Here is a 285,788-nt window from a genome sequence, read left to right as displayed (position 1 = left end):
ACAGCAGATCCTGGTTTGTGCCAAAATCTAGCAGATAATCACAAACCCTTCTGTCTCTGCTGCAGTTTTAAGCCAGTGATCAAAGTCTTAAAAGTCACTCAGTCCCATCTACATCAAACACCAATTAAACTTGTGTTTTTCTCAGTCTAAACCAGACTAGAGTCAGAATATCAGAGGCAGAAATAAGTTTTACTTCTAAGTTCTCAGGCAACATCAAATTATTTCGTGTCCTTGTGCCCCAAGTTGTTTTTCTTTCTTGTCTTAACTGGAATAATGAGAAAAAGGTGGGAGGAAAAGTGCATCTACCTGGGTTGTTCCAGAAAGGCTCAGCAGCAAACATTTTGAAGTCTGCCATGAAACATTCATCAGCCTCATTTGCATTACAGTGTAATGGTTCTCTGGGTGAAATCTTGAAATCATGGCAAATTTTTTTGATTTAGAGATTACTAAAATCACTCCATGCAGCTTGATAGGAAGGTACATGCTGGAAACTTCAATGAACCACATGAGCACAACACAATGCTGAAAGGATTTAAAGGAATTTGTCCTTATGTTCTCTGCATTTTAAGTTCTGAGTCCAGTCATTTTTTTGCTGTTTGTTTGGCAAAGGCATATTTTCTAGAAAGGTATCTCAGAAATGTAGAGGTCACTGGTGTGCTCAGGACATTTTTGAAGTAAGTAATCAGTGTTTCCAAAAAACTGTGTACCTCAAAAGTACTTCTGTCTAAGGTATTTTCTCCTTGTAAAGCCCTTGGTGCACTGTAATCAAGTTAACTCTCAATATCTTTTTTGACAGCAAACCAGCTTGAATCACATATTTTTAAGACTTTTTTTCTTTTTTAAGTTCAAATAACTCTTTCCTACAACTCTGTTTAGAATAGGAAGGTCAAAATACAATATTCCAGTGCTGCTGTTAGCAGTATCAGATAAAATTATATAAATCTTTGTTTATAATGCATTATTTAACTAAATAGATAATTGATTAAAAATCCTACATTGCGTCCAATTATTAGTTTCGTGATCAACTAATCAGAAGGAAGATTATTTTGTTATTATTTTCAGTTATTGTAGATTTGCAGACAAATGCTGAGGAAAATAATAGTGCTACTGCTGATTATTTAGAATACTTGCAATAAAAATTAAAATATCACCTTCAAAACCTTTTAAAAATAACGCTCCAATGTCTGGCTATTTTTTTAAAGTGAATTATGAATTTGCTGGCTTTCACTGTAGTTTTTTTTTTTCCCCATATCTTGTACTTGAAACAGGAACATTTTGGAAGCCAGGTGTTAGCTATTTAAAAGTCCAAGAGGTCATTCCAGAAATATGTGTGCACTTGGAGGTTTCCTCGGGAAGCACTTGGAAACAGGGAGCCCAGTTCAATACTTAAGTGAAGAAAATGAAACATTCATGTGCCTTAGGCAGATATTGTTGCTGCAGCCAAACAGGTTGAGGAGGCACAGCTGAATTTGTATTCCGTGCATTTAGGGATACAAATTCTCCCCAATCAGACTAAATAAATCAGCAGGCCCAGGCTTTATCATCGCAGATAACCCTTGTTAAGCCAACGAGTTGTTTTGTTTTTTGGTTTTTTTTTTTTTTCCCCCGGAGACAAAGGCTGGAATGAATTGCTCCACTGGAGCTGCCAGAGCAGCGCGTTGATGCGGGAGGCGGGAGGGGGAATTATTCATGCCCTCGCAGCCCGAGCTGGCACGTCCTGGCTTTCCCTGTCACCGCCGCAACAAGTGGCGGCTGTCCCCATCCCATGGCCCTGGAGAGCCCGGGATGCCTTCGGGAGAGGGAGCAGCTCCGCAACCCCGCAGTGCCCGACACGCCCGGCTGGACTTCCAGGTTAAGCCCTGTGCAAAACCGACTTGGGGAACGCAGTCCTTTGTAACTCAGATGTACCTGACCATAAACTTTGCTTCTTGGGAGAAAACGGCTTGTTTCGGTAAGTTGGTGCAGCTTCTGATGTTTTCTGAGCCTGCTGTAAACTCTTTTCTCTTTTCACACGTTTTTCTAAACACACTCTGCATTCTTTCTGATTTTAAAGGAAGCCTAAAAAGGCAGGAAACACCTTTATTTTTAACTCCAGAAAGTATGTAAGCAGTACCTACAGAGCGGACACAAAAGTTATGATCAAGCCTTCCTGAATTATCTTGTACTAATTAAATTTTCAAATCCCTGTAGCACGCTACTAAAACAAGGTATATTTATGTTCCAAGCCTGATTTTTCCCAAACTGAGACTAACGTAATTCAATGTCATATGCAAGAATCTGAAAGGAGTTTTATTTTCCATAAGAAAAAGTTAGTTTCCTGTTGGAAGTGTAACTTGTGTTGTTGCTCTTTATTCAGTTAAATACATTCCTGACTGGGTTGGGAACAGGAACTGAGACCTGCATTAAATCCTTACCATGCATTAAATATTCTGTTGTGTCATAAGATAGTGGAAAAACTTTGGTAATGTGGTTTTCCTAAGGAGAGGAAGGAGATATATTTTGTATGTAAAGGGTATGGCAGCGATGAACTAAAGGAAGTTTCACCACTTCTTTATAAAGTGAAAAACTTCAAAGTCTTTTGCTTTATTAATCATTATCAGCAAACCTACCTGTATTGTTTGTTTCAGCTGTCTGAGTTCTGTTATTTTCCAGTAGTGATACTGTCAGCAGTGCCTGAGAGCTCTCAGGTAACTCAGTATTTGGCACAATTAAAAAACTGATATAAAAACAATCAGCTCCCCAGAGCAGAGGCCACGGGTAGGAGCATGAACGTGAAATGAATCGTGAATGAGTTGATTGTGGATAACAAGGCTCTCTCTCTTTTTTATTTGTTTTTAATTGCAGAGTCCAGATTCTGCTGCTTCTGCTTTATTTTCTTTGTTTTGATCACAAAGGCATTTTATTTTGCATCCAAAAACCAGTCAAAATTTTGAAGGGATAAAAGTATAGCATAATGATATCTAGTGCTGACAGTAATTAAAAGCCCTGTGTTTTAAGGGAAAAAAAACAATCCAAGAGGTGAAAATAGGGATGTGTAAACAGCAGGAGATATGCAAACAATGGATGTAATCCTGCACTCCTTAATCATGGGAGTAATCCTTATTCAGAAAAGTAATCCTGTTGCTTTGAATAACCTCCCATCAGTAGGTGCTGTAGCACAAGGCCCAGCTTTTCCAGGGAGATAACAGTGTTTTACCTGGTTTTGTCTGCAGTGCAATTTTAGCAACACGGGTTTTAGTGATGTGTTTGAATGCATTAGTGATAATAATATTAAATTAGACTTTACCAAATGTCCGGTTTTCCCTCTGCAAGTATGAAAGAGAAAAATGGAATAATGGATTAGATGTGTCAGGGAGAAGGTACAAACCCCACGAGTTTTATTAGAGTTGTGGAATAGCACTGCTCACTCTGTTGACCACATTTGCAATTTACTTTTGGTCCATGAGATATATAAACTTCGTGGGTTTTTTAGGGGTTTTTTTTGCAACTTGAGCAAAAAAACCACTGTGACACCTGATATCTCTTAAGTATCTCTTAAAGGTGATGTTGATGAATACTGTTTATCTTATTTAAATACATGGGGTTTGTGGTAACGTCCTGTGAATATTTTTGCTACTGTTTTGGTTTGTGGTCTTGCCAAAATAACACCTGCAGTTCTGCTGTGCAAATAACCCGTTTTTATTCAGATGTGGGGGTTGTGTTGCCCGTTTTTATCAGCCCAGCTCAGCATTTCTGAGCTCTCCCCTTCCAGCCCGTGTCCTGCTGCCCTGTAATCCAGGATGGGGCTTGGGAGCACCTGTGTGCCCTTCCCCAGGCAGTGCATCTGTTAATGAGGGAAACTAATTACTTAAAAGCTTTCAGCACAATGGGGTTGAGAAGTATAAATAGTCATGAACTGCTCGTGGTGCCCTGCAAGCTGTGAAGCTGTGTCTGTGCTGCTGCCAGCAGTGGTGGTGTGGGTATGGATGTCACCCTTTGCAGTCCTTGCTCTTTTAAGGTGCTTCCTGGGGTGGAATATTCTCTTGTGTGCACCCTGAAGGGGCCAAAACAGAAGTGAAGTAAAAATGCAACGGTTCCAGATGGTATAAAAAAACTTAAGTGAAGTTGGTATTAAGTACTCTTTTGGTTTTTTGTTGGCTGCAGTGGGATGTCAAAAATGAGCTGATTTTCTTTCATCAGCTGTAAGATTTTGGCAAAGACATGGCAAAGATTTTGGACATTTATATTTGGAAATGAGGTATAGTGGATTTTCAGTGTCTATTTGCACAGAGATGGGATCCAGGAAGAGTTTAGTGCTGAGACTACATGGCTCTTATGGACATGAGGGTGCTGGAGGCAGTAAAATGTCCCCAGTGCCAAGAAGCTGGAAGGCCAGACTGGCAGCTGCTGCCAGGGAGAGACTGGAGTGGTCCTTGGCAGCAGCATTTCCTTTCTTTTACTCCATACAGAATCCCAGCAGGAGCATTAAGTCTCTCCAGGCAAGTCCCCTTCTGTCCCCTGAACCCTGCCCCTGTGGTCAATTCCTAATCCTTGGAGAATCCCACAAGCATTGGTAGCACATCAACTTGAATTTTTTAACCACAGTTTGGAGGGTACTTTTTTATCCATCCATTCTCCTTTATTGAATTTTATAAAAAAAATCACTGGCAGCTATTTTTGTTTAAAGATCTCCCTCTGGCAATGGGCAGAGATCAAGTGCCTATTTAAAATTTTTCTACCTTTTGTGAATTTTAGAGGTGGTTGTTCATGCAAATTTATCAAGAAGTCTTTAAAACTTGGCTAAAATGTGCTCATTTGGTGTCAAAAATCATGTGGGCAGTGATGTAGAGCAGCCTGAGTTGGGTTTGTTTTTTTTTTTGTGTGTGTGTGTAAGAGGTGTTTTCTGTGATCACTGACATGACATTCTCATGTCTCTCTTCATTAGGGTTGGGGTTGGTGGTATTTGGTTGAAGGTTGGACTGGATGATCTTGGAGGTCTTTTCCAACCTGATTGATTCCAGGATTAGAGGATGCTCATGTCTCCCTGCTTCCCACACAAGGTGGGGGGATGTGTAGTCTCAGCTATTTCCACGGGTTAGAATCTCTGTGAGAGCAAATTTCTGGGTGTGCATGTTGGAAGGGATGGTAAGAACAGGTTTTGCACGGTTTGACAGCATTCCCAAGGGAATGTTGATGTATTTTGCTGCTCTTTGGGGTTGGTGACACACCAGCAGTGCATCGTGGCTGTTCTGCCTGGCTGTGGGTGTTGCTCTGGTGGATGGTCTTTGCTGCATCAACATAAACACGTGTTCAGATTTCCCACTGAAAAAGTTGCATAAATAGTAGTTAGATGATATTTGAAACAATACCAACATTCAGTTCTAAATCCAAATACTACACAAAATAAAAGGCAAGTTTTAAAGCCCAGGTAGAGGAAATATTCTGGCTGTTGTTTTGCAGCTGAGAAACTGTGGCAGAGAAAGCAGGAGGACTGGAAAAGCCAGGGTGCAGCCTGCACAGGGTCTGGATTGAGCAAGGTCTGTGAGTGTGGTCCTGGGAATATCAGCCAATGACTTGATTGGTCCCCCGGGTCACAGCCACGTGGCAAACTTCATCTAACACAGCATGGTGTGGACACTGGCTGTGGAGAGGAAGATGTGTCCCGTGGTCCAGCCTGTCCTTGTGATGGGAATTGCCATGTTTGCTGTGTGTAGGACCCTGGGGACAGCAGTGCCATGTGTGTGTGACCAGGGAACAGTCACAGCAGAAGGGAACCACAAGATGTTGTGGATGACTCACTCTGGTCTTTAACCTTAACCTTAAGATTAAACCAACATAACTACCTTAATTACAGGTCTATCAGCAGCTTCCTAGTGGCAGAAGCCACGAGGAATGTCCAGGGAGGTGGTGGAGTCCCCATCCCTGGAGGTATCCAGGGAATGACTGGACATGGCACTGAGTGCTCTGGGCTGGGTGACAAGGTGGGCATCGGGCACAGGTTGGACTTGATGATCTTGGGGGTCTTTTCCAACCTCAAGGATTCTGTGATTCGAAGTGGAAAAGCTGTGCTGGTGTGACTGTACATGTCGGACTTTAACGTATAGCGACAGCACAGGTGAAACTGCAATGCACATTCTTAAAATAAAGGTTTTTACTGGTTCTCCATGTGTTCCTTTGCTGTAAATCCCAGTCTGAGAGCAGCCAGGCCTGGAGGAGCAGAGTTAGTAACAGTCCTTACCCTGTTTGTGGTCCAGCACAACCCACACCAGTGTCCCCCCAGGGCAGGTTTCAAGGGTGTTGAAACATTGCTCTTGTTTCTTGAGACAGTTCTGCCTCTGTATCTCTGCAGAGAGGGAGAGGTGAGCAGAGGACAGTCACACTCAAACCTCTCTCTGTGTGTGGTTCCAGGTTCAAACATGCCTCAGATTTCCATCAGTGATGTGCAACACTCATTAATCACAGTCCTGTGTAACACGTCAGTCACACACCTGACACTCCACTGGGAGCAGCTGGGAAAATTTTGGGAAATTACTGTCAGGAATATGCAATGACCACTGTTTTGAACATGGATTATCTTTCCTCCCCTCTGTGCAAAGTATAAACAGCTCTCTTTGAGTGTTGTGTCTTGTTGATGGTATGTTACCATTAATAATTAGGTTCCTGCATAGGGATGTATCACAAACAACTGAAAATATGCCTTTGCTGCCTTTATACAAACCTCTCCCGATGATTCAAGACCATCAGTGCAGGATTTGTAAGGGACAGAGCACATAATGGTGCAGAACAAACATACAATAAACAAGGATGAAATTACTGCCATTTACTTTTGCCATCTTTTGGAAGATGAAGGATTGAGTCAAGAGAATGTGGATACAATTTCCCTTGTGTCTGTAGTATAGCACAGGATAAACATATGGAAAAAGAGAAGTGTTTTTAGCAGCAGAAGTCAGAGCAGAAGGTAACACTGGCTACACAATATCTTCATGCAAATTTATTGAAAAGTCCTTAAAACTTGGCCAAAATGTGCTCTAGAAGGGTTCAGCTCATTTGGTATCAAAAATCACGTGTGCAGCCAGGTGGAGCAGCCTGGGTTGTTTTTTATGGTGCATTCAAGCTGCATATGAAAGAGGTGTTTTCTGTGATCACTGACATGACATTCTCATGTCTCTCTTTGTCAGGGGTAGGGCTGGTCAAAGGTTGGACTCAAAGATTTTGGAGGTCTTTGTGGGTGCTCTGGAGCACCTCGGGGTTTGTGTTTCAAATCTGTTTGGATTTAATGGATTACATTTATTTTTATACTTCATTGATTTAGACTTTTGGTGTCTCTTAGCAATGCAAACATATAAAATAAAGTTGGGAGGTCGAGTACAAAACATCTGGGAAGATTGGGAAGATACCTGGCATGGCTTGGCCTGGGAGTTCCCATGGGAAAGCAGGGCAAGGCACAGCCCATGGCCACACACAGTGGCCCTCTACACTCTTCTGCCTGCTGTGTCTTCTGAAACCACCAACTGATGCTTTTTGGGTGCCAAGGAGGAGCATTGAAAGTTATTTTTAATTTTTTTTCAATAATATCAAACTTTAATGGGCAATGTTCCTCTGCAAAGCCTTACAGGAAGGGGGTATTTTTCTGTGTGTGTAGTAAGTTTTTGTTAACAGCTCACCTTTATTAAGGGTAGATTATACTGAAAACAAGGTTTAATCAACGTTATGTGTCCGGTTCTCACTTTGCTAAAATTTTGTTCAACTATCTTTTTGCTCATGTGACTGAATAAAAATGAGACACCCAGTAAATTCCTGACCTTCATTAGTGATACTGTGCAGTACTGCAAAGGCAGAGGAGCTGTCTGCAGGGAGGGTCTGTGCCAGCCTGCAGGTAACTGCACAAAATATCTCCATTTTTAAAAAGGGAATGGAAGAAATGGGATTTCTTTCTCACTTTCTTTGTCTGGAATTATATGTGGACACTCCAGTGTGCATTGTGGCACTGGGTGTGATATACAGAGAGGTCATTGAGGATGGATCTCTTGTACAATCCTTCCCATGTGGGATAAAAGAGTTGATGTCATTATGCAGCCTGAGAACTGCCTACTGGCAACAACCTTTGCCTGGTGAGCCCATAGCTAAATAAACCAAATTCTTATTTCCCTATTTTATCCTCTTTTTGTTATCTTTTATTTCAGAATTTCTCAAGGCTGAATTTTTTTTTAAGGTAAATGCTGCCTGCTTCAGTTTTTTCCCCTTTTTTTCCTCTTTCAGTCTTCTTTTTCTCTCTGCATATTGCCTTGAACAACAGCTCATGACCTACTTCTGTCTTTTAATTGCTGCTGCAATATGAATTTTAATTCCAACTGGAGTCCAGATGTATTGAGGGTACACAGCACATGCCAGAGCTGGTGCCATTTATCTCACAGGCCAGTGTTTTCCAGCCCTTTGAATTCAGGGACCCCTTAACCTCTCTGAAAAAATATCTAAAACCATCATCACACATTTCACTGTTGTCTGGTGATGGAAAATTGAGATAATAACTGTTAATCTAAATGCTAATATGTATTTTCTCTGACAGCTTAGTTTGTTTTACTGTTCTTTAACCTTTGACTAAAAATATTAATGGAGATGGATGTGAGCCTTGTGTTTGCATCCCCCAGTGCCCAAGTGAACCTGGCCATGGGCACTGACAATTTATAGGAGGTTACGTCTAGGGGTTTTTTATATATATTATTATACTTATATTTCTATTATTATACTAATATTTTTTTCCTCTTTTCATTACTATTTTTTGGGAATTGTGAACATTAGAAGACAAGTGGGTCATTGAGAACCATAGGTATTATACATGTGGTAGAGATCACAGCTTGATGAGCAGGGTATTGGGTTTTACATGCTCCAAGAGAGTTTTTTGTGAACTTTGTTCACAAAAAAATCTCTTTATTCATTTCTCTGCACTTGAGGAGAAACACTGGCTGCATGTACTGCATTTTGAGCATCTCACAAATTCCTCTATCAGTGGATATTTTGCTATTTTCCTTAGCTAAGATTTCCTTTTTTTTACTCCCTGAAATGGGTAGTGAAGGCAAGTTATCAATATGTCTTCAATGAAATTAATTCCACCAGAATTAAAGCTAAACTCGAGAAAGGCTTTAATTTGAATCATTCTATGATTGTAGCTTGTGAAGGACTCGGGGATCCTTTGGGAGGGAAAAAAATAAAAGCATCTATAAAAATGTAAACTGGTTTAGGATTGGTGAGATTAGATCTTGAAATTCTGGGACACACTAGATTTTGTGGCTGGGAGAAACCCAGGGAAGGACAGCCCATGGGGGAGGATGCCTGCCTTCACCATTACAGTACCCTCTTTCCCATAGATATTTGCCAGACCCTGTTGCTTGCTAATCACTGCCAAGGAAGGATTTAACAGCACAGATGCATCAAATCATTATCCCAGTGATGTATGACAGGTATGATGTTTTTGCAACCTGTTCTCACAGCCGACATAACGTTACTGCCTGATATTATTACTGATATTTGATGTACAGTACAACTGTACTTAGTTAACTCCAATGCATTTTCTGCCAGAGCAGGAAGGAAAATCACCTTCTTGGAGAAATGCCTCAGAGCAGGATGAGTGAAAAAAGCAGATAGGAGAGTGTGAGAGGCAGAAATTTAGCACATTAATCCTGAAGACCCTCCAAAATCTGCGGAACCTTGTAGCTGAGATTTTGAAATACAAGGCAGCAGTTTAGCTGTGAAATAAAACTCTTTAAAGGAAACTGTCATGATATTACCTAGAAACATTTTAGAACAGCAGCTTAATCCAAATGTTTATGGGTAAGGTAGCAGAGAAATGCTCCTGTGCTCAAAGGAGAAGTACTTTTATGTTTGGGAAAACAACCTATTCCTCCACCAAAGGGCTGAAGATGTTCCTTAAACACAACATTCAGCCATGGCCCAGGGAGTCATCCCTGATACAACCACACTTATGTCTCCTTCATACCTACATTCACAGTGGCACCACAAGACCATTAAATAAAGTTTCATCTTCTTTTTGCATCCTCTGTGGAGGCAGGAGACCGAGTTTTGCATTGGTCTCTTGACTCCCCTTTGAGTGGTTGATGACAATTTCTGTGCTGCCATCCTGCCCACAGCCAAAACCTCCCTCAGCAGCACACAAAGCCTTCCACCAGCAGCTGAGTTATTAGAAATAGCTTTCCTGTACTTCTGTCCTGTGGGAAATGTGGGCTGGCTTGGTTATTGTACGTGGGAGGAGGATGCGGGAGCCAAACGCCGCTGCAGGTCCCTTTTGTCTCGCAGGTGGAAAGATAAAAGGGCTTGTAAAGGGGTCTCTGAGCCCTCTTCCATAAAACCAGGGGAGATTTTCTTGCTCAGGGCCCATGGGGGGTTGTGAGAAGGGCCTCCACTTGCATTTCCAATGCTGCTTTCACCCTGTGAGGCTGGAACAAGGAGCAAGGGATGCAACAGGGCAGGAGCACAGCTCCTGGAGCTCTGGGCTAGTGGAAGGTGTCCCTGCCCATGGCAGAGGGGTGTAATGACATGGTCTTTAAGGTCCCTTCCATCCCAAACCATTCTGGGATTCTATGATTCCTGCAGTGCCTGTTTGAGGCAAGTCTGACTCCCAAGTTTTGTCATTCCCTGCAAACCTCTTCCAGATTGAACAGGACTGCACTGGAAAGGCTTGTGGAAGCCTCCAAGGGAACAGGGCTGAATGCAGGGTTGATAGGCTTGTGGAAAGGGAAAGAGCTGCTTCAGTGGCTCCTTCCAGGAGCTTGGGAAGCAGAAAAGTCAGAAAGAGCCAGCAGGGAGAAACCTGAGGAACAGCTCTGTGAGCTGCAAGGAAACCTGGGCTGCTGCCTGCGTTTTACAGGGTGGGAAATGAAGTCCTGCCCTGGGTCTGGGAGAGGCAGATAAGGGAAGAGTGAGGAAGGGGGATTTTCTCACGTGCTGGTGCTGCCTTTCCAACCCTCCCAGCCTAGAGGATCGTGGAGTGATTTAGTCTCAATCAGCTGTGCTCATGTACTGTTGGGATCTTCAGTGAGCCACTCTGCCTCTTACATCCAAACTCCACTTTATTACTTCCCGTGTTCTTTCTATTCCCCTTTGTGCTCCTCAGGTGGCAACTGTGTCTCAGCTTGTTTTCAGAAACCAGCAATAATATTTCCTGAGCCCATTCCTTTCTTTAATTCGTTGTTCTGGTGTTTGACACATCCTGCTCATACAGAGCTCTCCATGGACTCCAGGGTCTCTCTGCAGTACAAGTGTCTTGAACACCATTTATTTTAATCAGGGTTTCCAAAATTCCGTAACACTTCAGGCCAATTTCCACAGTAAGTCTGAACACATTCAGCAAAAACATGTGCAGCCAGTGATCAGACATAATTGCCAACAATTTCACACCCACAGAATCCTTGCTTGCCTCTAACATTCCCAGAGCCCCATCCTTCCCATCACTGCTTCAAGCAGGAGTCTCCCAGTTGCTAAGGGGATGGAATTTTTTATGCACTTCTATATGAAATAGTTTCAGCATAAAGTGGAGAAATAACCAGAAAGATGTATGGGTAATGTTTTCTGTATTAAAGTGGAAGGACGAAACTGCAGTGAGAAGCAGATCTCCAGAGGTCTAGAGGCCAGGTTTGATGCAGGTACATCCAGGCGTTCAAAATATTACTTGATCCGTGTCTGCTGCATTTCACTGGAGCTCTGACAATTACAGGCTGTCACAGGAGACTTCCACTTCTACTCCTGGCTCAATTACTGTCTCATGCTTCTCATAAATTACCACTGCTGTACATAAAGTCAAGTTCATTCTCCTTTTTCTTTAGTATTCTAAGGAAAAGGGAGAGGCTGAACTTCTACCACCCAGCATCAAACTGAGCCCAAGCCTCAGATGAGCTCTTTATTGCATTTCAATTAAATGGTTTTTTTTGGCAAAATTGTGGTTACTGATGGTACTGAGTTTAAAAAAACAGCTTCCTATGCTTATTGGCCATTCCCAAATTGTTGCTATAGGAGTACCTAGTACACCAAGGATTAAAATAACAAATATAGCTAATCAACTTAGGTCCTCTTAAAATTTCACAGACACAAATCAGTACTAGACACAACACTTAAGGACATCACTAGATTATATTATTGCTACTGTACTTTCCATACTGCATTCTGTTCCTTACACAGCCTAATCCTTGTTTTCCTTTTTCCCTCTTCTCACATTTACCTTAAGCTCTTCGTGACTCCTGGTTTCTTTCCCAAGAGATTAGTTGATTGCAGCTCAGTAATGTCTGAGTAGTTCCAATCATTCCTTGCACTTGCTGTTTGTAGTGATCTGAGTGTGTCTACACACAATTCCTGAATCGTGTCCAACCCTGACACTCAAATGTGTCAAGCAGGCTCCACTTCCCTTGTGTTTCCCTTCTCTTGCTTCTCTGCTTTTCCAACTGGGATTGCACAGCCTGATTGCCAGAAAGGGTATCAGCAGAGGGTCATCTCTGGAAGTGCTCTCCTGTTGAAATGAAATTCCTCCAAACCTGGGAAACTGTGAAGTGCACACACAGAGCTACTGGAATATGGGATGAGTTGTTCCCAAATGAATTATGGAAGTGCTTAACTGAGCTGCAGGAGAGAAATGCCTCCATTCAGGCGGTACCTCCAAAAAATTCCATATCTGTTAGAGATCCCTGTATACTCCTATGACTTTGCCCCTCTTCCAGCTCAGGTGTCTCCCCCACTGAGATACCCCAGTTAGTTGCATTTGGGCTGATGTCTGGAGAGGTGGGAATGGATTTGGCTTTGTGACGTCATGGATTGAGGTATGAGAGAAATGGCAGGGAGGTTGGGAGATGGGAAATGTTTTAGAGTCCTGGGTAAGGATGTAAGGATTTGACTCAGTTTAATAGAGGAAGAAGCAGTTGATTCATGTCTGGCACTTGTGCCCAAATCCTCTCCAGGAAAAAAATATATCTGCTTAATCAGTTTGACCAAGGGTGATAACACAGTGTTAAAAAACAGGTGGCAATGGGATGGAAACCTCATGGAAGAGATAGGGTTTAGCAAACAAGGCTGTATTCCGTGTTACCTCCTCTGGCTTGACAACAGCAGAGGGAATGTCTTGACTGCACTTCCTGGCACTTATGTTTTAATGTACTTTATTAAAGTACATTAACATTTTTGTTGTCCTAAATGCATGAGCAGGTCCTTGAGGAAAGAATTCCTTCGAGCAGTGGATTGCCTTTCCTATTCCTTTATGTGCTTTCTTTCCTCCTATGAACCCTCTATTGTTTCCCTGCCCCAGGCTTCCACCCAGCTAATGGGTTTGTTCTGGGAACAGGAAAATACACTTCTGAATCTCAGGTCTAGAGTCCATCTCCTGTTTCTTTATCCCTCTAATGAGCCATTTATGTATAATTAGAGAAACTACCTGAGACACCTATTAAGAAGGATTTAGCTGTGGATCATAAAATCTGTAAAGAATCATAGAAATATGGAATGGTTTGGGTTGGAAGGGACCTTGAAGCTCATCTCATTCCACCCCCCTGCCATGGGCAGGGACACTTTCCACTAGCCCAGGTTGCTCTGACCTGGCCTTGGACACTTGCAGGGATGGGGCAGCCATAAATGGCATCACTGATGCTCTGTTTCAAGAGGGCTCATTAACTCCCCAGCGCTGTTTCTGAAGATGAAAAGTCTTCCTTTCACAGTGCAGGATTTTTAACTGTGCCCTGGCTAAGGATTACCTCAACCTGCTATAAATTGAGATGTTTCACTAATTGGTTTCTTGGTTCATTAGCCAAATTGTGAATATGAGGGAAATGGAAAAGGCTCAGAATGAATTTCCCTTGCAATCCTTAATTTAAATGGTGAATAATAATTTAGTGTTGAACAAAACATGTTATGTGATTTGCTGTGATGGAGGTAATTTTTTACTTAGGAATCATCTGCCACCTCTAAATCTTTGTGGGAACATTATCCTCAGCTCTGCCTCGTTCTGATCTGATGTGACACAAGGTAGAAAGTATAATTGTTAGAGTATAATGTAATAATCTCAAAATTTATACAGAAACACTTTGTCATGGGAAGATTCTACTCACATATTATTTTAAGTATTGAGATAAGAGGCAAAAATCTTTAAAAGTCAGCTTTAGTGCCATGGATGCCATGGCTCTATTTCCGTTTCAGCCATGTAAGTAACAAAAATATATAACAAAAATACAATGTGTCCCCAGTTTACTCTTTCCAACGCAGGGCACTCAGCTAAAAATCAAAGATTAACTCTGAGCAGCTAAAAGGAACACATTCTCCTGATTCACAGAAGCCACTGCTGTGGAATTTAATCTGTTTTATGAAACCCCAACCATTGATTGTTATGGCATGACCGTGGCACGGGAGGTCATTTGTGAGCACTGAATTACTGGTTGCGTGACAGGGGAAAAAAAGAAGGCTAAAAGCAAGGTTAAATTAAAGAAGCTGCTAGAAGCTATTTATGTGAGATGAATGGATATTATCCAAATTAATGACAGGAAACCTCCAATTAGCTGAATATTGATGCAGAATTACAGCTTTATAAGGTAAATACATGTTTTCTCAAGCCAAAGGCGTGGGTAAGGGAATGTTTATCCTGCAGCTGTAATGGGGGTACAGGTAGATGAACATTTTCTGTGTATTGGGGCACTGTGACCTCACTGCTGTCGCTGACAAATCTTTACAATAAATCTGTCATTGTTTCCTAACATCAATAGGAATATTAAACTTCTGACCTTGTTCTCTAGACTGTTATCCCAGAGTATGGGATGGGCAAAAGCCTTGACTTGCTGCTTTGTGTTTCAATAAACAGCTTAGCTTTTATTTTAGAGCAGAGGTTTCTTCTTCAGCCCAGTGTATGTTGTTTTGGCATCAGTAAGTGTGAGGGGGAACCTCTAAACTTGTTTCTGTTTTGTTAATTTATATAATTTCTCTGCAAATATGCATCAAGGAGAACTGTGGCTCTGAACTCCTTTTGTTGTGGGTTTTTTTTGGTGATTTATACACCATAAATAATTGTGTAATGGAGTTATTGGATCAATTTACTCCTTGGGAAGGGTAGAATTTTCTTTGGAATTCTCTTTATGTGAAAAGGGGGTTGTCCAAGGCCAGGTTGGACGGGGCTTTGAGCAACCTGGTCTAGTGGAAGATGTCCCTGCCCATGGCAGGGGGTGGAACTGGTTGGGCTTTGAGGTCCCTTCCAAGCCAAACTATTCTTTGATTTTATGATCTCCCAAGCTGTGTCCTCTCACGGTAAAACACTGCAGTTCACGTTCATGAATCCTTGTAGTACACCATTAACTGTGTATATATGGTCTGCAAAAAAGCAAATTAAAAAAACCAAACAAAAAGAATCCCACCCCAAATTCCCAAGACCTATTAAGGTCCTATTTTCCTAAATATTTCTAAAGGATGCCCACAGTGTCTTTTATATAGTGATGGGAGCACAATAACAGCACTGGGCCAGAGCAAGGATCCTGTTACAGCCTTATCCTGATTCTGGTCATTCAGGTTCACAATTTCATTGCATGTTGTGCAGAAAAATTATCTTGTAACATTCCCACATCTCTTCCTATGCATCTTTTGAAGATGTTTGTTATTCTTGTCCATCTCTACCCTATTCCCTCTCTTTTGACTTTTGTTGACGAGTCCCAACTTATTTAGTGCCAGTATTTTCCACTAATGTTCCTTTTTCTGGGACATTCTGGGAAAATATTAGTTCTTAGTATAGTTCTGCTGTTTTAGGATGCAAACTGTGTTTAAGGAGATTTAGAGGCACTGCTGTACTTTATTTATTTACCTGGTTTACTGTATATTTTCCTTGGTTCTTGGCTGTGCTCCTTTGTCAACTTGATCTTCTGTCATTTCCATATAATTTATATTGAGTTTATTTTTTTTATATTGTCCACTGATGTATCTTAGTCCTATCATATTTTTGAGATGCCTGTGATATCAATATCCCTTTTTTCCAAATTAAGCTGGCATTCTGGATTACTCAGCATTTCTATACTATATATTCTTACTTGAACTCACACACTGTATTGCTTTGGTTGCTATTTTTATGCTTCAGGTACAAATGCAGCTTTCCTTGTCTTCACTGTTCTTTCAAATTATTTTTTTTAAACCTGAGATTTTTCTCTCTCCACTCTGTCCAAAAATACAGAGGCTTTTATAACCAACTTTTCTTCAGCTTTTAGTTGGTGAAAAAAACATAAAAACCCATGAAAAAAAAAATCCAAGAAAACTCTCTCAACTTTAAAAGCATTAACTGTGCTGTTCTATTCTGGTGTAGGTGGGCAAGGCTTTCTTTGCAGTCTCCTCCTTATTCTCCAGGGTTTTCCCAGTAAACTTCTCCATTTTCCTACTTTCCATTGCATTTTCCAGCACAGGGACTGCTTTGGAATGGGATTGGTTTTTTTCTGTGACAGTGTTTCTTGTTTTTTTCCTGTATCCACCTTGTCTTTCCCAGTTTGTCTGACTACCTGAGGAGAGATTGATCTCCTCCCGAAGGCTGAGGGATATTTCCAACACACCTAATCGAAGACAAATGCTTATATATGTAGTTTGATCCAGATAAAGCACCAGGCCACCTTTACTTTCTTTCATTTTTCCCTGCCTTTGATCCCCCCAGCTGTTTATTTTACATTTCTAGCAAGAGACATTTAGTAAAGGCTTTGGATATAAGATGAATCCTGCAATCAGAGCTTTTCCTCATATTGTATTTTCAAACTGAAATCCTCTCGAAAGGTCACTTGAAGGCTTGAAATATCGGAGCATTTAGATTGCTGTTGATTTTTCTCGCAGTGATTGACTGGCCATCAAGCTCATCATGCTCTTCTACTAAAAACAGAGTAACTGGTTATGTTTTCTTTTCTTGCAAAGAATTTTTCCATGTAGCTGCCAGTGGAACTGCACTGACCAAATGGTGTAGAGGAAAAACCATTTAATGTATGTGCTGTAATTAAAGGAAAGCCCTAATCCATTTATCAGTGCTTATGATGGGGGGTTCATTTTCACAGCCCATGGGAGTGTTTGAGTTTTTCTGCACATAGCCCAGAGAAGCTGTGGCTGCCCCACCCCTGGAAGTGTCCAAGGCCAGGTTGGACAGAGCTTGGAGCAACCTGGGCTAGTGGAAGGTGTCCCTGCCCGTGGCAGGGGGTGGAATGAGATGGGCTTTAAGGTCTCTTCCAACCCAAACAAATTTATCATTCTATGATAGCAGTCTCTGAATTATTAACTCAAACCCATATCCCCAGTGAGGTGACATGATGACCTCTTTCATTCTGGGGGCTGGTTTGCATGAGGTGCTTTTTCTCGAGTGAATTGTATCAATATTCCTGTTGATAACATGTTTTTAGTTGTACAGCTGGCTGTGGGTGTGTTGTCTGGGACAATGTATTCATTGGTTTGGTTTGATATCCTTTCACCAAGTTTGGCTGAAATAAGGATTTGAGTTCCCAGTTCTCCAGGCAACCCCAAATGGTGGATAATTTCAGTATAAATAGCACTGAATCAAGGCAGGAATGGCAGAAGGTGGTTCTTTTACGAAACAAATACATTAAAAATATAGTCCCACCACCATCATACATGCAAGGATCAAATTGCTTCTAAGACTTTAGAAAAAAGTCATATTGAAGGTTTTGGGCAGATGGCAAATTCTTCCAGCAGTGACCTGCCTAGACATGAGTTTGATGCCATTTTAATTATTCCTTTTTAAGCAGCATGATGAAGTGTGTGAACTTGCATGTGTCATCTCAGTACTTTTTTCTCTTTGCCATCAGTACATTTCTGTTGGTCCACTCTTAGTTCATGCCCTTAAAATACTTTTCTTCTTAACTTCCAGGCTTTGATGATCCAGCTCTGCATTGACACAGTGCAGAGTGTTTGAGTTATGGTAGAAAAATGTTAATAACATCCAGGGAGGGTTTTTTTTTTGGCTTGGGAGAAGATAGATCATGTAAATGAGGCAATCATTGCTGAGAAGCTCACTTAAAATCCTTCATTTCTCCAGTACAAAGAGCCAAACCTTTTAAAGGAAATGGAAGATGTGAAGTGCTTTATGGAACTCAGTGGCAGAAATATAATAGCTCCGTGTATCCCCTTTATGCAAGTGTGGGAGTTTTTTGTAATGAGTGAAAAAGTAAATTATATATTATTTTTGCAAGAGAATTAACTTTTATTTATGTAATCAATGTTTATTATAAGTTACGGATTTAGAGAAACAGATTTGAAAAAAACCATACTCTCTTGAGTTTACAATGGGAGTGATGTGCTTGATTTTCACCACAGTGAAATAAAACCTTATCCTTAAAAAAAAAAAAATAAATTCTTCAATTCTTACAAACATTCTTCAATTCTTATAAATATTCTTCAATTCCTATTAAATGTTCCTCAGTTCTGGATAATCCTGTATCATCTTCCATTTGGCAGCCTCACAGCAGCTGTTGGCTCAGTGTCTTTTGATTAATTCTCTCCCTGTTCCAGGGTGTATTATACCTAGTTTGTTTAGTGAAAGGGAATATGCTTCATATTTAAAAATCCCTTTTAATGCAGTTACTGCGTCTTTGCAGATTTAATTAGGTCTCAGTCCCTTCCAAATCACAGAAGTCAGAGGTCCCATCTCACTTGTCCCTGAGGCATCATTACAAAAAGTCCCCAGACAGAGTTGAGTTTCCAACTGATGACTTTACCATATAGGGGCTAATTACTCCTAATCTTACACGTTGATGAGGTTGTATTTTATGTCTCTGAGCCCCTGAGACTGTGGCTGCCAAATTATCCGCTCCTGTAAAACACGGGTTATTTCTCCATTAAACGGGCTGGCTTCACAAATGACAATCCCTTCCTGCCAGGCTCTTGCATTTTAAACCCTAATTATTCCTGGCATACGGTTCCATGCGATGAGCCCTTGTTAATCCACGGTGTGATCTGGGATAAGATGGTGGTGCCTGGCTGGTTTAAGCCAGGGAAGGGTGAGCAGAGCGAGGGAGGAAAGCCGGGCCCTGAGTCCGGTGGGATGTGGGAGCTGCAGCTGGACTCTGTGCCTCACTCAGCCCTGCCTTGAGTGCTGCCTCTCATTTTATGAGCAATAACCCCAACAGATCTTTAAAAGAAATGACTCAACACTTTCACCTTCTGCGAGGGGAAAAAATGTCTTTGGAGTCTGTAATGCATGAAAAGTGTTGGAAGCCTAATCTAGTATAAACTGCCTTCAGCCAGCCCTTTTAAGCACCAGGGAAGAGAAATGAATATCTAAAAAGCAGCAAATAACTACAATTGCACTCTGATTTCATGGTTACATGTGCTAGAGGTCAGGAACACAAAGCTGTTTATTTCTTCACACAAAGCAGAGGCTGTTATCATAACCTGCTGCAGGTACAGGTATTGGGAACTCTTCAGGCAGGGAAATCTTGTATTTTATTACAGCACTGCTTCACACCACATAACCTCTCCCCCCTGCTTCTTCCTCTGGTAGTTCTGACCCAGCCTGGTGGAGCTTGGGGTTGGCTCCCAGAAGGAGGAGTTTATGCCAGGAATCCAAGCGTGAATAATTTGGGTTTAGTTTATACAAGACCTTAATCCAGCTCTGCCAATAAGTAACCACTAACTGGGAGCTTTGTTAGAAAAGAAGAGGCTGGGAAGAGTAAGGTTTGGAAATGGTGGAACTTTTCCTTGTCTAGTTGCAAGGAAGTCAATAACACCTTGATTTAGACACTATTTAAAAAGCAACAGGGACCTAACCTGGTAGTGCTCTTTGGGGGGAAAAAAAACCAAAAACAAAAGACAAATAACTCCTTCAAACAACAACAAAACCCCAAACCCTCCACCTTGGAAATCCTGGGAAAATCCAGATGTTCTTACAATGGCTACCACAGGCAGAAACACCAAGGTATACCAGGGTACAGAAACATTTTGAGCTCATTTCAGTATTTTATTTAAATATAAAAAGATCTAGATAAATTAGAAAAATCCACCTGCTTGTGAATTAATAAACTTTCCTTCGATGTTGAATGAAACATATAAATCTACATTTTTATATCTATCAGCATTGAATTTCAGGCCAAGGTGTTAATTGCAACATTCCTCTAACTAATGCAGTGACACATTTGGAGCAATAAAATGGTTCTAAATCAGTGTGACATAGAGCAGACTGATCTTCCAAAATGGTGCATTCAGTTTAGAGTATAAAAAACATTTTTGCCCTTTTATTTAAAATAACATGAGTGGCTGACATTTTTGTTTTCTTTTTTTTTTTTTTTAATGTCATAGATAACTTCTCTCCCACTAAGCACCCACAAAATATACATGCTTCTGAGTGTACTTTAATTTTCTTTTGCTTTTTAAAAATGCACTATGCTGAAAGCCTGGGTTTTAATCTGTTTAAGGAGGACAAAATCTTTAACCCAGTGCCCTTGCAGGTATCCCTACAGTGTTTCTCTCTCAGGTTGGCTGCAATTGGTTGGATTTTAATTTACAGTAAATACTGCTGTTGTAAATATTGGCCTTTTCTCCTCAGTTCTCTTGAATAATGCAGTGCTCTCTAGATTCAATCCCTGTGTGTACACATCTGTTTATCATTCTCACCATCCAGATTGCAGGGAAGTGTTATGGGAAAGAAAATACAGGATCACTAAGCTCCATGGCCCATGGTTTGAAATAAAACTGGCTTGTTTTCCTGCTCATGGTGGGACAGCTCTTGGAGTGCTCCCAGCACACATTTATATGTGTCCCAGCAAAAACCAGGCTCTTCTCTGTTTTCCCTTTGGATATAAAAGTCACCAAGGTAACTTTTTTGAGCAGATGTAAAAAAGGTCCATTACAAACTAAAAAAAGAGCAAATAAAGCAGCCAAAAGCCCATCTCTTCCTAAAAAAAACCCCTGCAAATTAACCAAATTAAGTCCAACTAATCCAATAAAGATGTCCACCTAAGTCCAAGAAAATCAGGAGAAAAAAGAAGATGTAGTTGTAGAAAGGAGGAGGAAGGGGACGTGCTGCTCAGAGGGGAAGTGCAATTGTTATTTCTGGAAGGAGGGACAGCACAGTTGGTGGCAATGAAGTACTTCCCTGGCCTCTCACACCAACTGCAGTGGGTTTGTGGCTGGGAATTCAGCCAGGACACTGTTCTAAAGTGGGAAAGTGTGGCACCAGCAGCTGAGTGACAGGAAAGGGTGTCCCCACAGTGATGTGTTAGTTACCTGAGCTCACCCTGGCTGGAAAAGGATGGGAGCTGTATTTGCACCAGGATTCAGGAGTCAGGTAGAACACTGTGTTGCTGATACAAAGAATTACTAACTCAGTTAACGTGACTGGCAATGACTAATCCACTGGCACAGTGTGTGTCCATTGCAAGGAGGTCAGGTTAATAATTACAGCCTATTCCACAACATGCCCACTTTTTCCAAGGAATTTTTCTTTGGTGTTTTTGCTTGGCTTTGAGAAGGTGAGGGAGGAGAGTCGTGTTGCATCATGAGAGAGTTCAGCTGGGAGCCAGCCTTAAATGGAGAGGGGAGATGTCAAAACTGAGGGTTGTAGCAGTGTAGACAGGCTGTAGAATTTTATATCCTAATTTCCAGCTGAAACTTTCCTGAAAGAAAATTCCACCTGAGCTTCTTTTCTGCCAAAGCATCCAGGCTTGCACTGGCTCTCTGCACGCTCCCAGTGCAAAGTTCACTGCCCTGGGCTTCAGACAGACCATCAACTGGTCACATCCCACCCAAGCACGGGTGTCACCAGCAGCTCTTAACATACTCTTTGTTAAGCTTGAAAATGCTTGGGAATGTCCTACAGGTCATTTTGCAGCTTCCAGCTGCAGGATTTAATGGCAGTTAATGTTAGAGAGAATATTGATAATGACCGAAGAGGTTTTTGAAAGCACATTCAGCAAAGTCTGTCTCCTGTAACTGGTGGACCTGAAGAGACCTTTGGGATCAATCCTTGTCCCAAAGCACTCAGTGGAAATGCTGAAACTGAGAAGGGCCAGGATTTGGCTTGGGGAGCAGTGCTGGATGAAGAGTGCAGCTAAATTATTTAATGGTTTATGTGCTGGCTCTGGATCAGACATTGTCGTGGAAAAGAACAACTGTAGGACAAACCAAGTGGGGGTGGTGGGAACCATCCACAGCCACTTAATTCTGCCTTTGAGAGGGGGTCACTTCAGCATTTGGTTACTCTGAGCTGTTCAGTTATTCCTTCTCACTGCATTATTCCGTGTATTCTCTGGGATAAAACCTGGGTATCCAATGCTGTGCCTATCATAAACACATTTAGGAGGGTGACTAGTAATGATTTGCTACATGACTTTAAACAGGACAGATGTTGTACATGATTATGTCTAAGGTACCAGTTATGGCATCATTAGATTGGCCTCCAGCAGTTAACTTTTAAGTCCCATAATTTTCATAATCTTAGCATGAGATTCAATATTTATTTAGAGACTGAAAGCAAAAGTATTAAATTGAAAATACAGGCTAAAAAGAAAGAGGTCATTTCATGAAGGCACTTGGTGTGTCCAGCTGGAGAAGAGGAGACTGAGGGGAGACCTTACTGCAGGTACAACTTCCTCAGGAGGGGCACAGGAGGGGCAGGCACTGATCTGTGCTCTGGGGGGACCAGGGACAGGACCCAGGGAATGGCCTGGAGTTGTGTCAGGGGAGGTTTAGGTTGGATCTCAGGAAAAAGTTCCTCCCCCAGAGGGTGGTTGAGCACTGACCAGGCTCCCCAGGGCAGTGGGCACAGCACCAAGGCTCAGGGAGTGTTCGGATGATACTCTCAGGCACATGGTGTGACTCTTGGGGATGGTCCTGTGCAGGACCAGGAGTTGAACTGGGCGATCCTTGTGGGTCCCTTCCAACTCAACACATTCTGTGATTCTGTGACAGAGCCCATGAGCCAAGACCCAAATATCACCCTGGTGCTCCTCCCTCCTCCCCTGTCTCCTTGACCATTCCCTCTTCCATCTGCCCCCCGTCCCTCCTCGTTGCTCCCAGTGCAAGGAGCAGCACCCCCCACGAGGGATGTGTCCTGCCCAGCTGGTAGGAGTGTCCATGGATCAAACATGGGAAACCCAGTGAACCTCTCCCTGTGGCAGCCTCTCATTTTTACAAAGGCATTGATTTTCCTGGGGAGCTCATTGGAGATGAGCCATCGACCCTTCTGTCACGTTGTTTCAAAGAGACCACAAGCTCAAAAGCCCAAGGCTGGACATAAAAAAGGATAGGGCATAAATCAAATTCCTCCTGGAAATCAGGCTAAAATCTGATCAAAACAGAGGGCACAGTGTAAAAGGGTTGTCAGATTTTTTTGTTCTGTGTGTTTGTTTTTCTTTAATTGTTTCACATGCAGTAAATAATAATTAGGAAAAATAATAATAGTTAGGAAAAAACTAGGACTTCTAAAACACAGGGACAAGTTTTTTGCAAGCACATTTGTGTGTGTCATGCTATGCAACATCCTCCTGCCCAGGAGAAAGTGGCCCTTTGTGTTTATTCCTGTATCAGTCTCAGTGACATCATCATTAAAATGTAAAGGTATGTGAATGACTTTATTCACAGAAGTATCCTCTAAAGGGTGAATATTTTGAAAATAACTAGTCACATATTGAAATATTTTTCCAATTGGTCTTGCATCAAAGTGTGTTGGGGCGTGTGTGTATATTTTACAAATGCAACCCTGGAGAGCGAGGAAGACCTGCAGCAAGTAAAGGAAAATGCGTTTTCTTCTCAATCAGTCACAGCTCTGGTGTCGCTGAATGCAATAATTTGGGATCTGAGCTTTTAGTCTTGCACAAGAAATGGAATATACAAACAATCATCAGTTGTGGTGGTTGCTAGGCAGCAGGTTAGTGCTCCTTGAAAAGCAGCCTGGTGGGGCTGGTGGGTGCAGACAGTTCCCAACCTGGCTCCTTCCCATCCAGGTGACACCCACAGCCAAAGAGAGCTTGAAAATTCTACTTTTCTGGCATTTAAAAGATGCAAAGTTAAAGCTTTGAGGGCTTTAACGTTTAAGCATCAATCCCAAGCTTTTCTGCACCTCCATTTCTGAACTGAAAGCCTGAGTGATTAAAGAAGAAAAGAAAAAAGGCAATTGCCAATTATCTACTGTTGAGTCTCGTGATAAACCCCAAATCCACCATGCCCTGTTTTATGATCATATGACAACGTTTTTGTTTTAATCTCTGGCATGATCTGTGTTTCTAAACCTGTTGTCATGGAATTCAAAAGGGATAATTCCAAGATCAAACAAGTCATGGATGCGCAGTAAAAGCATGTGATGAATAGAGATTTGGTTTTTTATTTTCCCTTCAAAAGGTAAATGTAGGTAATAATTCACCAACCGAAAAGTTTTATGTGGTGGAATAATTACTAAGTTCAACTGTGTGAAGAGCTGTTAGCTTTAGAATTGAGGCAAGTCAGTGGCAACTCAGATAAACTAGGGAGAGCTGCATAGAATTCTTAAATTATGCAAAATAGAACTATTTATTTGTGATCAAACTAGTGACTTAGAAACAGAACTTTGTAGGCTTTTTAGTTATTTAAATCTTAGCTATTGTGAATGCTGACTTTTTAAACTTGGTTTTAGCATCCCCTATCATCAGGCAGTTTCTGATGTCTGTAATCACAGCAGTTAATGGGAAAGTCTTTCCAGAAAGAAATAATAATCCCAAGTATTACACAAAACCAAATGCTTCTATTGCACAGAAGTAGCGTGAAAAGTCTCTATTAAAGTTGGCATGGCTGGTGCTCCACTGAGTTTTGTTTTGTTGTACAAATCGTTCGGTGTCAAATTTGGCTCATGTGAACATCCTGTTCCTTTGTTTTGGGAACAAAATAGGAGTAATAGAGGTGTGTGTCGGAATCACTGCTTTGATGCCTCGACAAAAGCATCTGTACCCGCAGCACACATCATTTTTCTGGACTCACCACTGTATTAAGAGTATTAAAAGGGGAAAAAAAAAAATCAATAAATACCATTGTTAAGCCAAAGCATCATGAAAAAATCCCTGCAGCAGGACATATATTGAGTCATAAAATGCGTAAGAGACAGTGCACAGGTTTTCTCTTGTCCTCCCTACAGTTTCTTGTCTTAAAGTTAAGCTCTTTCAAAAGCAGGTAAGTGTAGGAAATATTGAATCCCTGAGGCCAAACAATTACCTCGAGCTCTTATTTCTTATTATGCCGAAGCAGCTCTGGGCTAATTTGTGCAATTTGTATTTGCCACCAGTTCTGAGGAACGCGGGTGGAATTGTTATTTACAGAATCCATTTGCACCATCAAAGTCTCTGTGGGTTATGACCTTCACATAAATATACATAATAGCACAAAATAACTCTTCATAAATATACTTTTTGGCTGCAGAACTACTTTTCCTTTGTTTGCTTATGCATCGTGTTTGTCATGTTTACAGTCACTTAAGAATTTTCTGGCCATCTCAAGCATTCCTGAACTTCCAGAAATGGATGTGGACCCTAAAATGTGGGTGCCTTAATGATGTGCTGGGAAGGGGACTCTGAGAGGGGTTGGAGGAGTCCTTCCATCAGCTCCTTCTGTATGAAATGTTTCTGTTAGTTAAATTTCTTTTGAAAGGACATTAGGTGGTCAATAAGCCAAATAATGTGACAGTAGGTACTAAGGAATCCCAGTGCAAGGCTCTGAAGCAGGAATTGTATTCAGAATGCCTTAAAATTGGAGATAAGTGGAACCCAGAAAATTTAAATTTGGATTTAACTTGGACTTGCCTCCTTTGTTCGCCTCTATCTCCTGGCTACTTTCTTTTCTGACACATCTAGTGTTCATATTTAAATGTTTTATTCAAATTTTTCTAACCCTAATGTATCTCTGACATGAAGGAGCTCCAGAGTTTGCCTTGCTCTTGGTTTTAATCCTCTCCTGCCTCCCGTGCCATATTAAGGACACTTTCAGAGCCTGTCATCCCGTTATCTCCATCTCTGATTGCCATCCATCTGCCTGGTCCCACGTGGTCCCAAATACCACCTTCAGGACAAAACCCCTTCCTGTGTTTCCTGACCCCACAGAAGGGCTTGTTTAGGCAATCCCAAATAACTTTTTCCTATGAACAGTTTTCCAAAAGAATAGGATGGCCCCGAAACAGGAATTTTGGCAAAAAACCAGTGTCACCTCCCTTGTGCTGCCCCTTGCCTTGGTGTGAGCAGAGAGCACCTCATACAGGAACCAGAACTTCCCAGTTTTACCTAGAGAGGACTCCTTTTCTCCAAGGAGAATTTGGGTTCTGTTGCTGCTCATGCACAGCCTCCAACTGCTTTGCCAGATCTTTGTGTCCCAGTTACAGAAACTCTGTCTCACAGGATCCTGGTGAAATGTATGGAAAATATGGGATTGCTTTCAGCAGGACAAAGGGATGGGTGGAAACCAGTCCCACCAAAGTGGAGGAACCATGAAGCTTCAAGATGTCTCTTGTTCATCAGCAGTGGGGAGCTTGATGACTTGCTCCATGTCCCTAATTTTTCCTCTCCCTGACACAGGAACCTGTGACATTCATGGCATCTCTTCTGTTTCTACAGTGAAACTACTGAAAAAAAAACTATGAAAGAGAATTATTTGACTATTGAACATTGTTATCCCTCACAGTCCACCCCAGTTCTTGGTATCCTCCCTCCATACCCTGTTTTTGGGCTCCTCATTCCCCTCCTACCACATTTTACAAAGATGCCAGCAGAGCTCCATCAGGGAGCTCCAGGGACAGCCCATGTTGTTTACAGTGAAGAAATCAAGCCTATGCCAGTTAAATTTTCCTGTGCACTCCCATTTGAGCCCTTGGCCTGAGTTATGTCCACACAGTTGGGCTTTAGAAACTTCAGTGAGTTAGTCACTACTTCTAGGGACTGAGATTTGTCAGCATAAGCCTATGGTCCCTAAAGAAATGTAGGACTGTGTTCTTCCCCACACCTCTGAAAATTGAACAAAATAAATGTTTAATTTATAATAAAAATAAAACTTGGAGGAGGAGAAAGAGAAAAGGGAGAAAGTAAAGGGTTTTCTTAATTTTATCTCTGTGTGTGTGATGGATTTGCTGGGGGTGATTCCTCCCTTTAAATTATTAACTGAAGATAAAGAATAATAGCAATGCATAATGAAAACACATTTCTTTTTCTCCTTTGCATGGGCTTGAAGATATAATTCTTGTGCTCCTTCCAACCCCCTGATGGGCACCTCGTTTCTAATGGCAAGGATAATGAGAGATTTATGACTTCTGGCTTTTTGATAGCAGAGCAGGACTCATTTGTCCCTTCCATGGTGGATCCTGTAATCATCTCTGCAGGCAGCAGCTACAGCTCCAAGGTGTGTGAGCAGGGAAAGATAATTCACTTATCAAAATCTCACGATGCCACTCGTAACAGAAGAAAATCCATCCTGACATCTTAGAAAAAATATTTTTCTATTTTGTTTACATAATGAATCCTGTTCAGGCTGAAATGATTTCAGGCTGTTTTGCTTACTCTGATTTGAAAGCCTTCCCAACAAAGCTGCCTTAAAACACTGTCATCTTTGTGCCACTGTGTTCAAGTGCTTTCCTTTGTGGCAAAGTGTTTGTATTGGTTTGGCTTTTTTCATGACAAGAAAGGTTTCAAATAAAGAGCTGGCAGCTGCTTTTTCCTTCTTTAAGCCTGTATCATTTGACCCCCATTGTAAGGATGTGCAGGGTACTTTTTATGAGTTCTGCAAAGATTCTTTGAGAGGACTGGGAGACTGTTCCTGTGTCATCCTCTCTTGATGAGCACACACTGTGGGTTTTAGCTGTGTTTGAGCTCTCTGGGTGGCACCCTGTGCTCCTTCAAGTATCTTGGTGAAAATTACTGCCTGGTCTTACAGGAAAGTTGTTAAATGTCAAATCCTTCAGAGATGAATGTCAGGTGTATTGTTATGGGACTGTAAGAGAGTAAAATCCTCGTGTGGCTGTGGGGCTGCCCCCTGCCCCGCCCAGTCCCATCTTCACTGGGCTGCTGCCTTTGGATCATTGTCTGTGCAACACCTCCCCTCTTCCTGGAATTTAACATCCCTTCTGAAGGCTCAGGGTAATGTCCCTGAAGGACAACAAGACTTTTACCCAGAGAAGCTGTGGCTGCCCCATTTCTGGAAGTGTCCAAGGCCAGGTTGGACGGGGCTTGGAGCAACCTGGGATAATGGAAGGTGTCCCTGCCCATGGCAGGGGGTGGAACGAGATGGTGTTTAAGCTTCCTTCCAACCCAAACCATTCTGTGCCTGTTCCAAGGCTTTCTGGAGATGCATCACTATCTCCACTAACAAGTAAACGCAACGTTTGCTGGTAGATACCATATAAATTGATTTAATATCATCAGGGATTCTGATAAAAGTTGGAATTTTCAGCATTCATCTGTCTTTACTTTTAATATCAAGCATGTGAACTTCAGCTTTGCTGTTCAGTTCTATTTTAGATGACAGCAGTCTTTGCAATCTTATGATATTCCTTCTTTATGACACATGAAGAAGACCAGAAGACATGGATTTGGTTCCGGTGTTCATTCTGCCTTGGCTTTCATCTCAGATGTATCTGAAACGTCCGGATGGTTTTTCTGGATGACTCACTTCAGATCTGAAGGAGCGAGTGATGATCTCTCCCAGCCCTTTCTGAGAGGGAGCATGATGAATCTTTAATGGTGACACTTTTGTCCTCAAGGCTTCCTCAGGTATTTGAATTAAAGAAGTCACAAGGAAATTTAAGCAGTTTTAATGTTTTAAACAGAAGGAAGTATAAATTACTTCCTCCAGTAGGAATAATGCACAGAAGGAGGAAAAGGCTTTAAAAAGAAGGTTTAATGATGTTAAAGGTATTGTATTAACAGGGTGGTTGCTCTGATGGCTGACCCTGCAGCCAAGCCAGTGGTGTCCTTTTGCTCCCAGGTTCCAAATAGGGAATTTGAGCATTTTTGGATAATCAACAGTGCTGACTAGGGGGCTGTAGGGATCCTGACTGCCATGGACATGGGAGGGAGCCCAACTCTCTTCACCATTTTCATAGATGATCATTTAAGATGAGCCAAAAAGATAATTTTTCTGCAAAGTGGAGAAGTTTTCCTCTTTTCAGACAGTGTTCATGTTCTGCAGTGCTGTTTTATGGCGTTTTGAGGGAAGTGCTGGAGGTTCCTGGAGACTCTGGAGGAGTTCATTGGGAGGTGATGCTGGTGGCTCAGCAGTGATGGGGGATGTGAGCGGTGCAGATCAAGCAGGGCTTGGAGCAGAGCAGAGGAGACCAGAAGTGCTGACACACATTTGAAATTTGTCAGCATGTGAATAGTAAATGAACAGAATATGCAACTTTCATGACAAAAACTGGAGATGAGGCCAGGGCCAGTGGTCTGAAGTCATTCCACCTCTGCCCAGTGTCACTCTGGGTGTCAATCATGGAATTGTTTAGGTTGCAAAAGCCCTCTAAGATCAAGTTCAACTGTTCCCCCAGCACTGCCAAGCCCATCACTAACCCACGTCCCCAGGGGCCACTCCACAGGTTTTTTGAACACTTCCAGGGATGGTGATACTACTGCTTCCCCAGGCAGCCTGTTCCAATGCTTGACAACCCTTTTGCTCAAGACATTTTCCCTGAACTCTAATCTAACCCTCCCCTGACACAACTTGGGGCCGTTTCCTCTTGTCCTGTCCCTTGTTCTCTGGGAGCAGAGCCTGACCCCCCCCCAGCTTCCCTCTCCCATCACGAATTTGCAGAGAGTGAGAAGGTCCCCCCGAGCCTCCTTTTCTCCAGGCTGAGCCCCCCCAGCTCCCTCAGCTGCTCCTGGTGCTTCAGACCCTTCCCCAGCTCTGTTCCCTTCCCTGGACACGCTCCTGCCCCTCAATGTCCTTCTTGTAGGTAGTTTATCATCAAACAACATCCCCCAGCAGGCAGCCTGTATATGTCTAGAAAACACCTGAAACATTGGTAAACCAGCATTTTCCATGGACTGTTTCTCTGTATGTCTCAAGTTTTGTACAAAACCTCAGCTGGCTCCACACTGGGCTGTCCTGTGCATGCCAAATATTCGCAGGACGCTGTTTTTCAGCAGCACCCTCACCTTTGCAATCGATCTCTGTTTCAGCAAGCTGATTTACAAGTACATCTTTTCTGAATCATTATCTGAGCCGGCTGCCAGTTGGCCCGAGGCAGAGATCCAGGCACTCGAGACTGGGAGAATCGGTTCCAGCTGCACTCCCTAATTAGGAAAACCCTGGTCTGGAGCCGGATGTCCAGATGCCTTGCCAAGGAGCGTATCATTTGGTTCAACAAACAGCGTTTTGAGGGGAAAAAAAAAAAAAGAAAAAGAGGGAAGATGTAACAGGACAAAGGTCACCTGCCAGCAGTTGCTTCTCTATTCCTCGTTTCATCTCCCGTTAGTGTAAGCTGGAGAGGTGGATCGTGGTGGGAAGGGAAGGTCTGGGGAGGTTAAACAAATCCATGGGATTTCAGCTTGGATAGAAATAAGTTTCTCATGCTCCCCACAGAGATGGAAAGTACTTGAAATGCCATTTCTTTCGTGCTTTCGCACCAGGGAAAAACTGAACTTTGCGTTTCGTTGTGTAACAAGAGTTCCAGTGCAATGTGTTTTGTCAGCAAGGAGAATTTGAAAACCTGGTATGTGACACATCTCAGCTAAAGCCTTGTGCTCCCCGTAGTGTCTTCATTTCAAACACAGACTCAAGCTCTTTTTAAAGGTTTAGTTTTTTTTTCTTTGCTTGTTCTGGTGACATGAATTAACAGACGTGAAGCTTCCAGGAATAGATTTAATAATATCAGGAAAAATTGGTGCTTTTACCACCAATGCCATTTAATCTGTCTCAGCAACGAGATCAAATGACTTGCCAAAAGTTTGAGTGTTTTTCAACAATAGGATTCCTATAGTAATATGAGAATGTCGTTGCACAGGATATGGTAAAAAAGGCAGTGCAAAACTCCACTGTGAATGATTTAGCAAAGAAAATAAATATTTCCTCCTCTTCTTCTTCCCACCTCAATTATTCCCATCTTTTCTACTCCAGAAACAGCTACTTTTTAAAGTTAGATAAGCAAGGATTAACCAGTCTGTTCCAAGGGATCTGTAGGAAATTGGAAGTTTCTACCTACAGATTATTGCTAATCATAGGAGATTACTTTGATAAGAATAATTTACCTGTTATATGAAATCTGCAATGTGGACTTTGACAGCTTGTTCTTCTTTGGCCCTTTAGTGTCAGTCTTTTGTGCTGGAAGTACATTTGAATGAAATTCATGGAAAACCATCTGGTAAAAGAAGCCTGCCTGGATCTGATTTATCTCTGGCCAGCCCTCTGGATTTCCTTGTGCACTGGTTGACATTCACAAGTTGATGTTCTCCTGTTGTAGTTTCCTGCTCGATCCGAGACAACTGTGGGTTTCTTACTGTAAAGCATTTGAGGAAAATATTGATAACTCAGTGGAATTTGTTGCTTTATTACGTAAGGTTTTTTAAACAAAATTTTGGATTTTTTAAGATCTTGTCATAACTCAATCCAAGAATTTCTTCTTTATCCTTCTCTGCAAGTTATTCTCTATTTAGCTGTTTTAAAAAGTGAATAAGACAGCACATGTAGCAGCTCTTCATCCTGATGGCGTTCACATGTAACTCATCACATTACTGGCACACTGAAAATAACCTTTCCGCGAGGCTCCCCCAGGAGTTACCCCTATCCCACTGCTCGTGAATCCTGATGGATTTTTTCCCTTGCTGTTTTTGTGTTCCTCTCTGTGCCCCACGACAAGGTGAGGTGCTCCAAGGGCATCTCGCCCATGTTTGGTGCCAGCAGTTACCAACATTAGATCAGGTTCACTGATTGCAACTCTGCATTATTTCTTTGCCAAAAAACATGTTGTGGGCCCTCTGCTCTGGCTATTTTCTGTATTCTCTTTTTTTCCCAAGCTGTGGCTAATGAGTCCAGCTGTTTGCTCTGCTGCTCAGGACTCTCTGTTGCTCAATGACAAAAACCAACCTCTTTTTTCATGCCAACCATGGATAAACACAGTGCCATTGGCATCTTGGAGTTCTGCTAGTAAAGTGTTAAAGTATATTTTAGTGTACTTTATTAAAAAAAAAGGTTCATCAAACATCCTCTAAGTGTTTTGAGATGTGGTGGGACTGAAGGAGATCTCTTGATCTCTTCTTTCCTCTCTTCCCTTCACCCAAGGAGACAAAGCCATGAAGCCTGTTGTGGTGAGTACGCTTAAAAAAACACTTCTTGAAGTGGAGCTGAGTTACATTGCTTTGTTAATATATTGTTACATATAAACTGAAATTCTGCTTAGCAAAAAACTTCTGTGGCAGGCTGTCTAGGTGAAAGAAAAATAACACAAAAGCGCTTAGCAGTGGTGTGACATGTTGCTGTAAAGCAATAGCCAGGAATGCCAAGAGATTTCAGTCCAAATGGAGAATTTCTGAAAATTAATTTTGGATGCTTGATACAAAATAGAAAGTAACGTAATTTCTGGCAGAGGGGTTGACAGCAGACGTAATGCATCATTGCAATGGCCCAGCCTGTGTGTTAAATGGAAATTAGCTCCATGTAAAAAGCTGCAGAGAGAGTAGAGCTCACAGAAAACAAAAAAATAACAAAAGCAGAGGCTGATGTACTGGTGTAACAGTTGCCCTGAACTAGAAACGTTCTGATGTAATAGAACCGGTGAATATGGCTTGAAATTACTGCAGTTCTTTAAACGTGAAGGTGACTTAGTGCAAATGAAATGGAGCTCACAGTGTCCAGCCCGTTCCTGGGCTGGTTTGTGCTCCCTGTTCTGCAGACAGCACAAAAGGGATGCTTGTTGGAATCTGCGTTTCCCACCTTCCCTGATACCTCCACCCTCATGCCTGAAGCCATGGAAATCAAAAGCAGAGATACTGGAGCTTTGGATCAACCCTGAACACATTGTGAGACTGTCCACATCCTTGCAACAGGATCCCAGGGGTGGTTCAAGTGCCTCTCCTGCAAAGCGGGAGAAACAGATCCCAGGGCAACCAGATCATTTACAGGAGCTCTTTCCCTCCTGCTTGTACTCCATTTAAAAACACATTTTCTAACTCATCTCCTCCAGAACACTGGAAATAATGTTCCTTTCTCTGTGTTTTTCCCCAGGGGTGACACAGAAGCGATGGAGCACTGACGGTCACAGGACATGCTCAGGCCTTCAGCAGGAGAGTGCTGGGGGGGGCACATCGAGCTCTACCAAGGTAAAATAAATAAATTCTGTTTGGATAGCAGTCAGCAGAACGCATGAGGGTTTAGAAAACAATCACTGATTGCTGAGCAGTGTGTTTGGACTTGGTTTTGTTTAGCTAGGCTTAGCTTAGGCAGCAGAAAAGCCAAATAAAATGATGGCTAAGTGTTGTGATTCTGTGCGCTCTTGGTCAGGGGGGAAAATTGCCTGTTTTGTTGGGGAAAAGAAGTTGTTAAAAACACCCCAGGAGACTAAATCAAGTGGCATCCCAAATATCAGTACACTCTGCCTGAGATGTTCTCAAGATAAAGCCTGAAGCTTTCAGATCCTCGCAATTACTTTGTGTAAGTGTGGATTTTTCTCACAGGGTGCAGTGAAGCTTGAAAGCTCCCAACGAGCAAAGGATCTGCTGGTCAAACCTTAAGGATCCATTTCTTTGCCAAAGATTGGGAGGAGGAAATAATACAAATATCCAAGCAGAAAAAGGAAAAGCAAATTATTTAAAATACTGGTGCAGGAGTTTGTAGCTAATCAGGAGCGTTTTTGACATGCCTTTGGACTCTTGCAGGATGTCTCCATCTGTGCAGCCCTTAACAAAAGGAATAAATGTCAAATTAACTACTGGAGCATGAGAGATGCATCCAAAATAAAGTCTCTCAAGGAACATTCTTCTTTGGTGCCCTGTAGAAATCTTGGGGAAGGCGAGAGTTTTGGAAGGCATGCAAAGGTCTTAAACCTGGAGGCAGAAGTAAATGAAGTGCAGAAAATATGAGGCAAATGTTGTTACAAACCATGAAAGAAACAGAGAAGGAAGAAAATGCTTTCCCTGGGGCTGTGAAATTATTGAATTGTCAAAACCACAGGCAGCTGGTTTAAAGAGTTGATAAAATTTATTTGGCATTTCACCTCGTTAATAAACGCTTGATCTACCTCTACCCATTTGGGTTCCCAATCACCTCCTTCTAAAGAGTTACAAGGGAGCCCAGTTTTGGTGGTGTTTCCCTGCACGGAGGACAGGAACACAGGAATGCTCTCATAGGATCTCAGGATTGGGTTGAAAGGGTCCTTAAAGATCATCTCCCCATGTGGTTTGGTGCAGTGTCCCAGCTCTGGCACCAAAGCCCTGACAAGGATGACCCTGGTACCTGGGAGGCCACAACACTGCCACCCTCACAGTCTGAATAATATTGTGTTCTGTGAAACCCTTGTTGAGCTGATTATCAGATGAGAGACGCCCAGATAGGACTGGGGTGAGCTCATAACAAGCAGGAGTAAATGGCACCTAAACATGGGCTGAGCTTTCATTATGGAGCTGATCCTCAGATCCTGCATGCCAATTCAGTGTTTGGGTTTTTTATTTCCATCAGGATCAAAAGATCTGGGAGCACAGGGCAGGAGCAATCTAATCAACCAATTTACAGCAGCAATGAGATTAGGCCAGATGCTTTATTGTGTGTGACTTCTGTGACCAGCCACGTGGATAATAATAGCAGGAGGTTTTAAACTCAGGTTTACTCTTTGTCAGAGAGCTGGAACATGAAAGCACCTCCTTTGACTTCTCAAGTGAAGTAACATATGGAATATCAAGATAGATGTTTACTGTTGTGGAGGGAAAATCAATCTGGGCCACTGTCAATCAATCTTGGACATAGATTTTTTATATCATTGGTAGGTATCACCAAGTAATTATAAGCAAGAGGGAACTAATTAATTAAAATAGTACCCAGAACTCCTATCTGAGTAATGGTACCACTTTTGTGGGAGGGATCATGGAGAAGTTTCTCCATGCTTATAACTGATGAGGTTGTAGAGCTGTGATGACCTTCGTGCCCACAGGTTCTCTGCACCATGTGATGTCATGCATAATGACCCTTAATATATTTAAATGTACTTCAGGTTCCAGCAGACCATCATGAAAGAGAGGTTTAGAGTCTGAAACTGGCACTTGCCTTTGCCATGTCCATTTTTAAACAGCTACAAATCCCAAATGTGGCGACAGAATAAATACTCAAAATAATAGTGTGGAATACACAATTTAAACTTTAATATTTTTTTTCATTGAAGCCTCCAAGACAATTCAGAGCTGATTTCAAGAACGTGTTCTTAAGTGACAAAAAAATTTAATATGAGTAGAAAATTAAGAAGAGATATTGAACAAAACTGTCTGTGATTGAACAAAACTGGTGTGATAGCTGGTAGATGAGAAACAGTTGCACATAGAGTATGTTGATAATTTGAATCTTTTCATTTGCAGGAATCTCTGTCTTCACAAAATACAGCCTTGATTTCACCAGTAATCATTTCACAGATGATTGATGGGAATAAATCCAAAGGAAAGCAGCCTGCCTTGCCTATGCAGTCCATGATCCCCCAGCCCAGTGCTTGCCACACAAAGCAGTCTTCGTCTAATCAGGGGTCAGTCAAGGTTACCAGAGCATTTTTGGTACTTCCCAGCAGACTGGAGGTTCAGGCATCTTTAGAAGACACCAAGTCACCACTGGACTCTCACGTCACAGAGGAAAAACGGTGTCCCAAGCAGCAGAACGGGTTTGCCTCCATAACTGTGACAGCCAGGCGTGTGGCTGTGGGCTCTGGGGACACAGCATGTGGCCCTGGGGCTGTGCAGGACCCCAGCATTGCGTCCCCCACCTCCAGCAGGGTCCCTGCTCTCCTCCCTCAGTGGCCTCCACCAGGCCACACACCCCAACGTGCCTCTCCAGGAAAGGTTTCTGAGTCTTGCCCAAGATTAGGTGAAGAGCCACAAAAGCAGCTTTTTGACCCTGGAATCAAGGAGACTGGCTTGGGCCTTGAAAGCAGTGATGGGATGGAGAAAGTACCACCTTCATTCCTCTCCTGTGTCCACCTCCAGGTTTCTCAGCGGTGCCCAAGTACCATCTATTATTTCGACAAGTCCCTCGATGTGTGCATTGCCCAACCTCGAATTAAATGCCAAAAAACATATAGATCCACGTTATCCTTCAATATAAAGTGCAGTTTGTCCAGATTAACAGCAGATGGAGTAGATGGCATAGCTAATGGAGAGCCCATGGAGGAGACAGCTCCAACAAAGCTCCCAGGAGCAAACAAGACTCCACTCAGATCAGACTTGAGTGCAGACTTCACAGAAAATAAGGTAATTAATAAAGTGAAAACAAAGGAAGGCTGTTTGGGTAGCAAATACCCTTTGCAAAGTGTCCTTATCTCAGAACTTCCAGCATTTGTGGATATACCCAGAGGACATAATAACGTAGTAGCAACAAAGAAGGAAGATGATGAGCATTCTGGCAGCTCTCACACTCTGTTTTCCCTCCAACTTCCTAATTCAAGTGGTGAGCCAGGTAAGTGATTTCCTTAAACCTCAGTCTGGTGGAGCAGAGGTTCAGGCTGGAACAGACCCACCGCAGTGATTTTGTGTGAGCAGATAACAGTAATGCTTGTTTCTGCAAAGGCACAGTGAGTCAGAGCACAGCCCAGCTTTCAGTTCCAGGACTGCCATGAATATTTGCCATGCTGCTCATCAGCTGATAGGGAAAACTCCACCTGTGTTTTCTGCACTAAACCTCTACTTTTAACCATCTATTACTGTAATTTATTTTTTTTTCTCCCTGTAACATGCAAGTGCTTATCCCCTGAAAATAACTAGGTCTTTCTTTGAATAAGGGCTGAATTTCAAGGTGTGAAATTAGGAAGATGACTGCACTGAGCTCAGTTTTGTGCTCCTTGCAATCAAAAATTATCTTGTTTTCAGCTTTTAGTTTAGAAGGCTACAGTAACAAGCCCAGGGTTTTATAACTAATGGATCCAGGTAAATGGTTTGCAAATCTTGAACATATTTGTTTCCAACATTTCCAAGCATTTTGCAAGCATAAAATTTCCTTTGCAACATTGCTCTTGGGGAAGGGAGAGGTGCCCTGGGGATTGCTTGGTGCCCAGAGTGGTACAGCTCCTGCTGCACTGGGTATTTTACAGTGCAGCTGTTTTCCAGCACATTTGGATAACCACAGCTGAGTTTATTGACTTTCCAGGAAGGGAAGGTGGATGGGAGGAATGTCAATGAGCAAGTCTGTTTTTCAGCAAAAGCACGATGATTAAAACTTACCCCCTATGTATCCCACGACCTTGGGCTACATTTAATTGCAATTACCTTGTTCTTATATGGTCTTTTTGGTCTAAGGGTCAGTGTATGAACATAAGCTACTTCCTAAGATTCCTCTGTAGCTTCATCTTCCCAGTGTGCACATGGAAAAAAAAAGATGAGAAGCTGCATCTTGTCTTGAGGGCTGGACAAGGTACAAATTCCTTGAAGTTACTGCTGCTCTCCCTTTCCCATGCCTGAAATCAATGACACTGATCCTGCAGCTATAGGGATGCAGGAGCAGCACCTGAGAGAAAATATCCCTTTGTGTTTCCAAGCATAATCCATGCTGCGTGTTGTTGGGAGGGAGATGGCACAGAGGGAAGCGGGAGAGGGAAGATGCCAACCAGTGCTAAAGGGTTGGAGGGAGAAATGTAAAGGGATGACAGCATCAAATTAAGCTTTTCATTGCATACATCCCAATTTCAAATAACAATGTCCTCCTGAAGTTTCCGTAGGGAGTGTCACGTATTCAAGGCTTTGTTCAAAACCATCTAAGGTGTCCCTGTGATATTCCACCGAAACAAGGAATAAAATAACACTGAGCCTTCCCTTGGCTTGGTGATACCATGGTGGCCATGGAAGAATTGCTTTTACCAGAAGCAATTAGAAAGTGAAATGGGACACTGCTCACGGTTCCACAGTTTTACTGAAAAGAGGAAATCAGTGAGGTAAGAAGCTGAGAAATACTGGTTTCTGAAAAAGGACTTCCACCATTTGTGTACACAAGAATATAGGTGTAAATAAACATGGGAAGTGTTACCTTTTTAACTGCTTCCACCTTTTGTGTGAGCAATAATGTAGAACGTAAAGATATATATTTCTCTTGCTCGAACCCTTTGTAACATATAAGAAGGTGTTTATCAGCTTACTACAACTTTCCTGTGTGAAATTTGTATAAACAACCAGAATAATGCTGCAAAACAACAGCCTTTCTCCCCAGGATCACTGAAGTAATGAGGTCTTGCACTGCCATCAACCATTAAAGGTGACAATCATGAGAAACCTGGTTAAACACACGAGACATCCACACTGCTCATTAAAATGAAAGGCAATTGGTATGATTTTAACCTGGGAGGAATGACAAAGTGAGTCCCCTTTAGTTCTGGGTCAAATGAAGGAGAGAAGTGATTAATATGAGATTAATCATAGAATCATTAAGGTTGGAAAAGGCCTTCAAGTCCAGCCATTCCCCAGCACTGCCAAGGCCACCACTAGCCCATGTCCCCAAGTGCCACATCCACATGGCTCTTAAATCCCTCCAGGAATGGGGGCTCCACCTTTCTGGGGAAGAAATTTCATATGACAACATATTCCCAATTATTTTAGATATTTTTCCCTCCAGTATTTACTAGCTCATATCCACTCATGTTAAGCTTTAATCTGCTAAATGTTTATGCAATTAAATGTTTGTGAAATGAAATGTTTAAAAAGAAGGAAGAACTAGCAAAGAAGGGGCAGCAAACAACTTTTGACACCATGTTAGTACTTTAACATAGTTATCTTGTTGGCTGAAGGAACTGCAGAAAGCACTTTGTCCATCACATTTCTGATGACCCAGAAAGTTGGAGTTTATATTGGTTTGCAGCTGGAGGCAATACCTTCCTGCCAGCAGAAATACAAGTGGTAATAACATCACCATGGTTAAAAAAAAAAAAAAAAAGAAGAAGAAGAAGAAAAATTACTTTCAAGGCTACACTTCTGTGTATGAAATCTGTAAATGTAGTTTCCAGGATGTACAGGCTGCTTTATTAGGATCTGAATTGGAATGAGCACCCAAATACTTCTCTGCTTTACAGGTGCTGGGACCAGGTTTGCTGTCTCCTAAAGGGCCAGTTGAGTCACGGCCTCTTTGGAATGTCTTTTTCCTAAATTTTTTGGTGTGACTTCACTAAAGAAATTATAACTCTGCTTACAGGATTGTTCATACTATTTCGTGTTCAAATCCAAGTATTCAAGTCTTGGCTTTACACAGACCTGGATAACCTAATCTAAGGCCCTGCTTTCAGCAGGAGGCTGCTCCAGGTAATCTCCAGAGTTATGTATTTCCACCATGTGCCACATATGAAAAAGATATTTTAGGATTATTAATGAAATGTAAATTTTGGGCTATGCTCATGGGTGGTTATTATATGTAGAAGTCCAAATCTCTCAGACTCAGTGTTCAAAGCCGTGTTTCGTGCTGTAGCATCCCAAGGATGGAATATGATCCCGTGATTTCATCACTATGGACTGTATCTTCTACCAGCTCCATTGTTTTGGGTCTCTACATCCATCATCTGGCAAAAAATTGAATTCCAAGTGCTGCAAAATCCATGTTACATGTGAAGTCAGACTTGAACTGCGGGAGGCCGTAGAGTAGTGGGACTTAAATGTGTTTATTTTAGTGAGTGACCAGCATCTACATCCCCTGGGCAGCTGGAGGAGCGTGTGAAGTGGCCCACTGAGAGCCACAGGACCCCCCTCAGAGCATGGCCAAGGGGAAACCCTGGCCAGGCTCCATGGGGTCCTTGTCACGGGTGATGGATGTGCATCACCCTCCCTTTGGTCACAGCTTTTAACAAGCTGTCAGAACCTGCTAACGCTGCTTTTCAGGGAATGCTGCAATTTCCTTCACTGTCTGCAGCTGATGTCTCATAAATACAAGGTAAGTTAAAAATGAAAAGATTAGTCTTGTTTCTGCTGAAGACAGGAACATTTATAATCTTGATTTCTCACTTACATTTCGTGAAGTGTATATTCCACATGAATATCTAGTTTTCCATCCATCTTTTACAATCTATTACCTACTGGGCTCTATGTTGAATTATTAAAAAGGGGCAAAGAGAAGAAAATGGGACAACTTTAAATTCTCTTTTGACCTCTTGATTAAACAGTATCATCACTTTTCTATGAAAGATTATAAATGCCAACGTCTGAATTTATCTGTTTAAGCTTAAATAACTGTAAACCTCTTGATGCCTGAGCACCTTCACAAACATCAGCTATTTTCTAAACCAGAATAGTTTCTGCTAACAGCTACAGTTTTATTCTTCTTTTGTTGTCATATCCAAAACTGCTGTGCAGAGTTATTAAGGAAGAACCACTGAGGTGGAGAGTAAATCTAGTTTGGATGGTGGGTGCTGTGCTGGCTTCCTCAGCTCTATGGTGAGATACAGAAGATGGTCAAGGAGGGTGGGGGGAGATGAAAAAGGGACATGTCATGAATCACACTCCTATGTAAACATCAGGATTGTGGGATATGTGTCAGCACTGGTGTGCAGCAGGACCAGGGCAGTGACTGTCCCCCTGTGTTGGACTCTGTGGGAGCCTCAAATCCTGGGGTCAGTTTTGGGCACCTCACAAGAAGAGAGACATTGAGGGGCTGGAGCGTGTCCAGGGAAGGGAATGTAGCTGGGGAAGGATCTGGAGCACCAAGAGCAGCTGAGGGAGCTGGGGGGGCTCAGCCTGGAGAAAAGGAGGCTCAGGGAGACCTTCTCTCTCTCTGCAACTCCCTGACAGGAGGGGGAGCCGGGGGGGGTTGGGCTCTGCTCCTAGGGAACAAGGGACAGGATGAGAGGAAATGGCCTCAAGCTGTGCCAAGGAAGGTTTACACTGGATAATAGGAAACCAAAAGGGTTGTCCAGGCCTGGCACAGCTGCCCAGGGCAGTGGTGGAGTCCCCATGCCTGGGGGGATTTAAAAGCTGTGTAGAAGTGACTCCTGGAGATGTGAGTTAGTGGTGACCTTGGCATTGCTGGGGGAGCAGTTGGACTCAATGACCTTAAAGGTCTTTTCCAACCTTAATGATTCTGTGATTCCATGAGTGAGTCAGCAGTGGAAGGTGAATGACACAGACAGGGGATGGTTGTAATGGACATGGTCAGCAGGAGCTGTGGGCACTGGGAACCAGTGGGGGTGTCCGGGGGAGTTGCATTGCCTGTGTTCCTTCTGCAGAACTCTGGAGTGAAATGCTCAGGAGGGGAAGAAAACATTTACATCAGTGAACAGGATAGATCAGAGAGCTGGTAATGGAGTTGCTTATATCTTTTCCCAAAGAGAATGGCAGGTGACTTGAAAGCATAATTCACTTAATTAAAATAACCCTAGTCAGTGAAGAGGGGAAACTGAGATGGGATCTGGGCTTTTGGGGTGTTCAATGGCCCCAGATGATTACAGGCTTGTTTCCTTCTTAGACAAGAGTTTTATTAACAAGTGCTGAAGTCAGCGGCATGTTTTCTAAGGGGTAAATAGCTAGATTTTAATTTGTTTCAAGAGCTATTTTAATTTCTTTATGCAGTGCTCAGGTATGTATATACATACTCCTACTGGAGTAAAAGCAGAACAGCTGGTGCTGTGGGACTTTGAGGTGCTTCTACCTGCAAAATAAAAATATATTTGTGCTTTAAATACACATCGAAGAGCCTCTGATACTTGAGATGTTTTGCATCACGAAAATCCTGTAGGTCACTTTTAAACTAATATGTACTCCTGGTAATCAGAATGGGCTAACTAGGAAATCTGAAGACTATAAGTGGTATTTACTTTCCATTATTAAATAGTATTTGAAATGTTATGGTGAAAGAATGTGGCCTATCTGGCGTTCTCACCTCATCTTCTGTATATGGGAAAGTCACCATGCAGTAAGGCAAAGCACAAGATTTGTGTATGTGTAAATAATATATATATATATATATATATATATATACATGAACAAGATATAATTAGAGGAAAGCTGTTCCTTACAATATGGAATTTATTGTATAGAAACTTGAGTAGCTCCAGCTGATGCCAATTAACTCTCCAGCCTGTGAATGTGTACAGCAGCAGGGATGGTGAAGACAGGAGAAATATGAAATATGGCACACAAGATTTTACTTTAGCTTGCACCTGCTAAGCACAGAGAGCCAAATCTTCAGCTGATGTCAACCAATAGAAATATCTGCCTTCAGAGGGGTGACACTGATTTACATCAGCCCAGAATCTGGCCAGGGACGTTACTGACTTGGCACTATGGACACAGCAGCTGGTGCCGACTTGTTAAGAACAAAGCACCACATGCCAAAAAGCCCATTAAAAAGCGCTCCTTTGATGTTTCCCTTCATCTGGTATAAATTTAAAATGGAGGAGGCTGTCAATTTTCCTTAGTCTAGACATTTTGTGTCATTGGGTCTGTGTCACACTGCAATGTGACCTTCATGTACTGCGTCACATGCTCAGAAATTGAGAATTTGATCCTTTCAGATGCTGAAAACTCAGTGGGGAATTGGCAGTCCTGTTCTGGGTGACTCTGGAAGATGCTGCCAGGCTTCGAGACAGACCCCAGCCTGTGGGATGGGCAATAGCAGTTGTCTGTGTTTATCCTGGAGCTTTTTTTATTCACTTTTTGGAAGTAAGAGGACGCCTCTTCTCTGCTGGACCCTTTCGCATTTATGGAGTACCAAACTCTTGAGCTTTATTTTTTGTTTCAGTTACCTGCTGCTGGTTTCCCCATCCTCTGGTGCGACCAAGGAAGGAGTGATGATGTCTTTGAGTGTAAGAGAAGTAAGGGATCAGCGTGGAGGGGTATTTATTATTCCATTTATTTAAACTATGGGACTCAGAAGAGCTGTGTGGCCTGCCCTTCATATGGATAAATGTCTACCCTTGGAGATCTTAGACAACAGATGAAAGCAAGAGGGATGGATGATGTTCAAGTTGTGTTAGTCAAAGCTACCCTTGAGCTGTTTTTCAATGATGTCACTGTGATGTCACACTGGCCCAGGCTGAGATTATTTTCCTATAGATATGATTGTTCTTTAATGATTTCTCTGTGGTTTAAGGCAATGAGCAGCCAGGGATGGTTGGGGGGATGGTTGGGTTTTCTTGGTTATTCTTTTGTTTGGGATTTTTTGGTGGATGCTTTTGTTTGTCTAAGGGCATGATCATAAAATAATTTGGCTGGAGTTGGAGGAGCTCCTAACCTTCAGGTGTCTTTTGGGGATTAAAGGCTCAGTTTTATGTTATGGGACATAGCAATGAATGTGTTGGATAGAAAGGTCATTATTTCTCGAGAAGACAGAGGGATGTCTGCTCTGTTAATGATGTTATGGAACACATTTCTATGAGTGAAACACACAAATTAGAATTATTTTCCCAAAGATCTTCGTATTGTCTGAAGATCCAAGTTGTTTTGGCTTGTGAAAGTTAAGGGTTTGATTCTTCTGCTGTTTTCCATCTTGGTTAGGTTGGACTTCATGATGTTAAAGATCTTTTCCAACCTACACAATTCTATGATTCTGTGATTCTATGACATTTCTATCTGGAGTTGTCAGAGTTGGTAAAAATGTGAGACAATTTGGAGTGAAAGACTCTGGAGGGTGCAAGTCACTCGTTAGCACTCAGGGCAAGCGGCAGCAGACGGAATACTGGAATCATTAAAATAATGATTAAAAGAGTTGGCTATGTGGATTCAGTGACTGCATTATGCCACTAGAGTAAAGGGCCTCATTTTGCCCTAATTCACACTTGGTTTAAACCAGGAACAACCCTTCTGCAGTCTGTGAAATGAATACTTGGCTCAGCCTGGCTGCGGTAAATTATCAGAAAGAGCTGAACTAGGTGCCTTGGACATGATGAGAATAACAAGTGGTCGATACATTTCTTACCCAGCAAATCACCATTTAAATGTTCTGAATCATCCTGAACATTTTTTTTTAAAGTCACACTGCATCAGATTACTCCTTGAGTCATTACAATAGTGCCTGATAGCTTCTAGCATGACATCCTGGAAATGCAAACATGGATTTCTGACTCCGAGGTTTTTGGTTCGTGGCTGTTACTGGGAATGTCTCACAAGTACAGCAGCAAATTTCAAAGTATTTTTCAATAACTGTTTCCATGGTTCTTAACAATATGAACACACATCCTCTCACTCTAAGGACCAGTTGCCCGGGAGTGTTGCATCTGTTAAAGACACAGGTCTGGCACAGAATGGTCGAAAAAACAAGGCAAGAAAAACTAGGATGATTCAAAGCATGAGTCTAAAACCTAAGACTGATTGTCTTAAATGAGAAAATAATTACCAGGTGCTCGACCAACCTCCAAATTATGAAAGGTTTAATGAAAAGGAAATATTTTTCCTTTTATTCTGTCCCAGCTCATGGGAAGCAAAGGGGCAAAATGTTACCAAAACATGGAAACGCTGTAGTCGACCAGCTGGATATTGGGAGCTCACTGGTGCAAGCTGTCAAATCGAATCATGGAGGTGGATTATTAGCTGCCCACTGAAATGTTCTGCAGCAACAATACACTGTCATGATTTGAAGTGTAAGATGATCTCCTGCAGGTGCCATTGATAGAGTCATAGAATCATTAAGGTTGGAAAAGACCTCCAGGATTATCAAGTCCAGCCTTCAACCGAACACCGTCATGCTCACTGAACTATATAACTTAAATTTCAGTGAAGAAATGTTTCCTGATGTCCAACCTGATCATCCTTTAGTGCAACTCGAGGCCATTGAACTGCACCATTTTGCTGGTGCAGCCCTTGCAAGTCCTTCTTCGCACCGAACCTCTCCGTGCCAGTCGGAGTCGGTGCCACGTCCTGTCCTCAGCAGCATATCTGTACCCATGACCTCCCTGAAATAAGTGTCATTCTCTTATTTGACGCCAAGAAAGAAGGTCAGTTAGTTATTTGTGAAGCATTTAGAGAAAATAAATTAGCTATCACCACGGAGAGGCTTATTGTGAGGGGCTGTTGATTAGTTGGTTATGGGATTGTTTGCTCTGAAGCCAAGTGTGGGACTACACTAATTTTGCCAAAAGCCTTCTGTAAACAAACTGTTTCTTGACATCAAGAAGCTCTTCCTACTTTGGACTGATTATAAGGTTTGAAGCCTAACAGCTCTTAGGTACACTTGATAAGCTTTCTCTTATAAATGATTACAACTTCCTACAGTCAAATATTAGTTTTTGCCCAAAGAAAGCCTTTTTCCTTCTGAGAAATGTGTCCACAGCTGTCAACATGGTTTAAAGAAAACCCAAAAGAGAGAGCTAGGAAAAAGATAACCTTTTTTTGTTAGAGATAATTTTTTAATCTAGACTCTTAGCTTGAGGTTTTATTGATATAGCTGAGATAATTAAGCTTTATCCCCACCAGGCAGGGCTGTTTGAAAAAGAATTAGTGCAGGTACAATGACACTTTCATTGGGAGTAATGGGCTGTCTGATTCTCTTGCTTCAAACTTACAAAGTAACCTTGACTTTGGATCTTGACAATTCCGGGAACGGAGTTGAGGACACGACCCAGCCCTGTTTCTCAGGATCCAACCCCAGGTTTTTGTTGAAAGGTAAATCAAGACCTTATTTAGCATCACATTTTGAATAGGGAGCACGGGCAGAGCTACATTCCCAGCAATTCAGGTAGTTTCCATGGGTGCTAATGCTTAGCAGCAGCTGAAGCTGCCTCTTGTAAATGAGTCATTTGACAAACATCAGGAGGCAGTTTGGGACATGGGGCTCATTGCTGGTCAGCAGAAAGTTTAGTAAAAACATCTGAATTTTGTAGCACTCCTTGCCGACTGCAGCCTGTTGACTGATTAGAAGTGATGCCTTTTCCTCGGCAGCCATGTGAGACATAAATTATCCGTCCTATCTCGCATCCCTTGACAAACACTGAAATAACGAATAATGCTGTCATTGCTCTCAGTGTTTCCATCTTTCTGCGTTACCAGGCTGCCGAGATGATGGGGGCTGTTTACTCATGTCTAAGATTGTGTGGCTTAGCTGTGGCAATCCTTGATTCATGATAAGAATTGAGTCATCAGTCTTTGTCATCGGGAGTCTTGCTTTGGATTAGGGATCGTTGCTTGAGGCACATGTGGGCTCTGTGCAACCCACTCCTACACGTTCCTGGGTCTAAATCTTGAAGAAAGCAGAAGTTTCTCATATTTGAGGAATGTTAATTGCTGCTGCTCTCTGCTTGGGGTATTGGCAGCATCAGCTCCCACCATGGAGGTCCAGGAGAGCTCAGCAGCTCAGGACATGGGGCTTTTATTAAATTAAAATAAAAAAACCCAATGGGTGGTCTGGAACGGAAAGCCTACCTACAGTGGGGATGTCTGATCTCATTAATGGCACACAGTGGATCAGCACTGTGTGTCTCCTTCCCAACCACCTTGTGTTGGGCTGACTTGGTGGCCGGAGAGGATTCGTGGTGCTGCGGCTGCTAAAATGAACTTTGGCCAATTTCAAAGGAGCACTTTGTCACAAATCGTCAAAAATCCCCACTGAAACACTGTGAAGAGTCTTCTATGCAAGTATGAAAAGCTGCATTATCCTGCTGTAAAGTGAAAGGGGGGAAAAAAAAGGCAGTAACAATGGCAAAGGGGATGTTTGCCTGGATTGTGTGTGTCTCAAGGAAAGGCAAGTTTAACCTGCTGTAATGCAGGGTCACTTCCCGTTAGCAAAACCCCCTGAAGGGAGAGGAGGGAGAATGTAAAAAGATACTTTACAGTAAAACAATATACTTCTTTTTCTCAGAGATCAAGGATTCGTTTTTTGGGTTTTTTTTTTTAAAGGAGTTTTTGAAAACCTTCCCTTGGTTTCGCAGAATATTTTTAACTCCTCCAATATGGTATGGTTTTCACTAAGCCATTATTTAAAAATTGAGCTGTTGTCATCTTCTTTCTTGCACGGGACAAAAATGACCTTTCTCCAAATGTAATTATGACTTTGTTCCTTAAATTTTGTTCCTGAACTTTTACAACTAGGATCTGTACTCGCTGAATTTTATTAATGGAGTCATTCTGTTCTCTGTTTCTTTGAGTTTTGCTCTCCTGTATCTCCCAAAGCATTACACTTTCATGTCTTTGTTCATTAGTTTTAAAGTCTTTCTTCAGCTGGGATAATAGGAAAACCATATATTTCTAGTCATCCAGTTGCAATTCTAGCTGCTCTCAGAGGGGCATATACATTTCAAGTTTGGTTCGTGGGGATTTAGATATACAATTCCAGATAGTCTTAATGAGAGTAACAGTCCTAATTCCCCACACAGTATATTAAAAATGGGTCCAGAATGTACAGAGTGAAACACTGTGATCTTACCTTTAAGTACCTTTGCCTTGTTCTTTTTTTTTTTCTCAATATCATTTGCATCTGTGTTCGTTAGTGAAGGTAATTGAGAGCTGCCCTGAGGATGAGGGAGCTGATCTTTGGAGCCCTTGTCTGGTTTGCTGTGCTGTGTTTTCCTGTGGATTCACTGCACCTGGGTGTACCTTTTGAACAGAAAGGTTAATTCAAGAGGGAGGTGGAGGAAAGAATTTAGCAAATTGACTCTGTTATTATTCTGATTGCCTTCAGTGTTAGACAAGAACAAGACACACCTTTTTTATCACCTTAATTAACTAAAAAAAATTTAAAAATCCCCCCATACTGTGAATCTAATAAGGATTAAGATTTAGTTATGATATTAGAACAAGATCTAAGGAAGACAGTTTTCATGCAGGAGGAATGTGGTGGTTTTATACCTGAATTTCATGAGGAATTGTGCTGGTTTTAGTTCTTTCTTAGACATCCTTTTGTTGTCACAAAACACCAAGAAACATCCGTCACTTTTTTCTAATTTGAGACCCCATTCCTAGTTTTGTTGGTGCGTTTCTTTCTCTCCTAATCCATGTCTTTACAGGTATTCCCCAGACCTTGTGGGGTGAATGCCAATGGTGGCATTTCTTTTAGCAGGGAAGGGGTGCAGTGAGGAGGGAGGGTTGTCTCCATTTGCAATGCATTAAGGCATTTCTTGGAGCTTAATTCTCACTTCCAGAAGGTTCCTGTACTTACACCTGGAAGCCAATATCCACAAATAACTGGTCTGGTAGTTAGGAGTAAATGGAGTGTGAATACTCTTCTTTCTTTTGTTCAGATCAATACACTGAGAAGTTAGAGAGGAGAGATGTGAGAGTCTGCTCCTTCACTCACTCTGGTCTCTCCTGTTTTATCCTTCTTCCTTACAGCCCATTTTGACCACCCTGACGATTCCAGCTGGAGTTTTGGGTACTGCTGCCCAGCAGCAGCAAACAGTCCCTCCTGGGGACACAGCCATGCTTTGAGCTGTCTGACTGTCTCAGTGAAGAAGCTGTTTGGCTTCACAACACACACACATTTGTTGCACAGACCATTTCTTGATATGAAGGCAAATTATCTCCTACTTTGATGTAGCCATGGATGAGCAGAAACTTTTCTCATTTCCAGTTTCTTCTTCTCTCTGTTGTCTGATGGCCAGTAAACTCTTTCAATTTAAAAGGTGATTTAATGAGATAATTTGTTTTCCATTCATGTTCTTTCTGTGGCTTAGCTCCCCTCTTTTTTTCCCCCTCTATCCATCTAACATTTTGGCTGCCTTATTGAAAGGACTTCCTCCTCTGCAGTTAATGCTACCTGCTGCTTTCTTCATCTTCTCCTACCCCACTGCATGTTCCTACCTCCTCCCACAAACACTCTGTGATGCCCATAACCCATTAATCTGTCCCAATATTTTTTCCTCTCTATGTATCCTAAGATATTCATGGCAACACAGTGTGTGACTGCAGGTACAGGATCAGTCAGGGACTGAAGGAACAGGTCACTGTATATGCATGAACTCTGAGTGTATGCACAGAATTGAGTCTGTCCAGTCTGCTGAGAGCATTTGCATCAAAACTATTTCTCCCTGAGAAGAGAGTTCAGTTTTGACAAAAGATAAGGCAAATATTTGCAATGCATGAAAAGCAAGGAGAAAAATAAGTTATATCAGAGAGGAGAGGGAGAGCTTGGATGCTACCCCAGAATGTGAGAGCTCTGTATGCACCTCCTTGCTTTGAGCAGATTTCCTGTAAGGCTGTGGAATTGCTTAGGATGGAGTTCATCTCAATCAATGAAATAAAGGGCTGGGGTTTTTTGTCTGTGCTGATCTTCAGGGATCTCTCATTAGAGGATCCCCTGAGAAGCTGACTCTGTCTCCCTCTATGAACAGTTACAGAGAGGAACTTTAGATGTTATGATTGGAGTCGATGATCTTAGAGGTCTTTGCCAACCTAAACAATTCTGTGATTCTGTGTTCAAAACTTTCTGATCTGCATGGTAAGGGAAAACCAGTGAATGCTGTGTCTTAATGGCTCTGATTTCCTCAGAAACACAGGGTAGACAAAAAGAGCCGCTCAAACCACTAAAATGCATAGGAGACCATCATTTTGTGACAAGAATATTTCCATCTATTGTGAGTGGGTTAACAACTGGGAAAGTGAACTGAAAACTTGTCACACTGCAAGATCTGATTTTAGTGAATGACTGTGAAATAAGAAAGTGCCTAAGACAGAATCATAGAAACACAGAATCATTTAGGTTGGAAAAGCCCTCTGAGATCATCGAGTCCAACCATTCCTCCAGCACTGCCAAGCCCACCACTAATCCATGTCCCCAAGTGCCATGTCTACAAGGCTTTTAAATACCACCAGTGCCATCTCATCCTTTCTCATGGATTGGCTCAGAGGAGAAAAACACTTCTAATCTTCCCTCTGTCCTCAACCAAAACATGGGAAAGAAGTGTTTAGAGAGGGGCAGCTGCTGAGAGTGAGTCAGCAGAGAAAGGAATTATGTTAAATCTACTTTTAAAAAGTCTTTGTATTTGAAACACTAGTCATTTATTGAATGTTTTGTGTTCACATTATAGAGTAGGACAATCCCTGCCTGGTTTGTTTGGCACTGTGGTTAGGGCTGAAACCAGTTGGTTTTTTTCCCCTTGTACCTCCCAGACGTCTCAGTTGCATTTTTTTTCAGAGATTTTAAATAGCTATTGATCATTCCCCCCTACATAAATATCTAGGTCTGATCCAGCCTGTAACTAGAACTGCCAATAGGCCATTCATGTACAGGATTAAAAAGGAAGAGCAGAGTTGTGCTGTGTGCATGGCCATGGGGCTGCTGCTACAAGGGACCACTGCCCAGGGGCTTACGGGGACATTGAACAGTTTCCATCTGCTCCTCCTTTCTCTCCTTGCTGATCCTGATGCCCTTTCCATGCTGTCCCTAATTTCTTGGATATAATTTCCTGATTTTTCTTTTTTTTTTTGCTACTCTACTTTTTCTCCCTTCCAAACTCTGCCTAAAATGCACCTTTGTAAATGGCCACTTGGTTTAATCAATTTTAAATCATAGAATCCTAGAGTGGTTTGGGTTGGAAAGGACCTTAAAGATCATCTCATTCCCACTCCCTGCCATGGGCAGGGACACCTTCCACTAGCCCAGGTTGCTCCAAGCCCCTCCAACCTGGCCTTAAACACTTCCAGGGATGGGGCAGCCACAGCTTCTCTGGCCAACCTGTGCCAGGGCCTCCCCACCCTCACAGGGAAGAATTTTTCCTAATATCAAATCTAAACCTACTCTCTTTCAGTTTGAAGCCCTTGCCCCTTGTCCTGTCACTCCAGGCCCTGTAAATAGTCTCTCTCTGTCTTTCCTGCAGGCTCCTGTCAGGTCCTGGAAGGCCACAATTAGGTCACCCCACAGTCTTCTTATTTCCAGGCTGAACAAGCCCAGCTCTCTCAGCCTTTCCTCACAGCAGAGCTGCTCCAACCCTCTGATCATCTTGGTGCCTCCTCTGGGCTTACTCCAAGAGGTCCATGTCCTTCCTCTTAAACAAATAAGAGGCAAGACAAAGACACATAACACAGTTTTTTTGTCAGAGATATCTTGATTCTTCCATGCTGTCCGTCAGAGTGTGTATGCATTTTTCAGAAGGGCAGTGTATTTTTCTGAATAGTACCCTCTGAGATTGTTTATACCCTCTGTGATTATTTCTGTCAATAACTTTTTGTTACAGTACAGCTGCACAGCAATCCTGATAAAACTTGTATCAGTTACAACTTTTAAAATATATTCCTGAAAGTAGTTTTGCAGGAAATAAAAATCATGTGGACTGTGAAAAAAGTATTCTCATGATATAGGATTTGGGTGGGTTTTTTTCTGTTTTTTACAGGAACACAAATGCTGTTGGGAAGCAGAAGGAGGAGCTGCATTCTTCCAGATGCAGCATCCAGAGAGGCAATCACTGCTGCTGGTTCATCAAAAAGGAGAGATCCCTCCAAAGACACCTCCAAATCCAAAGAGATCCAAGCACAGGGCGTCCTCAAACCAAAACTGTCTGTCTCCAACTGTATGTGCAGCATAAAAACATCATCAAGGATCCTCTCGGAAGAAAACGTTCACAGGCAAAACCAGCTCCTAAAAAGTAAGGTACAAATCCTGCTGGGGTTGTCAGGAATATGGTTTCAATAATACGATGAGATCAGCCTCAAAGAAAAATGTGAAATAATGGAAAGTCAAGCCATTTTTGTCCAGCTTTAAGTGCAGAGTATGAGTCATCTGGTGAGAGATCAATCAGCTAATCTGACTGTATACATTGCTATGGTTAATAGAAAACAAGATTAAAATGAGAAGGATAGGCTTGCTTTGTAAGGAAGGTTCAAGAAAATCTTGAAAAAGCATTAAAATTGCAAAGTCAAGCAGCCCCAGTCCAACCAAGAAGCACCAGAAGTGAGGTTATTTTTACAACCTCGTTCTGATACCTTTCTTTCACTTGTGCAACTTTTCTTTTTGACACAACAGCCTGAACTGTGATTATCAACAAGGTTTCAGCATGTAAAACATAATTTCCTCTAGTTCAGCAGCGGCTGGGATGTCTTACTTCCAACATTTATTCTCACAGCTAAACTGGAGGTGACACAAGCAGCTGTATTCATGCATAAGATATTTTTGCAGAAGAAAACTGAGATTAATTTGGCTTTAATATCAATGTGTTTGTGAGAAATTTATTCCTTAAAATGCTGTAGTGGTCATACACCCTTTTTTTCTTAATAGTTTTTTGTAGACAGGTAGGCAAAACCTTTTCATTATTGACTATAAAGCTACTGAATGTAACACCCATTTAGCTGGGAGAAGCCTAAATTCTGCTCTCAGTGCCTGAAGTTAAATTTTCCTAACTGGAAGTGAGTTTTGGTTTACAAAAAGTGAAGGATCCACTGAGATCTGTCAAAGACCAAGTTAATCCACACCTCTGTAAACCTGGCTTATTGAGGAGTTTAATTTCGTGTTCACAGGTTTCAAGGTTTATTCCAAAATGTTACTAAGAACAGTATTAGGGAGGAAATACAGCTCAGGCTTTTATAAGGCAAATGTACCCAACACAGATCATTTTAATATGTTTTTTAAGTACAATATAATATGTACAATATGTCATAAAGAGGAAAATATTTGAAGTTTATTGTAACCAAAAATTGAAATAAAACAGTAACGGGCTTTATTCCCAGATACTTAGTGCTAGAAATCAATTTATTTGGCAAGGAAGAAGTACTCCAGTGTGACTTTTCAAAATAGTTCATATGGAGCTCTTCCGAAGTTCTTTTGTTATTTTGGAGTCATTCTGTCCTCCAAATGAGAGTCTTGTCAACTCTGATTTTTGAGCACAGAGCGTCTTTTGGTCCTAATTTGTGCAGGGAGTAGCAGCCAGTGAGCATTAAAATTTAATTATAATTGTAGCAAATAATCTCTTTTTCTCAACGTGAATTGACAGCTTTCATAATAATATGCTATAATGCATATTAAACTTTGTTGATTATTTTTTTCATGGAGTCTTTGCACTGACTAAGGAATATGTAGAAATGATAGAAAGCAAACAGTATTATCAGCAAAGCAAAAGACCCCAGTATTGTTTATGAAAGTCTCAATGTGGTCAAAGGGAAATGATATGTGATTAAAGTCCATAACAATATGTTATTTTGTGCAATAAATTGGAGTGAACTCAAACTGCAGGTCACAGCGTGATATCCTTTGCTTTCCATGGTGCAACTGTGTCTTGCTTTTGGGAAGGGAAGACCAGCAAACAGATCTAAGTGTCCAAGAGGTTTAATTACAATTATACTTCAGTGTGAGCTCTGGCTTAATGTGAAAGATCCTCTGGGTGTCACAGGGCAGGGAGTAGTACCTGTGATTAGATCTGATCTATTCTGCTTAATGAGGCCTATTAATAACACCTTGGCATTCTTATTTCAGAAATTGCCCTCTGAGTCTAATGAGGTGGAGAACCCAATAAAAAATTAGCCATGCACTCTTAACGAACATTTAAATCTCTCCAAGGTGATTCTGAATTCTGTGGTTCAGCTGACAGAATAAAGGAGCTCAAGGATGAGTGGGAGCGAGCCAGGAGGGTGACACTGTCCACATCTCACTGGCCAGATGTGACTTGGGAGAAAAACAATGTGCTCACCTGGCCAGAAACCAGCTCCCAGCCGGAGGAAATTCCAGCAGCCCCATGGACACTGCAGGTAAAGTATTGATTTGTTCCCTTTTTTCCCCCTTTTTCACTTCTTTTTACTTTTTTTTCCTTTTTTCCATTTTTTTTTTTTCCCATGGATGGTGTTTGCTTCCTGGGAACTGGCTGCAGGCAGAAGTTCCCGTTTCCTTGATTTTTCTCCTTTCCAGTGAAGTTTTGGTGGTCTGTATCCACTGCCAAGACTTGCTTGGTTGTCTGGTTGTCCAAGCTCCCCGTTTTGAGCCCCAGCTGCCATTCCTACAGAGGAACATGTTAAAATTTGGGGATTTTACAGCTTTCCAATGTCTCAAACATCCAGCACCACAAGCACCAGCTGTAGGTGTGGACACGGCCCCAGGTTGGTACCAACCACCAGCAACAGATGAACTTTCCTGCCTTTAACTCCAGCACATGTTGCAGACCAATCTCTGCCTTTTATGTCCCAAGACATTCCTAAATGTTGAAGCAGCCTTTGACTGGAAAGTGTTTTCTTTCTTAGTAGATCTGCATGACAATCTAAATAAACAGGGAAGTTTGTGAGCTGTCAGTGACAAGCTGCTTCAGCGATGGGGTGAGACAAGGAAATAGGCAAAACATCAAGAACTTGAATTGGATAACTTATAAAAATATGTAATTCAAAACATATAAATGTATAAACTTGATAGGACAAGGGAGAATGGCTTCACACTGCCAGAGGGCAGGGTTAGATGGGATATTGGGAAGGAATACTTGGCTGTGAGGGTGGTGAGGCCCTGGCACAGGTTGCCCAGAGAAGATGTGGCTGCCCCATCCCTGGAAGTGTCCAAGGCCAGGTTGGATGGGGCTTGAAGCAACCTGGGCTAGTGGAAGGTGTCCCTGCCCATGGCAGGGAGTCGGAAATAGATGGTCTGTAAAGTCCCTTCCAATCCAAACCATTCTATGAATAATTTTCATCACTTTAATTATCTCCTACTGAACCTATACTGATGCCTGTCACGCTTTTTTCTTCCTTTGGATTATGTTAAAATAAAGTGGGGTTTCTGTTTCCTTTAGGAAGCCCTAGAAATCCACAATCCTCAGTTCATCTCTCGCTCCCAAGAAAGGCTGAAGAGACTGGAACACATGGTCCAGCTGAGGAAAGCCCAGCAGGGTGAAGCCCCTCCGAGCAGCCCGGGAGCGCTCGTTCGCAAGCTCTCCTCAACATCCACTTCCAGCAGGAAAAAGCACTACACCATTCCTGACCCTCTCAGTGGTGAGTTTAACTGTGACCAGCAGTGGGGCTGAAAACTTGCCACATGTGTAGTATTTCCATATTAACTTGTGGAAAAAAACACGAGGCCTGCTGCTCCTGTTTCACTTCTCTGTGCTCCAACGTCTGTCCAGATACTCCCAGCAGAAGGAAGCAGGAGCACAGAGGTGGGATAGTGGGAATGAGGAGTGGTCTGTGGTCTGTAGCAGCAGGAGGAGACCTCCTTGGGGACTTCTTGTTGTTGTCATATGTGGTCATGTTCAGAGCTGATACTAATTGTGGAGGTGACAGTAATAAATGGCATTTCATCCCTCTCCCAGCTCACAGGTGACCAGTTTGGGGAGAGAGGTGACAGGCAGGGAGAAAAGGTGGGATTTGGGATTAGGAGGCCCAATTCAATTTTCTAAGGAGCTTCAGGTGTGGATTTGCCATTTGACTCAGGAAGCCCATGGCAGTGAGTGGGCTATGAAAGAACTCTGCTTGTGTATAAGGCTGCTAAATTGAGGCATCTAAACTCTGTGATTTCCTGATTCAAGGTGACTATGTTGTTTTATTACCCCAGAAATAAACAGTCTCAACACCCAGTGAGCAAAGCAGTTCTGAGCAGCTCCCTCCCTAAAGCACCTCTGTAAATATTATCTAAGCACAAGATGTAAAATTGCTTTTCTTTTCCTTTTCTTTTTTCCTTTTCTTTTTTGTTTTTTAATTGCCATCTGGGTGTTAATTAACTCAGTTGACTAAAGAAAAAGATTTATTTGATTGATTGGCATTCCTCTTTATAGCTTGATTTTAAACCTGTGCCTGTTTGAAGATACATTATTCCACTGAAAAGTAAATCAATTGAAAACGTTAAACAACCAGAAGAGACACCTGGAAGATTCAGGAAAGGGAATATTTGATGTCCTCAACTCAGGCTGTGCTACAAGCTCTTTCAGCAGCCATGGCACAGGCCAGGAGTTTGTCACCTATCTTAGAAGAAGTGGCAAAAGTCTCCCCCTTTTTTGTCATCTTTGAAAGTCCCCCAAACCACTCTGCAAACACTTTATGAAACAAACAAAAAAGCATGATTAAACCTATTCCTCCTTAAATTATAATGAAGGTTTAATCTTTATGCTTGTTTAATGATTAATAAAAGCATACAACTGAAATATATTAATTAATTATTCAACTAAATGACTATTTCCCTCTTTTAGTGGCTGGTCATTAAAGGTAAATTTGTCTAAGGAGAATCTTTAGTTTCTGTAACTGATCTGCCTTCATGAAGCCACAGGTAATTTTCTGTTTGTGAGATTCTAATATTTTTATAATGACAGAAGTGTCAGATGTCTGTTATTTAAGCATAACTGCAGTTAATGTTGGAAATCCAAGATCCCTGGACAGGGCCCAGCTCTGTAGGCTGCAGTACAGAGGGCTGTGTAGGAGTGTGCTGAGCATATTTAATTTGCTCTGAGTCCTGACAGTTGATATTTTAGGATTTGCCCTGGTGGATGCTGTTGTGCAGAAGGATTTGTGTCATCAGTGAGACCCAGAGTGGGGGATCTTTGTTTCCTGCGAGGGCTTCTCCCTCGTGCTCACCCGGGGCACTGGATGCCTCTGTCCTGATGTCTCTGCTGATGACATCTCTGTCCCTCTGAGGTCACAGCCTTCTCCTTCCCTTCTGCCAGCCCCCAATTCCCTGCCCAATTCTCCGTGTGATCACATGGGAAGGTGGTACAGGATAGGGAGATGTGAGTGCCCATTTTATTCAGGTGGAAATGAGGGTTAAACTGCAGCCTGAGGTGTTTCCCTCGGTGCTTGACAAGTTTGCTGCACTTATTTCTCTCTGAAATAAGCTTGTTACATGTGCTGCTCTCTGGTCTTGCAGCTTTTATTTCAGTAAAATAATCTATGCCCAGAGCAATGATCTGCAGAGATTTTTCTCTACCTGGGATTATTCTATCAGCCTAAAATGTCTTTATTGGTAATATGAAATTATTAGCGTGGTTTCCCTATGTTTTGACAGTGTTGTTACAACTTTAGTTTCTTGTAAGAGAAAGAAATAATTGGCATTCATCACCATTTCCATATAAATACCAACATCTGTGCACTTTCCATTTACCTTCTCATCCTCAGAAACCCAAGTTGTTTACCATTTTTTAATTGTGATTCACGAGCGGGGTTTTACGAAGTGCTGGAAGTAATCTCAGAAAAATGAAAATGTTTATCCTGCAGAAGATTTTTATCGTCACAAGAGCTCTTTGAAGGCAAAGAACCTGCAGCTCTTGCTCTAGCCTTTGTGCTGGGTAATGGGTACTGCTAAATTTGAGAGTGCTAATTAGTCCAAGATAGACTACTCTGCTGTTTACTATGTCAGGCAAATTAGAGATCCCACTGTGACGAACTGAATAGAAACAATGTTCAAATAACTGGATTTAAATCTCCAAAATCGTAATGTAATTACTTCAGTGACAGGACTACCAGCTGTTTATAGGCCTTTAAATCTGCATAATGAACAGCCCTGTGATCTTGGTGTACACAAGCACTTTGAGAGGTTTAACAAAATTTCTCAGGCACATATGATTTTTTCATACCTTCCATTTTGCTGCCCTCTGAGAGGCTGGTGGTTCATTGGAAGTGGCAATAGAAGTTGAATGTTACAGTTCAACCCCACCACTGCTCCGATCTGTTCTTCTGGATTTGTATGCAAATCCTCCATCTTTAGCAACATTTTGGAAACAAGTTTTTATCTCCTCAGTTGTGGTTCCAAACTGTTCCAAAAAGCTTCACTGTAGCCCTAGAAGCCTGGAGGGTGAGGATTGCTGTTGGTTTGGGTTTTCAAGGTTCCTCGAGCAGCTCCATGCCAGGGAGGTTTTTGTTTAGACTGCTGAGAGAGGAGGAGGTGGCAATCAGAGAATACTCCTGCACCACTAAAGGGGCACCCTTGTGGTTTTCACATGCCATTGGTGGCTGATGAGATGTTTGCAGCCACCAGCAGCCCACGTGTGACTTTAGTTGTGCCGCTTCTCAGGTCCCTTTTCACCATCAAAACTCGGAGCCAGCAGTTGTGCCACTGATCCTTTGGGCACTGGCATCTTGCTGAAGGCTGACAGCTCTGAATAAAGACTAAGCTGCAGCCAGGTAATTGAATTAGGGGGTGGAATGACCTATTTTTGGGATATTATTGCTCATCACACGGATTAGGTCAGTGCCTGTGAGTCAGCTGGACACGGCAGCACACTGCAGGTCACTGGCAGTGGGTGACAGTGGGTGACACAATCCCTGGGGACAAGGGGAGGAGATGAGAGTGAACGGGGTGACCAGTGTGTCCCCTCCATGACCTCACCCTCGGGAAGGAGGAAATAGGCAGCCCCTGAGCAAGGAAGTGGGCAATAAATTGGAAAATCTTCAAATGTGGAGAGTTTTCTGTGTGGGTGATAGGAAATGACGTGTCTCACAGCGGGTGACTCACGGGGCTCAGTCAGTTTGCTGGGGATCATTTCAGGGGGGCCTTGGAGCAGCCAAACAGAAAACTGAATTTTTATCCTTGACTTTTTAACCCAGGAGTAAAAGGTCTGATTTCAGCCATGATTAGAAATTGAAGCTGAAGAAGTCAGGTTTAAGAAGCTGGTGCAAATTTTACCAAAGATTTATTTGATGTTTGATGAATTTACCAAGCTCTGTCATACCTTCTTCATTAACTGCTATTTTTCAAATAAAAGAAATTATGCTTTTCAAGACCATATTCTCTAATGAAATGAAAAAGATTTAGGAAGGCCAGGTGATACGCTAATTGATTTTTTTTTTCTGGATAAATTCCATTAATATTTAAGTAGCATTTGGACAGAGTGGACTGAAATCTCCTGCATCATCCCCAGAACTCATTTAGTATGAAAACGTTTTCGTAAACCTATCAACTTTACAGCTTTTTCAGAGGTATTAGTGATTGTTAAGACTGAAATATTAAGGAGGGTCAGAAGTCTCAGTAGCCACAGTGTAGGACCTGAACAGCTGGAAAGCCCGAGAACCACCTTCCTGTGGGTCCTCCTGGGGGAAGGACCTCCTGGGAGCTTCAGCATTTCTCTGAGATGAGCAGAAGCTCAGACAGTCTCACCCTCAAACCTTTAACTAATGGCTTATGGCATGTTTTATAAATAATACCAAAATGTCATCTGTTGACTGGAGCTGAAGGAATTCATTGCATGAAGTCATTGACACGGGATGTGCAAAGTTTGGGCAGCACCCCTGGGTGTAGACACTGCTTTATATTCTCTGGATGAATTCCCAGTCGAGTGCTATGGGTACACAAATCTCAACATCACCTCAACATTTATCTTAGATTCAAGGCTAATTTATTTTTTAGGGGGCTGTTGATTTTAAAAAAGCAGTGTTTAAAAAAATGTTTTGTATCTTAGGACTTCTCTGGGCAAATGGGCTTTCGGGAAATTATTTTTTTCAGTTCAGCAAAAAAAGCAGTTAAATTAGAGAACCACCACTGCTCTTCAGGGACTGGCAACACATTCTCAAACACAAGTTTTAAGTCCTAACAAAGTTTGAGAATTTGCATTCGTGCTAGAAGAAAATGTATGTATATTCTGTATATTTTGATAAATTTTGCCACCGATTTTCTCTTTTAAGTGTTTTGATGATTTAGTGGTAAATAGGAAGTCAGGGGCTGGTTCCAACACAATCATTTCATCTGTTCTCTGTCTAAACATTTACTACCTTCCCAAGCAGGGAAGTTACTCATCCTGTTGGAGGTGCAGTTCAGCATTAATTAAAATGTATTAAAAGGATGACCCATTTACATTCATTTACAACTTGCTGAAGTGGCTTCTTTCTCCCACTGTGGAAGTGTCAGACCTGGTAGTTTCACATGGTTTGAATAAAACACCAACAAAGTGTTTCATGCCTCTCTACCTATACCTTTATTTAACTGTGATGCATCTCTGGAAATGCTGGATATCTGCTTTGAAATCCCTTGTTTTCTATCATTCACAATAGTTGTGTCCAAAAGCGATACAAGGCTATGAAATTTGATAAGGAGCTTTGATAAGGAACTTCTAAAATGCAATTCAGAAGACTATCAGCTTGGGGAATTGTCCACCTTATGCCCCATTTTATCTTTGCTTGGTGGGAAAGAACCTTAATTCAGGTCTGAATGATGTGCTTGGCAGGTTATTATAGCTCTGAAGGTGTGCTGCTCTTCCACTTCAAAATACACTTTCTTCTTAGTATTGAGTATTAGCAATATTTAAAGGCACATATAATCTTTATTTTCTCATTTATAACAATTTTTAATTTAGTTTTCACTTAAATTTTGAATTCTAATCCTAAAATCTTTCAAGGGTTAGCCTTATTTCTGCCTGATGTTTGCATGTGTGTTTTTTACTCACACATAACAACCTGAGAGGAGCCAAAAGACACCATGAACGTTTAGCCATGACAGTAGCCTTTTGACTCCACACTGCTTGACAAAGGATATTTTTATAACCAAGGTGGATTGATTATTTTCTTGGAGGATTTTCCCCAGACTCCCTTTTTAATCCATCCCTTCAAAGCCCTGCACAGCCACACACCTTGTTGCAGGCACAGCTGTGGGCAGTGGTGGGTCTGATGCCCTTCAAGATCGTTTCTGTGCCATCAGGAGAGAATTATTCTGGAGGAAGAGCACCTGCCCAGCTCCTGGCCTCTGTGGTGCTTTCCAGATTCCAACACAGAGCCCAGGATGTCTTAGGGGCTTGTAGGAAAAATACAGATTAGCTTTTGGTGCTGTACAAGAAAAAGTCGTGGGGCTGCAGATCCCCACGTGGGTTTTGCTTGTTCTGGTGCCTGTGCACAGGGGTCTGGAAGTGTTAGTGTGTCTTTATACCCCATCTCTGGAAGTGTCCAAGGCCTGGTTGGATGAGGCTTGGAGCAACCTGGGATAATGGAAGGTGTCTCTGCCCATGGCAGGGGATTGGAATGAGATGATCTTTAAGGTCCCTTCCAACTGTGCTTAACAGCTTTTATTTAGGAAAAAGAGGAAGGGAGATCCCTAAAACAATTAGTTTTATTGCAGAAAACCTATATCTGAGAATTCCTGGAGTAAAAATTCATCGATTTGAGCAGCTGTCACTCACAGTGCACAGGAGAGGATATAAACCCAGGCCCTGCTTGTCAGTCACACTCTCTGACTGTATCACACCCCTGGAGAGGTCTGCCTTGACTTACTGTGGGAGGACTTCATGCAGGCAGTGCTGGTTTGTGCTGGGGTGTCATTTCTAGTGCCCTCAGCTGCTCTTCTGTGCCCAAGGACAGGGGAATATGCTAGGAACTGGCTATGACATCAGGGATCTCCTACTGAGGACCATATTACCATAATGCCTGAATTTGCTGTGCAGCATGAAATGCCTCCTGGTTTTGTTTTGCACTGCAAAGAACCCACAGTGATGGTTTTACGTGATTTCAAACTTACCCTGTGCCATTCTCTGGATTGGAGGGCATGCCTTGTGGGAAGGGATGCCTCCTGCAGCCCTGAGCTGTCAGGATTAGGTGTGAACCTTGAGCAGCAAGGGAGGCTGAGCCTCCTCTGGAATATGCTGGGATCCACACTGCTCCCAGAAAATCAGTGACCCTGGCCCCCAGTCCTGCATCAGGATCTTCTGAGTCACAGGCAAAATCTGCTCCCTTTGGTTTCAGGGTTATTTGGACAGCAATAGCATCCAAGTGTTTATTTGAGTTAATCAACGTATAAATGAACATTAAAACACTAATAAATAAAAGACAAATTATGTTTTCCTAGCAAATTGGGCATGTTGCTTGTGTGTACTGAGGATTTAATAAGAATGATTAAGTGTAGGCAACTGCTGAGTGGAGAAAAGTTTGTCCTGAGGCAGAGGAGGCTTCACAGCCTCTCTCCTTTCTCAAATTGTGCTTGGAAAACTGCACCAGTTCAGAACTGAAACTGTTGCAAAGCTCCCATTTTGATTAGAGGGATAGAACATCCCTCCTATGAGAAAAGGCTGAGAGTCTTGGGATTGTTCAGCCTGGAGAGGAAAAGGCTCCAGGGAGAATTTAGAGCCCCTTCCAGAGACTAAAGAGGCTCCAGGAGAGCTGGAGAGGGACTTTGGACAAGGGCCTGGAGGGACAGGAGAAGGGACAGTGGCTTCCCACTGCCAGAGGGCAGGGTTAGATGGGATACTGGGAAGAAATTCTTGGCTGTGAGGGTGGTGAGGCCCTGGCACAGGTTGCCCAGAAAAGCTGTGGCTGCCCCATCCCTGGAAGTGTCCAAGGCCAGGTTGGATGGGGCTTGGAGCAACCTGGGCTAGTGGAAGGTGTCCCTGCCCATGGCAGGGTGCTGGAACAACAGGTCCCTTCCAAACCAAACCAAACCATTCTATGATTCCATGATCCTATGAAGTTTGCATAGAGATACAGCTTACTCCCACCTTGTATGAGCACCATCCTTTCCCATTCAGAAACATCAGAGAAGGTGTTAAAATCACCTATTCTTGAGAATCACTGACTGCTTAGATCAGTAATTATTTTCCTCTATCCAGGGAAATGCTGATTGGAATTATCACAGATCTCTTCATATTTGATCAGAGAAGAGTAATGTAATTTTCCTCCTTCTAACACTGGGCATAATTATCCAAAGCCCTTTCAGACAGGTGTAAATTGAATCAGAAATGATGGTACCAGGCCAGGTTCCCAACACTCATCAGCTGAGGACATGGCAATGTGGCACAAGGATGTGGGGAAGGTGGATCACTTGAGAGAGCAGAAATCATCACTGGTTCTTAATCTGAATAAAGGGCATACACAGCTACATGTGACAATGACAAAACCCATATACCACCAAAATGAATGAACTCTACAATGAAGGTGGTTGCTGTGGGTCTTATCCAACCTCTTCATTCTGTAGGGCAGCTTCAGGATCAAACACAGCTCCAGATGAAGCTGTTAAATATCTTTCCATTGACCTGAGGAGATTTGGATCTGGCCTTAAGCTTTCAAAACTTCAACCAGCAGTAGCACATCACAGCTACATGGAACAGGACCTTTAAGATTTAAATAAATGCAGATTTCTCCAGTATTAACTTTATTTTCCCTCTGCTAGATAACCTCTTCAAACCAAAAGAAAGGTACATTCCTGAGAAGGAGATGCATATGAGATCTAAAAGGTAAAAATCTCTCCAGTTTAGAGTTCACTCGTGGTTTTCTTCCACTGTATCACTTTGATAGATTTGGTGCAGCCCTGCCCTTTTAGCACCACTTTTCTACCAGTTTCAGCCAGCGTGGCATGAAAACTAAGTCCCCAACAGGTAACTCCTGTAGAAAATTCAAAAATGGAAGCAGTGCAGTCACTTTGGTGTTTTGTTTTTTTTTTTTTGCGTGATGTCTGATCTTTAACTGCATTGCACTTTGTGCCCTCATGAGCAGCAAGGGAAGCTGTGAAGGGCCACCAGGTGGAATTTATCCTGATTTTAAGAGTGCTCAATATGTGTCCCTTTCCTCTCCTCCAACATATAATCTCCAGCCCAAACGGGCTCCTTCGAGAACTCGGTACTGCAAAATATCATGAGGAAAAATCAGAATTGAACAGGCTTTTTGTGCATGCAAAAACAGGACTGCTGGGAAGGAAGGTCCAGCTTTCTTTCCAAACTCCTGTGAATTTTATCGTTGATTTTAATGGAAAAAGATCAGACCAAAAGTCACCTTTTTTAAAGGCAACTCTTGTTATTTTGAAAATGGAAAGATTGTGTTCTCCTGGTAAAAAGAGTTCCTAATGACAGTGAAAAAATGTTAACAGTCTACAGTCTTATAATGATGGTTTTCTTGTATTTTAGAAAAATACTTGGAAATGATTGCTTGGTATTAATTTTGTGACATAAATTAAAAAGGAATAATGTACAGGCCAAATTCTGGTTTGAATTATGTTGCTATAAATTGAAACCAACTCCACTGAGCTCATTAGAAGCTACTGCAGAGTTACACTGATGCATTGAGATAACCTGATCACATCTCTTTCTTTACTTTTTTTCATTCCAATATTAGAATTTCCAACAAGATTTTCAACAAATCAGATTTAATATAAAACCATTATTGTTAATAATTTATAATTCCCCTGCCATAAATCTACTTCAGGTACTTAGAGATGCCATTAATGACAAATATTGCATTGAAAGCAAACATTTCCTATAGGAGTCCAACAGATGACATGTGAACTTCACTTTCTGAATTCATTCCAGGATTTATGACAATTTACCTGAAGTTAAAAAGAAACAAGAAGAGAAGCAGAAAAGGATCATCATGCAGAGTAACAGGCTGCGGGTGGAGATGTTTAAAAAGGTGAGGATTTACTGTGAAAGCCACGTAGAGTTTTGTAACCCTGCAAATGGGTCTGTAGAGGCACTGGGGAGACTGTGCTCACCATGTGTAAACCCTGAGAGCTGGGGATGGCTTTTAAATCTTGTCCTCAGGTTCAGGCACTTCTTTAAACTTGAATTAACAGCTGAACCTTCACAGAAGGATGGAATGGTTTGGGTTGGAAGGAACCTTAAAGACCATCTCGTTGGCCATGAGCAGAGACACCTTCCACTAGACCAAGCTTCTCCGAGCCCCATGTTGGACTAAGCACCTCAGATTTTTATTTTTTAAAAATCAGCAATTAATTATGATAGAAAGCTGCAGGTGCAGACTGGAGGCATTCCCAAAATGCTCCATGTTGCAGATAAGTACTAGTTTCTCCTTGATTAAATACTCTGTTCCTCCATCTAACAACACCCTTCCTGACCAAGATGGAAAAGCCTGCAGTATTTGGTTATTTTTTGAACAACCTAATGAGTATATTTGAAGTCTGAGAATGCCAGCACCATCTCACCTCCTTTATCACCAAAGTTTTCTACCACCTCATGTATTTTAACAGTATCTTAAAACTGTTTTTCATCTTTTTTTTTAGCAATTACTGGACCAGCTCCTTCACAGAAACACAGAGTGACAAGGAGTCTCTTGCCCATCATCCTAATTGGATCTTGAATGCCTTTGACTGCTCGATAAGCCATAAATTAACTGTTATCTCAATTACCTGGAGGTATTTTTCTTATCTTTGGCTCTTTAAATAAAGAAAGATCATTTGTATTTCAATTGAAATTTTAAGGCAACTTTCAAGTAATCAAAGACAGTCTGAAAAAGAACACAGCTGTTTCAGAGCATCACCTTTTGGTCAGCTTACCCAGAGGAAATAATTTTAAGAATTTTTAATGCAAATATTGAATTACAGCGGTATTATTTATGTTAATCTTTTGAAAAGTATTCTTCTCTGTAGCAATAGAAGAGAGTTTGTAAGACGTGGAAGACTGATTTCTCTGAAGTATTCTATTAATTGATGTCCTGTGAGTGAAATCCTTGAAGTAAAGAAAAATGAATATTGTTATTTGTTATGTTTAGAAAGTAGTTGAAATAGCATTACCACATAATCATAGCAGCGGCAGTTTCACATTAATACTTAACATACCAAAAGGGAACAATATTTCAGCTTTCTGAGGGACTCTACTTCTGTTCATATATTGAACTGACCTACCAACATTACCAATTAAAAAGCAATATTTAAAGATTTGTTTATAACACATTTTTTTCATGTTTTGCATTGTAATATATATTTTACTCCACTTCTGTGAGCATTCAGTATTTATAGAAATGGCATATTAAGAAGTGGTGCCAAGAAGTATGTTTGCATCAAAACTGCACAAAACTCAAACCATCTGTAATGTTTCCTCCAAAAATATTTAAATCTTTATTTGTACATTCTAGAAGTAAAAACAAGCAGCTTACAAACCAATGGAGTTTATTTATGGAATAAAGTATGAGTGTAATATTGATCCAACTGCTCTGTTTTTATTTGGTGCTGTTAAATATAACACAATTATTGAAACTGCTAGAGAAGTCATGTTTTTGTACCCACAAACCCCATGGTATAAAATATAGTAGAAATCATTTCAAGTGCTAATCTTTGTTGCCCCAACCCCTGATTGAGTGTGCTTGAAGGAGGCTGGAATTTGACCTTTGATATCTCTGCTTTATTTTTCTAATCTAGGCTGAGATGGAAGGTCAGTTTTTTTGGAAGAGGGATGTTTGTGAGCTGGGCTTTGGCCACTGCGACATCCTCCAGCTGTGTGACCTGTGCTGGACACAAGGGACCTGCTTATATTTTGTGCTCTCTTTGTTGGATTATTTAGCCTTTTTGTGTTCCAGTTAACATAGGAATAATGTTAATTTTTGTTCACAGAGAAGACAGAGACCTATTGAACAAATATGTTGCATTCCAGATAGGTATCTTCAAAAATTCATCAAGTAGTTCAACACAATGTAGAGGACATGGAAGGTAAGGTAATGCTGGCTGTGAGGAAGAGGCTGCCAGGGTTCTTCCCCAAAAAAGGTCTTTTTAACCAAGCAAGCAAAGCTTTACTGGAAACCAAAGTCAAATCTGCACCACAGATAACTCAAAGCAGAACTTGTAAAAGGAGCTCCAAGAAGGAGCATCCTCCAAGCTTTGCAGCTCAGCTCCGTGGTAGATCTGCTCTCCTGAGGGCTCATTGGTCCCTCTTGCTGCTCTTCAGGAAAAACACATTGCCTCCCTCAAACAGGAGGGTCTTTCTCTCCCTGGTGCACTCCTGGGTCTCCAGCACAGAGTGATAAATTACAGCCATGCACACACCCGCATGGTCTACTAGGCTGAATCTGGAGGATTATATTTCAAGCTTTCATCCAGTTCTAGATCACTACAACAGTTAGAGACATTTCCTATAGAATCAATGCCCAAACCTCCTTTGATTTCAGTAGGAATTGAGCATTTCTCCCCCTTGGTTGCTTAGTCTCTGGTTTCTTGACTTGAGAGAAATTTAGCTTTGATTCAAGAAGTCAGAACCCTTCAGGAGCATTGTTTCCTGTACATATATCATATCCAGAGAATTATCATATACATTTAAACCTGCTCTACTTTATACCATTAATCCTGCTTGTAATCTCACCCTTTAGCCACAGCAAGATGTTTTGGCATGGAGAAAAAGCATTTGGAATTCAGTATCCCTGAAGGACACAGCAAGATACTTCCTCTGTCAGGGATGTCCCCTGGTGTGGGACTGACACCCAGAGCCACCAGAAGAGAGCCTCAAAGCTTTTCCCACTTCTTCAATGGCAGAGTGGAAGAGACAGGGTCTTCCTTGTTGGGAATAAGAGTATTTTACATGGAAATCAGGCATTTGTCCTGCAGGGATGCCCAGGAATTCAAGGGAGATGGCTTAATCCAGCTGCCATAGTGTATCCCTACTCTGTGCCCATACAACTGTATATGTAAATATACATGTATATTTTATATGCTTCTCACTCTCTGGCTGGGACTATCAGAGGAGCTGATCCTCCTTAAAAATCATGGCACCCACATGATTTTCGTGAGGAAATGAATGATGTGAGTATTTTATGGGATGGAGAGCACAGGCTTCAGGTGGGTTTTTGCTCCTTGGAACCCCCATCGATATTCTGACCCTCCTGATGTCCTCAACACCTCAACTGACCTGGTTTCCTCTCCCTTTTGCTGTTGTTGGGTCTGGGATACCACACCAACCTGCTGCATCCTCACCTCCCCTGGCTCATGAACAACTCCACTTGCTCACAGCCTTAAGCCAGTGCACTACTCAAAAAATCTTTTGTGTTTGTATAATGGATATTTCCAAATATTTTTATTCTCTCTAAATAGAACTTTCAAAATCTTCAGGACAAATACATGGCAATTTGAGGTGGAGATTCTCTTATATAAATAAGCTTGGGAGTATAAGTATTGAGGAAAATGCATGATGCAAATCACTGTCTGAGAATGTTTTACATGATGTGAAACCTTTGATTCAGAAAATGGAAAACTATCTCTGTTGTAAACCTAATTTCTCTCTTTCCGGGCCTGAGAAAAGAAGGTACCCACCAAACAATTCTGACATTCATTTCAGCTCCACAATCCAGTCATTGTGGTAGAAAATAGATGGTACAGGAAAATGTTACTTCACAAAAACAGGAGCCTCACAGGCATAGCCCTGTACAAGCAGCAGCAGCTTAATGGAGCTTAGAGTTAAGGAAAAAGTGCTGTGATTTCACTTTGGACTTGCAGGTACTTCAAAATAAAAAGCATTTGCCGTCAGATGAAAGAGTTGGAGATCACCAACACTGGTCAAACTCTGGAATTTTCCTTCTTATTGGAAAAAGTTGCTGATTGAGTTCAAAGTCTCCGGATGTCATGAGCTGTGTCTTCAAGAGGGACAAATTTCCTGCTGGGACAACTCTACAAGGATTGACATATCTGGTAATAGCCACTGGTCATATTTGTTGGGTCATCTCACACTGCTGCTCTGTGTGTGCCCGTAGAGGAGGTTTTAATAATCAGTGTTGGTTGGGGTTGAGATGTTGAGATGGTTTGGGGTTGTTAAGGCACAGAGCCTGTGTAGCTTTGTCAACACATGGACTTGGTATTGTCCTTCCGGAACACAAAGCCTCTCCATAGGGTTGGAATTTTTTCTTTATGGGAAATGAAGCCCACATGGGGAACACACAGCGGTTTAGGTGTGCAAGACATGGTGTTTGTTTGCTTGCTGGCATCATTAATTTCATCTGACAGAAATGGCTCATTAAGGGCTGAAAGTCATTGTAAGGTAAAGCACCGAGGGTTACAGTGTTCTGGGGATTTATTTAAACCCAAATATTTTCCTGTGTATGTGTATGCAAGCCATTAATTACTTCTTCGAGTTTACTCAGCTGGTCAGATGGATGAGGAGAATGTCTGGGTAAGACTTTTTAGGGGTTTTGTTGTTGAATATCTGGAATTGGTCACGTTAGTGTAATGTTTTCTGTGAGAGAGCTGATTTACAAGGAAAACAGCACACAAAAGCAGGGATAAAGTTTCTGGCAGCTCTCTCCAGAGGAAACCATTCCCTGATACAGCCATCACAGTAAGAGCTCCACGGCTAAAAATACCCCAGCTTGCCTCATCTGAAGGGCTGTTTGCCCCCTTGACTTGAGGAACAGACATGCCTGTGTGCTTTGATGGGTGGGTAATTATCTTTTCAGGAGCACTGACTGGCCACTTGTTCACTGCCAGAGTAAATCAGGATGCAAGGTTGTCCCACAGGGTCGTATTTCCAGCTCTGTGACTCCAGCCAGTGTAGTTTGTCACTCAGTGGTTCCTTGCTGGGCTGGGGTTGGGCTGGATGCCTGTGAGATGCCCTCACTGTGCTCCCCCACTGCCCTGGCCACAGGTCAACACGAGGCAAGGGGGGCTGGAGAAGTCCCAACCCCAGCTGAGACCATTCCCCATCTGCAGCCTTCTGAATAAAGGGGGTTTATTTTAACAGTGGCACAAACTGCAGTGCAACAAAAACAGATCCTGGTTAACAAAGCTAATGAAAATCTTTCAAATATACTGTAGGTAGAGAAACTCGATGTGTGTCTGAAAATATTAACTAAGTTTACATTTAAATATGTGTCTACTGGCATCAAAATCACAAAAATTCTTGCCCAAAATCCTTACTTAGGAGCCTGTGCTGCTCCTGGAGTGGTGCCAGTCTGCCCATCAATAATGATGTACTGGTGTGTTGGGCTCTGGAAGAGAAACTTGTCTCCCAGCTGAGCTACCTGGAGGTATCTTGGGAGATCATTGTTTGTCTCTTGCAAAGTCTGTTTAGCTGTGACAAAACTGTTGGAGGAAGCATGTCATGCATATTAGGAAAAAATTCCTCCCTGTGAGGGTGGTGAGGCCCTGGCACAGGTTGCCCAGAGAAGCTGTGGCTGCCCCTGGATCCCTGGAAGTGTCCAAGGCCAGGTTGGACAGGGCTTGGAGCAACCTGGGCTAGTGGAAGGTGTCCCTGCCCATGGCAGGGGGGGTGGAATGAGATGAACTTTAAGGTCTCTTGCAACACAAACCATCCTGTGATTCTATGTGAGAACACATTTTTATGTTGAGAACATAAACATCCTCTTTTTTAGGTCAGGAATCTTACTTTTCCTAGTTCTCTCTGGCTCCGTACCAAAGCTGTAGGAGGGAGAATTATTTAATGTCCATTTAAGATGACCCACAGAATAAGATAATGAGGTGTATCATCTCCCTACCAGCTGCAGAGTGACTAAAAAGGAAGAAAAAGGGAGATGAAACTGCACAAATTTTCTCATGGTACACACAGTTATACAAAATGATATAAAATAGCAAAAGTGCATTGAACTTCTTGAGGATTGTGTTGCATAGATAGGAAAATGTAAAAGAGCTCCTAATTGCAGAAATTTGGTTGTTTTTTTAAAAAAAATTGGTCACAGTGCTGTATTTTTAGACTTTGTGTTTTAAAATATTTTTGTCTCCTACAGTATCTTACAATGACTAGACTTTAGTTAACATATAATTATAGGAAGATGCTCATGCAAACACCTATTACATGGAGACTGCTCTGAGGTTCTAGAATTACTGCAAGTCTGCAACTGGCTTGAGAAATTGGCAGTAGAAAATGGCAAAAAACCTCTTTGAAGACCTTCCTCTTCTTCCTTGGGCCATCTGCTAATTCACTCTGTAATGTGCAGCTCTTGAAGCTGTGCTTGAAGAATGGGGAGACTTCCATTTCTATTTCCTGTTTCTGTGGGTTTTTTAGAACTTTTTGGTCCCTGAAGTGAGCACTTTTTATCCCCCTATATCCTCTTATGGGGAAAGTTAATAAAAACCATGGCCAAAGGATGCTCAGGGGAGTGGTGTCCAGTCTGAATGTGGGTTAGTCTTCTGATTGCCTGATAATGGTGTCTAAAAGAAAAGTCCCTCAGCAGTCATTAAATTAATTGTGATATATAACTGTGGCCAGGGAGTTGAACAAAAGCCACTGTCAGGACAGAAGTCTGGTTTTGTAGCTGGGTTGTCCTCTGGAATTGTGTCACTGCAGAAGGAGGCAGGGAAATATGCTGGAGACAGACTGTGCCATTTCATATCTGAGGAAATTATCATGGCAATTTGGTATGAAAAAAAATCATGGAATCACAGGACGGTTTGGGTTGGAAAGGACCTTAAAGACCATCCAGTCCAACCCCTACCATGGGCAGGGACACCTTCCATTAGACCAGGTTGCTTCAAGCCCCATCCAACCTGGCCTTGGACACTTCCAGGGATGGGGCAGCCACAGTTTCTCTGGGCAACCTGTGCCAGGGCCTCTCCACCCTCACAGCCAAGAATTCCTTCCCAATATCCCATCTAACCCTGCCCTCTGACAGTGGGAAGCCATTCCCCCTTGTCCTGTCCCTCCAGGCCCTTGTCCAAAGTCCCTCTCCAGCTCTCCTGGAGCCCCTTTAGGCTCCGGAAGGGGCTCTAAATTCTCTCTGGAGCCTTTTCCTCTCCAGGTGAACACCCCCAGCTCTCCCAGCCTGGCTCCAGAGCAGAGGGGCTCCAACTCACTGTCCATAGGATCATTTAGACTGGAAAAGCCCTCTAAGAGTAACAGTGCCAAGGCCACCACTAAATCATGTCCCCAGGTGCCACATCTACATGGCTTTTAAATCCCTCCAGGGATGGTGACTCCACCACTGCCCTGGGCAGCTGTGCCAATGCCTGACCACCCTTTCCAGCAAGAAACATTTCCTAATATCCAGTCTAAACCTGTCTTCCCCATAATCCCCCAACAGCAGCTGTGTCCTCCACAGCATTGCAGTGATGTCAGGGAAAGGGAGCCACCAGTGAGTTCCAGAATTCCAATTTCTAGAGGAATAACCCAGTGATCAGGTATTATATCCACATTAGTTCTTCGTGACTAATGTTGTTACAATGAATACCAGAGGAATTAGTAATGAATGCCCACTTACTGTAAAGTGGTGCCAAATCTATACTTAACTTGTAATGCTACTGGGAGCATATATATAATTTTCGTGTTTGTTATTATGTAAAAATATAACTTTGAGGGCTCATTGGTCTAAATTTAATTATGTAATGGCCTAAGTTAAACTGCATGAAAGATATATAATTATGGGCTGACTGCTCTATTTAATACTATTAGCTGATGTTACAAAACCAGCATTTTACTTCTATTTGTTTTACTTTTGAGAGGTTTCACTTACTTTGTTTAGGACCCAAAGCAAATGGAAGTTTTGCAACAGAATCTAACAGTCAGAAAAATGCCTATAATAAAGAAGCTCTCTTTCATTCTTCCTTTCATAAATAACTTGAGATTAAGACCTAATTGATTTTGTTCTCCTGTGATGTATACCACAGTAATTTTTAATGATTTCTCTCAAGTTTCCCATTAGGAATATTTATTTTTCTTTAAAAATGCCCCAAAATATGCTGTCCTCCTAATTTGCTGTCACAGCTTTTATGATGATGGATGTTGCATTGTTCTGTGGTTTGCAGAGGGCTAGACAGGAATATTAAAAATATACGACTTCATAATTTTTAGTCTGAGTTGAATACTGTCCTCTTGTGAGACATGTAAAAAATTGTGGGCTTTTTTCTTTCTTTTGTTTCAGGGAGACAGTGAAATTTGAGGCAACAGATCAAAGAGCTCATTCTCAATGTCTAGTCTGAAGGAAAAAAAAAAACACTTATTTAATGGGTTATTTCTTGGATTTAAAGGGATTTTAGCACAGAACACCTTCCTGACATGTTTTCAGAAATGTCCTGTCTGACAGAAGGATCCTGCTGGAGAATCATCACTTCTCAGTATTGAAATTAGTAGGAAAGCTTAAAATGTTGTTTCTTCCACCATGGAGGTTTAGGGCTGTGCAGACATGACATAGAAGGTTGTTTGTTTGTTTGTTTATTTATTATGTATGAAGGTATTTGGTCATGTTACTAAAACATATGCAAGATTAGCTACTGTAGTTTTTAACTCTTCCTGGAGAAAGCCTGGAAGAGAAAAATGTTGATGTCTGATTTGGTGTGGGGTAAAACTGGGAATTATAGAATCATGGAATATCCTGAGTTGGAAGGGACCCACAAGGATCATTGAGTCCAACCCTTAGCCCTGCACAGGACCATCCCCAAGAGTCACACCCTGTGCCTGAGAGCATCATCCTTGAGCTCTGTCAGCCTTGGTGCTGTGCCCACTGCCCTGGGGAGCCTGTTCAGTGCCCAACCACACCCTGGGGGAAGAACCTATTCCTAAAATCCAGCCTAACCCTCTCCTGACACAGCTCCAGCTGCTCCCTCAGGTCCTGTCACTGGTCACAGAGAGCAGAAATCAGTGCCTGCCCCTCCACTGCCCCTCATGAAGATTTTGAAGACTTGAATGAGGTCTCCCCTCAGTCTCTCCTTCTCCAGGCTGAACAAACCAAGTGCCCTCAGGTGCTCCTCATGTGGCCCCTCCAAAACCTTCCCCACCTTCATGGCTCTCCTTTGGACACCCTGACAGCTTTATATCCTGAGCCCCACATTCCCTGGGATATTGAGGCTGTGGGTCAGGGGGTCCTGGGGGCTGCAGGGGGTTCTCCAGGGTGGATTGGGTGTCCCCAGGAAGGCTCAGCTGTGGAGTGAGGGCACAGGAGGCTCAGCTGCCAGTGGTGTGTGTGCTCAAGGAGAGCTGGGTTTTTGCATGACCGAGGGTTTATGCTACAGGAAAAGAATGTAACTGGGGACCTTGTGAGGTTTGGGCTTTTGTGTTTTAACTGCTGATGAACTTAGGGGGTTGCTGTTGTTGTTGTTAAGGTCCTGTATCCTTGAAGTGGTGGGTTTCTTTGTTTGCTCATGCCTGAGCTCCTCTTGGCTTTTTCACCCTTGGCTCTGTTACAGCAGCCTGCAACGGGCTCTGTGTAGTTTCCCTGTAAAGGAGTATATAGAGCTTAATCAGCATTGAAGCAGAGCTTACTCCCCTGCTTTGCTACAGAAAAAGGGGCTGTTTTCCAAAATTATATTGCCCATGGAACAGCAGGATGAACTGGGCAGAGAAAACAGGGGTAGTGGAATGTGATGAGCAAATACCACTCCCCATCAGCCCTGCTGTCCTTCTTCCAGGTAGAAATGGTGCTAGAAGAGAGTGTTCTTCTAATGGAAGGAACTTGTTCCCTCTCATTATGTTTTATCCCTGAGACAGACTAAAAATCCTGCATCTCATTTTTTAAATTTATAAAGAAATTCAAGATGGCTTTGTTAATTTTACCTGTGCTTGAATTTAATGTTATAGCACTTTATCATTCAAACCAGGTAGGAATTGGTTTAGTTTTTTTCTCTATTAAAAAAAAAAGTTATCTAGAAACATGTCAGTTTTGGGGTTGTGCAACCCACGATAAAATTAATTCAGTATTATATCCTGTCAATCAGTCATAGTAATTCAAGGTTCTCTACAAGTACAAAGGACCATGTTACTTGGAATAGCTCAACAAAACCCCAATTTCCTGAGTGTACCCCTTGCATTTGTGCAACAAGGGAGAAACTTTAATAAATCATTGGTTCTCTAAGTCTGAGAATAGTAGAATGATAGAATGATTTGGGGTTGTTGGAAGAGACCTTAAAGCTCATCTCATTCCACCCCCTGCCATGGGCAGGGATACCTTCCACTAGCCCAGGTTGCTCCAAGCCCTGTCTAGCCTGGTCCTGAACATTTCCAGGGATGGGGCAGCCACAGAAATCTATCCCTGTCATTGAACTGAGCTCTGTTGAATCTCGTGGGGCACCAGCTGGGACTGGGAGCTCCTTGACAAGGATGAGCAGATGGATCATGGTCAGTGGAGGGGAAACACAAGCTCTGGCTGGAGCCTGGCCCTGCCTGCTTTGTCCTCTACTTGCAGTTCCCAACTGCACTGGCCGAGTCAAAGCTTTGGGATAGAAATTCCAGATGAATTCAATATTAAGGGACTTCTAGGACAAGAAGGGAAAATCATAACCAAAGCAGGGAGTTACAAGAGGAGTGGAGAGGAAGGGACGAATATATTTATTGGTAACAGAACACTGAGATTGCTGACCTTGCATTGCATCTCATGGGCTTAACAGCTTGGTCCAGACTCACTGTGATGCTCAGGACAGCACTCCAGCTCCTCAAGGAATGCTGGAGTGCACAGAGGGTGGAAACCTGCTCTCTTAGGCTTGGAAATCTGTAGAATGCAACTTCTCTCAAGTATGTGCAGCAAGCAGAATTTCTAGGCAGTATTTCATGTCAGTGCACAGCCCTGATGGATGCTATTCTGGGGAGCTGCTATTTTGTGTGTGAATGCTGGGACAGAGGTCTGTAGCAGAGCTCTGTGGCTAAAGGTCAGGCTGTATGATGCTGCATCTATGCCTGGTAATTATAGAGGACTGTAATCTGCCACTGCAGTCACGAGTCAGCGGCATCTTGATTGTGCAGAGAGTTAATGAAGTGAGGGAGGACTGGAGACACAAAGTCTCAGCAGCTGGCTGGGGGACACACAGATTTCAAAGGGAAAAGCTTTTTTGTTTTGTTTTGTTTACTCTAAGAAGGAAAAACTTCAGCCTGGAGGCCCCCAAACTGTAGATCCCTGTAGCTAAGCCCAGACAAGTCTTCTTGCATTTTGGCACATAGGGGAATAAAAAAAAAATCTGGATAATAGTCAATGCTGTGATTACAGTGAGGTTTCCTGGATATCCAGAAGGAGATCACAGCTGATCTGGGAAGATGTGAGAGCAGTGTTACAGAGGTGCTTTCTGCCCACCAGCACCTCTTATCTTGAAATTGTTCAGCTCTCTGAGGCGGCTTATCCTCCTCATTTAACTCAGACTGTAACACAGGGATGCAAATCCTGCTCTAGCAGAGAAGGGTAGCAGACAGTTTTCCTTTTCCTCCTTTTCCTTTCCCTTTTCTCATACTCCACCCCCCATAGCATACCATAACCCATCTCACAAATTCCATATTTATTTGTCACATTGCTTTCCAGCTAATGCCACAAAAGCACACGAAATCAGAGTCTGGAGGTTTTACACTTAATATATTGTCTCTTGGCTCCTTATTTTTTTTCCTGTTATCTCCATCAGTCACTGATTCCTTCTCAAAACTCCTTCTTCTTTAGCCAAGGGGAAACTAATGGGAATTGATGTTTCCCTCAGTACATCCTCCTCCTCGCTGGTTTCTGTACTAACCCGTCTGCTAAGCTTGTTTCCAGGTAAGTTATTCCACACTGCTCTCTTCCTTATTGCTCTCTTCTGGATTGACCTTTTCAGTGCCATGCGAACTAAAGCTCCTGCATGAATTAGTAATTCGATAACCAGAGTCCAAGCCAGCTGCCTGTGTTGTCCTACAGTCAAAGATTAACCGTTCAAAGTCGCGAGTGCCCTTTACATCAAATGGTTTTCACATATAAATGCAAACTGAGAGTTGAGCTACTTCAATCTGACCTATTCCAGAGACACAGTGACAAGTCAGAGGCAGGGAGGAGAGCTGGAGAGAGGAGGATTCTGGCTGCAGCCCTGCCTCGGGAATGACAATGGGTAACGATTAATGCGGGGCACATTCCTGAGCACCCTGTAAGCGTTACCAATTCTCGTATTCTCCAGCTGAAAAACGCGTGTTAAACGTTTCCAAACCTACTCCCCTACTCCCAAGGGGAAGTAGGGGCCATGCAGCTGAAAGACACGCCTGAAGTGCAGTCCTGATAGGATCTCAGAGATCCTTGTCACTTCATTCCTGGGCATTCCCCCAGCCACAGGTGACCCAGAGCCGCAGGGCTAGATATTTCATCCACATATCTCAAAGCACAGAGGTGCCACAGCAATGGGATCTGTTCTCTTCAGCTTGTCACTTGTGCCTGGCTTGCTTTTCCTGCAGAGGCTTAAAGCTCAGTACAAACGGAGCAACCAGGATGTGCCAGCCCCTCTCTGTGGTAACAGAGGAGGAAGAGTGGTGTGCTCAGTTCCCCTTTCATAAGGAGACAAAAATTAAGATAAAAAAGGACTATTTAGGTGTTCATGTGCTACTGCTATTGCAGGATGGCACAGAGTGCAGTTCATGATTTGGAAAGAAAAGCTACTTGGGGCTGAAGTGAGGAAAAACTAAATACATGAATTAAGGAAGCTAAGGAAGAGAAAAATGGAGGAGAAAAAAAAAGACCATAAAGAAGAAGTAGCAAAAGATGCAAAGGTGAAAATGACCCCAGAAGCACTGAGACACCTCCACACAACACCTTCCCCCCTCCCTCCATTCCTCTTCCCCTGACAGTGCTAAAGAACAAAGCTGGGAAGGATGGACGGAGAGCCATCGCCCGCGGGAATAACCTGGAAAATCGGGATTGTGGCCCCCTTTGAAGCAGTCACACAACCTGGATGCAATTTTCATTTCCTGCAGGGAAACGCAGCCTTGTTCTTCTGAAGTGGATAAACCAGGACTCGTAAAACTAATTGTGGGATGTGGTTTGACATGAAAAATTAAAAATCAAGGCTTGGCCTCTCTTGGCCTCTTGCAGTGAGTCAGGGGCACATCACATTACCTGCCTTTTGCCTGTTTTTGGGTTTTTTTTCCAAGAGAATTTTGAAACAGCTGTGAAATTGTCCTGTTGTTCTCCAGAGCCAGAGGTACCTGTGATTCAGTAGTATTCCTACATGGATGTTGTTAATGAAATATTTGGGGCTCTTTTGTGATAAACTACTAATTTGTCAACTTCAAGCCCATAAAATTAGTGTGCTAAAATGCAACAATTCCTTTCTGGTTACATTTTTGGGGACGAGAAGGAACTCTGATAATATCTACTTCATTCATGCTAATGAATGACCAAGATATAATTGGCTCCACATTCTCTGTTATCAAATATTGTTACTCAAACGAAAGTACTACCATTGAAGTGAAAAGCCTTGTGGGATTACTAAAACCCTACTTGGAAGTCTTTAGTTCCCTTTGACTGATTTTTTTTTCTTTCTAATGGGGAAAATAGCTCTAAAAGATAAAGATGTCCACATGGCTTTTATGGTGGCCTTCCACAAAGGAGTTTTCTGTTTTAATTTTAATGTTTTTAACCAATGTTCTGTGAGGAGCACATATGTTCTTAATGAGATACTTGATACAGTTCATTAGTTTATATTTAGGGGATGAAAAGTTACTGAGTGTAGCTGCTAAATTGTAATTGATAATGGGTGAGTAGGGAAAATTTAGCATTGGGTATTTAGAGTTATATATAGAATAATTTCTGACTGCTCACCTGGTTGGGGGTTCCTGGGAAGGCACATGATGAGGAAAATGTGAGGAGTAAATGTAGGTATAATTCAAATTTCAGAGCACCCAGATGTTTAGTTTGGGGCAGAGGGGTAAGGGGTGGGAGGTACTTTTTAACTGGGCAAACCAGCAGTTGATAAGAGCCCTTCCTGCAAATGCTTCACCATCCCAGCTCTTTTCCAGGTTTATTTGTGCTATGACCTGGCATTACCATTTATCCTAGGATGTGACTGTCCCTGGGGTGGCTCAGTGATGTTGTCAGGGGCAGGAAGATGGCACAGTGCAGGGCTCTAATTTGGGAACCACATTACTTTGTCCCCATGGAGTTTCTGCTGCCTCATTTATCTTTGGAACTGGCCAAAGGCATAGTCTGGATCACTGAGAATAATCACCAGCCTCTGCTCCAGAACAAACCCAAATCTGTGGTTCCAAGCACCATTTTTTAAGTGGAATTCCATGACTATTTTGCATGGTGGCCTACAGACACTTATTGGGCCAGCTTTGCCAGCTGTTTCATGCACAAGGAACATGGAACCAATCTGCAGAATTAAGTGTCAATATCCATCAATATCCAAATGTTGAGATTTAGGAAGAATCTTAATGAATTAAAACTAAAAACTGCACAATAAAAGTCTGTGAGGATCTTCAGGATAAGTTTCTTTTTTTATTATTTGTTTTGTGTTTTTTGTTTGTTTTTGGCTTTTGTTGTTGGGTTTTGGGTATGGGGGGTTTTTTGTTTGGTTTTTTTTTTTTTTTTTTTTTTTTACTGCTCTACAGCAACATGTGGGTATTACATGTGTTTTGGTGGTATGTTAAGGAATAGATAATCTGCATTTGGTTATTCTCCCAGACAGTCAGTAATAATAATTTGAATGAGGAAGATTTTAAAAAATGCATCTGGTAACTCTGTGGGTGTGTTTTGTTGTTTGGTTTGTTGTTGGTTGTTTTTGTTTTTGTTTTTTTTTTTTCTTTCTTTTTAAACCCCCACAATATAAAATAAGAAACAACACCAGAAACAACTCCAAAATAATTATGAAGCCAATAAATAATCGTGAGCTGTAACATACACAGATGACTTTCCAGAGGAGGCAGCCAGGGTTGAGTGTGTGTAGAAAAAGTGGGGAAACCTTGGGAGCCAGAATTGGGGGGGGGACCCGGAGCCCCCCCAGCGCTGGCTGCGGGGCTCAGCTGTTCCAGGGTGAGGAGCCTTGGGCAACGGGGTTCTCCTTGCCAAAATAACAAAAAAATCACAATAACCGCCACAAACCTCTTCAAAAATAAGGGGGGGGGGGGGGGGGGGGGAGGGAAAGAAACCGTCTCCTCTTTTTTTTTTTTCCCTTGTCTTTTTTTCCTTTTTTTTCCTTCCCCCCCTAAGAAGCCGAGCCCCGCTCATCAGCAGCTGAGGCAGGAGCAGGAGGGGTTTTGGAGTTAACTGCATGCAGGAAATCTCTCACATCCTGAGTCCCGGCTCGCTCCTCTCTGTAACTGTATATTATGGGGCTGCTCTCCAGCCCCAGCTGATGAAAGTTTGTCTCCCTCAGTCTGGGCTGAGATGTCAGAGCGCCTCCAGGCCGAGCAGCCGCGCTCCCCCCGTGCGCTGCCCCCGGCCCGGCTCCCCGCGCTGCTGCCGCTGCTGCTGCTCTGCCTGCCCTGCCTGCCCTGCCTGCCCTGCCTGCCCTGCCTGCCCTCGGCATCCCCCGGCGCCCGCGGTAAGTCAGCCCGGCACACGCGAGGCTTCTTCTGACGGCATTCCCAGCCCCGCGCTCCATTTTAACGGGATAAGGAGCGCGGGGATGGCTTTGGCGCGGGGATCCCCCCGCCGCGCTGCGGGACGCGCTGCGGGACGCGCTGCGGGACTGGAGGGAGGGAAGGAGGGAGGGAGGTCCCGGCCGGGGACACGCGGAATTCCCGCTCCTCTACGCGGCTTCCCAGCTCTTCCCGGGAAGAGTCCCCGGCACTCCCAGCCCCGCCGGGTCCCTGGCCCCTGCACCCGCAACCCCCGCGTGCTCACATCCCCCGGTATCCCCCACCCCACCCCATCCCCTGCGCCCCCAGCCCCGCGGGGTCCCAACCCTGGCACCCCCATACCCCAGCTGTGTATCCCAAACCTCCCGTGGTCCCATCCCTGGCACCCCCAGCCCCCGGGGTCCCATCCCTGGCACCCCCATACCCCAGCTGCATATCCCAAACCCCGCGGGGCCCCAGCCCTGCACCCCCAGCCCCACTGGTCTCTGCCCCTGGGATGGAGGGGTGGTTCCGGGGACCCCTCCGTGTGTTTTGAGGGTGCCCTGTGGGGTCTCCCAGGTGGAAATTCTACCCCCTCCATCTCCCCCCCACCCCCGAAGGGTCCTCCTTCAAACAGCCCCCGGGACTGAATTCAGGGTCTGGAAGTATTGTCAGAGTTTGGACTCTGCTTCCAGCCGGGAAAAATTGCGTGGAAAAGCCAAATAGTGATGGCAAAAGCGTCCTGGCTGGGGAAAAGTTTTCTCGCCGCTGTGTCCATTCAAAGGGAGCGCACGGCAGGGAGCGGGGAGGATGTTTTGGGGCGCGGGCTCTGGGCTATCCGTGTTAGAGAAGCCTAGGAAAGGGACTTCTCTCTTCACTCTGCAAGTCTGGGGCTTATTCCGGAATCCCTGGAGGGCCCAGCCCTCTCCTGTTCCTTAAGCAGCAGCTGACAATGCATATTTTATGCGAGAGGAGGGGAGATTCTCCTGTGTAAATACATGTAACAGCGCTGAGGGGTGTGTGTGTCCCTGTGTGTTACTACAAACTCATCCTGGATCTTTTTTTTTTTTTTTTCTTTCATTGTAACTTTAAACTCTGTAAATGTTTGCTTGCCTCCAAATGTCTTGACAGTGACTTTCACTGGGATTTTGGCTCTGGACTTGCTAAGAGAAAGACGGGAAGACATTTTAGCACATTGAAATCCCAGGGTGGGAAGGACAAGGTGTTGAGTTTTGTCAGGCACCTGGGATTTATGTTAATGAGTTAACAGGAGTTGCAGCTTTGCTTCGCCTTTGTGAGGGGTCTTAATTTCTCCTTGTCAATGCTTCCATTTACACCAAATCAGTGTGTTTGGGATAAGGGCTGCAGAAAATCTTGGGTAGATGAGGAGAAATAGGTCCCTTGTGGCTGTTCCTTTTTTGTGGATCGAGAGTGGGTTGGTTTGGGTGGAGGCAGCACATATCCCTTCTCTGAGTGTGGGAGCCACTGTGGCTGGACAGGCCCCTCCATGGTTTGGAGGTGCACTGGGACAGAGGATAAACAACTAAACATGCAGGAACATTTGAGATAAGATGCTTCAAAGCAGTTGTCCTACAATAATTAGAAGGCAAACTTCAGGGGACTTGGCTTTAGCACACAGATAAGTGAAAAGACTCAGATAAGTGAAAAGACTCGTAAGAGGGGGTGGAAATCCTGTTAAGTTGTGGCTTGGGACTCCTTGGGAATCAAGCTGGAGCTCTAAGATTACATTTTCACTGATGATTAAGCCCTGTATAAAGTTTGTGCCAGCTGTTTACATCTATAGTGCCCATCTTTGGATGTCCAAGCCTGGGCACAGTGGTGCTTGATGCCCCTTGCAGCTCAGCTGCACTTTAAATTTGCTTTGCTACATCTTCCCTACTCCTCTTCTTCCTGTAACGTATCTATAACTTGCCCTTTCCATCTGCAGCCAGTGTGCTCAGCTAGCATCCCCTCCTTAATTCCACTTTTTCCTGTGGAAGTAGAGAACAGCTTTAGCTTTGCCAGAGCATGTGCTGCTTTCTTGGTCGGGGAGGTGCTGAAAGTTGCAGCCGCGTGTTTCCGCGCCGGCCAAGCTGCCCGGTGACGAAAAGTCCTCTTAGCTGTGCTGGCACGAGTCTCACCAGGCGTTCTGGAGCTCTGCAACTTCTACCTCAGCTGGCTTCACTCCTCTGGGCATGGTGGGAGCGAGCTGAGGTGCTGCCAGGACATCCTAATTTTGACATAAACACGCGCTTAGTGATTAAGACAAATTTGAGTTATGATATGCCTGGAAAACGGGATTTGAAATGTGGCAGGAGATGTGCACAGTGTGGGTCTGCCTGAGTAACAGCTCTAATATTAAACAGAAATTGTCAGCTTATGAGCTAGACAGCTTAAAAGTAGACTTGCTGCTCGCTTTTAGTATATTTTCTTTTCAGTTTTTATGGGTTTGCAACTGCCCTTCTAGTTTTCAGTGTTATTCTTGGTTGCTGGCTGAAGGACCTCATGGACAAAAAGGAAAACCAAGTGGAGTACTGGCCCCAAAAAGGCAAAATTAGCTTTGTCATCCTTCTGAAGGGGGATATATAGTAGGATAAGATCTAAGCTTTCATTCTCAGTCAAATGACTTAAAATCTACACCTGTACAAGCTTTTTGTGGTCAAGGCCTTCCTGGATCTGCAGGGTAGACAAAGTGATGGTGTGTAAATATAAATTCAAAATTTTCTTTGTGTGTGTAAACTTTTAGATCTCTTTTAAATATTGGGCGCTAGCTGGGAAAACAGCAGGAAAATGAATCATAGAATGACAGAGTCACAGAATGGTTTGGGTTATAAGGGACCATAAATTATGATCTTGTTCCACCCCTCTGCCATGGGCAGGGACACCTTCCACTAGCCCAGGTTGCTCTAAACTCCATCCAACCTGGCCTTGGACAATTCCAAGGATGGGGTAGCCACAGCTTCTCTGGGCATGAAAAAATGAAAATCCTAAAACTGGAGCCCAAAATTCTTTACCTTCAACTAAAATAAGTTTTGTGAAAGATTTTATTTTTGTTACTGATTGCCACTGCATTGGGTATCATGAAAAGCAACTGCAGGGGAAGAAATCTTGCCTTGTCTCTCACTCTAAACCCAATTTCTACAGCTCACTGCGTGTTTTAGAGCTCACTTACAAACAGTGTCTTCTTTCAAACTGTTCCAGTGCTCCTGGCAGGTATTTCTGGTCTGTGTATAATCACCTCCTTGTCTGATGATGACCCCTATCAGGTCCCCTGCAGACAGCCTGGCATGAGCTGTCACTGTCCATGGGGCTCCACAGCTCCATGCCAAAATCCACCAGCAGAGGATATTATGCCCACTCTTAAAATCGCGTTTGCATCATTAACCTCCTGCTCGCTGGGGAGCTCACGGGTTGTTCACTGGGGTTTTGTCAAGTGTCTCATCTCTTGCTTTTGTTGGAGTTTTTGGAAAACTCTCCATCTCATGATTGACAGGCTGTGTTTTGGGTGGCTTTTCATCCTGCTTGCAGCACAGAGGCTGCCCCAGTGGAACTTCTCTAATGACACGTGAGTGAATGTAGCAGATCAGGGCTGTGTATCTGTTACTTCCACCAAGGTTGTCACTTGCTGCTGATCATGAAATTCTGTTTTAAAAAGGTTTATTTGGTCCCCCACCAGCCTTGTTCAGACTTCACATATCCTCATCCTGACAGATTTACCGCTAGTGTTTCTAACAGATCTCACATTGCCTGTGCAAACTGTCCAAGGAGTCCAGCTGAGCTTTGTTTTATTTTGTTAGTGTTCATGTACATCCTTTTGGGCAGCAGATTTGTGCTCCAGGGCTGTGGTGTTGCATGTGAATGATGCTCTACGAGCTGCATTGTCTGAATAACTGGACTGGTTGGGTGGGTTTTCTCTTGACTTTTGCTGTGAGAGTTGTTACAAACCAGGAACTGACATTTTTAGGGTGTTTGGAAATAGGTCTGAAGCACTGTTAGGTTGTACAACCAGGCTCTGCCAAAGCAGGCTCTCCCCAGCTCTATGTCTCACACCTGCTTAGGATGCCAAACTCTTCATGCTGTTCATGTTGGAGATATTTTTTATGTAATCCCTTTTTCCCATGGCTTTTCTTCCTCTTCAACTTCTTGTGTTTTACTCTACACGGCCTCAGATCTTGCTCTCCCTGTTGCCTGCAGATTCTACTTGCATTTCAAGCAGCTTAGTAGCTTTTCAAATTTCTCCCAGGACAAAAGCACATCATCTCCACAATTCTGTAGGACTAAAACCCTAAATCACACCTGCAGAGGCTTCTGCTGTCTTCCCAGGGCAAATCTACAACAAATTAAATTAAAAACAGGTTGAAGGGGGCTTGGAGCAACCTGGTCTAGTGGAAGGTGTCCCTGCCCATGGCAGAGGGGGTGGAACTGGGTGGTCTTTGAGGTCCCTTTCAACTCATGAAGAGCCCATAGTTTGAGTAGATCTGTTAGAGGCTTGCAGTTGATTCTTGATAGGACAGTGCAGCCCAAAAGGTCAATCCTTTTTGTTTCTGGCTAGCACAGAGCTGAGGGTTTAAATTGTCTTCGTTTTGTATCTTTTTGATAAAAGGATCCCACTAACTGAGAAAAGGGATTGTTTCTTAGTAGACCCCTGCTCCAGAATGTCGACCCATCTCTTTTTAATGTCCTGCAAGAGTTTGAGGCCACGTGGGTATCGAGTGTGATGTTGGCACTGGTGCTTCAGAGAGTGACTTGAACTTCTTCATCTAATCAGAAATGTTGATCCTCTGCTAAATCACTTCAGGTTGTGTCACTGATGGGTTTTTTTACACCCCATATAAATGAGTTTTCTGCTTTCCATGACTTGGAGTCAGGATGAGAAATATTTGGTTAGTTTGGGGGCGGGAGATTGTCCATTCACGAGGTCAACATGCTAAAACCATTCATTAGAAGAACAAACTCCTTCTTGTCCAAAATATATGATGTAATAAGGCAAGAAGTGAAATGTTTCATGGTGTGTTAGCTATGCTGGATAATACACATCCAGGCATAAAAAGCTGGATGCAGAATTTGGCACAAAAGAATCTTTAATTAGTTTATTTTGAAATATTTGTTAAAAGGAACTGTGTTAGTGCCTGGAAGTTTAGTCTAATAGTGTATGTCATATGCATTAAGTGAAAAACCTTCCTCTGACAATGGTGAAAGTTTGCTGTTTTCTTGCCTTTATTTTTTTAAATGTGTTCTAATTCTGAAAGTAGCTGGAAGATAAATAAACATCATGTGTGACTGTTTACTTTTGTAAGAATATATTAGGATATAAACTTCATTGAATCCAAGAATTTATGGGATTGTTTTGGTACAGTCATGTAAAAAACCCATTAGAAATAAAAGATCTGGACTTTATCATAATGCTACATTTAAGAAAGTAAACATATGGGCCTGATCATGTGTGGGGCTGAGCATGACCAGGATTTCCATCCAGCAGCACTGTCTGTGTGCAGCAATGGTTCCTCACTGAAGGTCCTCTATTAATTCAACAATTAGAACACTTGAGGAGGACTATTCAGCCCAGATTATTTAAATTTGTATTGCATTCCTTTTCTGCCATTGAGGGCACTGTGGTGACAGAGAGCTGAGAATAAAATGTGACCTCTGCAGTGCACAGGGACAGAAATAGCATCTCCCTTCTGATCCATGTTCCTCTCTGAACTGAAGATCATACTCCTGTCTCCAGGTTCAAATCCACTCTTGCATTTTGACACAGGTTTCAAAGTGTGAGGTAAGCATTCCAAAAGAAGTAGGATTTATTTCTTCATCTATTGCGTCTTAAGTGAGGAACATGCATCCCATTGGAGAGAAATTTTGGGTAAATGCTTGTGGTTGAGGGGAAATGCAGGGTCATTGCAGAAGAAACCACAGAATCACAGAATGGTTTAGGTTGAAAGGGACCTTACAGCCCATCTTGTTCCACCCCCTGCCATGGGCAGGGACACCTCCCATTATCCCAGGTTGCTCCAAGCTCTGTCCAACCTGGCCTTGGACACTTCCAGGGATGGGGCAGCCACAGCTTCTCTGGGCAACCTGTGCCAGCACCTCACCACCACCCTCATAGGGAAGAATTTCTTTCAAATATCTTGTCTAAATCTCTCCTCTTTTAGTTTAAATCTTCAGTCATCAGAAAGAAGGAGCTTACCTTGTGTGGTCTACATTCCTTGTCTGTGTGTGTGATCCTCAGTTGGAATTAATTGTCTCAGCTCCATGGATCCTTTGTACAACCTGATGCTGATGTTCTGTGCTATCATTTAAGGTCTGTTTTGCACCTTCAGAGGATGTGTAGGCAAGATGAGCAAAGCTGTGTTGGTGACCTGGGAAGACATCCTGCCCTGAGGAAACCATAAAAGCAAATGTTCATTACTCCTGTAGCTCATCTCCTGAAGGAATGTGGGAAAATCAGGAGTTATGGACCGATCCAGTGCTTATGCTGACACTTGCTGTAAGGCCACACACATAAACCTGAGCAGGATAGGTGGCTTCAAGAACATTATGTAACTCTAAGTTCTCTTTTCATTCATGTTCTAAAGACCAGAAGAGAGACTTCAGTGACAGTTTATGTTAGTACAAGTGCAGTTAATTTTTCTCTTTCTGCTGCTGTGTAATGTGAGTAGCAGGTATTCCCATACAAACAAAAACTCGTGATGGATGTAAACTCCCCAGCCCAGTAGCTCATTTTCTAGGCTTGGGAAAGAACTACAAATCACTTCCCATGCATTCTTACCTAAATTAATACAGAAATTCACTTCAGCTGGATTGGCTGTGTTTTCAGTGTGATTTCCCAGAGAAATCTGAATGAATGATTTGTGTGCCTGTGACGAGCACAACTCCAACTCCCACTCAGTGGTGCGTTTCACTGGTGATTGTATCCAGGAAGGAACATCCCTCAATTCAGCTATGCTGAGGGCTCCTTGTACTCGGGGAGGGAGGCCAGTAAATCACTGGAGAGAAGGATTGTACTGTACCTTTTGAAAGACCAGGAGGAAATTGTGTTTTGGAGAGTGATTTGAACTTCATTCAGTGAAAGTAGTCTTTCATGAGGGTTTGGAGGGGAGGAACTGGGGAGGAACACTGGATCTGGATTTTCATATAATTATCTGGACTCACTGCTGAAAAGTGAATATATATTTAGTGCCTTTTTCTTTGCCATTGGAGCACTAGGGATTAGTTGTGCCTGTGCTTGTAAAGCAGAGGTTATTATTTCTCCCCTTCAGTAAATGCTTTAGGTAGGTGCTGCCTCGTTGGAACTGAGGGCTGAGTTCATAATCAGAATAAGAGTCTGTGGGACTGGGATCCTTTGGGGAAGGAGCAGCACTTTAGGAAAAAGCAGATGTGCCCCAGTAGCATGGGGAACATCACCTGTGTTGAGGTGATGCAAAGATGGGACATCCTTCACTATGGCACGCTGGAAATAGCTGTGGGAAAGCATTGAACAACCTTTGATGATTTTTATCCATTGTTAGTCCTTTCCTGCTTGTTTTTACAAGAAGGAATGGCTGGGGAAACGGGCATGGTAGTGCATCAGGACTTGGAAAAGCAGCAGCTTAAAACAGGATTTTGCAGCAAGAGGACAGAAGTTGTCCTAAGCTGTTGTGTCACGCACTTTCCAAAGCTACTTTGGGTTTGAGTCTTGCATTTATAACTTGCTCTCTTTTGTGAACTCCAAGCACTGAGCTCTGCCTTGGAGGGAACCTCTCTATACCCCCCCATCACCCGGTGTGCTGAAATGCCCTTTGGTTCAGGGCTCTGCTGCTTTATTTCTCTCACATTTTGAAGTGTTCTCTTCTAGGAAAAAAAAAGACAACTCTGTCTTTGGACTGGTTCTGAATAGTAATTCTTCAGTCAAACATAACAGCATCACAAATGAGGCTGGACAGCTGTTTCCCAAATATAGTCTCTGTATATATTCTATACACGTAATAAAGCTGGGTTTGGGCTATTTGAAATGTTCTGCAGTCTCCCTGCCCCCTCCTGCAGTCAATGGCAAATGTTGTTCTCAAAACTCCACTTGTCACATTTTGTTCTTGAGAACAGGGAGGATATTGAGATATATACTGGCTTCTTTCCTTGAGTGCATTTCAATATGTATTTTGTATAATGAGAGCCCAAATCCTTCTCACATTACTTATGCTTTAATCACACTGTGCTCTCCCAAGATTGCTCTAATCGCATTTGCATCAGCAGGAGGAACTCTCTGTGATGAGCAATATTTCATCTGCAAACAGAGGAGACAGATCTCAGGCTCATGAGGAGGAAGGAACCGGCTGTCCTGGATTTGTAGGAGCACAGCTCTCCAGCAAGGGGTGGTGTAGCATCCTGATTTGAGAACTATTCAGGAATTAGAAGGAACAAAAGCTGGTTTTAAATTTTTTTTTTTTTTTCTTTTCTGAGGACCTGTCAAGTGTGATAGTTCCCTTTTAATTTTCTGGTAAATGGCTTTTTGGCATGTGTTAGCTGCCGAGAAGAGCTCTGGTGCCTGGTGCAGCAGACATCATTTTGTACTTCAGCCATGACATTACTCTATATGAGAACTGAAAAGTTATATAGATATTACACCAATATATAAACCATGTGTGTTAGAAAGACAAGTTCAGTTTTGAAATATTTGCCTTAGCTATGCTTTTCACTTTCAATCTGTGCCAAACATGTGCTTGAATGACTGATGGAGTCATATGGTTCCCTGAATAAAGCACTTTATTGTGCGCAGACCTAGAGCCTTCCAACAGTTGTATTACAGAAGCTTGAAGATTAAGATGATCCAACTGCTTAGGGGGTATGTTCCACAATGAGCATTTTAGTTTGTCTTTTTCTCCCCTCCCTCTCTATTTTTTGCCCTGATATGTGTCATTAGTTTGTTCAGCTGGGCGCACAGCGACACCGACCACGGAGTATTTGGTGGAGAAGAACAGCAAGTTACCTTCAAACTGAAGCTTTCCCTCCCATGTCCCTGTTAAAATGTTGAACACGTGACTTATTCCATGGAGTTTATGGGATTTCAAGGGGGAGGGCTGGGAGGGCTGTTCCCTGTCGCCGATTATTTCATCGGCAGAACTTGATTTAGGAAGGGAATAACTCAGTGCAAGAGCAAGTGATGACAGGAGATAGTTCTCAGAATTACAAACCTGAAATATTAAAAAGCGTGTTTTTAATGCTGTTCAGTTAATGGGGATCAGTGGGTCTCAAACTCCTGTTTCTCATCTGAGCAGTTGGTGCTCATGGAGCTGCTTGGAGCGGAAGACCCGTGGACGTGTCACGGAGCCGTACGTGGAGCACTTCAACATTGACAGACCTGTCAGGCTGGAGGGAGGATCTTTTTCCATTAGAAGCCAAAAGAACAGAAAATTAAATTCAGAAATGCATGGAGTCATCCTGCTGCTGCCTCTCCTCAGGCTCATCAGAGACCTTTTGCTGACTTTTCATGTTTTAAGAATTTTTGTACACGAGTAGTAATTTTGCCACGTGAAGGAAAAGAGGAGATTCAAGCTCAAGAAGATCCATGGGATTAGTTGCTTTCCAAAAGTTACTTGTGCTTAAATGCTGGAGCTCTTAGGTTTGGGAATGTGGGGAGAAAGGAGAAAACAAGTAAAACTTTGTGTTTAGTTAGGTGGTTTGCCTTTCTTTCCTTTTTTTTAAAGATAGTTATTTTGCAGGCAGGCCATGAAAGGACTAATTCTACCAGATTTTGTAAAGAGACTCAATGCACTGCTTAGGTGAGCAAAGTTCAGCTGGAAAAATAATTTAGGATTTTAAACTAATAAAAATTTTACTTCAAAAGATAAGATTTCTACTTTCTGCATAAAAGCCCAGGCTTTTGTGCTTATGTATGTAGAGGAGGGCAGAGCCTGGCATGTTATGTGCTGCCTTTTATAAAGCTGCCTAAGTGCTGTAAGTGGGATAATGGGAGCACCTTATCAATGTGGTGGAGTTTCTGATTTTGTCCTTTCTTTTGAGAGGGTGTCTGTTCTCAGCTACTGATTAGAGTAAAATTCAAACTATTGCTTAGTTGACCCTATGAAAGTTATTGGGCTTCCTTTCTTTAACCATTATGTGCTAGAAATCTTGTACAGTTTATTTTGCAGCATTTTCACATTTATTATCAGATATAATTATTTTTTTACATTTTTGTTATATTAATGCCTAGACAAGGTGTGGCTGCCCTACCCCTGGAAGTGTCCAAGGCCAGGTTGGACAGGGCTTGGAGCAACCTGGGCTAGTGGAAGGTGTCCCTGTCCATGGCAGGGGTTGGACTAGATGGTCTTTAAGGTCCCTTCCAATGCAAACCATTCTGTGATTCCATGATTTTATTAAGCACCAATTTATTTTTCCTGTCTCAGGCAGAACAGGTACCATTCTAGGAGGTGGTTTCAGCAAGACCTGTGCCTGGATAATGTTTAACTTGGGTGATGTTTAGGCTTTTGCTGGAAGATGGAGTGAAACAGAGGACTGGAATCACACATCCCCACGCCTTGGCCACATAGTTGGATAGTTGACACTTTTTCTTTTTTTTTTGGCATGATATAGTCTGAGCCTTAATGTTAACAATTTCCATTTAAAGCAAGTAGATTTTGAATTTTTTTTTCTTTGATGCACAAGAGCTGGATGGGATCCTCTGTGCTCAGAAGTTCTATATTGGAATCCTATCTTGCTTTATGTATAGCTACTTTATGCTCTTGTCACCTATAAATATATCTGTACTGGCAAGATAAATGCCAAGCGGTATAGAAAGCTAAAGGACAATCATGGATCCTGTCATCTTTGGTTTTTTAGATTATATAAAGTAATTATTTTAGCTCCCTTCTTGTAATTCAGTCTTTCCACTTCCTTGCTTGCCCTGGCAGCCTTTCCAATCCACCAGCTCCAGGCTCAATTAATCTTCTGTGAATGCAGGTGAGGAGAAATGCCCACAACATTCCACATGTGCTGCTATTGCCAACTCCCAGGAGTAACTTGGATATCTGATATTCCCTGATGTACCTCTTTTGATGCAGAGTTATCAATGTTTTGCTGAAGAGCACGTGTGGGTCATTCTGGTGTCACTTACTTTTGAAGATTAATGGTAAGAGCAGAAAACTTTATGGTCCCTAAGGGTACAACCCTCCATCCTCTACTGCTTGGTTTCAACCCTTTGCTCCAGCCTGCAAGTTATTGGATTCTCTTGTAATATTCCTGTCCTTCTCTGTGCAGACATTATGTCCTAACTTGGAGCACTGGGTTTGAGGACACCTGTGCACACTGAATAAGGCTGCTGGTGAAAATACTGGGATTAATCCTAATATATTTTTTTACTGAACCTTGGTAGAAACTTTCCCTTGCCTGGTTGGTTAGTGACGTGCTGGTGGATAGACTGCTCTTCTTACCCTGTTTCACCTCCTTCTTAAATATCCTAAGTTCACCTCCATTTTGAAGAGCAATACTTGGTCCTCCTGTCTCAGGTTGTAAGCTTGGTAATTTGAGATTAAAAAGCTCTATTTTGAGTGTGGAGGTGGTAGAAGAATCATCCCAAATGAGAGAAAAGTGACTGATGGGGGGATAAAGCTCTTTGCCAACTGATGGGCATCACTGTTGGCAGTGGTGGCTCTGTTGAGATTCCTGCATAGCTTTTTGGGGCTGGGGGCACAGAGCAGAGCTGAGGTATCCCAAGTCACAGGAGAAGCTGTCTGGGAGCAGAGCCTGTGGGGATGGCTCAGTACCACAAAACCAATGGTCAATGGTTGAGGGAGTGCTGGGAGCAGCCATGTGTAAATCCCTTCCTCCATAGCCAGGAATGACCCATCCAGGTCATGGATCCCACTAACTAAACTGAGGAAGCTGAAGAAAATGAGGAAGGAAATGGATAAAGTACATCCTTCCTGACTTGCAGGGCATTGCCAAAGCCCTGCAGTACAGAGCACTGCCCTTGGCTGTTCTTGGTTTGCTGAAAAGATTGCTCTGTGCTATTTTTCTTTTCTATCCTGAGATCATTCTGATGCATTGGTGTTTTGTTGCACAGAAAAATGTTGATAGACTGTGACTTACAATTCTAAACCCATTCATGATAGAAGAGTTAACACAAGGATAATTCAATTTCATTTAGCCTTTTTTATTCTCCCTCTTCTGTTATTTTCATAACTCAGCAGCAAGTACAGTGGGTGACATGAAGGGTGTCTGGGCACAGTGTAGTGGGGAAAGGGCTGCAGATTGGGATAGAGGTGGGCACCCCACAGCATCACTGGGGCCCTGGCTGGGCTTTCTTGGAGTTCTGGGAACGTGAGAGTCCTTGAGTGCCTCGTGACTGATGCTCCTATGAAGAAAGACTGAGAGTTGGGATTGTTCAGCCTGGAGAAGAGAAGGCTCTAGGGGGACCTGAGAGCCCCTTCCAATGCCTAAAGGGACTCCAGGAGAGCTGGAGAGGGACTTTGGACAAGGGATGGAGGGACAGGACAAGGGGGAATGGCCTCTCACTGCCAGAGGGCAGGGTTAGATGGGATATTGAGAAAGAATTCTTGGCTATGAGGGTGGTGAGGCCCTGGCACAGGTTACCCAGAGAAGCTGTGGCTGCCCCATCCCTGAAAGTGTCCAAGGTCAGGTTGGACAGGGCTTGGAGCAACCTGGGCTAGTGGAAGGTGTCCCTGCCCATGGCAGGGGGTGGGAGTGGATGGGCTTTAATGTCCCTTCCATCTCAAACCATTCTGTGATTCTGTTAATCATATTATTGTGTGTGGGCCAAGATGTGTGGATGGGACTCCCAGAACGTGCACATCCACAATAGGAAGGAAGCACAGCATCATAATTAACTTTACTGTAAATCTGTGTGGTAACAGATGGATGGTGTTTATAAACCACCCCAGGTCTGACTCTTCTCCTGCACTGTGCCAGGGGAGCACAGCCAGCACTGCCAGGATGGCTGGGACATGCATTTGGTGGGACACATTCTATTTTTCCTTCCACTTAATCCCATTTTATCCAGAGCCACTCAGTGTTGGCAGCATTCACCTCTCTGTTTATCATAAGGACAAATAAATTGCACTGCCTCACTAAAAGCTTATTAATTTTGAGTAAATGCAAATCTGGAGTGTGTCTGGGCTTCTTCAGGAGGCAGAGGCCGGTGAGCAGAGATGTCACATCACGTACTCAGAGTTTCTTTTGCACAGAGCTCAGAGGAACTGAAATACAAAGCAAAAAGATGAAAACTATTCTTCAACTTCTTTGCCAGTAAGTCCTTGTATGATACTGTGCAAAGAAGAAAAGTTGTAGAAGTACATGGCAGATGAAAAATATTTAAGCCCCGCAAAAAGTCACTGACAGGTAACAACTTCTTATCTCACTATTTGTACAAAGTAGCTTTTATATTAGTGGGGAAAAAAAAAAGAATAAAGGACACTGCATCAGCTTGTGGGCTGCTTGTGGATCAAAAGAGTTACCTTCAGTGCAGGCTGAAAATAGAAAACAGATAGACACAACTGTGAAGGTTTTCATGTGAAAAAGGGGGAGACGAGCCTGAGTCAGGGAGGACTGGACAGAATTTCACTGAAATGGAAAATAAGTAGGTGAGTAAGTAGGTGCATGTGACACAAAAGATAGGAAACCTGGGTCTAATAAAAGTTTCTGGTATTGCAGATGGCCTGATTTTCTTCTCCTCTCATGACACGTTACCGAAATTTCAATTCTCTGATTTCAATTATTGCACTATTTATGTTGCTGTAGTACCAAGAGTCCCTGTGGGGAAGAGGCCTCATTATTAATGTAACACAAACAACTCTAATGGTTCCAGCTTCAAAGAAATCCTAATGAAAATGGGGAAGGGAGATGGAAAGTGGCAGAGAGGAAATACCAGCATGTCTGTGTGCATGAGGAACTGCAGCCCTGGGAGCTCAGGGGATGTGATGGAGGTGATGGAAACCCTTCCTTAGCACAGGTGTCCTCTCCCATCCCATCGTGCTCCTCTCCTGGTGCCCCTTGGATGCTCCTTGGGAGGGCTGGGCTTACATTCAGGGATGGGTGGCCCAAAACCAATAGGAGAGAACTGGGACTGAGTTTTGTTCAGGTATTGTGTGAGAGATTGGGTAAAACATCCCTCCCTGGGATAAATTCTTTGGCGTTTCCAGCCCTGTCTGAGGTGAGGGTTGTGCATGCTGAAGGTTCTCTGAGGTTGCCAGCAGCTATCCTACATTTGTACCTACCAATTTTTGTCCCATGTTTTCAAAGTTTTCTGCACACTTCAACTTCTATGTCTATTTTTTTTTGGCCTGTCTTTCTTCTGGTTTTTTTTTTTTTGTTGGTATTTTGTCCTCCTGATTTAGAATCTTCCTCTACCCATGTCTGTGTCCCGCTGTTTGGTCAGGCTCAGTGGCCTGTCAGACCTTTTCCACTCATGGATAAGTGTGGGTTGCTCTTCGTTGGCTGTGATCCCTTATTTTCTGGGCTGTGTTCATTGAAGTTTTGCAATCAGGCTGCAGAATCCTATTTAAAAATTTTACTTTTTTACCTGCTCTGTACTTTTATATTTAAAGCCCGATCTGGAGTTTATTTATCAATTAAACAGTTCTCTTCATTTTGTAACCTTTCAGAAATACTCATAGCCCATGAACATAATCAACTTACCTCAGCAAAACATTGTTATTTGATTTACAAAAGAAACCAGCCTGTGCATATATCACACTGAGGGCAGCTGGGAGTTAAGCAAGTGCATAACTTTAAGCCTGTGCCCAACTGCTCTCCAGAATGAGGCCCAGGACTGGGCTGCAGTGCTTCCTCTGCCTTCCGCAGGAAGCTGTGATTTTTATCACACCCAATAATTTAAATAAAAACATTCAGATAAGCAGCCAAATATCTGGTTGAAGGAAAGCAACTAGACAGAAATTGATCTTGTGTTTTATAAACGCTGTGGCTTCAGAGGAGTTTGCGAGCCCTAAAGCTTGTCTGCTTTGTTTCCCCCAAATAAATTATCTTTTCCAATAAAGATATAACTGCTACCCATAAACCTGTCTTGATGTCTGTCTCCAGACTATCAACACTTCTGCACAATGCATGTTTTCAGCATGCAGATAAATAACCATGTGTGTAAGATTAAATTTGCTCATTGTAACCTTCCTTTGTTATGCACCACAAGCATCCCTTCATCGGGATGGAAGAGAAGGAGGAGTGGCAAAGTTGAACCACACTTTGTGTGGATTTTCTTCCCTTATCCCGTGATATTTTTATAGCTGTTGCACTTTTGGGCTGTGCTGTCTATTTAGGGAATAACACATCTGTGCACAAATGCTGATCCCTCCCTTTTTCTTCAGTTTTGGGTAATGCTGTGAAGTTAATGCTTCGCAGAATTAATAAAAAAGGCAACTTGCACATGTAGGAGTAGCAGAAAGACTTTGATGCTTCCTGGTATCTCACTGCAGCCTCATGGGCTCAGACTACGTGGAAGCCATGCAGACATGGGAGGGTAAGGATCTCTGTAGGGTTTCGTAAAATTTAGATATCATGAAACTTTTAAAATGCAAATCCTACAAAATAATAGAAGGGCCTGAGTCATTCAATTCCTATAGTTGAGTCTGCTCTAGTGAGCCAAGAAAAAGGGAGATCGGGGCTAGAGCCAAACTTTTCTCATTTCACTGAGATATGCTTCATAAATTTCTGTTCTGTGCAGGGAACTTCAGGTCTGATAATGAGAATAAAGGGTTTGAGGTTCTGTCTAGACCCTCTTTGGCAGATGAGATGGTATCTCAAATGCCTCCATGGGGGTGAACCCAATCATGGGCCAGGTTTGGACCATCCCTTCCAAGGACCAGCACTGTGTCCTTCCTCCCAGGCCCCTGTCAATTGGGCTTGGGCTGTTCTGAGGGGGTGTAACAACCATGTATGACAAGGAACTTTCCTCTCTCCAATATTCTTTATCTTTTTATCTTGGTAGTTGTGGGGTTTTTTTTGGTTTTTTTTTGGTTTTAGGCAAAGTGCCATATTTTTGAAGGCATATCAGGAAATACCCAACTTGCCTTCCTCTCACGTTGGCTTCCCTGTAAGGACTGCACAGATGTTTTTAAGCTAATTCTAGCAGTTATTTAGTTGAGGTAATTCTGCTCAAAATACAACTCTTGATCCTCAGAGTGTGTTAGGTGAGCACAGAGGGTGGGTCAGGTGGCTGGGATGGCAGCACTGAGCACTGGGCTGTGTGGGCAGGTCTGACCCTACAGCTTTTCTCTCTCTCCCATACCTGGTTCAGCCCTGGACATGATTTACCTGCCAAAACTCTGCCCTGTCACCTTCCCTCTGTACCTTGTAGCTCAAAGGGGGTGGGGGAAAGCAGGAGGAGGGGTAACACTGGCCTTTCTCCCCCTTAGTGCAGGATGAACACATTTCTAGAGCAGCTGTGAAGACTCAGGTCTCATCCTCATCCAAGTGCACCAGAGGGGCCAATGTGATGGTCAGTCAAGAGTGTGGCAAACCCTGCCAGTGTTTGGACTGTCCCATGGCACCTGGAAGCCATCCCTATCTTCCCTTTAAGATTTATTCTCCATACCTTTTCCAGCTCTTGTACTGTGATACTGCTTTTAAGACTCTGCTTTGACAGGCACATTGACATTAGTGTGTTTAGGGAGGGGGAAAATCCTTGATAAATGTTGCATGCAAATAGCTTTTTGACCTGGTAGGATGAATTGAAGTCATCTGTCTGTGTAGGAGTAGAGTGTTATTTCAATGAGAGTTTATATTCACTTCCAGGCTTTTTTTTCCCCCACTAATGAGAATGTGCACCTTGATCTTTTTATCTTTGTGCTCTGGTATCTTTACTCCTTATGTGCAGTCTTAGCCCTCTGCTGCCACAGAAGGACACCATCTAATCAACCTCCAACTTCTCTCCCTGAAGCCCAGCTCTCTTCAAAATTTGTGTAGGTTTTGATGCTGACAGCATGACCCCACGGTGTTTTAATGTTTAATTCTTTCCTGAATTATTTCCTTTTCAAATGTGCTGCCAGGTCCCTTAAATAACAAGGTTCAGGTTGTCAGATGCTCTTTGTGACTAACCTGAAGTGCTTCTCTCTCTCCTTAGGTGAGAATGTGGACAGCAAATTGGAGTCCTCAAGAGAGCAGATGTCAAAGGACCAGTCAAAAGATTATGAGATAACAATTCCCTTCCTTTTGAATGGAGAACAGTGGAGACCAGTAAATGACATTTATTCAAAGGTTAGTCTTCATTTTGCCTACTATTGTATTCTAAGGTATGTAACAACTTAAAGGCTTTAGGAGGAATTAAATGCACTTTCTTCATCATAGATTGATCTTATCATATAGGTTGATCATATAGGTTATAGAGTGGTTTTTATATTTTTGTTGTATATCTAAAATTGTTACTTATCTAATTTAAGAAATGGATAAGGTGTTTGGTTAAAATTAATAGCTTTTTCCTGCAGGGGACATTCTTCTTTCTTATGGCAGAAGTGGAAGCTTAAAGTGAAATGATAATAATTTCATTGCTTGAGATTATATCATGGAAGAGCAAAACAGCCCCAAAATTGAGGGGCAAACACAACAATCACGTTTGTTTGAGTAAATAGAGTCTGACAGCAAGAGCTTTAAGGAACAGTGTAAATAATGTTGCTGTGCTGTGTGCAGCCTGAGGCATTACCTGGAGATAATTACCAGTTATGGGAGACAGCTCCCAAATTCCATCCCATGTGCTGGGTTGGGAGTCAGGAGTGACTCTCCCTTCACACTCTGCTTTCCCCCTGCCTAACAAGGGATAATCTGCCTCTGGCTCTGACCAAACAGAGATTGTTTCCCCTTCTTGACAGGCCCTGATAAGCTTTCCCCCTTTTTTTCCCCTCAGACATTGGCAGATTTTATGTGTAGCTGCTTTTAGGAGAAAAGGGCTGTTTTTTGTCTCCTTGGTCTCCTCCTTGAATCATGAAGATAGTTTGTTGTTTATTATCACCAAAACTGTCATGGGAATCTCTTACCCAAACTTTTAACTCAGGTCCAGTTTGGGTACAGCTCACTTCTTATGTTCTTCTTTTAATTATCAGAATGAGGAGGAAAAAAAAGTTAAATTTTTAAAGAGTTTTTTAAAAAAAAAAAGGGAAAAAACCCAGGCAAAAACCATCACACAAAAAGAGTGCAAGGAGGCCAGAGAGCCCATTAGAAACAGCTTTCACTACTGGATTGGGAAAGTGTTTCATGGAGAAATCCTGCTTTACTGCCACTGCTCGCAGGACAAGGCTTTGAGTCACATTGCTGATTGACAGAAGTAGGTGTGAAAAGATATTTCAAAACAGGGGCTCTGAGTTTCAAAAATCCTGTCTGGATTAAAATTTTGTTTTCTTTTTCCCTTCCTAAATAGGAAAGAAGGGCCAGTCCCAGCTTTGAATCTCCACAGTGGTGAAAGGGATATCATAGTGGGTGTATAGGGGCTTATCTTGGAGAGATAACACAGATGGCTTGGTCCTGGATGTATGTGCAACTCTATTTTTAGATAATTTAATTAGAAACAGGCATTCTCCATAGATATAGAGGCCTTTTAGCTACTCACTGTAGCTTTCTGAGAGAGTTACAACAGAATATCTTTATGTGAGTAATGATAATGTGATTTATATTGTTAATTTGTTTCCCAGGATTACTTTCAGTTTAAGATGAACACTAGAAAAGATTTGTGGCTTGGTAGAAAGATCCATGTGCTGTCTCAGCACTTTTTTTCCTCCTTTGAATGCTTCTTTTCCATGGAAGCATAAATTAAATACACAAAAGTGCACATCAGGCTGTGGGAAGAACAACAGCTTTAAACTGGTAGAGAAGAGTAATGAATAGCTTGTCACATAAATATTGATCAAAAGCACAAAAGTTAAGTACTGTTGTACTTGATGGTTAAATAGGATCTATTGTTCTCCAACTTGTTTCAAAGTGTTCCTCTGCTTTATATTAATTGTATATGAAGTTAAAAAAAGTATGTACTTGTAAGCAGGGGAATGGTATTGCAATAGAAGATATAGTAAAGTAAATAATGGAGTGGCTATAAAAATGCCAAAGTATTAAAGTTATTAGTGTATAGATAATTGCCTGGCAGTGATAGCCCCATTCTCCAATCCTCTATCCATAAATATTCCCGCTTAACAATTAGTCCCTGGGAAACCACGCTGCCATTTAGTGCAGTGTGCTCTTTCTCTCCCATCTTGGAGATAAAACTGTCCTTTTATTTACCCCAGGAGTCACTGCAGTATCTGTTGGAATCTCTCATTTGGAATCTGTCAGGAATGATTATTAAGCTAATGACTTTCTGGTTGAGGGCTGTACACTGTGCAGAGCAGGAGCAAAAAATCTGATACCAGTCACAGTTTCTCATGGCACAAACACACAAACCTGCTCAGCAGTAGCAACAAAATTCCATTTAATGAGGAAAAAAAAAGTTTCTTAGCTCTAACCTGGTTTTACTTTAGCACAGTTGGGATGTACTTTTTCAAGGACATCGAATGATTTAGGTGCTTCCTAAGAATGGCAGTTCAAATGAATGGTGGGCAAACCTCAATTTTAAATTTAGACATGTAATTAAATTATAATTAAAGAATTTGGGATTCCCCCAATATAAATATAGTGGTTGGTTTCGGGAGAGACCTCATCATTTACTGGGCAGATCAATATTCTCTTTCCCCAACTCGAGTCAAAGCTCTAGGGGACCAAGACCAGGATCTTGTGGTGGTAGAACCAGTTCAGAAATGCTGCTGCTTCTCTCTTGTTTAATAAGGTGGATATGCACAGGTAAACACTTTATATAGAATCACAGAATCATTTGGGTTGGAAAAGACCTCCAAGATCATGCAGTCCAATCTGTGACCGATCCCCACCTTGTCATCTAGCCCAGAGCACTGAGTGCCACGTCCAGTCATTCCTTGGACACCTCCAGGGATGGGGACTCCAACATTGCCCTGGGGGAGCCTCATCCAATGCTTAACCACTCTTTTAGTGAAGAAACTTTTCCTAATATCCAATGGGAACCTCCTCTTGGCCAACTTAGGGCCGTTTCCCCTTGTCCTATCAGTGCCCTACAGAGTGAAGTACATTTAAAAAATAAAATATGGATACTTAAGAGAAGTTACTACGAAAATACCAGTATGTTTTTCCAACTATACAATGCTGTTCATCTAGTTAGGGGTTGTTAACATTTCTCCTGGCATCTTTTGTTGAATTCATAAAATTTAGATCATTTTCAGTCAGAATATTTTAATAGTTCCCAGTCAAATTCTTTTATTAACTGGATATAATATTCGACTGCTAATCCTGAACATGCTGCTAAAATTAGTGGCTACTATTTTGAGTATCCGGTTGTTGCCAGTCAGGGCTGCTGATGAGCAACTGCGTTTGTGGGTGTGTGACAGTGGAATTGGGACCCTGAAGGGTTGTGCAACATCACTCTGTGCCTTTCTAACAATAGCTGCCCATATTCTGTGCAGATGTGATTTCCGTCCCCGCTGAAATCCTGTGCATTACAGAATGTGTTGATAGGTCTTACATTACAGCTCCAGTTGTCCTTCCACTTCTCTCTTTTTACATTTGCTCAGCACTTTGCATTCTGTGTTGATTTCCCCACTCTCTCAGTGCTTGGTTTAAACCCAAGAGGGTTGGGTTCTATTTTTCCTGAATTTTTCGAAATTGTTTCATTTTTATATTATTCAAGTGCAGGACTCTTTCCCCCTGCATGTTTCCAGCTGAATATTTCTCTTCAAACTTGGCTTGAGACTTGCAAATCAAGCCAAGTTTGATGAGAGTTGGGTAAGTGATGTTTTAGTACACAGAGCACTTTAGGGAAGATTTTTAGAAGACCATCTGTTTGGCTTCAGCTTGTATCCTCACACCCTGTAAGGGACACACACTGGTTAATGTGTGCCAGATCCCTGCATCCCAGGAGCTGGAGGTCAGGTAATATCTGTGTTAGACCGGAGCCTGGAGCACATGGCTCCTCTTGGAGAGACAAGGAAGCATTTGACGTGGGCATTAAGGGATTTTTGGCTCCATTTCTACACTTCAAAGCTCGTAACTGTGGGGAAATGCTGCTGCCAAGAGCCCATCCAGGGCAGACATGGAATAGCTGCAGTGCTGGGGGGGATCCCAGTGTGGCATTGCCCTGAGCTGCCACTCGTATTCCCAGAGTGACACGCTGATTAATGGAGTTGGCTTTGCACCCAGGGTTTAGTCTGGATTTTAAAATGCATGAAGTTCCTGGGAAATTGGAAGCATTTTGTGGGTAGATGATGTGATCCATTATGCAGGTAAACACAGAGACCCTGGGTTGTGGCATCTGTCACTCAGGTGTGGGGTTTTTCTCTAATCTTGGCTGTGCAGGATCTGTAATTCTGTCATTGGCACCTGCAAGGGCTCAAATAGAATCAAGAGGCTGACCAGGTGCCTTGAAAGATTCAGTCTTCTGAATTTTCTGAAAGCACATGAGCAGGTGAAGTGCAGCTTTCCTTACTGGGTGATACTTTGCATATTTTGATGCTTTTGGACCTACTTTTGTAATTCTGATCTCTGTATCCACCTCAGTACAATATTAAACTGCTCCATACGTAGGTGTGTGCTCCAGTCAGGATACAATTGCCACAAAGAAAGACAAATTTGAACACAGCTGAACCTGGGCAGGTGTTGGAGGACCTGTAGCCAGGCAGCCTGGAGCTGAATGTGGTTTCTGAAGAGCCATATGAGAAGCTGGAAAACTCTGAAATGCTTTAAATTGCTTTGAGTTTGGGGGTTGTCAGCCCAGGCAGCTTTCAAATGATGCAGCAAATTTGATTTTTCCCTTTAAATTTGGGTGATGGGTAGAGAATAACAAGCAAATTTTGCTGTGTAACTCCTGAAAAATAATTAACTATGAGAAAGTAGGAGCACACAATATACCTGTCAATGGGTTAGACCCTCAATCCACTTGGATCTCTGTGAGACTCACTGGGCTCTTTTAAAATACTGTCACTGACCTCAATATATAAAAAATAGATTGGAAAAGCAACCTCTCCTCCACCTTGCAGAGAGATAAACCTCTGGCTCAGTGGCTTTCCACACTCCAAGAGATTGGGGTTGCTACTGGGGTTAGAGACAAGCAAAGGAAAAGAAAGATGCCCATGGTGGGCAGAGAGGATGGCAAGAGCTGTAGAGTGTCCCCTGACAAAGAACAGCTATGAATCCAACACCAATGACTCTTAAATATAAATAAATCAGAAATTCTTTTCCCCTTGAGGGAGGGGGCAATGGTTTCAGAGAACATTAGCACTGCTTTGCCAAGTTTAAGTTTTCAAGGCCAGATTCTGAGCTCGTGTGAATCCGTTTCCTTCCTTTGGCTGGGCTGGAATAAATCAGTGTTGCAAATTGAAATCTTAAAGAAGTGCTTTAAAAAAAGGGAAAAAGAAAGATGAGAAGGCAGAGTTCCTTTTCTTGTAGCAACACTCTTTTTTTTCTTTCTTGGTGTTATGTTATGCTTTGAATACAAACTCTAGCAATGAAATGTGAAGATAAAGATGAAAGCCAGCTATAAAATATATATTTAGACCATATTTCTTCTGGTTTTTAAGTGTACACTTGTCACAGCTCAAAAGATTCTGCATGTGAAGTGGCAGAGGATTACCATTTCTTGCTGCTTAGCATGCATTGCATCTCCTTTTGCTCCTGAAGAAGCAGCTTTGGCACCCCTGCCTGCCTCATTCGTGAAGTATTGTGTTATGGATTGTGTTCAGAAGCAAACATCTGAATCTTGATTATTACGTGAATCTCAGTGTGAAATTCTCCACTATATATAAAAGCATCATGAGCTCTGGCAGTTGTTAGTTATCTCTACAGTTCTCCAGATTTATCATTTGGATTGGATATTACACTGATGCTTTTCACCTTTTGCCATTTTTCGTACCTTCACCATAAGGCCCTGATTTAACACCTACTTAAACAGGTATTTTTTGCCATTTAAACAAAAAAACATTGGTGAGAACAGGAAATAACTTTAAATTTGTCAAAAAGTCGGGATAATAATGCTGGAGATTCAAGAACGTATTTGAAGCCAAGTAGGGATGGACCTCATCTGTTTGATCCTCTCATTATGCTCCTGCATTAGTGCATTTCTCTTGCAAACTGTCAGGAGAGGCAAAGTCAAACAAAATCCAGTCTCTCATCCAGAGTTTTGGGCTGCACAGCAGCTTCAGTGTGATTAGGAACTTATTGGTGCCCCCAGCAGAAAGACCCTAGTGAGATCATCACACAGTCACAGACTGGTTTGGGCGGGAAAGAACCTTAAAGATCATCTTGTTCATGGTTGGGGCACCTCCCACTATCCCAGGCTGTTCCAAGCCCTGTCCAACTTGGCCTTTGAACACTTCTAGGGATGAAGCAGCCACAGCTTCTCTGGGAAACCTGTCCTAGTGCCTCACCACCCTCACAGGGAAGGTCTCTGTGCTGGTTCATTCCTCTTCTTTGCTGCACCTCTTGCATGACTCTCCCATAGGGTTGGATGCACGGATACAGCTGAGAGGCTCCCTATGTCACATAATTAATTTAGTGCTCAGTGTTTTCAAGAGCAAACCCATTCAAGTTTATTTCATAACTGGCATAGCCTTCGTGCAAGTGATAATTGTTTATATTCCCTTCAACTGAACCTCCTGCTGTTCCTTTTCATTTGAAATAATTACCAAAGTTTAGACTTGCAGACAATTGTATTAAGGGGAATCATACAGTGCTGCTTAAACAAGTTTTTGAAGACTGAGAGGACAGCTTTCAGAGCTCTCTTACATAGTAGTTTTACATATCTTAAGAGAGAGAGGCATAAACAGAATTTATAGTCCTCTCCATATTTTTTATGACTCATGAGCATCCAATATAAGAGGCAGAGCTGTGTCACCAGCTGGGAATGCAGCTTGGCACAGGCAGCCCCAGTAGTGTGAGGAACAGCACTAATCCTTGATAACCTTCTCTGGGAGTTCCTCTCCTCGAGCCTTTAATTAATAACCTGGAAGTCATTAATTTAATAGCCTGGTAAACAATCTGTTATTTCTTTTGCTTTTTTTCTATACCTTTACTCCTGCCTCGTAGGGCCACTGTGAGGACTAATTAGTTCAAATACTCTCTATTATTTATTAACTCTTCTGTGTTTGTTTAATTTGGAAACAGCACAAGTTTTGCATGGACACTAGGAGGAAAGGGAGAGTGTCACCTCCTCTGGTAATCAGAGCAATTTCTGTGTCCATGCTGGGAGGGATGAACTGATCCACTGGGTGAGCAAAAGCAGCTTAAAGCCACGCCTCTCACCTTATCTTGTCCAAGGGGAGATTGTTGTGGAGGAAAACATGTTCTCTTCTTCTCATCCAGACCAATCAAACCCTGTTAAGCCAATTGATCAATCTGATAATTTAATTTATGACATCTTTTAGAAACGCTGGTGAATGTATCCTGGTTCCAGGGACTTGCTGGATCCTACACCACAGCCACAGGCTTGAGAAATTCCTGGAGCTGGGACCACCAATAAAAACTTTGTGTCGGTGATTGAGCAGGGAAAATTCTTTTCTCTGTCTGCACTGAATCAGTGCCCTGGTTTCAACTAGATATACTAGTATTAATTTCCTGCCTGAATCACTTGGGCATACTGGGAAGTGTTAAACAATTGGGATTCATCCCAGAAAAGAGTCCATTTCATTTTTAGCTTAAGTGATACAGTGTGTTAAGTTTGTAAAGCTTTGTGTGACAGTTTATGCCCAATATAAATCACAGGTATTATTGAAGGTGATGGCTCTTTTAATGAACAGAAAATGCAGAGTTTTATAGTAACAACCCACCAGACACCTCCTGCTCTCCTCAGTATTTTGTAGCCCTCCATAGGGTGAAAGTCCCTTTCATGAGCTTGTATCACGCTGAGCTGCTGGAGGAATTTTGTCATACTTGGCCAGTGAGGATCAGCAGTGATATAATAGTGTTGGGAGAGCTCTGTCTCCCAGTACCACCCTGCTGTTCCCTGCCAGCACTTGGATTGATGGGGCTCTGCACAGGGGTTTGTTGGGACCCACCAGCTATGAGGTAGTGTCTCAGATCTGAGCTCGAGGAATCCACTCCTAAGGTGATGGTGCTGAAGCAACGCCCTTTAACACCATTTTTCAGACTGGTATTTTAAAAAAACCCCACAAACAAACAGATCGTGCTTTCTGTAATAAAATGGAAAAAAAAATCTTTTTATCTTAGTTAATGCTAGCAACCTTTTAAGGTGGAATTAAAATATAAACCTAAGTTCTTGCCTTGTGCTGGGTTTGTAAAGCCCTTGTACTGAGGCATTTTCATATTGAATTAATTTAGCTTATACTTGGCTATTTCGTGTCTCTTGCAACAGATCTTGCGAGCGTAAGGTATGAATTTCAGTGTTGGATTAAAATAATACTTTGGTTTCCAGCTCTGAACATGTGATCAGTTTTTATAGTCAAAAGGAGAATCTCCCTTGTTTTTAATTCCTATTGTGGCTGCCTTGAGTCAAACTGAGCACAGTTCAATTCCTAGAACAGGCTCTTTCCCACCAAATGCTCTTGGTACCTGGAGTGTTCATCTCCTGTAAGGAATCCTTTGGGTACTTGCAGGTAACAGCAGGAGAACTTGGGGCCTTTCCAAGGACTAAAGTCCTCTGAGGCAGGGAAAACCATGGAAACTATTAGCTGCTGACATATTATGTGATGAAGACCCTTTTTTCAGAAAGCCATAGTAAATTGAATTGTACTCAGTGTATATTTTAGGAGTGAGGAAGTAAATTTAGCTTGTCCAACCACTCAGTCCTATCGTTAACAAGTCCAATGCCTTCGTTCTTGAATTTTAATTCTATTTCAATGTGGTTCTCTCAAACCTCATTTGATTTTTCTCTTCTATAGGAATATTTTTCATTTTTCAGAGCTGTAATGAGAAGTCATAGAGGTTATATTCAATTTAAGCCTGATTAAAAAAAATAATTAGGATTGATAACAAACCTCTTTTAAAATGCAGTAGGAATACCTCGACAATAAAAGGATTTCAAGGTGTTGCTATTTTTCTAGAAATAAAATGACTGCCCAAAAATCTGCCAGCTGTTTTTGAAAAGCTTGCATAGATGAGGTAAAAATTATCTGTATCATTTTGATATCACAGCAGAAAGTTTGTGTTCCATTTTCTGTGTTGTGGAAATCACATGTCCCTTTTGTGTGCCGTCTTTCCTCAAGGACATAGTTCTAAAGTTGAGCTTTTGGAGCTCGGTTTAACAGGAAGATTGCAACTTAAAATTTAAATCTACAATTTACAGAATTGTAAGTGTGGTGGAGTGCTGAAGTTTAGTGAGCCTGGGGATGAAATGCACTTGGGGATGATTTGTGTGATGCATTTCCATGTGCACAGTGAGTGTGTGCTGGGTGTTGCCAGAGTCTGTAGTGTTTTACTGGACTTGATCTCATCCCTGTCCTGCTTGTGGTGTTTCTGGTCAGTGTAACCATAACTCTGCTGGTGATACTGGTTGCATTAAGTGTTTACCCATCCTGGCACAGCAGTTGGACACACGTGGTCCCTCTGACATGGCCACTGAAGCCAAGGAGGGGTCTTGTCCCTCTTGTCACACACCAGAACGTGTTAAGCTCCATTTAGATCTTGGCTCGGACTCTGTCACTGCCCTTTCATCCTCTGCCCAGGTTCCAGGATGTGAATATGTTGTTTCCTCTGGAGTCTGAATCACGCTCAGGAAATGAAGTGCTCTTCAGTCCTGCCCTCATTCTTTTGCCTTTACTATGTCGTGCCTTAGGATCAACTTTATTTTGCTTCTGCTGCTTGACCTTGCTCCCCTTTCCTCTTCTGGCCTTCTCCTTCCACCAGGAGCTCCTGGGAGGTTTCTTGGCAGGGTTCACCTCCTGGTTCTTTCCTTCTCTCTCCACTGACCACATCCTTGGAGGAGCATTTCCTGCATAGAAACGGTCTTTTTGGGGTGAACCTGCCAAACCCTTCCCAGCCAATCCATCATTGTCTGGAGTGATTCATGGAATCACAGAACAGTTTGAGTTGGAAGGGACCTTCAAGACCATCTTGTTCCAACCCCCTGCCATGTGCAGGGACACCTTCCCCTAGACCAGGTTGCTCCTGGCTGACTTTGGACACTTCCAGGGATGGGGCAGCCACAACTTTGCCTCCTTCTGAGGTGCCAGCATTTTACATTGTGTTTGAAGTGAAGCCTATAGATAACTTTAATATTCAGACCACCTAAACGGGCACAAGAGCAAACATTTTTAGCCAAAGCTGCTGCCTGGTGAGGGGAGGATCAGATCTTCACTGAGATCCCTGGTTTTTGCCCACTGGTGGATGCTATTTTCTGGCACATCTCATTTATGTGAGTGTTGGAGATGGCAGGCTCTCCTTTGGGCAGCAAGCTTGGATGAAATCCTGCACCGGTGTCTTTCAGATGACATTATTTGCTTTAGTTTCACCCATTCCATCATCCTTGCCTAGATGTTTTCACATTAAGTACATCTTGTCCCTGAAAAAGCAGCGCTGCTGCTGAAGGAGCTCTGCTTTGCCTCCTGGCAAGGGGCGATGAGACAAAAGCTCTCTGATGTGTGAATCGGGGCAGCCAATAGTCTCCCTGCCCCAAAAAGGGCCGTTTCCTTGGCAGATCCTGAACCTGCCTTTTTCAAAGCAGAGGGGAGTTTCTGGAAATGAATCCGTTGCAGGAAAAGTCAATAAGAGGAACTGTGTGTAATTTTGTCCTCAAAGCAACTCGTGGAGTATTCCTGTGTTAACATTGCCCACTCCCTTCAGAGGGAAAAGTGGGATCCCTGAATCGAGGATATCCAACAGAAACTGCCTTTCCCTTGGTTTCAACAGACAGAAACATTGTTTAAACCAGACTTTTTTTGGCATTTACTGGCATTACTAAGAAAGAGTTGGCAAGGAAAGCTGGCAGAAAGAGATGAGTTGGATAAGCTTTAAAGATTTTTTTTTTTCTCTATAAAATGAATATCCAGAAGCTGTGTAAATGTATTTTTTTCAGTTTGAAAAGTGTATAGAAGGACAACACACACACGTTTTTTTGACTGAAATAACATCTAAGCTGGTTGTGCCCTCCAAATTCTTTTCCTTCAATTAAAAAATGGAGGGGGGGAAAAAAAAGAAAGAAGAAAAGACAAAACAAAACAACACCTCAGGAAATCCCTAGAATGTTTATTCAGGAACAGAGCAGCCTGTTACAATCATTAGCATGCAAAGGTATTTCTGTTATAGGCAGAGGGCAAAGTGAATTTTAACCTTTTATTGCCAAGAGGTGTCATGTTTGTCAGTGAAGCAGCTATTGAGGGACACACATAAATCCCTGTGAATGAGTGAGTGGCAAATGTAAAAACCCAAATCAAACCCCCAGTACACCCTGCAGAGAGAAACTAAAATCAATTGAAAGGTCCATAATTAAATATAAAGTACTATATTTCATGCTTTATTGAGTTTCTAGGTATTACTTAAACATTTCTGGTCGTAAAAGGCTTCAACTGGAACAGAAAGATTTCAAAATATTTGACTCTATTCCTTGCAAGCTTAGTGCAGAATTGCTTCTGTGGGATGTTGATTAGAAAGGGAAAAAGGGCTGGACTGGTTTAGACTGTGATCTGTGGGAGCCCTCCAGACCAAAGTGATTGTTTCCCAGGATCCCCAGAGCAGGGAGAGAGGAAAGGAAATTGCTACTCCTGGGAGACCAAGTGTCAGGAGCCTGGGAACACTGGAAGTTGCAAGGGGCAAATTTAAGATATGGATAGAAACAGTTGGTGTTTTTCTAAGATGGAAACCTAAATTTTTTACTTTGTGCAGTCAAACACCTCCCCTTTTGTTGTCCTGTCCCTTCTCATCCCTACAATGGGAATAAAGTTTAACCCAAACATCAATTTGATTCTGGTAATGACCATTTCAGGTTAAAAGTGTTTGTATAAAAAAAGAGTTATTTGCATTTGTATTCTTGCTGTGTAACTTTTAGGGAGCAAGGATTTGGTGTTCTGGGGAAAAGAGGGATGTCTTGCATTGTGTGGAAAAATCACACGTGTTGTCTGAACAAGGGAACAAATATTTTCAAGATTTTAGGTCTCAAAGAATAAGAGAGGAGTATTTGCTTTCTATGTACGAGGATTTTCATTGTTGCAACCTTGGAGGCAATTTAAAAACAACTTGTAAATATCATGAAGAACATTAATTGAGATTTTTATAGTGTATGATGAACCATTTAACTTAGTCCAAGTTTAGCACAATCACCTTTCTTTGAGATAGATCAACATTGACGTGAAAACAATTTATTTTAAGGAGCAGTTTGAGAAATAATATTTTGGTCTATTTGGTATTTTTCTTTTACATGTACATTTTTACTTCTTTCAAATATGCAATTTAATCATCAAGCATCAATTTATTTTTAAAATGCAATTTATTAATCTTAACACACTTCCATACTTCTTTTATTAAATAATTTAAAAAGAAACCTTGATGTATAGAATCAAAATCAACTCTAATTTCAGCCTTCACAGAAGTGGTATTTAGCAATTTCTCCAAATCTTTGTGTTTGAGACGGAGAGAATCACAGCTGGCTTTGAGTCATTTATTTTAAAGAGGTTCCTGGGGCCTCCCCACCTCATTGCTGAATTCCCTTGTATCTATATCAATGTAGATGTAGATATCTGTATTTATATGTCTATATCTATACATATACAGCTTCTCTGTTTCCAACCTTGTCTCAGGATTCAGCACTTAAACCAGGTTTTGAATTTTTTGGGCAACAATAAGTGAGGAAAAAACAGCTGACCAAGGTTAAAGCAAGATTTTGCATTGGAATCAAATCATGAAATCAAGTAGTTGAGAGGGAAGATACCATCAAGTGAAACTCTTATCAGTGTTTCTGCTTTGCTGGGACATGTTATTAGGGAGGAATTTCATTTAGAGTCAGAGCTTATCAGTGTGTCCTTGTAATGTGCTCCCAATGTCTTAGACTTCATATATGGACATAGAATTGTTCTAATTTTAGGAAGACACTGAAAAAAAAAAAGCTTAATGTAAAAGAAATAAAAACACTATTGGAAGTGTGGATATTATCTGTGTCATCATTATAGAGCTTAAAATTGCAAGAGGATCAGCTGCTGCAGACATTTTGGCTGATGTTTATGAAATAAATGTCTTTGTGGAGCTCCCCATTATTGTGTGTTAGAGCTGTACAGTGTTTCCTATAATTCTATTACACTGGGGCAGGTAAAAAAGGGAGACTTTGATATTTCAGTGCAGGAAAAGAAGCATTTGAAAAGTCTTCACTGCCTTTATCAGTGAATGATTTAGACCAAGAATCCAATCTCTGCTTGAAGTTTTCAAAGGCCACATTCGTTTGTTTTCCCAGTAAAATCTTTATCTTTCCCAGTGAAAGAAAAATCAATACATCACTGGTAAACACAGAGCTGTGTCTTACCAGGGTATATGCCTTATACTTAATGGGAATTCTGATATTAGCCATCACACTCAAGCCATATTATTTAGAAATACCATGTTGTGCTTTGTTTTTTTCTGCAGCCACCCTGCCGTTTTATATTTTTGCTTTCTATATTTTTGTATTATACACATGTATTTTCTTGTCCTAGCAAGGGGAGTTTCAAAAGTTCCTCAAGAAGAATAGGGAAGTTATTTTCAAGATCTATTGTTTTGTTGTGCTGGCTGGCACCTGACAGTCTACAATGAGATAGCAGAGAAATTTATTCAGCATAAAATACAGTTGTAGCAATTTATTGCTGTCTTTACCTCTCCCACAAAACCATTCCTCTGCATCTCTTGGAATGCTCAAATTTACTTCTTCGTTTTTAGGGAGCTATATCTTTTCTACTGGTGCAATGTCACCATCACAACCTTGCTGTATGGGAAAGAAATAACTTGTCCCACATATTTAGCCTCAGGCATAGTTGGTGTGTGTAAGGTATTCTTTTTACCTGGAAATTTTGATTTGTAACTAAAATTTGATTGGGTTGTTTGGGAGGCCGCAATTCCTTCTTTATAAAATGCATCATGAAATTTAGGTTTCTGTAAAAACAGTCTCTATGTAAAAGCAAATATGTGTTGTCTGAGGGGAATAATGCAGCATCCCTCAGCTCAGGAATCCCTCAGGGGATGAGCACACATGTGGCATTTTTGCTCTTCCTAATCCTTTCTCTAAGTGTGACCAATTTATTCAACCCTCAGATGTTATTTTCTTGTTCCCCTCGATGAGTTGTCCGTCTGAGCTCCTCTCTGAAACTCTTCTGATGAGCAAGACTTCTTTAAGCTTCGTGATATGACCCTAAAATTCTCCTTCCCTCATCACCTCAGGAAATCAGCAGAGCGAGGGGAACCCCCACAGAGCCCTTCTCTTTTTATATGTTGATGAGCCTGGATGAAAACTTCCAAAAATACTATATATACTTTTAAACCTGCCAGAAGACTCCCATGCTGCACAGTCCTGCCCTAAACATGCAATGTTCGCTGGCACTTTGTGATAGTACATAGTGATACCTATATCTGTGGGGACACTAATGAACCATTCCAGAGCCCTTCCTCCCTGCATTCTGCCAACTTACGTGGCTCAGAAGTGCAAAACCCAGAAGTCTGGGGCAATATGTCAGCTATATGTCATAAGAGGCAAAGTTTCATACCCTCATGTAGTTGAATTTCATTTAAATACGCAACACGGTGCAGCATTAAGGTTACTTTTTTTTTGAAGGGTTGTAAAGGAGTGGTAATTCGGTAGTTTAGGTGCAAACCTCAGTGAAAGGTTGGACTTCTTGCTTTCTGGAAAAACAAAAAGGAGTGTTGAATGGCTCAAGAGCAATAGTGTGGTGCAGCCTGTTCATTTGCAGGGCAGGGGTGGAGTCCCCGTCCCTGGAGGGATTTAAAAGTCATGTGGATGTGGCAGCTGGGGACATGGCTAAGTGGTGGATTTGGAGGTGCTGGGAGAATGGTTGGACTTGGTGGTCTGAGAGGTCTTTTCCAACCTAAATGATTCAATGAGTCTATGATTAATAATCTGGTGGTTGGAGGACTCGTGAGTGTAGGTGTGAGGCCAAGGATGAGGCACTGAGGCGTTGAATCCCACTGGAGACTGTATGTGTTTCATTGAATAATTACTGGGAAGGAGAACAGTCACGAAAATAAATGGGACAGATAGTTCACTCTGAAAGGACACAGGAAGGAGTGCAGGAAAGCTTGGAAGTTTGAAACCATGGCTGTGCTGAGGAGCAAAGAACCGGGGCTGTCAGTCCGGAGAGGAGGAGGCTGAGCAGTGACATGATGAATCCTCCAGTGTGTAAATGGCTGCAGGAGAGAAAGAGGGAGTAATTAGTTTCTGTGTCACTGTTAGATATGCTCCTGTCTAGCAGGAACAAGAAGAATGGCCTTACAAGGCAGCAAGGAAGAGCTCAGTAATAAAGCTAATGAGAAAAGGATGTATTTACATGCATGTCGTGAGGAAGGGAAGATTAGAAGTCTCTGAGTGCACTTCATTTTCAGAAAAGACAGGGAAACAGCTGCTAATGAGAGTAGTGTAGTTGATCCTGACATGGGGCACGAACCTCTGAGGTCTCACAGGCCACATTTTCTATGATTTGATGTGAAGTGGAGGCAATTCTTTCTCCTTCATAAAGACCTGCTTTGTGAACTTTGCCATCTCTGCATTTCAAAGGATAAGATTTGGATTTTTCTGAAATTTTAAATACTTGAAGTTTCACAGGGAACCCTTTCATGTCTGGGATGAAAAATTGGCACCCCACAACTTTTCCTTCTCTTCTAATTATTAGTTTTGCATGACTTAGAACCAGACCCTAAATAATACATAGACAACTAAAACATTAGATGTAATCCTTTCTCAACTGTGTGCAGAGAAAATGCTTTAGCCGAAGTTGAGCCTTTTGTTTGTTCTTTTAAATTTTATTATTATTTCAAGGATGGACACTGAAATCATAGGAGTGGATCAGGATGCCATGGAGGTTGGGATATTTACAGCTTGAAGTGGTTTGGTTTGGGGAGGAAGTAGTTCTGGCTGTGGGAGGACTTGTTAAATGTTGTGTCTCCACCCTCCTGTCAGGTGGTTGTAGAGAGTGAGAAGATCCCCTCCAAGCCTCCTTTTCTCCAGTCTAAGCAACCCCAGTTTCACAAGCAATGCTGGGAGGCAGCAGCAGACACACATCTGTGTCACCTGTTGCCCTGAGAAACACCAAAGCTTCAAAAGATTTTCAGGAAGGGGGAAGAGACAGGAGAATTTAAGTGCAGAGCATCAGGAATAGACCAAGTCCTGAGATGACAATTCCAACTGTTTACAGTAAGCATGAAGTAATTCAAAACACATTCTGGGATGTTGGGGTTGTAAAGTCCTCGTAGATCCCATGGGCTGTGTTGCAGAGATATCTAATTTTTAATTAGCAGTGAACAACAACATGGTAATGGGCTTGGAGTTGTTTTTTGAAGGATCATCTGGATGAAAACATGGTCTATCCAGAGCTGCTTGTGAGTCTTTTTTTTCATTTCCTTTCAGTACCTTTTCAACAGTTTTGTGTCAGTAGGCAGGGAGGAAGTAGAGTGCATGCAGAGCGTGGAGTGTTTGGGGCAGATAATTCTGTGGTTGGCTTATTGCTTGAAATGTTCAAGTGTTCAACAGATTTTTTCACTCAGTGCTCCTCACTAAGAGATCTCTTCTGTTATTACCAACTTTTCCCAATGCTAAGCTGGAAAATATGATTTTTTCTGTTTCATTTTTTCTTTCCTTATTTGTGATGAAGGATAATTGGTTTGTAGTTCTAGGTCTAGAAGGGAGGCTCCCCTGTGTCTAAACATGAGAGTTTTGCTCCAGAAGACAATAAAAGTCCAAAGCTGACGGAAATCAACAGGATATGGCACATAATGCATGTAGTGCAAATACCTAAATATTCTGTGTATCATAGCCCATCCATGGGGAAACTTGTATTTAAATTTCCATTGGGGTTTAATCCTGGGGAGGGAATAAAAAAATCTCTGAAACTGAAATTAGAAACAGAGACTTTGAGGCTCTGACCAACATCTGAATGAGTGTGTTTTCAGAGTGTTGCATTTGCTCAGGCAAAACCACATAAAAAAGCCTGTCTCAGGTGATCTTTATTATCATCTCTTACCTGTGCCAATTCTGCTTCTGATTTTGGGAGTGGAAGCAAAAGCAGAACAGGACTTGTACAAATAATGGAGTGACAAGGAGAGCGGGAAACCCTGTGAATAGATCCTTGAATGAGATGTCAGCAACTGAGAGCTGTCCAGGAAGGCAGGTGGACAGACTTCTCTCCTGATGGGATGCTCTGGTAGCCTGGGTTTTGCACAGAAGGAGCTTGGAGAAAGGCCTGGTTCCATAAAGAACAATTAAAATCTAGTTTGCAGCTTATAACTCTACTTGTCCTCATCTCTTGGCCTCAGGAGCCACTGCTGCTTTCTGCTGATGTTCCCAAGCTACTGTCAAGCCTATTTTCCCCCAGTCCCCATGGGAATCTGCCTCCAGCATCCACTGCTTGAACTGCAAAGTGTTCTTGCTCCTTCTGTGTTGCTGCACTGGTCCATGGGGCTGAGAGTGGGTAATTAAAATGTTTTACAAGAATTCTGCAGGATTTTTTTCAGTTTTCTCACCCTGTGCAGTCAGTTCAGGAATATTTTTGCCCATTCACACTCTGGTGGAGCAGCCGAAGGTGACAGCAGACTTTTCTTTATACTTTTATCACATGTTGCAAATGCCTTTAAGATGTTTCTTTCTTTGTTATCTCAAAATACTGTGCTCTATTGATTTTTGGTTTTTCTCTAAAGGGCTGAAAATTTCAGCACTAACCCTGAAGCCAACTGAAATAATTGATTATCTGTTTTTACCTCCTCTTCAGTTATTTACCTTGTGCCCTTCCAAGGAGAAAGGGTGTGCTATTTCTAGATGATTTAGTGTAAAGCAGATCTTTGCTGAGCTTTAATATCAATTCATATAACCTTGATCCACGGGTTATTTTTTTAGACCCACAGGTCTATCTAATATGTCATGAGAGAACTTGTTCTAGAAGTATTTTTTTATAGCTTATTCTTCTTGAACATATGGGTAATATGAAAAGAAACAGATTCTCTATAAGCTCAGATGGCAATTGAAAATACTTAAATTATCTACAAGAGTAATTACATGCCTATTGGCCTCTATGACCTAGTTAGGTATCTTAAAAATGTATTTTATCCTTAATGGCTAGATTTTGTGTACAGGTTTTTTGTGCATGTATTAATGGTAATGGCATTTTCATCTGCGTTTTGTCTTTGCCTTTGTGGCAAGAAATATGCTGGTCACTAATACTTTGAATCTCTAGGTATCATTCAGAATAAAACATTTGTTTTTGTTCCAGGGAGTGCTTTCTTAGACAAATTTACTGTGCTTTCTACAGTGCTTTGTGTCATTTGTTTTCTACAAGAATGTAGATGTTGAGTTGGGGTATCTGTGAGTAAAGTCTCTTTCTAATTAAGCAGAAAAATGTGAGATGCTGCCCGCAGGTTTCAGTATAATTTGCTTTACTAGGAAATCCTTGGATCCTTCTTTCTCTTAGGGCACATTCCAGGATATAGAAATGATTCATGTGTTTTGGAAGTACAGCTTTGGGAAGTTTGTCAAGTTATCTCAAGTAGCCCAAGACCGGGGTGAAATCGCCCTTTCCATTAGTTTTAAAAAATTAACGTGTTATCTCTCTTTGTATAACTCATTTGTCATCTCCAAAAGATCATCAGAGACAAACTGTGGTTTGAAGGAGTGGAAATCAGACCCTGACTCCTCACTCCTGCTTTGCATTCCCGTCTCTGTGGTGCAGAAGGGAACTGGAATCCAGAAGCATATCTGCGATTGCAATAACAAATTAGCGAAGGAGATTTAATCTGAGCCGCAGAATATGAAAAGATGTTTAGAGAGAGCGAAGCCTGAGCTCAGAGATCTTGGCACAGGCCTGGTGCAGCAGAGCCCCGGGATTGGAGGGATCTGAAAGTGAAGAACAGCATGTGAATTAAGCCAAATAAATTAAGTGATTTAAGCATTAATCTGGCCAACCCTCCGAGTTCATTCAGAGAAGCAAAACATCTATCATTGCTTCTCTAGAGATTGTTGCATTGTGGAGAATTCAGTTTAGCCAGGACATTTAGACCTACCCTTGCATTAAGAAAAGTTCTTAATTTTCTCATTGTCTGAAGCTGATTGTATCTTTTTGCCTTTCAGTAAGTTTCATTTAGTTGCAATTACTCTGGCTTCAAAATCTTGAAATCAAATGAATTAATGAAAATGGAAAATCAGAACTCTTTCCTAATTAAGAACCGAGCTTTTCAAGGAATATGAAAGGATCTAATTTAGAGAAAGATGTTTGGAGAGCATGAAATGTGGCTTGAAGGAGATACATGTGCATTCAATATAACTTACTGAGCCCAACCAGATTTGTATTGACGGGAAACAAAAAGCATCTGAAATCCTCTTTTAGTGATAGAATAATTTATGGGCTTTCTTGAAGCATTCTGAGTTGACTTTCAGTTCAGGGAAATGGGTGGCCACCTCTGTTTGCTTCTCAGTGGACACAGTTACTACTGTATTTAGCATTATTTCTTCCCATGTCAGTTAACTGAACCACGGAAATTTTGGGAGGAGGCTGACTGTGGTTTTGTTTTTGTTCTTTTTATAGTTTTGTAACCCTTTCTTATGGATGTGAGGAAACCTCCATCCCGGCAGTGCTGCAGGAGGCTCTGAGGTGGCACTGAAGGGGTGTAAGGAGTGGTCAGGTGGCTCAGATAATGACTCTCACAGTTCAGAATGGACTTTATTTTCTACTGTTCCTGAAACCCGGGTCTCTTGATGTGCTGCCTCTCCAGCAGACACAAACATCTCGTGTTGTAGTCCCTGTGCACAATACATGGAGCTCATCTGCTGGTGCTCCCCTCAGCAGGAGAGAAGCTCCCACTGAGGAGAACATTATCAGATACAGTCTGGAGGACGTGTTGTTTCTTATCACTGAAAACTTAGCAGTAATTATCATCACAATTCTCACCCCCCACAGTGCACACCCCACAAATGAGTGCTGCAGTAATTGCATTTGTACAAGGAGAGATGTTTCTAAAGAGGGGCAGGTTGGCTGCTCAGCTCCAGCTCTGTTATAAAACAGTGGATGTGTGGGTGGGAAAATGTGAAGTTATTAGCTGGGAATACCCACAGGAAGCGTGGTGGGATAGAGGGAGTAAGGTGCAGAAAATATAATTACACTGGGTAACGAGTTAACACAGTCATTGACATGGTCTCTGCTTGACCTTGATTTTTTGAGCACATTGGACGTACATGACATTGCAATCAAACTTCTAGTAAAGGAGGTCACAGTCCCCAGCGTCCTTACAAAGAGGAGGAATTTTACTTTTCAGGCTACACAGAGTAGAACCCAAATGAGATCCTCTAAATTTACCCTGCACAGCCCTCTAATAAGTTCACGTACATTTTAAATTGGCAAATATCAACAGCTGTTCATTCACATGATAATTACCCAAATTGCAAAGGACCGTCTGCAACTGAGTTCTGTTCCATAACTAAGGCTACCCAGACCCTCTGCAATTGCTTCCTCTCTGCCAACTCTATTAAAGTTTTGCTTTGTAACAATTTACTACAGAACAGGCCCGTTTGTTTTCCTTGCACAGCCTTCCACCAAGCATTGTTTAAGCAGCACATCGTGTATTCCAACAAAGAGGTGCTTTTTGCTCCCATCTGTTTGATAGCAGAGTGAGCAGTTGTGACTCAGACGTGCAGTGTAAATACTGGATAATGACTCTGGGTTTGCTTTGAGCAAATTCCAGGTTGTTTCATTCCTGTGCCAGGTTCTGGTCTGTTTTTGAGGCAGGGAAGAATGTCTGATGTTGGGCCTGAAGTTTTCAGGTGTTAGACATGCTTTTGACAGAGTGACCCATCATTGTGCACAGGTGATAGTTAAAAGCTTCAATGAGCAGACCTGACTGTGCAGCAGGTACCAGGAGCAGGAGCTTCTCAGTTCTCTAAGGCTCTGTGGTATCTGGTTGGCTTTTTCAAATATAAGGCCATGCAGACACTCCCCCAGAGACATTTTAACCTTTTGGGGCAACATCCCTGGAAATGTTCAAAGCCATGTTGGATGGGGCTTGGAGGAGGTGTCCCTGCTCATGGCACGGGGTGGAATGAGATGGTCTCTAAGGTCCTTTCCAACCCAAACCAGTCTATGGTTCTATGAACACAGGAAGGAAAACAGTGTAGGGAGGACTCATTTTTTTAAGCCAATCTTTTAGTCACTCTTCAACAAGTCTTTTTTTTTTTCCTCCCCCAGTAAAAAGATCTTTATATTTGCGGGTCTCTCAAAAAACTCAAAAGTGCATCAGTGCAATGAACCTCCTGCCCAACCCCTTTGGAAAGGTCACAGGATGTCAGAGCCCAGGCAGGGCCTGGTCTTTCCAGCCAGTTCAGGGAGTGGGCTGTGATAGCAAACAACACACCCTTCCATCAGGCTGTGATTAAAAAGCACTGCTGCTCTTGACCCTCTCCCAAGCTGAGGTCCTGCCACTCACACTGATGGGCTGGGTAGGAAGTCCCTCACTCTATGAAGTCACATCAGTACCTGGGTGACAAAATTTGGTGGTCTTATGGGAATAGCCCTTCTCAGGGCTGGCAGGCAGCACACTGGGGGCTGCTCTGTTTGGGATACACCACAGCAAATGAGAACTGGCTGAAATAACACATTTTATTATTATTTTTATTGGTTGTTCTTAATACAAAATCGAGTTCACGGTTCAGTGCAGTCATTTCCATTAGCCCAAACCATATGCTGTTGCATTTTCCTTTCTTCTTTCCTTTGTGATCCCTGAGTGTGACGGATCACCAGCTCCCAGATGCGGAGCAGACTCCTTGCAGGTCAACAGGGAAGTGTGAGAAACACACACCGAATGCTGCTCTGGGTTGCTTTGCATCCACCCTGCTGCAAAGATACAGGAAGGGCTTCCATACCTCCCCTTGGCTGGTTTGTGTTCCAGCACTCATCCTTCTCCCAGACCACATCCTGGACCAAAGGATACGGAGCTCACTTCCCATCAGCTCCTTCAAAGTGTTGCCAACACCTGTCCCCTTTTTCGTAATTCACTCATGTTTGTTCTCCCAGCGTGTTTTTAGGAATCTTCGAAAGATTTTCTTGTTGCAAAGTTTGTCCTGCAAAGAGGGTATTGATTTTGACCTATTTTTAACTGATATAGTTCAGAGGATAATTGGAGAGCTGCTGTAAAAACCAAGGCTGCCCTATTTGCACTGCTTAGTTTTAATTAAAAAGACAGAAAGAATGTCTTTTTTTTTTTTTTTAAAGCATAAAGCTGAGAATTTTCTGTTAATCCCTTTTTAGCTGGTCAAATGCACCTAAGTATGTTTCAGTGCAACCTCAGTGCCTGATAATTGAAATAAGGTGAAAAGGTCAAAGTCACTTTTAATGCCTGACTTTTACTGACACCGAATTAATTCACAACATAACAACTCAGTCTCAGAAGGCACAGATTGCTTTCAAACATCACATTGGTTATTTTGGATTTCCTCCTGAAATAGTTGATCCTTCATATTATGACATTTTGAACATGTTTTAGCTAGGTTATTCTTTGATTTTTTAAAAAAAAATGTAAATCAGGAATATCTGACAGAAAGGATGGAGCTCTCCCTTTCCCAGAGTAGTCATTAACTTTGTATTTCTGCATGGAAACCAGGAAACTGGGAGCTAGAGCTGTGTAATTTTGTTGATTTTGGTCTGGCACAATTAACGTCTCTGTTTCCACTTTCTTGAGTGTTATTTGCTTGAATTTTTAACTCTGGGTAGGGATCCTGGGACACCAACAGTGCTCAAGGAGCTGTTAATTTAAATAGCCTTTTATAGAGATTCACAGGACTTCCAACTTGTTGCCAAATAACCTGATGGCCAGAGGTTCATGCCAGTGCTATAGAGGCAGCACACAAACATTTATATTTTTCATTTTAATTGAAAATCTTTTTAGCTTATGAAAAGAACTCTCCTAAATTAGGGTCATCCTCAAAGTTGTCTTGTTGCTCTATTTTGTGCACATCCCATAAGCTCCATGGTGTGGTTTTCTATCAGCTAGTGGAGGGTGTCTATTGCTCGTGGGATGGGGGTTGGCCTAGATGATTTTAAAGGTCCCTTCCAACCCAAACCTTTCTGTGATTCCTGGAAGGAAGCCAGGGAAAGGGCAGAAAAGCTGCTGATCCATTTAGGATCTCATGTGTAATGGGTTTGGCTGTGTCACGTGGTGGGCAGCAGGTTATATAAATATTTATTGAGAGATATAGAAATATATGTAATGATATATATAGTGAGAGATGTAGACATGGATATATAACTTGCCCCACATATATACATATGGCAGTGTAGGGAGCAGAAGAAGGAGAGGGTGTAGAAGCCTGACTACCTCCAAGCAGCAGATTGATTTGTTGTAGAAGGAGTTAAGAAGAAGAGGGATGAAAAAAGAAAAAGAAATTTAGCTATTGTGCCTTCCAGATAGAGGAATCTTACATCTATTTGTACAGTCAGCAAGAAAGCAAAAAGTATAATCATTCTGTTTTCAAAGAGTCTCTTTAAAATAAACTTAGGAACAAACTTGGAAGTTCTTTGCTTTCCTGCTTTATTGGACTGGCTCAGCCAATTTGTTAAAGGGCTGTGAGTCTTTGCTAAGGCATTAAGGAAAAAAAAAAACAACTGCAAAATACTCTGTTCTGTTAGTTGCTGCTCATTAGATGCAGCCACAGGGATACAGGCTTGTCATTTGACAGTAAGGAAAGCACAGCTGAATTCCCTGCCCTCAGGAACTTGCAAAACAATCTGAATTAACTGTTTATACTTTTCATGTCCACATAAAATATCACTTGGTTTTGGAGGTATCTGCAGGAAACATTGCCCTTTGTGTTTACTTCTAAACTAAAGCCAAAAGAAAAATAAGTATTTATTGATTTAAAAGCATTACATGCAATTTATAGTATTTGTTGCAGGTTGTGATTTTCTTAAATGTATATACTTTGCAGACAGCTTGCATTTGTTGGATTGAATTCCAGTTTCCATGGTAAGGTTCCCTAAGTGACGTTATTTCTTATAGATTTCCCAGCTTTTCCCTCTTTGTGTATTATAGATAGTAGAGGAATATAATCAACCCAAAGATCTGAATACCTATAAATACACCTTTTAGCTTGTGAAGGCACCAACACAGAATGTCAATGTGTGATAAATAAGGGAAATAAAAGGCATTTTCATACAGATAACAGAAAACAGCATAGAATTTATCCCTCCTGGAAATTATGTACTCTTTCTTCGGTTATGCAATTTCTAATTCCTGCTGTTAACTCTTGTGATACAAGAAAAACATCTGTATTTGTGTGGAATGTAGCTATCTGACATATCTCAGAAGCCCTTGATTTCCAGAGCTCTGCTTAAGAGATAACATAAACTTATGACCCTTACATTTTTTGTGTGGAATTTCTGTTTACAGGAGCATAGAGGAGAAAGTAAATCGAATCATAGAATCCTGGAGTGGCTTGATTTGGAAGGGGCCTTAAAGCTCACCCAATTCCAACCCCTGCCATGGGCAGGGGCACCTTCCACTAGACCAGGTTGCTCCAAGCCCTGTCCAACCTGGCCTTGGACACTTCCAGGGATGGGGTAGCCACAGCTTCTCTGGGCAACCTGTGCCAGGGCCTGACCACCCTCACAGCCAACAATTCCTTCCCAGTATCCCATCTAGCCCTGCCCTCTGGCCATGGGAAGCCATTCTCCCTTGTCCTGTCACTCCATGTCTTGTCAAAAGTCCCTCTCCAGCTCTCTTGGAGCCTCTTTAGGCACTGGAAGGGGCTCTCAGGTCTTCCCAGAGCCTTCTCTTCTCCAGGTGAACACCCCCAGCTCTCCCAGCCTGGCTCCAGAGCAGAGGGGCTCCATCTTCCTCATCATCTTCATGGCTTCCTCTGGACTTGCTCCAACAGCTCCATGTCCGTCCTCTGTTGGGGTCCCCAGAGCTGGACACAGCTCCAGGTGGGGTCTCTCCAAAGTGGGTCTTATTCTTGCAGTAAATGTCAGTGATTTTTTCACACTTTAAGGCTTTGGATTTAAAAATACTCCCAATTATCCCATGGTGGAGAACTTTGGCTATCAAATCGTTAAGTCTGGTTTGACACGACGTGATTTCTCTGTTTCTCTTCAAACTAAAGCCCAGGCAACTGTTTATGAAATGTGACAGTCTGTGAGGTTTTACTGCCTTTTCATTTTTGCTCTATGTTGAATGTCAGGGGCCTTGTTGCAGATAACTACTTACAATCCATAGTTGTCCTCACAATTATATTTTTCCTTACTATCTTGCCAGTTTGGACCCATTTCAGCCCAGAACTGTCCCCCCAGTGACCTGCCAGGACAGTTCATGCAAACTGTGCCCTGGCAGCTGACAGAACTACATGGGTGTAGTTCAGCTTGGCCACACGGGCAAAGTTGCTCCTGTTACAAGGTTGGCTTTAGCAAAGTTAATAACAGCTCTGGAGGGACTGGAAACCACTTTGTTGGGTTAAACAAACCTGCCTATTTCAGTTTACCCTGTTAGGATATAATTTAAAACTTTGAAACCAGAGAAGCAAAATCATCCCTTTTGGTTCTATGTCTTGTGCTGATCTCTGTTCTCTGGACTGGGACATCAGATACAGCTGAAAGTGCATTTCTGTTTCCAAATGAATTAATGCTGCTGATTTGAGTTCATTTTCTCTCTTTCTCTTGTCTGTAGATTTTCCATTTATTCTGTTATGTAATTGCTAGAATTTTTTTTTACTCAAAGGTGTGTGTGCTGGTCTAACTGACGTATCTTAATCTAATAAAATCCTTTATCGTTTATAGAGAGGAATTTGCAAAGATGTATGTGTTAGGACTCTCCATTTCATCAGTTTTCTGCCTCTTCAAACATAATAAATGACCTGCAGTATTTTCTCCCAATCTCAGCACTGAGTATCAGGGGAAAAGCTCAGAGCACTACAGCGTGATCACAGTGGGTCCCAACTGCACAGCCCAAAGGAAGGGATGATCCAGCAATAATTAAGACTATTTCCTAGATTACTGTGCAGAAAAAAATATGCTCAGTGATTCCTTTGTATTCAGCTTCCAGAACGGGCATCCCACCAAGGTGAACAAATGGAAATGGATGATTACTAGTATTTCAGGAATAAAAACTGATTATTTTGAGGTTATCATATCATAATTCACAAACCCTTAATCCACAAACCATCCTTCTTTTTCTCTTCCTGGGTGAAGACCTGGAGATCAATGTGATTTAAAATGGAAAAAAACCATAGTACTTAAAACCCCTGTTAAACTAGTTTTACTAGAGAACTGTTCTGACTCAGAAATAGGCTGCTGTCTCATCATCTTCTAGTTATTCAAGTGGTGATTTATTAATTTTTTCAATCTGCTTTATCAGTGAGAGTTCTTGCTTGACCTTGACTTGCTGTTTCACTGATTTCCTTCAGAATATTAAGTGTCACACCAATTTAAACTAAAAACCTTCAACTAGAAAGCAAGCAAGGAGAAAATTAAGGAGGAGAATGCTTTTCCTGTTCTGTTGATACGATTTGATGTAGATTTTGGAAGTAAATCTTCTAACTAAGAAGGGAAGTGGAGTCAAGTCCTACTTTAATTATCCTGAAGTCAGTTCTGCCTCTTAGGATGTGAGGGAACAGCTTGTGTGCATTGATGAAATCTTCTCTTATGCCACAAAAAAAAGATATTGCCAAAAAGAAAAAGCAAACTGTAGTTTAAGAGTAGAAAGAACTGGAAAACATAAGTCTGTAGAAAAAAGAAGGTGGAACTGCACTAAATTCTTCTTTCTAGTTTAAATAATGCCGCTCTCATCAGGTTCACTTTGCTTTCCCCTTTGATAATTTTAAAGGGATCAACATGGGAATAAATTGATGTATCAACATGGAAATTATTTTTTGTGGTGCTTATGAAAGACTCATAAGAAGTGGCTCTTTCTGAGATATTCTGAGCAGGAGAGACTGTGCCATCACAATGTGCTTTTTTGATTATTCTAAAAGGAAAATATAAAGCAGTCATCTAATGTCTGTATTTATATTCCTTCCCATTTCATCTTGCAACTCAGTTTGGAAAATATTGATTGTAAGGGGAAAGTATCACAGAGCTTCATGGGATTCAAAATGAGCTTTTAAGGTTTTGTAGTGGAACTGTGCAAATAATTCAGGAAAGACTCTACCACCACTGCAAAAAAATAAAGTAAAATATGAGTTCGTTTCACAGGTGGATATGTTTAAAGAGAAGGGAGGAAAAAAACAAACCACAAACCTAAAATGCCGTTTCTGACTGATGTTTATTTTTCTTTAACATTAGAAATTTATGATTTTAAGTGTTTGTGTGTTTTTAGTCACCATCACACCTGAGAAGTGGGTAATTTTTACTGTATTTATGCTCATGAATTTCAGTCAGAATAAGAAAAAGCATAGTTCCATCTCTTCCCAGATGGAAGAGAAGGAAATGAGCCATCTGTGTGAAAGAGAAATCAATGGAAAAGCAAGAATCTGAACCTGGGTCTTGTGCAAAGCAATGCAGCATCCTGACTGGGGCCATTATTGTGCTCCATAATAAGAAGTTTCAGCTTTAGGAATTCTCTGAGAGTTGATTTTGTCTTGTAACAGTCTGTTCTATTCTGCAGCTGCTTTTTTAACTTTGCAACTTACTGACATCAATTGACTGTCAAATAAGTACCACTATGAACTCATGAATAAACATACTTGTCATTTACATACTAACGGAGGGCCTTCAGCTGAAAAGAATCCATTTGTGCCACTGCAATATCTTAATTATTTACTGTGTTATATTGTAATTAATTGTGTTTTACTCTCTCAAAACTCTATAGTCTGTATATCTTACGGGGTTTGGAAGCAATGCACTAATATTAAAGTCATAATCAACACTGCTTCTAAATATTCATGCTAATAAATGACTCCTATGTGTTTGCAGAGTGCCAGGGATAGTCTGAAGCATTTATTTAGCATTCTAGTGGGATCTGGTTTCTGCAAAGTTCACATAGAAGCAGAATTTCAATCTGGGAAAGCACGTTAGAATTTGCACGAGCAGTGGGGCAGGACACTCAGGAGAAAGCAGTGGTATCTCAGTCACAGTCTGTGCCTAAGAATGTCTGAGAGCACTGGGGAGTTGTCAGCTATTTTTTATTCTAACAGTTCTGTTTAGTCTATGACAGCCTCCCAATAACTTCTCTTTTTAATAAACAGCTCTAATTTTTCAAATCTTTTCAAACCCGTTGCGTTCCATGGGAGGGATGCTCTGCCTGTCACAGCTGGGGCTCCACTGAGGCACTGCTGCAGCAATCACAGTCAGACACATTCCTCAATAAATCAATTAAATCCTAGAACCCTAAAATTATCCTGCTGCAATTGGCTGACATAAATCTCCAGAAAAGCATATTGAGTGTAGGGAGGAACAACTGATTTATTGAGCTACTGTTGGAATTTCAAACAAGGAAATACTGTCTCTCAGTCCAGTAAGTTTGTTTAATGAAATGTAAGTTAAGTGTAAACAGTCTTAAAATATATGTGAGTTGAGTCTTTTGGATTAAGAGTAACCAGCATATTGTAAACTGTTCTTTCCCCTTTGAAGTGCAGTTTCCAGAGCTTGTGTAGGTGCACTGCCCCTTTCTGCAAGTATTTAAGCCTCCACTGGTTCAGATCCTCTCCCAGAGCTTCCAAAAGAAATTAATGGGTTTACCTTTGGATACTTGAGATAAAAAAGAATTTGTTTTATAATCAGAGGAAGGGCAATATGAAGATTGCACACAGTCGTGATGGTGTTGAAAATGCAATCCAGATGTCCTGATTCCTGCTCCATACTGGAGTGCAACTTGGGTTTCTGTGTGCTCTGTTGATGCCTTGTTTAGAAGATTCTCTTAAATACTTGTATGTGTTTAAATACTTTGTCTATTGCTCTCACAGAGATGCTTGATAATACTGTTGGCCATATTTATATTGATATTTTATATTTTTTGGACTTAATGATCCTTGTGGGTGCCTTCAAACTCAGGATCTTCTATGATTCTAATTGCTCCAACACCACTTACTTTTTTCTTTTAAGCTAAAACTTAATTATTCCTTATGAAGAGTTTGAAATACATTTTAAAAACTTTGAAATGGGTGTTAAAAAGTTTGAAATGCATTTTAAAATATTTAGCTCTTTATTAAAAAAATAAATCAGCATGACAGTACTTTATATTTAGTTTCCATGATGCTCTTAGATCTATGTGGGAATATTTGGGACACTCAGCCTTAAGGGAAAATCATTTCTGCCAAAGTCACTCTGCTGACTGTGGTTGCAGCACTCCAGGTCTGCCCTTAGTGCAGGAGGCTCTGGCTTTGAACAATGATGTGTTAAACTGAAAATGGTCATGCAAAGACCCAATCTGATTAACTGGACCTCGCTTTAAAAAGTAGTACAGGAAGACTGAGTATTAAAAAGTGATTTTATTAGTGTTTAATATAGTAATGCCTTTATATGGAGAGGAAAGGACAAGGGCAAGCAGTGAAAGGACAAGGGAAATGGCTTTAAGCTGAAAGAGGGTCTTAGGGATCTTAGGGAGAAATTGTTGGCTGTGAGGGTGGTGAGGCCCTGGCACAGGTTGCCCAGAGAAGCTGTGGCTGCCCCATCCCTGGAAGTGTCCAAGGCCAGGCTGGATGAGGCTTGGAGCAACCTGGGCTAGTGGAAGGTGTCCCTGCCCATGGCAGGGGGTTGGAACGAGATGGTCTTTAAGGTCCCTTCCAACCCAATTCATTTTGTGATTCCATGATATGTCCGACTCTCCGTCAGAGCCGGGTGCAGGATGATGGGCTTGGAGTTTGGACTCAACCAACTCTGTTTTCCTTTTTCAGGATCACCCAGCACTGCTGCAGTTTGTAATTCAAGCTGAAGGCAAACATCTGGTCATCGATTTGGAGAGGAATGAGTGAGTACTGTACCCTTGCTGCGTGTTCGCTCTGTACTCGGATCTCTCAAGGAGGGTTATAATTTCAAAATTGATGGTTTTAAAATCAACCCAGGGCCAATTTTTCTACTGGTCCATTATAAATGGTCCCCTAACAAGACAGTTTTGTTCCAGTTTGGAGTATGTGTGTTTGCACATTGCTGATAAAGCAAGAATCTCTATGGCTGTCTGCATTTATGTGGGGCTGGAAATGGACATGTTGCCTCTCAGTGTTTTCCTGTGTATTTGGTTTGGATTCGTCCTCCTTTCCTGTGGTTAGTCCTTTTATTTATAGCAATGTGGAAAATCCTACGGCCTTTGGAATTTTTTTTGGAGGACTCATCACTCCTAAGGCTGCCTGCAACCATGTTTTGCTCCATGCAGTACCCATGGGCATCTGCTCAGGGAAGATGAGTCAAGACTTTGGGCTTAACCCCTGCTGGAATTTTAAACAGGAGCTCTCTGGGTTTGCTGGCAAGGGGCTGATGATGGGATGTTTGTGCTGTTCATGAGGCCTGTGACCAAAGCTGAGCTCGAGCCCTCGTTTGTGTGCTTCTTCTTCCATGTGCTCTTGACAACTCCCCTCCTGAGCAGACATTTTCAGAGAGGGATATCAGGGATGCTGTAGACTCCCAGCAGAGTTTTTAAAGGGGTATAGAGCCATCCAGAAGTGAAGTCACTTCTCTGGAAGTCCATGACAAATGGAAAAAGTCATCAAAGTCTTAGTCTACCCCCCAACTGTTCAACTGCTTCTCCTCTAAGAGAATCTCCAGAGTATATTGTGGGAATCCAGAGCAGGACAATGACGTGCTGTTTGTCAAAGGAAAACCAAAGATCACTCCCAACCTAGGGAAAGCTTTTTATAAAAGTTCCCAAGACTCTGTGTGTTCTGTAGGTTTCCCTGCTGGGGAATAAGAGCAACAAAGGTATTTTTTTAGTGTAATACAGAGACCATAGATGTAAGTGATGCAGTTTATGTGTTAAGGGGAAGGAATGTGCCTATGAAAGCAAATGTCCAGGGGAGGCCAAGCCTGTGCTGCCTTGGGCTAGTGATGGACAACTTCAGTGGAAAGCAACAGGGCACCTCTTTAGTCCTCTGGGGTAAAAAAAAAGTTTTTTATTTCCAGTAATTTGGGTGAACTCTAACATTGCCCAGCTGTGATAAATTCCAGTTCACTTTATTATCCGACATCAAGCCCAAATCTTGAGCTTTCTTTTTATTATTTTTAATGCTCCCTGGTTGTTTGGAACCTGTCCTTGAAGGGTGTGTGGATCCCCCCTACACAGGTTGCTCTATTCCAGTAACTAGAGGAGGATTTAATTCCTTTAGTAAACAGAGGTTTAACTTTATATTCTCTTAATCTTTGTCAAAGGGTGTGCCCTCCTTCAGGAATGGGAAGTATGCAGCAATTGAGGAAACTATTTACATTCCATGTCAGCGATTAAAAGAACATAAAACTGCCAATACAGGCCTTGCTGAACATACCAAACTCCCTTGTACCTGTAATAAAGTCAGATTTAGAAGATTGTAAGATGCAATCTCCACCTCTTTAATGTAGGATGTGAAAGTGCAGTAAATCACCTCTGTGGGTTCTGTCTGACTAACTGGAGTTGCAGATGTTGAGATCTGCTGCTTAAGAGATACAGTGTTCATCAGGGAATGTTTTTTAGTTTACCTGGGGTAAACTGGGATTATTTTTTTAAGTTTAAAGGGGTGTCCACCAAAAGATTTGCATTCTGGAAGAGTTGTGTATGGTGTTGACAACATGAGGTTTCTCAGCAGGAGCTCCTAGGTAGTGTTGTAGGATGGCACAATTAGTCTTGCCTGTGGTTGGCATTTGTAACACACGGGACAGTTCGTAGACACCAAACCACAGAAGAGGTTGGTTATGGTTTTACAAAACCATTTCTCCCTTTTCTCTAGCATTCCTGGCTTTGATTTTCAGGAGGAGTAACACCCTGAGTGTTGCAAGTCCCTGCAGAAGTTTTTTTGGGGTGTGTATGTAGGTCATTTTTTACCTGTTTCTGTAAATAACACCATTCATTGGCCTGCAGGACTGGTCTGTGCTCCCAAGGAAAACAATTCCAAGGCCTCTGTGCTTGTTTGTGGAAGTTGGTGGTTGTGTTTCTTCTGCCTGTAATGCTGGTGTTGGGCACGTTGTCACTGGCACTGAATGACAAGTGGTGGCAGAGGAGGTGAGGCCTTGTGGGCATGAAACAACCAGCACGGGCACACTGCTTATTCCAGAGGGTCTGCAGGGTGATGGAGTGAGAAAGAATGCCCAGGAGAGAAATGAGAATGTATTTCTGCAGAGCAAACATGGGGAATAACAACTGGTGGCAGCAGGTCAGACTGGACCTCGTAGGTTATGGACTCCGGGGGTGTGAGAAGGTCATCACATACCTGGAGAAGGGAGAGGTGTTTCAAATCCTGCTTCCTGGGAATGTCCAAGGCTGCAGGTGTGCACACAGACTCTGCCTTCTCCAGCCTGCTCCATCTTCCTGGTGTTGGTGTGGAATATGCAGCTCAAAGCATTGCTGCTGAGCAGTGGAGTGGCCATTAAATCAGCAGCAGGTAGGAGTAGAGACATAAACACAAACACCTTTCCTTGAGTAATAAGTAGCAACACATATAAAGCTCTGATACTTCTGCTGTTACTTTATAATGCTTTCATGCAAAACATGTTATTCCTTGGAGAATGGTGGATGGGACCCCTAAATTACCTAATTTCTGCATTGGGTCATGCAAAAAAAAAACCAACCTGGATGTGACTTTCCATGGTTAGGAGGAACAGCTGCTTTGAGTAGTCTTGACATTAAACTCCATTTATTGAAAACCTTAGAGATTTTCCAAGCCTTGAGTTATATTTCAAAACATGATGCAGATGCATTAGGCAACCCCAAGTGGGGAGCAATGTGTTAAACCATCTGTTATCTATGGAAAAATTTAACGTCAGTTTGGTGTTTTCTGATATTTAGGCTCAGCAAGATGTGTTCATATGTACTGGGCAGGATGTTCTTAGTTCTGGAAGACTTACTGGTACCTGACTTCGCAGCTTGGGGGTTGAAATCTTCTGGATGGCTTGCAGCTGTTAAAATTACTTTTGTGTATATTCATTAAATACTTTAGTGATTAATTTCCAGGCACTGCCCATCCATAATTGCAAAACTAAAATTATTTGCAGTGAATTCAATTTGTCAAGGGCAGAGAAGCTGCGAGTTCGCGTTGGAAGTACATTTCTTACTATGATTTAGTTGCAAAAGATGATTGCACTCTTGAGAACCTTAAGTAGTACCTTAAATGTTTTAGAAACACTTGTCATATGGAGAGATTTCCAGAATCAGCAAATCATCGATCAGCTGCAAAATAAACCACTTTTCAGAGCAGCTGACTGTGCTGGTGTGCATTACATCAGTAATACTGATGCTCTGCTGTTGTGCAAGGGGCAGTATTTTATGCACATATAAATTCCTTTGAAGCTGATTGCAGCGTTTGGGTCTTGGAGGAGAGCAGGGTCATGATTGTGTCAGTGAAACAGGACCCATGTAAGATTAGATCTGAGCTGGAGAGTGGAACAGCATGTGGCTACTGGCTGTTTTTCTGAGACTGGAAACATTTTACACTCTGTCAGGAATAGGTCTGTATACAGCAAAGTACTTAAGTGTACTTTTAACTTTAAACATATGAGTAATCCAGGTAAAGTCAGTGGAATTACTGATTTTCAAAATTAATTTCATGCTTAAATGATTTGCTGACAAAGGTCATAATTATGAATGTCAAAGAAATATAACTCTGAACAGATGTTAGAGAGCTTTTTCAGTGCTGACTCCTGTATGCACCTGAGTCTGCAGCAGATGAAGATGAAAAGCTGAGATAAGTGGAGGGCATGTCAGGGTGAGTGTGGAGGTAGGATGGCTTTGCCCTGAAGACATCCACAGCATTCCAGGTGTGTCCTGGACAGTTCCCTCCTGGTGGGACTTGTCCAGCTCTGCAGAGGGTGACATCAGTGTGGTTGTGGCTCATGAGCCCCTGGCAGTGACCATGGGAACATAGAAATGGAAAGAAAAAAGCTTGAATATTTTAGAGAAGCTGACTTCACTATTCATTTCCCCATAACTTTATGCTCCTTTTTGTCAGGTTTATAGCACACCCTTAACAAAGCAATATAAAAAAGGCAATATAGAAAGTTAGATTGCTGCCTTTTAGTCCCTCAGTAAAAATTCTTCTGTTTTATCAGGAGGCAAAATCCACCTCAGGCCACGGTATAAGCCTCTATCTTATCGTATAAATCCCTTTGAATGTCAGACATCTCCAGAGGTTTAGATCATCTCTGACTGTCCCCCCTTGCACATTTACAGCTTCTTCATGGAGACACAGTGCCCAGGATATATTGGGATGGAATGGCCCAGTGTTGGAGGTCACTTTGGAACCTCAGCTCCAGGACTGAGGAGGCTCCAGCAGCATTTCCTGGGCTGAAAAGCAGGCAATAGCCATCTTAATGCATGGTGCTGGTGTGACCTGTTCCAGTGAGGCTTTAGCATTCAGAAATATTTTATATTCTTTTTGTGGTTAGAAGAAAAGAAGTCTTTCTCTCTTCTTTTCTGCCTGATCTTTGTGAATAGGAGCCCTGATTGGTGTTCAAGTGACATTGGAGCTGGATTAATTTAACAGGGAAACAACCCATTTCCAGTGCCAAAGAAAATAGCTGACGAGATTTGTTAATGAATTGACTTGCTTATGTAGAATCAATGGCTTTGAAATAGTGATAGAGGAAACAAATCTAAACAAACAAATCCCAAATAGAGAGCTGGGACCTGTCAGAATATACTTACTATTATAATTCTGTGCTGTAGCTTTGCCAAAAAACTGTGACCTCAGCCTGTTTTATCTGCAAGTGCTGGAGCTGGCAGCTGTACTGCAGCGTTTCAGAGTGAGCTGACAGTTGGGATTTCACTGTAATTGAAGTAAAAGTTTCACTTTAATGGAAGTAAGGGTTTTTCCTTTCTGCAATGGCAACAGTCAAATGGTCTAAATGACAGTGAAATGTGAAAGTTCAGCTATCACTGCTTACAGGAATGATCAGTCTGTGGCTCTGAGGGTACAGGTATTTCCCACATTTTTGTGGTCTAAGGATGGCGTATTTAGGGTGGGCATTGAGACACCAAGATTTGTTCTATGATTGAGCATTAGCAAATGTGTGGTTGAGGCTACCTTTGGCTGTGCCATTTTGGAGCTGTGTGTGGAAGTGAAAGGGTTCAGCTCCATCAGGAGATAAACTGTTGCTTTCTTGGTCTGTTTTTTTCCCTCCTTAGAACCACAGAGTCATAGAAAGGCTTGGGTTGAAAGCAACCTTAAAGATCATCGAGTTCCAAACCCCATAAACATAAAGAGTTCCAACTCCTTACATAAATACATCAAAAGAAAGGAACAATGAGAAAAGATATTTATATCCTGATATAAGATGATGGAAGTGGAGAGGATAAAAAGACTGGAATTAGTATTTCCAAGACCTTCTTGTGGTTGAATGTCATAATCTCTAACATGGTCAAGTTCTTCTCTTCCCATGCCCCATAAAACAGTGGGACACTGGGGCTGTGCCAAGTCCCCTGGAGAGAAGAGAGGACTGTGTCCTACTCACAGCCCAAACCCTGGCTCTGGGGGCATTTGTGGGGTCAGGAGAGCCAGTGCTGCTCTGTAGCCTGGGTGTGTGTAAAGGACTGAGAGAATGATGCTCTTTCTTGATGGAGAAACCGAAATGTGAGAAGTTTAGAAATTTCTGTATGTTCCACAGAACTACAGACCTTGTTCCCATAGCAAAAAAATTAGTCCAATGGATAGGACAGGTCCTGTTTTCTCTGCACGATTGTTTTCCTGAGTTTCCAGAGCTTCATCAGTTGACAGCTTTGAAGCAAGTTAACACAAGGTTTTGCTTGTTCACTGTCTGTCAGTAGGAGCAATCCTAGAGCTGGCCCTTCCAATTAAAGATATAACAATAATAGTGAGGCTGGTGGAATCAATTTAATAAAAAATTAGCATGCTTTAGGTTTTGCTCTCTGAATATATTGCAGCAGTAGAATATGATATTTTTCAGAACTGTGTTTTAATCTCCCTTTGCACTGCAGAATGTGAGGTTTTCAGCATTTTAGTTTGACATGGCTCAGCAGAGAGGATGGGAGGAGAGCTGGCTATCAGGAAACAGGAATGTGTGCTCCCTCTGTGAGCAGGCTGAGGTCAGCCCATCTTGAACATAATGAGCACACAGACAGAATGCAATCATCTAGGAGCTTAAATTAATAACTAGGGGAGAGACAAGAGATAAAAACAACTTTCTGGAAACCTTGTAATCTGCTGATAGTCCAAGTCCAGCCCACATGGTGCTGGAGCATCTCATGTCCAAGGTCATCCTGCAGGTTGGCAGGCAAAGGACGGGTGGGTCCAGCTGGACCCAGCTTTGCTGACAAACCTCCCAAGGGTTCTTCATGTGTTCCTGATATCTGCTCCTTGGGCAAGTTTCAGAAGCCTTCTTCTTGTTGGTTTGTTGTTTGTTTGTTTGGTCGGTTGGTTTTTTTTTAATTTGTTCTGACAGTAACAAGCAGCGTTTCAGTAGCAGCGTAGGGGAAATACTCAATTCTGCTCTGCACTGTCGGTGCCCCGGCACTGCCCGGGTTGTTTGATCTCCTTTTCACAACACATGTAAAGATATCAGGCCAAAACCAAGAGAATTCTCCTGCTTTTCAGAAACATTTGTGAATATTGCTTCTCTGCCTGGGAAGCTGAGCAGCATCTCCACGAGGCACAGGGCTGGGCACAGCACATTCATCCCCAAGGCACAAATTACATATCTAAGAGGGAAAGAACACCTTATTGTTTCCTTTAAACACCTCTGTGATGGACTTTGTATAGGTCAGATTGCTGCAGCTCTTGGCACCTGTTTGTGTTATAGTTGATTCAGTGCTGCATCCAGCCCTGGGGTACTGAGAACAAGGACATGGTCCTTTTGGAGCAAGTCCAGAGAAGGCCATGAAGATGATTGGAGGGATAGAACACCTCTCCTATGAGGAAAGGCTGAGACAGTAGGGACTGTTCAGCCTGGAGAAGAAAAGGCTCTAGGGAAAACTTAGACCCCCTTCCAGTGCCTAAAGGGACTCCAGGAGAGCTAGAGAGTGACTTTGGACAAGGGTCTGGATGGACAAGACAAGGGGGAATGGCTTCACACTGCAAGAGGGCAGGCTTAGATGGGATATTGGGAAGGAATTCTTGGCTGTGAGGGTGGTGAGGCTCTGGCACAGGTTGCCCAGAGAAGCTGTGGCTGCCCCATCCCTGGAAGTGTCCAAGGCCAGGTTGGACGGGGCTTGGAGCAACCTGGGCTAGTGGAAGGTGTCCCTGCCCATGGCAAGGAGTTGGAATTGGATGAGCTTTAAGGTCCCTTCCAACCCAAACCTTGCCATGATTCTATGGTTCAAGTAATTGAACTTCCTGAGTTTGCCCCCCTAGGATTTTCTCTGTGTGGTAGATGGCAGAAGGGACATAGCAGCAGGAGGAGGAGAATCACCTGTGTCCTGGCAATATGCATCTATGTCAGAACAAACTGGGAAAAAAACCATCACAGCAGTAGAAAAAAAAAAGAAAAAAAATGCAAGATGCAAGTATTTGAGGTCCTTTTGATCTTCTTATTTTTTCAGATACTGAAAATTCATGTCCTCAAGTTTTTTTCATAAGCTTAAAAAAACCCAACAAACCAACCAAAACCAAACCAAATCTAAAGCAAACCCCTGATAATATTGTCACAGTTATGCTTAAATCCTAAGGTTTGGCAGTTTTGCCATTCTGCGGTCATGGAGTTTAGATGAATGAAAGTCAAGAAGATTTTTTTCCTTCCCCACACACTCTGTCCCACGTGATTTGTATTTTGAGGTCCTGAGGAGATGCTTTTACATTCCCAAAGCCTTAAAAGAACAAAGATTTATGAAGCACTGAGTGTAGGAATTTTTTTAAGGAGCTAAGGAGAAACAAGTCATCCTGTTCTCATGAAGAGTTCATACCTTAGTTTCCTTTAAAAATCTCAGTCAAGTGAGTGCAGGAACTTCCACAAAAATTTCGGTCTAATCTGTCCCTCTTTCCCCCTTTTTCTTTTCCTTTCTTCCTTCTTTATTTTTTCTTCTTTATTTTCTCTCTCCCTTTTTTTTTTTAATCTTTTTCAGAACTCCTCTGGGAGGGATTTCCAGGTGTACATGAATTCCCACAGGCACAGCAGGGCAGCCGTCAGCATTTTAAGTTTCTTTTCTGCCGGGGGTGCAGTTGAGGTGGTCACTGTGCACAGACCCCCCCTCTCCAAAAATATCGGGGTCCTCCTCTCTCACTAAGTCCGTGGAAGGAGGAGGGAAAGCAGGAGAGAGAAGTGTCAGCAAGGAGTGTGATTCCTGGATGTTTCTTTGGGCACGACAGGATTCAACACCACTGATGTAAGGGTTTCTTTTCCATTTTTTGAGCGCGGCATGTGTGACTCAGGTAGCAGGCATGTCTGCAGAGCTGCCTGCTGCAACAGCTGTGCCTCTGCAACCACTCAGGCAAGCTCTGCCTCTTGAAAAAAATTAAAAAAAAAGGGAAAGAAAAGGAGAGAATCAGACTGAAAAAAAAAATAAATTAAGATGTAAAGAGAGAAAAAAACAGATGACAGGTATGTAAGGACAAGAATCTCCTGTGTAGGGCTGAATTCGGAGGAGAAGCAGATACTTTCCTGGATGTTAAATCTGAGAGTCTTTCCAGAAAGTTTCAGTTCCTTTCCAAGTGACAGAGCAGTTTCTCAGGGCTGCAGAGGGTGGCAGAAAGCTCTGCTGGACAAACCCATCCCCTCCTGCAGAGCACAGTGGGCCAGGAGGTGCTGAGCCGTGTCCAGGCCAGGTCACCTCCCACCACCCGCAGGGGAAGGAGGAATCACAGTATTTCTTTATTTCGTTGCCCTCCAGCAGAGCCTCGAGGATGAATTTGTTCACATTTAGAAGATGAAAAGCAGGGTATGAGCACTGAGATACCAGCCAAGAGGGCTGATGTAAAAAGCAGAGTCTATATGAAGGGCCTGAGTGGGGAGGAAATACATATATGGAAACATAAGCTTGGCAATAGGGTGCTTTTTTTCCCCTTCTTTGATGTCTGGCCTCAGTAATCCAGACAGATTCCTTCAAGAAATTGGTCCAATTTATTCCTGGGCTTTTATCTTACTACCTGCTACTTGTTCATTTGAAGGAGCTGTGAAAAAAGTCGAGTACCTGGCTGGTGTGGAAATGTACTTTTTGTATGAATAAGGTAATTTGAGTATGCTGTAATGTTCCCCTGAAATGGGACTGTTCTTGGCAATCTTTGTTTCCCCAGTCCTCCTGGGATGGGAGCAGAGCCTGCCTGTTCCTTCATCTGACCCACATATCTGCACTTTCTGTGTTGCTCAGTCCAGGAAAAGCACACTGTCCTCTTCCTATCTGATGCTCTTGCTTTCCCCAAGGAAAAAAAGAGTTATGTTCAGTCAGGGCTCAGTTTCAATGCAGTCTTTATCATGTTACATATTTTATCTGCCTAGCATATCCTGCTAGCGCTTAGGTATGAAAAGGTCATGTTTTATAACAGTTTTTCTGTGCTCTGATCAAAATAAGTAAAGTTTTGGCTTCAGAAAAGTTGTATATGACATTTAGAAATAAAGTAAAGCAAGATTCCTCACCGAATTAATCAGAAATACAGATACACAGCCCACTCTGAGTTCAGGGGAATGGTTCCCCATTTACATGAGACATGAATTTGTTACATATAATTGTTAGTTTTATTCTGGATATTACATAAATTAAAAAACACAAAAGAAAAAACAAAAACCCAAACAAAACCCAAACAAACCCCAAACCAAACAAACAAAAAAACCAAAACAAGAAAACAACTGAAGGGAATTAGGAAATGGAAGTAGAGATATTTTCACAACTTAGCATTTGCTCCATCTCTGAAAACCATGGAAATAACAGTTTTCTTTACATTACATACAGCCCCACGTATACAGCTTAGAATTTCTGCCTGCTATGACTTGTGGTTTACAGGCAGATTCTGCCTTTTCTCCTCAACACTGATCTTTGCTTGCCCTTTGTGCTCTCCATCTCCCTTCCCCTCCCAAGTGACAGGTAAACCAAATTCCACATTACCCCAGCCATCCCCCAAAATTGTTTCTCCTTGCTCTAATTGAACTCTAAGGCAGTAAATGCCTTATCAGTTTTGAAAAAGCAGGCTGGATAATTCCAAGCAGATGTCTCCCTTTCTTAAATCACAACATCAGTTATTTCTTGGTCAGTCTTGATTAGCTGATTCTTACATAATGAGAAACTCTAGTTAATGGCCACTTCTCTGTGGGTTGAACATGCTGAAAAGAACAACTTTGCCCCCAGAGAACAAGAGGCTGATGAGCCAGTAAAATCAAGCTAAATGGAATGAGTCTTCATTGTGAGTCATTAGAAGAGATGACGCTCTGGCTCGGAGATGAAATATCTTTGATGAAGACCAGTTGTAAAAGCACAACTTAACGCTTAATAAATGTATTGGGGTGACTCATAAATCCAATGTACACATTTGTTTCTCTCCAATATGTGTCAAGTCCAGTGCAGCACCATTTCCTGTGGGAGATGTGTCCCCTGGCTGGAAATGGGCTTTAAAGAGACGCTCTTGCAGTCACTGCATGAAAGATGACTGTGCCATAAGTTGGCAGAGGACTCAAAATGAAAATAAGAGTGTTCAACCCCCTTGCATGCGGCTGAAAAATGGGCAAGTATCACATGCTACCTGTAGGTGTATCATAATTTGATTAGATTTGAAACTAATCTAGTTGGAAATGGGGTAGGTGGAAGCTACAACAGTTTAACAAGTTCCACAGACCCCTTTAATAGCTTGGGCAGTTGTAGCTGGACAAATAAAAATCTGACCTACGAAACAGCAGGGATTTTGAATGCTACACAGGGAGTGAAATGTGGGATATATCTCTTACCTCTACATAAGCAGCAAAACCCACAAATACAAAATAAAAAAAAATCACAATATTAGTTGGGTTATAGTGCTGAGGTAGCATAAATCCCAGCAGTGATTGTAACAGAAATGCTTCTGAAACAAAATATTTGGGTAGGAGAGGACGAAATGCACTAGAAAGATCTAATTGTTTTGTTCAGAAGCGGGGAGCTATTAGTGCCTTCTGAAAACAAAGCAATCAAAAGCAAGTAGCTGCTATTTTAACTTTTATTCGCCTTTGGGTTGGATTTTGTTCTTTGTTTGCAGAGGAGTTGTGTCATCTTTATTTTGGGGATGTAAACTGTGGCAAGTTAATGTCTTTCCAAACTATCATGTGGATAATCTTCAAGCAGGGCATGCATTTGGCTTTCTTTGAACTCAGAGGCCTAGTGATTTGGTGTAATGGTCTTTTTAAAGATAAAACAAAGCCAGCTCTTGTTAGGATGTTTGTATTTAGTAGCACCTGTTTGATCTTTTTAAATAATAAGTGCTGTTATTTTCAGAAAATAATTATGCATTTTTATACAAACTTAGAGGAATGTCCATCAAAATTGCAAACGAGAGTTCCTTGAGAGGAATCACAGATGCCTGAATGTAAAGATGGGTTTATATTGATGAAGTTTGCCCAACATGTTCTGCAAGAAACCAACATTGTCCCTTAGAAATTCCTAGAAGGAAAATGTTCATCATTGTCTGAGCAGCATCAGAGAAACTGCTTAATTTTTTATTTTCCAAGGAGTGAATTCATTTGTTTTGTTTCCACACCTCCTAATAATTTAATTCAGATCAAAGGTGCAGTCACGAAGACTTTCTGTCCTTCTTCTACAGCAAAACTGACATTGCCATGCACCCAAATCCTCTGAATAACAGGGAGAGAAAATACTTGCACCTTCATTTGTCCCCAGTGCTGGTGGCAGCAGCCCAATGCCCCAGGGCAGCATCCCTGTACCCCCAGAGAGCCCCAAGGGGTTGGGGTCCAGCAGTGAGTCACCATCAGCATAAGAGCCAGCAGCAAATACATATTTTTTATAAGTAATGAATCCACTTAGTAGGAAAGGGCAGGGTAGAGAATGAATTGTTTAACAGATTAATGTGAATGTCTTTTATATTTTATAAACCTCTTAAGTCCCTGGTGTGCTGAGCCAGGTTTTGTTTATGTACATGGAAACATGAAATCTTTTCCAGTCCCTGTGCAAATAACACAGAATTGGACTTCATTACATTGGCTAATTTAACAAGTCCTGAGAGGCTTTTTGTTACTGGGGAATAGAGGAGGAGCCACAGAGCCCAGAACTGCTGCACCAGCACAATCTCTCTGAATGAAATAATCTGCCTTTGCTTTCTGAGCAATCCAGGAAGGTTTTGCCTGAACTCACAAGCACAAAAATTTGGGGCAAGACCTAGTTTTCCACTGGGGCCACCTGAGCAGACAAGAGCCTTGGTGACAAGCTCCAGCCCAGGATGCTGCTGCAGTACACTGTAATATCAGTTCCTCAACAAACAGTTGGAAGCATCCAATTTTGGTGACGCTCTGAGCTTTAATGAAGGATTTGGAGACCTTTTCTTTATAATGAAAAGCATTAAAATTCTAAGACTGGGAATTTATTTATCCCTCATAACTAGTGGATAATCATGTGCTGCTGAGAAGCAAGGCGTTTAAAACTGCTGCTATTATTGCTGCTATGCCAGTTAAACAGAACTAATGCAAGCATTGCATAAATATTTTAATAGCTTTTTACTGTATTTCTTTAGAAAATGTTTAAAGAGCCACCTAATGTCAGACAGAGATACTTCCTAAGTAAACCCTTGTTAATTCTCTTTTAATGGCTTTATTAACACTGGGTAATTGAATATTGATACATTTAGCAGCCCTTTGAGCATCCTGTTTTATTGAGGTGTTACACTCACATATTGATAAGTAGCACAATGTTAGAGCACTGACTAATTGCATCTTTGCTTAGCTCTGTTTGAACTGGTTCAACATGAAAGATGAAAAGGTAAAGGAGAGCTCTCATTTTTGTCAACTTTATGTATTTTATATGCCTAGTTTGTACCACTTAATTTGGGTTCATTTTGATTCCCAGTATGCCCAGTTAGTACGAGTTTGATCACACTGTCAGAGCTGGGGGAGTCTAAATATTTTAGCCTGAGAAATGTTCTGTCTTTTATCTCTTCTCTTATGAATAATTTACTTGTTGGTTCAGCTTCAGAAGTGAATCCTGTTCTGCAAAAACATATATATTTTCCTGGGAAAAGTAATATTACAGTGATATTAGCTTTCTCCTTGGAAACTCTCCTTATAATATCACAAGTCTGAAGAGAGGTAGATACCTTTTCTTGTGTTCCTGGTCTTAATAGCCAGCTGTTTTTTTCTGTACTTCCCTGAGAAGCACTGGCATTACCATACACATTTAATCATGGCATGGTTGCTTTTCTCATCTCCAATGTTCTTTGCTGCTTTATGCATATTTTTTACAAAGTTCTAGAAGAGTGAAAATTATTTCAAGAGCAGAGGGACCACAGAAGATCATGCAATGTCTGGAAACCACATCTCCAGGGCTTTTGCTTCTGCTGAAATTTCTGAGCTGGGGGGAATTTTGGAGGTCTTACTAATGTTTCCTCACCTACTGTTAAGAGAATTAGAGGTGTATCAGAGCAGGATGTGACTTACCTGTTTTCAGTTCAGAAGGAAAACATTTCCATTTTCAGCAGTAGAACTGAAAGGAGAAAATCCCTCTTCTGTTGGTTTTCCCAGAATTCTCCCATTAGAGCTTGCAGCCAGGTGGGGATCTGGCCCTTCTCCCAGGGAACAAGGGACAGGATGAGAGGAAATGGTCACAAATTGTACCAGGGTAGGGTCAGGTTGGACATCAGGAGGAATTTCTTCACAGAAAGGGTGATTAGACAGCAGAAGGGGCTGCCCAGGGAGGTGGTGGAGTCACCATCCCTGGAGGTGTTTAAGAAACAACTGGACGTGGCACTCGATGACCTCACAGGTCTTTTCCAACCTAATTGATTCTGTGATTCTGTAAAGGCAGGGGATGGATTTTTCCATGCAGGTAAACTTTTCAACACACAGCATGAGACTGAGCTCTGATCTCAGCTCTGTGGGTCTTGCCTCCGTTTCCTGAAGACCATGCAAGGGCAGGCATGTCTGGAAAATTCAGCAGATGATAAATGACATCTCCAAGAGCTGCAGATCCCACGAGATTCAAAAATTTTGCATTACTGTATATTTTTTAAAGAAATCAGCATGCATTGGTGATTGCAGTCTGAAACCTGAGCTCTTCCTTACCTTAAAAATGGAATTAATCTCGAACATCAGCCAGATGCAATTTCCTCCTCCTTACTTTATCTGAAGGCATCACCTCAGAGGCTGCTACTGCTTGTGACAGTTGCCTTGGGCAGTGCTGTGGAACTGTTGTGGGATTGTAAAACACATGTAGCTCTTGTGCATTATTAGAATTGTTGGAAGAGGGATGCAGGAAGGGACTTGTGTGTAGGTTACACATGAGTTTTTAAGCAAATATACAAGGTGGAAATGTGGGATATAGGCAGGATCTTTATCTGTGATTATGATTTCATATCAACACCAACATGGACAGGCTGAGGCTTCTGACCAATGGTCACTTCTCAGGATGGTGAACAAAAATTTAGCTTTTGGCTATTAAAAAGTTTGGATTTTTCAACTTTTGGGAGTGTAAAGCACCTCATGAGTAACTGAACAGAAATGTATCTCCATTTGGATATAAATCCATTACTCACTTTAGACATGGGCTGGATCAGAACCCAGTTAAGTCTTCTGGAGTTCTGCATTGTTAGCAGAAATGTGTTTGACAAAAGTTAACTAATGGGAATATCAGACACAGAGCACAAACTCCTTAAATGAGACTGTCATGGTCTCTAACAGTTCTGTGAGCAAAGGTGGAGAAACAACATGATGGATTCTGAGGGAGAAACTGGATACAGAGAGAGAGAACTGAGCTGGGTGAGTCTTCTGCTGCAGAGAAGTAGGACTCTGACCATCGTTGCTTATTCAGGGGAAAGGGGCATTTAGGGGAAATGGAGATCCCTTTGGTAAAAGTTTAGCACTGACATGTAAAGAGATCAGTAGGAAAAGAACTATTGACATGATAACAGAGGAAAAAAGAGTGTGTGAAATAGAGATGAAGGTAGTAGAGAAGTTGTGATTGATAGTCTGGAAGATCCAAGAGGTGGTGTTGGTACTATGAGGGTAAGGAATCAGCAGGAATATAGTCACTCTGGATGCTGACAGGTTTACTGGCATCATGAGGTCACAAAGTTAACTCACCTAATTTGCACTCAGGTATGAAATCAGGTGTTCCCCAAAAAGCACGAGAGGAGGCTGTGACAGCCCCCTGGTTTACACACACAGCCTGTATCCCATATAGTGCTCCATCCTGGACACCACTTGTAGCTGTTCACAGCAGGCTGAGGAGTGGGGAGGGGCTGATGTGTGCTTTCTGTAGGTGATGGCAGAGAAAAAAGGCTCAGGTAGGATATATCCATAGGAATCTTCTATGGAAAACCCTTCTTGTCCAGCAAGGCTGCACAGGAACTGTCATTAATAAAACCAGAGTCGTTGTGGTCAGCCCTAGAAGTCAGGAAATGCACCCAGCTGGACTGCTGAAACCTGTTTTGGTTTTCACTCCAGGAGGGATTCTGAGATCAGAATTTATTAGGAAGGGATTACTGCAATCCAGAGATAAGGAAAAATTAAGCTAATACCTCAGTCCAAGCAAAGAATGAATGCCAAGGATGTGATTGACAGTGCAACTATTGACAGGACTAAAATATGCTCATTCCTTTAACCTTGGAAGTTGCACACCAGGTACAAGGTAGAGTGCCCAGCTGGGACTGAAAGGGGATGTTGGGAAACTGTCTTTTCCTTTAGGAAATTGTGTCAGGAATGTATAAGGAAACTAGTATGACATGATAATTCCTGACTAAAAATTGTCCAGGAAGAACAGGTTAGATCAGGGGATACGTTACTCATTTAAGGTTCCTGTGGATTCTTCATGTCATTATTTTTCTGTTCCCTAATTAAAAAGATGTTTTTGAGGAAGGGAAGAGGTAGAGAGGAAGACAACAGGTAGCAAAGAGAGGGAATAAAGTGGATAGATCCTTTGCTTACAAAACTTGTGGTAAAGAAAAAAACACTTCAAAACACAGAAGTAAAATGAAACCTAAAAACTTAAGAGTCTGGAAAATATCCTGATTCTATAATAATGTGCAATTTTATATTTTCTCTGGGATCTTGAAGAAACAATTTTATTGATACCAGAATTGGCTGACTGATGTTGATTCTTGAAGTTTATGTCAAACAGGAAGCAGCTCTGTGTTCTATGGGAAAATAGAAAACCTTATATTTAGGAGGGATGAAAACAGGATTCAGAAACACATGATTTTCTCAAATAGAGCACCGAGAGAAGTCTTAGCACCCACTAGCAAATTGTAGAATCACTGAATGGTTTGGGTGGGAAGGGACCTTAAAGACCATCCAATTCCACCCCCTACCATGGGCAGGGACACCTTCCACTGGGCCAGGTTGCTCCAAGCCCCATCCAACCTGGCCTTGGACACTTCCAGGGATGGGGCAGCCACAGCTTCTCTGGGCAACCTGTGCCAGGGCCTCCCCACCCTCACAGCCAAGAGTTCCTTCCTCATATCTAATTTAAATCTCTTTCATTTCAAATGAACAAAGGCTTGACAATGGGACTGAGCTGAGATCCAGTCAAGGAAAAATTAGAAAGCTTGAATCTGAGAAAGGGGTTTAGGATGTGACTTTAGTACTAAAATAGCCCATTTTAGAGCTTGGTTGCCTTCATGCTTTTTATGAACTTTGTGTGTTTGATTCAGAGAAGAATGGGGACTCCACTCAGACATGCTTAGAATAGCACCAATGTGCTATTCAGATACTGTAGCAAAAGTCAATTCTAATTTATTTCCATGTATTACTAATGTCATTGCATGAATCATTGCAAAAGATATGGAGATGAGAATTTAAAAAAAAGAGTTAAATTGGAAAGGCCTAGTATTTTTCATACGTTGCCAGTTATGACATTTAATCTTAATTGTGTCTGAATTTAACTGATTTTCCAATTGCCTGAGTTTAGCAAGAGTTATGTTGTTGCTAGGACACAGAGGCTTCTTATGATACATCTATCATCAAAGTAAAAAAAAAAAGATTTTAAAGACTGATTCTTATATTTACACTCAGAAGTATATTTTGAGCAGTGATGTCCTAATGTAGAAGGACCATAGCACACTTATTCTGAAATAAAGGCTTTGACAAGTGGTTAAGAAATCATTTTTTAATCTCTCTGTGCATAAACTGGAAAGAGCATGATGCTCTACGCTAGCTCTCGTTCCCTGTGGTTCTTTAGTCGTGGTTTGTTTATCATCTTCATGTTCTCAGCAGTGAATTTGCTTTTTTCTGTTTCTATTCTGTTGTGTGTGAGAGGTGTCCTGGTACCACTCATTTCTGCCATTGACTTTTTTCCCCCCTTCTGAAAATTAATAATTGATTTTTAAGAGCAGTCACAGATACTCTGCTGGTTCTGCATTCCCTCAAAGGCTATCTGTTGTTGTCGTGACTCAGGGGAATTCACTGCTTGTGTTTATATGGACCCTGAACCATCCATGTAGTAAGTCTATTCTGTATTACAAGTATTAATTACATAGTGATGACCTCCCAGGCCAACTTCTGTAATGTTTTTATGGAAAGATTTGAGACTGTGATTTTTCTGTGGGGCCTGAGTGAACTAAAGGCAACAGTTACCTTCCCTTCTGACTCTCTCACCCCTGAAAGGCCATAGGGAAATTTCTGTAATGATGCAGAACAAGAGCTGTGAGGTCCTTGTCATGTGTGATTCGTGTCTCTGAAGCCACAGAAGCTCTGCAGGAGGCTTAGATGTAGAAGTTTTAGTAAATGAACCTCTCTCCTACTAATTGGTTTGAACTATTTATATCTATGACCTAACACTCCTGCTCTGGTTGCTTTTCAAGAACCAATACTTTGCCCTTGGTGACCTGGCAGGTTCTTTTTTAATCCTGAGAGAGAACTAGCATGGAAATGGACTCATTAGACTCATCTATTAGTTAGTAGTCTTCCAAGTTATGGCCATGTTTGGGTCCCAGTAAGTTCACATCACAGCCTGGCCACGGATCAGCTCACTCAACCACATTTATTACCACTACAGGGTCAGTAAATATGTAGGATGGCAGAGCTGGGAAATCCTTTGGCTTCCTGTTTTTCTGTCCTGGAGAGAAGTATTTCTGGATAAAGACTTAGAAACCACTTTTTTTTTTTTTTTTCTCCTGAAGAAAGACTTTGAAGGAAAACATTTAGTAATTTTTTCAGGAAGGATTGTAGAAAGTGTCATTATTGTAACAGAAATGGGAAAGCTGGACAAAACCCTAGAGGTAACAAATTATTCAAAGTACAGCGTAAGGGGCTCCAAAATAATCATGAATTTGAACTGAATATCAAATAATAGAACCATTAGGGTTGGAAAATTCCTCTTAGATCATTGAGTCCAACCATTAACCCAGCATTAACCCACCACTAAACCCCAGGTGCCACATCTATGGCACACATTTGTGCCTAGGAAGTAAGAGGTCCATTTAGAGCATGTTAAAACATTTAATTTCCCAACTTTATAGGGCATTTTATTTCAGAACTGCTCAAACTTTTCCTCGATATCAACTTTTTTGGTTGGAACTTTGAATATTTCAGCAGAGGAGTACGGTGCAAGGCCAAGGCCATTGCAGTGTGTGATGAGAACAGTTAGAGTCATTCATCTTCTGAGTTCGTGAAAAGCCGAAAGAAGTTTGAAATTTATGACAGTAGGAGACAATGACTATTTTACTAGGGCCATTTAGGACTGTCATTTGCATGAAATTAAAGATGGGCCCTGATAAATTTATGTATGAAGTTCTGACAATCCACATCATTTTCGAGACAAAGATTTAGAATGTGATACTGGAATAACATTTGGTAGATATATTGCTCGATCAAAGTCTGTTGGTATTAATATGAAATTTCAGTTTTCTTTATCTTTTACAAGGAACTTTTTTTTAGCCCTGGAGGAGTCTCCAGTAATCAGTGGTTCAGCAGGATTTTAGCAGGCCCTGTGCGGGGAAGGGTAGATTTTTAGCACACTTTGCTGCTTGATGTGCTTAAATATTTTCTCCAAATGGACATTTTTGAGGGGAGAATTCATCGCAGGGGAAAATAAAGCTCCTTTATCCAACATGAAAGCTGGATATGTCCAAAGAACAGATGATAGACATTTCATGGTGTACAGAGAAGCTCTTGTGCTTTTAGGGTGGAGTAGCATGTAGGTCCATAATACAAATTCAGATGCCATAAAAGAATGTAAGCAATAATGTTGTGTGCCAGAAAAAAGCAAAATAAATGATGTTCTACTAACAAAATATGCTCATGTTATTACCCTTGGCTAACATTACTGACTTAGTTTGGGGGTTGTATTAATTACTGAAAATTGTGGGGGGTTGGTCTCCCCAGAAGGATGGTTTATTATTACAAATACAGCTGACATCTTGCAGCTGCCAACACCTCTTTTTTAAATAAATTCCATCTTATTATGTGTTTTAATGTATGCATCAGCTTGCCAGAATGACACTATATGAGAATATTTTCTTCAAGTGTCCGTGGCTACTAACCTGCTTGGATTTGAAGACCTTTGAATCCTGATGTGATCAGTAAAATGTGTTCCAGACATTTAGTTCCACTCCTTATCTCTATAGTTACAGAATGTATCTATAATGAATCATTTCCAGAACATCTGGATGGATGTGGATAATGAAATCCAACTGTAATTCATCTGGTTGCCACTGTACTTAATTTATGCTTAATATTTTATCTATATGGTCATAGAATCACAGAATGATACGGGTTGGAAGAGACCTTGAAGCTCATCTCATTCCACCCCTTGCCAAGGGCAGGGACACCTTCCATTAGACCAGATTGTTCATCTGTAGAAATTTGTTTCAGTGAAATACTTTTTGTTTTTAAAATACCTATTTATTTTGAGAGCAACATAGGATTTCTCCCATAAAATACAAATAGATGTGTGAGTACAAATATCTCCAGATAATTTGGCTGCCTGGGTGTTCTCTTGGAAATCTGTTGCTGATGGAGGGATCTGAGACAGTGACAATATCTTTGATCTCTGCTGCTGCCCATCTGTGGCACAGCAGATTTCCTGGTTTTTAGGCTTCTTTTCTGAATGCTTCTGGTTTATTATGAGATTCTGGAAATTTCTCAACCTCAAATGAGCAGAACTGATGTTGTGTGCACCCTTTCGAAGTGAATGTTTATTACCAGGTGATTCCTTCTACTCCTACATTCCTGTGATTCCTTTGCAAACTGTTATGTCATGGAATTTTATCAAGCAACACCATAACTTAGTCATTTGAGTGTGCAAATATAAAGATCAGGGACATGGAATATTGGGTGAACTTTTGTGGCCTGTTGAATTTGAATGATATCTAAGCATAAAAATATTAGACTCCTTGAAAGCAAAGTTACAATCCATTCTTAATATGTAAGGTGGTTTTATCTGCTGAATAGAAAATATTCCTTTCTCAGGCACAAATTATCTATAGATGGAGGACTATCTACAATATTAACATTTTGGGGTTTTTAGCTTGACTTGAACTTTTCAGATTATCTTTTAAGACCTCATCTAGTATTGGAAGAAAACACATACAAGATCTGATTGATATTCCAGTATGGACAAGTCCTAATGATGTTAACACAGGAAGATAAGTCAGAATAAACATCAAATTATTTTTCTGTTTGTGTTTGTTTCTGTGAAAGTCTTGTGTAGTGCAGTGACTGATTTCTTCGGGGAAAAAATATCTTTGACCGTAGTGCTGGATCAGTTCCCTGCAATCTGTCTAAGTCAAGCTTGCAATATAATTTTCAAGCGTGTTTCTTTGAAGAAAGTATTTGACCTCGTCCATCATCATATTTCACTGTCACAATTACGATTCCCTGGAGAATTAGCCATGTTTGTCCAGTATCAGATGTTCTGTTGTGATGCTCCTCACTGGTAGGGAGCTAATGGTTTGGAAATGCAGTTCTGGAGGGGAATTTTGTGACCTTGAAGGACAGACCTGAAGTTTACGTCCACCTGGTTTGGAAATGCAGTTCTGGAGGGGAATTATGTGACATTGAGGGGCAGACCTGCAGTTTAGATCCACTTGTTCTTTCTCCAGAGGCCCTTTCTGAGCTGTGCAGTAAATCAGAGCCCTGCAGGGAGTGCTGGTCCTTCTCTGTGCTGGTGAAGTCTGTAACTGGAGCAGGGCTGGAGTGTTCAGCACTGAGAGGACGTGGGGATATCAGCGACGTGACAAGCCGAGCCAGAATGGAAAACTTCCATGAAGGCTTTGGGAACAGGGGTCTGATCTCAATGACAGTTTTGTTATGGCTTAGGGAGATTCAGCAATTGCATGAGGTTGCCAATCTAAAGTGGTTTGGATTCCAGTGTTTTAATTTGTTCCTTTAGCTGAGGAGTTTGTCTAACAGAGCTGGAGCTGAACTCCCGAGATGGGAAAAGGCAAAGCGTGGAAAAGGCTTGGAAGGGAACCCAGCTGTTTAACAACCAGCCCAGATCATCAGCTGTGAATCCTTTCGTTTGCCTGCAGAGGAAATAATATGAGATTAATAAATGAAGCATTCAGGGGCTGGGCTGGGAGGTATGTGGGATCAAATAACATTCTAGGCAAAGACAAACTCAGGCTGTAAATGGAGCTAAGAAACCGTCTGAGTCTGAACAGGACGGGCTGTGTTAGAACCTCATTTGGGCAGGGAATTAAGAATTGATCCCGTTAGTGTCTGACAGGGAATTGTTGACACTCCTGTGTGTCCTCCAGCAGCTTCTACATCTACGTGCAACTTGTTACATTGACTCTAAAATATCTTAATCCGAACTCCTTTAACTTTGGGCTTGTTTTATTTTTAAAGGAAACTTGTTGCAGTGAGATGGTCTGAAATACTGGGGCAACAGCAAAGATGTATTTGCCATTTATTTGCAAGTGTCACAGTTAAGCTCTTATGCTGTAAAGGACTTTTCTACAGATTGTACGAAACCCCAGCTTGGGCAGGAAAACTGCCTTCCCTGCTTTGCTAGTGGAGATTCAGAATTATTCCTCTTTCTCTGGGGATCACAAGGAATCAGTGACAGAATATAAAGGCTGTGCATGAGATTTTCCAGTACTGACCTACTTCTTCTCTCATTAAAATCACTGTGAGTTTTACCATTGACTTTTCAGGCAGTCAGGCCAATATTGTGTGCTAATGAAATTGCTTTCCAAAAAGCTTCTCCAGTAGTTGTGTCCAACTGTTCCAAGCCATGGGTCACAATATGATTTCAAAAGCACCGAGGAGACCATCAGCATTGTGAAACGTATTTCCTGGCCCTGGGTGGCTCAAATTTACATCTCATAGGCTGTGGCAGGAAGGAGAAACCACACAGAGGGCCCTTTTTGGAGGAATCTGTTTGTGCATTTGCCTCTGTGGTCTCCTTCTCCAGGGCTCCCTCATCCTGTGACAGGACTATGGAGGGCTGCAATTACCCCTCTAGGCTACACAGAGGTTGCATAAGACAGGTAGTCTCAGGGAATTCACTGCTTTGTTATTTCTACCCTGTGAGCTTTAAACATTTAGGATTTTTTTTTTCTTTTAATTCTTTTGCAATTTGTTCCATAGTTCAGTGTTTCACACTGTCTGGATGCTCAACAGCCCAGAGAGCTCTGCCAGAGGAGCCCAGACACAGTGAAAAAGGATTTTTTTTGGGTTCAATGCATATCCATAGGAAGGAGATTTACCTGGGTCAGGTTTTTCCTCAAGTACCTACAGGAAATGCTGAATAAGCATAACAGCCTACGTGGATGGAAGCCCGATTTTCCTAATATTAAGCATAGAATCAGAGCCAGGGATTTGGTTTGGGGCTAAATGAACTCCAGGATGTAAAGCCGAGACCAAAAGAAAAACAGAATTTTAAACTGTATGCTTTAAAGTTAATGAATAGTTACACTGTCTGGAATACTGCAGGAAATAAAAACTCTGGGTTTTCTTGACTTCTTACTTTTGGAGATTTTTTTTTTCCTTGCACAATTTAACAGTCAGAAATCTAGTAAAGGAAGACCCGTACGTTCAGATAATATGGAGAGATAATTTTTTTTTTTTTAAAGGGGAAAAAAAAGATTATCTATCCCAAACTGGCTGAGCTGAGGCTGTGAGAGGCTGTGAAAGCAGCAGCAGTGTGCCCTCCAGTGACAGGAGCTGCTACAGCAGCGAGAGTGACAAGCTCCCCAGGGACTTCTCCACACAGGGATGCTCAGAAAGTTGATATGAATTAATCAAAAATATGACTAAGTGAAAATATCTCCATTCCACTCTCACCACCTTCCCTTCAGCAGATACCTGCCTTCTTAGTTTGCTCTTAATTTACTGTGATCTTCCTACCCTTGGAAAATGATAGAATTGCTTTTGGCTTCTAGACTAAAATACACCAAAAAAGAATGCAGGTTCTACATCTGTAAGTAGCTGCCAGTTTTATTAATTTTATGTACTTGGATGGACAGTCCAGGAACAAGGAGCTTTGTGGTACACAGGACCTCGATTTTGCAATGGGATTGCAGAGGGAAACCCACTGGTTTGGGCAGGGACTGAGGGCACTCAGCATCCTGCCCTTCCTTGCACTGGAATGACTCCAAGGGCTGGTCCCTGAGGGGAAAATAGGCTGGATTATGAGAGAGGAGAGAGAACCTGGAGGTGTTCAAGGCTGGATGAAGCTTGGAGCAACCTGTTCTAGTGGAAGGTGTCCCTGGCCATGGCAGGGGGTTGGACTAGATGACTTTAAAATGTGCCTTTCAACCCAAACTATTCTGTAATTCTATTCTATAATTGTGTCTTCCTTTAGGTTTCCAGCACTTCTATGCCCTAAGGGCATCCCAAAAAGGTGGGCAATCCAAAGGTCAACAGAGGTGTATTTCTGTAAAAATGTCATGATTTATAAACTGAACCTTGTTCTTCTGCATGGAGAGGATAAAACCACTGAGGTGATAGGTCAGAGCTGGTAATTTTTTCTGAATTCTCTTTTATTGTTTGAAGTGTGGGTATTGATGCAAGACTGTCCTGCCCTCCCTTGCTCTTTTTCTTGCACATATACAACTGCATGAAGAGAGAGAGAAATCCTCTGAGCCGGAGGGGGTTCAGGTTGGACTACAGTAGGAATTTCTTCATGGAAAAGGTGGTCAGGCATCAGAAGGGGCTGCCCAGGGAGGTGCTGGATTCACTATCCCTGGAGGTGTCCAAGGAATGACTGGACATGGCCCTCAGTGCTCTGGGCTGGGTGACAAGGTGGGGATCAGGCATGGGGTGGACTCGGTGGGCCGGGAGGGCTTTTCCAACCTCAGTGATTCTGGGATTCTGTAATCCCAAAACAAACTTGAGACCAAGAAAGGAGAATGAAATCAAGAAAGCTTAACAAAAAACAGCGTTTTTTTAAGAGTTGTGTTTTGATCTGGGCGATGTCAGCAGAGATTTATGGGGTTGCTTGAGCAAGAGTTGAATTGCCTGTCATCTCCCACTGCTGAATAATCACATTGCACACAAAGTCTGCCTTAAACGTGTGAAGAGGGAAATCCTTCCTCTCCAGTGAAGGGAACTGATCATATGGAGAGCAGCTGTAATTGAATTAGATCCTGACTTAATAAAATACTATTAGGAGTGACACTGCCTTACACTATAGTGGCAGCCCTTTGGAGCAGCACTCAAAGCAGTTGCCAGGTGGGAATCTCCAGCTTTTTAACTATAATTTCCTGGCTTTTTTTTTTTTTCTGAACTACTTTTTCGTAAGGGGAAAACTACAGAGACCACAGCTTACACAGACCTGAGCAGTTATCCTTAGCACAAAAAGAGTTTAGTTGATAAAATAGGTATTTTGATCAGATCACTGTATTACATCAGATTTTCAACTGTTATTTTCAGTTTGTACATTTTTTCCATACCTTCATGAAGTTTTGAAGAAAAATAGTTGGTTTACAGAGTGGAAGAAATTGCTGGCTTGCAATAACTGTGTCATTGAAGAGAAGAAGCAGGTACACAAAACCACCTTGAGATCCCAAGGTGTATTCTGTGGTGGGAATAACAGGGTTCCCATCACTTGAACACTTCATAAAGAATGAAATAATTTGATTTTTAAAATATATCAGACAGTATGCAAGTCCTCTTTGGTGTCATAATTTGTCTCTTATTTAAAGGGAGTCTTTCATGGTAAAGCAATAAAACTCAGAGATATTGACTGAAAACTCTTTAGGATTCTTTGGTTTAGTTGTTTAACACCAAGGAGAAATCATTTTACATGTAGCCCTGATTTTTTGACTTAATTTTCATAGTAATAATTAGTAATAATAGTGTAACATAATCAAATTTCTGTAAAGCAGGAAAAGTCAATATTTTGCTGTTTTCTAGTCCCTGGTACCATGTTCTGGTCCAATCTTGAAGCTTGTGCACACCCTAAATATGTGAATAATGTTGATTTCAGTGGTACTTTTCCCACACTCATAGTGATGTGTACAATTATCCAGTAGGAAAAAGCAGACCTAATGTATAAAAAATGTATAAAAAATGTATGTTCACTCTTCCACAGCCCCATTGGTCGATGTCATGGGCAGGTAGGACCTGCAAAGCTTGGACAAGGTCAGCTTGGGAATATCTGTGAGGTTAATACACCTTATACTGTTTAATTCCTAAAATAATTAATTCTCTAATTGCTGCAGTCTGAATCACCCAGGCAAATCTTTCTTCTTTGTAATCCCACCATGTTGACCAAACTTTGAGTTGCTCTCAACGTGTGTGGGTGAGGACGTGGAGTTGGAAGCATTTGGGTGCACCTAGAATTGAGTTGGATCTAAAATCTTAAAACTTTGTGAACAAGTGGAAAAGAAGGAATTTCATTGCAGTGGCAATATTAATTTTTGTATTTGCTTTGAACTGATTTGAGCCACAGTACAATTTTCTCATTTTAGTTAAAAAAAAAAACAACAAAACAAACCAAAACAACTCTGTTTAAATGGATACTAAAAGAAAAATGGAAAACTATGAATAAAAAATGTAGCAGACATGATGGGGCTGGTAATTCCTGATTAGAAATCACTGCTGTGGCTGTTAGTGCTGTAGATCAAATTTACAGCTGTCTGAAGGTGTTACATTTAGAATAGTCTCATTTGGAAATCATTATAAAACTTTGAATACACTTTAGGGGGTTTGAGGTTAGTTTTTAAATTATTTTTTAACCTTATTTACAATCAGCTTGTCGAAACAGTTCCTCTTTCTGTTCTTCATGTTTCCTTCCCGTTCCGTTATTAGGGCTGCAGACTTTAAAAGGCAAATTTATTCATTACAGAGGAGGACCATGCATAATATAGAATTCATGCTGTTTATCAAAGCCTGAAAAAATAATTATGGAATTTGTGCATGAAGGAATAGAATTTACACATGTTAGTAGGATGATATTGTTGTTTATCCACCAGAAAAAAATTGTTTGCCTGAGGCCATGAAGGTGTAGTATTTCTCAGGACTCACTTATCAGAAGCCTCCTGACTTTATGTGAGTTAATACATGGATTTGACTGCCAGTCATCCTCTTTCCTGAAATAAAAGAAAATTAAAGTAAAATAAGAGTCTTCAGTCACTTTTATTTCAATTGTTTTGAGATATTTGGTCTCATTCTGACCTTTCAAATAAATAGAGATCTGCTCAAATTAGTTCGTCCGAGTGAAGGTGCAGCTCAGGCAGTCTGGGATGTGCTGAGCAGTTATTCTTTGGGGCCTGTTGTCTGTCCTGAAGAGAAATTACTCTGTTTTAGGTACATAAAAAATTAAAATTCATATTAGACTTCACTTAGTTTTCTTTGGAGGTTTCTGTTTATGAAGGCTTAAGTACAGCTTTAACTTCATTGTCTCCATGAATCTGCCCACTGGAAGTTGTTGTTTGAAGGCAAGTTGTTTTCACTTGGTTGTTTTATTTATATTTGTAAATATTTCAGAAGCCAAGAGTATTTCTAATTACTGAAATCACAAATTACACAGCAGAAGGCTTTAGACTGAATCCTCCTCTCCCTCCAAGAAAACTAAGCATAGAAAACAATAAAAACAACAAATAATAAAGACAATATTATAAAGAACAGTAAAGACAACAGCAGAACCTTAGCCCATGGTTAGCCTTTAAATACATGTTGTAGATATTGTTTTTCCTTTGTAAATCAGAATTTCAGTGGTGTTTATTCAGTAGGAAAAGTGGAAAGGGAGAAGAGAGTCAGGTATCCAAATGAAGCTCCTTCCACTGCAAAACCCCACCTGAATAATTTCCATTTGAATTAAATCTCAGTAGGCTTTGGTCAGGATAGACATCATCCCAAATCTATCCCTAAAGGCATAAAAACCAATCACCAAAACCTTTCCCTACAAGTGCTGTCACCAGCAAGGGACCTCCAAACTTCAATCCACATTGTTTGCATTTGAGACAAAACAAACACATACAATGTTGGAGCTGCACAACAGCTAAATTAAAATGGATGCAAAAATGGTGTTTTAGGACTTGCATAACCTCCAGCAGTTTCACTGAGAAATATATGCTATTTTATGCAACAGCAATTTGGAATGCTACAAAAATAATTACTTTTAAAATCCATGCTGCACATATGCAGATGGTTAACAAACTCTGGCTCACTCAGCAGATGAAAATGATATTGGGAAAATCCATGCTCTAGAGATAGTGCCATTCCATTATGAATGTTCAAAGTATGCAAAAACATTACAGCTATATTGTTTTCCAGAACAGACTGGATTTCAATGCCAGATGTTTTAGTCTTTGCATATCTTGTTGTAGCTTAACAATTACTGCTCTTTGAGTTTGTCCAGGCTGGGAAAGGAAATGTGAGTTTTACATGTCTGTCTAATGCTTGTCTGGTACACACAGAAGGTTCTGGTGAGTTAATCTATCTCCCAGCTCTCTCCTGATCATTCCTGTTGCCTAAATACCACAGAACTCCTTTTGGTTTAACTAGTTTGGCTTTAAACCCAACTCCACGCTTAGGTTTAAAGCATGGATTAGTAACACTGAAGAAACAGAGCTCTTGTACCACTCAGGACATGGGAGTCCACTGGAATAAATGGGATTTTGTGCCACCTGGAAGGAGCATTTCTGAGGCAGGAATGGGACAGGTGAGCACTGCTGCCCTCACTGCTCCCACTGACAAGGCTCCCAAAATCTTGTCACCTTTGTCTTTATGAAGGTTCAGTAGTGATAGGAAAGACTACGTGAAAATATCCATTATTTTATAGGTCTGACCTTAGATTTTACTGTACTGAAATTTATAAGATTTTTTATTAGATATTCAGTTGCATTTTTAGAGATTGGTATGTGCGTATCCCAAAAAACTACCCTTTATGTGCTTCCACAAAACCTTCCCTCTTTATGGGATCATTGCCAAGGGGAGCAACACCTTTCCCCTTAGGAGTAGCATCACCTGCATCAGACATTTACAGTTATCCCCAAAATAACATTTTTCAGTGAAAGCAAGATTTAAAAGTAATTTTTTCAGTTAAGGCTGAATGATAAACTGTAAATTTTCCTTTTTTTTCTCAGAAGATGGCATTTCTCAAAACCTTTAAAGCACAAGTGCATTCTGTATTATACAGAGGGATTTTTATCATGAATTAAAACTGTTTCAGTTGTCATCCTTTATCCTTATTGCTGATTTACTTAATTAGTAATTTCTGAGAACAGCCATAATAACTGTCACAGATACTGTGGGAGAGTCATCAACACTCTGCATGTTAATATAATTGTAGAGTTTTGTTACTTTTCCAAGTGTTCTTGTTATCACCAAGTGCTACTTCCAGTGTTTGCCCACAGTATTCCATAATTGAAGGAAATCTTTCTTTAAATCAGTGTGGACTGCAATTGTAGGAGCCTTCTAAACCACAATCCATGTTCTGCAGGAGTTTGCATTAGGGGAAGAATCTAAAATATGGTTTAACAAGCATGTGACAATAAATTAAGGAAATACATTTTGATATGTGAGAAAAATTGGTTTCCACAAAAATACTCATCTCCTCCTAGTCACAGCTGTGACTTTTGAATATGTATTAAGCTCTGCAAGGATAGCTAAGCTAGGAATTTGGCAGTAATAGTCTATTCATAAATATACATGAAATGTGAAAAAATAGTTTACAGAGTTGAAAGTGAACATTGGTCAGAGTAAGCAGATATACCTTGGGATAAAAATTGCAAGTCGTTGTCAGCGTATGAAGTCTTTGCTTTTACCTTCTAAATGTTACAGTGTCATTAGATTTTCTCATCTATGCTGCATTACTTATAATTGAATAGTGTATTAACAAGTGAATGGTTGTTTAAGGGGAGAGAAGGAACCTTCTACCCAGGCAGTTTAAGTTTTAATATCTACTCTCCAACAGAAACAACTCATTTAACATTCAAAGAGAGATCTTGGCTTTTTCTCTCAACTCACTTTACCTCAACAAACCAGATGGCAAATGTCTCACTGAGAGTGCCAGTGAAAACAGTGTCTGCATCTGCCCACCCTCATGTTTTCCTTGCCAGCACAGGGGAAACAATATTAAATTTAGGGTCTCGTATTAAGCACTTACAGCTACATTTCTAGTTTTTCTCATTTCGCATTCTCACACTTCATTGAGCCAAACTACTGACAGTTTTTACTTATTCTGATGTATGGCAGGGGGTGAAATATATTTATTGACGTTGTATTTCATGTGGCATCCTCCAACAACGAGCAAGTGTGCCTTTGAGTGCTGTTTAGTATTTTCTTTCGGCTGGTGTTTTCACGCACAGGTGTAGAAATCTCTTAATTTACAAGGTGACCATATGGGATTTGAAGGCAGAATTATTGTGTAAATAGATAGTTTTTACATATATATACCTCCAGAAGCCTTGGTGGTGAAGGGGAGATCTTTGGAAAGGAAGGATATTGGAACACCAAGAAAGCAAATTAAATATTGAATTGGATTGTGATCAGTAAGAACCAGTGGTTGCACCTTACTTATTTTGTATTGAACACATTCTAGTTTGATTTACCAACCTTACAACATTTAAACTTTCATATTAAGGGTAACTAGAAAAGAAATGAGATTATTTCTTAGCTTTTTTGTTGCTTGCAACACCACTGAGAACTTTCAAAAAGAGCATCACCATTGCCTTCAGATTTCTGGTTTTTTTCTGTGCCCTGTCAGGTAGTGAGAGCCAAGAAACAGGAAGAATGGACCATATGGAAAACATTTCCATATTTCTTCCTGTGAAATCCATTTGGCATTAAAATTATCACATTAAGAATTTGATTAGAGGCTGATGAAATGAAAAGCGAGGTAATAAATCATGTTTGCAATGAGTTCATGTAGGAAGAGCAGGTGTGCCTTAAAGGACACATTAAATTATGACAAAATTTACAGTGGTACAAGAATTCTGGTAAAGAGGAGCCCTTTAGAAAAGAAGGATGTTGGGAGAGGGAGGGTAACACACCAAGAAAGTAAATTGATTATCTAGTTGGATTGTGTTTAGTAAGAACCGGTGCTTTCACCTTCCTTATTTTGTATCACACACAGAGATATTTTCTTTAAGACTTTTTCATTCAACTTGCTCCTCTGTATTGTTAAAATAGGCACATTTGTAAATCACAAGTGAACTCTGAGCAACCTTCCTGGACCTTTCCCTGAAAGTACCACCATTATTTTCAGTGCACAGGGAAATCAGATGGTTTTGATGTTTTTAGATTACACTTGAGATAGAAAATAGATGTGATCAGTTCAAAGAATCAGGGCAGATTTTGTTTGCATAAATTGTGGCTGCTCTACATACTTAACCTTGAAAACCTTCTGTCAAAGAAATGTTGTTTTGTTAAAGAAGTATCAAGTCTCTGCTCTGCAATATCTCATTATCCAGGAATACCTTGCATTCCCAGGCAGCCAGCAGGCACTCTATTATCTGCCACTTGTCCATTTGAAAAGCAATGTCCAATTTGTTTATCAGAAGGAAAATATGGTGTTTGTGGAGACTTCCCATTAATTCTGAGCAAAAGCCCTCATTGGAAAATAATACATGAACTGACTAGACTCATGGTGTTTTCAGGCAACAGTGTAATTTAAAGAAATACATATGCATTTTTAAAAAAATCAACTTTGCCTGCTGCATTTTTTAGCTTGCATCACAATAACCTGATGGATGTGTAGTAATTACAGGCAACAAGTACAACAGCAGCTGAGGAGGATTTCATTAAATTCAGAGGGGAAGGAGGACTCTGAGCAGGAGCAATCACCAGATTTATTGGCAGCAACGCTCCTCAGCTTTGTATTCTCTGCATAAGAAATGCATAGCCTTAAAAATATGCTAAAAATTGGTGTTCAGTAGCATCACAAGCACGTTGGTGTTCTCCAAGCTGCTTCACATCCTGCTGTCTGTGCCCTCCATGGGTACAATTAAACAGGCCAGAGCATCCTATGCCCACGATTCCTAATTCGTGCTGTGTTTCCCTGGGAAATGCATTCCCAACAGTGTCTTTCTCCTTGAAATATTTTTGTATCTAATCTCTTTGTTCTCAATTTTAAGTTACACCAATAACATTCCCTTCTGCTCCATGGTGGGTATTTACATCCAGTTATGTACAGAACACAAAGTCCAACTTCTGCATTCTCTACTCTGACTTTTTCTTTCTTCCAGACCACTGGATTGGTTCAGTTGTGCCTGTACTGGAGTGTTTCCAGTTCCCCCATGGCAAGGGACTGGAACAAGGTGGTCTTTAAGGTCCCTTCCAGTCCAAACCAGTCTATGATTCTATGAATATTTTTTTCTATTTTTTCCCTTCACAAAGCCCTCAGAGGTGTTAAGTTCCCCTCTCTCTCTCTCTCTCTTTTCTTTGCTGTATTCTTAAACAATCTGTAATTATAGTTCGAACCACTCACCAAATTCTCTCATTTTTTGCTGCCTGGGGGCACTTTTCCTAATTCTCTCAATTTTGGGTCATTTTTTCACTTGACCACTTTTTCTCCTGACCAGAGACTTGGGATAACAGATGTTATGTACAACCTTGTATTGTTTTACAGTCACTGTTTTCCAAGAGAAAACCCCCCTCTTCTTTATCACTACTCTGTGGGTTTATTTTGCATTCATACCCGTTTAAGAAAATCCAAAACCACCACCAGGGAAAAAAACATCCCTGTGAGATGGTGGCCCACCTGTGGGACAGTTCCACAAATCCATAACACCATAGTCCTTTCTCTCTCATCACATGAAATTCCTTCCAAGTTTGAGGATACTACATACCATTTGTTTACTTCAAAATTGTTGGTTGCAGTGCAGAATAACACAGTACCTGCCAAAAAAAAGCCTGTGGAATCCCACCAGGAGCTGAATAAGAACATTCTTTGCTGACACTCATTTTTTTTGGAATTTTCCTGCTTCACTAATCCCTGTTTCATTTAGGTTCTCCCATACATGGATCTGTATTCAGTACAATACTAGGTCAAATGCCTTACAACAGTTTAAACCATGTAATCATCTTTATAAATCAAACATGTAATCATATCAACGAAGGAAATCAGGTTTGCTCGACATGACCTATTTTCCTGCAGCAACGCTGACAAAGATTAAGTTCCAAAACTTCCTTTTGCTTATAATTGTTTTATAGATCTCAACCTTTTTAAAATGCATGTACAGGGGCTTTTGTCCAGACTCCAGGTTAAGCTCTTACATTCTTGATAGGGAGAGCAGCTCATAGTGAAAACCCTGCAGGACAAATGTTATAATATTGCTCCATAGAGTGGGGTGGGTGAGCAGGGAGTAGCTTGGTTTGGTGTCTTCTGCAACCTTCTGATAATGGGGAAAGGAGAGAGAGGGGGATTAGAGGTATGAAATGTGCCCTGATATAAAAATAAAGCACATGGAAACCTCTGTGATGCTGATTTAAGAAATATTCTTGAGTTAATGAAGGCTGAGATATTAAACATCCTGGATTTAATACAACCCCATCTCAATTTCTCTTATTTTTTGGATTAGCCTCTTTAACATGTTTTGATTTGAAATACAACTGTATTTTTATCATTATTACTTGCCTGTAACTTTTTACCTGCTGGGCAGGGCATCACCAGCTCAGCTGATCAGCAGCTGGTCAAACTGAGCCTTTTGGTGTCGGTGACAGAACCTCCATCACTTATTCCCTTTTAAAATCCCAGTTCCTATGTGAGGCAAATGGGTGCCATTCAGGTATAATGGTGAATAGGGGAGTGAAAGAAAGGCTGGGGAGAGCAGAATGCTGGAGTTAGGAGACAGCAAGTACAATGGGCAGCTGGAAAGGCCTCTTCAGTAAAATGCAGTCAAGACAGTGAGATCAGAGTTGTGTTTTTTTTTTTTTTGTAACATACCTTGTGTATGAACAGTTTTTTCACTAGACAGAAGTCAAAGTTGTTATTTATCCATAGCTCATCACATGACTTTGAGCTTTTCCTTTTGATGAAATGGGACAAGTATGATGGGTAAGAGTGGAGATGTAATTACTACATGTTCAGATGAGTACTTGGAATCTCACTGTGACTGAGAACAAACCAGAGGCCTTTTGCTGCCAGCTCTTCACCTGTGCTTACACTGTTCCTCATTCATTATTACTGGTTAAATTGCTTTTTAAAAGGTAATTTAATACTCTTTAAATAGAATATCATAGCAGTTGGAAATAGTCTAAAACTGCTAAGACATGAATAGCTGACAGCAGAACACCGTAAGTTACACACATAACATACATGTCTGACAAGTTTACAGTAGAGTTTTATTGAAAAAGTAAAAATGGAAATTCTGATTAAATTCTAAAATGAATTAACAATAGAATGTTATGTATTTTTATACAGACAGCAGTAAATGTATTTTTAGTTCATTACTTCAATAATTTTTAATTCCATACATTAAGGTGGATTATTATTTGGGGGTAGTTTCCTATTATTTAGGAAAATGGCTTTCCCATTTTCCTTCTTGTAGATCTACTCTCTCACCTGACAATATAATTTTGTCCTCTCGCTGAATTCTTAGGAGCAGAACACATCACAGTCATAAAGTCTCTCTCTACTGATGATGTGGTGATGTGTTTTGTGTTGATAATAGTAATTAGGCTAACAACTTGGCTAGAATTTCTCATCATGAGAATATTATGGGATGTTGTGTAGTCAGCTTTAATTTGCCTATAGCTGTAGCCAGATAGAAGTATAAATACAAATAACTGGAGCTCTGCATCATCATATCCATGTGGCTACTGCCTGCACCTCCCACTACCCCATGCTCCTCTTTGACCATCTTTGTGCCCTCAACTGAGCCTGAAAGTTCCTCACTCTCATGTTTGCCCCCCAGCACTGCTAAATTTGTAGTATGTTTTCATTATTCCTCCCTTGGTGTGCCTGAATTATGCTTCAGTTTCAATTAGGAGCTTTATTTAAGACCTTGTATTAGAAGTCTGATAAAACTAGATATTGAAGACTTCACACACTGGGTATTCCTGGAACTATATACATCTTCTAGCACCAGACTGCACAGGGCTGGGTGAGATAAATGGTGATCTCCAGGTACCACTGTCTCCTCTGCAGTACTGGGGCGTGAGACCATGACTGTATTTCACAGATGAGGAAACTGAGGAGTTGGACAAATGAAGAGAATTCCTGCAGGTGTTTCAGTATAGAGGAGTTGGGAGTAGATCCAAGGGGTACTTGCTGCTTATTTTTCTCTTTTGTCTCCCTTATCACTGCTTGCTCTCCAGTGTTATTTCACATGTTTCTCTTTATTCAACCTTTAAGTATCAGATTTTCTTTTTTTGCCTTCTTCCTCATGTTAAGGAAGCTGCAGTGTGTGTTTCAGGGGTGCTGGGTGGTTATTTTTGTTGGGGTTAAGTCTATTCTAGACCTTCCCAGTGCAACCAAACCTCAGGAGAGACTGAGAGTTAGGCCAGAAGACAAACCTTCCATGTCCTTAGCAATCTTCCCCTAAAACAGCTAAACTCATTCACCTTCACACTGTGAGATACAATCACAGTGCAAGTCCATAAATGAAAGTCTGTCAGTACCTCTTTATCCTCCAAGCCTTGGACTTACTGCATCTTATAATGATGGATCAATACCTTTACTGGAGCCTTTACCCAGCCTGAACTCCCTCCCCAGCCTGTAGCCCTCAGACTGATGCCCTTTCGTGCCACTTTCAGTCCTTTTCTTTCCTTTTTCATGTTTGCATTGAAAATCCCATTCTGTTATCAGATGATATTTTAAATCCATTTATAGTGACTCAGCACTTCACAAACCCACACAGTGTGTCACAGTGTTATTGAAGCCTGAGATATTAGCTTCAGAGTGCAAAGTGATAAGAAATAGTGAACTATTTAATCCACTGTGTTTAAGCCATAATGGTTGGCTTGAACTGTATTATGAACACTTTGGAAGCCACATGGAAAAGATGCTTTTACTCTGGCAGTTGTGTAACCACTGACACCTCAGGGTGCAATTTGGACCACTTATGTAGGATAATGGTCCTCCCTTGTACTCTACCACAGTTTCTGTTGCTATTCTGCACTGCTTGGCTTAAGATGCTGCAGAGTCTGAATATTATGGGGATCACTGTTGCTGGGCTGGGAGCAACTGGTGTTGACCTGGAGGAGACAGACAGGTGAGGAGTTATAAAAACATCCCCCCGCTTTCCTGGTGCAATCTCCAGACAATTTTAAATTGCTATAAGTAAACTGAGGAGGTTGCAAGTTGTGCTTTACCTCTAAGGCTTCTGCAGTCTTCTGGTTTTTCAGAGCCATAGTCCTTGTCTTTTCCATTTTCTCTCCATATATGAAAATTTCTCCAATTAATTTTATTGTATTTCATTCTGCCCAGAGTGCAGAATTTGCTGATATTGGAACTGTAAATACCATGAATGTTTCAAAGGGACTCTTTCCTGTAGTTATCCCTTCTTTCATTTTAATGAAGATTTTTGTAGTGTTTTCCAAACTGATATGGGAGTTAATCAGATACAAGACAGAAAAATGTTGATGGTTATGGATGACCAGGAATACCTGAGGGAAGCAGGAGCTGGCCCTGCTTGTGAGCTGCAGAGATTATTTTTTTAATGATTTTTTTTAATGAAAGCACTATTTTTTTCTTGCCTGTACCTGCTGAATGATTTTGCTCACTCATCTGTCTTCCTTCATGATAGTACAGGGTGGCAATTGCCATACCCTCTTTTCTTGATGTTTGATTTGCCTTTATGCTCAGAGAAGCCAGGATTTTCCTCTCTATTCCTGATATAAGAGCCACTGCAGTCAGAACTGTACATTTTATAGGTACTCTGAGCACTGTTGTTGCTCTTCGTGTCTTACAGCTGATTTCTTTGTTTGGTAAATGGGCCACAGTGAAGAGTCCTCCTTCTGTCTGGGCGTTTTCAACAGCTCCTGTGCACAAGGGAGATGAAGGACAATTCAGTTTTTTCTTCCTGTTTGTTGCCTTCTGCCTTTCTAGATACAGAAACATCTTAACAGAAAGTGCCCTGAGCAAACTTCATCTTACACTCTGTACAAGTCCCAGTTCAGACCTGCACACTTGAGTGCTGCTTCTCTCCTCAAGCACTTGGTTAGTCAACATTTACTCTCATCAAACAATTAAAAAAAAAACCACAAAAAAAAATCAAAAAACAACCCACAACAAAACACTTAAAAAGCTTCAGCTGTGAGCTTCCAGATTTTTCAGAAGAGAGCTGGAACTAACCATGTGTTTTTACTTAAATGGGTGCTGAAATCTTGGCTGGATCCTGGCCCTGATTCTGCAGTTTCCTGTTTAGGTTTGGTAGGCTTTGCCCATTGGGAAGAGAAGGAGATGTTTGGCAAAATAGGAAAATGAAATTTCCCCCCCCCCCCCCCCATGCCATTGGCAGGGAAAAGAGAGAACATGCAAACAGGCTTCAGTGTGATTTCAACTGACTAGGCTTCATTTTCTTGTCTGCAGTTCTCTGTTGGGGTGCTCGATGCGTGTCTACCTCTGTACAGGCACAATTTACCTCTCCTGTGTATTATCTGATATGTTTCTGTCTTAGATTGAATGCTGTCTGCTGGATTACTCCTTTCTTCCCCTACCTACAGATAAACCATATTTACTGTAATGATTTGAGTGAAATACTGGCTCTGATGAAGACAGCTTGGGGTCTGACTCCAGCAGACAGGTTTTTATCTTGCATGGCAGAAAGCCACTGTGTGACCTGTAGCATCATATCCACCAACCAAGTGTGAAATCAGCTGTACTGAGCAGCCAGGACGTTATCATGAGGAATAATTTCTCTCTGGAAATAAAATATTCATGCTGTGGCACACCTGCTTTCTGAACATTAAGACATGCAGCGAGAAAGAGGATTTGTCAGCCTTTCTCCTTCGCTGCCAGTCACAGCTGACACCTTACAATAAATCCATGGTAGGTTCAAGGCTCTGCTACAGCAAGAACTGTGTCTTCATGAAAGAACAGGATTTCAAAATACAGATGCTTCCACGGGGATAAAAGGCCTGAACAGCCCACTGAGTGCTGCAGTAGGGAATGCAGCTGACCTGGAACATGTTTGGTACCTGTGGCAGCTCTTTCACAGAATCACAGAATGGTTTGGGTTGGAAAGGACCTCAAATCTCATCTATTTCCAACCCTCTGCCATGGGCAGGGGCATCTTCCACTAGACCAGCTTTTTCTGGATTTTCAACCCTTGGAATGACAGTTTCCCTTTCTCCTCATCGTGGATGCTTTGGGGATTTTTTTTTACACCCATATTTAAATCTATACCACTCAAAAGGTGTTGTTTTCTTGAGGATTCCTCTGTAAGCTGTTATGTCCTTCAATCTGTGATTCCAGGAGCTTCTTAGGAAGCAACAAAGCTTAAAAGGAGTATTGCACACTCCTAATCTTCCTGGTGGATGAAAGGCTGTGGGCAGTGGGTCGGTCTGGGCTGCAGAACGTGCCTTTCCATGGCATCGGTGCCACAAGCAAAAGGGTTTCTCCCTCAAGCTGGGAAGTTTTCCACAGCAACTCAGAACATAAGTGCTGTGATTTAGCAATTTTACATGAATTTGCCTTTCGGATTAATCTTTGACATCTTGAATTTGGTATTTTACGGAAAAGACACACTGATATGGAGTGAATTTATTCTACTCTTGCACTGACTGCAATTGAGAAAATAGACTCGTGCCTTTGAGAGGCCAGGAGAGGAATATTCTGGGAATAACTAGAGCTGATATTGTTGGGAGGCTAATATTGCCTGACATATCTGTTGTGACAGCTGAAGAGATGCTGAGGCACAAAATAGAAAAGGAAAAGACGGTTGTTAGGCCAACGACAAGATGAAACCGTACTGCTTGTGACAGCTGTTGGCAGCATGATATCACTGTCCTCAAGCTTTCTACAGATCTGGAGCATTAGAAACTTCAAGCTCATGTTCGTTGTGTGTTTCTAGAGATCTTGTTAGGGGTAATGCTCTCTGACAGCAGCCAACTGTAATTGGCAACGGGGATTCTCCAAGTACAAACAAAGAAACAAGACGTCAACGTTTTCTTGCTGATCCTTTCTCAGGGTCACCGGTCATTTCTTTCCTACTGGAGCCGTTTGCAACTCAAAAAGTTGCGTGGTTTCCTGCTTCTAGACCATCCAAAAAAAAAAAAAAAGTGAAGAAATATAAATAAAATTAAGCTCAGGGAGATGCAGAGAGAATTTTGGGAAGCAGGGGAAACTTTGCCTTCTGTTTGTTGAGGTGCAGAGTCACAAGCTAAGCTGATGTGTTTTGAAAAGCTGTCAAGTAAACAATACCTTTAAAGCTTTGTAGATACCAGGAAACTTTCCAGCAGTAAAAACTGATGTCCCTGTGTCCTCCCTCCTCCAGACACGCTCCTGGCTCTTTTCTCCCCACCTAAGCTTTCCAGGTATTTCTGCTGAGGTTCTGCTACCTTTCCAGCTTTTAACCATCAGGAAGCTGAGACAAGCCAAATAGTCTCTGGTCAGGTCTTGTTAAAGTCTAAAATGCCTTTCTGGCACCACTCTCTGTATTTTGGCAGGTTTGGGTCTCTGTAGCTGCAGTTACTTTTCTGTTTCAGTGACACTGTACTTTGAGCCTCTCATCCATCAGAAAGGCTAAGAAGTATTTCCTCTTAGGAGAGCAGATTTCTGGAATTCCAGGGCTGTGATGGGTTTTTTCTTCTTTCATGATCTACAATTACTGTCTTGCATTGAGTTCAAAACTCAGCTTCATTTGTTTGCTGCCTGATTTTAATTCAAGGACCTCTTTTGCATTCTATTTTTTATTGTCATATCTCTTTCAGCTCCTATGAATCACCATAGCCCAGTAGGAGATGATGAGACTCTGCTGATTTGCACTAATATTTATGAAATATCGCTTCTTGTGCACTGTCTAGGTGTGTCCAAAATATGCTCATGAAGCTACATACATTCATCACTTGGTGAAGTCTTTATAAAGTTTTCTATCAGATCAAGGTAAAGAAATTCACTGCTGCACTGAGGACCATCTTCCAAGGAAAACTCCCCCACAACTCTTGCTGCTGAAAAACCCCAGTATTTTGGGCTGCAGACCAAAGCTCATCTCTCTTGGTGTGTTATGATCTGGAGAACAACATGTCTCAGAAGGTCATGCACATGGCAAGGCATTGCAATTCCCAAGGTACAGCTGGAATATTCATCCTGGCTGGAGGCTGACAAACTGGAGCAGACCAAGGGGACATCCAGGACCAAGCAGTTTGGTCTGAAAGGGCAGAATCAAGAGTTATTTCATTAATGGCATCTAAAAATGATAGAGCTGTGACAACAGTGGTTACCATAATAACTTCTACCCTCCCTAAAAGCCATGGCAGGGGACATTGGTTTATTGCTAAAAGGAAGCACCTATTTGGAAAACTAGGCCAAAATGTGAGCTCAATGAAGATGGGGTTTTTTTTAAGAAAAACAACCACATCCCATGAAAACTAGTCAATAATTGGAGAAGAAAAGCATTGTCCTGGTTTTGGCTAGGATAGGGTTAATTTTCTTCTTAGCATTCAAATCAGTGGAAGGATGTTCTATAGCACTACTGACACCTGGAAAATGCCCATAAATATCGACCAAAAAATCCTCCATATTTCTCTGGTGGTCGATGATTTTCCTTATTCCTGGTTTTCTTTTGTTCTTTTTATTAGTTAGCTGTCTGAGATGCTGGAATCACATCCCTGGGATTGATGAGCTTTGCATGCAGAATATGTCAGCCAGTTTTACTGCACCCCTTTATACTCTACCCACTGCATGTACCTCAGCTGTGCTCTGCCTCCTGTCTCCCAATGGAGACAGAATAGTTGGGAATTTATAAGGCATCTCCTTCCTGCTCAGACTGATAACAAAACAGACAGTTGGCAGAATTGAGAGGGGAAAGGGGAATGTGGCTGGATTGAGTCTATTGTACTATGATATCACTGTCTAATCTCAGACCAGCTCATTTTTTGCAATCTACACATCAGCCATCAGTTGCTAAAAACCTTTCCATTATTTTGGACAAGGATCTAATTAAAACCAGAAGTCTGGAGGGGGAAAGCTCAGTATCCCATTACATGTTTCCCAAATTGTTGAATTCCCTGCTATTTTGTGAGTAGCTCTGATTGTATCTTCTGTCCCCTCACCTGCCTGAGCTGGGTAAGAGCTTTTTTGTTCAGTATTATCTGGATCTCCCTGACAACCTGGCATCTCTTCTCTAACGTGTGCTTTCTCTTTAACCTTTGTAGACAGTGCTGTTGTAGGATTGTCTGGCTTTGGGAGCAGACAGACAGGAGTGTTAGAAAGCCTGGTGCACACCTTCAGCACACCTTGTCTGAGTGATAAAATTTTATCTCCTACTTTTTTAGCCAATTCCTACAGTGCAACACAGTGTAACATCTCTCATCAAGTAAACCAGCCTTGTTTCCCTGGTCGTATTGACCCAGCCTAAGTAAAATAAACACCCTTTATTTTAAGTATGACAATCATCAATAAAAGATTGTATGGGCAGAAATAAATCTGGACATAGATAAATTTAAAGAGTAAAAATTCAACATTGTGCAAGAAAGCAAAGAGAGTTTTTTTTATGCTTGTCATTTATCGGAGAATTATATATTCATTACCTCGAGCCTAAAACAAGGGGAAATGATTTTAAACTAAAAGAGAAGAGATTTAGATTAGTTGTTAGGAAGAAATTCTTCCCTGTGAGGGTTGGGAGGCCCTGGCACAAGTTGCCCAGAGAAGCTGTGGCTGCCCCTGGATCCCTGGAAGTGTCCAAGGCCAGGTTGGACGGGGCTTGGAGCAACCTGGGCTAGTGGAAGGTGTCCCTGCCCATGGCAGGGGGTGGAATGAGATGAACTTTAAGATCCGCTCCATCCCAAACCATTGGAGGATTCTCTTGTATTTTCTCCAGAGTTCTCTTTTGGAGAACTCTTTTGGAGGGACTTACATGAAGGGTTTTATCGTTTCAGTTTTCTGTTGTTAAAAGCAACCTCTTTCCTTACCCAATACTGTCAACACTAAAACATGGAGAAACTTGTCCTGGCTTGAGTGCACCTCAAATGAAAGAAAGATAATTTTGAATGGTTTGGTAATGACCAGGAGATAAAGCCAAAAATTCCTACCCATTCATTTAATTAACCCTTCTTCTGAGATTCCCCTTGTAAAAGTTTTCCTCTTGGATATTATGGCATCAACATACACCTCCATGTTCTCCAGGTTTGGGTTTCTCCTGTTTGCAGTGTGCTGTTCTGGGCACAGCCTGGTCCAAGGCACTGCCTTCTCCTCCTGTCATCAGGAGGAGACAAATTTGAGGGATAGCATAGTAGAGTTTCATCTTTTCCATGCTGCAGTCTAGTCCTAAGCCTGTTGGCAAAACTTTTCCCCTGATGAATTCCTTGGTGATGAGTGCTATTTCTTTGACTGATATGCATAGGCAGGGGAACATTTCTACATCACTGCCCAAACTCCCTAAAACATACTTAAATAATTTACATAAAATCCAAATCTGCATGAGAAATATTCTCCTGAGTCAAGGGTTTATTCACTGTGAATTAATTCTGGGAGTGGGAGGAAACCTAAACTGTCTTCGATAAAATGGCCTTTATAAAATATAGATCTATTTCCTAATATTTATGTCAGATTCTCCTCATTATGGGTTTTTTTTTCTTCTTTCTCGCTTCAGTCTGAAGCTGCCTCACCAACCCCTCACTAGCACTGCTTTGCAAGGATGTGGACACTAAATCATTGGAGTTTCTTCTGTGTCTGTGTCATTAAATATTATCTCTCTGATTTGCCAGAGTGTGGATTATAATAGAGGCATTAAAAAGGCATGTATCTGGAATTGCTTTTTAATGCCATTGCTATTTATAGGTGATTTCAGTTTCAAGGTAACATAGAAAGTCATGTAAAAACATAAGCATTTGGTGATAAAGGTGTGCCAAGGAAAATTGATCATATATGAAGTCAATTAATTTAAGTACTGTTAACAATCCTAGAATAAAGCAGTTTTCTAGGTGCAATGTATTATACTTAACCAGTCAAACTCACTGTTGTACTAACTGTTGCAAACTGATAAGCTTTAAAAAACATAATTTTTATAGTTTTATATGAGCAGTATTAAAAAATATCATAGCAGTTCTAGGTAAGACAGACATAACCTGATCCTTGAATAGCAGAAAAAACATTTAAGCTGTTGTTAATTCAGTGCTGTGTGGAAATGTAGCCCTATATTTATCCAGCAATCCTGTTTTTCATTTGTGCAGTACACAGTTCCCAATGCACAGCAAGCTGAGTTAGCTCACAACTCTCCTAACAGGTTTTACATCACTAAAAAGCTTTCAGTGTATCACTTGAACTTTAGCTGGGGAAGGAGCACTCTCCAGAATCCTGGGGAACAGCTTCTCCACAGATTTGTTTCTTCACTCTGGACACCTTCTGAGTTAGTAACAGCTCCAAAAAATAAAGCAATAGTCTGCCAGGGTTTCTCATATCAGCATTAGTAGCACATACATGCTTTATTTCAGTGTGAATAAGTCTGTGTGATGTAAGGTGATGGGGCACGAGGTGAATACATTTCATATAGTAATAGATAAATATAACATTTTCTTGAGGGATTTTGTGTGTCCAGCTTGACCAAGTGTCTTAGACAAGACTGATTTGTAGGGATTGGTTACCAACGTGTCTGAAGCTGTCTCTGAAATAACAATTCACTTTTAAGACTATTTAATGTACGTGAAAATGCATATAGTACTCCAAAGTATATATATGTGTGTGTATGTTTGTGTTCTGCATGTTTCACATATTAATAGTTTGCCTATAATCTTGTGGAACTTCATTTTCTGGCAGATGGATCTACATTAATTGCTAAAACCCTAAGCAACAACAGAATTACTTTGCAGTGTTGGGGGGGAAACATTACAATAAAAATGAAGCATACTTTTAATTATCTGTAGTCATTTGGATGAAATCTATAATGAGCTTGATAAATGCTGATGCTCTAGGCATCAATTTTTCAAATGACAGTAGAACCAAAAATATCTGGAAAGGCATTGTTAGCTCAGACTACACAATATTTTTGAGGTCTTGATTAGTAGGAATAATTAAAATGACTTATGTAAGATAAGTGTCATATCTCTGTCAGCAACTAAATGTTAAATGTTATTATAAACTAATTACTTCCTTGAATTGAACAGAAAATTATAATTTTGTGTCTTAACTGCTAAAAGATGGTGTCTGATCCTTCTCTCACCCCAAGTCTTTACCAGCATGTCTTCAGTGACTTCAATGCCAAGAGGTGCCCTCAAAATGGCTGAGAGACAACTTTGGACCCCTGGGCCACCAAAAACCTTTTGTAGTGAGAAGTCAGAGTCTGTTTCTGACATTAATCAAGGCCTAAAAAAGTAAAAGAAGAAGCAGCTGATGCTGTGGGGAGTTTCTTAGTGTTTCTGGCTGCAGGCTCACTGCTGGGGTGAGGAGGAGGGATGCTGATCCCTCTGCCCTCCCTTCCCACATCCATCTGCTGCAGCTCTGCCCTGCTCACAGGCTCATAGCTCACCCGACTAAAACCACAGGTGTTGCTCTGATGTTCTCCTGCACTCATTTGCTGTTGAATTTTTGTGTTTAATTCATTCATAAAGGGTTCTGACATGTGGCAGAGTCAAGGAATTAGATTCAGGGGAAGTGCACAGCAGGGAGAAGGGTGAAAAAGGAAAGAAAGAAGTTAAAATCCTAGTTTACCCTCGTCCCAGTGTCCTGGTTTCACTGGCTATTCTTCCTTTGCTGCCTGAAAAACATGAACATGGAGCCTGACCTGACAAATAGGGATGATGGCCTGTGTTATCTCCTTTGAGATGAAGCCATGTCTTGTGGAATTGGTCTCGGTGCCCTGAGAACTGCCAACCTCATACAGCATGTTGTGGCACCCACAGTTTTGAGGCTCATTTAAGAAAAGCACCAATGTGGTTGTGTGGCTTTTTTGGTGTCTTCTGTTTAGCAATGTAATAATAAACCTCGACATGTAAGAGGTGGTGAAAGAAGGACTATGGAGCAATAATGTAGGGAAAAGGAGAGGCAGTGGAAAGATGATGAATAGTTAAGGCAAAATGCAGGGAATGTAGGACAGTAATTAACAGATAAGAAAGAGGAAAGGAAGGAGAAATATTTCAACCCACATCCTTTCTCTCAGATGCCTCCACCCCATAAACTCACTCATTGCTTGGTACCTCAGGCCTGTGGTTTTGTTCTGAATCACCTCATCCCAATTTTAAGTCCATATCTTGAAGTAGAATTAGTTGGAAATGAGCCATCATATTCTGAAAGTCTAATGTCACTTGAAAAATCACTCCAGGCTTTCCCAGGTCACCTGAAGTGCCACATGCCAGCAGTTTGGGATGCCCTTCCTGCTGAGAGGCTGAGACAGTTGGTGCAGGGTGGGAGCAACCCACTGTCTTTGATGATGTGCTTGTTTCAGAAGTGCTTCAGAAAACGTGCAGTTACACCTTCCTGCAGGAAATGGTGCTGCCAGCAATGCCAGAGAGGTTGTATTTTATTGGATTGGAATAATGCTAAGAGGTGTCTGTGAGCTCATGCAGCTTTGCTTGCTCAGGTAAGAATAACCCTTACAGGCTTGAAAACCACATGAGCATTCACAGTCAGCCTCCAAACACAACCATACAGGTTACTGAGGCAGTGGGAATCTTCCTGGCTGTTTTTCTGTCCCGGTGAACTTGTGCTGGGCACTGGAATCAAAGTCTTCTCTGCGGGAGGAGCCTTCAGAGCACAGCACACTGTGATTGCTGCTGGGAGCCTCAGCACGGGGCCTGAGATCTGCAGCTGCACTCTGGCTGTGCTGCCAAATTAATTTGATCTTCTTGGAAGGCACTGCTTTAATTGGGAAGGAAGAGTGTCAGAAGAGAGTGGGAACACCCTTGTGAGCTCTTGTTTCATCTCAGTTTCTGCTCGGCATTGATCCCTGGCACATAAAGGATTTGGAGGATGTGGGAGCAGTATTTTGGGGAGATATAGCATGTTTTTCCTCTCCATGAGTTTGTTCCCTAGTATTGGCCACTGTTGGACCCAGAAGAGAGGACTAGGTGGACCTTTGGTCTGATAACCTGCAGCCCATCTTATGGCTTTTGCACCTACTCAGTTTTATACAAGCATGCAAAGCAGATTTGTGGGCTTGAGATTTAAACACAAAAATATCCTTACACATCTCTGCCCTCTTCATCCAGAGGGGTTTAAAGGGTTAGTGAGAGGGACACTGAGGCACAGGGTAAAATGAAGGCATGTCTCTTAAAGTCCAGGGTGTTCTGCAAGTGAAATATGAGTACAACCTGCTTAGAGCAAAAGCTTTGTGCTTGTGGCAAGGAGAAAATTGTGGGATTGGTAAAAAGAAAATATTATTTTATGTTTTAACAGATGAGCAGAAATGGCAAGACAACTTCACTTGAATTAAAAATGCAAATGCAAGCCTACAGGCACACACTCAAAAGAAGGAAAAACGTACAGAGGATGTAATTGTTGGTTGGAGTCTAAGAATAAACCTAGGCTCAGTGACTTTTCATTACTGTAAAAACCTGGCTTCCCAGAAGTATTGCAGATGCTTGCAATAACCTTTTGTAGTACCACAGCACTATTTGCATTTTGTTTGTTATGTTTTAATAAGTTCTGATTTTTCCTTGGAATTACTTAAGTCTCTGTCTTTATAAATTTTCCATGTCAAGACTGGCTTTCTTGGATGTTTTGAATAGAATTCCGTACTAGTCTGAAAATGTTCAGATGAAAGTACAGTCAGACAATTTGCCCAATGACATCTGTTCAGCAGCAGAATTTTACACAGCTACAAATGACATAATTAATTGAATGGAACATTTCAAATAGAATTTGACAGCTTTCCAGCCCAGTATCTCCCAACTTACTATTTAGTGAAAATATACCATCCTAGAAACGTTACAGGGCCTACAAAGAATTTGTTTTATGAAAGGCAGTGCTGTGATGTTGGAAAATAATGCATTAAAATATCATGTCTGCCACTCATGATATATATGTGCTTCTCAGCTTCTGAAACATCTCAGTGTTTTCTAGTGAGTCTTTTGAACTGTGATTCGATGGTGCTGTGTTGCCTACATCTGTAACTGTATTAGGCACGTGAGATCAGAACGGTTATGAAAAGCTCTTAGATTGTCTTGTACAAGTTTTAGTGGAAGCATAATGATGGGAAGTGTGCTTTTCATCAGAAACCACAGTATTGCCATCTGAGGAACAGATCCATGGATGGGGAGCCTTCCAGAGCTGTGTTAGTCTTTAGTCTAACCAAAGCCAAATCAGAATACTCAGTTTTTGTCTGGGTCCAGCCTGCAGAGCAGCTGTGCACATTATTTCTGATCTTTGCCGTAGATAGTTCAGAGGTGGAGTAGTTCAGTGGTTATTTCCAGCAGAATGCTTTAACTTTTAGCATGTTGCTTCAGGGTTTTACAGCCACTTCCACTACCCTAAGTTAGAGCTACTTCATGTAGATCACACAGTAAAGTATCTCCAAAGCAGGCAGCCTACAGAGTTTGCCTAAATGTACAGAATTGTGTTTTCCCATCAAAAAATCAGTTAGACAATGAGCACCATCATCTCTCCATCACTGACAACAATTTGTGGCCAGTGTTATTCAGGAGCCTTTCCTGAAATCTTTGCTTTTCATGGCATCCTGCCCAGATGAAAAAGTAACACGATTTCTATTAATCCACTACCCAGGAAAGCTCAAAGAGGAAATATAAAATATTCCTCACAAGGACAGTTCTGAAAGAAGTGCTGAAAGCAGTCAAATTCTGCGCTGGTATGTCAGAATTGGCCAGTGAAAAACAAAACCAGATGATCTTCGAGGTTAATATGGGTGGGAGGCTGGGAATCCTGCCCTGAGTTTGGCTTTAGGTGTGTGTGAGGTTGAGCAGTTCTAGTCAAAGCTCACAGAAGTCAGAGGGCAATGAAGATGGGGAAGGGCCTTGATTTGAAGCCGTGTGAGGACACTGAGGGCACTTGATCTGTTCAGCTGGAGAAGAGGAGACTGAGGGGAGACCTCATTGCAGGTACAGCTTCCTCGGGAGGGGCAGAGGAGGGGCAGGCACTGATCTCTGCTCTGTGGGGACCAGGGACAGGACCACAGGGAACAGCCTGAAGTTGTGTCAGGGCAGGTTTACATTGGATCTCAGGAAAAGGTTCTTCCCCCAGGTTCTTCCCCTGTTCAGTTGGGCACTGAACAGGCTCCCCAGGGCTGGGGGCACAGCCACAAGGCTGACAGAGCTTAAGGAGCGTTTGGATAATCCTCTGGGGCACATGGTATGACTCTTGGGGATGGTCCTGTGCAGGGCTAAGGGTTGGACTTGATGGTCCTTTTGGGTCCCTTCTAACACAGCACATTCTGTGATTCTGTGGTGCCATTTCCTCTGTTGCTGTGTCTCTGGGCTCTCTTGTGAAGACAGAGTGAACCTTGCTGGTCTTCCTTTCATTCCCCCACATGTGCCAGGTTGGTCTCTTCTTCCCTTAATGACCATCTGAGGTGCAGGCTACCTAACACCATCCCATTATGACTAACCCGGGGATCTAGGCCAAGTTTAAGCCATTTTAGGGAGAGAACTCATTTTTACCCATCCACTTTGTTGGAAAACGTTGTTTTTCTTCTTCCTGCTCTCACCTCAACACTGGTTAGCAGAAGTCTCTTCATTAGCATTTTGGAGTTAGAATGATAAAATAAATGCTACAGTTTTGGCAAGTAAATGATGTTGTAAACACGACAAAGAGTGATGGAAGCAGGGTGTGCAGCGAGAGCCCAGAACAGCATGGGAGGCCTCCAACGTGCTTCATTTCATTTCAGTCTTTTCCTATTGAAGTTTGGGGAGGTGAAGCTTATGCATTATTTTCCCAGCAGTCAGGAAACTAGAAAGCTCTCAATCACTCAGTGATTGCCAGCCAGGGAGCTGGTTTTCTCCCTCAGCTGTTCGGATTTGTTTGCTTACACCATTCTTCGGTTTTCTGCGCGCTGCGACCGCACATGGTGAGGAGTTATGAAGGCAGGACTCTTGTAGGCTTTAAAAGGTGTGTTTGTCCCTCTTCTCTCCCTGTTCCCAGCACATCAGAGAGCAGCTATGGATGAGAGTGTTTCAACACAGTGTCCAGAGATAAGTCAGAGCGTGGCTCTCACTTTGGATGTTGTAGGATGTGTTTCTCAACATTTTCTCCTGCTGTGCCTGGCACTATTCCACCCATGCAAGTGGATAGGAGAGAGATTTTAACATGGACTCCAGTAGACACAGGTTTATATGACTTTCTGCCTCCAAAGAACTGGGCAGAAGTACAGAGGCATATTTTGTAAATGTAATGTATGACCTCCTCAAATTGTCTATCCATAGACCACGTGAAATAGGCCAGAGGCTACAGCCACAGAGTTAGTATTGAAACTTTGGATGCTTGGCTGATTTCCCAGCTATTACAGTTTTATTTTGCTCCCATCTTTTCCTCCGAATTGTTGTGCTAATTAAGCTCTGCAAATTTCAATCTCTCAGGTTCTTCAATTATGACATTGCAGTCCCTCTATGGCAGCACACTGGAGTGTAGCAGATAGGATATTATGAAGTGGAGACATTCAATGGGAAAATGTCCAAAAGCATTTCAAATCACTTAAGATAATTAAACAAGGGGAAAGAATGTGGCGTGTTTAAAGAATATGAGGTGGTTTTGTGAATAGGATGATGTTGGTGCCTGTGCACGGGAAACTCATTACCCTGGCTGCTCCCATTCCTTATGTTGTAATGAGAGGGAAGAATTGAAAAACACCTCTGTGAATATCACCTTTGTGAGAGCAGGAGCCCTGAGACCACCACTGCAGAGGCAGCAGGTTTAACAGACTTGTTTATTCCTCTGTACCTGTGAAGAAACACGGCAATTGAAGAAATAACAACTAATTTCAGTGTAAAGGTCAAAATGACCTGAATTGAGATGCTTAAGAATTAATGGAGTAGGCTGGTGTCAGTAGGCAGCGGTTTCAAAGGCATTTTTTATAACTGCCTCTATGCCATCCTGTTTCACTCTCCTCTCCTCCCCCACACAGGCAGGGTTTAAAATGCATTGCCAGAGGGGTTTTAATAAGAATTTGTACAACAGAGTGAGGCAACACTTGGATGGGGGAGAAAACAGGCATTTCATCATTTGGAAGGACAAAGAAGAGGAAGAAGTCCCAGTAAAGGTCAGATGTCTGTGTGAGTTGCAGGAGCACATCTGAGGAGAGGGGAGGCACCACACTCACATCTGAGTCAGCCAGGCACTACTGGTTCCTCATTGTGATCAGTGCTCCCATGGAGAAGAGGGAGCAGTTGACTACCATTGTTTAAAAAGTCATAAGAATATTCAATGTTCTTCTGAAAACACCAGTTCTTAAAGTAGTGTCACCATGCTGAGCTGTTAATCAAAGCCAAAGGTAAGCAGAAAATCGAACTTCAGAGCATAGAAAGTATATGTTCCAAAGCCCAAAAGGTTCACAGCATCTTCTCTGTATCATTGAAAGCAACCCTGTGAAACCACTTACCCAAAGGGTGCATTGCTGTGATGTTGAACCCCAGAACAGGGATCAGGGAATCACAGACTGGTTTGGGTTGGAAGAGGCCTCAAAGATCATCTCATTCCACCCCCTGCCATAGGCAGGGACAACTTCCACTTGACCAGGCTGCTCCAAGCCCCTTCCAACCTGGCCTTGGAGACTTCCAGGGACATGTCCACGTGTGACTGTATTTGAAACAAAATTTAAAATAGTGATTGGGGGCTGCATTTCCAAATCTTTCCATGGGATAAGGAGTTGCAAGAACAAAAATCAGGTCGTACACCTCTGTGCCCTAAGCCTTGCAGTATATATGCAGAGCCCCTCAGATTCATTCCAAGGCATGTCAGACCTCAGAATCAGAGCCAACAATGCTCCAACTCAGACATGAGGCTGCTTTACACCTCCATGACCTCCAAAAGAGAACACAGTGCTGCTTTTAGAAGTCGCTTATGGTGCTTCTATTCCAGGTATGGGATTTTAGCTGTGTCCAGCTCCTGCTTTGCTGTACCCCATGGGAAAGTCCCAGCTCTTGATGGCAGTGGGCAGATCATGGCACATCCCTGGGAGTGCTGGGTGAGTTTGAGTTGTGTGCCACAGAGTACCTGCCCAAGAGAAGCAGCCCAGGTCCTTGCTTGCTCTCTCTCACTAACAGGCACTGCCAGCACAACCAGGGATTTATTATTGTTGTAAAAACTCAGGTCTCTTCTGCCAGCCTCGATTCCCTGCTGGAGCAAAGGCCAAGTTTGATGCTCCATGTCGTGCCAGGGTAAGGCTTAATCCTGCTGAGATGTGTAGCAGAGAGCCACACACCACCCAGGGTGCTGAAGAAACATGTGCCAGAGCATGCAGCCATCCTGCTCTGTGGCTTTAAAGCAGAGCTGTTGACTCTCAGCTGCTGGGTGTCTCTTCAGTCTCACAGGGTGGCTTTGAGAGCCTTGTAGATCCATTTTGATGGATAACAATGGTGGTACCTTCCCCTTATATCTGTATGGCAAGGGCATGGCCTGGAACAGGGAGGGCAACCAAAGGATTTTGATCCTGAAAGACAGACTGAAACCCAAGCCTGTGTGCTGTTAGAAACAGGTTCACTCCCTAGGTTTGTCTCACATTTTCTGCTGTATCACCAAGGGAAACCCTGGTGTCTGCTCCTACTGGGATGATGCTTAGATTTTTCCCGAGTAGCTGACATGAAAAAGTGCACAGTTCTTGTCTTTTTTTTGTAGCCTGATATTCTACGCTTGGTACCTGGATGGTTAAAGGGGAATTTGATAACAATCTGCACCTATCTGAATGATACCTGTACCAAGAAGGAAAGCAATTGTTTCAACTAATGAAAGAAGTGGACTAGGAAAAACTAGAACAGGCTGAATATCGGGAAATGCATCCTGACAGGAACATCTGTTGGAATGCAGAGTAATCTCCTTTTGAAAGTGTGGGATCAGCATTACCCCTGACATTTGAAGCTCGATGAGACAGCACCTGATTTGATCTATAACATACTTGGCTTCCAGGGAGGCCCTCTGTATGATCCACTAGATTTTTTCCATCTCCAACTTCTGTGACTGTCTGTCTGACTTGCCCTGGGTGATGAAATATCATTATAACCTTTTGAAATAATATATCGGTGCCTGGAGAGCAGAGACTGATTTTCTCATTTGCAAGTGAGAAGCAGTGTGTTAAATTACCATTCCTGTCATTAAATGGATGGAGTAAAAAAATCTGATGTGTTTAAATCAAGATATTTTCCCCCTCCCCAAACAAACCACCTGAGATTTCACCTTGTTGGGGGCCAGGAAGGTGAGGATTAGAAGTTTAAATAACATTCATCATATTCCCTGAGGCTTAGGTTACTGGAAGCTTGTTTGACACGTGAAAATGTTTCAGCAAATGTGACATGTGAGCTTTCTACTGACTTACAGAGGATGAGGAAGCCTGTGCCGTGTCTGTCATAGATCAGGAGGAATAAAACTTATCCTTCTGGACCATCAAAGCTTTTACTCATTAATTTGGCTCTGGGAAGTCTGGCCCTGAGCAACCTGGTCTAGTGGAAGGTGTCCCTGCCCATGGCAGGGAGTTGGAACAAGATGAGCTTTAAGGTCCCTCCCAACCCAAACCTTTCTCTGATTCTATGAAATGTGAAAAAATTCACAGTGCTGACCAGCATAGTGGCTAAGTACATAAGTAGTTTTACTCAAGAATTGAACTTTTGCATTTTTGGGGCATTAACAAACAGTTTATTTATTTACTGTGGTGTTAATTCATCTAATTTTTATTTTCAGTCATATCCAGCAGCTGATGCAGTTCTCTGTGGCATTTGTTTCTATCTCTTCAAGCAGGGCAAAATATTGATAATCATCTGGTACTGCTGAGCATTGTAGCTGGCAACATTTGAAACTCTAGACATGGTGATGAATTGCACTATGATATATTAATGTTATTTTGATCCCTGCTCTTTAGAATTACATTGATCCAATTAGGTTAAGTAGCTTGCCATCTAAATTAATTTACTTTCGTCTATTAATCTCCTTCACTCTGGGCCAGAACCAGAAATGTAAATCAATCTATTATATTGCATATCTTTGGGGGGTGGGAAGGTAATTAAATTACCTAATAGATACATATACTGGATTCATTGTTTAGTATGTTAAACATTATTACCATAATTGGAAAGTGAAGTGGTGCACACTCAGTAGTGGAATTTGAGTGCTTGTTACACTTAATTTTCATAACCTTTCATGACAAGCCTTGCTGTCCCTGGGTACTAACACTGTGTATGTGGCTGTAGAGCTTTTAAGATATTGGACATTGTGAAAGTGGGGATAGCAGCTCCTTTCTCTGCCAGAAACCATTGGGCTCCCTGGCAACATGTCTCACAGAGGTCTCCAGCCTCTGCAGTGTGGAGAAAACCTTCCCTCTGGCTTGCTGTCAGACTGGCACCAGCACGGCGTGTGGCAGGAAAACAGATGTCTCAGCAGTGATGTCTTAGTTACCGAACCGGAGCGGTGTCAGACTCCTGAAAAGCTCTCTCATTTTCCCAGTGGTAGATGAAATTTCCATGATTCGAAATCATAAAATCGCAGAACAGTTTGGGTTGGAAGGGACCTTAAAGCTCATCCAGTTCCACCCCCTGCCATGGGCCGGGACACCTTAAACTAGCCCAGGTTACTCCAAGCCCTGTCCAACCTGGCCTTGGACACTTCCAGGGATGGGGCAGACACAACTTTCCCTTTGACATTGGGGGACACTTTTTCTTTTCTTAGATGAGTCCAGCAGTGGAGCTCCATCATCTTGGTGCTCTTACCAGTCTTTTACTGATCCTACTGGGAATTCTTACGTTCAGCCAGTATTTTCCAGGTCGATAACAAACTTTCCTCCTGATGGGGAGATTGATGGCAGCTACACCAGGAGCTTGTTTACCTGTTGTGTTTCCTCACTTTAGTAAATAGAATTGTCCATGAAAGACTCAAACCAAAATGAAGCACTGATGCGAGGGAATGAGATCCAGTGGCTGGAAACTGAACGTTGGCACAGTTAAAATAGATACAAAGTGCTGTGGTTTTAGGTTGGGTTTAGTTAAATATTAAAAACCTGCCAGGCTTATGACAGTTTCTTTACCACGAGAGATCTAGGCAGGGGCTCTTTACAGTAAGAAAAAGTCTCTGGTTCCTTAACTGTCATTGTAGCAGAAGATAAATTCGAGTCTGGTGACCCCTGTAATGGGCCAGGTCGTGTTGTTGATCACAGCGCTCCCTTCTGGTGTTAAAACCTATGGATCTCTGAAGTATTTTCTAAATCTGTGCCTGAGGGCAGAACGAACAGCAGCAGAAAGGTCACCTTTATCATCATTGCTGTCAAACACTTTGGAAATAGCAGAGCACAAAGCAAGTATATTGCTCAATCACTTTGCCCTTATGCTACATCTGTTACCCTTGCCTGTGTTTTGTCCCATTAAGTAAAAATCACTCCCCCATCTGTATGAAATCCCACTTCCAAAAAGTGCACAGCAAAACTCTCTTGGCTTCAACTATGGGATCTTGCCTTTACAAAGGTAATTAATGCCTGCTAAGTGCAGAACTTAGCAGTTTTGTTATATAAATATTAATGGTAATTAAGAAAGCAGCTGCTCTTTGTGATAATGAGACAGTAGGAAACATAGAGGGACTTTTTACAAGAGCATGAAAAATTTAAAATTTAAAGTGAGAATCTGTTCTTGAATATTCAGTGTATTATTGTGTTGGGGCTTCATCTTTTGCTTTGCCACTTTCTTCTTATTTTCTTTTTAGTTTTTGGTCTTGTTACATTCATTTTTTTTTTTTACTACCTTAACATAGAGGTTTTTAAAGACAGCTTTTCTCTCCAGTAAGTGTTTGTACAGTTCCTTGCACATCCAGATCCTGATCAAGCCATTGGATACTGATGTGTTGCAAATTAAGGAGGAATGAAAACTGAATGTTTGTTTGCATTCTAGTTTCATTGTTTATACAAAGCACAAGAAATGTGTACAGGGACTGTATAATGGTTTGCAACAGTATATTTTCAAGAGTGCAGCATTAAACAGCTTTAAATAAAAGAAAGGGCCTGGTTTGTTAGATGAACAACCCAGGGGAGAAACACATCTTTGAAAGGGAACAGAGAGAACGTGGTGAAATGCAATACCAAAGATTTTCAATACCCCACCCTCTCCACTTTTCAGAAGGTGATGGTGCCATTTATCTTTTGTTTCTTCTGTATTGTGCTTCTGCATTTCACCAGCATGTTTGTCAAAACTCAGACACATTTTTGTGGAAGAGCACAGCTCAAGACCTATGTTAGGAGTAAACTTGAATGAGGATTCTTCCTTCTGGCTTTGTTAGAAATGCTCTTTAGATAAGGAGTTGAAAAACAGATCAATAGCAAGACTTTTTTTTTTAAAAAAAAAAGGTAGATGCAACTTTCCCTGTTCCATGAGTTTACTACAAAAAGAGAAATTTTCATAGTTGTCACACACATGCCTCTCTCTGGAGATTTCTGGGAAATGACAATTGCAAGTAAAAGTTTTTATCTCATTGCCAAAGGCAGGAGGGGAAGTGTGGAAAGAATGGGAACAAAATACCTCATCACAGACATGGGCTCACCATCTCCTGGTACATCACTTTGTGAGATTTCCATTCATGAATTTCCTTTTCAGATGATCAGAATAAATCCAGTGCTCTGACTCCTGTGATGTTCATGAAGTGTTTTCCCTTGAGTGTCAATGGAAGAAGTTTTTTCGTTCACCAAGAGCTGAATTAGTCTTTGGGTGGTCACTTGCTAATGAATACAACAGATTATATTATAAAATAAGGAACACAGGCAAAACATTTTCCTTTTCAGCAAACCACCATCACTTAACAATAGTCCAAATGCCCACATTTCCCATTTACTGTAAAATGTGTCGAAAATTTCATGGAAGATTCAATACTGAAATATACTGGCACACAGCCCTCATTTGGAAGAGAAAACTCTGGAAACTTGTAACCCTTTCACAATTACCACGGGATGTGCTCGTGTCCTGCAGCTTCAGTATTTGGCGTTCTATTTTCCCTTATTCTGGCACTCATCGTGTCCTTAATGCCTGGCTTTGATCTCTGTCTCAAACAGAACCTCTAAAGGACAGAGTCAAGGGGATGTGGCCTTAATATTCCATGTGCTCTGTTTTTTTTTCCAGGGGCCTGTTGAGCAGCAGCTTCACAGAGACCCATTATTTGCAGGACGGCACTGACGTGGTTCTCGCGCGCAATCACACGGTAAGGTTGGTGTTCCACGGGCATTAAAATCCAAAGTGCTCCCTGTCAGGATCCGAGCCCTGGCATGAAACAGCTCGATGTGTCATCTCTTTTTTATTGTTGCCTTCGGTATCTTTTTACCTGCTGTGATCCTACAATGACTTTTTAGAGAGGCTTCGACAGAAAGATGTGGGGTTTTCACCAGTGGACTTTTAAAATTTGTAAGATTTGTCCAACTTCCTGGAAATATACCTATATTTGATAGTTATTGCAGCAATTGTTGGTAAGTTATGGATGAAAGACCTGGTTCTGTTGGGAAAATAACCCTAAATAGCTGATTTCTGTAGCGGCTCAGGTCAGAGGTTTGAAGGCTTGAGTGTCTCTCCTCACTGGGGAGAGGGGTTGTTTGGTCGGGTTTATTTTCTTAAACCACCCCATGATTTATACACACATATGTATGTATGTGTATAATTATGTACACATATCTGTGTGTGTAAATAATATATAATAATATAATAATATAAATATGTGTATATTTACGTACATATATAAAAAAGATATAAACATGGCCTCTTAAAATAAGTAGTTCAAACCTCCTTTACATAAATCATAAACCCTTTAAGGCAGTAATGTTTTTGTCCTCTGACAGCATGAACAACTTAATAAGAAATAATGCAACAAGCTATTTTAATTACAAAGCTAATCTTTTATCTGCCTAAGTCCTCTAAAATATTTTTTATGTTATAGTATTTATTTATTGACTCTGTCAGCAGAGCCATTGTGCTTTGTGTTCCCATCCATAATGGGCTTTGCTGGTATCAGTGAAAGGAATTATTTCTGTGCATAACATCTTACTTCTGAAAAAGCATCTTCATTATAGCTCCAGACCTCCCAAGTAAAGCAATCATTTTGAAAGCTTTCAGTACTTTCATTCTGCTGGATGCTCATATCTTCTTCAAAATCAGCTTGGTAGAAAATAGTCATTTGTTTCAGAAACAGGAAGGCTGTAGAGACTCCTGAAGGAAGTAAAAGGAAATAAATGAAGCACACAAGTCTTTTAGTGATTTACCAGCATTAACAGGAATATGTGTACAGCTCATGACAGGTTTACCTTACTAAAAAAATATCTGTTTGCATAATGGCAGTTAGTCCTGATTAATAATGACAGAGCATTTTGCTGCCTGTAAGATGTTTTTTTGAGAAAGATGACTGAATTCATTTTTCATTAAATGCTGCAATATGGTTTAGAAAAGATAAGTCTCTATGATTTTATTTTTATATCTTTTCTTCACTGAGGACATCAATACAGCCTGGAGTTGAAACCAAATCCAATTTTCCATTGAAAAGTTGCTTAGTCAAATTCTGCTTGGAGGTCAAAGCAAGTCAGGTCTGTGGGGCTGTCATTTGGGGAGGTTCTCTAGCACACAAGTCATTGTTTGGGTTGTTTTTATGATTTATAGCCCTTGAAAATTCATCAAAAGTTGGTATTTATTAAATGATCTCAAGCAAGAGCAAGGCACTGTTTCAAGTTTGACAAATCAGCCTTGGTAATTATTTTTAGAGGGTCATCCATTTCATATACTAGTTTACAGGAATAAAAAGATTTGATAGGAAGAAAAAAATAATCCTGCAATTCAGTGGAGTTACTGAGCTAGAAATCAATTTTCTACCAGTCCCACTGCAGGCCATGGTCTGATAAGTTTACATTTTCGATATTGAACTTTGGTATCACATAGCTTGTGGATCTCAGAGAGACTGTGAAATGGGCCACAACAAGGAGCTCAGAGTTAATAAAATGACAAGTTGTATGTGGAGGGGAAAAGAAATCAGGACCTTTGCCATAACTGACTCTTTGATAAAGACGCTGGGCTGCAGCAGCAGCTGTGAGGGGAGAGATATCAGCTCACCCTCCCCATCTCACTGGGCACTGTGCTCAGCCCTGGTGATGCTAAACCCAAAGATTGCTTCCTTAGGAGCTCTGAACTGCACCTCTGCCTTGTGCTTACTTTAAACAACAGAATAAACCTATTTATTTTGGGGTTTAGCCTGTTTCAGGGTGACCATAGGAGTCAGTGCTGAGACGAAGGGCATTGATTTTTTTCTGTCTTACCAACTGGATGCCTGTAACTGATAATATTGAAAGAAAGTGAAATAGTGCACTCACACTGAAAACTTTAACCTTCATAGCAATTGTGACTGAAGTGATTCTCCCCAAAAAACTCAGTCTATGACTCCCTTCCCTTCCACTGTGCCTTTATCCTTGCTAATATGTTACTGACTCTTTATGAGGACTGATGATAAAAACACCCGAGAGTAAAACACTATTATCCTGTTTCTGCCGCTTCTTTCACTGAGAAAACTACTGAGATTTGTATTTAGCAAGTCCAGCGTGGCTGTGCCGTGTTCAGTTGCTCGTGCTAGAAATAAAGATGCTCTAAACAAACATTTTTCCTGGTATAACCTTATTTGCAGAAAATTCGTATCCGAGTCATTACATCTTGCCCAGCATTTTTATGGCTTTTGCTTTCTTTACCAAAATCAAGGTGGTCTTTAGAAGGCTTTGTAAGTGAAAACCACGGCCCCAGACTGAAAAGGTTAATTAATGCAGCTGGATGGATGTGAATGGACCAAGTAATAAAAAGGCACAGTGAGATGGCTGTCAGGTTGAAGCAGGACTGATAACTTTCCTTTGCACTAATAAGAGAGGAACCTTTTAAACAGTGTTTTCGGTTTCCAGGTGGCATTCAAAGGAGCCATGAGAAAAGAAACGCTGGACGGGACACAGTCATTGCTTTCCAGCCACTCACATAATTGGGAATGTAATATAACCTTTAGTCAACAATAAAATTAGCCTTGATTCCAGACAGATATGTGTGTATGCTCAGAAACTATCTCTGTTGTGGGTGCCTTTTGCAAGCAGTGAATTATTAAAGAAATACAATAACCCAGCCACAAAATTAAATTGGACAGTTGCCTCTCAAAATAGAAGACCCTCTTATTCTTGGTTGTTCTTAATAACATGCAGCTATTTGGTTGGGTAATTCAATAAAAGATTTCCTTTCCAGCCTATTTCCCTTCCCTTTCATTTGCTCTGTGACTTTTTTCAAATAATGGGGTTGGGATTGTCTTTTTATACTTTTCTTTATACATATTTATCCCTTATGTGGATACAAAGGTGTAAATGCTTTTAAACAAAAATAAGGGTCTATAGAAAGAAGTGAAATGTGGTAGCTGATTTTTTCATCTGATTAATTTTATAAAATATTCCAAAATGTAGCTTTAAATAAAATAACGCAGAAAAAGGTGGTCAGTCACGTAAATTAAACACCATTGGCCCTCTTAAAAAAACCCACAAACTCAAGCAAAACAAAAAACCTCTAGGTTTTTAGGATTTACAAAGAACCCAAGGTTTCCATTTAGGAACCATTTGGCCTGTTAAGCACAGTGAATATTTTGTGGGACATGGAAAGTGCTGTCAGTGTGATCCTGAATGCTACAACCTGAAACTGATAATCCCTTTGAAATAAAAAGGATGGAAACACATAAAAAAAAAAAAAGAGGGCAAAGAGCATTTATGACTATTGAAATGTTTTCTGTTTTTTGCCATCAGGGTCACTGCTATTACCATGGCACTGTGCAAGGGGACCCCAACTCCTCCGTCAGCCTCAGCACCTGCTCTGGACTCAGGTGAGCCAATATTTCACTAATTCTGCTTAAGAAACCACCCTATAACATGGTGAGGGGTTTTTTTGGTTTGTTTGTTTGGGTTTTTTTCCTTTTAATTAATGTATCAGTATTGGCGAAGGGTCTGGAGCACCAGGAGTGGCTGAGGGAGCTGTGGGGGCTCAGCCTGGAGGAAAAGAGACTCAGGAGGGACCTTCTTGCTCTCTGCAACTCCCTGAGAGGAGGGTGGAGGTCAATCAGTCTGTTTTCTCTGGTAACAAGTCAGAAGACAAGAGGAAATAGCCTCAAGTTGTGTTGAGAGGTTTAGATTGGACATCAGGGAAAATTTCTTTACTGAAAATGTTGTCAAGCACTGGAACAGGCTGCCCAGGGCAGGGATTTACTCCTTCTGGAGGGATTTCAAGGACATGTGGATGTGGCACTTGGAGACATGGGTTAGTGGCGGCCTTGGCAGTGCTGGGGGAATGGTAGGACTTGGTGGTCTTAGAGGGCTTTTCCAACACAAATGATTCCATGATTCTACTCATTTTCAAATGTTAGCCCAATCTCTACAAATCATTTTCCCCATAGTTGCTCTGAAGAGGAAAAAAAAAAGAAATAGATGGGGGGTTTTCCAAGAGCCATCCCTTCTCTCCTGCTGCACATGCCTCTCTATGCCCTTTGTAGCAATGTGGTGCTTGGCACATTTTTGGGCTGGCAGTGCCTGGTGGCCTTCCAGTCCTCCTTGTCCCCAAAAACTGTCTCACCATTGATGTCAGGGCTGCTTTGCAGCTGTGCACTCATGCAGGTCCAGCAGCCTCATCATTAGGAGAGGTGGCTCAATAAATTGGCCTCATGATGATGCTCAGCATTAGGATTTTAGCTGCTTGTTGTCAGAAGAGTAGCAGATCCCCATCACCAAAAACCAAACCTCTTCCGAGTTTGAGAAAGGAATGGGCTGACAACGTTTTAAGTACACAATGGACACAGTTCAGGAAACAATTATCTTCCTTACTTGGACAATCAGAGACTGGTATTTACTCACAGAGCTGTTCCAAATCACAGTAATTAACTGTAAATTGGCTCTAGTGTTCTCCCTGGAAAACCCAGTTTTCCTGTCAGATTTCCAGCTGTCTCAGCCTTTTCTATGTTTAATTTATCTACAAACAGCATGAGTAGCTGGAATATTTTTCCCTTGATTTTGCATTTTGTGCAATAGTGGTATTGTCAAGGCTTTCATAAGGGAGCTCTGGGACTGACAGCAGCAGAGAGAGTAAACAGTTGGTTACCAGGACCCCTCTCCCTGTGGGAATGACCCACTTGCTGTAGTGGATGGGATTCCTTTGACTCATTCCCACACAGAGAGGGGGTTTATGGGTGCTTCACTATATATCTGGCACCTTCCACAAGTTTATCTAATTAACCCCTTGCATGGATCGTGGCAGTCAACATTCACCTGTCATTCTCATTGTAAAAATATATGCAAAATTTAAAATTATATGTAAAAATATGATACAGTGCTCTCAGTATTTTAGTCAAAGGGATCAGAGTGCTGTAAGGTCCACAGGGAAAAACTTGTACCATGTGGGAGAGGGTCTGCAATGATGTCTTTGTTTCAGAGCTACCTGAAAAATTCATAACTCTCAAGAGAAAATACTCTCCTCCACATTAGAAGTATTTTCTTTCTTCTCTAATGTGCTCTTTTTACAATTGTCGAGCTCACAGAGTTCTTTCCCAGTTTTAGGCAGTCAGATATGTCAAGGCAGCATATGCTGGCAGTGACACTTTTCTCTCATCTGGCACTACTGCAGACAAATCCCCAGAGTGCAAGCTGACAGTATTAGGCTTCTTCTCCGCAGGAAAAAAATGGAACAGCATCTTTTTCAAGACAAAGTTTCAGAAGTTTCCTTTGCAATGCATGTTTTGTTCTAGCGGGAGATCAACTGAGGATACACCTCAGTGTCTGTGCCCATTTAGCTGCTGCATTTGCTGCTGAGGTTGGTAAATGGGGTGTCCCTTCCACTAGCCCAGGTTGCTCCAAGCCCTGTCCACCCTGGCCTTGAACACTTCCAGGGATGGGGCAGCCACAGCTTCTCTAGGCAACCTGTGCCAGCGCCTCACCTCCCTTAAAACAAAGAATTTTTTCCTAAAATCTCAGCTAAATCTTCCCTCCTTCAACTTAAGGCCATTCTCCTTGTCCTCTCACTACGTTTGTCCTTTGATCTATCACTACATGCCCTTGATGTCTATTAAAAGGCTTCATAATGCACTGTCAGCTCCATGAACCATCCAGGCCTTCTCATTAAAACCAGTCAGGAATAAAAGCCCAAGTGATGTGAGATCCCAAAGTAGCTTCATTGAGGTCCTGAGAGCACTAAGCACCTTCCAGAATCAGGCTCACAGTTCACCTGTGCCACCAAAAAACTGTTGTGGCAATGCATCCCTTGAGAATTTAGGTGGAAAAATGTAGTGGAAGATGTCCCTGTCCATAGCAGGGAGGTTGCAACTAAATGGTTTTTTTAGGTCCCTTCCAACCCAAACCATTCTTTGATTCTCTGATTTATTGCACGTGATCCAGTCTGAAATAATACAAGGAGAAATAGGACAGTTCAAAAGTACATTGTGGCTTACTTGGCTGGCAACTTTGCTAGCTTGAAAGAATAGTTATGGATGGGATGGGATGGGACAGGATGGGATAGGATAGGATAGGATAGGATAGGATAGGATAGGATAGGATAGGATAGGATAGGATAGGATAGGATAGGATGATGTACTGGAGCAGGGACTCCTGTTTTTGCATGGCATGCTAAAGACTGCAAGGTGCAGGAGTAGGGACATAAGACACTGTGTGGCCATGGAGCCCCAGGTGAGGACAGTCCCTGGAAGCCTGAGGACAGCCAGTGGAAGAAAAGGCTGGTCTCACTTTCAGGCTCTGTTCCTGGCTTTGTGACAGTTTCTAAGTGAATCAGACAAATCTCTCCGTCTCAGTTTCTCCATCTGTGAAATTCATTTAATGATTTTACCCACCTCACACAGCTGTCACGTGGAGCTGGAGTTTAGGTGCCTGAAAAACATCTATTGAAAGGAAGTGCAGGCTGTTATCTCCCTGAAATCTCAGAGCACTAATATCCCCCCACTCCCACTAGACAGGCACCTTGGGCGCTGTTCCAGGTGTGAATAGGTAGGAACTGTGTCTTTTTCCTCTGGATTAGGAGAGTTCATTAAAAGACATGAAACAAGTCATAAAGAAAAGGTTCCCCACTTTAGTGTGCTCTGACGCCTCAGTGCTCAGCAGTAGGCAAAAAAGCAAAAAGGATCACAGGAATTACTGAGACAGAAATAAAGATAAAACAAGACCCCTCATTACCACTTTATAAATCCATGGGATACTCATGTCTTGAATTCTGCATGCAGTTCTTGTTTTCCCCTCCCCATCCCCACCTCAGAAAATGAAGAGGTATTATATCCAGAAGAGGTACAGAGAAGGGCAAAAATTATGATCAAAGGTAGGGAACAGCTTTTATCCAAGGACAGAAAATAGACTAGGATTTGTCACTTCTGAAAGGAGATGGCGGAGAAAAGGGGCAGGATGAATGTCATGCTGAAGAGGGGACAATTACTGAATATTTTTCATAACCTCAAAATTAGGAGACATCAAATGGAACTTTAGAGCAAAGGAAAGTACTTTTTTTTATTCTCCACATAATGAAGCTCTGGATCTCACTGTCACAGGTGGGTGTCAATGAAAAAAGTATCAGTATATTTGAAAAAGATGAGGCAATTTGGGAAGGGGAGCTCTGCTATGTTCTTATATCTCACCTCTGAGTATCTGCTGTTGGCCAAGGCCAGAGATGGGGTGCTGAGCTGTAGGAACTTAACTCTGACCTACTGCAACCATCAAGGTCTCCCTTACAGTGCAACCACATGGTTGAGCATTTGAGATGTGTTATTAGGTTGTAAACATGACGTGATTATTCTGTGATGAGGAAGAATCAAGTGCAAAATCTGAAAACTAAGACAGTTTTGAGTAGTTTACATTTATCAGATGTAAATCTGTAAATCAGGCAGATAGAAGGGTGAGAGATAAAGATGAGTGAGGAGGTTTGGCTCTCTCACACACAGACACACAGGTATTCCAGCTGTTACATCCTCACAGACACAACATTCAAGCTCCTCGTTTCACACAGGAGTACAATGGCATAAATACTTGGATTGACACTGATAGCTGCCTAAAATGCAGGTTAGAAGAGAATATAATCATGCCTTAATCTGTATCCTGCTGGCTCCTCGGGAGAAGGAAGGGCTGAATGGCAGAGAGGAGACAGCAAATGCTGAATGCAGGGAATGGGAACAATAGGTAATCAGGATTTCTGCTGCCTCCATCTGGATAAGAAAGCCAATTAGACTGTCAAGGCTTGTGGGAAGTTGAAGGTATCACAAAGTCAAGTCGTTTCCTTCCTGTCCCCAGGAAATACCCTCCTGTTTATCTAGCCTGGAGGCCCTTCAAGTTTTTAGCAAATAATTCTGGCCTGTGGCCACCACTCACATCTTCTGCGATAAATTTGTTTAGACTTGAATGATTTTTCTCTTATTACTTTCTCTCTGAGTGCAGAATGCAGCAAACACACAGAAAACTGCAGCAGAAATCTCTGTGGTCCAGGGGCTGGCACAGGACCCTGGCACAGGAATGTGCAGCCACAAAGGCATCTGCAGTGACCTCTTGTGGAGGGGGGAGAGCTTGAGATATGCTCTCAGAAATGCCTCAGTAGTTTAAAACCATAAATCCTATAGGAAGCCTTTTCCTTCTGAAATATCAAAAACATGTTCAAATAGCCTAAGAATCCCTCAGAGTTACCCAATTCCTAGATAAACCCATTCACACACTCAAAAAGTACTCAGTCGTTGTCCAGCCTCAGCAGCAGCTGCAAGAATCTGTGTGCACAGTGGCAGGGATGGGATAAGGCCCCAGAAGGGAATAGATGCTCATTTTCACTGGGATTACACAGTGATGGTACATGAGGCTGCCAACACCAGAACCATCCATTTTTCAAATGGTCTGGCTGAATTCACTGTATCCCAGACACAGTCAGCTGAGCAAGGGATTTAAATGTGACACTCCAGACATCAACTATTCAAAAAAGGAATGGAAGTAGGAAACCAGCGAGGAAAGAAAAAAGTATAAATTCCTCATGACTTCTCAAGCATGATTTCCCCATGGAAGGGGAGATTTCATCCAAAAGTTAAGTTAGGAGGAAATCACAGTTGAGAAAAGCACTGGTTTGGATGTGTGCTTTTCCTCCATAATTTCTGAAGAGCTTTTAGCTCACATAAACATCCCATGTGGTTTGTAATTTATCTGACCATGAGACTACTGGAGGATTTTGAGCTTAGCATTAAAATCCATTCACTTTCTGGAGTTTCATAGCTTCTGAGTGCTGTCTGCTGGAGGGGTGAACAGCTCCTGGATCACAATCACCTCTGGGATCTGACATGAACAGTATGTCCATCCTGTGACCACTGTGTGCAGTCTGTCCCCACGTGCATAGGGATCACTGCTCCTGCCAGGACAGGCATGAGGGATGATATTGCCTGGCTGTTTGAGCCTCTCCCTTCTCCTCCCAGTCTGGTTCCGGCACTTAATGTGATGTGCAAGTTTGAATCAACCCTTTATTGCCACACTGTTTCCTGCACAGTGCTATAAAACCTGCTCACTAAATTGACACTGATGCCAGCATTTCGTTCCTCCTTCATTTTTCTCTGCTTCCCTTGGTCTGGTTTGTCACCCTCCCAGCTGAACCCACACGTGACACTTTCTGTGACAACAAAACTATTGTTTCTTGCAACACAAATGCTGGACATGAGATTGCATTTATTACCTTCCATTCAAGTAGCTCCTTGCTTAAATTCCAGGCATCAGGGTTGCAGACCAATCTGCATTCACTCTGCACAGATCTGTCTTGCACTGAGAAAGGATTAAGTGTCTGCTACAGTAGTCTCTGGCCATGACCATGTTTCAGACACTGTGCTAGAGAATATATTTTCAGGTTAATGAAAGACATTGGCTGGAAAAAAAACTCCAATGTGAGTAATGATGTGTCTGTGTAAGAACACCTCCACCACTCCTGCAATATGTAAAACCAAGAATGCTACTGCTTTCACCTGCCTTTGAGACGTTGCCCTTCGTTGCTTTGGGTCAGGTTGGTTATTTTAATGGAATCTGGCTGTGCAGTGTAGTAGGGTAACGGGGTTTTTTGTCTCTTGTGTTGTGTTCTTCATCAATAGATAATTATTGTCTGTGGTTACTAAAATTTACCCCTTTTTAAAGTTGAGGAACTGATGCAGAAGAGGTGACTTGCCTTTCTAGGGCAGTGATGGAGACAGGAGTATTTCTGCCTCTAGACTCTGTATTTCCCAGTCCTTTAAAGTTAAAGAATAACCAAACCATTTGGAAAATATCTAAATATCAGCTATCCTATTAGAAAAATAGTCAATAGATCATCTTGCTCATTTATCCCACTCGTATTCATCTGCAACTTATTAACACAGCCTAAAAGTGAAGTTTTCGTTCGCCACTTCATTTTTCCTTCTCTTTTGTTTGTTTGCCTGCTTACTTGCCTGGGAATTTGTTAGACAAAGTCCTGAGAATGAAGAATGTAGAAGAAAAATAAACAAAAATGCCCTCTCACTGTGTGGATCCCCTCTTGATATGCTGCCTGCAGAGAAACCCTGCAGGGAGGGATTGCTGCACCATGAGCATCGTGAGAACAGCACTCCAGGACCACAAGGCTTCAATTTTGGTACCTCTCCACCTAAAACTCATTGAAATCCGTGGCACAGCTGTGGGATCAGCCCTTTTCCTTTTGAAGCTGTTGCATTGATTGTGGAATGAAGATCCTGCAGGTTTTTGGGTGGCACATGAGCACTGCAAGGTTTCATTGTGTCTGTGAGTGTGTGGTGTGTGAGCATGAGAGCCCTCTAATTAATTCCTTGCAAACTGAGAACATTCCTCTTCCAGTCGTAATAGAGGTTTTTATTATTATTGTTTAGAAATGAGTATAACTGTGAGCTTCATTAAAACCAAATGTTTAATTGCATTTGTGGCTCTCAGGTTTATCGATTGACTTAACTTCTCCTGGATAGTGCAGCAGAATAATATATAATAGTCTCATATAATGCTGTTTTAGCCAAGTTTTACTTCAGCATCACAATTTCTCAGACAAGTATGTGTTGATGGTTTATGTTGGCAGGGCCTTTGCTTCTGCTGACAAGTTGGAAAAGAAAAATCCCATTTATATTTTTGAGATTTCCTAAAGCCTGTTGATTTATGAAATATGACTGGTCTTGCTGTAGCTTTTGTTTTGGTTTTCCTCTTTTAAGAGAAAAAAAAAAAGTATCACATTTGACTTTATTGACGGTTTAAATAGTGGAATTATTCCATTAAAATTACGTTCACCCTGATTGAGAGACTCCTGGCAAGTTAATAGCAATTAATAGCAAATTAATTATATAAGTTATGTTTTAATTTCTTTTTCTTTGAGATGGAGAGTTCTCCCATCTCACAGACACGTTCCCCATGTGTCCACATAAGGGAGTACAGTAGGCAAAGACCAATGAGTTGTCCACATCCAGAGCTGACCATCAGCAGTGTGGGTAAGGTTGGTTTGGTGCTGACCCCCAGGCATGAGCAGGAATCAAACACTGTTGAGAGGTAGAGTAAAAATTAGCTCAGGCTCAAGACTACGCTGGAGCTGCTTCCAGCTGGCTTGGAGCCTGTGAACCACTGTCTGGACATGCTGTATGGTATAGAGATTTTTTCCTCCCTCTCTGCTACCAGTGATGAAAAAGGCAGAGTGATAGGGTTAGATAGGGTTTGGATTGTCTCCTTTCTTTCCTGCTCAGCTCATTTGCAAGGTCTTTCTGACTTCCCAGCATTAGTTTGATTTGGGATTGGGGAAAACTCAGATGGCACGAATTAGACACCTGGAGACCAAAAATTGAATACTTTATGTTGCAAATTTTTTTTCCCAAATATTCATTAACTTGAGAATTCTGGTAGGTTTTTTTGCCTGGTAGAAGTACTGGTAGAAATCCCACATATTTCAGTAGAAGTTGGCCTTATGGACCATCCACTTCTTGAGCCCTCACTGAGGGAGGTTGATGAAGTCTCTTTGGGCTTCCTTGTGTGATTTTCGGTTGGAGATCTGTAATTTAACATACTGACTATTTGTCACATTGGAAAACCTTATATTATTTAACAATAATACTTCCTGAAAAATAGAAAAGTTGTACCATCTTGTACTTTGGGGTCTATAGGATGACTCAGACATGTGAGAGAACTCTGTTCAAGAGGGAGACACAGAACTGGTGAAGAAGTAACAGAGGCTTCTTTGAAACATCCGACAAGAGTGGAGGGAAACAGTAGTTATGGATTTATTTTATTTGCATCAAATTCTTAGTACTGAATGGCTGGTAGATTTTTTTGGTTCAGACCAAAGAAAGAAAGAAACCATAGCTTTTGACTAGTTACATTCTTAAGGTGCTGTGCTTGGCACTGGTCAGTGGGGGGAAAATGCAACTGTAGGAAAAGAAAATTAGTCAAAACCAGAGAGCTGGCCAAGAAAATTCATATTTGATATTCATTATCTTATTACAGATGGTCACAAGCCAAGTGCTGATATCCTGTAGGCAGCACTCAAGGGATAAGTGTGCCTTAAATGAAATGTATGTTTGCCTTTATGCCTAATCTGCAGATTTTCTTTACCATGGGAGTGCTCCACATGCAAAGGTGGAACTGTCCTTAAAGGCTCATGCTTGGGGTGGAAGTCAGACAGCCCTGAGTCTGATATGCTCAGTAAAAAACAAAATTAATCGCTGGTATATGATCAATTGTCCATATCTTCTTCAACTAAAGAAAATGAGGGGTAAATAAATAGTTATTTAGTTATTTTAGACAGTAGTTGGGTATTCAAGGGATACTTTGGAGACTTGGCACTGATGTGGCATGTTTTGGATATGAACTCCTGAAAACAAAATGCTGGCTTTAAAATAGGGGAAAAAAAGATGAAAATATTTCTACCCAGTAAAAGAATACTTCTAAGTCTCTCCCTTCCTAGAGTGTTTATAACTAAAGAAAATTATTTAAGTCTCTAATTTTTAAAGGGAACATTCTGAGAAGTATAAGTTTAATGTTAAAAATAAAACTCTTCGTGGTTTTATACTGGTTTTGAGTTGCCAGTACAGGGCTGGTCCATTTCAAACAGTGACTAATGGACTCCTGCCTCCAATGCTCATTCCAGCTGCCTCCAAAATTAAATGATTAATTGCACAAGGCAAAGACAGCAATCCTTATTTGATTGTGCTGATTACAGAGTTGCTGGTTATTGGAGTAAAGGGAATACACTGTCCTAGTTTCCTAAATTCTCCAAGGAGCAAGGCAGGTCTGATAATAATTTAGAAGTGTGGGGTGTAAGGTTACTCAAATCAGGGGTGACCTGCTCAGAGGTCTCTCGTATGTCACAGATGCTCTTTGTATCCTGACTGGAGCTGCAAAGGCCCTGTGATAAATCAGTCCTGCTTTTCCAGCTGTGATCCATCACCCACAGCCTGCTGTGTGATGGCTGAGGAATATATCTTACCTGATCTGCCACGGGTGCTAAGGAAGCTAGAAATGAATTATCGGCCCCTGAGCCTCGGTTCACGTCAGTAAATGCTGTTGTACAGGCTTTAATATCATGGCTTTCCAGTCTTCTTTTTTCTCTTGGACTTTTAGCTGCTCTAGGAACAGTGGAATGCTTGTCTTTTGGCTTGGTTGAACTGGTGTCAATGATGTTCTGTAGCAAGATTGTGCAGCTTGGAATGAATATTGCAGTTAGCTGGTTAGGAGACCAAAGACTTTGAGTTTCTTCATCATATCTTAGAATAACTAAGGCAACTTTTTCCCAATAATATTGCTTTTTATATTTAAATGAGTCTTTATGGTGTCATTAGCCTGCTTTTGGGTCCTTCTTCTTTCTCTGTTTTTACCTTTCTTTTTTTTTTTAAGCTTTCTGCAGAAGAATTGTACAGTGACATGTATTGGTCTCAAAATGGTTGTAGTATCTTACCTTTGTTGCTACACAGACAGAAATAAAAAGGGCAGACACTTCTAAAAAGACACACTAATAAAATGCAAACAGTTTTGTGCTGAAAAAAATTGCTGTTTAATAGCATATAGATGGTATAGAGCAGTTTAGAGCAGGAATTGAGGAAGAATGCCTTGGCCAATTAAAATGTTCATGGAGTTCCAGATAGGTGCATTGTAATTACTGGTTCAAATTAGAGGTTCAAAACCTTCATAATTTAAAGACAGGAAGAATTTAATAATGAAGTGTGGTGTCCAATGTAGTGTCTAATTGATGAATTTTTACACTATCTCACAAACAAATGTTTATCCATAGTTTAGTAAAGAGAAATGGGTTTTAAAGAGTTTTTTTTACATAGTCACACAGGTACCCAACAAAACCTGATGTCCAGCTCCATGTAGGAATTATGTAGGACCCTCCTGTGTGGTTGGCAGAATGTGGTCAGGCACAGAATGTTAAATTCCTTCCTTACTTAGTAGTTTCTACCTGAGCCCTGTCTGCAAGCCTACTGCATGCCTTCTAATGCTGTGCCAGTCCTGATGTACAAGAGTTTTCTTACTTTGGGGTCTACAGTTGCAGTTACAATTAGTTATTCCAGAGGTCTTGCTGGAGATAATCTTATTTTGTGTCATATGATACCAGAAATCCTATTCCAGCATGTGCAGACCATGGACTCCCACACCACACTGTCTGTGTTTGCTGTGCTGGGCTGAACGAGCAGCTTCCTTAGAATTGGAAAGATCCTGGAATCACAGAATGGTTTGGGTTGGAAGGAACCTTAAATATCATCTGGTTTCACCCCCCCTGCCATGGGCAAGGACACCTCCCACTAGCCCAGGTTGCTCCAAGCCCCGTCCAACCTGGCCTGGGACACTTCCAGGGATGGGGCAGCCACAGCTTCTCTGGGCAACCTGTGCCAGGGCCTCACCACGCTTACAGCCAATGATTCCTTCCCAATATCCCATCTAACCCTGCCCTCTGGCAGTGGGAAGCCATTCCCCCTTGTCCTGTCCTTCCAGGGCCTTGTCCCAAGTCCCTCTCCAGCTCTCCTGGAGACCCTTTAGGCACTCTAAGTTCTCCCTGGAGCTTTCTCTTCTCTAGACTGAACAGCCCCAGCTCTCTCAGACTGTCACATATCCAATCTTTTGTCAACAGGCCAGGACCCAGCACAAGAACCAAAGAAGGTTTTTTTAATTTGGTGAGTTGTCTGGAGCATACAGGGGGAGAGGCTTTTGGTTAGGAGGCAGCACATGCAACTCAGAATTGCTACATGTCCTAAGTTCTTCCACATCTTTCTTGGATCACCGTGTTGTTTCTCTTCCTAACCCCTCTTTCCTCTTTTCAGCTGAAAGTAGTGCAGCAAGAGCTTTTTCATTGATGGAAAATCTGAGATCCTCAGAGGGCAGGTGCTATTGCTGTCAAAATTATTATTTTGGGCAGTAAAATGAGTTAAACAGGGATCCACTGTTAATACATCTGAACTTCCCTCTGCTGCCCCACTGTGCAATATTTAATAACCGTTCTGACACTGCAATGCCTCTTTCATCTGGCAGAGCCAATGCTCCCATCAGTGTTTGGTCTAAAGGTGTAATGCTCACTGCAGACCACAATGGATGGCTTCAGGCTGTACTTTTCCTTACAAAGGCATTTCTCCAGGCTTTTGTTCATTCCCATTTGCCACGGGGCCTCAGAAGCACGGGCTCCATGACTCCCTCAGCGATGGCAGTGCATCACCGGGAGAATGGAAAACAAATAAAACACAAATATAATTTTACTCTGCAGTGCAGCACTTCAGAAGAGACAAATTTTCTGTGAGCCATTGCTTTTTTTAAAGTATAGTGTGCTGCAATGACAAAGACACAGCTTTGATGTTTCCTGCTCCACTCGACCGTGACATTGTAAATCAGCGTTTTGCTTTCTCATACTCCATCATTATTAAATCTGTGTAACTTTGTTGTAGTTCCAAACCGTGCATCTTACTCTGCTCTCCTCTGTCCCAGGGGAATTATCGTGTTTGGAAACAAAAGCTACATTCTGGAGCCATTAGAAGGTGCTACAAGTGAACACAGGATCTACCGAGCAGAGAATCTGAAAATAGCCCCAGGATCCTGTGGCCACCAGCTGGACATCTCTGCCATGAGAACTGATGACAATGACACATCACACCACTCTCAAGCTGGCAGGGTAGGTGGATGATGCACTTTTATATGTCTGGTTGGTTGAGTACGTCTCTGGCAGCATTTCCATATTGCTGCCTGTCAAAACTCTGTTACAAAGAGTCTCTGCTGAGCAAATCATGAACCCACATCATCAACTGTCATCTGCTTAAGTGCAGGCTTGAAATTACTTGTTAAAGCTTTATTACTTTTTCTCGTTCTACATGCATAACTTGCTTTTTACTTTCTTTTCAACATGTTATTTTCACCATATTATGGTAATATATTTTGCTTCTTGCATGATTTCAACCAGAATTTAAGACCCCCTAAGAGTACTGAGCAATGTCTGGAAAAGCTCTTGCCCACCCAAGGTGGAGGAGAACCTGATAGCTGTGATGCTTTGCTAATACCAGGTTTTGAAACATTACATTCTGGTAGGAAAGTCTTTTATGCAGACAAAACAGATTCTCACCATATTATTTTACAGATGTATTATTGTAGTTGCTTTTATGTAGGCAGAAGTGCACTTCATGTGAAATGCTAATAGAAACTGTAGGAAATTAAATGAGCTAAAAATCAGGAAGAGGAAATAGTGCAATGAGTTTGTCTATATATTGGATGAGGATTGTAGAAAAGGCTGCTTTAGGTGCTCAGGAATTATGTAATAATATAAATCTGCCCTCAGCATTTATTAAATGTCACATATGGGGATTTGTACTTGCATGTAGGACTAAATCTCTTCATCTGGTCAATTGTTAAGGAAAACAACCTAAATTACATCCCTAGAAATTATTTGTGTGGTAGAATTATTTTATATTTTAGGAATATTAAATATTACATTAACCTTTGCATATACCATTTTAAGAATTAAATGCATTTCTGAAAATACCTATAGGTTGAAAGCATTGGAAAAGTACTTTCCATAACTTTATTATAACTTTATTAAAGTTTCCACAAATTCTTCGTGGCTTCTGACTGAATTTTACTGAAGTAATCAAAGCAACACTGAAATAAAATGTGTACACGTAACAAACTGATACAGTCAAAGCAATTTATTATTACCCTTATGGTTCTCACATTTTGTTGATGGCTTCAACCACATCCCAGAATTCACTTTAAATATCTGAAAACTATTTTTGCTGTGGTTCAGTGGACATAATTATAAAACCTGTCAACAGTCACATTATATGGATAGGTGCAATATACATAATGAGTGTCTTGGATACGCTTCTAATGTAGGAATTTTGGAAGTTGTCAAATGTAATGTGTGGAGTGAGTTTTCATATTTCAGTGTTGTCATAAGCTAAGCAAGCTGTCAGGACACACTGAATAAAGGTGACCTGCAAAGTAGGGAGACACAAGGCTGCTCCAAATTCCACTGGGTGACAGACTTAAGCAGAAATCAAGTCTTAAGTTCAGGGGGAGATTTTTGTTTGCTGCTTTCTCCCGACTCTTCACTTAACTACCTACACTGAATCCTTGTGGAGCAGAGCTGAAATGTGAGATCAGTGTATCACAGAGTTAGTCTAACCTTTGGGTTAGATATAAGTACAGATAAATGATGGGACACGCAGCAGACTCAGCTTCCCAGATCCAAACATGAGCCTCAACAGAGCGATTCAGGTGATGCACAGATGTCTGCAGACATGTTTTGCCCCATTGGAGCCAGGGCACTATAAATACTGGGTCATTTCATGACTCAGTGGACCCTCAAATTACAGCAGGGAATGTGTTTTCCAGCTGAGCTCCATTGAGATCAGATCCTACAGAAAGCAAGGCCAATGTGTAGGACAGCACCTGCAGTATGGAATTTTCTCTGTAGCCACAAAAAGCCTTGTGGTGGTGGACACAGATCAGGCAGGTGAGTTGTTTGGGGCAAGTGGGTCACAGAGAAAGAGAGAGGCTCACCACTGCAGTGTGAATCCAAGCCATGCTAATTCCCAGGCAGGGAGGCATGAGGAATGGCTACAGCTGCATGGGATAGCAGTTTTGTGGTAGAATCGGGTGTGGTAGAAGCAGGGGAGAAAGATGACAGCCAGTGGAACAGAGCACATTGCCCCCCATCTGTACATCTGTCATGGCTTTATTATTGACTCTTCATTTTAGTCCTGAAGGATTAACTCAGGCAGTGTTAACTCAGGGCTGTGCATTGATGCAGCTGGCTGCAGAGAGCAAGCTGAAAAAGGTCATAATTGGGTATATTTTATAAATAAATATTGTATCCTAGGAATGCACATAGCCTTTGGGTAAATCTCAGGAACAGACTTGTTATGCAAGGCAGTTACCAGAGGCTTATGTGATGATACACTGCCAGCCAATTTCTCTGCAGCAAACTCTCTCCAGTCCAAACAGTTTTACTCTTGGTAAGAAGTAAATGTTTTAAACTGACTCATGTAACAGAGCTCTTCCTATATCTTTGTACTTGGATTTTCCTGGGTCATCTTTTCTTCTTCATTTGGAAGAGGGTAGGAAGCACCTTGTGGGTACATTTCTTTTCAGGATCTTGTAATAAATTTCAGGACAATGTTAGACTTTAGTGTCTGAGAGATCAATTCCAGTACGAACCAAACCCACGTGGTCATTTGCCTTTTGTAGGGAACAGGTTGCCCAGAGAAGCTGTGGCTGCCCCATCCCTGGAAGTGTCCAAGGCCAGGTTGGATGGGGCTTGGAGCAACCTGGGTTAGTGGAAGGTGTCCCTGCCCACGTCAGGGGGTGGAAACAATATGGTCTTTAGGGCCCCTTCCAACCCAAATAATTCTGTGATTCTATGAAATCAAGCTCTTCCAGAGCACTGTAGGTTCTGCTGGAGTCTTCTGAGACATCACAGGCCCTTTGTACTGCGCCTGTTGCTGTTCCAGGAGCAACAGGAGGGGACAGACTGACTTCTTGGTGTCCTGGCCTCCAGCCAGCTCATCACCAGGCACTGCTGCTGCCCTGTGTGGCAGACAAGGCAGGGCCACGTGCACCAAGGCAGTGCACACACCATGACCCCATGGAGGTGACAGTGGGCTCCAGCAGAACTCGAGAAAGGGACAGAGAACCCAAATACCAGAAGTTGTGAGAACATCTACCTCAGCTCATTTGACAGACCCCCTGATAAGTGTAATCCTATGAAGGGTTTGTATCCTTGATGTTTAGTTCGTTAACAATAGATTTTACTCCTCTCTCTGTTCATAAACACGGTCCAAATAGAATTTAACACTTTCTCAGTTATTGCAGTTAGAAGGCTGTGTAATGCTATTAAATATGAGTTTAAAAATCAGTTACCAGAGATTACATTGTTCACTTTCCTCTAAACACAAGGTTTCTTGCCAAACACCCAAAATGATTAATCTGCAGATAACAAAGATAATGTGAAGAAAACTTTGTGAAATTTGGCTGGAAGGCAATGTCCAGCACTGGCTGAGCTTAGGAGATCACACAGTTTGCCTTGGAACAGTTTTCTTTGGAAAGCTTTAGTCATGTTTTAGGTTACAGAGCATTGGTTTAGTTCAAGACATCATGGTCAGTAGTAGGTCAGACATCTGCTTAAGCCCCTTAAGTTCTGGCACGAAGATCAGATATTCTGCTGAGACCTCTTTTCCCTAACTGTCTTATTCCAGACACATGACAGAATAGATGCTCAGCTGCTGTAAATCAAAACTTTTACAGGCATTAGTAGGTCACTTAAACTCAGGGTAGCAGAGGATTTGTACTATGATTTGTACTATTGCAAAATCATTTCACTTTCTTCACTGCTTTTTTTTTTTTAAGCTACACATTGTGATTCTTTTAAAACTGCATTTAAAACTGCAAGTATCATGACCAGCTCTTTTACATGAATATGCAGATACAAAATTCAATGAATGCCTTCCATTTTTAGAGTATTAATTTGCTTCCCCAGACACTGACAGTTCGTTCTGCTTTTTTTCTGCAGTTTTTACTCATGGGTTTTTCTTCCTACATAATTTATCAGTTGACCTCTTGACCTCTTCTCTGCTTCACTCAATATCCCTTTATCTCTCATTTTTCTTAGTAGCCAGTTTGTCTATTGTATGAAATGTTTGTTAGAAGTTATCTCATCACTTCTTTAAATGTGCCTTGGAAACAGCAAAGGTCTTTCTGCTAGAGGTGATATTCTCCTGCGAGGAAAGATAACTCAAACATTTCAACTGCAGAAAGCTGAAAGGCTGAGAGAGATTTTGCACCACTCTCCTGCTTTCTGTGATCAAATCCTGGGGGTTTTTTGTAAGTAAGGAAAACTTCCATGAGGAGGGGGAATACAACACAAATTCATATGTAGGGAAGTCTTTGGAAATCTGAGATGTTGTGTATCTCCTCTTGCAAGCACTTTGTTGTACTGAGGCTGAAAACAAAATACAATTTTCATGATTTTTTGATAGTACAAGAGGGAGACTCTGAAGACAACGAAGTATGTGGAGCTTGTTATTGTGGCAGATAATCGGGAGGTAAGGAACTTAAAAATAAATAGTTATGGGAAACATGGGTAGGAAATGGTTAACTCAGATCAGTTACCATCGTGCTGCACGTAATATGATGCCAATAATATGATGGTTTTCAGAAGTAAATAATTTTCCCTAATTAGGGCTAAGCAATGGAAGGAATCATTAAGACAGGACAACATCGAGTCAATTGTAAAATGTCTTGCAATACTTCATGGAATTTGACTCTCAAATAACAGGGATATCTGTCAGTATTGAACAAGAGCCAAATATTAATTCACTGCCCAGGGTCTCCTTGAGCAAGTTAAGTCCTCACTGCCATTCCCTCTGTCCTCAGTGGGGCTGTCAGTGCTTTTGAAGCAGCACTTTACAATCACAGCTCACGGAACACGACTGACTTCCTGATGGTTTGCACACAGAGCTTCAAAGCCAGGAAAAGGCATTGGCTGTAGAAATGTTCCCATGAGCTGAATGGCAGGCAAAGATCTAAATCTTGGTTTGAATTATTTTGCTCCTTAATTATTTTTTGTGTGTGTCCTTGAACACTGCCAGTCAGGGAATTGCAACCACTCTACTGCGAGACCCACTAAGAGAAGAGTGTTTTTCCCAAAACCTCAGTCCCTAAAAGATCTCTGTGTAAGACTTAGAGGTTTTAAAACCTTTTCATGAGATCCAAAGTCCTATCCCATAGCTTGTGCTTTTTCTGAGGCAGACTGTGTTCCCATGAATCCAGCATGTCTGCTGACAGCTTTTGGCTGCACCCTGTAATTCCCAAACACCCCTGATGTGCTGGCAGAGTAAGGTGGGTGTTGGGGGAAACTGTGGTATTTGTGCTGCTGGTACACTAATTCTTTGCATTCCAAGTTTCAGAGACAAGGCAAAGATGTGGAAAAAATAAAGCAGAGGCTGATAGAAATTGCAAACTACGTTGATAAGGTAGGAATATGAGGATTGTTTCACTTTTTCCAACCTTACTACACTTTCTGAGGGATGTTGCTGTGGAATTTGTGTTTCTTCTAGTATTAAATTAAGAAAGACACTGTGCTCAGATCAGCACCTTTTACAGCCTTGTCCACTCACCCTTTCAAGGAGCTAACCCTGCAGCTTTCCTAACACTCCAGTGTTTCAGAGCAATGTTTCTCTCCAACCAGTCAAATCAAAAGAGTAAATTTAAACCTTTTGTATGCCCTTGAATATACTAAGCCATGAGCTCTGCTCTGCTGTAATGGAATGCATGGGGCTGTGGAAGCACTGTTCCTAAAGAGAGGCACAATTTAGAGCTAGGATTTTTTTCACCTGGGAGGAGAGTGGAGATAATCGCCTCTGTAACAGCTTATAGAAAATAAAAGTATTATTTTAAGGAGGGATTGGAGAAGAAAGTCCTTTGCAGCAATAAGGGAAGGTCCAACTGTAAGGCCAGCAAAGGACCTGTGAAGACACAGTTAATAAGATGTAGAATCCAAGGAAAATGGCAGAATTAGAAATATACAGTGTTTAAGGAAGCAGAAGTTGATGGCTCGTATTGAGAGCAATAAGAGACACATACCCTAGATTCTTTTTTGTTCTGAAGTCATTTCTTAACAATAAAGGCTAAGAGTCCTGTATGGTGATTTTTGAGCAAATTGAAGTTTATTTTTGTTGGGCCATACAGCCAGAAAACATTAGGAGTCCAATAGTGAAATTATAACTGAGAGAGTCTTAATTTCTCTGAGAACTTATCAAGTGATACTTCAAGGGCAATAGCTCAAGGAAAAGCATTCCTGATTAAAAACAAGCTGCTGAAGACACCTGTACCTCATCCATAATTGTCTGTCTGACTTATTACTGGAGGACAGGTGTTTATATGTTACCTGCTCAGAACTAATTTTGCATGTTGCAATATATTCTTTGTTTCATGCTTAATTTCTGCTCGACAAATGGCTCTGTTGTCCAAATGGCTGTAGTGCATAGAAACAAGACAAAGATCTAGTGTGTGTTTTCCTCAGACTGTCAGCCAGATCTGGACTTGATCGATTCTGGAATCCTTCTCCACATTAGTCTCACATCAGGATTGTTATCTCAGCTCTGGCTCCCCTCTGCAAGATGGGGAAATACTTTGTCTAAGTCCTGTCAGGTGTTCGCTTTTGCCCTGGAGAAGACACTGTTTTAACCTCTACGAGAAAGGTTCATTATGTTTCTGTTGAAATATTCTAATCCAGAATTTTAGAGACATGTTTCTGTTTTTCTTTCCCTGTTAGTTCTACAGGCCACTGAACATCCGGGTAGCCCTGGTCGGAGTGGAAGTGTGGAATGACATGGATAAGTGCTCTATTTCTCAAGACCCTTTCACCAGCCTCCATGAGTTTCTGGACTGGAGAAAGCTAAAACTGCTACCTCGTAAACCCCACGACAACGCCCAGCTCATAAGGTAGACCTGGCACCATGCTTGATATCAGGATTTTGGTGACTGGGGAATAGATGTGATCAGTCCTTCCCCGCTGGCTGCACTGTTGGAAGGAACATCTGTGATCCTGAGGGTTTGTCTTTCCCCTCTGCAGACATAAAAACACAGTGCAGGGCCCTTCAGCAGATGAATTTCCTTACCCAGCTCTGCAATACCCTGTCACTCAAAGTCTGTCCTGAACACAACTCCTGTAGCACAGTAGATGTGTAATTAGATGCTAAATACTTAGGAATTTACAAGGAGTTTAAACTGGGGTCAGTCTAAATTTTTACTGAAAAAATTGCCCTCACCCAAATGCAGGGTTAAAAGGCCTCTGTGTGAAGCCTGTTTCTTAGTGGAAAGACCTCAGTAAACATTAAAATGCAGCCTGAATTGGACATTTCATTTGAATTCGTGACTTAGAAATTAAAGCATACGCATATTTTATCCTACTGCTAGTTCTTGAATTAAAGTAACGGAAAAAGATCCCTTCCAACCCAAACCAGTCTATGATTCTATGAAAGTAAAAGCACTCCTGAAAAGAAAAAAGTAAGAGGAAACCCTCTTTCTTCAGTCAGGTATTATTTTGATCAATTAACTATTCTTTTTATTAAACAGATAAACATACCTGATGTCTTAGCAATTAAAAGGGATTCTTTACTTCTTACATTAGCTGTGTAAGAATAAATTGAGCTCTTCCAAACTGTCTCTCCTGAGATATTTGATTACTCTCTATGTATAATAATACTTTGTTTGGAATTATTACACTCTAGGCTGTGTATCAAAACGAGTAGCATATAAACTTCCCACTGCATTACAATAACCCTTCTTTGAGCTGGAGACATTATTTTTATGGTTTTTTATTCCCAATTTCAGAAAGGGGAAAAAAAGAAAGGCAAGAAGGGTCCTGTTAGAGCAGTAAACCCAAAGGACAGTGATCAAATGGATGTTCCTCGTAGCAGGGGTGCTGTTGTTGTCAGTTCAGGGATCTTTTATTATTTTAAACCTGCAAATGTGAGGAGCTGACACACTGGAAATGGGATCTTTGTTTGAGATTGGCAGAAACACAAGACTGGAAATAACGGGGAGGTATCTTGGCGTTGAGTAGTGATTCTGTGTTTCTTCCTCTTCTCTCCCACCCTCCTGCAGCGGGGTGTATTTCCGAGGGACCACCATTGGCATGGCACCCATCATGAGCATGTGCACTGCAGAGCAGTCTGGAGGAGTTGTCATGGTAAGTGGGAAAAGCACAGCACTCCAAACTGGCCCAACTGGTGTGACACCATGTCAGGTTTTATGGTACTGCATCCTGAACTCAAATGTCAGCCCCCTCTGTCCTGCTTTCAGTCTCAGTATTGTTTATATCTCCATTCAGATTGCTTGTAAATGATAGTTTCCATAGTGAAAAAAAATCAAAATATTACATTAAAATACAGCATACCCTCTTTGCAAGGAGTTTATACTCCCAATTGTCATTGAATCAGGTGCTGAGGTGCTGGGAAGGATGAGAACCAGAAGATGTATTTGATGTACACTTGGGTATACTTGTGTTACAGACAACAACAGTCTGTCCTGAATCTTTTATTATATTGATTTTATTCTATATTTATAGAGTTTCCTGTGTTAGGCCTTATTTTCCATTTCTGCAGCAGTGGTTTTATTGCATTGCCAGACAGCAAGAACAAACCATGGCAGTATTTATTCCACCTGAGTCTCTCACAGGCTGTTACTGGTAATGCTGTTGTCAGATGATTAGACATGATGAACATACTATTATACTCCTTAGCCAATATTTGGAAATAGTTCTGGAGTATTTTCTTTCAGAATTTTAATTTTTTCTTTCATTTCAAACAGGTTTATGTGCTAAGTCGGGCAGGAAGAAGTTTTAATTAACTAACCTTTAAAATAGAAGTACTTTAAATAAAATGGGATGGGGACTCCCTAAACCCCTCTTAGATACTGTCTAAGCTCAGCTTGCACCTGATGAAAACCTCTGTGTTTTCTACAGCTCTGTGGGGACTTCCAGCACCTCAGGTGATGTAGTGATGGGTCTTTCCAGCTCTGCTGGACACCTGAGCTGCAGATCCTCCATAAATGAGGTGGTAGCTCAGGAACACACAACATTTGGCATTTGCATGATCCCAAAGCTCCCAGATCTTCAAAGCTTCATGGGCTGACCTGGAGCCCAGGACACTGAGGCTTTTGTCTCAAGACAATCCACATGGCAGGGTAATCCCAGAGATACCATCCCTTGAAGCTCCTGCATTTCCTTCCTTCTTAACCAGCACCCAGGGAGATGATAGGGAGAATTTAGAAGGTCAGCAGGGAGGCTGAGGTGTAGGAGAGTTGGAAACAAATCATGTAATTCAAAAAGTCATATCAAAATTGTAGAAGAGCCAAAGGTTTCAGGCTCTTGGTGGCTTTGAAAGCTGAGTCTCTAATTGGTGTTTGTAGCACTTATTCACTGGGTACCTGGGTGAAAGGTACAAAAGGAAAAAGAAGAAAAGAGGAATTAAAAAAGGAAGGTCTCCCAGTGCACTTCCAAGTCTTGGTAAAGCCATATAAGAGGCAGACAGCCCCATTTTATCCATTTCACTCTCATGGCTGCAGTCACTGCTTTGGCTTTGTCTGCAGTCAGAGATGCCCTTAATGACGATTTTTTTTTCCTCCTTTTAATTTTTGGTATAAACTTTAAAATACTCTACAGTTTAATTTATTGCCAGGTCAGTCCTCTTCACTCTGGAAACAGAAAAAATTACAGATAGTTCAGTTACAAGAAAACAAGAATCAGCATTTCTTTAGAGTGCTCTCAAGTCTCTGACAGAAGGGACTGATTTATATGTCTAGGAGAAACCCAGTGTCTGTGTGTGAATCTTGCAGAATTTGGTCATGAAGGGGAGCATGATGCTACCTAGAGACTCCCACCTCAGTGAATTTAAACTTTTGAGGTGCTAATTAACTTCATCTTTGTGCAGAACAACTAGAAATGTTTCCCAATTCTTCAAGCAAATCTTCAAAGCTCAGCCAAACCCAAACCAAGCAAACACTCACCCCCAAAACCCAAATGTGCACCTGTCCAGCCTTCCCCCTGAGTTCACAAAGGCTGATGAAGCTGTATACAAAAAGTGTTTATATACTCTGGTACCTACAGAAGGGAGCTTGGCATTTGGAAGATACACAAATGAAGAGTAAACAGCCTTAAGTTGCTCCAGGATGGATATTAGGGAAGAATTATTCACCAAAAGAGTTGTCCAGCCCTGGCACAGCTGCCCAGGGCAGAGGTGGAGTCCCCATCCCTGGAGGGATTTAAAAGCCATGTGGATGTGGCACTTGGGGACATGGGTTAGTGGTGGCCTTGGCAGTGCTGGGGGAATGGTTGGACTCATTGGCCTTAAAGGTCTTTTCCAACCTAAAAGATTCTGTGATTCTATGAAAAAAATTAACAACTGTTAACCTGGGAAACTGAGGTGCTCAAATGTCTCAACACTGCACAACAGAACATTTGGCCAACCTCGTAATTTAGCCAACCTCTTACCTAACCCACCCCAAACACTCAACACTGGCAGCTCCTACACGCTAAAAACTGTGCTGAAAGAAGAGACGAGAGATTGCATCAGAGATGATATTTGAATGCAAAATCTGGAGTCATTGTTGTCTGATCTGATTTTCCCAACTCTTTTTGCAGTCAGTCAGCTCTGCTGTATGATCTGAATTTCTCTGTCGTGCCTCCCCGAGAGCCTGCCCATCTCTACTTTTCTGTGGGGCTGAATTCTCTCAGTAGGTGACACCTGGTCTCCCACTGATTTTAAGAGAAACTCAAAGTGGGAAGAGCAATCATCAAAGTGGGAGAAGCTTTAACAAGACCATTATAATTTTAATTTACTGTGATGGTTCTGTAGTGTCATAGAAAGACCAAAGAGAAGCTGATATTAGAGCAAGTCTTTGACATGTGAGTCAGTTATCATTCTTCTGTTTCAAAAGATTGCCTACTGAATTCATGGATTTAAAAGTAAAATATTTCTGAGTTGCTGTATAAAACAAAGGTAGAGTGACTTTTCACGTGGGCAGTGAGTGATAGGACAAGGGGGGATGGTTTTAAATTAATAGAGGAGAGATTTAGATCAAATATTGGGAAGGAATCCTTCCCTGTGAGGGTGGTGAGGTCCTGGCACAGGTTGCCCAGAGAAACTGTGGCTGTCCCATCCCTGGAAGTGTCCAAGGCCAGGTTGGACAGGACTTGGAGCAACCTGGGCTAGTGGGAGGTGTCCCTGCCCATGGCAGGGGGTGGAACAAGAGGATCTTTAAAAAATCCCTTCCAACATAAACCATTCTGTGATTCTTTGTCTCTATGATCTGAGTGAGCATGGAAAGTGCCTGGACCAAAGTATTTGCCTGTTGTAGCTGTAGGTGACAGTGTTTTATTATTAGGATTTGATGTGAATCTCAGTGGGATGAAGCAGAGTTCAGCTGAAAGCAGCTGCATGTTTTGTGCAACAGCTTATAATGTCTTAACAGTAGATGGTTGCATATTCAGTGGTTGTGAAACTGTTTGGTAATGACTTTTACTGCTCAAGTTAACTTTAAAAGACCCTGGTGGAATAAATCAAAGTCACATTGCTATTCATTTCTTTAGTCCTCGTGATACTTAAACGGTCTCAGTATCAAATGGAACATGTCACTGTTTGTTTTGATAATCTTCATTTATGCTGTCTTCAAATAACCTCTTTTGCTGAGGCATCACATTCCTTCTTTTAAACACCCCCTCTAGAAGCTGATAAAATTGCATTCCAAGTGGATCTGAGCAAGTAATGAGAACCTCATGGCTGTAATCATTGTTTGCCTCTTCAAGCCCCAAATTACATTTCACATCATTTATTGCTCTACTTCTGGAGTGGACTGTGTGAATTCTTGGTTGTTTTTTTTTTAATTGCCAGCTTTATACTATTCAGATAAATATAATCACTGTTCAGTAAGTAGAGAAGATACTGGAAAAATAAAATCTGAGCTCAGTTTGCTGTCTGTCTGGGTAGCTCAATGTTTAGAGGACTTTCTGTCTTGACCAGAGAGCCTTAATTTCAAGGCATCATCTAATGTAATTTACTGTCACCAGTAAATTATATGGAATTATTTCATTGTTTTCTTAATCTTTCTTCATGCACTTTTTTCCAGTTGAATGAGAGGCTGTTCTCTTTTTATGACATCAGGTTCAATGACATTGAATTCTCTAAATATTCCACAAATTACTGTGTACAAAGATAAATCCATCTGTGTCTGTGCAGTACCTAGATAAGACATCTCCATATGTAGGTATGTGCAGGACAAACTGCCCTCAGCCTGACTGTCACAAGATTTCACATTAAGATTTTAAAACTCAGGAAGAAACTAAAAAGAGAAACTTTGAGTTTACTACAAGTGCAGCAAAAAGAGTTTCTTGTATTCTCTTTTTTATTTTGTTTGCTGTTTGAGAAATGATTTACTAAAAAAAAATTTAGCCCAGACAGATGAAAGAAGAAACTCTTAAATCTACCCCAAGTCATGTATTAAGGCCTTCATTAATACATAGATAATGTTTCAGACAGTTTTACCTGTCTTTTTAGTCTGGAGTTTTGCTTAGATGATACTAAAAGAGTTATTTAAAGTGAATATGTTCAAACAAGCTTTTAGAGCAAGCAGCTGCACATAGCAATTCCATTTACAGACTGACAAATAGTGGATCATGCATTTGTATTACATGTTTATGCCTTTAGGGAAAGCTTTCATACAAGTACGGTGGATTTTTTTTTCCCTCAAGGAAAATGATCAATGTGGAAAGGTCTCCTAGTGGTTAAGACAAAACATCAGTTTGATCAGCAGCCTGTAATCAGATCATGAGGTGAATATCTCAGAAATAATTGTCCCAAAAATCAGCATTCCAACAGGGATTAACATTGATATTTCAAACTGACACTTGCAACATTTCGAATATTTATTCATAATTCTTAATAAAAGGCCATGGAAGATTTTAACCTGCTTTGGCCTTTCATTTTAATAAGGAGGTTTCCAAAGGTGCTTGGTTTTTCTTTCAAAGCTTGTGAAATCTTGGACATTCTGATATTAAAGGAATTTATTGATATATTTATTAATATTGAAGAATATTAAATTCACTGAGTGAAATCTCTTGCTGCATTTGTAATTTACCTCCTGACATGAAGGATCTTCTCACTCATCATGCTCATCCTCACCCACAAATGATTATCCTTTAGAACACTCCATGTCTTGGGAGTTTGGGGGATTTATTGAACAGGGAATTTTAAGCTCTAAGAAAGAGGCAACCCAGATGTTCAGAGCTGCTCAATGGTCTCAAATGTCCATTGTGCTGGGGAAACTGGGGGGGGCAGAGAGGTTGTCCTGAAATTCCCAGTTTGCACTTGGTATATGTGGATGAATTTAAAATTGAGTTGATTTAACAACAGAGTAACTGCAGCTAAGCTTATAAATCAGTCTAAAGGACAAGCAGTAAGACCTTAGAGGGGGAATGTGTATTTTGAATTGGTTTTATATGTTAACTTGACTAGTTCTCTTGTGGTTTTTTTTTTTAAGGATCACTCTGAAAACCCTCTGGGTGCAGCAGTCACACTGGCTCATGAACTGGGGCACAATTTTGGGATGAATCATGATACGTTGGAGAGGGGCTGCAACTGCAAAGCATCTACTGATAAAGGGGGTTGCATCATGAACCCCTCGACTGGGTAAGTGCAAGGGTAGGACTGGCAAGCTACAGTTACAGTGGGACATTTGTGGTTTCATTTTGTGTCTCAGGAACATTGAAAGGTAAAAAAAGGAAAGACTTTCAGCACCTGTCAAATCTTCTCACAGTTACCCTCCTTAAGCTGAAAAATTAAATATGTTATCAGAGCATAACAAAGGTCCCACTGTACCTTTCCATTTGCAGGTCACCAGTGTGAGAGACAAAAATGCTGTCAGCAAGTGGTTAATTAAAAAAACTAACCACAGCCAAATAAAATCAGAATTTCACCTTTTCTCATCTTGCCAACTGAGTATCAGTCACAATAGGAAATGAGCAACATCCCAAGGCCAAGATTATGATGAGTGTGTAGGAAATATAGTAATGCAGGAAATACACTATTAGACTCTCTGCAAAGCCTTTGTCTCATGCAGGGAAGGTTTTTGGTTTTGCACAAGCTTTGGTTTTGCACAAGATTTTGCATTTCACTGCGTAGTAGTTTTAGCATGTGAGCAAATTAAACCTGTGAAGTTGGTGGGATTAGGGCTGTTCCATGGCTGGAAGGAGATCTTCCAAGGAAAGAGATAAGACATTGTGGGAAATAAAGCCAGTGAACCTGTGGTCATCTCTCTGAGTGCAGGGCCAGGAACTGGACTCTGTGATCCTTGTGGGTCCCTTCCAACCCAGGATATTCCACAATTCTCTGTGTCAGTACTGGAGGGTTGCTCTGCTGATGGTAAAGGCACTGTGTCAAGGGAGAAGGGCAGAGTTTTGCAGACACTAAAAGTCCAGGCACCCTGGCCAGAGTGACCAGTGACAGTTTGCTTTGCTGTATTTTGAACTCCAGTTATAAGTGAAGGGTATGATGGATGAGTTGTCCATGCCCATATTCAGACTGGAACTGATAGATTAAATTGAAGTAAGAGAGAATAGATTTACCAAAGCTCTCTGATGGTGAGTGATGTGCTGGACTGGATTGCCTGCAGAAATGGTACTGCCTGTGACTGGAAGCCAGTAAGAACCAGTCAGGCAAATGCCTGCCAGCAGTGCAGGTACAGCTGGATGTGCCTGAGGGCAAGAGAATGGTCCAGATGATCATCTGATGTCTCTTCCAGCTTCAGTGTTCTGTGTGTGTGATTAAAGTTCATCTGTTGCTTAAAAACCTCTTCTGGGAAATGTGATGGGCTCAACCTCTGCCTTTTCCGAGACTGCATTTCTGGGAAAGAAGGGGAGCAATCTGGGAGAGGCCAGGGAGGGTTGGGCTGGATTGCTCCCTGCTGGTCAGCCCAACAGCAGCCTTGGCCTTCCTTCAAAGGCAAGCTGTCACTCTCCATCAGGACAGAGAGAAGAACTCTGGCCAGAGGCCAAGCACAGCAAGTTAAGAGACAAACAAGAGAGTTGTGTGCATGGAGGAGAATGAGAGTGATTTCCAGAGTTTGGAAAAGAAAAATAGCTTGGCTCTTCTGAGACAATAGGTAGCAATTATCCATGTGGAATTGTGTTCTGCAGCATGTCAGGGCTCATGAACACACTATGAGAGCAAACTAAGGTTGGAAACAGGGCTCTGAGGTGAGGTGAGGTGATAGCTGGTAAGCAGTGGGCAAGCAGGACCAGGCTCTGAGCTCCTGGAAGGTGCATCCCAGCTTTAGTCATCTCAGCTGAGTCACTGGTTCAACATCCAGCTACTCCACTTTGGAATAAACACAGGGATGCTCTCAGGACAGCATGTTCTGGCTGCTCTCTGAACTCACCTGCTGAAGGTGACATCAGAGAGCTCTTCCCTCGTTCCGCCCTCCCCACCTGAGTCCTTCGGGTGAATCTGAACTGTCCTCGGTGCTGGATGTGCCAGTGCAGACACCTGGCTCGGGGTTGGCTCGGGGCAAGGGCAGAGCAAGGTTGTACCCACTCTGTGTATTCCTCAGAATTTGAGGATTTGGATATTTCATTCCTCATTCCTCCAAGCAGCTCAGCTCACCCGTTGGGGTTCCTGCAGGCTGTGCTTCCCTGTGCCCACCCCCAGCACCCCAGAGCTTTGGGGAGAGGATGTCAGTCACACTTTGTAAACATCTCTTGGGATTTTTACCAAACTTGTGCCCAAGGAAGAGTTGTGGCCTTCACAGACCTGAGCAGGCTGTTTTGTTTGCAGCGATTATTGATTTATAAATGGAAACTTAAACACCAGGTTTATAGCCTTAGGCTCTACCTTCATATCGTGCTGTCGATCTGTAACAAACATTCCAGGAGAATACTTTGTGCCTTAAGCCAAAATACATTTTATCCATTTAAAATTAACACTTTGAATGTTTATTCATCCAGCATCTGACCAACAGTAGTATTCCTCTGAGCACCATTAATCAACAAACACTGGAGACTTTTCCTCTCTGGAAGCACGTTTGTTAAGGGAAGTCCAAATGAATGCTCCCTACCTGAAATACACTCTTAGAATAGCAAAAAAATCAGAACAAAGAGCATCCCAGGAAGGCCACATAACTTTAGGGGAACAGCCTGCTCTTTCAGTCTACTCATTGCACCCACTCTGTGCTCTTTTAATTGTTTTAAGGTAGATTTGATGAGTGCAATAAAAAAAATCTTTAGGCTGAAGCTGCTGTAAAAAGCACTGAAAAGCCCTTATATCAGACCTAAAAAGCATAGGAAATATCTAAGTTATAGCAGAAAGGCCTCTGTGAACTTAACTTTGGAGTCATTGGTGTGGTAGTGCAGCAAAAGGGAATGTTTTGAGACTTTTACTTAAACGGGACTTCATAGATTATTGTAATTTCTTTCAGTTCTAATGTTTCAGTCTTTGAAGAGGTCTTGGAAATTACTTCATGGTGGAAAAAAAATCTCCAGGGATCACTGTGGTATTTAAACTCTGTTGGATCTCTCTTTTAATGAGCTTCCTATAGTTTTTACTCTTGAAAGATACCAAGATGTGTATCAGTTGTGTCTGAGCTACAAATGCCTCAAGAACTACTACTTTAGCAAAATATATTTTTATGACATGAAATGAGGTACAAAACTCCCTAAGTTTATGTCAGTCCAGGACTTCTAGAGATTCAAATGTCTGCTATGAAAATCACATTAATCCCTCTGTAGAAATGTGGGAGGTTACTGTAAAAATAGTATCAATATGGAAATATTTAATACTAACACATTGTTCTCTTTTTCATGCATATGTTTGAGAGACATGCCTCCATTTTTTTAAATTCTTTTGACCACAGATTGCTCCCAGTGAAAAAGAAGGATATAGGGAGTACTAGAGATCTGTGAGTCTTTATACTGAGATCAAAGTATCTGAAAGCTAAGGGACAAGGCTGAGCCAGTGAGGCCATTTCAGTATTCCACTTGTTTTCCAAATATCTCCCTAAAGTGTCCACTCTTAGGAGTGAAAATATTCTTCCTGACAACTAGAAAAATATATTAGAGCTCTGATGCAACCCAAGGCATTGGTCTAGATTTATACCATTACAACTATCAGCAGAATTTAGCAAAGCAGAGCAAAATGCTGCCAATTAGCAGTGCTAGTGTATTTAATAATTTTGGAAATGCACTTTTTATATGTCCTCCTTCATCAAAATATAGCACAGGTTGAATGGGAGTTGAAATTAGGTGAGTTCCCCCAGCCATAAGGGAAACACAATTTTCATGGTTAGTCTTCTCCCCTCCTGTAAATCCAAGGGTTGATACTTCCCCTCACCCACATCCCTGTGTCCTTGCCACTCCTGTGCTCTGCTAGTTCATACATAGATGATTCTTCAGCCAACTTGTTATCTGGGAAGTGGAACACACTGGAAACTTGTTCTTCCTTCCCTCTCACAGAAAGTTCTCCTTGATATCTTTCCATTTCCTCCTTCCTAGTTTAGGTGTTAATGAAAGACCAGGAATCCACTTCACACTGACCTGGAAGTTTCTCCTCAATGACTGTGATGGAGAAAAGATTAAATGAATTCAAAATAACTTAAAATGACAAATTCTTAGGAAAAGAAAATACTGTAAGGGCTGTTGTTTCAAGACATGAAACAAGTGGTAGATATTTAAGAAGTGCAAAACTTGACATGTGAGAGAGGGCTTGGCCATTGCTATTTGTTTAACAGAGTTCTAAAAGGAAGAATATCTCTTAGGAAAATTTTATTATAATCTAGATCCATAGAGGACCATTTTTTCCTCTGTTCCAGGAGTTCCAAGGCATATTCTGGTTTGCATCCCAGTGATGGCACGAAGTGTTAGGGACAGAAAGTCATTCAGTGCCACACAGGAAGGGCACATAAACAAAGAAACAGATTCTCTATGAGAATTGAGAATTTCTCAACATAGCAGCTCCCCTTTGTCATGTTTCTTTAGTGTGATGTTCTTTTTGAAAAGTCAAGAATGAATTGAGCTCCTCTACATCTGCCTTTTTTCCCCTCTTATCTTGGATCTTGTGTTACCATTTCCATTCTCACAGCCAGAATTTAAAGTCACCCTGTCCTTCTGATTCAGTCATATTTTAAATTGAATTTACTCAGATAAACATAACTGTGTTACAGGGAAGTGGAGCTTGGGCTGTGCCACTGCTGGTGGAAATGCCTGTGTTTTGTGTAGTTGATGATCACAAGTGAAGGGAAAGGAGAAATGAGATCAATTCAACCTCTCAGATATAGATCATTATTTTGGAGGATTTTTATGGAACTTTGTCTTATGGTAGAAAAGAACAGCTAGTTTTGAGTAACTGCCTTTTAGAACACAATCTCCCTTTAATTATTGAGTTTCTGGAGACCAGATTTGGAGGAGGAGAACGATTAGGAACACAGAAAGAGCACAGAGTAGAAATCATACATAGAAAAACCCTGGTTCATTTACTGTTGTAATTTGCAGAGGACATTTTTTAACGACTCCAAAAAACCCATACTGTTATCAGTAGTGGGTTTTTTTGTTAGAATTAAAGCAGACAGCCAATGGGAAGCAACATTTGTGAAAGACAAAGAGAGCAAAATGTGATCTGTTAAGAATCAGCGGAGTGACAGCCCCAAATCGAACTAATTGACTCCATTTAAGAACTGCTGAGGAGAAATGGGGACAAATTAAAGATGGGAAGGACCATCAGGTGGGCTACTTCCAGATACCACTGAAAAAGAGCATTGGTATTCAGTAGATTTTAATTCCCTCCAGGAGTAATTAGATATTCTGCACTGAACACTGACTACGTCAGTTGTAATTAAGGCTAAATAAAATATTTAAGTGGAAACAGAGTGTTTTTTTTCCAGAGTAATGTTACCAGATGCCTGTGAGTAGCTAAAATGTGACACTAAGCAAGTTGCACAGAAGACAGCATAAATGTGAACATTCCTTTTTGCCTCATTGGTGATGAACTGATCCATGGGTTCATTGTAGAAGTGGTCCTGACGTCCAAGGATTATCTTAGGAAACATTTGTTCTTTTGTTGCACATCACAGGCCAATTCCCAGCTGTTTTGGAAGTGCAGAGCTGTACGATCTGGAAGAGAAACAGTTACATTTGATGCTTTCCTTTCGTGTGTTAACTTCAGTGGCCAAGGAGAGGTGCATTACACTTTGTTTTGTCTTATAAATAAACATCCATTTCTGCTGGCAAAGAAACCCTGGTTTTATTGGCTCCCCTCTATTGACAGCCCCTCTGGTAGCAAGTATAGTACCAGAGACATCTAAAATAGCCACTTATTTGCTTTCTCTTCCTCTCCCATCCCCATTTCATGCTTGTTTCACATTGTTGAAGGTCTGACTGATTTTGCCAGTGTAAATGCTCTGATCCAACTTCTGCAGTGCTGAGGGTTTGAAGAGTTCTCTGGAGTTCATGCTCAGTGTAGGGGAAGGATTGGCAGAAGGTTTAACATTCATGTGTAGTTGTTATTTCAGGAGTCCAGCAGCTCTCACATTCCCTCTTCCCCAAACTGCTGGCATCTAAGGATGCATCTGGAAATGCTCCCCAGAGCCACTGAGGGGTCACAACTTGGATTTGGTCTATTTTCTCTCTATTAAAGTAAAGTTAAATGGTAGGTCACGGGTGTGTGAACTGTAGGATCTGTGTACAGGCTCTCTACCCAAAAGTCATTGGATATTTCTGGCTAACAACATGAAATACGGGTTTGGGCAGAGAAACTGGCCTGTGGATCTAAACTTGGCTTGCTTCTGTGCTGCACTTTGCTCCATCTCTGCTGAACTGGAACGACATTTTGTAGGGCTACGTGATAATCATGATGGAAGTCATCCAAATAACCAGCAAGGCTTGTGGAGGCAGAAGAATGTACATTTATGAGGATTTCTTAGTGGTCTGGCTGGCTGTCCAGTTATCCTGGTGCAACTGGGGTAACTGAACAGCAGGGCTGGGTCAGGGTGAGGGGGTGCTCAGCAGCTTCTCTGTTGCCTTCACCCCCAAGGGCAGTGTCTGGGGGAACAGCAAAGTGTGTTACACAACTGATGTCCTTTGATGGTGCTGAAGGTCTGTTCTTCCCTTGTGTATCACCCATTACCATTAATGAGCTTTAGGACTGCACATCAAAAGAAGGCCAGTAGCAGTAATGCTGATTTTATCCTCCACAAGTGTATATTTGCATGTTAGATGGGGGGGCTGACTCCTCCTGGAGAACTGTTTTGCTCAGTAGGTTTGGTTCTCCAAGGGTTTTGTGGGGAGCCTTGTTATTTTGTCATCTGCTCTGGTATGATTTCTGAACTGCCATACAAGAAAATATTTATTTAACTACATTATAAACATGCAGTTAAATAAATAAAACATAGTTAAAATCTATTAAGGACAAGTTAGGAAAATACTAATAATTCTTGGCATTTGTTGTATAAAGTATTAGTTTCAATCACTTTCTTTTGTTTGAAAAATGACCTCAAGGAAGCAGGATATAAGGTCACCATCATTTTGGTCATTCAAACCCTGAACTGGAGCCTACAGATCTGGGCTATGAAAATATAGACCCTCCAGAGATTTCCAACTCACTGTCTTCAGGAGACAGTCAGGTATGTCATGGAAAAACAGCATCTTGGCTTTGCTACCGAGTCAACTTCAAGGGAAAAACACTTATTCCAACACTTCACAAGATTTAAAAATAAATAAATATATAAAGCTTAAAAAATGCAAAAGGTCATGGTGGGAATGGGACAGAAATCAGAAACTGAGTGTGGGAAAGGACACTTTAGTTTGCTGACTCTTTTTGGTACTCTTTTTTCCTTCTAGACATCTCACAGCATCTTGTAGCTGCAGAGCTGTTAAATGTTGGATAATCAAACCATTAGTGCTTAGCCCAGAATTTCCTGACCCCTCTCAGTAAGTTCTCAGCTGTTCAGACCTCACTTTGCATTTTTCAGTCTGGCAGCTCAGAGACATTAAACTATGGAGCCAGTAGAACTATCTGGAATTACCTCTGTTACAATTTGAGGAAAATGAAATTATCTTTCAGATGTAAACAGTTTCTAATTAAACTCTGAAGCTGTTTATGTTTCCAAACCAGTCTGAGCTGAGCTCGGCACAAAGACAGGCTTCTTTGTTGTCTTTTTCTTTTTTTAATAAAGTTGATATACTGATGTAATAAATTACTTGTGACAGAGTTAGGTCTGTTGTGCCAGCAGTGCAACTGCTTTTTCTTAAAAAAAACCCCTTAAACAACATATCCCTCTGCCCCAGTAATTCAGCACATTGCATTCTGGTCCTTCCTTTAGTAGGAAGCAGCCACAAGATTACAGGATAGATTTATGTCAGTCTTTTCCTTCACTCCAAGTAGCCCCATATCTGCAGTGCATTTGGCCTTCTTTTTTTGTTAATAACTTCCATACCTTACAGATATTTTTAGTTTTTGTGATAAATAAGATCTGTGGTGAAGAATTAGTAGCGTTGGTTGAAATACATTTAATTTTTCCCCGTCCTTTACGGGACTGGATCACTGGTAACAATTAGCATTCAGAGCTATGGGGCAGGTCTTTTAAAAAAAATTTCTTTTTATTTAGTTTAGTCTTTCCCATTTCAGTAGATGTGCTGTTAGAAGTGAAAATATTTGGCTTTCCTGGTGTGTTCTCAAGGAGAACTCGTGCAGATTGACAGCATGACTTTTCTGTAAGTGAGGCTGACAAGGACAGAGGTGACTTCTCAAATGAAAACACATTTTACTTCTGGTGGGATTATTTATAGCTGATATACTTAAGGACAAGTCGTGGTTTCTACTCTGAGGTGTATCCAGAATGGGAACAGTTTTACTGGATGCTGGAATGGGGGAGCTCAGCTGCGTTTCATCTTGTTGCTGTAATATCCATAGAAAATATAGCTCTGTGAGGGACATTTTTCTCCTGCAGTGCTGTTATTGCCATGACCCATGAGAACAAATCATATAAGGACATTTCCCTTTATCTCAGCTTTCTGTTTCATCAAAAAAAAACCCCCAAACTTTTCAACCTGCAGGGATAAATCTGTAGTGCAGTGCATGGAGAATGAAGCACACAGTGTCCAGTTTTAATTGGTGTTAATGAATTCCAAATTCCCAGCATAATGATGGAAACATACTTTAAAGGGCATATTCTTAAGGTCACATGAATGCTCCTTTTTGAACATGTGTTGTATGGCCAGGAGCACTTGAAGGAACTGATGTTGACTTGGAAGGCTGAATCACTGTAATTAAGTGATGCCTTCAGCTGCATTTGCCACAGTTGCCATGGGAATCACAGAGGCTTTTGTGCCTGGCATAGATGTGCAAAATCTTTCAAAATCAGAGAGGGAAGATGTCCATTTTACCCCAACAATTCCTCTCTGCAAAGTCATTCTTTTTCTTTTCTGATGTCAAAGCCAATTACAAAGCCCTGGACACATTTACTGTGGGGTTCTGGGGACAGAATTGCAGGGAGGCTCCATTTCAGCTTTTTGAAATGAATGACACAGCCCCAGTGGTGAATGAGGATAAGAAACCACCTATTTTAGTGTAAAGTCACTGAAAATGAAGAGGTGAAATAACTTTGGTGTCCTACAGAGCCTTTCTGGCTGCTTCTTGTAGCATGGAATTGTGTCCATCTCCTGGCAGCTGACCACCACCAGGTGTGAAATCCAGGCTCCCTTAAAGTTGATATGAAAGCTCCTAAGGACTTTAATAAGGCCAGGATTTCACCAGGATATGTATGGAGAGTTTTAGATTTATCAGAAGTCTTTCATTTCTGTGAGTGAAAGTTTTAATTTGCTCACTTAATAATCCCTTAAGTCCTAGAACATGGCTGGATCCATTCTTTCTCATGGCTTGCAATAATGATTACATACAGTGTGGCTACTAATTAGTGTATTTGCTTTATCTGCAAGCTCTGTGAAAAAAAGAAAAGTGAAGCTATGGGGGAAAAAAAGTGTTTTCTTGTTATTATATATTTATGATTTTTTTTAAATAATTCCACCTCCATTTGTCAAGGTGATTTAGGTGATATGGGAGAAACTGCATTTTTCTTTTAACAGAAGAAGGAAAGGTGGAAATGCAGTGGAAATGCAGTTTGATTTCTGGCACTGTTATGCCTCACTTATCTTTCCTCTGGATCTTCTCAAAGGAAAAAAATTGAGCCATGCTGCTTGCAAGTCAGGCACTCCTGCCTTTAGCCCTGATTTATTAAGAGACCAGGCAGTACAGATGTTAAGTGAAATCAATAGGAGCTGAAATCAATAGGAGCCTGTGCCCCAAGTATGTGTTATTTTCAGCTCTCTGCAGGGCTCAGATGTTTTTCTCTAGCACCCACATCTCACCAACTGGCATTTCCATGCACTCCATTTTCTCAGTGATTCTGGTCCTGCTCTTCCCAGGGGAACAGCTTCTTCATGTGCCCCGTCCAGGGGCTGATCCTTGGGGTTGGCCTGGGCCAGGAGTTGGACTTAATGATCCTTGTGAGTCTCTTCCAAGTCAGGATGTTCTATGATTGTATGAAATGTCTTCTCCCTGCCTTGGGTTCCTTCTGGTGGGGTTTGGTCCCCCTTGGAGTCCCCTTCTTAGTGACATTTGCTCTACTCACCTCATGTCCAGGCTCATCCTCACCCAAAGCCATTTCCTGAGGCCAAGAAGCCACAGGATGGCAAGTCTTTAAATCAAACTGGTTCCCAAAGTCAGATTTTTTTTTTCCTCCTGATCTGCTCCTGGCCCATTTAAAAAAACAATTCCAAGATTTTTCAAGGGAGACAATCAGAACGTAACTGCTTAAAACAAAAGCGGATTGTCAGTCATGTTTGGAACTAAATGAAGTGCCTTTTCCCTAACCAAGAATCAGCAGAAAGCTGATCTTCAGCAAGGTATTTTGAGCAAGGGGATGGACAATTTGTCTTTATTTGCTGGTCACGTGCTGAGGATGTTGTGTTTTATGTGACAAATTTAAACTCAGAGCATTCTGGTTGTTCTCTTTATCTACAGTTTCCTTCTCTGCCAGCAGCTTTTCCTTAGCCTGGGACCAGACCTGACCTGGCGTTTTCATCCCTCCCTCTGCTCTGTCTTGCCTTTTCACTTTTACTGGAGTCAGCATTGGATTAGCCTCAAATTCTAAGTAGTAGATTGTGAAACCTGAACTCTCAGCAATCCAGTGAATTTTTATTAATGAGGTAGTGGTCTAAAAGGAAACAGAGCAAAAGATGAGCCAGAGGCAAATTTGAAGTGATTACAGCTACTTTCCTTGGCTGTCTGGTTTCCAACAGGAAGAACAGTTGTCTGAGTTCAATTCCCATGGAGTTTTGCAATGCAGATAACTCCAGCATAGAGTCAGAATCCTGTCAGGGTTGATAAATTGGTTTAGTATTGCTTCACCCCCAGAAAGTCACAACAGGCCTCTCAACAAGAAAAAACTTCTCTGACTGTCCATTTGTCAAAGGGAAAGTAACTGCTAATAATGTTTTATTTGGCAGTTTTGTGAGTGCCATGTCAGTCTATACTGTATAAAGCCATTAAGTGTTGTTCCTTTGCAGAATATATTTTTGGGAATCATCCAGCCATTTGTTCTGTCACTGCTTTCTGCCCTGAAGTCCCACATCCAGTAATATTAATCTGCCTTTTTGAATATTTCAGGTAGTTAAATTTTCACCTTCCATGTAACAGGAGAGGTCAAACCTCAGTTGGGGCTGTGACAGTCCAACCTGGGAACCTGAAGGGAGATTACTGGAAAGCACTCTGGGAATCTGCACCATCCCCAGGGCCAAATTAACACAAATCTAAAGCATTTGTGTGTGAAATTTAAACACTTACTTGGAAAGACTTTCTTTTCAATAACCCCTGAAATTTCATTGTAACACAACAAGCCAGCCAACTATACATCAATTAAATTAACCACCAGTGTGATATAATCACAGGTATTTATTGGAAGTGTAAAAACCACCATATAGTGAACGTGACAAAAGCTGTAGGAGAGATCTAGGCTTGTTTTTAAGTCACTGACCATGAACTCAGACAGCAAGAGCTTTGATATCACATGTAACTCCACGGCCCAATTCCGTGCTCTACTTTATTGATGCTCTAGGGATTAAAACTATAAAGGAGGAGCAAGAGAGTGAAAAATAGGCTAGAAAAATAACTATGAGTTGTCAGACATCTACTGCCTTTTGAAGCAAACTTCCCATTTAAATACTTTATATATATATATATAAACCATTCTACGTTTTTAGCTAAATCCTTCCAATGCTGCTGAAAAAGATACACCCCATCATTTGTGGGACTGTGTCTTGGACAAAGCTCTATCATGTGATGCTTACACATCTTCCAGGAGCCCAAAAGGTCCTCCAGTTTACCCCCTCCTCCCAATTTTCCTGTGCATTTGTCATTTGAAAAACTTTGGGTGTGAGACAACCCGCAGACACCTCTGAGGTCACCATTTATTGTGCTTGTGGGATCTACTTTAAAACTGCATTTGTGTCTTTCTCCCTCAAAAGTACTTAGAAATTAAGACGTTGTTTAAATAATAGATTTAAAAGTCCTTCCATATTATGGCACTTGTCTAATTTTAAACAATTGCTACTAAAACGTGAGGTGTATGAAATAACCTGTGATGACAGAACTTGATACATGAAGGGACCTGTAGTATTTGAACACCTATTTCAATATCAAAGAAACATGGATTTTATCTCTTGCTTGATACCTAATTCTGTGAAGTTCTTTATGCTTACTAATTCATTAACACACATGCTGTACAGAAGAGCTGGAGTGTCAAAAAATGTCATCTAATAGCAAATTCACTTTTATTCTGGTAGGCTCATCTCTCTTAGGAGACCATAAAAAGTTGTTTTCAAAAGATGGAGAGCAGTAATAATGTCTAGAAGGTTAAAATCAAGGGGGATGCTTTTTAGTGGGAAAGAATTACATCAATTAGATCAGGAGTTAGAGGAGGCTGGAAAGTTGTCACAGTCCCTTCAAATCAACACTGCACTGGGTCTAGAAATATAAATGTTGCTTGATTTTTTTTTACTTTCTAGAGGTTTATTCTTATGTTACTCCCTCTAGTGCTGCCAATTTTTCCCATGGAAAAATTACTTATATTAAAAAAAACCTTATCTCTATTCTTTAAGTTAACCCCCCCCTATTTTTGAGTACCTATGTAAAACTGGGATATGCAACAGAAAACCCACATATTTGTGTGCAAGATATTCTGTGGAGTCTGAACAAGAGGGAGCCCAAACTCACATCTTCCATCCTCCAGTAAAAGTCTCTGCATTGCTCTCCTCCTCTCCAGTTGTAAGAGAGCCACTGCACAGCCAAAAATCAAGTATTTTGGAGGCTAGAGAGGTAAATATTCATATTTGTGACTCTCAAAGGGTCCCAGGGTTGAGACAGACACAGAGTCACTGTGATGTTCATTTCAGACAAGATGTTGTCATGGAAGGTGTTGGAAATTCAGGTGACTGACTGGTGAAATTGTGACTCTGAGCACTGGGACTCAGCACCCCTCTTGTCTGTGAGCACCTTCATGCTCCTAAAAAGCACAGCTGATGCCCGAGTTATTTCCAGATATGGCTCCTTAGGTTTGATTTTTCAAGAGTTCTGGACAAAGCCCAGTCCCAGTTTTCTGCCCCTTTGGAAATTAGCTGGCCAACAGTTCTTTCTGTAAGTATGCTCCAGAAAATCAAAATGTCCCTTTTAAAATTAATATAGACTCCAATTATCATATTACCTCGGGGAGGGAGGCCTGGTGGTACTTAATAGAGCTCTTTGGGGCTCTTGTGCATTTTAATTGAGTGAATAATTGTAAAACACTTCAGGGTCTTTTGGTAAAAGGCTCTGTATAAACATTGCCATAATGCTGAATAATCAGGTTGTGAGATGAACTGGAATAAATTAACCCTATAAATAGATATGTAAATACACATAGTGTATGTGTGTATATGTACATCAACATTTTTGAGAGAACAAGGCAGTTACTTTAGAAAAATCCTGCAGCTCTTGAATAAGAAACAAAATATGAGATTGGATAGTGATAATCATAATAATTAAAATGGTTTATCCTCCTGTGCCACACACAGAGAATTACCAAAGCAGTGATGGTGTTACCTTTTCAGTGATGTTTTTTGAGAAACAGCAAAATAAGTTGTGTTTTATGGGGGAGGAACATGGAGGAGGTGGATCCAAGGTACTAAATGTTTATACACCTAAGGGTGTAGATAGATGATGTTTGCAGGAATCAAGGGAGTTTCACTTCAGATGACTTTCCTGAGGTGTTGCTGCAATGCAGGGGTAGGGTTTGGAATGGAGAACACATCTCCTGCAGTCCAAGTCAGTGTCCCTCCAGACATTTCCCAGATGGAGCAATGGGAAGGACAGTGATGGGAACATGTCCCATCAGCCTCAGCAGTGGAGGATCTGCAGCTGATCTGCTGGGATACCTTGCATGGATCAGTGGCCCCTCCATTTCTCCTGAATGCTTTGGTTGTCTCATCTCTCCAGACTATAATTTTTCTGGGGCAGTGACTCTGTTCCTGTGCTTGTACTCTCTGGTTACTCAGCCCCTCAGGAAGGGGAATTCCTCTGAAATGGAGCTGATGGAGGTGAGCTTTTATACTTCATGCCAAAAAAAGCCTGTGCTGGGCAATGAGGTGCTGGTACAAAGAATCCTCTAGTCTTAAATAGGACTTGACACAGTGATGATGCCATTTCACTTGGTTAATGAAAGGAACCATCTACCACAGGCTAAATGCAAAACTACATAAAGGAACCTGGCATTTGGATGGCTTGAGTGCTTGAAATATAGATGAAGAGGAAAAGACCAGGCTCTGTTTCCAAAGGAATGAATTACCAGGGGTCCTCTTCCTACTGGAAAGGTCTCATTTGCAGGAGCAGACAAAGCTACTTTTGCTGGGAAATTGGATATTTGTTGCTGGGAATGACATATATCTTTTAAGCACCAAGGAGACACCGAGGAGTGCTGTGGATTCAAGAGGGGTGGAAAGACTGAAATGATTTTCCTTGCTGTGAAAACACTGAAGAGACTGATGGTAGTGCTGGGCACAATTGGAGTTCTGTAGAGTTGTACCCACAGCCAGAACAGTTTGACAAAATGATCCATAGTGTGTTAAATCTACAGATTCCAATAGTGTAAAAAATGTGTGGGATACTCAGCATTTTAGAATAGGAATGAGGTTGGACTAAAATTTGCTTTCTCTTTCCAAATGCAGAAAAAAATTATGATCTGTAAAAGAAAATCTCTTGAGTGAAGAATAATGGAGTATAAAGATAGCTAATGAATTTTTTACCTCTGGAAGGTTCCCCAGTGGTGTTTATGAGCTGGTAGCTGAGGGGTTTTCCAATAAGATAAATGTCTGAGCTACCACAGAAAGCACAAACATCCCTGTTTAACATGTTACTGAAATCTTGGAGACATGTCAAGGACTGACTTTACTGTGGAGTCCCCATTTCCTTTTCCTGCCCAAAGGTGGTTCTTTCCAGGTGAGGTCTGAAGCCTCTTGGCAGGGTAGTTTGAGGAAACTTGTTGCATTTGTCCAGAGGATGAGTTTCTTTCACATCACCATTCCTTTGCCATTTTTCACAAGTCCCAGATTCACTCAAACATTGTGCCTAATGCTCCTGATGTCTGATGTCTATGGCTTCCCTTCCCATCTGTCAGGGATTTCACGCTTCTGATGAAACAGCTTTAAAATTGCAAAAACAGCCAAAATGTAGCCTAAAATCATGACAATCAAATGCTATGGCTGCTATATGGGATTTTTTTTTTAATCAAAAAAACCAAAGAGTGGTTGTGTATCAGAATATCACAGTACCAAAGATCAATCGAGTTTCCAATGAAATATCAATTGGCATCAATTGATGTGGGATCTCCTCTTACATGGCGTGGTTACCCTTCAGTTGCTCTCTTTCCATGTTGGGTTCATGTCTGGGTTTGTATGCCTTTATTTTGAGCTTCCTTGATAAAGACAAAGTATTTTCAGAAAGTGTCATCACATAACATGTGCTGCACTGATGTCAGCTGAGGAAATCAGTGTCAGGAGCAGGAAAAACCAGAAGATGAATGAGTGTCTGAGTTCAAAATAGGAAACAGCCTGAAGTTCCTTTGGGGGAAAACATAAACCTCCTTCATTAGCAGTGACACTATTTCACCTCTGGTACAGAATGAAGATTCTGTCCTCCTGCTGATGGACAGACACATCTCACATCCATGCAAATGACTCTGAACATTCATGGATGCACAGGAACAGCCCTAAAATGTTGACAGTTTTGACTGGTGAGCTGTTCTCATGATCCTTGTGTGGCTGAGAGACGTCACGTGGAAAACTGCATTATTTGTGTTCCTGCACGGATTTCAGCCCCTGTAAGTTGTGTATGTGTCACCTCAGTGGATATCAAAGTAACTCTGTGTCACTGAAGGGAAGTATCTTGCCTGGATGCTTCAATACTCATTTATTCATACTTTGATATGAGGATTGTGTCTGATCAAGGTCTCAGCAGGATTTATCACTCAGATCTGTCTGGGTTTCTTCATTTTTCTTTGGTGTTTTCAGGACTGTGCATCCATTTACTTGTTCACACAGAATTGTGTGAGCTTTCTTTCCAATCAAACTAAGGGTAGGACAGAAGTTTGAGGTGTCCTGTTAAGAACATCCCCTATTGCTTAATATGAAATGGTCAGTAAGAGGTTTTCCAAAAGCCTTTATTTTCTATTCCATTACTCTGAGTACCTTCCCTGTTCTCCCTCAGGGCCCAGAGCTTGCAGCCTGGCTCCTACCTCGCGCTCTTCTGAAATTTCTTTATTTATCTTAGACTCTGACATTTTGCTGAATCATTGATATTTTCCAGAAATCAGCTTTTTAAGTGGAGATGCCTATTAACTTTCTGAAGTCATATTTCAGTGAAACTCCAAACTGTTTAGTTTAACTTGACAAGCCCTATAGTTATACAGGAAAATTATTTTCTTCTTCAGAGTCATGTTTATGTTCTTTTCCAATGAGCTGGCTGTTTTATTGCAAAAGGAACTGTAAAAGAGGTAATTTTAAATAGTCACAAAATAAATTCTGTTCTGTAAGGTACCAATAACCTTCTAGAAGATCCTAAATAACATCCTTATGCCAGCATAGGAAGCTCTATTGCATTTGGAGTTGTCAAACATTTCTTTCTTTGTAATAGAAATGATCCCTTTCTGATACCTACAGGCATCATCATCCCCAAAACAAGCTTTTCATTTCAGGATATTAGAAACACCAGGAGATTAATCGAAGTCTGAAGTTCAGCAGTGCAGAATTTCCATCTGTTACCTTGCTTGTCTGTAAAGATAATAGTCCTAATAACACATGGGTGACACAAAGCATTTAGTGAGTAAAGTGAGTAAAATAAAATTACCCAGCTGGTTCCTGTGCTGCCAAAATGTTGAATTACTGCTGGACCAGGGATTGGCAATGATGAAGGTGCCAAGTCTTAAGGGAGGTGTTGTTTTACAATGTACTTGTGATACAGATTCCATGTAACCATGTGGCCATTGGATATTAGGAAGGAATTCTTGGCTGTGAGGGTGGTGAGGCCCTGGCACGGGTTGCCCAGAGAAGCTGTGGCTGCCCCATCCCTGAAGTGTCCAAGGCCAGGTTGGACAGGGCTTGGAGCAACCTGGGCTAGTGGAAGGTGTCCCTGCCCATGGCAGGGGGTGGAATGGGATGATCTTTAATAACCCAAAGCATTCTATGATTCCATGCCATGCCAGTGTAGAGAGGGCACAGCACCCTCTAGGACACCACACTGGTGGGCAGACCCAGGTGCCACTTTGCCTCATATCTGCGAGTCAAACCACAAACATTCATCAGTAGAGATGGAATTAAGTTCTCCAAGAGGCAAAAAAAACCCCCAACAATTATCTAGTGTACCACACAGGATCATTTTGTTACCATGGTCTGTGTGTTTTGCAAAGGAAATCAAAGCCATCGTGTGCCTGCACAGGAGGGCCCAATCCTGCACCCAGCAGTGGGAATTCAAAATGTGGGTGTTTTCAGTAGTGCTTTTACAGTCATGCTGATTTAGAACGAGAATTGTCTTTTCTTTAATCATGCAGATCCCAAGCTCAACTTTTATGAATTGAAGAAGCAGGTTCTTTTTAAGTAACGGTAGTTTTTTTCTTTCTTTCTTTCTTTTTTCCCCTGAAAAAGCAGGAACTTTGTTATTCTGCAGAGCAAGATGAATGAATTTGCCATTTGAGGATGAATTTTCCAAGAAGGATTAGGATGTTGTGCAGTCCTGGAAATGCAGGAATACTACTTGCAAGCCCAGCATTTCTTTATGTTCATAATCAAAATTTGCATTATAACTCCATATGCAAAAGAGGGAGAAGGAATTTCAAATGTGAAAACTTCCAGTGCTTAACAGCAGCTACAAATTGAAGTGATAAAGATGGAAATTCCCTTACTCATAGTCAGAAATCATTATAAATGGGTTTGGCTCAGTTTACAGTGTATTGCTATATCTCAATCTTGTGTTAAAGGGTGATAAAAAGTGAACACAATCTTCTGGTTAGTGCACAGATGTGCAAAAGGTCACCAGTGTGACAGGAGAGAGGGGTTTTCGTCTGATAATACGTTTTGTCTCCATGTATTTTTCTTCCAGCTACCCATTTCCCATGGTATTCAGCAGCTGCAGCAGAAAGGACCTGGAAAACAGCCTGGAAAAAGGAGTGGGAATGTGCCTCTTTAACCTGCCTGAGGTCAAGGAGTCCTTTGGTGGCCAGAAGTGTGGGAATGGCTACGTGGAAGATGGAGAGGAGTGTGACTGTGGGGAGCCTGAGGTGAGACATCACCTGAGAGTTCTAACCTCCCACCTGTGGGTTCTAACAGTGGAGGATTGGTCTGGCATGTTTAAATCTGGTGTAAAACAGAACTCTCCCTTCTCTGTTTCTGTTTCATCAGCTTAAACTTCAGAGTCCTCAGAAGTGCAGGGAGTGCCTCTTGACTGGCATTTGAGTTACTGAAGTTCAGACAGGGCTTGAGTTAAGAACGTGTTTGGATCATCCTTAGAGAGCAAACCCTCTCATGGCTTGTCCAGCAGACTGGACATGGCAATCATGTTCCTAATAAGAGAAATCCCTTTAGGTGTTAGCTAATCATCTAAACTCAAATTTGTGAACAGAATTCCTGCCCAAATTGTGCCCAAATTTCTCACTATACCATGTGCTAACTGAAGGTTTGTTTCCGTCCATGAAAAGCCACTAATATATCTATATTAATATCAATATAACCATAGAAATTGTGGAATCATACAATAGTTTGTGTTGGAAGAGACCTTAAAGATCATATAGTTCTAGCCCCTCTGCCATGGGCAGGGACACCTTCCACTAGCCCAGGTTGCTCCAAGCCCCGTCCAATCTGGCCTTGGACACTTCCAAGGATGGGGCAGCCACAGCTTCTCTGGGCAGCCTGTGCCAGGGCCTCATTGCCCTTCTATATAATGCTATATAAATATAAACATTAATACTAGCTATTTATTTTTTCATTGAAGCTTCAGCTTTTAGGCACCAGACCTTTTTCTCCTTCACTATAAGATTTTTCTTTCCCACTGGCCAATTACTTTACTAACAGAAATAGCCTTCTCTTCCTCCCAAACAGATTGCTGCTGCTTCAAAGATCATTCCATTTAGTTTAGTGAATCTGTCAGAGGCCTCCTCAGATCAGGAGGAGAGAGGCAAAACCTGGGGTCAAATGATATCCAAGCTGCCATCCTTATCCCTTTCACATCCCTTCCTCATTGGCCGTATCGATTATCTGAATTAAATGCATCAGCACATGAGGGATTTGTTTCCTGTGATAAATACAGGTCTGCAGACAAAAGAGATGAGGGCACTTAAAACAGCAAGATATTGCTGCATCCTGTCTATAGAGTGCATTGGATTTATACAAGCCTTAAGGATTTCCTGGCAGTTCACTCATTCTGGAGGGTAACAAGGTTGGAGGAAGCAGGCTTATCTTCTTGTTTAAAGTCAATAGAGTGCAAGCAGCTTGCAAATGTCTTTCTAACCCGATTATCTTTCTTGTTTTCATTTTTGAATGTTAGTGATACCTTTTCAAGTCAAAGTCACTTAATGTCAGCAATCCCTGAGTTGGTTTGCCTCGTCTTTCTATCTTTTTTCCTTTTTAATTATATTGGAAAACTGCAGCTTGGGTGCAATTAAATTTATTTGGGATTTACTGCTATAATATGAGTGGCTCCAGAAAACCTGTGTGATTAGTTAATAATTCACTGCCCAGTCATTTATACCAGCTGAGTTTTGTCAATAGTGTTGCAGTATTCTATTGCATGGAAAGCTGTACAATAACACACACTGGCTGTATGTTATCAGGGATCTGAATTATATATCATTCTGGATAGCTGATGGAAGTTGTTCCTACCCATGGCAGGGAGGTTGGAACTAGATGGTTCCTTCTCTTGCAACCCAAACCATTCTATGATTTAGATTAAATATTAGGAAGAAATTGTTCCCTGTGAGGGTGGTGAGGCCCTGGCACAGGTTGCTCAGAGAAGCTGTGGCTGCCCCATCCCTGGAAGTGTCCAAGGCCAGGTTGGATGAGGCTTGGAGCAACCTGGGCTAGTGGAAGGTGTCCCTGCCCGTGACAGAGGGGTGGAACTGGATGATTTCTTGGTCTCTTCAGACTCAAATATTCTATGATTTTATGATTCTAACTTAATTTTGGATTAGATGACCAAAAATGTCTGATGTGCTACAGTGTCTTTGGAAGGAGAGTTAGTGTAGATTACAGGTGGAAAGATGAAAGAAAGAAGAGAATTAAAAATCCTTGGTCCTTGAAAGGTGAAAATGTTCTTTTATAACCAGCTGCAAAGGGGGATCAGAGAACTATGAACTGGTAACTCAGAAGTCAGACAAATTACTTCCAAATTTAATTAAGAGCTAGTGCCCAAACAGCTGTGACATGCCAGGGGTGAGTCAACGTGGCTTTTGTGCCAGGAAATCTTGTCTTAGGAAATCTTGTCTGACAAAATCTTGTCTCATAAACCTTTCACAGTGCTCTGAAGGGCTTAGCAAGTGGATGGAAAGGATGGTGCTGTCACTGCAACACTGTTAGGAGTCCAGAGAGGCTTTAGACCAAAGCTTTCACCAAAGCCTCTCTAGGAGACTAAGCAGCTGTAGGATGAGAGAAAATTCCATGGGCAAAAACTGGCTTAAAAGATGGAAAAAGCAGCCAGGTATAAATCATCCATTTTATACAGTGGAAGGAGATCTGCTGTGATGTATCCATGAGATGTGCCCTGGGGACTACACAATTCAGCATTTTCATAAACAGCTTGGGAAGAAGAATAGTCTGAATTTGCTGATATTAGTTAGGCTGGTAGAAGATGAAATCTGGCTGTGAAGGACTGCAGAGAAACCTTCTGAGAAAGCTGGACCAGGCATTAAGATGAGAAATGGGACTCGGTGAGGAGTGATACACATTCCAAAAATCACAAAGAAGATGATGGACTCAGAGCTGACTCTGACCACAGAGGAACAAGACTTCATATTGCAATAAATAGTGTCATGAAAATGTCAGCTCAGTGCTCCAGAGTGGTCTAAAAGGTAAATAGGCTGTTAGAAAGTACTAGGGGAGAAATAGGAAAACAAAACAAAGCACCAGCAGAGCTCTATAAATCTGCTGCGCTTGAAGCTGCATGAGCAGGTTTTCCCTACCCCTCCCTGATCTCAGGAAGGATAAAGCAGAATGAAAAAGATTGAAAGAAAAGCAGTAGGGTGGTTCAAAATTTCAAAGGGTCTCCAGCTGGAAAAGAAGAAAATTAAGGAAATGTGACAGAAGCTGATAAAATCATGAGCAAAAGTGGAAAAGGTGAGCGAGGAGCAATTTCCCCCGACAAGAACTGTGGCAAAGGAAGGTAGAAAATGGCAGGTTTCAAACAAACAGAAGGAGCTGCTCCCATGACTGTGACTGTGTGCAAATTCCTTTTCACTGGCTGTTACAGGTGATAAAAATGCCCATGGAGCCAAGGGAAAGCCAGGAGATTGTAATTGTGTCTCATGTGTTTGTTCACCTTCTAGTCCTTAATCATTTTCTGCTGGCTGCTGCCAGGGGAAAACAAGGAGAGAAGGGCTATAGGTTGTCCCAGTGGGTTCTCTCTTATGTTCCTAGAAAAGAGAAGATGAAAACAAGGTGTCCTGTCTACAGGATAGTCTCTGGCATCACGTAAGTGATGCTACAATTACTTTGGCATTAGTCTGCTTGAGTTGCCCTGATGAGCCAGGAGACTTAGAAATCCCCTCCCATCATTTCTGGTTTTTTCAATAAGAATAAACAATAATAACTACAGCATAACAGTCATTTCTTTAAAAAATCATTTTCCTCCAGAAGACTTGTGAGCCTTTCCTGGTTTTTTGCCTGTTTATGTTAAAACCATTCCTGACAATTTGATAGCCCAGGCACAAAAACTATTTACCAAGCTCATTCCCTCCAATGAGTAATAAATGAGTTAGTAATTGGAAATTTCAGTGGCTGCTGTAACATCACTCAAAGAACCGTGTCTTTATCCCAGTCTGCCTCTGGAATGCTGATTGCTTTCCATGGCTGTGGTAGGGGCAAAGGATGGGGTATTGGGGCTGACTGTTTCAGAAGGACCTAAATGAGACTGCCACTGCTTTCCTCCACTCTGCTTTTCTCAGGTTGCTTTGAAGGAGAATTTATAAAATGTGTTTAAATGCAGCAGCTGCACAGCAATATTTCCATAGCCTGCTGCCTTCTAACATGAGCAGAAAATAGGGGCAGGATGTTGTCCCACTGCTTGGGAGCAGCACAGTTAGCTTTGTATATCCAGGCAGATATTATCTAAGGAAGATATTATCTAAGAAAACAGTGAAACTGAGAACCATTTTGCTCTTTACTCCTGAGTGCAGTGCTAGCCCTGCCTTACCTTGGAAAGCTTTACAGAAGCCAATGAAGTGACAAGAGGCTGTGAACATCATTCTAACCCCCTTGTTTTCCCTGTGTTCCCTAAATTGTTAGTGATCCCTTGCTAAGTCAAACTGACTTAACAGAGTTGAAGAGCAATTTTATCTGCTGCTATTTCTGTTAGAGAGATGAGATTCCAGCTCAGCTGATGTAACTCGCGGCTTGTGAGAATAACCTTGGAAAAACAAATCCATTATTTTCTGAAACTCCTTATTACCTTTTTCTACTGAGACTAAAGTTTGCAAAAGCCCACACATGGCACCATCTAATCCATAAGTGTGAAATTGGGATGTATCAGGTAGTGAGACTGCAATTCATACTCATTCCATTTCTCCAAGCTCTATTACTGATGTATCCTGATAAGAGATTACATGGAATAGTGTCACCATCTTTCTCTGTGGCAGCCCCAGAGAGCAGCTATCACAAAATAGAGCTGTAGTCGTGATGCTCAAGAACTGCAACACAGGCCCTGGATCCTCTCTGGAGGCAATGGAATCATTCCACTGCCTTCTGTGGAAATAAAACACCACAGTACTGAAACAGGATTGGTGTCAGAGCACTTGAGTCGTTTGTGACATGTGGGATTAGAGCCATAGCTGGAATAAACCAGCCTCCCTCAACAGCTTCTCTGGGTTTACTACACTTACTGGGCTTGTTGAATCGAAGGGCAGACAAGGCTGTTTGGATCAAGTTGTCAAATTTCATGCATAATTCATGATTTCATGCCTGGCTTTTCTTGGCAGAGCTATAGGAAGCCTCTTGATTTAGGGCTCATTGTGACTGAAGGTTGTCTGCTCTAAATTTATTCTCTAAATTTATCCAGGAATGTACAAACCGGTGCTGTAACGCAACTACCTGCACCTTGAAACCAGGAGCAGTGTGTGCACATGGACTCTGCTGTGAAGACTGCCAGGTAAAGCTTGGGAAATGTTTCTTTCCTGTGGAGTGTGGGCAGAATTCCATGATTTTCCTACTGCAGAGCAGTGAACATGGATGGAGAACAAGTAAATTGGTATCAATAAGTGTTACAACGCTTGTGTATCATGTAAGAAATTTAAAAAAAAAAAAAGGAGCAGATCACCAGACTTTTTAAATGTCTGTGCTATTTACAGCCACTTCATTTGCTCATGCAAAACCTCTTTTTTTTTTTTAATGAACTTTTGCATGCTTTGATTTTTTTTGTGCTTACATGGCAAGCAGTCATTAAATGCTGAACCATCTTTTTGGGGAAGGCTCTTAAAATATTAATTCTATCAACAGCGTATGTATTTTTAATAGCAGATCATCAGCTCTTGTGGTCTCTTAACATACTATAAAAGCCAACTTGCCACAGGCATTTACCTGCTTGAATTCTCATACCACGCCTTGCATATGGGCTAATAAAGCATTCAGCAAGTTCCCATCGTGTCTGTGGCAACCATCTGCCTCAGAGCTCAGAGCAGCAAGTGCTCACCACAGTGAGCAAATGTTTTTTAGCAAAATCAATCTTCATTTCTCTTTGCTTTTTACCGAAGGGAAAGTGATTAAAATACAGGGCTGTTCCGAGAGCACACCTATCTTTTGTGGTTGGTGTTGAGAAGTGAATGTTCAGGCTGGAACATTCCACTGTTGCCTAGTGGATGCCTTCAGCTCCTAAAAGAATTTAGTTACTCAGGGAAATGGGGACAGGATAGGAACAGTTACATGGACTTGTTGTGTAATTAAGTTCACAGAATCACAGAATGTGCTGAGTTGGAAGGGACTCACAAGGATCATCGAGTCCAACCCTTAGCCCTGCACAGGACCCTCCCCAAGAGTCACACCATGTGCCTGAGAGCATCATCCAAACTCTCCTTGAGCTCTGTCAGCCTTGACGCTGTGACTACTGCCCTGAGGAGCCTGTTCAGTGCCCAGCCACCCTCTGGGGGAAGAACCTTTCCCTGATATCCAAGCTAAACCTTCCCTGACACAACTCCAGGCTCCTGTGGTCCCCACAGAGCAGAGCTCAGGGCCTGCCCCTCCTCTGCCCCTCCCGAGGAAGTTGTAACTGCAGTGAGGTCTCCCCTCAGTCTCCTCTGTTGAAGAGGGAGTCTCTGTTGAAGTTGAAGACCTTGGTGTCCATGACGGCAGCATTTCCTTGAGGAAACATGACTCATTAAGGTTGAAATGACCTTCAAGATCATCCAACCCAACTTTCATCCCAGGAAATCATCATGCATCTGAATATGTAGTCAACTGGGCTGGTGACTTCACGAGCCCTAACACAGCAGTGTTCTGTGATCAGTGGGCTGCCCTGGTCACTGCAGTGCTGTTACAGCCACATGGACGGAGAGGGCTCTGATCTGACTTTTGGCCAGTGCTATGGATCATCACAGTGTTTCTGTGCCCGTGTGTTCAGGCACGATGGAGGAGCCACACTGAAAACACCAGGGCTGGGTTTACCTTCTGCCCTGACCCACGTGAGCCAAGTTTGCAGCTGCAGCTCCAGCGTGACCCTCCTTCCTGCCAAACCCTACCCAACACGTGTCAAACAAATGCCTTTAAAGAGCTGTGTAACCCTTACACTGTCCTCTGCAGTCAGCTGGTGCGGGGCCAGTGGAAAGAGCTGCTCGTGTGCTGCATGTGCAGCAGTTACAGTTGTCTTTTGTTTTGCAGTTAAAACCAGCGGGGATTTCTTGCAGAGAGTCCAGTAATTCCTGTGATCTACCAGAGTTTTGCACGGGAGCCAGCCCTCAGTGCCCAGCCAATGTGTACCTGCACGACGGGCACACGTGCCACGGGGTGGATGGGTACTGCTACAATGGCATCTGCCAGACCCACGAGCAGCAGTGCATCACCCTCTGGGGCCAAGGTGAGTGGGAGAACAGAGCTGAGTGTCAGACAGGCTTGGGGGGGAAAAAAAAAATAAACCATGTGATTTGGAGGGATTTTATACAGCGCCAATCTGTATCTATTCTCTTCTGAAATGGAGAACTGAATAATGAGGGAATCACTTTGTGATTCATTTTAGCCTTGATTTGCTGTCGTGTTCATCTCTTGCAGCAGGAGGTAGAGAGCAACAGTAACTAGGCTAATTCTGCAACATGCTGCAAATGGATAGGTGAGCTTAGACAAATCATTTTATACTGACTTTGATATGGCCTTATGTCACCCTACAAAGTGCTGAATTGCTCTTGGCAGGTTGAAATCACATCCCTTTTCAGATGGTGTGTGAGCTTCCTCCTGTGCTCTAAATAGCTCATCTGCAAAACATATGTGTCTGCCTACATCCCAAACCAGGGCTCAGGATTTGACATTAACATCAGACTCTCGTATCATTGGGTGCATTTTGATTAACTGGTGTTACCTGTAAACCTGCCTCCTGACAGCACTTTTAGCAGGGTATGCACTGAGGCAGAAAGGGATTTTATTCTCCCATGGGAATTTAACTCCTTTGTGTAGAAATCTGATAACACGAGTTCTTGAATTATCCTGAACATATATCCCAGGAAAACTGCTCACCTTTCAGTAAAGCCCTGTGGCCCTTCCACTGAAATGCAAGTATTAACTCAGTATCTTGCTATGGCCTCCTGCATTTCTGTGGACAGCTCATGTCTCCTCTGGCATCTCACTGACCCCCTCTCTCAAATTTGAAAACCACTTTTACGTCTCCTGAGAAGAAACATTATTTAGAGATAGATGTAATTACTTCTTTTAAACTAACTTTTCCACCTCCTTTAGCCTCTTTCAATTCAGGATCTCTCTGCCTTTAACTCTGTTCCAAAACTTATCAATATAATGACACACAGATGTTTTCCTTGGTCAAAGCCCTCCTCAGAAGTCTAGTGAAGAACTTATCTTCCCAGGGACATGGACCATTCACAATTTCTCTTTAAGAGAGCATTAAAGCATCTCAAGAACTAGTGTCAATGATAGAGGCAGCAGGTCAGATGGACCATGTGGGCATAAGAACGTGCTCAGGAGGAGTTCCAGCTCAAAATAAAACTCCTCACGTGGAACAAAGGGTGCATCTGATCCCCTCCTCTGTATCCCACGTGCACCACAGAGTTAATGTGAGCTCATACAGGCATGGGCAGTTACAGCCTCCAGCCTCAGTCAGACTGGGATATTTAATTCCCTGGATACAGAGACATTTTCTCTTGTATAAAGCAAAATCTGCTCCCGATCCAGTTTCCCAGGCCATGGAAAGTTACTCGGTCAGGCTGTGAATAATTTCAGTGGCTGAGAAAAACTCCTCTAAAGGTCAGGGAGCTGAGTTGCTGCAGTTGCCTTGCCAGGGCTGTTTCCTAACACAGCAAGTCCTCCAAACCCCCTGGGCTCTCCTAATTCTTTCCTGTCTTCCTTCTTGGGACTGTTCAATATGGGCAGTGCTGTGCCTGGAGTCTCCAGTGGTCAAGGCTATGGGGGGCTGCTTATGAGAAAGATGTTTTGTTAAGAACAAAGTTCAAACAGACTTTTACTGGAATAACCTTTTTTTTTCTTGTGTCTTGGGAATGTCCAAGGATAAGGATTTGGAAGAGGGGGGATGGGGCATGACCAAACCTGAAGAGAAAGTCTTAATTCTTGTCATATTCTTGGAAATATAAATTAGAAATAATCCTAGAATCAGAGAGTGGTTTGGGTTGGAAGGGACCTTAAAGACTATCGAGTTCCAACCCCCTGCTATGGGCATGGATGCCTTCTGCTAGATTAGGTTGATCCAAGCCCCATCCAAGCTGGCCTTGAAGACTTATAATGATGCCTATATTCTGGATTTAAAGCCTATAGATGTGAATATCCATTGCTTTATCACACACCTGGCTGAAGTATGAAGTGGCAGATGTGGGGTTGAATAGGAAGAGGGGGTAGGTGGGTCATGCAGTCAAAAAATATCATGGTACAGATTAAAAAAAAAACAAAAAAGTCTTTCCAGCCTTGCTTGCAGCACAAAGAGAGACTTGACATTCTAAGATGTTCTGTCTGGACTTTGTATCAAAAAGATACACTGGAATTTTTTACCAGATTGTTGTATTTGATTAGAATTGTTTTTAACAACTGTGTAAGAGTGAAGTAATTTTGTGCTTTTTAAAACAAAATTCTATCCCATAAAATTAAAGCAGATCGCAGTTCATTTTTATTATATTCTTATTTTCTTCTTCCCAGTAGGAAAAAACCATGCAGAACAAAATGCAATAACTTTTCCTAAAATAATATTCAGTATATTGAATTCCTTGTTAATGTCTTCCTTTGGATATCTTTCTTTATTCATCAGGTTACAGATGTCCAGAAGCCCAATGATAAACGTCAATCTTAATATTTTTAGGTCTAGTTAAAGAAAAATGATGAACACTGTCAGAGCTTGTTTACATCAGGCTGGGCAGTAGGAAACCTGTTTCCAGAAAGAAGTACTTGCATTTCCTTGGGGTTGTTTTTGTTGCTTTCAATAGATAAATTCAAATCAAATAGAGGAATATCTTTTGCTATTTCCTACCTGCATGGAAAGCTTGGTGGGAAAGAGAGGAGGAGTCTCCAAAAATAGCCATAAATTCCTCTTAGAGACAAGGAGATTCCAGTCTGCTCCCAGGATACTCATCTTTCTCTATTCTCTCTCACCATAATTCATGTCATTTTTATCCTTAAGGAGCAACTTTCAGGAATTGCCTGTGACCTTTTTTGTTTCATATTCAAAAATATCAAATTGCACTGATGTGACCTCTTGATAGGAGTGTGACTGAGAAACACATCAATAGTGATGCCTCTGTGTGATATCTGCTACTCCATTAGCATTTTCCAGAGAAACAGATACACAGGTAAAGCTACTTAAGTCAAAGAAATTATTGATTCTCAACTTTAGACCTGTGGCTTTTTTCTCCATTGACAAGAAAATGATTTTTAGGGAAAGGAAGAAGTTTGTCAGTGTGTTTTCCTATATTTCCCCAAGAGGAAAAAAAGCAATGATTCTGGGGGGCCAATGGCAGGCATAAACTTAATAATTAGAACACACTTCAGTGTTTTGCATAGACATGGCCATTTGTTTAGGCAGGAACATTCTTAATTTTGATGTCAATATTTGTTACAAAGACCTGATACTGTTTTAAGAACTTTGTGGGGTTTGCCACAAACCAGGTACAACCCTATATAGACAAAATACCTGGGCTGCCCATCTCAGTTATCTGACCAAACCATTGCTAAGTGGGTTTGGCAAAAATGCTAATTATCCAAGCTCTGTAAAGATCTGAATACAGTAAAATCAAATTATTTTGGTCATCACAGTTTTATAGCCAGGCCTTTTCTTTTGGAGAGGTAAACAATATTAAGATATTCTCAGAGGTGGGGACATCATATTCCTTAAATGCAAAAAAAAATGCCCAACTCCATCTTGCTCTTGCACAGACATAACAAGGATCACCAAGATGGAGACAGAGGCCAAGGGGAGCTTGTGGAAAGTTTGCTTTGCATCATCAGCACAGTAAAACAAGCTTAATGGCATGAAATTCAGGTCCCATGGCAGAGAGCTGCATTTTCATGCTTGCATTTATTTGCACAGTAGCTCGTGGTGCCGGTTGGCACAGCCTGGGCAGCAGAATTCCAGCCTGTTACTCAGAGGTTGGTTTTTTCCCCCTCCACACCCACAGACATCTGGGAACTGCCTTGAACTGTCTTCCTTTGCTGCTGTCAGCCTGAGAGTGGGTGTTTCTCGGAATCAGCACCATGGTCAGAACTTTCTCTCTTTCCTTTTGGGAGCCCCTGCCGGTGTTTTCTCATCACAGCAGGTCTGAAATGACACAGCATTTCTGTCCCACTCCCAAGATGTACAATATGTCTCTTTTTTTTTTTTCTTTACAAGTCCATAGGGAAAGAAGTGAACTCATCAATATACACATTTGGAGAAAAAAGAGTCTCCAGCCTGACAACTGCAGTGCTGAGCTTTGACCTTCTGCAGCTTCAAATGGCTGATTTAATGCCTTGAATAAGGCTTGGCGTGGAAAGGCTGACAGGACCTTAATTACAGGGTCATGATACTATAATTACCAGTAGCAGAGTGAAATAAACTCTGCTCATCCAGCTCAAAGCACTTAATAACCACTAGAAATCTTTCACAAATTGTTCTGCCTCTGTCTGCAGAGGCAGCAAAATAGAGAGAGACAGGACTTTCTGCTTCAGCTTCTGTGGTGCAATCGTGATAAATGAGTTTCCTCCAGAAACACAACATTACAATTCCCTTCCTTAAGCACCCTCTGAAAACCTCCTTTTAACTTGGTAGCTCCATCTGTTCAGTATCTTACACTCTGATATGTTTTCGTCTATAAAAAGTCCAAATATTATGAGAAGCCAGCCGGGAGAGGGAACAGCCATCTGAATCCCAAGCACCAGCATGTGTTAGTTTGAAACCAGATAAAAATTGAGGCTGGATTTTGGTTTCCAAGTCACAGATCATCATTGGGTACCAGGTGTTTTCACACACACGCTGCTCTGAGCCTGGCAGGGGAGAGTTTTTTTGTACTCCATGAGATCTTTTTTCTTGTCTAGTGTTATTGGTTGGAGTTAAAACTCGCTGTCTGAGCCCTGCAAGGATGCTGCAGATGTGCTTCTATTCCTGCAGGAAGAGAGCAGGCTGCTCTCCATCATCTGTAGAACACTCGACTTCTACATTAAAAAAAAAATCAACCATGCAAAAAAGTTTAACCAGGTGAAAGAGGAAGATAAATACCCGAAACTCTCTCAGTATTTCAGTGAGCCCTTTCTCCTTTTAACACCGTTTTTAAAATAAGCCTTTATGTCCCTTGCAGTCAAAGCACGGAACATGAGCATTCATTTTGATTTTCGTTTCATTTTGATTTTTCGGTTTTAGAAAAAGGAGTTTTACTTGGCCTCTAGCTCACAGCATGTTTTTTCCCTTCCCTCCAAAGCCAGCATAGTATATGCACATGTTAATGTTTATCTCAAGCTGAATAGTTGATATTCGCCCTGGAAAGATGAGGAGGAATCTACATGCCGAAAATGGAAATTTGACTTTTGCTTTTTGCACAGTGCCTTGTCTGGATGGTTTTGTTGATTTTTTGATTATTGCTTGTAGTTTTATGAAAAGAATTGAAAGAATCCTGCGTGAGTCCCTTTTAATAGTTCCAGATTTGAAAAAATATTCTGAACTCAGCAAGCTTGATCGTAATCTTGCAAAGAATTTCAAGCTCTTGTCCTTCTCTCCAGGGAACCAACAGCTCATATTCTGTTCCTTCTGTGCCTTTCTTTCTGAGTTTTCCAGTTAAAGTATGTAAAAAAGAGAGTGCTGTCTTAAGCCTCTCCAACTTTTAATATTTTGTTCTTAATAGCATTAAATTGCTGTTCAGCAGTATATAGTATTAGTCAAGCTTCTGACTGTGAAATGCAGATAGTTAATTAAGTTTTAATCTCTGAGTTATTAGTGAAAAGATCCACACTGACTGGAAGTTTTACAATCATATATGTATTTTCTTCTCTAGGAATCTGACCCCTTTTTTTTAAAAAAAAAGAGGATTTTTTTTTTTCTAAGGCTTTCTAATGAAATCTTCAGGATGGCTTAAATAAATGCTATGTTTTCCCCACAGTTAGAGGCATACACACTTGGAAGTGGCTCAAAACATTTGACAAAAAGTAAGATTCTAGCAGATGTTCTGTCTCTGTTAAAGACCAGGAACACTGTAGAAATGGTGTATTCTCAGCCTTTAGGCCACCACGTTATTTGCTGCCAAGTTCTTTTGGTTTAGTTTGGCTGATTTGTCAGAAGTACAAAAATGCAGCTACCAGATCTCTGGTCAGAGTTTTAGCCAGTGTATCTCCTTAACACCTTGTCTCCTCAGAGCCAGTCTCCCTGTTGGAGCAGTTGAAATGTTGGGAATGACCTGATTGTGCTGTTAATTGTCCTCATGGAAAGAAAACATGGAGTAGTAAAGAGCCCTAAAAAAAGGGCCTCTTAATCTTGCAAAGAGCAGCAATTATTGACTGGAAATAAAACCCACACTTCAGAGCAGAACAAAGGGATTAAATACTCATGCATGGACGAATTAATTGTTGCAGCAGGGGAGCAGATCCTCCACCTCTTTGACATTCCAGATGAAGGCATCCATCTTCCCCTACAAGATATTCCATAGTTGCTCATAATCTGGGGGAAAATGGTCAGCAGATTGTCTGTAAAAAACATTAGAAGAGATGTTCTATTAGTAAGCTTTAACTTCTAAAATGTAGAGATGAGTAATCTGCCTGCACAGACATTTCCAGCCCTACTCCCACCAGGGAAGTTCCTTTGCCATTAGGATATGTCTCCACCATAAAAGGCCACAGTAGATAAGAACCAGATGCTGCCTGTCTTCCCAGATGCCTACTTGTACCACCATGGTAGAAATGGCCCTTCTTTCAAGTCAGTCTTTCCTCTTAGGAGTGGATGTCCTGAGGATTAAGGTGGGGATGGGTTCCCTTCCCCTCCCCAGTCCATCACCCTCAGTTAGCAGCAGAGTATTTCCCTTTCTCATGTCACCAGATCTTTACAGACACACAGCACTCTAGTTTACAACTGGATTTTTTTTCTAGTTTTCTTATTCTGAACTGCACTTAAACAGGCCTTTATTGAAAAGAATTTTCTTTGGGGTCTCACTAGAACCATATGGACTCCTGTAAAAAGAAGGGAGTTAACTCACCAGCTGTCCTTTGTCTGTCTTCACCAAGCAAGATTTGGCATCTCCTAAAGGTTTTTGTGTCCTAGGAGGATTCACAAGAGGGATATCACCTCAAGAAATCCTGAAAGAGTTCTGCATTGTGTGTTGCTCTCAGCATTGCCAAGAGAGACAAATCACAGTGGAAATCCCACACATCCAGGCTCTTCCATTAGCATGCTGATCCAGCACGACTGTTTTGTTGGGCTTCATCAGCATGCAGCTCACATCCCACCTTCCCCTAAAGCATCAGAGGAGCTCAAAGGAAATTATTAAGAACACCTTGTATGAGATGAAAGTTCTGATTAGGTTTTGTTTCAGGTGCGAAACCTGCTCCTGGGATCTGCTTCGAGAGAGTCAATTCTGCCGGCGATCCTTATGGCAACTGCGGGAAAGACTCCAAGAGCTCCTTTGCTAAATGTGAACCCAGGTAGGGTCCCTCCCTACAACCACAGGAACAGATGGTGCTGGGAGAGGGCTTGTGCCATTGAAAATTATCTGCCTGATCTTTGGTTTTGTTTAATTCCCATCAGGGATGCCAAATGTGGAAAAATCCAGTGTCAAGGAGGAGCAAACCGACCTGTGATCGGTACCAACGCTGTTTCCATAGAAACCAATATCCCGCTTCAGGAAGGTGGCAAGATCCTCTGTCGTGGTACCCACGTGTATTTGGGTGATGACATGCCTGATCCTGGTCTTGTACTGGCAGGAACCAAGTGTGAAGATGGAAAAGTAAGATTCTGAAATACTCCCAGACGTGGAGAATATCACCCTCATGCCGCCAAGTATTTTGTACTAAACTGACCTCTTTTTTCTTTGGGATTCTTTCTTTTCCCCACAAAATAATTGTTTCTCAAACTCAGACTGAGTCACTTCTTAATCTCTTCTTTTGGACACTGTTCTGGATTATAGATTTGCAGATGCAACTCTGAGCAACCTGAGCAACCTGGTCTAGTAGAAAATGTTCCTGCCCATGGCAGGAGGGTTGGAATTAGATGATCTTCAAGGTCTCTTCCAACCCAAACCATTCTGTGATTCCGTTTGAGGACATTCCCAAGTATCTGTCCATATAGACTTGAGGTTTTCTGCAAAATAAGTACAACAAAATACATTACAGGCTTACTAATGAATTTGTGAGTTCAATGTATTCACCTTCCCAGTGTCCCTGGCATTGCAAAATTGTCATTAACTTCACTTTAGGTTTCAAAGTACATTTTGTGTGCTGATTGTGGCTCCCCATTACTTTTATTTTAATGCAGGAAAAATTATCTCTGTCATAGAAAAACATAAAGCCATTGATGCTCAAGGCACCAAAACTGATTTTTGCAATCTTATTTTGCAAACTTTGTGAATTATCCACTATGAATATAGTCCAGATTTCATATGGCTGAGTTTTGCTTTTGTGAGAAAAGGAACTGAGAAAGATGGGAGACAGCCATGAGTTTACAGCGGGGGAGGAATGGAAAGAAGTCCAAGAACTATTGAAATGAAGGAGGTTTCCATACCCTCAGTGGACTGCTTGCAAAAAGGAAAAAAAAACAAATGCTTTGATAATTTGTGGTAAATTCAAGTAAGCCTCTGAATTTCTGAATGCTTTTGAATTACTTTGGATTATCACCCTGCACTGGGAACTGGTTTGAAATACATCCCTCGTTAAACTACAGTTCTGTTACAGAAAACAACCCTTACAATATTTCTAAGTCAATCTGTTACAAAATGCCTTTTTGAAGAAAACTCAGCGCTGGGAAAGCACCCCATTATGTTTTGATAATGACTATTTAATCTTTCTAATCTATCTAATCATACACATACACACTATAGAACACACAGGCTAATACTTATGAAATTGTATGTTTTACTTTGAGGACATTAGTGCATTTGTATTATGGATTAAGAATATGAATTCAAATATTCTTGGGTTTTCTAAGCTGGGGATCCACAATTTGAAATGCAGCCATTTTAATGTGATCAGAATTCTGTGAGCTGCTGCACTGTGAATATTTGAATTGTGAATGCTGCTGTAATCAGACCATATTCTCTCCGTGCGTGCATGTTGATGCCAATTCACTCTAATTTCCTTTCCATTTTTCCTTCTCCCCAGGGGATAAGTGCCCTGATTAAGCATCCCTGTCGCCTCCTTCGACACTACTCCCTGCTTAATGCTAATTATTGTGACTGACTTCTAGTACTACTGAACTGCACTGCAGTAAAACAGTAGCAAAATTGTGCAGTGGCGGGGGGTTGACTTTTTTGTTGTTGTTGTTGTAGTTGTTGTTGACACAGAATAGGAACAGTTATTCCAGTCCTAATATCTTCCTTTTCCAGTTTTGATTAGGATAACTTCTCACTGCTAACATCCTCATCAGTTGTTTGGTTGTTTGATGGCATTATTAGATGGCACTCCTCTTGCTGTACTTCAATTTTCAGCTCTATTAACAGAGTAAAGTTGACCTGTAATGTCTGGAAAACAAAAAAATATTGAGTTTTATTCCTTTGCATATGCTATTTGGTTACTTCTTTACTTTACTTTGCATATGCTATTTGTTTGCTTCCATTTCCATTTAGGTCATTAGCCTTTGAATATGGTTGGCTCACATTTAACACAAAAAAAATTGTTTAACTTGGAAAAACTTTTCGAAAGGTCTCAGTTTTGCTGAAGAACAATGATGAGCCAATATATATGTCAATGAACTCACTGAAATATTCAGGCTGCCCTGGGTCCAGGTTCTGTACTAGCATGAAAAACATTTTGCTGTAAACAGAACTATGATAATTTACACCATGAGGAGACCTGAAGCTTTCCTTGAGGAATTACCTGCTGCTGTGAAGACACAAATTCAGACAGATCAGGTACCTGGAAGAATCCTGCTCAGTGCATTCCTAGTCCCAAAAACATGCAAATTACTGTTTTTTAAATTGGCTTTAAAACCTCCCAGACCCCAGGGGCTCAGCACTATTTCCACTCCAGTGAAGTTATGAAGCTTACTTGCACAAGCTCAGCATACCAACCAAATAGGAGCTGTGTGGGAAAGTCAGGCTTGGCCAGCATGCTGGTGAGAGCAAAATTCAACTTTCACAGATTTGGATTTAAAAGGGCTGAGAAGATGAAGACACCTAATCTTGGTGTCCTTATCTTTGTATCAGCGTAATTATATATATATATATGTATGTGTATGAGTACTGGGAAATCTTTGACTGCTAAAGAAGCCCTGAAGGGTGAGCAGAGAGGGGCAGGAAGCCTTGGGAGCAGCAGCCCTGTTAAAACTCTTTTCCCTTATTTTGCAGATTTGCCTCAATCGCCGGTGCCAGAACACGAGTGTTTTTGGGGTCCACAAATGTGCAACAAAGTGCCATGGACGTGGAGTAAGCATTATAAAAACACTGTTTTTATAATCAGTCAATAACTATTGGACAAGAATTCACTTTATGTTATAGCTTTGGGATCTATCATTGTTTGTAATCGATAAGTCAAAGTCGGTGCAGTAATTTTTCATTATGTATTTCTGTTTTTACTGTCCCTTATCTGAAATTATTTTTATTTGACAAAGAAATATCTATCAGGCAGCAATTATCTTGTCTTAAATTAAGAGTCTGTGGTACAAAGGAATGTTGTCATCTTCAAAGCAATTTTAAGTCTAACCTTTCATCATGAAGAATTCCCATTAATAGTTAAAAAAAACCCAGTTTCTCCATAGATACAAAGAAATTAAAATTTTCAAATTGAGCATTTGAAGAATTTGAATTGAGAGGCAAATGAAAAAGCATTTTCAAATGTATTAAAAGCATTCCAAAAGTATTAAAATAAAGGGAAACCTTATTGATGAGTTTCATGGCATTAAAGTGGTGCAGGATGAAAAATCTGATGATATCATTTAATAATATTAGTGTTTTGAAACCCAGTTTATATTATGATAATGTTAATTATGTCAAGTTATGCCTTATTAACCTTGATTTGCTGATGAGCTGTTTGTTTCTGTGAAAAGCTGTGGCAGCCACATTGGAAGAACCATAGAAATTCACTGTCCTCTCCTGAGAAAGAATCTGAATTTGCTTTAACCTGTTTTATCCCTCTGAATTTGACAAACTGAGCAGTGTTGATGGTGCTGCCTGTTATCATTGAGCTCAAATGAGCAGCAGCTTGGATTGGCATCTTTAAATCTGTACAGTGGAAACTCTCTGGTGCCTCCTGAGTGGCAAAAAATGACCTTATGGAATTTTAAATGAGAACTCCTGTAGTGCTTTAATTTAAAAAGAAAAAAAAAGCAAAAAGCCTAACACAGTATAATTTTAATTATCTTCTTGTCTTTGAAAAGTAAATCATTTATTTTTTAATTTTACGTTGACCACAGCCAGTCTGGGCTCTGTGAATGATATTTCATTACTCTGCAGACACAGCCAGAATAGTGTTTCTGAGAGCCTGCCAGCTGACCTGGTCAGAAAAGTGCATATTCAGAATAACCCAAACTCCTTTGAACTGACTTGTGTCTTACTGAGAAACCCATTTATGAATCTGTTCTATGGGTTCTCCATGGTAGTTGTAGATCAGAGATGATCGGGGTTAGCACAGAATAAAGGGCCATATTAACAATTAGCCTTAAGCCAAAAAACTTCATTTTAAAAACAATTTGATCATCTACAGGTGACTGTGACATCTCAGTGTTCAGTTTTAGGCCCCTCACTGCAAGAAAGACTCTGAGGGGCTGGAGCGTGTCCAGAGATGGGAACGGAGCTGGGGAAGGGTCTGGGGCACCAGGAGCAGCTGAAGGAGCTGGGAGGGTCAGCCTGGAGAAAAGGAGGCTCAGGGGGGAACTTCTGGCTCTGCAAGTCCCTGACAGGAGGGGGGAGCCGGGAGGGAAGTTGGGCTTTGCTCCCAGGGAACAAGGGACAGGACAGGGGGAAACAGCCTGAAGCTGTGCCAGTGAGGTTTAGATTGGATATTGGGGAAAATTTCTTCACCCAAAGGGCTGTCCAGCCCTGGCACAGCTGCCCAGGGCAGTGGTGGAGTCCCCATCCCTGGAGGGATTTAAAAGCTGTGAGGATGTGGCACTTGAGGACAGGGGTTAGTGGTTAATGATTGGACTCAGTGATCTTGGAGGGCTTTTCCAACCTAAACAATTCCGTGATTCTATGTATTCTGACAATTCAGCACAGAACTTTACCCTCTGTATTAACCACACAGCCGCTCCTTGGGTGGTAGCAAAAGGAAATAAGAAGCATTTGGACTGTGGGACCTCCTGAGGAAAAATCCATGACTCTACTGGCTCTGTCTGCTCCGTGCAGTGGGAACAGGCTGATGTTAGTGATGGGCTCCAGTCTTCTGGAGCTCTCTTATTCTGCAGGGGGCATTTGATAGATCAGGTCTTGCAAACTGTTTCTTAACTCAGATTAAAACCACCAGAACAGGGAGGACAGTATCTTTAGAGACAGTGCAGGTGTGATATCAAAGCTCCCTGAGGGTTTCCTCAGCTCTGATCCCAGTTTCACAACTAGTTCATCTTGGAGCAGTGGAAAAATCAGTACACAGGCTAGTTGCAAGCCCTAGGATAGGATAGGAGTGGGCTGACACAGCTTTACAGCCTCAACACCACAGGGAGACTCCTGCTCCTGTGGAGGCAGAAGAAATTTAGTTTAACAGAAGTTAGAAGGTAGATAATGCTGCTGGAAGCAAAGAAAGAATAAGATTTCAGAGGTGTCTGATTATCCTGATATTATTGATGTTGTCAGCTGGGGCAACTCCAACGATTACCTGCCAAATAAATAACATTGTTTAGGATCCCTGTTGCTCCATGCTGAGCTGCTCCATCCCACCTTAGTCATGCCAGCAGCCAGATACCAGCACAGATCTTTTCTTCTGCTAGTTTTATTCCTGTCACTGTCTGGTTACAAGCCCTTTTCATCCAGGGCTGCTCTCAGATGTTAAGGGCAATCCTTTTGATGTTCAGCCATTTGTCTTGTTTTGCAGGTCTGCAACAACAAGAAGAACTGTCACTGCGAGGCCGACTGGGCCCCCCCGTTCTGTGACAGGCCAGGCTTTGGTGGCAGCGTGGACAGTGGACCCATCAGACAGGCAGGTCAGTGCTAATCCAGGTTTTACCTGTTGTTTCCATGAGAAAGAATGGAAGTACAAAGTGTCACCTTGCAAGATCGGGAAATAAGTCAGTAAATCAAATGGCTTCGTCCAAATGCTTTGCTGCCAGCTTGGGAATTTAGGAAGCAAAGCCAAGGCAGGCTGAGAGCATCAATTTTCTTGCATAACTAAAGGCAGAATAGTCCTGGCAGAATAGTTTCTTTGCATTTCTTTTTATTTTTTTCAAGATATGTGGTCAAGTTTAGTAGCTGACTGCAGTAAGTAGGAAGTGGTATTGATTGAAGCTGAGGATGAGGAGCTGACTCCCACACTTGAGCTGATCCTGTTGCCAGGGCAGATGAACATTGCAGTACTCCTGGATTCACCTTGAGACATGCCAAGCTCTGGTGTTCTCCACTGAGTGTATCAGGATGGGAATCCCTTAGCTATGTGCCTAGTGAAGAGTGGGTATTGCAAAGACTGTAAAAGCAAAATTATTATTTTCTATAATTTGTATTTCAATTTCCCCTTGTTGGGTCTGCAGAACGTTGGTTATAGTATCTTACTTCTCTTTGGCCAACCTCAGACAGCATTATTTCTACACATTGCTGAGTTTATGGGATTTGACAATCCCATGCCAGTTTTTCCCTGGAGTGCTGTAACTTTGGTGATTCCCATAGGGATGTTTCTGATTTATGACTGAGTACGTGACAGGACAAGCAATCTATTCACATATACATATATAAACTAAAACTTGATGGAAAATAAGGTCTGTTTTCATATGAATAATACTATTCTAAACCAAAATGGATTCTCTTTTCTACATACCAGCTGCTGCAGTGAGTTGTAATACTGGATTTATGACACCATGGTCATTTCCATGACAAAGCTTCACATTATGATTTCACTATTGAAGCATTCTTTTTTTTAAATGATAGCAAAGAAACCATGGTCAGGCACCGAATAAATATCATTATTTGTGTTGAATGTTTCCTTTTAAGGTATTCTTTAAAGCATTATAGTCCTTTTTCAGCTTACCTGAAAACTAAGTCACTGGAGAAGACAAATATATATCTTTGATACTTCTAACATTTTATGCTTTGATAATTCTTTTGTGTTTTGGAAGCCAACACTTCAGTTTAACAGAAAATTGTTTTAACATTGGTTTAATATAGTGTTTTAGTTTCACCATTTTCCTCCAAAGAGAGTGCTATATTTAATAATACAGTGAATAAAAAAAATATGGAAATTTCCAGAGGAATTTTCTGCAGTTGGCACTTGGATTTTACCCAGCTGACTTGCAATAAACCAATGTGTTTGACACTGCATTTTTCTTACGAAGAAACCTTAAATATTTAACTGTTAGGTAGAGAAGGGAATTAATTTAAATTACATCCTCTTAGCTTAGTGAGGTGTTTATTATTCGGGATTTATTATTTTTATCATTAGATGACTGGATTTGATGATATTAGAGGTGTTTTCCATCCTTAAAGATTCTAGAATTCTGCAGTTTTGTAAGGTCCCCATCAAGCCCCACATCTCAGTCAGTGCTGACTGTTCCCCAGCATCCCAGTGAGTTCAGGCCAGTGGATGGGAGCCAGCTGGCTGGGAATCAGTTGGGATAAGCCAGAGCCAGTGATGATAGGTTACCAGAGCAAAGATTAAAGAAGTTTCCCCTACTGTGGGAGTGTGCATTTTTCAGGTCAGCAGTCCTGAAGAATCACAACATCCTCTCCTCCAGGCAACGATCATATCACATCAGAGCTGCCACTCACCTCTTCCTAAAAGTAAGGCTTCCTTCCAGCTGCAAGTCATCTAGGCAGGGTTCATCTCACTGTTGTGCCTCATTTAGGTCCCAGCAAGGTACTTAAAGCAGCTTAAAGCACTCTGCAAACTGGAGCAAGTCCAGCAGGCTGCAACCCCTCACTAGGCAGAGCATCCCTCTGAGAGCCGAAGGCTTTCCTTCAGCTCCTCGCTTGCCTCCACGTTTGATTCAACAGCATCTGGGCTGAGCCCCAGCTGTGCAGATTTCAGACTGTTTGCCTGGTGTTAAAGCACAATGAGACCCCTAAAATCTCTTAATAAAGGAGCTGGATCGCTGCTTGTGTCTGAGGGATGGAATATGTGAAAGTCTGAACGTTACCAAACCCCAATCTCAGCATTTCTGATCCTTTTCCCTCCCTCCCAGCCTCTGTCCCCCTCTCACCCTGGCAGCAGGAAGAAAATTCCAGTTGGCATTGCATATCCATAATCCTGATGGGTGTCAGGATCTGAACATAAGTGCAGAGAGAGAGAACACAATGAGGTATTCATGTTTAGACCTAGAGAGAAGAGGAAGAGGAGGAGAAAGAGGAAGAGAAAGAGGAAGAGAAAGAGAAAGAGAAGAGAAGAATAGTGGGAAGGGACCTACAAAGTCATATTTTAACCCATTTTCCCCCAATATTAAAGAAACAATTTTAAAACAGGCCATAATTCAAGCATCAGACTAGAAGAAATGAGTTGATTAGTCCTTAATTTACAATTTATTTACCCCACCTGTGTTGCTGGGGTGAGAAAGAAAGCCAGGCCAGGCCAGCAGGGCTGTCCTGCTCCACATCCACAACATATTTTGGTAAAGATGGATCTTGAAGGAAGCTTTTTCTGTGTGCTTTGTTGCAGATAATAAGAGTTTGACCATAGGAGTGTTGATAACCATCCTGTGCCTTATCTTTGCTGGATCAATCATGTACCTGAAAAGGAAGACTTTCATGAGATGGTTGTTTACAAGTAAGAAGACAACAATAGAGAAATTAAGGTATGATCATTTTCCCTAATTATACTTTATTAGATCTTAGGGAAAAGAACCAAAAAACACAGCAGTGTGAATATGTTAGAGAGAGCCAGCCTTGACAAAAACATTCAACAAGGATTAACAGCAACATTTTCCCTGGGTTAGTTTAATTTCATTGATAGCCAGTAAATAATGAAGGTATTGGTTTGAATATATCCCTTTCCTTTTGGGATAAAAAATTCAGCGGTGATGGAAGTATTGCCTTTATTTTCATTTGCTTGAAATAGTTTCATTACATTGTGTGGTCTTTTATCTAAACTCATTGGAATGAGATGAAACTTTTATATTTGAGGTCATTACTGTTTAAATGTTAGATTCATTAGAATAGTCTCGTGGGTGTTACAAAGCTGCATTTCCACAGATTGCAGAAGCTAATTTAACAGACTACTGGTTTCCAAAAAATCAATATTTATTTTTATTCTTGCAGGAGCACTAGACAATTTTTACTTTCCTTGTTTACCATAACAAGTCAGAAAGTCCTTGCAAAATCTCATTGTGAAAAGAAGCTACTGTTTAAAAAAATATAGGTGTTATAAAACAGAATGTTGGGTTCAACAAATAAGTGTTTGTATTGCAGGTCTGTGAGTCCAGCAAGACCTTCCAGTTCATCTGAGCCTAATCATGTACATACCACAGCTATTAGTAAAAATCTCACCACGAAGCCACAAAATACAACCATACAAAAAGTGAGTCCCTAAATAATTTTAAAAAAGCCGAGGAGGGAAGGGGGTGGGGCAGGAATATATATTTTGTATCTCATTTAACTTCTTTAATATAATAAAATTATTACATGGACTTAATATCATGTAGAGCTAACAGTAATAAAATGGGAGAAGATGTGGGCTTCAAAATTCATTTATGGCTTCCAAGTTTAAGACCAGTGCAAGTGCAGGCAAGGAACAGCTTTGTGTCCAGGACAGAGTCAGTTCTTACATCAGAACATCTGGATGGGGGAGGGTTAGTGGTTGAATAGGACTCTGGAAGCCGTTAATTGCTTCTCTGGTTGCAGAAATATTAAAGATGGACAAAAACAGACTAGAAGAGAACAGCTAGGAAATAACATGAATTTTAAAGTAGCAATAGGCCAGGCTGGACGGGGCTTGGAGCAACCTGGTCTGGTGGGAGGTGTCCCTGTCCGTGGCAGGGGGTGGAATGAGATGAGCTTTAAGGTCGCTTCCAACCCAAACTGTTCCATGATTCTATGTCAGCTCTTGAAGTTTATAACTTTTGTTTGGATGTTTTTCCACAGAGAGATGGTCCCAGACGGCCTCTGCCCTATCAGATCATCGACATCAGCAACCCTGTGAAGACACACGATTTGCCACAACTAAAAACACCACAGAGAGTCCTACCACCCCTTCGCCAGCTGCCAGGCCACCAAGCTGGGCCTGAAAGACCCTTGCCAGCCAACCCTTCACTGAGGTTCTCCCAGGTAAGCACTGTTTTTCTTCTGTTTAGTATTTACTGTGTGAGTATCTGCATGTGGTGAGGAGAAGTGAAGTGTTTACTCATCTTTCATGATGCCCTTTTCCCACAGTATTTCCTTTATGCTTTGTAGGAGTTTAGAAATGAGGTGTAGATATGTTTCTTTATGGCTGGGGTTGTGGGCTTAAAATTTAGAATCCTGAACTCTCTTTTCACCACTCCAAAGATACAACAATGCAAGCAATCTCCATATTACAGGGAAATGCAGGCTCATCTCCCCAGCTGCCCAACCAGAGGGGAAACTGTACAGTTTGTTAGCAAGGTGCCAAATACAGTTGACAGAGTTTAGGAAGGCAGGTTGCAGATGTGATGTGCAAGAGCAAGAGGTGTACTAGCTTGGTGTGCTTCTGCTCTGCCAAGGGGCACATGAACTGCATTCTGTTTTCCCAGAGCACAGATCTGAAGAGAAGGCTGATAATTACCCTCACTCTTTCATGCAGACACTCCTTTCATTGCAGTGTTTAAATAGAGATGGGAATCCTTTTTTTTTTTATTTTTAAATTGAGTAAGATGCATCTGAGGGCGGCAGTCAGGGGACATGAAGTTGTCTGTGCAGTTGTCTACATTAAATAGTCCCTTTTCTTGTCAATGGCTGCTCTCTTTTGGTCACATTTGTAGCGTGACTGTTTCCTAGCAAAGGAACCAGGCACCCAGCAATTTCTGTTTTGTAGACATCGTGCTATTCTGGATATGGTACAAGGTTAAAATGAAGTGAATGTTGTTAACACCAGGCTATCTCCTGTGAGCTGCTCTGAGACACTTTCCCAGTGATTGATGGGAGGATTTGGCTGTGAGATTCAGTGCTGAAGTGATTTGAAAAGTGGTTGGAAAAATAACAGAGAAACAAACAGGGGTAAGACAGGTTGCCCAGAGAAGCTGTGGCTACCCTGTCCCTGGAAGGCATGGTTGGATGGGGCTTGGAGCAGCCTGGGCTAGTGGAAGGTGTCCCTGCCTATGGCAGGGAGTTGGAATCAGATGGGCTTTTAGATCTCTCCCAATTCAAACCACTCTGTGATTCTATGAGGCAGCACTGAGCTCCATGGCAGGCTGCTTACATATTGAGACAGCAAATAAAATGTATCTAGTTTTGATTTTCTCTAAATCTGGATATTTATTCACTCCAGTTAGACCAAGTTTTACAACTGTGGCCAGTTTATTAATTCCTTTCAAAGTATTTAAACTTTTTTTCTTTCTCTTGTCCATCCTGCTAGCCCTTTCCCTTTTCAGGGGAATGGGAAATACTGATTCTTTCTAAAATCAATTTTATAGGAAATCTGAAATAGTATTGGTTTCTCTTACTTGTCTTTAGCTCCAATGGTTCATGTTCTTACCTCTTTAACATTCTCCATAATCTCAACATTGTCAGAAACAGCTACTTTTTATATCAGAGGGGACTGTAGGAGGAGAAAATCTTTTATTCTGAGGTGAACGATTTTACTCCTTCAAATCCTGGAAGAAGTAAATTAGCTTAAGAATAGCTTTGGATAATATCTATAGATACTAATGAATGCATTGCTTCAGCACTCTCTTGGAAGCACATCCACCAGGTCATCGAGAGGAAGCACTTTAAAAATCATTGCTATATTCATAATGTCCTCCAGATGCTCAGTTCTGAGGGATGGTGCTGAAGAGGAGCATCCAAAAACCCATTCACAGCTTCTATGGCTCCACAGCTGCCTCCTCCTGCTTCTCCCTTCCGAGAGGTGCATTTAAACATGAGCTGCTTCCTTGTGCCTCTGGGCTTGGAGCAGTGGAGAGCTGAGGCACCACATCCTCAGTAGACTCCAAGACAACTCTTTTCCCCTCTACTGGTTGAGACAGAAATTAGTGAATTTTAAAATTACTGTTTTGATATAACATTTCCTTTCAGATGTAATTAAAATAGTTAAAAGACGCCACAAAAAAACCCAAACAAACAAAACCCCAAAAATTCTTTAGCAAATGAGCTGTTGCCAAGTTTCATGTTTAACAAACTTTGGACTGATAAACAGCTTTTTCTTCTTTTAGATTCTCTTGCAAGGCAGATATACTTCATTTACAGGCTGGATTCACAGTCAATATAAATCAACACAGCACCACTGAAGGTGCAGGTTTATCCTAACCATGGGTTCAGTCCAGGCCTTGGATTTGGTCTCTTCCTCTTGGTTTTGTTACTCTTAGCATTCTGTTGTTGCCTCTGATACCATCATCATCTCCTTACCAAAATATATCTCATATTTTACAGCTCACCCCTAATTGCAGGAAATACAGCTTTGTGTTTTTACTTTTCCTTCAGTAAAACTGAGCTGGGCTCAGCTTCTGCTCCTTCTGCCACAGTCACCCCTGGGAATAGCTCTCCTGTGACACCTCAGCCTGGCTTTAGGCACTGAGGGCTTACATAAATTAAGTTCCCATCTAAACAGATTGAGGAATACCCCCCTTCTCACCCACTGCATGTCAGGCAAGAACATTCTTCCAGTTGCTTATTTAAAAATCAGCGAAAAGAAGAATAGAAATTTCATGCACCTGATGTCTTTGTAGCTGCTCAATATGAAAATTACCTTTTTCATGGCAATATTTAAAACAACACTTCCCCAAAAACAGAGACTGAGTGCATGACATGTCAAGTTCTCAGTATAAGACTGGATAAAGAAATCCATCCCCAAACTCTTTGTATTGAAGGGTTGAAGCTCTGTTGGGGGGAGATGGGCTTGGAGAAAGGAGAGAGGTGGAGTAGGGAAGCACAGCCATGGTCCTGAAAGGCTCCAGCAGGTTCCCACACATGTTAACATACAAAGCTGTATGAGTTTGGATTCTCCTGTGGCACAAAAAGAATATAAAAGACCCTCCTGTACCCACTCAAGTATTAGTAACAGTTATGCAGAGAGTCAAAAAGAAGATGGACATTACACGCAATTTAAAATGTACTTTATAGCAAATTTGAAATGACCTGTATATGAGATTTATTGAGCTCACGTGTTTTCTTCCTTATGAAAATGCCTATGGATAGTCAACCTGCATTTCCTTCTTGAAACAGCAAACATTTGCCAAGAAAAGTAAGAAAAAAAAGGGATGCTCAAAACAAATAATGAAGAGTACTTTATTCATGAGCCATTGGTGCTCTGATCGCTTGTTTTGATTACATTTTGCAGGGGATCTTTAACTAGATTATGCTTGTAAGCTCTGCCTATTTCCTTTTGGTTAATTTTACTAATGATAATTATGGCAAACTAAAAATAAAGAATAAAATTCCTTGGAAAAAGCGCAGCTATGCAGCTCAAATAGTGGAAAGATCTGAAGAGAGTTTGGGGATATATTGGAGAGTTTTTGTGTGCCCTGAGTGAGCCACTTAATCTGTCCCAGCTCTTCATAATAAAGACCACAAATAGACATGTTACCATGTTTGCAGGGCTTCAAGGACCACCCAGAAGAGTCATCTGACAGCAGATGACTTCTGTTCTTTATTAATGAAGCCTTTAATTCCACAGAATGAAAGCACAGCAGCATCTCTAAAAAAAAAAAAATTCCACAGATGCTACCAATCCAAACCAGACTGGAGTAGTTTGTTTTTCTGGTCATCTGAATTTCCATTTTAAAGTGATTTCTAGTATTTCCATCTTTTTATACAACTACTTTTACAAAGTTATATATTTAATTTTTGTTGTTTTCTTTTACCACCAATTAATCATTGACCCCAGGAGAGAGGCACCCCGTATTTCTAGAGTAAAGAATCAAAAGAAACAAAATCATTAAAATATATTAATAAACATTTGTTTTAAAACATAAGTGCCCACTTATTAAAAATAAGTCATGGTTTACTCATTTAAAGATATATAGTCACAGCTGCCTCAAAATAATCTTCAGTTGAGGTTCATTTGGACAGTGGGGGTGAGGCACTGTGAGGGTGGGGAGGCCCTGGCACAGGTTGCCCAGAGAAGCTGTGGCTGCCCCATCCCTGGAAGTGTCCAAGGCCAGGCTGGATGGGGCTTGGAGCAACCCAGGCTAGTGGAAGGTGTCCTTGATGATGATCTTTAAGGTCGCTTCCAACCCAAACCAGTCTGTTACTCTCTGAGTTTGTCTCAGTTGTTGCTGTGTGAAGGGTGTTCTGTCAGTTCTGAGAACTAACATGACTTTTTTTTTTATAACAGGACCTCCCCAAGCCCAGCCCTCCTCGGAAGCCTCTCCCAGCAGACCCTCTGACCAGAGCACGCAGCTCCTGCACAGCTGGGCCTGGACACACAAAGGCTCTGCCTCAAGTCACTCCTGCAAGGTCAGTCCTCCTCATGAATACCTTGATTTACAGCACTTCATTCAAAGACATGTCTAAAATGTCTTGAGTAATTATTGCTCAGAGCCACACAGCAACCATTTTCTGTTTGCTTATACAAAAGCATGTTGTTCCCACCGGGAGTGCGGCAGCACAGTTGCTCTGACCTCCATAAATATGAGAATTTATACCACCTGTGAGGGTTTAACTGTAAGCACCCAACTGTATGTTAATAAAAACTCACCAATAAATACAATAACTCCCCAAAAAGTCCTTTTCAGACCCTGGACAGAATTCCACTGAGAACTGAACGCTGCTAAGATCAACCACCAACAGAAGCAATTTCCTGTTCACACATTTCCAATCTCTATCATCTGAAAATAATATCCAAAATGTTCAGAAAGCACACAAATTGTACACTTAAAAAATATAAACTATGGTGAAAAAAAAAATCAGGAAGTAGAATAACTATAAGCATATTCAATGGTGTTTTCTTCCCCAATATTCTTCACTTTCATTTGAATAAAGTGAGCCCCAAGGAAGATAAAAGAGGTGTTTTAAGCTACAGGAATTCTACTTAATTAGAAACATTAAAAATAGAATCAATACAGTTTCCTAATATTTCTAGCAAAAAGACTGCAAGAAGGGACTTTGATTCCAAACTCCTGGCTGTCCATTCCAGTAAGATATTCTGAAAGTGATACCATTTTAAGCTGACTACTACAACTTTTGGAAACCAACTGGTATTCTACAACATCAAGTAGCATTTTTGAACAGGTATAAAATTGATGAGCACCCAAAGAAATAAAGAGTTTAAGTAACATAATTTGCTATTTTCTTTCTTTCCAACAGACCTGCTCCCAGACATCCACCACAGGTATCCAGGTCCAGCAACGCTGTGGATGTGAAGTGACTGGAAAACCTGACACCTTTGTTTTAAAAAGTGAAGACAGACGTTTGCACTATCTTTCAACTCCAGCTGGAGTTCATTTCTATGACAATACTTAGAATTTTTAATGTTTAAAACAGCATTATTTTTAAGAATTCTGAGCTACTGCCTTTGGTGCTGTGCTGTGCTATGGTGCTCTGTATACTTGCTCAGGTACTTGTAAATTATTAATTTATGTTGAATATTTATTACAGTGCAGTGCACTGTAATAGATATTTTTACCATAGCTGAGTTTTCCTAAGAAGGAAGCCTTTTTTTGTAATATTTCACTGAACTTGAATAATTCTGCTCTATTGGTCCTATGTAGGTTTTTTAGTTTTGGTCTATTCTTTGAGGAGTGTTGATACTCACAGATAAATCAAATGTGTAACCAACTCAATCTCAGTGATTCAGAACAAACTTTGGAATAAATACGTCAGGGTACAAAGGAAAAATCTGTCCTGGAACACAGTGAAACGCCTGATATCTGCACAAAGAGGTGTAAGATGTACTTAGCCAAAGGATCACTCTGTACTGTAATTTCATGTTACTGTTTGAAACCGTGAAGAAATCTGTGCTGAAAGAGAATGTATTCACAAGTTCTCTCACTGAAAAAGTACTGTATATCAGAAAACTGTATTTTTTTTAACCTCATTTTCCTCAAACACGACATGGTTAGTACATATTAATGCAGATATCAGGCCTCCCACTGTCATCTCCTTTCTGATGCTTTGCTGATTCAGTTCAACCATCTCTGTTGCATCACTGTCCTGATCAGACTGACAGCACATTACAGGCATGGGGGGAAGCCAAGCATTACAAAGAATTACATTTTAAGACTCAACTATTATACTTATTTCTTTTGCCTCACCGCTCTGCTTATCAACTGTATTTTGCATATTTACTACTGTTTTGTATTTAACTTCTACAGTGTTGCTCTGGGTTTCTTAATTCTTGAATCAAAATGTGTATTTTGGTTATCCTAAGACATGGAAGAAAATAATTCATCTCTACTTTGTTGGCAGCATTACAGCTGATCTCTTCTGTACCTTCTCAGTAGCACTGCTGAACACAGTTGTTTCACCTATGTTGGGACAACAGCAATTTTCAAATATCAGTTGAAACAGAGGGAGAAGGAATTATTACCTTATATAGGTTGGTTTCCTCATTGCTTGTAGTTTTTGTTTCTTTAAGCAAAAATAAAAGCATTGACAGAAACTTGTATCTCCATTCAGTAAGTGTAATTGTATTTCATTTTCCCAGTTATTCCCCACTGCAGCAACATAACCCTCATGTTTATTGAGAAACTAAACAAGCCAAAATAAACCCCAGCTTAGTTTGTTGCTGAATAACAAGGGAAATGCTTCACAAAAGTGTTTCAATTCTTAAAAGCAACTCTTAACAGCAACAAGGAGGCTTTATGCATAGAGAATCACCAGGACAGGAGGATGCAAACATCCCAGGATCAGCAACGCAGGTGAAACCAAAAGGATGCTTTTTATATACTTTTTTTGGATTTAAAACACTAAATTCTTCTTTATATCTAAAGTGGGGGAGTGAAGCAGCCACATGATCTCAGTTTGCCCAGTTGAATACTCCCATTTTTAGAAGAACAAGTCAACCTTTGCTACCTGCTGAAAACCATAATATGAAACTGTGAGGAGTGAAAGGAGGTGGTGAAATTAAAACTAAAAGTTTGTATTATCAGCATCAGAAGTTCTAACATTTGAATTTGATGGCAGCCACTTAAGTAAGACTTAGCACGTGCATAAATTTCAACATGACTCACCTGGGCAATCTTACAAGTTTAGAAAATAAAAATATCCATGCAAGGCACCCTGTCCCTGTCATGCAAGCAGCCATCTCATCAACACTGAGTCATGTGTTAAATTTATTAACACTTCTCTAAAACAAGCAGCTGAAACACAGGTATCCAGTGAAGAGGAATTTCATCTTCCAGTTAAAAGCACATGACTATAAGAATGTTTTATCTACCAGAGTTCTTATCTAATCTTAGACACAGCTAAACCTAAAGATTTCTAGTGGTTGGAAAAAAAAAATCCTAATTCCTTATCTGAAACAAGGGTAGCAAAATTCAAACATCCTGTAAAAATGAGCATTACTTGACACCAACAAAAAGTACTTACTGGCCTATTACAGTCTGATTTATTTCCTGGCAAAACAGACCTGCAGGTGCAATGTATAGGACAGCCAGATAACCTGGAATCCTTCCAATTAGCACCATATGCATATATATTTATACATATCAGGATGAAAACCACTACCAGCAGAAAAGGATGTGCAGCTTGGGGTGGGGCGGATGATGAAGGATACATGACACAGGTTGGCTGACACCAAACAAACCATCAAGTGCCTCTTCTGTTTTGGAGAGTTTTATGAGTAGCAGTATGAGTAGGTGATGGGTTTTGCACCAAATGATTGTCTTTATTATTAGACATGCAGATGTCATGTAAAATTCCACTGATGAATGGTTTTACGTTCTTAAGGGCAGTTTAAGCAAACAAATTAGGGTGGGATACACCAGGATGTGAAATTCTACCTGTGCTACTCATTGTGTGGATCTGTAGTATCTGTGTCAGCACAGGCTTTCAGTCCTGTCATAATAAATTCCTCTACCTCCATGCTCAGCAAACTTCTAAAATCACCTTTAATAATTAAGATACATCAACCTTTAAACCCTCAGTATTTTATAGTGCTCAATTTACCTTCGTGGGAGAGACATTTTATGCTGATTCTTCCTTTCTTTCTTCTTCCACACACATATTCCAGCCTCCTACCTTGGGAACTGCTACAACCAAGCTCCTTTTCCAGAGGCAAGGCAGGAACAGAGTGTGCTCTCCCTAAAGCACTGCTGCCATTATGCTAGTCAATAGAACAGGAAGTACAAAACACCAAAGAAAAGGAATAAATAAGCAGCAAACAAAAAGAAAATTGCACATTTACAATCTTTCTCCTCATCAAATCACTTGGGTTTAGTATTCCTAGATTGTTTTTAAAAGCTAACAATTATGAGAGTAGCAAGATTTTTTTTTTTTTTAATTTCATGGAATATTTTAAAAGCCTTTTCAAAAGCTCAGAGAAGAAAGAGATACAGAGCTTTTTCCCTTCATTTCAATTCTGATTTTTCTGACCATTTCAGTACACAATATTCTCTTGTATTAACTTCTGATCAAATAACAGCCTTTTTTAATTTAACTATAAATTACCATGTAAGTTCATTCTTTATCTGTCTTCCAAGCATTCCACAAAATATAATTTTCTAAACTCAGCAATGCTAAAACTCACCATGCACAGAGACCATCCTTCCATATAACCATACCATATGTTGCCAAAACTTAAAAGATGCCCAATAAATTACAGGCAACTGTAATTATGTTGTCATATAATATTTATAAGAGAGAGAAATTAAAAGCCTGACAGGAGGGTGCAGCCAGGTGGGGGTCAGGCTCTTCTCCCAGGGAACAAGTGACAGGACAAGAGGAAACAGCTTCAGGTTGGACCAGGAGAGATTTAGGTTGGATATTGGGAAAGAATTCTTCCCTGAAAGAAGGAATTAGAGGTGGTTTTTTTGCCAACACAGAAGGTTTTAAGTTACATGTGCACTTCTAGTAGGATCTTCCAGCAAATAGAGTCTGGTAAATCCAACACCAAATCTGCTCATTCTCAAGTTCTATGTCTCAATAAATGTATTACTAATTATATTTGGTGTTTAGCCTATGTAATTACCCAAATGGTTACTTACCTAAATTTCTAACTCTACCAAAGTTGCCTAACAAGAAATACAACTTGCAAAGAGGGAAGGGCATCTTTCTGCATGTACATCCTCCCTGCTCCAAGAACATGTAGCAAAACCTAAAAATTCTGTCCCATAGATTGCCTTTTTCTGTGCCTTTCATTGGCATGTCACTGATGGTTCTATCTGTAGGTATTTCCAGGATATTTTCCTTCTATTAAACAGAATTGGAAAAGGAGAAGCTTGATAAATCAAAGGAGTATAATTAAACCAGGAAAAGCATCTCACCGAGGAAAAAAGCCATTAGCTGCACTGGCTCTCCTGCAAACTGAAAGCACCAAAAGCTGAGCACAGAGAGGGTGTAGTAAACCCAGAGTATGAAGTGAGTGCCATTAAGCAGAAAGTCTCACACAGCAGCTCTGTGGGAGGGATTACAGAGCAGAAATTCAGCACTACAGAAGTCTCTCCCCTGCCTCTCCATGGGCCAGAAGTGGCTTTGGGCAAGTGCACTCCACAGGTCACTTCAAGATTTTAAGTGACTGGCACTGAATGGCCTTGCATTAGCTACAGTCCCACATGCCAGCAAATTTATAAAGCTCCCACTTCTCTGCCCTGCAGGTTTGGGCAAATTTGCAAGAGCAGGGGAGTCATTACCTGCAGACCCTTTGCTCTGCAGAAAATGTAAGCAATATATACTTACTGCTACCTTTATTTTACCTTCTTTGTGTGTGAATGACCCTGTGGGGAGAAAATAAATGCCTGGTTATGCAGTATATTAGGTTATGCTTGATTTGGAGGACAGGACTGATTTGGGGTGTTGTTGTTTTTTGTTTGTTTTTAAAGCAGCTTTAATTTTGCATTTCTCAATGCTTGACTTTGCAATCTTGATGTTAGTTGATATAAGACATCTAAGACTACTTTTTTAAATACCTAAACCACAGAAATTATACCTTATGGCATAGAACCACAGAATGGTTTGGGTTGGAAGGGACCTAAAAGATCACCTAGTTCCACCTCCCTGCCACTACCCCAGATTGCTCCAAGTCTCATATAACCTGGCCTGCCATCCCAGACTCTTTTCCACCTTTTTTTTGTAATCCCCAGCAGCAATAATGGGCTTACAGAAGCAGCAGTGGGTAGAAGAGGAAGCATTTATTTGATGATCAGCGTCCCAGAGGATTGCTGCAAACAGACCACTGAATCCTGATTTTTGTCCCCATCACAGCCAGACTGACTTTTTCATCTCCCTCCTGACCTCCAGGCCCCAGTCCCAGCCTCTTTGCCTGCCTTTCCCAGTTTTCAGGCAGAAGTCTCTCAGTTCCTGGTCTCACTCCCATCCTCCTGACTTGTTTCCTCCCATTTCCTACCCTGGTAAAATCACCCCCCTTTGTCCACCTCCAGGTTTCTCTGAACACTTCCTAAACTGCTCCAGTTTGAAGTCTGCATCACATAAAGAAGAATTAAAAGAAAACTGGGCTCCACAACACGTTGTGCTTCTTTGGAAGGTTTTGGTTGCTGTTTCTAAAATGCTGAGTTAACAGCCTTCCTTGCAGAGGCTACCCCAAAGCAGAGGGAATGTGAGAAATATTTTCTGCTTTAAAAATTACTCAAACAAAAGGAACAGATGAAAACATAGCCTAGAAAAATGGTCCTTCTTCTCTTTGCTAAAGCCATCTATATATGAGGTAGATAGTAAAGTGATATCACAAGGAGATTGCAGCACATTCCCCAGTAAAGTAAAATGTGTCTGAGACAATTTTAGAGGTTTTCTTCTTGCAAAGTGATCAAGTAAGCTGTAGAATCATAGAATGGTTTGGGTTGAAAGGGACCTTTAAAGTCCATCTCATTCCAACCCCTGCCATGGGCAGGGACACCTTTCACTTTATATTTTGACATACAGGTGCCCCTGTAGGTCTGGTCCTTGGGTGCCACATTTGATGGCCATTGCAAAGCAAAGCAAGTACTATGGCAGCACTATAACATTTCATTCTCCAAAGTGGAAAGAATTACAATGCATTTAAAAAAAATTAAAATTCAATCCCAGTCTGTACATATTTCATGTTGTAACATGCAGGCAACCATCAAACACAAGCTGCTGTTAAGATGAGGTAACATATAATTCCTACATCCTGTTCCCAAACTTCACAGTTTTCAATTACCTTCTATACAGTCCTCCCATTGTGAAAATTTTATGCAATTTGTGTTAAAATACAAATATTCGTCACCAGCGCATAGGAATTACCCACCATTTCTCTCTTCCTGTGTTATCAGTGTGGCCTCCTACTAAAAATGAGTTGACATAAAAGTACCATTTCCAGAAATAGGTCTGAAAATATCTCAGATCATTTATATCAGATTACTTTACTATTAAAGTTGTAAATTACTTTTTAATTCTGAAAACCAAAAACTAATATACATGTATATATATATATTTACAAAAATACATCCATTTTAGCCTAATTTTCTGTAAGAATGTTGGGTGCCTTAACACCTTGAACATATTCTTCACTTCTAGAGCTGAAACTGAATTTGCTGCTCAAGCAGCCCGTGATTGGAAATAAAGAAGCATCTCCTTGGAAAATTTAAAGATGAGTATTAACAAGGTTGGGTAAGAAATGCTAATTTTCTGTTTACCAAAAAGGCAGTCATGAAAGCAAAAGAGGTCTTGAAGAAGAGAGGGAAGCAGTAGAGAAGCAAAAAAATAATTCAGTATTTAATTTCCAGCAGCTTAAATACAGTTAGTAATATCCTCAGGGGAATGCCAAAAAGTGTGTGTGTTAATTTGAATTTTTTACATCTAACTCTGCCTGCAAGAGGGTTTTGTTATAAGAAAACAGAGTCTGTAAACCCCATAGATGCACTAAAATACAGGAGAACCCACTGAGGAGGAGGCTCAGTTCCATAATTTAGAGTGCCAAGGACCCAGAAATCTGAATAATAGAGGTAAAACAGGCAAGTTACAACATCTAACTGAGATCCAGTATTCATATTTTCACTCTCTTTGTAGGAAAAAACATCTGAGGCACCCACCTCTGAGCTGGGAAATAGCAGTTTTTTCTCATAGTTTTTTCTTCTTGACTCCAACAAATTGACCAATCTCCAAACAAACCAAAATCATAACAAATGGAGAAGGAATTACATTCAAAAAAGTAAACCCAGAATCAGAAAATCTCTAGACAGAGATTATTCATGTGAAAGTTTCCAGTCTTCCAGGAGCCCATTATGATACTGGTAAAAAGGACAGAATAATCCTTTTCTCTATAAAAAAGGAGTGATAGCTACATTTAACCTTAGCTGTCTGATTTTTAACAGCAGTTTATCCTCAGCTATTCCAGCAGCTAGAAAACAAATATTCAAGTATTATTATGCTACTAATAATAATTAATTACTTAGGAATTAATCTGATATAGATGATCTTTCCAGACTTCTGTCTGAAAATTATATTTTTATATCAACTCATTTTTAATAGAAGGCCATGCTGATAACACAGGAAGAGAGAAATGGTGGGTAAGTCCTATAGACTGGTGAGGAATATTTATATTTTAATACAAATTACACTACATTTTCACAGTGGAAGGACTGTGCAGAAGGCAATTGCACACTGTAAAGTTTGGGAACAGGGTGTAGGAATTATATGTTACCTCACCTTAACCAGAGATTGTTTTTGATGGTTGCCTGCACATTACAGCATGAAATATGCATAGATTAGCATTTAATTAAGTATTACTCTAGAATTATTAATACTAGAGAACAAATTCTCTTGTTAGTAACACTGACACCTTTAATTTTGATGAAAAGCACTTTAGAAGAGCTTTTGATCCCCAGCACATGCCAACACAAACAGTGCACAGCCCCAGTCCTCACTACAGACTTAAAGGAAAATCATAGTAGTCAAAACTGTCTCAAATCATCAACATTAGAAATAAAATCCTAAAAAATACCTGAGCAAAAGTCTCTCCAGCTGCATGTTGCACCTGCAGGTCTGGGTACTTTGTCCTGGAGGAGCACATCCTGAAAAATAACCTGTAATGCTGTTTGAAAGGTATAATCTCCGTCCTACACCAAAGTAATCCAGGGTGCTGCTGACTGGAATTAAACTATCAACTAAGGTTTTTAACAAAACCTAAAGAACCAAAGTGCTTTAATACCCCTGTTGCTACTCAGAGCCCACACAATGATGCAAAATAGAGTCATTAGACTGGTGCAGAAACCACTAACATGAATCTGGCAGTAAGTAAAGCCCAGTAGCTTGGAAATTGCAACAAATAGATGGTTTAAGAGGATTCTTAGGTAGTCTGAATGAGACACATATTTATATAAAAAACACAGGTCAAGAAAAGCTGCAGAAATTAATCAAATTCCTTATTTATCACAAATATTTTGAAGTGCATTAGGAATGTATGAAATATATATTCACTCAATTACTACATCTAGTGCTTACAATTCTTTTCCCTAAAATTGTGGTTTGGATACACTTTGGGTTATTCCTTCCTTTCTAATTTCCTTCAACCTATTACCGTAAATTAGTAACCTAAATTAGACAAAAATCACAGTTCTGGAGGCAGAAAATCCTTTAGATTTACTACAGCAGGGAATTACATAAAATTCCAATATCCTCCAGCATTCAATAAGACATAACAAACTACAGGACCATTGCTTTGATGTGATTTCCATGTTTCTAACCTTCTGAAGTTTGAATTTCCAGTGTCAAGTTTGGGTGTCCTTCCCCGTGGCCCAAGAGGGTGCCCAGAGTGTAACACCCATGTATCTGCCCCTCAGCAGCCCTAAAACAAGCAAATTCACATTTTGCTATTCAATTCCCTGAAGAAGAAAGTCTGCACAACCTTGGCCCTTCCACATCCAGCAAAGCCTTTCCTCACACATTCCCTCTTTATCACTTTTGGGCTGTTTTCCTGTCCTTCATTCTCTCATTTTGCTGCATCTGCTTTGTGCTCCCGTGTCTTTTTGACAGACTTACAGCTCCCCTGGCCAATTTTATATAAATCCTCTAGATGAATGAGCTTCTTTTCCCCTTCTTATTCCAGCCAGGCCTGTCTTCTGAGCATTATCTTTGTTTTTCCAAGGCATGCAGACTCCAGACTTTCCCAGGGCAGCACCATGCCTGGCTCAGAGGGGCACACTTGGCACTTTTGCAGGCAAGGAGAAGCCCAAGTCCCCAGAAGCACACTGGGTACAGCCCATTTGCTGTGCCAGGCCAGAGGAAAAAGCCAAATTCCAGATTTACTACTTCAGTAATTCCCAGTCAGCTTTCAACCCCAGAGTAGAGCAGCACAAAGTTTTCTGGGGCACAATTCTCTTGGCAGACCAATTTTTATTTTTTTTTTTTTTAGCCCTTCAAGCCAACCCCAAACCTAAAGGTGTTTACAGAGGAGGATTTTATAAAACCCTCTCTAAGGAATCTTTTCTTTCTTTATTTTCTCCCCCACTTTGTGTCTAGTGTCTGCCACGAAGCTTTGCAACCTCAGATGCACACTATAAATCTCCAGAAGCAATGCCATAAATAACAGGGAAGATAGTCAAATGGATTGATTGGAATAGATGAATTACACTCTCGATATGCTCCCAGTTCAGATTTCTCTTCTCCTACAGCTTTGACTTCTCTCCACCATTGACATTCCCTGAGATCTTGTTTCTTCATTCTGTGAAGCCACACCTGAGCACCATCTCAGGTCTGACTGTTCACATTCCCCCCACCTGGAATGTTCTGAAGTTTCTGAGGGCTGTAACAAAGTCTGTTTTTTCCAACAAGGTTTGGTTACTCCTGGAACTTTAACTTAACCTTATTCACTTCTTATTTCACCTCTTCAGCCAATGAAGACAATTTCCTAAAAACTACTATTGCAAAGCCAGTTCTTCTCCCAGCACCAAATTCTAATCACAGATTCTTTAAATTGTTTTTTTGAGTGAGTAAAGTCTCCTTGGGAGCCCAGCTAGTGCCATCAGAAACTCATCCAAGTAAAGATAATCATCATCTCACTCCATTAGAACGGGTACAGCTACAAGGACTTAACACCAAAAAATAAGGCACAACTTTTCAGTAGAAGCTTATGACACAGAATGGAAATGAAAATCATAGAAATCTCTATCCTGAGTGACTGTATAGACCATAGAGCCTCAGAATGCTTTAAGTACAGATTAAAAGAAATCATTTTGCAATTTTTTTCATGGTGGACAGAGCTCATCTCATCAGATACCACACAACTTCCGTGCCTTTCTTACAGAACGTGCCTATTCCAAGTACTGAGGACGTTGACTTAAGAACAATAAAAACATTGTGGTTGCAACAGAATGTGTTGAATTTGGTAGTTTTCCCATTGATATTCATCTCCAATAGCAGCCTGAGGTCAACCAGAGAACAACAAGAAAATGGGCAAAAGTTTAAACAAGAAAGGTTATTTCATAGTTCTTGGAGAGGCTCTGTCCTGCTTTGTGCCCTTTCTCTTCAAAGTCTCTTGTCTTTTGAGGAACAAAAAACATCACTGCCCCTTACACTCTGGAAACAGCATGAAAATGGTCTAGAGAAATGTCTCTCAGCAACAACTGGTGAACAGGAATTTTTCCAAACTTCACCTCTCAGGACATGTTTCCCCCGGCAGAACCTGCCCAGGGGCAATGTCTCATGGAGAACAGCAGTTCCCAGTGAATGTAATAAAAATTAAATAATTGTAAGCACCTTTACCATGAAATTCCTAGAGAAACAAATATCCAGCAGCGTTAAAGCTGCTAAGACAGAAATTCTGGTACCTACTGATGTCTGGGACAGTAATACCTGTTAAATAATGAGGGTATTCTGCTCCATCCTGCTCTCCAGAGCTGTCATTGCTACAGGCACCAAATTCCATAGTTTACATTCTCCTTCTCTCTTCCAAAGACACCCAAGCAACATTTCTCCCTCACCCCAAAGAAGTGCCAGAACTAAGGCACCATATGCTTAGTTAATGTTGGGAGCAAAGAGATGGGAGCTGAGGGACAGAGAATTTCATCACATCTCACAGCTCCCAAACAAGGCAGCCCTGGGAAGAGAGAGGGTTTGTAAGTGCAGAGAAAAACCACCTTCACACTCAGTTCCATAAAAGGAATACAAGACTAAACTCTATTCCACCATACACATGTTTTAATGACACCCATTATCACACATTTATTACACACCCATTATTACACACCCTACTTATTACACATTATCCATCTTTGAGAAAAACATCAGGAAAACTTCAGCTTATCCAACATGTGCCCAGTCCTCTCTGGTCCCTCTCTCTGCCCTTCTGCAAGAGCCTCTATCAATCTGATTGATTTTATTTTTTAATCTAAGCTTGTTTTACAGGTCACCAATTTAATTTCTCAGTGCTTTAGGTTCTCCCCCAGTCTCAATTAAAATAACATTATATCCATCAATTCTTCTCTCTGAATCTTCAGCTCCTCATTTAGCCACCAGCAGGCTTGATCAGAGCTCCTCAGCACCTTATCAACTGCAACCACGTTGATTAAATTACACCATCCATTTGCTAATATTTACTGAGCCATTACTAAATATGTCCAATGTTGTTTGCTAACACACATTTGTGTCTATGTTGTGAATCCAGAACCAGGCAACCCTGCCTCTTTTTTCATAGAAACCTGCAAATAAAAGTAAATATTATACCTTCATTAAAACTAAAAATTCTCATTATAAGCAAGGAAGGCTCCCTATTTTATCCTTTATCAAATGCTAATGAGAACATTTCCTTATACCCTCTTGCCTACTAAGGAACTGCTATTTTGCCATTACTTCAATATAACTAAAGAGAATAAATCTAATTACAGAACCACTACAGTGGAAGCTTCACTGCCCTAAAGACTTGGAGGTTATTCTATTTATTGCCATGATATTAGCAGGGGCTTAGCCACTCTTTCATTTTTCAGTCATTTACACCATTCTTCACTTTTCTGAACCTACACCATTGCCAGCATCCATTTGGGCAAATAAGTTTCCCTTAAGCAGCAGCACCCCTTTGCCCAAAGGATTCTGGAATGTATCAGTGCAGGACTAACACGAGCATAAAAATTAACCTGTTCATATCTGGAACAATGCTGCCTTTGCTGCAAAATGTAGAGATGAAACACCTCTGATGATCATCAGCCATCCATCCAATAACAGGTCCACGTCCTCTGCCTGTAGCTCAATGAAAAGTGGTGTGACCTCCCTGATCTCTGCCTTCCCAGGAGGCACCTGGTGATCTCAGGTACTTAATCATGCCCAGGTGACCAGAAAAAGTATCTAACATCACTAGGAAAAATACAGAAGAAAAGGAAATTACCCTGCTGCAAAACCAGGACATCATTATCAATGTTTAAAAAGAAAAAAATTAAATGTGTTCAATACCCTGTAAATTCTGATAAATAATAGTAAAAATGTCCCAGTTCTAACTTAACTCTAACATGTGAAAGATCTGAAAATACTTGACCTTGTGAAGATAAGAAATAACACCATAAATATATTTTTAAAGGCTGATGCACTTCTAAGAACTTTCTAAAACCCCGTGAACAGCTGCCTCTGTTCAGAGGAGGGTAAGAGACAGACAAGGACAGCAACACACACTGAGAAATCCACATTTAAATTTCAACTGTCCTACTGCCTTTACCATCCATTAGTTCAGAAAAGGGATGTCATTACGATATCTACCTTTCACACCAAATGTCTTTCTTCTTCTTACTGACTTCACAATTCCCACTCTGATACAAGGGTGTGACCTTTATATTTCCAGACATCAGCTGGAAATTATTAAAACCTAAAGGACCTGGACTTATGTCTCTATTCCAAAAGAGACAATGTGTGGCTCTGAAAATGGACTTCTTTCTCCTTGGGTAAATTCTTAAAACACCCCTTTCATACTTAAAATGCAAAGGTACTTGAGACAATTTTATTCCTCAGAGGTTTGCCACCTATTGCTGAAGGCCAGTGGCACTAAACATTAAAATAAAACCAGCAGATAGGTCTTTCTGATAGTTCTTCATGTGTTTTAACACTCAAGTGTGTGCCTGGAACAGCTTCCAGCAGCTGTTTAATGTCCCCATCAGCTCTCCAGTTAACCATTATCTCCAGCATAAATGTTATGATCTTCATCTCTGCACCTTTTCTTCACTGAATGTCTGTGACTGCCTTAATCACAGGATCATAAAAGCTGGCAGGGACCTTGGGAGAGCTCTAGTCTGACTCCTGCTCAAAGCAAGGGCAGCTCTGAAGCCAGATCAAGTTGCTCAGGGATTTATCTAGTTTGGATTTGAAAATGTCTGGGGATGAAGAGGAGGCACAACCTCTCCATGCTCCCTGTTCTGCTGTTTGGCATCCCCACAGTGAGGGGCTTTACCTCATGCCCAGCCAGAAACCTCTCCTGCTTGAGTTCATGCCTGTTGGCAAGTTGTCAGTGGACTTTCAGCACCTATAGGAGTGGGCAGACTGAAGTATAAAACATTAGCCTGACAAGTGTGTGTCTTGCATTCTCATCCTTTCTCCCTTTTTATTGGATGCTGTGCTTCAGATGCTCCATCCCACACCCATGGTTTCGTTTAGTTTGAAATCCCTCTGGTTCTCAAAACCTTAACCTTAACGGGAAACAAAAATAAATACAAGAATTTGGTAACATATTAATAGAATAAAAATACTGGAAAAGAACCCTATAATGTTTTAGCACTCCAGCTAAAGAAATAGCTCACCAGGGATTATTCTTTTATTTACTTTCTTAAATTAGTAAAATATCAGATGATTTTCTGACATCCTCTGCCACTATGACTCTCCTGTCCCTCAGCATGGTACCACAACACCTCTCATGTTATACTACATTTTTGCATATAGTAATTATATATATTTATATATATATATCACAGAATGGCTTGGGTTGGAAGGGACCTTAAAATTTTTGTAGTTTCAACCCCCGTGTCACAGGCAGGGACACCTTCCACTACTGTCCTAAAATTTATTAGTACAGGACTTAAAGAGATCTTTCAGGTCATCAAGTCCAGCCTCCTGCTGTTCAAACCAACTATATTATTTTATGCCTTTCACAAATTTAGCACATATAGTCCTCAGTGGAATGAGAATTTTGCCCTGCTAGCTGGACAGCTATTCCAAAAATCTCACTGTCCTGATGTAGAAAACTTACTTGTACCAAGAATGTTCTCTTTTTTTCAGCTCTTTGCATTATAGTCAGACCCAACTCTGAGAGGTGATTAATTATCTACATTCATCTCTCAGAGATTACAATTAACAAAACTGTAAGAGTCTCTCAATTAATGAGTCTTCAATGTAATGCTTGGCCAAATAAAATTCCTGTGTCAATCTCTTCAAAACCAAGTTCCAGCTACAGATAAATAAAATTTTATGGGTTTGTTTTTGTTGTTTTTTTTTTCTCACTTCTAAATGAGAAATCATTTGTATTTATCACAGTACTGGAATGTATTTATCCCACCAGCAAGCAGACCAACCACCATGGAAAAGTGTCAGCAACACTATGGTTAAACTCCCATTAAAAGGCTTGTTGTCTTGGATATAGCAAAGTATAATGTGATTCAAAATACAATATTATACTGGTTTGCCCAGTCACTGATGTAATAATTCTATACCACATCGATACATCTGCTAAATGTGTAGTAAAAATGTAAATGAAGCAAGTTAAGCAGAAAGCAGGGTTTCAAACCCTGAGTCTTTGGTTGCAGGTTTGTACTTTGTCAGAGATGAAAACACGGCACAAAGCAGGTTTTTTTCAAGCAAAGGCAGTAAATCATAACATCCACTTCTTCAAAGAATGCAGGAGAAAGCACACAAACTTGGGGACAATATGTGTAAGAAAATGTTTACAAAAAAGTGATCCCAACAATTCTTGAGATACATTCAGCAGTCCAGGAATGACGGACAGGTCATGAAAGAATCCAAGAAACACCTTTCCCTCCTGCACAATTTATCAAATTTCTATGCAGAACAGCACAGCTGCCTTTGGGGCACAAAGCTGCCTAGGAAAACCAGCACTAGTTACCAAAATACTGGGAAAAATCAGCAGAAGGCAGTTGGAAAACACATGGATACTCCAAGGGAAAGAGCTACCAAAGTTCTGTGGCTGCCCCACCAAATATGACAACATTTACTAAAATACCAATTTACAGCTGGGAGAAATAACTTCTGAGGATGACCAGAGCCCAGGGAATTAAAATCCAAGACAGTTCACAGAACTCCTCTCCAGGAATACAGGTGTTGAGCACAGGTTTGCTGAAGGCCAACAACACTGTTATCAGCCTCCCCACCCTCATCAGCTCGGTGATTGCCAACCCTGGGGCTGAATGGGTGTCAAACAATGCAGCAATCAGCACACAGGGATCTTTATGGATTTACAGCTGAAGGAAGAAACATCTGCTGAATCCCAAAAGAAGTCGTTGTGCTGAGGGTCTGTCATTTCTGAGCTGCCCTGGCTGAGCCCCTTCAACCCACAGGACGGAGGCAACGTTTGGTAATTATGAAGTCATAATTACCCACTACAGAACCTTAGGCCTAAAGTGACATTATTTGGATGGTCTACTGAAAATTCCTTACATTCTGTAGAGGAAAAGCAATGCCTAATGCAGATTAATTTCATTCAGAGTGCTCTCCCTCTTTCCTCAGCGTTCTGTTTTTGATCATTGTTGCTGCGCACCCAGCACAGTGAACTCACCTGCCTGAGCTTCTTTGCTGCAGCTTTTCAATCCTTCAGTAAAAGGGACTTAAAAACTGACCTACAACAAACAGAATCTGGCATTTGACTACACGCTGGATTTTCAGTGAAAATCATATTATTCTCCTTCCGGGCTACAGGGGGAGATAATCAGGACGACACACAGCACAGTGATGTAGAGTGAATCTTTGCTTTTGAATACAGAGAAATAGGTTTTCTTCACAAAACGTACATGAAAAGGGGAGGTCTGACACAGGAAAGGTGCCTGCTGATTACCTGGAAGTGCTCCTGTGTTATGGGAAGTCTGTTAGAGTCTAGCTCAGGACTGCCATTTTCAAATTTTTAAATAAAGAGAATAATTCTCTTTGATTTCTTTCTTTTCAAATCTACAAATACATACATGGATTAGTGAAGGGGAAAAATCACTGCTGGTTAGAGCCAAGTCCCTACAGACCTTCAGAAACACATAAAGAATTAATAGTGCAGAAGTTTCCTCTCTTTGGGTCCCACCTAAAAGACATCACTTATACCCTACAATGCTCAGTGCTCAGAGGGGAGGCAAAAGCAGGTTATTGCACTGGATTGTTTTGACCTTCCAACACCTACAGCAAAATCTGGGAAATATCAGGCAACCCAAGACAAAAAATGAACAAGGTGGTTTTTGACTGTGCTCTAAAACAGATTATAAATCATAATCTCCAGGTATGAAAAAGCAATGACATAAAAAGTACTTTACCTATTTTAATATAGATATTAATATGACAGAAATAGATACAGAAATGTTTGTATATCACGTGGTCTCCCTGTATCATATACAAAATAGATTCTCACTGTTCTCACTGAGTCTTTTAAACTTCCATTCTTCTGCCCCTTTTTGCTTCAATATGGATGCTTGCACAGTAAGGTTTAGATAAAATTTGCCAGTACAATAGCTGAGCTTGATATAATAGAAGATACACTGATAATTGAATTTTGGAAGTACAATAGCATCTCATTTATGGTATTTTAACATTATAATAGCAATTATAATGTAAATAACGTTCACAGAACATTGTGTAACACCATTATTAAAACATTTAAATAACATAATAATGCTATTTAACACTTCTAAATCTGTTCTTTTAGCCCAGAACATTTTCTTACCCTCCTTGAAGAATGTCAGAAAACGCCTTTACATTGTAACAACCAATGGACTTGTCCTCCATTCATTGCTTCTCCTATAGAAAGAAAGACACAAAGCATTTTTTTCCAAAAAATAGTTGAACATATTCCTTTCAGTTATACAGGATTACGCCACTGCTGAAGATAATTAATCTTCACTTTTCATAAAACAGTGCTCTGATATCACTTCGTTTCCAATTTGTTTACTCCAAAACCAGAGCTCCTTCCACACCTCTCAGTTAGGTGTGTTTCCTGTGATAGATTATTCAAAGTTAAGATCTGATATCATTATTACAGCAAAATATTTCAGATCTTGCCCTTTTCAGAGACTTAGAAATGGATTCAGAGCCTGCCTTTAAAATATCTTTTAAAGGAAACAAAAAAGGACCAAGTGAAGTGTTTGTATCCTTTTAGTTGTCAATTAATTTTAACTTTTTTTTTACTAAGAAAAACCCAGAGATTATTTTTAGGTTTTGCATTTTATAACTCTTTGTGTTTATCAGCAGGGTAACCCAAAGCAAATATTTTCCAGGTAAATAACACTGGAATAGTCCCAGGATCATGTGGAGAGGCCCCTAACAGCCACACCATGGATGAAGAGGGGAAACAAGGACAAGGAAGGCTCAAAGAAATAAGCTGCAAAACTAAAATACGAAGAACAAACCCAGAGGCAAGGGCAAAAGAAAAGATAAGCACAGAACAACTGAGCACAGTGGCTGCAAAAACGACTTGAAAAGAAAAGGGGATCCAGAAGGGAACAAGACCAGAGAGAAAAGGAAGGAAAGAAGAATAAAACACTCAAACTTTTGTCAAGTTGAATTGAAGGCTTGTATTTCACTGTGATATTTCCCTGGAAGAGTTTGCAAGCCTGCAAAGGAGCACTCAGAAAGAGGGAGAGGACAAAATCCCAACCCTGAAGTGGAGCTATAAGCTAAAGTAACAGAGAGGTTGTGGAAAATAAATACAAGTAGATGAAGAGCTATGGAGAAGAGGAAGAAAGGAGATGATGAAGAGACTCTTCCCCCAGGTGCACAGGGGAAGGATGGGTGGTGATCACCTTGCAGGATGCAAAATTCTGACTTGATGTAAGGAAAAGAATTTATTTTACAATGAAGTGGTCAGGCACTGGAACTGGAGCACAGAGGAACTGTGGGATCCCCACCTTTGGAAAACTTCAAAACCCTGAAGTTTTCCAAAAACTTCAAAAACCTTCACAGCTGAGCAAGGCCTGCTGTGACCTGCTGTGGTTGGATCTGATCTGAGCCAAAGGTGACCTCTGTGGGTCCCTTCCAACCCTCAGGAGTCTGTGGTTCTACCCCAGAACCCTTTCCCAGAGTGGGGAAATCTTCACAGTTTGGTATAATTTCTAAGAAGAAATGAATCTTGTAGCTGGAGAGATTAAATACGTTTTTCCCTCGGCTTCACACAAGAGATCTGACCTTTCACAGGAAATGTGGTGATTAGATGAAAACAATGACTCTGGGAGGGTGAAGGTCACATATTGGTCTTGTGAAATAAATTCTCCATGTATTATCTGAGCTGTTCAGTTGCAAATGTGCAGGTAGTGCTGTTGCATGGTGAGAACACCTTTATTTTCAGGATATAAGGCAGTGAATAAATGATGAGTCCATTGGTGGAGACATTCACCAATTAACCAGCAGCAGCTGTTTGTCTTCTTTTTTAGGGTACAATTGATTAAAATTGCATGCTTCATTTAAGCAGAATTCTCTTTTACTTCACCAAAGGGGGAGAGAAGACTTCTCTTTTGATTTATAGAACATTTTTCCAGCTGAATACAAATTAGAAACTTATTCTGCTTTGTTGTATAGAATATGCAGACATGATTTGAAAAACCAGAGTTAAAATATTTGGACTGTTAATCAGAAAAAAGCTGGAAAAAAACCCCAGTTGGTGAAAAATTTATTTCAGATTTAAACCATCCTTTCTTTTCTATTTAGTCCACATGTGTATATATACACATACACACACATATATATATATATGTTATATATATGTATATGAGATACCTACAGTAAAATTATTCGAAGAGATTTCTGCTTTGTGCTGATGTAAAATATAAAAGCTAAAAAGTAGTTAGAAAATGTGTCCAAACAGGGAGCAAAAACTGCTGCTGACACCTCAGCTCCTCAGTGTGGTTGGAAAACCAGAGTAAGATGCATTGAGTGAAGACTGAAACTAATGAAGTATTCACCAGAAACAAGGTGTACCTTTTTAACAGGGGTAATTAATCTCTGGAACAATTTACCTACTACTGTAGTGGATTCTCCACGGTTGTTCCAGTTCAGCCATGAGCAAGAATTTCAAATGAAAATCCTGTTGCTCAGGTTATGGCAGGGATGAGATGCTGCCTGGAATGATCTGGGCAACGTGTCCAGTGATACTTTTCAACTAAAAAAAATAATTTCAAGCGAGCTCTGATTCCTTGAAAAGCTGAAGGTTTGTAACAAATACCTGAAGAAATAAATCTCAGCTCTACAAGGTCTGCTTCAAAACAAGGGAATCTACTTAAGCTTACTTTGCTTGCATCTAAGTCTCCAATATTTCATACAATTCTTAAATACTATCAGTTTTAAGCATTGAAAGCATCTATAAAAACATGTTCACCTTTTAGGAGAGTGTTCCTTCACTCTGGAAAAAACAACTGCAATGTCAACTTGGAGATTTAATGAAAAATGCTTCTGGTAAAAAAACTAATTCCTGAAGTGATTTCAGGTGGCATCTAAAAAATATGCAAAACTAGAACCCCTGAAAACCTTGAAAATGAGTTGGCTGGTTCCAAGCAGATGCTATGCAAGACTGAGAATGTTTATTAGGAAAAAAAGTATTTATTATTTCATTGTTAATGATTTTCATATTATTTTCCTCATAGCTGAGCATCACCCACTTACAGAAGTTACTCTTCCTGTTAAGAAAACCCTTCCTGTAATTGGTCTCATCCTACTGGGTACCTCCAAAAGCCATTTTTAACAACTTCAGAAGTTGTTCAGACACCTGAAAAGAAATGTAAATATATTCTCAATAAAAAATTCTATCTAAGTAAGAGCATGCATGTCTACATTTTCCTTGACAGAAACATTTCTGGGATCATAATCACATTCTTGCAAAATCCAGAAGGCATGAGGCAGTCTACATAAAAAGCACACAGATGCTTCTCCACCTGCTTACCTTGAACAACCAGTACTTGGCTAAAAAAAAAGAGAGTTTAAAAAATAGTTTAAAAAACCCAGAAGAAAATCAAGTAACATTTTAATCATAATTTTTAAAATTATGTTAGAGAGCACTCTAGAGACCTCCTGTAACATTAATTTAATGTACAGAATAACTTTAGTCCATATTAGTTAGCCTGAGGATAGAAGTAAAATTATGTGATTCCTCTCGTGCTTGCTCAGAAAACACATTTTTTAAGCTTTTTTCTTTTTTTTTTTTTTAAATCTAACTAAGGAGGCCTTGAATTAGTCATTTCATTAAAATTTAAAATCTGTACTATTTTCTGTTGGTGAACACAGGGATAACTGAACTATAAGTAAAAGCTCCTTTAGGGCTGGTGACCTTTAATCTACACCTGTAGGACATTCTTGGCTCACAGCCACCCACCACGTGCTGTGTGGCACATCCCTAAAAGGACAAGGAGGTCTCATATGTTCCTTCAAATATTCCAAACATTTCAGCACATAACCAGTGATCAGAGATGTCTCTACAGTGTTTTCAAGCATATGTTTTATCCCTCAGAAGAAAATGTCCTGGGGTTGTGCATCGCTGCTCCTGCTGATGCATCTGGGCAGCAGGATATTCCAACCAGGATTTTTTTGGATATAATAAATGAAGACCAGAATACCAATGCTATAACCACTGGTTTTCCAGTTAGAGCTTTTTCAGTTTGCTCATGTCCCAAAATAAAGAGATTTAAAATTGGCCCTCACAGGGAAAACTTGATTTCTAAGTATCCTCAACTGTGGCTGTGAATTAGTGGTTCTCATATGAAGAATTTAGAGACAAGAAAAGACATTTTCACGTATAAATATCTCAATCTGCACATGTAGTTAAAGCAACATCTGAATATTAGACATCTTCAGAAAACACCAAAAGGGAACAGCATGGTTTTATTTACATCTAAAAATTTGAATACTAAAATACTTCTAAGACTCTTCAGAAAATGAGCAGGTTTTATGTCAAATCCAAAGCCAATATTAATCAAATATTTAAAACAATTCTGAAGTCCAGCAGACAAAACCTGCTATTTCAAAAAAAAAAAAAAAAAGCCACCAAACACCAAACTGATTCAAAACCGTTACATTTATTAGAATTTATTGTAACATTTAGATATTTTTGAATGCTGGGTGTAATCGAAGGGGTATTTAGAGAACAGAAAGAAGCCAACTGGACAAATCATAAGAAATGTTGGTACTAATACAGTCTAATTGTGCCACCTAGTGACAAACTTTCCTAGGTAAATTTTGGAAGGACGTTACTGTGTGTCCCTAGAAAATACATTTATCTGTTGGAAAACAACAGAAGTGTGGAGCCTTTATAACCAAATCAGCCAACTCTGGATTTAACCACCACCATCATTCCATATTTAGTTCCAAGGAAAGGGAAACAAATCCTCGGGACTCATTTGGGGTAGTACCTAAAAAGTGAGTTATTTAAGCACATGGAAAGTATTGGTTTGGTAAAAGTGACTCCAGAGTCTGGGAGAAGGAGCTGGACACAGAACTCCAGGTGGGGTCTGTAACTTGAAGAAAAGCCTGTGCTTCCTGCTCCGTTAATCTTTTACACTTTGTCAACTACAATTTGTGTGGTTTAGCAAACACAAGCCTTCAAGACATACCACCAACCTTCAGAAATCCTAAAAACCAGAAAAGGAGCTACTCAGTAGTAGAGGAACCAAGGTCTCAATCCAGCTGAGTTCTTTGGCCAAAGAAACCTTCAGAAATGGTTGGGATCACATAATCCAGCTACTGTTTTAGAAAATCACAGAGCAGTTTCGGTTGGAAGGGACCTTAAAGCTCATCCAGTTCCACACCCTGCCACGGGCAGGGACACCTTCCACTAACCCAGGTTGCTCCAAGCCCCGTCCAACCTGGCCTTGGACACTCCCATTTCTACTGCCAACCTGCCCAGGTAACAAAATCCTACTTAAAGGAACTTAAAAATTCAAACATTTCCTGAATGATTTTCAAATACACATTTGCAGGACATGATCTGGTGACTGGATTCCCCACCCAAGAAACCAAAGCTTATCTGCACACAGATTTCTGTAAGTATGATTTTATTGCTTTAACTATTATTTCTTGAGAGCTTTTCCCCATCTCCCCTTACCTCAAGTCACATTTTTCTCCCTTCACTGATGTTTCATTGTTGCTCTTCATTAAGCAGCAAAGCATAAACAACAGAGTGCTTATTAATTGATGTATTTTACCTACGGGAGAGAGAAACAAACAAAACCTGCTCCTCTATAACTTGCTAGAACCAAACTGTGATGTATGGTCCCATTTGTATAAGATTGTTCTTAATGATTTATTCAATAAAGGTCATGACTGAAAGTTACTGAAAGGAAAGAGTGTAGAAATAATGAGCAGGTGAATTTGAATATTCAGCTGTTCATTCAAAGCTCAAGAAAACCTGTGTAGTCCTTAAAAATAAACAACACCATTTAGTCCATCCCGTAATGGTCTGTTGTGTAAAATGAAATGCACCTACAAAAGGCAAAGTTATTATATTTCCCTCCCCTTTCAGAGACTGTAAAATTTTTTAAATCACAGTATTTATTATTATAAGAGATATCAATTTTCATTCTCATGTCCATAAAGCCCTTCCTAACACATTCCAAAAATGTTCTAGTGCTGCAGTTTGCTTCAGCACCATCAAAGGAAAAAGTCAGTTATCTTTCTGGAAGTTTTCAAAGTTAAGGTGACATAAAGGTGAAATTCTCTCAGAAGAAGCAACACAATTACTGGGAATGAAGAAAAAAATAATAAAGCAGGTATTTTTCTTAATCAACATGCACAATTAGGTGTTCTTTCTTCTACAGAGTTGAACAGAAATTCAAGGTCAAGAGATCACTCATTATCTAACATTTACTTTTTTGAAAACTATAATAAAGTTTGACCCCACATAGAGGGTTACTCTACCTTGAGAAAATCAGCTGCATTTTCATAATCCTTTTAATCACACACATGATACAGACACATTAACAACATTTCCTGGAAGACAAATTTGGCTTGATTTCTACAAATGGAAAAATTCCCATTTAAATCAAAGGCCAAACATTTAGTTCTGCATTTGCATTGAAGCAGACATTCATATTAAATATCATCCGCACATCCAACACCAACGAGGACCTGATTTGGCAGAGCAGAGCCATGCCAGGCACAGTGGCTTCCCTAGGATTTTGGCTGGAATAATGAAGACTGACTCCATTTACGTCTTTGACAAAACTCCCACTGACCTGGTTAGGGTTGGAATATTTTGACAAGAAGAGGTGTCCAAAGCCACAGCGTGGGATTTTCTGGGTCTCAGTTGGTGATCAGGGCGTGACAACAGCTCTGTGAGGGAACCCAGCAGTGACAGGGTGACAGTGACAGGGCCCAGTGCTCTGAGCCAGGGCAGTGTCACATGAAAACAGTCTCCTAATGGCAAAACAAACCAAACTTTTATTTCAGAGCACACTGATCCTTGCCAGCTCCCAGTGACAGTGACTGTGTGACCAGAGAACAGCCATGACAACATCAGCTCAGTTCAAACAGTAATGGCAAAAAAATATCCAACCCCAGCATGCACAGTCAATCCTTCCCAAAGGCAAAGTTCTCACCCTTTTGCCTCTGTTTTGTGTGTGTTGTGCAGGAGTGCTGAATTTCTTCATCAGGAGACATCCATAATGTGCAACATTTTCACATCTCATGCTTCATTAAGTAAGTTATTAAGTTCCTTAAAAACTAGTGAGGATAAACAAGCACAAATGAATGAAAATCTTTGCAATGTGAGACAAATCAATAGAATTTGTACTTACAACAAAGTAGACACTAAATACTTTTTTTATACATATAATAAAAAGAAACTAAGTTAACTTTATGTATGCACTGTGTTGTGCAGGATTTAAAGCATTAGAAATCCATACCCACAGAGAAAGGAATAAACCTCAGTGCAGAGAAAGGCAAACACCTGTGACATAAAAACACTCGGGGGGGGGGGTGTAATATATTTTATTGGGCAAATATAAAAACCAGCCACATCAATCAAATCATAAAGAGGCATTTGGAATATCTTACAGTTCAGAAAACTAATTCTAGAGTGCAGAGGCTTCTCTATCATCCATCAGAGCAGCAGTGACCACTCAAAATTTCACTGCTGCCAAAAGTTGTAAAGAAAACTGAAGCCACGAATTCCCAAAACAACTGCTGAGCCTCACGCTGCTGACACAGCAGGGCTGCTCATCTCTGCAGAACCTCTTCTGCTGCTGGAAACATCTTCTGATTCAGAGGGAGATCATCTGAATAAACCCAGAACTGATCCTCAAACTCTTTGGGTAGAATCATGGTTCCTTTTCACCCACTGCCACCAGGTGACTGAAGCTTTGCCTTCCACTTCATCCCTTGTCAACTGCCCATAAATCCATCAGCACCTCTGTTTACCAGTCTGTAATAGCTTCACCTTGCTCATTTTCCACTACATTGCACATCTTCCTCTTTCACTGCTCACCATTCCTTCCACACACTCCTCTTTATCCCCCCAAAATCCACAAATTCCTATTCCAGGCCACAAAAAAATATTTCTGCCTTTTCGTTAAAAGAAAAACATCACCACATCATTGGTATTTTCACACAGTTCCTGACATGTTCCAAGAAACTTCCAGGGAATATTTTTCATCAGTTTTTGAAGCAGCATCTCTCTGACAAACAGCCTGATGTGTCTCTATTCCCTGCACTGCTACAGCACCAGTTTCTGTTGCTGCCCCATCAGACATTTTGGCCCCCACCCAAACTTCTTGTCTCTCGTTCCTGTCATCTGGAACAAACTGTACTAACACTGTCTAGCTGACTCTTCATCTCGTTGCAAATCCAAGTCCAAAATATCTTTTATTCTCTTCCCTGTGAGTTATCTCTATTTTTTCCTCCTCCTCTGGCTCTCTAAAGCATTAACTCTACAGCACACACAAATATTATACTAATGAACTGAAAACACAATACTGGTCTTGTTTTTTCTAAACAACAGAAAGAGAAGAGAAAACAGATTAAGACATCCCATTACATTAAAAAAACCCCAAACCACTAATAAATTAGAATAAAATTCCATTTAGGCCTCCTATCATCTGTCTTCTTAAGATGCCTTAGTGTTTAAATTATGCTTAAAGCCATTCTCTAAAACAGCTCAGGAAAAAACATACTTGCAAAAGACACACAGAGCTACTGGTTTGCTTTTCATGTCATCATTCAAATGGAGAGCAAACCCAGACCTGATGCCAGGCTGGCACTTCTGTGGACAATGTCCACAGCTATGCACATAGCACAGCTATGCTGCAGATAATGAAATAGAAGTTTTATTAAGCAAATGGTGGGGATGAACAGGGTAACACACAAAAAAACCCTTGGTTTGAGTAGTTTTTTTATTTCTAAATATGAAAATTAAGGGCATTCTTTCAGATTGTGCTCCACACTCATCCAGTCCATCCCTCAGCCCTTTCCTGGAGGTGACCTGGGGGTGGAGGGTTCTGGCAGTGACAACCCAACCTCTTTCTTCACCACCATCTCCTCTTCCAACCACCCAGCACAGAAATTAATGTGTTCAGCAGACCCAGCAAACCCCCAGCAGCTCCAAATTGGCTCAGAAGGTGTGATGACCACAATGCTAGTGGGAACCCAACACCTCCTATGCCTCATGGACAAAGCACCATGTCCATGGTACTTCTTTCCAGAAGTACTGGTTAGGTTTAAATGGCACAGAAATTAATCTTACCTATCCTTATCTACAAAAGGATACCAGATATCTATAATAAAAATCATTAAAATTGCTCAAGCTACCTCTTTGGGATATTGAACAACTAACAAATTACTGAAATATATATCTAGTTTACTTTTCATCCATTTAAAAATAAAACTTATGTAAACTTCATGTCAGTCTATGACAAACTCGGTAGAAATAATACTTGAGTATTTTACATCTACTGCCACTACTAAACTGAGCAAAGGCACTGCCTTGTGCCCAGAACCTGCTGGAATGACAAAACAGCTTCTGACCATCAAAGTCTCCATAAGAAAAGAGAATATTTTCTTAATTTAAGTCTTGTAGGATTACACTGATCTAAAAAA

The 285,788-nt window shown here is 41.3% G+C and overlaps 2 protein-coding genes across 4 annotated transcripts; both read left to right on the top strand.

The window, feature by feature from the left end:
* Window positions 1–1,703: 1,703 nt before the first annotated feature.
* On the top strand, window positions 1,704–65,710 carry CUNH10orf90 (chromosome unknown C10orf90 homolog). 2 transcript variants are annotated; one of them, XM_051801109.1, is made up of 9 exons: window positions 1,704–1,951; window positions 33,133–33,227; window positions 35,469–36,552; window positions 51,314–51,565; window positions 53,494–53,657; window positions 54,677–54,875; window positions 62,950–63,013; window positions 64,082–64,181; window positions 64,792–65,710. In XM_051801109.1, exons 1-9 carry the CDS (start codon window positions 1,786–1,788, stop codon window positions 64,828–64,830), a joined length of 2,163 nt encoding a protein of 720 aa, XP_051657069.1. In that variant the 5' UTR covers window positions 1,704–1,785; the 3' UTR covers window positions 64,831–65,710. The 2 variants fall into 2 exon arrangements, with proteins under 2 accessions (XP_051657069.1, XP_051657068.1); XM_051801108.1 differs by having other exon boundaries at window positions 53,470–53,657.
* A 13,737-nt stretch (window positions 65,711–79,447) lies between these two features.
* On the top strand, window positions 79,448–261,094 carry ADAM12 (ADAM metallopeptidase domain 12). Of its 2 annotated transcripts, XM_051801072.1 has the most exons (23): window positions 79,448–79,686; window positions 96,765–96,898; window positions 126,672–126,745; window positions 182,692–182,770; window positions 186,360–186,436; window positions 198,534–198,717; window positions 203,072–203,137; window positions 203,996–204,067; window positions 205,369–205,538; window positions 206,703–206,787; window positions 212,133–212,281; window positions 230,315–230,492; window positions 235,475–235,564; window positions 237,286–237,481; window positions 244,617–244,725; window positions 244,829–245,027; window positions 247,581–247,658; window positions 250,258–250,366; window positions 253,021–253,156; window positions 253,770–253,878; window positions 254,442–254,624; window positions 258,805–258,926; window positions 259,776–261,094. In XM_051801072.1, the coding sequence occupies exons 1-23, from the start codon at window positions 79,530–79,532 to the stop codon at window positions 259,834–259,836; spliced, it is 2,817 nt and encodes a 938-aa protein (XP_051657032.1). In that variant the 5' UTR covers window positions 79,448–79,529; the 3' UTR covers window positions 259,837–261,094. The 2 variants fall into 2 exon arrangements, with proteins under 2 accessions (XP_051657032.1, XP_051657031.1); XM_051801071.1 differs by lacking the exon at window positions 259,776–261,094 and having other exon boundaries at window positions 258,805–258,993.
* The last annotated feature ends 24,694 nt before the right edge of the window (window positions 261,095–285,788 follow it).

Source organism: Manacus candei, unplaced genomic scaffold, assembly GCF_025592945.1.
Source record: "Manacus candei isolate 608988 ecotype Guabito, Panama unplaced genomic scaffold, ASM2559294v1 h1tg000050l, whole genome shotgun sequence".
NCBI lineage: Eukaryota > Metazoa > Chordata > Aves > Passeriformes > Pipridae > Manacus > Manacus candei.
This window is presented reverse-complemented; position numbering and strand designations above follow the sequence as displayed.

Coding starts and splice junctions, on each gene's coding strand:
- CUNH10orf90 (XM_051801108.1), top strand. CDS start 1,786: ATGCCTTCGGGAGAGGGAGCAGCTCCGCAACCCCGCAGTGCCCGACAC. Junction 36,553..51,313: donor TAATTCAAGTGGTGAGCCAG/GTAAGTGATTTC, acceptor TGTTTTTTACAG/GAACACAAATGCTGTTGGGA. Junction 63,014..64,081: donor ATGCATATGAGATCTAAAAG/GTAAAAATCTCT, acceptor AATTCATTCCAG/GATTTATGACAATTTACCTG.
- ADAM12 (XM_051801071.1), top strand. CDS start 79,530: ATGTCAGAGCGCCTCCAGGCCGAGCAGCCGCGCTCCCCCCGTGCGCTG. Junction 205,539..206,702: donor GACAACGCCCAGCTCATAAG/GTAGACCTGGCA, acceptor ACCCTCCTGCAG/CGGGGTGTATTTCCGAGGGA. Junction 212,282..230,314: donor ATCATGAACCCCTCGACTGG/GTAAGTGCAAGG, acceptor TTTTTCTTCCAG/CTACCCATTTCCCATGGTAT.